Source organism: Abramis brama (genome assembly GCF_963993115.1).
Source record: "Abramis brama genome assembly, chromosome: 14".
Classification (NCBI taxonomy): domain Eukaryota; kingdom Metazoa; phylum Chordata; class Actinopteri; order Cypriniformes; family Leuciscidae; genus Abramis; species Abramis brama.
This window is the reverse complement of record NC_139976.1, coordinates 18,476,307-18,753,004: the sequence shown is the minus strand read 5'-3', so window position 1 is coordinate 18,753,004 and position 276,698 is coordinate 18,476,307. Positions and strand designations below refer to the sequence as shown.

Below are 276,698 nucleotides of genomic sequence, written 5' to 3'. Positions count from 1 at the left end.
GCTTTAAATCATTTTATTTAATGCAAAACAACATTCAGTGTAATTCGACACCTAAACAACTTGTCACGGTTTACGAATGCATTGCTTTCTTTTTGTCTCGTGCGTTTGTTATTTGTGTATGTGTATGTGTGTCGCGTGGATCTTGGGTGTGGCCGGAGCAATCATGCTCATTCATCAATCTGCAATCATTATCGGCGCCAGCTGCGACTCATCATCACTTCCTTAAATACTCACCGTTTTCTCCTCTCCATTGTCGTTGTTCAGTTCGTTGTTCACGCAGGAGATCACCATCACCATCACTTCACTCTGCACCAGCTCAGACTCACCCGTGTTTGACCATCGAGGTCCCTGCGTCACCCGCCAGTGTTTGTTGCCTTATATGTTTCATCTGTGTTTCCAATAAAGAGTTTATTGCACCTGCTATTGCTTCCTCGTTCTATCAGCATGACAGAACGATCTGACCGTGGCATGGAAGCAGCGGGCAGAACTCAGATTTCCATGGAGACGTTCGTCAACAGCAGCATTCAACGCATGGACGCCCAGGAAGGAGGGGCTTAACAACACTGGCCGTGCTGTTCAGGCTCTGGTGGCGCAGGTGTCCGAGCTCACCCAGCAAATCCAACAACTGTGAGCTCCCACTGCGCCGCCCACACCGGCCGTTCCTCCCACACCATCGGATCCTCTCTCCTAGTCGGAACCTCGCTTACCTGTGCCTGAGAGGTATGCCGGAGAACCCAGTTTCTGTCGAGCGTTCCTGACTGGATGCTCAATGCACTTTGCACTGCAACCGAGAACCTTCAACAATGAGCGATCCAAGGTCGCATTCGTCCTTTCACTGCTGACTGGGAGAGCGGCACTTTGGGGAACGGCGGTGTGGGAAAACCAAGACCCATGCTGTGAGTCGTTCCAGGCACTCTCCGCCGCCATGAAGCGAGTCTTCGACCGTGCGGTCGCCGGAAGAGAGGCGGCGAGGGTGCTCGCCGAACTTCGCCAGGGAGAGAGGTCAGTTTCGGACTATTCGATCGAATTCCGGACTCTCGCGGCAGAGTGCCAATGGAACGACGAGGCGCAGTGGGACATGTTCCTGCATGGGCTGGCTGACCGCGTCCAGAGGGAGATCTACGCCCTGGACCTGCCCACTACCTTGGATGGACTGATTGAGTTAGCACTACGAGTTGATGCTAGACTGTCAAGAGTCGAACGGCGCGTCCTTTCCAGTCGAGCTCTTGGAGGAGCAGAGAGTCTGCGGTCCAGCGGCACGGACGCGGTCAGCCCTACCTACGATCCCGAGCCCATGCAGGTAGGGCGAGCTCGGCTTTCCCGGGAGGAGAAGGAGAGGCGGAGGTCCCAAGGCCTTTGCCTTTACTGCAGCGGAGCTGGACATTTTTCGAACACGTGTCTGGTAAAAGGCCACGCCCGATTGTAACAGTGAGGCTACTATCGGGTGGGATCTCCACCGAGAAGACCTCATCGACATCTACCCTCCTCCCGGTAAGACTAAGATGGTCAACACGCCAACACGACTGTCAAGCACTATTGGACTCCGGGGCGGAAGGTAATTTTATGGACTGCACTCTCGCACACAACCTTCAGATTCCCCTTCAGTCACTCCCACATGACATTTCAGTTCACGCACTCAATGGTCAAGAGCTTCCTATGATTTCACTATCTACTGGTCCCATTACCCTCATCACATCTGGTAACCACTCAGAGACTCTGTCATTCTACATCATGGACTCACCTCTTGCACCCATAGTACTCGGACATCCTTGGCTGATTCAACACAACCCTAGAGTGGACTGGCTCCGGAGGTCCATTACGGAGTGGAGCACTAAATGTCATGAGTCCTGTCTTGTGTCTGCCTGTTCGTCTGTTCCTATGTCTGTGTTACAGGAGAAAGCAGTGGATTTGTCTAACGTGCCCGCGGAGTACCACGACCTGAAGGAGGTGTTCAGTAAGTCTCGAGCTGCTTCTCTGCCTCCGCATCGTCCCTACGTCTGTGCCATAGATTTATTGCCAGGTAAATCTCCGCCTAAGGGCAAGTTATATTCGCTTTCTGCTCCAGAAAGGGAGGCCATGGAGAAATACATTTCTGATTCTCTAGCAACGAAGTTCATTCGCCCTTCCTCTTCTCCAGCGGGGGCGGAGTTCTTTTTTGTGGGGAAGAAGGACGGATCTCTGCGACCTTGTATTGATTACCGGGGGTTGAACAACATCACGGTAAAGAATACTTATCCTTTGCCGTTGATGTCTTCAGCTTTCGAGAGGTTGCAGGGAGCGTCACTCTTCACGAAATTGGACTTGCGTAATGCTTATCATTTGGTCCGCATCAGGGAGGGGGATGAATGGAAGACTGCTTTTAACACCCCCAGGGGTCACTTTGAATACTTGGTCATGCCCTTCGGGTTGTCCAACTCCCCAGCAGTCTTCCAGGCCCTCGTCAATGACGTGCTGCGAGATATGGTCGATCAGTTCATATATGTCTACCTGGATGGCATATTGATTTTTTCTTCTTCTCTCCAGGAACATGTGCAGCACGTCCGACGAGTGCTTCAGAGGTTGCTAGAGAATGGGCTTTTTGTCAAGGCGGAGAAATGCGAGTTCCACGCACAGTCGGTTCCATTTCTTGGGTACATCATTTCGTCTGAGGGAGTACGTATGGACCCTGAGAAGGTTAAGGCTGTGGTGGAGTGGCCAATCCCAGATTCCCGCAAGGCCCTGCAGAGGTTTCTGGGATTCGCCAACTTCTACCGACGTTTTATTCGTAACTTCAGCCAACTAGCCGCACCTCTGACTGCCTTGACCTCCCCCAGAACTACGTTCAGGTGGTCAGACGCGGCTGAAGCCGCGTTTGCCAAACTGAAGGACCGCTTTGTTTCGGCCCCTATTCTGATAGCCCCTGATTCCTCACGTCAGTTCGTGGTGGAGGTCGACGCGTCAGAGGTGGGGGTAGGTGCAGTGTTGTCCCAACGTTCTTCCACGGACGAGAAGATGCATCCCTGCGCATTTTTATCCCATCGCTTGTCCCCAGCCGAACGTAACTATGACATTGGTAACAGAGAGTTGTTGGCAGTCAAGTTAGCATTGGAAGAATGGCGTCACTGGTTAGAAGGGTCGGGGTTACCTTTTATCGTCTGGACCGATCACAAGAATTTGGAATATATCAGGTCCGCTAAAAGATTGAACTCCAGGCAGGCTCGGTGGGCACTTTTTTTCGGTCGTTTTGATTTTACTCTCTCGTACCGCCCGGGTCCCAAAAACATCAAACCCGATTCTTTATCGCGCATTTTTGATCGTTCCGAACGCCTGGTTACTCCCGAGTGCATTTTACCCGAGACCCTATTTGTCTCCACACTCACATGGGAGGTCGAATCGAAGGTCAAGAAGGCCTTAGAAGGGGTAACGCCCCCGGTCGGTTGCCCACCGAACCGTTTATTTGTGCCGGAGGGATTACGGTCAGACGTTATTCAGTGGGGGCATTGTTCCAACGTAGCCTGTCATCCAGGAGTGACCCGTACTAGTTTTCTGGTTAAGCAACGATTCTGGTGGCCACTTATGGCTCGGGACATTCACAGTTTTATTTTGGCTTGCTCGGTTTGTGCCATTGGTAAGTCTTCCAATCGACCCCCAGATGGGTTACTCCAACCGCTGCCTGTCCCTTCGAGACCCTGGTCCCATATCGCACTAGATTTTATTACCGCCCTCCCGCCCTCCCAGGGCAACACGGTAGTTTTAACCGTGGTGGACCGGTTCTCGAAGGCGACTCACTTTATTCCCTTGCCCAAATTACCCTCAGCCAAGGAGACAGCGGTGACCGTCGTAGATCACGTCTTTCGTTTACATGGCCTCCCGATTGACGTGGTTTCCGACAGAGGACCCCAATTTGTGTCCAAATTTTGGAAAGAGTTTTGTAAACTACTGGGCGCGACTGTCAGTCTATCCTCAGGGTTTCATCCCCAGAGCAATGGCCAGACCGAGAGAGCCAACCAGGATCTGGAAAGAATGTTGCGATGTTTGGTATCCAAGAATCCTTCTTCCTGGAGTCAGCAACTGTCTATGGTGGAGTACGCCCACAATACATTACCAGTGTCATCCACGGGCCTGTCTCCGTTTGAGTGTAGTGTAGGTTACCAGCCACCTATCTTTCCCAGTCTGGAGTCCGAAGTCGCGGTCCCCTCCGCACACGCCTTTGTCCAGAGGTGTCACCGCACCTGGACTAGAGCCCGTGAGACTCTACTCCAGGTGAGGTCGCGCACCAAGGCTAAAGCCGATCGCCACCGGTCGAAGCCTCCCGTATACGTCGTTGGTCAAAAAGTGTGGCTTTCTACTAAGAATATTCCTCTCCGTTCCGTCTCTAATAAGCTCGCACCCAAATTTATTGGCCCGTTCACTGTCACCAAGATCATTAGTCCGGTGGCAGTCCGCCTCAACCTTCCTCCACCGTACAGGAGAATTCACCCCGTTTTCCATGTATCCAAGATTAAGCCTGTGTTTCGATCAGCGATTAACCCGCCAGTTCCGGTTCCTCCCCCGCCGCGTCTCATAGATGGGGAACCTACTTATTCGGTAAATCGTATTCTGGACTCTAGGCGGAGGGGACGCAGAGTCATGCTCATTCATCAATCTGCAATCATTATCGGCGCCAGCTGCGACTCATCACTTCCTTAAATACTCACCGTTTTCTCCTCTCCATTGTCAGATCGTTGTTTGAAGTCTTGCTGTCTGGTGTTCCTGTTCCCCGTTTCTGTGATCGTGTGGTGTCCGTTCCTGGTTTCCTGTTCGTTGTTCAGTTCGTTGTTCACGCCGGAGATCACCATCACCATCACTTCACTCTGCACCAGCTCAGACTCACCCGTGTTTGACCATCGAGGTCCCTGCGTCACCCGCCAGTGTTTGTTGCCTTATATGTTTCATCTGTGTTTCCAATAAGGAGTTTATTGCACCTGCTATTGCTTCCTCGTTCTATCAGCATGACAGAACTCGCACTTGCACCTGTCTTTTGGCATGATTGAAACGCCTTGCATAAAACACACGACTTTATTCCTAATGATAATCAATATAATTAATTTGGATGATAAAATGTCCTCAGAACTGTGCACTGTTTGTTTATTGGCATATGGAGTCAGTCGCTCGCAGTATCTTTCGGCTATGAGTGAAACGCAGGACGGCGGTCTGAAGTTAGAAGTCCGTCTCCGGCACGAGAACCAGCGCTGATCCGGTGGAAATTGGATAAAAGATTGGTTGATTACACTTGAATTAGGCTACCTGAATGTTTAAATGTTTCATTTTTACTTCTAAAATGTTTGTTAAATGAGTTTAAATAGGCAATATTGTATACATGTTAAAACAGTGTAAAATATGCTGTATTGCTGTACTTATCGACAATAAAGGCCAATGTCATGTATACTGGTGGTTGTATGGAATACTATTTTACAAAGGTTTAGAGGAACTCATAACTCATAAATAAAAACAGTTAATATTACTCATAAATATTTTTTAAATGTTCAATTATTTCTACTCAATTTTATTTGTTAATGTACCAGATGCAGTTACTCAGATTTACTTCTTTTTTTTACTTGCATTTACTCAATTTACTCAAATGTTTCACCAAAAAAATTGAGTAAATCATAAACATTTTAGAGTGTAGGAATGTTTGTTTTTGTTGCAGTTATTCAGGGGCTTTTTAGGCTACACAACACCGTTTTCAACAACAAAAAATTACAACTTTTTATGCATTCTTTTACACAACAATGACATGTTGGGGGCCTGAAAACGAATTCTTTTGAAAATGAGTTTCAAAGTGCACGTTTTTGAAAACGATAGCGTTATTGTCTCAATGTTGTAAGCCGCGCTCAATCGGCCCAATATAGCCATCCGACCAGCGGGGAAGGTCTTTTCTTGTGGCAAAGTATTTTTGGTTAAAATGCAATACATTTTCTCATATGTATTTTCTCGTTACTTCATCTGACTCCATAAATATGCATCATTAAATGTGAGAGAATGTTTGAGAGTCAATTTAGAATAAAATCAAATGTTTACAATTTATTATGTCAGGTAAATGTATCAGGTCAATTTCATAATCAGTTCAAATATAATCAATACAAAACATCAAATGCTCTGGAATAAAGAGAGAAGATTCAATACCTTGACATTATTAAATACATGATGTGAAGTGTTTTGCTTAGACTTCACATCACAGGCTGATCTGGGTTACAGAATCGCCCTGATCCTCTAGTTGCATGTCATTATATAGACAGAAACTTCTTTCACTTCTTTCACATCTGCTAACAATGGGAATTTACTTTAAGAGTTGACACCTTTTGGGAGTAGGAGACCATTTGTCTAGAGACCCACCCTCCTCTGTGTGCCAGTTATCTCTAAACTCTTAAAAACCTTATTACCTTTTGTTTTACTTAGACCTTTGTACCAGTCGCACTGAGACATTTCAAATGATACCAAACATGTATGATGATAATTATAATTGATAATTACTCGATGATAATTATTCACATTAAACTAGGCCTATATGGATTTTGGGGTGATTTTCATGTGATCTCAGCATGAGAGAGGGGGAGTGGGGGAAGAGGGGAAGAGATGTATTCTGAGGTGAGAGTTTGCGTCTCAAATGGTGATGCTAACTTCACAAGAGTGAGTTCAAATGTTAATTTCCTTTGTTCTCTCAGAGAGTAGCTCTCTCTTCCAGTTTTTCCAGTCTTACAATGTAAACTACAAAAACACAAATTTGTGAAAATGGTGATGTCATGCGCATGCATATTATGTGTTCAGTCTATAGGCCCGCCCCTTTTTCTTTACAAAGTGACATTGCCAGCTGGCCTGGCATGCATTATAGGCTATAGTGTTTTTAAAGTCCCCATGATATCAAAATTGGCTTTTAGTATAACTATGTTAGCCTTACTGTTATCTATAAGCTAGTGTGCTCCAAAACAATGACAAAATTTGCATTTAGAAGAAATAAGCTTTCAAAACTTACAGTCTCTCACTTCCGCCAATATGGATAAATTATTTTGATGACATCACTCTGCACTTCAGCTTCTCATCAGATTTTCTGTCCAATCAAATGCTTTCTAGAATCTAAAGTGTCCCGCCCCCTATAGAAGCTGCGGCTAAAATCGGTCACTTGTTCACACATTTACTATTTTCTACATAGTGAATAGAACATAGTGCCCTATATAAGGGATAGGGAACGATTCAGACAGTGTAAATATGCTTTCCATTGGGGCGAATGAAGTCTGGTTTCACGTTAATGTCACTTGAACCACTGCAGCGCACACAGTCTACTCCGGTGTGGTGAAGTGATAAGTCCCTGCTTAGGACCCCAGTAGTATGCCTGATCAAAAGCGGTTCTCGCGATTCTTAAAGTAATCAATCAAACTTTAATTCAAGTAATAATCTTTTATTTTTATCCCGATTATTTATATAGTTTAAGTGAAAGAAATTGCATTTTTAGATATGTTTTGCGACATTGTTAATTGTTATTAATCAATAAGGCATAATATATATATTTTTTTAATTACAAGCATGTCATGTCATAATTAATTCTTAAACAGAATTATGCTTGTATCATATTTGTTATCGAAGTTTTTTATCGAAAAATATCGTAGATGGTGAAAAAAACATTATCTCTAATAATTTTGGATAGCTGTATGCTATGCTACTATCTAAGCTAACTAAAAAAAACACTAAGAACGAGAAATGTTTAATTTCACAATCTATAGCTTCGGTTATATACTATTATAGAACATATAAGTTAAAATACATTAATGGTTGTTATAATGTATAGTTCAAATAACTTATATAATAAAGTGATATCTGATTTGTAACCAGGCACTAAGCAGTTACCCATTAAACATGCTTTAAACCAATCGGATTGCTTGGGTCCTAAGCTGGGACTCATCACTTCGCTGGGACTCATCTTGAGTCCCACTGAGGCACTTCAGTGGGCCTTTAATCGTCTTTTTGCGGATCCATGTGAATGGGGAGAACTTTTCAGCTTGTAGTACATTGTTGTCATGTAAACGTACCCTAAGATTACTCATCATCAGACATGAGGTTCCACAGTGATGTCAAGTCACATTTATTTATATACCACTTTATAAAATACAGGTCGTTTTAAAGGGTTAGTTCATCCAAAAATGAAATTTATGTCATTAATTACTCACCTTCATGTCGTTCCAAACCTATAACACATTTGTTCATCTTTGATACACATGAAGATATTTTTGATGAAAAGCTTTCTGACCTTTTTGCCGGCATTCTGACATAGAACCCGGAAGCGCCGCACTGTGTTTACAGCGTGAACAGCGTTGGAGACTGACACGGAAGAGAAGAAATTATTGAAAAAAATAATTATTTTTGTTTGTGTTTTGTGAAAAAGTATTCATAAAATGAAGGTTGAACCACTGGAGCCACATGGACTATATCAATATGTCTTTACTACCTTTCTGGGCCTTGAAAGTGAAAATAACATTGCAGTCAGAAATATCTCACTGTCGAGTTCACGCGCATAGGTTTAGTTACCTACACTGTTAGACTTTTCTGTAATTTCTACAGTTATTTACTTTAAATCCCCCAGTATTATACTGCTATTTCTCTTTACAGTAAATAACTGTGTTTCCCATTGCATCATGGGAATTTTCTGTGACGTCTAACACCACATACAGAGACTTACTGTATTTTTTAAATTTGCTGTATACTACTGTATTTGTCTAACACCACATACAGAGACTTACTGTATTTTTTAAATTTGCTGTATACTACTGTATTTGACGTAACGGCCTCTCTGGCAGGCACCATTCCATCTTGCTTTTTATTTCCTAATTTTTGCCTTACACCACGTGTCTACAACGCTATAACAGTCAGAGGATATTGGACACATTGAAGCGACCGGGCCGGACCATTAATGCAAAATGTAAACCTGTTTGTCCCTTGCCAGAGATAGCGCGAGCGCTTGGACTCGGAGTAACGTTACCGTCCGTACGTCCGAAATATAAAGGCGCATCACTATACACTGTCTGGGATTTGTCGTGTCTCGCCGGAGCATCCAGTGTAATATCACTGGGACTGTCTTTTGCTGGACCGCGCCGTTCGTGTCTCTGGCCCGGGGAATAGACGGAATTCACTTCACCGAGAGAGACCAGCAAGCAAGGTAAAAAAAAACATTCTGTGTGTGTTGACAGGAATGTGCCCAGTTTAACCAGTTATACTCGTCAACATGGCGGTAACGAACTTTACCACAGTAAACTGCGCTAACGTTTCATTGTACACACTTTGTTGTCGAGTTAAAATACGCCAACAAGCAACGCTTAGTTTACATTAACAATAAATTAACTATGTGAAATTCTGTTTTGGTTGTAGATAATGTTGGCCTACTGATGAGAAAATAACATTGTATGTTAGCTAACGTTAATTTTTATTTGGCTAGCTGCCACCTTTCTAGTTTTAGCATTAGTTTGCAAACTATAACATATTATAGTTTTTATTCTTATTTTATGGAATTTAATATTTACTTCCATTTTTGTATGTGTTTAAAGGCAACTGCAATAAAGCGCCAATTCGCGCCAGTGACTTCTAGCAAGATTCCGGAGATAAGTTAACGTTAGGCCATTTGTGATATATTTTGACATAAGTTTGCTGAAATGATTAGCAATATGTGATAAGTGCTTTGGAGCCACTGGTGCAGACTAGGTAGCATACAATATCGTATAAAATCTCTATAAAACTGGCTAACTTTATATCAAATAAGTGACCTTTGCATCATGTCTAACTTTATATTTATTGCACAGCAAATGAACCAATCAGAAGATGGACCATTTTCTATGTTCAGTCTCACCAGATTAAATGTATCCAGGTAAGCACTGCACTAAAACTCTCACTAATTCATTCATACCAAATCTAGCATTCTAAACAACTTAAGTTTATATTTTTGCATTATTTTGATATTTTATTAGGCAGAAGACTCTCTACCATTGCAGTCCCACCTGAACAGGAAGGTCCTAATATCAGTGCACAGGTGGGTTATCTACTGTAGGAAGGAGAACGGTCATCACTCAGTGATTTCTTGCATGTGTCTTAATGTATATTTGTCTCAGACAGGGACCCCTTCACTGCAGATGAGCTGAAATGGGCTAAATCATCGATGTCAGTCTTTCTCTCTATGGATCTCAGCATTTTTGGACAGAATTTAGGATTTGTAAGTATTAAAATTTAATCTGGAATCATTTAATTTAGTTCAGTTGAAATGTTTGAATATGCTATTGCCAAAGCTGTTTACAAATATATATTCTTAAGTTATTGTAGACATAATAATAAAAATGTAAAAAAAAGGAGGTTAAAAATATTTTGACACTAATATTTATTTCTCTCTCTCTCTCTCTCTCTCTCTCTCTCTCTCTCTCTCTCTCTTACAGTATATAGTGTTGGAACCAGGCTCTCCTCTGAAGGACTGAGTACATTTGTGTTTGTGGACACGCACACAGATCAGGGAACATTCTGATGTTGTCAGTCAAGTTCTGAACAGGAACCAATCTTTGGAGAAGTTCATGTATTCGCAAAGGTGGACAAAAACATTGTGTTGACTTTTTAAAGATTATTTTGATGATGATTTTTACTCGTAGAAGTAGAAGTAGACTGAGGGGTAGACAGTCAGACATTGATAATAATAAGAAATGTTTCTTGAGAATCAAATAGACTTCAAAAACATTAAGACACTTAAATACTTCTTTTGGCCACCAGTGTACACGAATCCAACACATTTTTGTAAATAAGTGAAATTATTTTGAAGGTGGGGTTATGTGTCATGTATTGTGAAAAGAACTGTGTTTTGTCCTGTGTTGGACATTTCCTTTTTGACTGCTTAAAAATGTATTTATATTCTGCAGTTTTATGAATGTAATGGTTGATATTTCATTATAATACTTGTATAAGCTAAACAACCAGTGACTCTACATTCATTTTGTCAAATGCTAACGTTTTGTTTATGATTTTATGTATGTTTTTAACAATGTGTGCAGTGGACAGCACATAATGTGTTAATTTAACACGTCTACACATCTTTCTGCTAACCTTTCTGACATATTTACTTTGTTAAAATCATTAACACAATGAATGAGTTAAAATTAACACAAAAAACGTTGTCCCTAAACTCACCCATTAATGTGTAAAAATTCCACACATCATTTCCAGCATTGGCAGACTGTATATTTTGTGATATATATGAAATGTTTTAAATAAAAATATGGTATTTTGTAATAACTTTGTCTAATTGGTTTGTATGTTAGTAGTATTTATGTAGGATAAAAATAAAATTAATTATATATAAAAATTATGAAATCTAATTTAGTACAAATAAAAAATAATTACAGTAGTGTACTGATTAGCTTCGTTTTTACAGTAATGCACTGTATTACACAATTACAGTACCATACTGTAAAACTGAAAACGGAAATGTACTGTAAATCTTAATTACAGTAACTTACTGGCAACACTGTTGCCAGTAAGTTACTGTAAAAAACCCTTGAAAAGTCTAACAGTGTATGATCACGCGCATGAACTCGACAATCGACTACTGTGGACTTCGACCGAAAACAGGAAAGAAATACAGGTATGTGCGCTGGCTGAATTAACTTCATTTTTATTCATATCTTTCACATCTACTGCAGTCAGATTCACCCGTGTTCACTCTGAAGGAATCACTCACATTGGCTGTGCACTTGTAATGACACATCAAGGATGTTAAGAGGCTAAAAGCAGGTTTAAAACTTGCCCCATTGAAGTCAACAGGGTGCAAATTTTAAAAAGAGGATAACATGGTGTAGGCAACACCGATTTTTGTCGTTGTTCTCTGTACTGACAGCACTCCAAATTTACCAAAAAATGAGCTCAATGTTAAAATTGACCGGAGTTCTCCTTTAAAGCAGCTTCACAATAAACAGGAAATAACAGTGTTAATGTAAAAATGTATCAATTATGAAAACAAAGGTAATTTCTACACAAGACAATATATACATTATTCAGCTCAATTTAGTTCAGTGTTGTTTCAGTTCGGGTTAATCAATGTTGCAAATTTCATCAATTATGAAGCTAGTTCAGTTTAGATATCAGCAGCACTACAGAAGGCAACAGTGTCATTATTCAACTCAAGTCAGTTCAGTGTTCAGTGTCAATGTTGCAAATTTGTGTCATTATCCAGCTATATTCAGCTAAAATTCTGGTCTCATTCGAAAGTGTCAGTGCAGTTAAATCAAGAATATTACTGAATATTAATTGGTGTCATTTAAACCTCAACTTTGTAACTTTTAGTGAAGTCTTCTGACAGTTGTCTCCCAAGTGATTGTTGTCAGCATCAAATCTGAGAATGATAACTGGGATATATAACACTAAAGCCATTTGTCCTCTTAAAATAGCTGTTTGGGAGGGGTTAGGGAGGAGAGCATGCGGTAACACAACTACGCTTTCATTGAAACTAGTTTCACTTATTGTTCCTGTAACTGTTATGTACCAGGAAAGCAAAGGGACATAAATATGATCGACAGCTACACGTCTACCTTCTATAATTAGTCATAAAAGGATTAAAATAGCTGTTCAGCTGAGGCATTCAGATTCAGAATACCCAGAAATTAAACTTGACTAACCATTGCCATATCAGCTTTATTGGTCAAACCCTGACCCTTGCTTAGAGCTCTACTTTGGTCAATATTATGGCATGATTGGACCTTACAGTAATTCTACTAGTTTGCTTACACAAGAATTTGCATTAGTTACTGAAATTTTGTTTTGTTTTATTCAACAAGTATATAGGCCTATTATTTAACATCACTGAAACAAACTAAATACATCAATTCATACCAACATCAGGTAGAATCAGGTAGAAATAGCTCTAAGGTTACAATTGTACGTTACACTTCGTACACTATTGCACTGTAAATGAACTGTTAAGGGCCGATCACACCATGAACGATAACCGTACCGTTTAAATAATCATTCTAATTCTATGAGATCTAATTCTGTTCTTGATGTGTTCAGGCTTTAACTCTGTATTAAAACAGCACAACAATGATGTTTTTAAAATGAGTCCAGTCCTTGATTCTCATTGGTCAATACAGCGTTCCAGCTATATTATTATTTTTGCTGCATCTTCATGCAGAAAGATGACAATTAATGAATTAGCTTACTGAAATTTTGTGTACTTTTTTTTTTTTTTACATGTTAACCATATAAGCAATAAGGAAATTAAGGCCATGTTGTTTATGGATATCACAGCCAAAAGTGTTGTGCGCCATGAAATTAATTTCTATAAAAGCAAGACAAAGATCATAATTTCAATTCCATAAAATTCCTCTGCTTTATAGGATGGAAATTTTGACAGAACAAATAGCCCCAATATTTAGATGAAAGTAACAGAGTAAACTATTCTGGGAAATTAGTTATATTGCTATTGTTATTATTTTGGCTCTTGACATGACCTTGATCAGTTAAGCATCAAACTTGTCAAAGAAGAAAGCCCATGACTCATAAAACATTGAGAACTGCCTGCGAATGAATAAATATGTACAGTAAACCATCTGTTGTAAGTAAATATGACTGCAATCTGCAGCAATAATCCCACATTACAACACTGTCAAAGCATACGCAAACAAAATCAATAAACTCCACAAAAGCATAATTAAATAGATATATTTATGACTGTTGTATAATAAACAGGTGAATGCTTTGGCAAGGAGATAAAAAGAAGTGGTGCTGGAAGGGGTGAGTAAGTAAACTTTATTGTGCTCAAACAGGAAAAAGAATAAATAATATTTCTCCTTACAGGAAGAGCTTTTGTCATAACCAAGAAATTGACTCCATGTTTATAACCTGTTTTTTGAAGACCCAACCTAATGGTGAACTTGAGACTGAGGTCCGATTGTAAATTTGAAATAGTGCACATGGTGTGCATATGGACTAAAACATATTCAAGCAAGCCAATAAAATCTTCTTTTAAATTGGTATTGTTTATGTCAAGCCTTGGTTGTGGATGCTTATCATTATTTGGAACATATTGTGGATTTATTACAGCCTGTTTGGGTTTATCTTAGTCTTTAGTCGTGCTTGTGTGTACTACCCACATACCCGTGACAAATAGCTGTGTCTTAAATACTGTCATTTTGTAATATGCTAATTATTGAAAATGAGCATCCTGATATGACTTCAACCTGCATATGGGCCCTTGATGTGACTTGCATTCACTGCATTGTTCACAATTACTGTAATCACACAAAGAAATGTTGCTCAATATCCTGAATAGTCAATCATGCTGACAAGCCAACATTTATCTAACCTTAAGATCCTCTAGAGGAAAGAAACTATGACCAATCAGCATCAAGATGTCAAATTGAATTAAAGCGAAACAGATAAGTGGAGAGAGCTTTTTCTTTGTTTCTTTTATATGCTTTCAATAGATGGATTCTGAAAGAGTATGCTGATATTGTGTTAATGTAATGAGACGTGGCATAGTCACAAAGCAGGGCATTGTTAAGTAGCTACTATAATGAAGTATTTTATAATAAATAAAATCATGTTGTACAACCTAAATGCACAAAAAGCTATTGTCCAAAGTCACCCAAGTTGCTCTTTCTTTAAAGATACACCCACACACACACAAAAGACTGTTATTACAAAGAAATCTCAGAATACGACTGACTGGCAGCTGGTAGTTGTTGTATGTATCAGCAGACACTCAATACATTACGTTTTTTAATTTAGAGAGATTGATAAAAGGATGGACGGATGTGATATGAATGCTTTTCCCAGGAGCTTGAAAGTTTGCACGTAGTACTTTAGATAAGAAAAACAAACGTGCAAAGTTTCTTCCTTGTTCATCCCATGTAAATGAGACCTGAGGCAGACCTCAGATAAATAGAAAGTAGAAATCTTTTGTAACATTATAAATGTCTTTACAGTCACTTCGAATCAACTTAATGCATCATTGTTGAATAAAATGATTCATTTTTATAAATAAAAAAAAGATCTTACATACCCCATACTTTTAAATGGTAAAGTATGATGGTTTCCACAAAAATAAGAAAGCACAACATTGTTTCCAGCAGTGATAAGAAGAAATGTTTCTTGAGCTGCAAATCAGCATATTAGAATGATTTCTGAAGGATCATGTGACACTTGAAGATCATGTTTCCTTGAAAATATAATGTTCCAGCAAGTCTGCTTGATCAATTACCAAAGAAGCATGTTAATATTAATCACGAAAATATGATTTTTTTTAATCAAAGTAATGTGTTGCAACATATCTTCGGCCTCCTGAAAGCTACAAAACAAAACTAAAAAATATAATCTGGTGCAAGTTAAAGGCAATTTTTGATCAACACAGAAAAAAACAAAACAAGCATTGACTATTGATTATTCTTTTTTTTTCTTAGTCTCATTAATGAAACAAAGGCATACTTTGTCACAACGTCTTTCAAATCTATTTGCAAATCTAATGCAAATGTACTATTATGAGCAGAAGTGTCTCGATTATATTGACAAATCAACAAAATATCTTTCAGGTCATGCTCACATTTCACATGGCAAGAAAAATAAATGTATTGTAGTGAAAAATATATAAAATGATGCTTTAATATACTATTATTAACATGACAAAAAAAAAATTAAGCAATTGGAAAACTATTTAAGCCGTATTTTAGAAATATTTTGGCAACTTTTATAAGGGACTTTCTTTAGGGTATTTTCCAAGTGGTCATCACATTGTTCATTACTGCAGCTGGCTCCAGATCAAGTCTGGGGGCACGTGTTCCCCCTGGTTCAGTGGGTGGTGCACGAAAAGCACGTGTTTTGGGGCCTTCATCCGGACAGCCAAAACGTGCGCTTGGGCTCCTTTTCCAGGTGATGATGTGTGCATGCATGAGGCATGACAAACCCTCACTGCTGATGACCTTGAGCTGATTCTGCAGAGGAGTTTTGGCGGTTCTTCAAGGCCAGTGTGACGCCAGCAGCTTCAGATCAATGTTCCAGCTGTCTGCCCTCTCATCACCCTCAGTTTGAAGACACACCTGTGAGCCCCACTTAGCCTGTCCACCCCCACAAAACCACCAGGTCATCATGGGAAAATTACTAAAGGATGACAGGCCTGAATGAACTGCTCACTTTGGTTGTTTTGATGAAAAGTCATTATCCGTTACGGGAAAGGTACTCCTTAAACCGATAAGACTAAGTTAGTCATCCAATTTTTTTCTTTCAGACTGTTCATAAATGTTTTAAGTCAGGTACATAAAAATGTAAATAGGTTTTAATTTGATACTGAAAAGTAAGACCGATTACCCCTGACTAACTGCTAGTTGGTCATAGTTCTTAAAGGGATAGTTCACCCAAAAAATCTTTCAATTCACCCTCATGTCTGTGTCACGGGTGGTTGCAGGAAGGCAGACGGAGATGAGGATATATTTTCCAAAACGAAGATTTAATGTAATAAACACAGGACAGCAGAACAGGTAACAACACACTAAATGTAACAGAGATCAGACGAAGACTGACAGAACAGACAGAACTTAAATACAAACACAGATTACACTGATTAACAGAACACAGGTGATACAGATGAAGATGATTGACTAAACAGGTGATACAACTGAACTGATAATGACAGTAACCATGGAAAGGAAGGAGTGGCGGGAAAAGAACAAAGGAAAACAGGAACAAATCAAAACACAAACATACACTGACATGTGACAATGTCGTTCTAAACCCGTACGACTTTTGTTCACCTTCCGAACACAAATGAAGATCTTTTGATGAAATCTGAGAGATTTCTGTCCCTCCATTGACAGCTACGCAACTACCACTTTTACGCTTCAAAAAGTTAATTAAGGGATCGTAATCCATATGAATTGAGCGGTTTAGTCCAAATTTTCTGAAGAGACTCGATTATTTTATATGATTAACAGATTTAATTTGGTCTTTAGCTGCTTGACGCACTAGAACAAACCTCATTGGTTCTTGCGGAAGCTCAAACGTGCTGCGTAACATGAGAATAAACCTCATTGGTTCTTACAGAAGCTCAAACATGCTGCGTAACATGAGAATGAACCTCATTGGTTCTTACAGAAGCTCAAAAGTGCTGCGTAACATGAGAATGAACCTCATTGGTTCTCGCAAGTCAAGTGAACATGCTTGGGCTTCTGTTTACAACTGATGTGAGAGTTGATGAATGTTTATGAATAAAAGGCTAAATTCAATCTGTTAATCATATAAAGCAATCGTGTCTCTTCAGAAAATTTGGACTAAGCCGCTCAATTCATATTAGTTTTGGATTAGTTTTATGATCTCTTTATGAACTTTTTGAAGCGTCAAAGTGGTAGGGACAGAAAGCTCTCAGATTTTATCAAAAAGATATTCATTTGTGATATTTTAAATCAACGACTGAGATCTTCTTAGTTCTCGCACACACGTCGTTGGCGCTCTCGTGAACTCAACGTCAGAGACCCACACAGAAGAAAATGAATAACGTTAGTTGAATAAAGTCGTTATTATATTTATTTTTTGCGCACAAAAAATATTCTCGTCTCTTGATAAACTTAAGGTTGAACCACTGTAGTCACTTGGACTATTTTAACAATGTCTTTACTAACTTTTCTGGGCCGGCAGAATGCTACCTAGCAGCCTGAAGGAGTGAGCCAGCTCTCAGATTTCATCAAAAATATCTTAATTTGTGTTCTGAAGATGAACAAAAGTCTTACAGGGTTGGAACAACATGAGGGTGAGTAAATTACTGACAGAATTTTCATTTTTGGGTGAACTAACCCTTTCACTTGATTGCTATGATTAACCCTATTTTGTTTACAGTCTATCTATGGTTTAACCTAGTGAAAAATCTATAGCCTAGAGATAGATAGATAGATAGATAGATAGATAGATAGATAGATAGATAGATAGATAGATAGATAGATCAGCTAGTGTTGCTTGTTTTCTTGTAGCACAGACAACAATGACGTTTTATCATTGTCAAAATTATGTCAGAAATTTTCCCACATTGGTTTGAAGACAACACTGACGTTACATTAGGCTACTGACAGATTAATGTGTCATTAGCCTACTTCTCCCATTCTCTCTCACTCAATTTCGCACGTGCCCGCAGCCGCTTATCAGAATAGCCGCCTTTTTTTTTTTTTTTTTGCTTATCAGATTTCTCTTTCACTGTTCACTCACTCAATTTTCTTTGATCACGTGAGATAAACAACACGCCCATGGCTTTCGGCTGGCTATAAATGATGATGATGGTGATGCTGAAAGAGAACAAGGAAGGAGAGATATCTTGTGATCTCGTTCATCAGAAACAAGAGTCAGCTATGTGTGACCTTCGCTTTCCTGTCGATGTCCGTCTTATCGGAGTAATGAAAAAGGACAAGGACAAAGTAAGAATATGATGTATTCGTAGGATAACTTTAAATACTGACAACGCTGTTGAATGTAGCGTATGATTATAATTGTTTGTTTGTTGATTTGTTACAGAAATACATGACATCTGTGCTATGGTCAGACCAGAGTGAGGTGATAGTGTACCGATCCCTCCGAGACTTCAAAACGCTCCATGTACGTTTAACAGTCATCTACTTAGCTCAGATCGTTACTACAGGGTTGCCAACTTTTCAGTTTAGCTCGGAGTGAGACTTCTCCAACGGGGTGTGGTAAGACTTTGGTCTTACCCCCCCTACCCCAAGACTTTGGGGTAAGACTTTCCCTCTCTGGCGTGCGTGCGCGCGCTATCGGTTTGGAGCACAGTCTCTGTCTCGCATGCGTGCACTGCTCACTCTAGATTCCGGGAGATTTTAACTAATTTGCGCCATAACTAGTGGTCTATCCAGTAGTTAAGAGCCTGAATTGTTTATAGTAATTCTGAAATTTAGTGCACATGAGTGAAAAAAAAATACAGCACAGAAGAATGTCTAATTTAGCGTGAGATTTCTTTGTTAAGCGTGAGAGCGTGAGATTGAGGCTGAATGCGTGACTGTCACGCCAGATGCGTGAGAGTTGGCAACCCTGTTACTAGACGTGAAAAATTCGTTATTTATTTACATTTCTTTCCACCAGAGGCAATTAAAAAAGAAGTTTCCGGTGGAAAACCAATCTCGGAAAGAGGATAGAGTGCTACCCAGATTTGGAGGTATGATTAACAGTTTTTTTAGGTGATTAAATGTAACTAATGTTGAAACATCTAAATGTACAATTTTTGGTAACACTTTATTTTACAGTGTCCTTGTTACATATACTTACCATAGTAATAACAGTAAATTATTCATAATTACAAGCAACTAACCCTCAACCAAATCCTAATCCTACCCTAACCGTATAGTGTAGTTGCTTAATATTACTCAGTACTTAAATATATAATTACACTGTAACAAGGACACCTTAAAATAAAGTGTAACCCATTTTTTTTTTGTAACCCATTGTTTAAGCCTGACATATAATATCATGCATAAAATAGTAACAAATTCCTGCATTTACATACTTTACATATTGATGATCACATTGCAAAGCCTTTCAAACAACTATTCATCATTATTATAATTATAATATTTCATGTTGGAGGGAAACAGCTGAACTTTGTCTGCATGTCTGCAGTACTCCCATTAACCCCCTAGAGGGCCCTGTTAAAGACAACTCTTTTATCCACAGTGTAATTGTTTTGTTGTTCATTGAGATTTCTGTTGTTTACAGCTCAGTGCATAATGCCATCATTTCAGTTGAAAGCTCTGGCTAAGTCAGTGTCTCGTCTGAGGAATCTGGAGAGCTACTGTTCCACCCTTTTGCAGTGTGACACATCGGTTTCACATTCCACAGAAGTCATTCAGTTTTTCCTGCCAAATGAGCAGGAGCTTCTGCCAGAATATACCCAAAACAGGTAGGCCATGTAGATTATTGCCCTGCGGCAAATAAGTAGGTAACTACAGCATTCCAAGAATATGTAGACAGTAGGCTATAGCTCACTTCATATTTCTGATTTGATCTGTTTTGGTCTGCAGACTTTAATATCCGTGCCAACCTGCTGGAATGTGTTTGTGCAGTAAATGTCTGTTAAAGCTGTTCTTTTCTCCCTACAAGTGTGATGATTCTGCAATCAAACAGCATCCCCACTGTCAACAGAGGACCTGACTTGGCAAATAAACGTCTGAGCAATGGCAATGTGACCCAGCCTTTTATGTCCAAGACATATCGATGTGTGGCTCCGTATGAGACTAAAGATACAAAGAACAAGCCCTTTAAAGTAGCTGTGGATGAAAGACTGGATGTGCTCATCAAAGACAAAGCAGGTATGTCTCTTCTTCCTTAAATAAGTGAACTTAAGTTCATAGTGCAGATTCTTTACAGCTTGTTAATATTTTTTTATGTGGTGTGATCAGGTTGGTGGCTTGTCGAGAATGAGGATAAACGACTAGCTTGGTTTCCTGCTCCTTACCTGGAATTGTGTGATGAGGAGGAAGAAGAAGAGGACGAAGAGGAGTTTGACTCGCCTACTTTTGAAAGTAAGATACAGCTGTTACATAAGCGCTCTGTCGTATTGAATCTCCAAAGATAACCTTGCTAACTGAAATTTTTTTCCATTCCCCTAGTGTCTCTGTACTGCGCAACAAGAAGTTACACATCTAAAAAAGAGGACGAGCTCTCTCTCAGCATCGGCGCTGTTGTGGAGGTGTTACAGAGGTCTGATAATGGCTGGTGGCTTGTTAGGTAATTCAAGTTGTTTACTCCAATTGCACTGACATTCAGAGAATTTTCTGAATTATTTTAAGACAGATGGCTGCTAAACCTTATGATTGACTTACCCTAGCAACCTATTTCCTACATAGCATGTCTTTTGTTTCTTCTGACATCTTATGCAAACTTAAATCTATATTTCATATCCATTTATCAATTTATTTGGCAAGTAACCTTGCAATAAGCATAATATAGTCAGTCAGCCATTATTTAAAAAAATACAGTTATAAATACATAAATATTAATATCATTTGAAAATGGTTTTCTCTTTTAAAGGCCCCATGACATGAAAATTTCACTTTATGAGGTTTTTTAACATTAATATGAGTTCCCCTAGCCTGCCTATGGTCGCCCAGTGGCTAGACATTTTGATACGTGTAAACCAAGCCCTGGGTATTTTTGAGAAAATGAAAGCTCAGACGGGCGAATCTAGAATCTTCCCTTTATGTCGTCATAAGGGGAAAGGTCACCTCCCCTTTCTCTTCTTTGCCTGCAAAGAGAATTTGGCCCACCCATGAGAAAATGAGCTGCGATATTGGTTTTTCCATGGCTTGCAAACGAGCGAAGCATGGCAGTTGCTCAGTGTTTGGATGTACAAATGAACACAAAAGTATTTTTTTAGTTCCTTCATCCGAGCCTCTGAAGAACCAGTGGGTTATGTGAACTTCTGATGTGTAATTGTTCAAGTTCAGACAGATAATCTTTCTCTCAAAATTGTTCAATGCTGTTTATGCATCAGTAAATCAAGCCAGTGACTAAAATATCAACTTCACATCGTTTCTCTTGGTAGGATGAAAATAATCTTATTTAAACTGTGATTAAAATATATACAGAAAGCGTTCAAAGAACAATCCCTTTCCAGTCGCCCAAGCTGTCAATCACACAGCGCGAGTTTATCTGGACACTTGCCAAAACTCGTTATGAAATCAATGACACTGTTATGCTGCACAACAAAGCCCTTACTGTACTTGCCTCATGTTTGTATTGTTGAAATCATTAGTGAGAGTGCAGAAACTGCTGCAATGATAAGATCTTCATTCACGCGATCAGCAGGCTGTCATCTGCTCAATGCTCATTACTGCAACCTTTTATGTGATTGGAATAGATCTAAATACTTAAAAAACTTCTCACGATTCGTTAATCTCGATAGCTGTAATAGTAAAAACGTATAATAGCTGTAATAGTAAAAGTTAGTGATGCACCGAAATGAAAATTCTGGGCCGAAACCGAAACCGAAAATTTAGGATGCACTTGGCCGAAAACCGAAACTGAAGCCGAAAATGGCTTCTTTTAAAAACTTATATATATATTGCTTGAATTTAATGGATCTGAAATGAAAAATCACAATATAATAATCAAACTTTTATTAACAGTTACATAACAAAACATAAAATATTTTTAACAATAAATATAAATAATAATACCAAATAATATTATTCTTCAAGTTTTATGTTCCATCAAATAAAATAGTTTTTTTTAAAAGTTGTGCAAAAAAAAAAAATCCACAATTTTGGAGATTTTTGCAGAACAAATGTTACATATTGCAACTTTGGTGTCCTTTCGTATAGGGCTGTCACTTTTGTGAAAAAAAAAATCCTCTTCGATTTTTGAGACATAGGCTAAGTGTTCATTGAATCGTTAGTAAATTGCCTATATTTGGCATTGATCCGTTTTCAACGCCAAATATAGGCAAATCCACGGACAACTAAACAGGCATTAGGACGAACGTAAAGAGGGCGCTTGAGACGCGCACAAGTCAGCAATGTGGACTGCCATAACATCAATGAAAAACATTACTGAAGGCTAGGCTACATTATGCACTATATTATGCAGAAATTGTGTGTGTGTGTGTGTGTGTGTGTGTGTGTGTGTGTGTGTGTGTGTGTGTGTGTGTGTGTGTGTGTGTGTGTGTGTGTGTGTGTGTGTGTGTGTGTGTGTGTGTGTGTGTGTGTGTGTGTGTGTGTGTGTGTGTGTGTGTGTGTGTGTGTGTGTGTGTGTGTGTGTGTGTGTGTGTGTGTGTGTGTGTGTGTGTCAGAACCTGCAGTTGCTGTGTGATGTATAGTGACGAGCTGGACGCGCTCAGAGAGAAGGCCGTTAAAATCGATTCCCTATTTTCATTTTCCAAACTTGTGTTGGTTGCTCCGATCAATTGTGCAATAAGTGACAGCCCTTTGACATGCTTAATCTTTGATAGGCAGACGCGTGATAACAGCTCGACCGTGAGTGAAACCTAAGCGCTTGCGCACGGATGGGAGGGGCGGGTGACATTCATTTTCGGTTTACGTTTTCGGCTGTTTTTTTTATTTCGGCCGAAAATTTTCGGCGGCCGAAATTTCGGTGCACCCCTAGTAAAAGTATTCGAGAGAGTTCCACATGTAATGCTAGCTATTTCATATGCAAGCATGTCAGCCAATCACAGCAGCGTTTACACTAAAGTCTCACACAGACACGCCCCTTCAAACAGAGTGTTCAAATCAGGCTAGGAAAAATGCCTTTTATTTCTAAATTATTTAAAAAAATTATCTTGAAAACATACTAACATTATAAGGGCACCCCAGGAAACATTATAAAATAATAAAATAATCCATGTCATGGGACCTTTAATATATTTTTTAAATGTAATTTATTTCATTGATGGCAAAACTACATGCCATTTCTTCATTCTCACATGATCCTATAGAAATTAGTCCAGTGTGTTGAGTTTTGACCAGTAGTGGATGGATGGATGGATGGATGGATGGATGGATAGATCTCTAAATGCATAAATTATTATTTCTAAATGTACATGATGTGTCTGTCCCATACAAAACTTAACCTTAAGCTTGTATTCCCTGTGCAGATATAACAGAAAGGCAGGCTATGTGCCCTCCATGTACCTGAAGAGCTACAGCAGCCTCAGCTTTGGCCTTCAGACTCTTCAGAGGAAACTTCACAGCTCTGCTATCAACGTGTCCGTCAACAACTCTTTAAAACTGGAGCCTCAGGTTCGCTCACGAAACAGAATGGATAGTTTCCTCAGCTCCAGCTCTCTGGAAATGCTGTCAGAGCTCCAGAGCCAGAACAGCGATCCGGGACAGCACGAGGAGTCTGGCAGCTTCAGCGATGATGGAACCGACTTCAGCTTCAGTTCCTCGGACACCACCTCCATGAGCCCAAGCATGTCCAGCTCAGAGTGGGAAGAGGGCCTGAGACAGCAGGATAAAGAGCCAGACAGTATTGATAGTGGTATGTCCAGTGGGCAATCCAGCCCCATCAGCTCAGACACTGGCCACCCTATGAAAGGAGTCGGAGCTCCAAGGATACCACCCCGACCACAAACTCAGGAGATCCTACGCCGCTGCACGACCTACACCCGTAAAGTTGCTCTGGCAACCTCTGCACGCCTTGCTCCTGAAAGAGAAATCATGAACGATGGAGGTAGAGCTTGAAATGAGTGAGAGAGCGTATGGGTGGAGAGACTTTCTACCTATTTTTGGTCATCTTTGAGTCTTAAGATAAAACAACAATATTAATCTGGGTTCATTATAATCTCCTTGTAATCATTTTTGGGGCTAGATTAGTTATATCTCAAATAAATCATTTGTATTATACATAACACGTTATGGTAGTTATAGTGTACATATTTAGTTTTTTAAAAAAAAAATCTTTTTTTTTTTTTACTAAACTTATATTCAGACTGTTATATTGTCTTGAAGTTAATAGTATTCCATACTGGAAAAAGTTTTTTATTTGGACCTTTGCTTGTATACATATGTTTCAATAAATGTTTTGACTGCATTTTAATGATTCTGATGTCATGGGATGTTTAATTGAATGTGGTATTTTAATATATAAAGACATATTTGCATGCACAAATAAAGCATTATATACATAATAGTATATAGAACACTGTAAAACACAATACAGAAGCAAGCACTAAAGATATGAATCATTTCCAGATCATAAAACACTGATTGCCGCAGAAACTGTAGTGTAGAAAGTTTCATGTTCTTAGTGTAGAAAAGATGTGTCAAAAAATCGGCTCTGAGGATTAAGACTTGCAGTGTAAATGCAGCCTAAAGACTCCCATAGCACTTTCCCGAACAGCACTCAAACATTCCTTAAACAATGAGCTTCACACGAATCACCTGTGCACATTAATTTCATTTAGGGAGCACCCATTCACATTAACCTAGGGGCATGTACGTTAAACATCTAGTTGTCATCATACTGTTCCCTGGCTTCATACTGCAAGTCTAATTATATCACTATCAGTGTTCAGTTTGTCTTTCTGAAAATTCCCCTGTGTAATTATGACGGTAAGCTAGACAAGTCAGCAAGTTGGTAATAAACTTTAAACATTAACATAAGGAGTGCCGAAGATTTCTTTATAGGAAGCTGCATTTCCTTGCATGAAAACAGACATGCGCAGTAACAGTTGGTCACCTTTTATTGCTTGTTTGTTGATTATTACTATATTCTAGAGATGTGTACGTGTTTGAGGACACTTGTGGTGACAAAGTCAAATTCTTCTGTCAATTTCTCCTTGTTATTCACCATTGCATCAAGTCATCTTTAGTTATACAGCCTAGTGCTTTATGCAATACTGATTGTTTCAAAGCAACTTTACAGTGATAACAGGAAAATGATTTATATTGCCTTTGCCCATATAATCTTTAAGCTAATAAGGTTAAGCGTATTTGGCTTGCTGTCCGCAATGGAGGGTCTCAAGGAAGCAGCTTCAGCTCGAGTTTAGATTTACCCTCCAGTGGGACTACTAATGCTTAGATGAGTATGGTAACAAGATGCCTAAATTATGTTGGTGGAGGGATGCCAAAACAACTGATGCCAGAGCAAGGTGAGCGGCTGCTTATGTGCTCCGGCAATTAATTGAAAGATTAGATGGATTCACTTCATTTCGGCTGTACAGCAGCTCTAAAAGAAAATAGTGTCAGCTGAAGTCAGTTCAGTGTTAATTAAGTTCCGTTGTAAAGATCATCAATTATTAAATTAGTTAATTTTCATCTATAAAGCAGTTCTGCTGAAAAACAGTGATGTCATCATCCAGCTCAGTTCAGTTCTCCTCCAATAGTGTCAGTGCGGTTAAATCAATAATATGGTTGAATTTTAAGCAGTGTTTTGGGTAGCTCATTACAAGTAACTTGAGTTATGTAATCAGATTACTTTTTCAAGTAACTAGCAAAGTTACGCATACTTTTTAAATTTACAAAAAAAATTCGAAGTTACTTTTTCAAATCAGTAATTCACATTTATTGACTGACAGCTCTCCTGTCCCCAATGGTTGAGACAAATAAAGTGATGAGGTGTGTGTGTGTGCGCTGTGTAAACATGATGGGTATTTTAGTTCTAGACTAAATGTGAACATGCATTTACTCATCTCACTTGCACGAAAACATTCAGTATTCCTCAAAATGAAGTCATTCAACCATATTAATAAGCAAAAATGACTTTAGATTAGATTTAGAAATAAGAGTGTTGAACTTCCTTCACTTGTATCCTATTGTTCTTTAATCCAGAACAGCAGCTGAAAGGTTTTTTTGAGCTGCGCCCTCTACTGTTCAGGAGTAAATATTTCCTTCAGCCTGAAAGGGCCTTAACATTTGCCAAAAATATAACTTTTTGTTGTTGTTATTAAGAAACAAACAAGCAAGCCCAGCCCAGGTGAGAAAAAGTAACGCAAAAGTAATGTAACGCATTACTTTACATAAAAAGTAACTTATATTGTAATGCATTACTTTTAAAAGAAACTTTCCCCAACACTGATTTTAAGTGTCCCCAACCAAGCAAGCCAGAGGCGATTGTGGCAAGGAACCCAAACTCCATCAGGTGACAGAAATGGAGAAAAAAACCTTGGGCAGTGAATGAACATGGTGTCATTATGATTCAGACTGCATCCCAAGTCAGAAATCAGAATTTGGATCGGTAAGCATTCAAATATTCCATCCAGTTCCTTTTGCTTTAAGATCGGATTCATCACGGAGTTGGTCATAGGTCTGTGCAGAGGATCTGTTTGGTTCTTGCGTCAACATTTACTCACTATATTGTTCTATAATGATTATTCTGCTTCTAGTTTGTCCTGCATTCTAGAAATTGTAAGTTTCATCTAGATTTTTTAAAAATTCATCCACTTTAATATATTTATGCAAAATCTGATGTGTAAACACTGGAGAAAAAAAACACTGAAAAATATTAAAACAAGGGTCAATTATGTAATCAAAAGTAGCCTTACACAACTTACCCATTGACACATCTTACCCCCATTCTCCCCTGTACATATGAATGGTGGCCAGTCCAATCTAGTGTTTTCTTTAGTGTAAAAACCATTTTAGCTTTTAGCTAAAGCTTTCCCAATTACAGTTGTTGACTTAATTTAATTTTTAAAGTTTGGGACATCATTTTCCCACATACTGCATAATGATTTATGATATATTCTATTGTGTATAAAGTGCTGCTGTGTGTTCATTGGTCATTCAGACCTGTGTGTTTAGAGAATAGGGCTTGTAGCCTCTAGAGCAGGCAGCCATTGAAGTTCACCGGTTTCCATAGCAATGCTTTTGTCTAATAAGTAAAACCTAGATGGTACCAAAATAGGGTCCCAGTGGCTAGTGTAAAAAAGTTGTCAGGTGCTAACCACATTTGTCACTTGTGCTAGAATGGAAAAGAAGAGAAAATTGGACATCTGCAATGCATTTCTGAATGATCCAGGGTCAAGTGATCTCCTTTGGGATGTTTTGCTCTGTGTTGTGATGACAGATCTGTCTGTCTTTTTGCCTCTCCAGATTATTTAACATATACAGCATATCTATTAGCCGTGTCCTCGTAACACAAGTGAAAATGGTGAGTTTTTCTTTTTTTAATTACATTAGTCAAAATTAGATATTTGTGGGGGAAAATACTGTACATATTACAAGCTTTAAACATTATGTTTAAAAAGTCTGATAATATATGACATGAATCATTTTACTATAAAAGGGTGGTTTGAAATAGTTTGATTTAATATTAGTAATATTAATCATTGAAAAAATAGTAATGATGCTAGCAGTCAGCACCCATATGCCATCACAATATATGAATGAAATGTTTGTATATGATAATTGTTTTTATTTTGGTATTAGACTGGAGGTTATGAAGTGGAGCAGTTTGTGGAAACGCCAGATGATGATCTGATTTGTGTCATCTGTAGAGCCGTTCTACGCTGCCCTGTACGACTCAAATGCAATCATGTCTTCTGCAAGGAATGCATTTTACAGTGGATGAAAAGGTAGCAATTTTTAATATTTTATAATAACCAGAACAAAAGAGATTAGATGAGGCTGGGAAGTGTTGTAAAAGGATTTCCAGGACAACAAAAAAGAAAAGTGAGGACATTAACATTTCCTGTCTGGGTTATAATTTGATTTATAACTTAATTGGCATTGTATACTCTGAATTATCTTGTTTAATTTGAAATACATTACACACAAGCTTTTTACATCTGCTTGTTTAAAAAATTAAACAACTTGTAACACTTTCCAGTATGAAAAAATTAAACTTTTAATATTTATATTAAACAGTATTAAACTTTTACTGTTTAAAAGTTTGAGGTCGGTGAGAATTTTTGATGTGTTTGAAAGAAGTGAAGATGTCAAAAATGCAGTAAAAACAGTAATGTTGTGAAATATTATTACAATTTAAAACAACTATTTTAATATATTTGAAAATGTAATTTATTCCTGTGATCAAAGCTGAATTTTCAGCATCATTACTCCAGTCTTCAGTGTCACATGATCCTTCAAAAATCATTGTAATATTGCTGATATTGCAAGATAAACATTGATAAAATATCGTATGCTTAATATTTTATATAATATCATTTTATAATAATCTTATTCTTAACATTATATATTAAGATTTAAATTTGGTAGAATATTATTTTATTTTATGCTTATTTTATAATGATTGTATGCTTATTATTTTGTAATAAGATGTACTATTTTTAAATCTACTGCTTAATATTTTTGTGTGCATTCTGTGCATTGATGCATTTTTTGATGAACAGAAGCTTCAAAATACCAGCATTTATTAGTTTTTTTGTGACAAAAACATATCTCTAATGGCACTTTTTATCAATGTGTCCCTACTGAACAAAAGTAGCCTATTAATTTCTTTCAAGAAAGAAAAAAAACTTAACCCAAATTTTTGAAGAGTAGTGTACAGTACTTCTGCTTTGGATGTTTGAGCAAATGTTAAAGCCAGTGTTGTTTCAGACAGGTGAAATGCCCTTGCTGCAGGCAGCCTATTGACCAGAACCAAATGCTGGTTTTGTTTAAGCTGAGTAAATCCATTGGCCGTTTACCAATCAAGGTAGGCAACATTTTTAAAGCTCAAGTCTAATATATAGTTGTGTCTCGTGCTTAAAGGGTTAGTTCACCCAAAAATGAAAATTACCCCATGACTTACTCACCCTCAAGCCATCCCAGGTGTATATGACATTCTTCTTTCAGACGAATACAGTCGGAGTTATATTAAAAAATGTCCTGGCTCTTCCAAGCTTTATAAATGGCCGTTTCTGTTTTGAAGTCTATCAGAATGCATCCATCCATGATAAATGTAATCCACACGGCTCTGGGGAGTTAATAAAGGCCTTCTGAAGTGAAGCGATGTGTTTGTATAAGAAAAATATCCATATTTAAAACTTTTTTGACTAAAATAACTATCGATTTACAGCAAGGAAAGAGTAACCCTTGACCTGACGCATGACGCCATGATGAACTTGGAGGCACAGAGGATAGAGCAAAACAAAACAAAACACAACACCAATTTTTAAAGAGAAATGTCAGAGGAGCTTGAGTTTGTTGCCCAGCCCTGTTTGTTACCGCGAGAGGCGTCAAAGCTTACGCTGCTCCTACTGTACATCCTACGTCATACATGGGTTACGGCGCAAGTCGGCTTGCGTAGTAGGCTATGCGTATGGGCGTCTGCTGGAAGCTAATTATTTTAGTCGATAAAAGTTTAAATATGGATCTTTTTCTTATGCGAACACATCACTTCACTTCAGAGGGCCTTTATTAACTCCCCAGAGCCGTGTGGATTACATTTATCATGGATGGATGCATTTTGATGGACTTCAAAACAGAAACGGAAATTCACTGCCATTAATAAGTTTGGAAGAGCCAGGACATTTTTTAACATAACTCCAATTGTGTTCGTCTGAAAAAAGAATGTCATATAGCCTACACCTAGGATGACTTGAGGGTGAGTAAATCATGGGGTAATTTTAATTTATGGGTGAACTAACCCTTTAAACCGTGAATGTGGAACAACATCACCATGTGTCTGTGTTCCTAGTGTCGAAATGCCCAGCAGGGCTGCAGAACCACGTTCCCGCTCTCGAACGAGTACCTCCACATCTCCAACTGTCCGTATGAGTGGCAGCTCTGTCCTCATGAGGGCTGTGGGCAGCAGGTGCTGAGGAAAGATGCCCAGGCACATGATCAGAGCTGTAGCCACTGGCGACAGCCATGTCCCATGGGCTGCGGGACGCTTCTCGTCCGAGAGAACCAGGCCCAACATAACTGCTACCGAGAGCTGCATCAGCGCTACGTAGCCGAGCGGAGGAAGCAGAGGGCCATCGCTGCCAACCTACGCAGGAAGATGCAGCGCATGCAGAGCCGGATGGCACAAATAAGAAGGCAGATCAATCTGATGTGTGAGAGCCTGGAGGTCGACGATCTGGAAATTGAAGCAGGGGAGGGAACCAGCACTTGGGCTGACGCTAGTGCCGCCAGTCCGAGCAGCAGCAGCAGACGCCAGCACACTAACAGTTCAAGAGTCAGAAATACATGACGGAAATATCCTTCAGGATTCAAAGAAAGCATTCGAGTTCGTTTTTATGTGCGAGTTTTATTAAATGTATCTTTCCCTTTTTGTAATCATCTGGGATAGTTCACCCAAAAATGTTTAACCACCTTTATGTCATTCCAAACTTGTATGACTTTCTTTCTCCTGTGAAACATAAAAGAAGATATTTTGAAGAATGTTTCAACTGTCCATACAATGAAAGTCAATGTGGTACAAAACAACACTGGAAAAAAAAAATCTTCTTTTGTGTTCTGCAGATTGCAAAACAAAGAAAATCATAAAGGTTTAAAAACATGAGGTTGAGTAAATGATGACAGAATCCCTTTAAGGGCAGCACAACCAACCAATTTTACAGATTTATTGTTTGTATATAGAGAAAAGCACAATAAACAGAAAAAGATAATTTTTTAGCACATTCCTCCTAGAGCTTTGAGAGGTTAATAAAGTGAGACGTTGATGCTAATGCACAAATATTAAAAAGAAAAAACAATAACTGTAACATTCAAATGCCTGCTTAAGTTATTACAGATTACAGATATTACAATCTTGAAGTGACACTTGACAAGAAAATGTGAAATCGTACAAAAACTGTCTTTGATACTATATATTAATTCATAATGTAAAAAGCAAACACTTGTGGAACATGTAAGATGAGTTCTGACTAAAAATGAATTCTTTAATAAATTCTTTATTATTTACTATTTCCTTGTTATTACTAATGTTTATACGTCTAATTTAAGCTATTGTGGATGTTCAACAAATAATCAGTTGTCCTTAGGACATAAACACAATAAGGTAATAAAATGGTTTAAACACACATTAAGCCAATGGTATGATAGGAATAACTGTTTTGGGTTTCCAAGAAATGGGAATGTATGATAATGGGAGATAATAAATTAAGAGAGAACATGTGTGGGATGTTTAAATGAAGCTGATTACAAGTCACACTCCTAGTAGTTTTTTGAAGTTAAAGGAGCGAGTTCCTGATACCGGTGTATTGACATGTCTGTCCACAAGGAGGCACTACTGTAGTTCTGCAGAATGTTCCAGATCACACCTGTCAGTGGAGGCCACAGAGGAATGCTGGGACAGCTTTGCAGGGTGTTGTTGGGAAGCTGTCGGGTTGTCCATCCCAGAGTGCATTAGCGGCAAGTAAATGTCATCCATGTTGGGCAAAACAAAAACTTCCTGGAAAATTATTAGGAAATCGGACAAGAATTGTTATGGAGGTTAATTCAAATATTTTAAAGTACATAATTTAACTGAAATAATTAATAAAATATAATAAAAGTAAAAGCTGTCATATACTTAACATATCTGGTAAGTTTCTAGTGAAGCTATCACAATCTCATCAAAACAAACCTGAAACTCATCTTGTAGCTTCTTTTCAATCCATTCAGTCACATGACAGAAAGTCACTTCTCGCTCTCCCAGTTTGGGCCTGACTCTTAGGTCAAGTTTTGGGGGTCCGCAGAAACCGTACCTAAAAGAGAAACAACAAAACACTTATTATTCTGGTGCATGTATCCAAAGATATGTTTGCAAACCTGAATGCACAAAAATCACTTCAATATTCCATAAAAAAGTTAACATACTTAAGTCACTTTGTAATTATGTAAAAATCTTGATTTTGTTTTTAGACTGTACTAGAATATGCTTTCATGCTTGATTGTTCAAAAAACACATTATTTTTAACATATTTTACATTATTACAGCACCTCTCTCCCCAGATTGGCCCGAACGCACAGTTTATTTCCTGTTTCGATGAAGCCCCTCCTTCCGAAATACGAAATGTGCTGTGATTGGTTTGCTAGCCCAGTGTGTCGTGATTGACAGCGCTTGGCGCGTGTTTGGGAAATGTCACGCCGCGCACCATAACCACAAGTTTCATCTGTTCAGGTGTATATATTAAGGATGGCGTCAATTTCAAACCAATTCAAGCCTGATTCAGACTTAAGAATGTAAACAAACAAGAGGATCGTCCAGAACAGATTTCTAGCACGGACTTTGCAAGCACAGATTTCACAGGACGTTTCAGAGTGGTATGTTTTTTTTGTTTTTTTTCCCCTACATTTTAGACACAAAGTTAATTTAATAATTTAATCATGATACTTGTCGGAAAACTATGGTAATACAAACAGTTATCGATCACAAAACCATGGTTAATTTTCCTACAGAGCGATGAACAACCTTACAAAAGCAAGAGCTTACAAAAACTACAGTAAACACTATATCAACACTAATTTTGTCTAGCAGGCGAGCGGAGGCAAACAGCTTTGCCCTTTTGTTTACATTGTAGCAACAAGATAAAACTTATAATTGGAACTTATAATAGAAAACGCAACTAGAAATAATAAGACATAGCCTACTGACAAGTTGTGATCCACAAACAACAGAATGTCCCGACAAAGTGGTAACTGCTCCGTTTCTCAGGAGAAGCTTTTGTGTGTGGCCGGCATTGTCACAGATAAACGTTGGGATTATAATGTTCAGGAACAGTGTTTAAAATAAAGTTTACCCACTCTAAGTTCGTCAGCCTTAGGAAGGTCAAACAAATGAGTTTTGGAAACGGGGTGGACAAAACAGTCTCTTTGACATAGCAGTAGCTCAACCAAGCCTTGCTCTTTGTTTTTGTGTGTATTCCATGGGTGTGGATTATTTAAATGAGTAACATTGTGACTTCACAAGATCCAGAAAAAACGTGTTGTAGTCCAAACGAGCCGTTTGTTGTAGTTCTTGAACAGTGGATTCTGTTTAATAAAATATCTCCCTTTGGAGTGGAATTTGAGCTTTGTAACCTTGCATATCTTTTTTATGCTCAAACAGCAACATTACACACTAAAGTTGAAAAAGTGAAAAAGCATAATAGGACCCCTTTAAAACATTACATTTTAATACTCTTTTGTCATGCTTTATTTTGATATATTTCTAACATACTAAAGCACAAGTTAAAGGCAGGGTAGGCAGGATTTTTCTAAAAAACTTTTTCCCAAATTTGTTTAAACTGTCTTTATATACCAATACATAATTCAAATCTAAGTACTCTGAAAAAGAGAGTATAAAAATCGAGTGTCTGTAGTCCTCTCAGGGCGCAATAAACACAGCTACTTATTTCCATTCGGAACGAATGAAATGATTGGCTGGGTGATTGTCACTCTCCCTCGCTACCATGCTACCACCCCTGCTGCTACAGGAGCTGCCCACATGCGTGCACCCGTTTGACTTGAGGAGGGGAAGAGGCACGGAGAGAGGCACGGAAGCTAGGAAGAATCACAATTATGGCAGAGAAAGAGCAGTCAAAATTCCCAGTACCTGCATATACAGTCAACGAAGGCAAACGATGCAAAAAAAGGAACTAGTAGAAAGGTAGGCTACTTGTCTCCGGAGTGTAACATTAGTCCTCATCAGAGCCAACAGTGCTTTCATCGTGGAAGCTATTACATGCAAAACACCGTACACTCACCTAAAGGATTATTAGGAACACCTGTTCAATTTCTCATTAATGCAATTATCTAATCAACCAATCACATGGCAGTTGCTTCAATGCATTTAGGGGTGTGGTCCTGGTCAAGACAATCTCCTGAACTCCAAACTGAATGTCAGAATGGGAAAGAAAGGTGATTTAAAGGGGCATTTCACCCATTTGAACATTGTTTTTTATTTAAAGTGGGTCATATATGTAGTCGAAATGTAAAATAAATTTTGAATTTGGTGCCTTTGTGACCGAGAAAAGACAAAAAATAACTTCAGGACGCATTTGTATGAAAGACAACAACTCCCACAATGCACCACATTGCACAGCTCCGCAAGCCACTCCCACTAATCCAGAAAGCGCATATCTGCCTATAAGAGAAATCACTCTTCCGTCTACAAGGCTAGCTACCACCAGAGCTTGAAATTAATTTCACATTCACACAAAATGTCTAGTTAGTTGGCGAACTCATTAGTGCATTACTCCTCGTTTGTATTTCTTTCGAAAAGGTGAATTATTGCATGGTACCTGGATGTTCAGTCAGAACATATGCGGTGCAAAACTAGGATAGTTCTCAACACAAACGTCTGTGTCCTCGTCTGATTCAGAGATTTCGTCCAGGAGAAATTGTCATCGCTGAAATTCTTTGCCGCAGACGGACTCTATCTCTGTGTTCGTAGTTGCATAGTGAGATCACCGGCGCCACCAGTCCGCCCTAACTCGAGCCAGTCCGGGCTCCTCGTCCGCGGCAGGCAGGTCTTCTGCCTCGGCTGCTCTTCGCTATAATGCGGCTTGTAAAGGTAGCCACAAACACCTGATTCAAGCATCAGACTTCCGAAATCCTCTTCCTCTATATCATATTGAGCACTCTCCTCCGCTATTGTCATAACTGTACATCTGTCTCCACAGCGCCTGTTAGCTTAGCTTCAAACAAGATGGAGGATATTGCTTTCAGTTTCAGAGAGTAAAGTCCCACCCACTGATCTGTAATAGGTCTGTAGCGTGAGCGGGTCCCGCCCCCTGGGAAAGATGAGGAACGTGTCTGTAGTCTCAACAGAAATCCCCCCCTCTTACACTTCCTCCTACAATGACGCAAAATGACGATTTTTGCGTCATTGTAGGAGGAAGTGTAAGAGGTAAATAACGGATTTCTCCCGTATCAGGGGAAAATGAGAGAGTGTTGCACGACCATTCAATAGTATGACTGGGTTTCTAACAATGCAAAGCTTAATGCAAATGGGTGAAGTGTCCCTTTAAGCAATTTTGAGCGTGGCATGGTTGTTGGTGCCAGACGGGCCGGTCTGAGTATTTCACAATCTGCTCAGTTACTGGGATTTTCACGCACAACCATTTCTAGGGTTTACAAAGAATGGTGTGAAAAGGGAAAAACATGCAGTATGCGGCAGTCCTGTGGGCGAAAATGCCTTGTTGATGCTAGAGGTCAGAGGAGAATGGGCCGACTGATTCAAGCTGAAAGAAGAGCAACTTTGACTGAAATAACCACTCGTTACAATCGAGGTATGCAGCAAAGCATTTGTGAAGCCACAACACGCACAACCTTGAGGCGGATGGGCTACAACAGCAGAAGACCCCACCGGGTACCACTCATCTCCACTACAAATAGGAAAAAGAGGCTACAATTTGCACGAGCTCACCAAAATTGGACAGTTGAAGACTGGAAAAATGTTGCCTGGTCTGATGAGTCTCGATTTCTGTTGAGACATTCAGATGGTAGAGTCAGAATTTGGCGTAAACAGAATGAGAACATGGATCCATCATGCCTTGTTACCACTGTGCAGGCTGGTGGTGGTGGTGTAATGGTGTGGGGGATGTTTTCTTGGCACACTTTAGGCCCCTTAGTGCCAGTTGGGCATCGTTTAAATGCCACGGCCTACCTGAGCATTGTTTCTGACCATGTCCATCCCTTTATGACCACCATGTACCCATCCTCTGATGGCTACTTCCAGCAGGATAATGCACCATGTCACAAAGCTCGAATCATTTCAAATTGGTTTCTTGAACATGACAATGAGTTCACTGTACTAAAATGGCCCCCACAGTCACCAGATCTCAACCCAAATAGGCCTATGTCATGAAAAAATTGAAGACCGGAAGTACGTCTTTTAGTAGGGATACGGCTCTTCCGGTTAGCTTTTTACAATGGCGGAATCCGATAGATACCGCTGGACCAAATCTCTCCGCAACCTGCCTGAAGTCACATATGGCGATGTGGTTCGGATGGTAAATGAAAACTCTCAAGTGGAAAAGCGTGAAAGCTGAGGTATGGCTGTCTACATCCTGACGCAGAGCAACCCGGTGCACTACAACAACAGCGCCTGTAAGGTAAACATTTCTATGGTAACAGCGAGTTGGACCAATCAGCAGACGTTGCTGCTACGCTTAGGATTGTGGGTAGTGTAGTTTTTTTTTCATAAAACCGCGGATAAAACATGTTTTTCTTAAAACAAGGTTGATTTCATACGAACTTATAGCTTCTACAGAAGCAAAAACCTTCGTTTCACAACCTCATAGCTCATGGTCAGTCTACCTCGGATGGTTTAGACATTATGGCTGATAATCTAAATCCTTATGGAGAAATACTGTTGACCGGAAGTTCTGAATCCCTACTCCGCGTTCCGGAAGCAGGAAGTGTGACATAGGCCTATAGAGCATCTTTGGGATGTGGTGGAACGGGAGCTTCGTGCCCTGGATGTGCATCCCACAAATCTCCATCAACTGCAAGATGCTATCCTATCAATATGGGCCAACATTTCTAAAGAATGCTTTCAGCACCTTGTTGAATCAATGCCACGTAGAATTAAGGCAGTTCTGAAGGCGAAAGGGGGTCAAACACAGTATTAGTATGGTGTTCCTAATAATCCTTTAGGTGAGTGTATATGTTATGAATCTTACACGAAATTCACCTTCATCACAGTGTAACTGATGGTAATGGGAAAACGTGTATCAATGCAACCTGTTTTTAGCTTTGCCTTATGTTACTAGCTCGTTACCAAATCAAACTCAATATATTTTAAACTTTACCAGTATTGATATGCTAGCTTGATAGTGAGTACTAACAGCCATGTTAGTTGTTTATATTCATAATGATAAAGTTAGGTATGTTATTACATGTGATTCTGACATGATGTCACTACATGCACTGCGCTTCTCTCCGGTCGGCGCTGGCAAACACGTCCTCCTCCAGCTGAGCGGTCGACATCGCGCGTTCATGTGTTTTGGGGGCGTGGCTTTGGAAGGAGCTCAGAAGGGAGGGGGTGGGAGTGAATGAAATAAGTAGCTGTGTTTATTGCAGCCCTGAGAGTATGGAAGGCATTTTCTGCCAAATTTAAATAAATAAATAAAATGATTAAAATGAAAATTAAAACCAGATTAACGATTTCATTACAGAAAACTGTATGCAAAAAATGTGACAAAATTGAGAATGAAATTAAATGATTTCATTTTCACAGCATTATCCCTGTCAAATTGAAAAATAAAATGCAATTGGTGATTTCACATTTCATTTTCACTACAGTCTCGAGGCAAGACTGCCAATATTAAAATAAAAATCCAAACGTGAAAAAGAAACTGCAAATACAGTTTTTACAATGCTCTTTAGTAACGCTCACGCAATAATAGTGACACAATTCAAATACAAATGTAAATTTTCGTTTTCATTTTAATTCCTCTATTTCAGTTTTCATTTTCGTTTTCATTTTCAAAGACAACCTGCATGCAAATTCTATGTTAATGAGTGGGTGTGGCTTATTCTAGTAACGGCGCTGAGACACGCCTTCTGTAAAGCTAGAATTCATAACCTAATTATGATGTTAGACTCAGACTAGACCATAATCGACGATGAGGTTCATTCATGTATTAGGCTGTTTTGGAAATTCAACTATTTGGGTGTACAGAAGTCTTAGTAACACAATTTCTACAACAATTATAGCCAGACATTAATACCCGCTAGCTTTAACCGAGGACCTCGGCCAATGTTTCATATTCACGTCGTGCCTAACAACGCCCTTCAGCCGTGACTTATTCAGATACAGCACTAGCCTAGAGTACCTTATTGCTTTTATAAAACGGTTACCACGCAATACAAATATTAATCCCGAAACATATGTATCTATGCAACTTTCATGAAGTAAAATGAATCACTAAAAGCCAATTCCTTCCGCTGGAGAAAAAAAAAAGTCCCTGACCATAAAGCAACAGAAGAAGTTACATTATTTCTCCATTAGATGGAGACAAAGACTGTCTTAATGAGTGAGTCAGTCAGTCAGTAGAGAAGACTTTTGAAATGACTCAAACTTGTGATCACGGAGAAGAAAGACGCAACTGACATGACTATAGGCACGGACAACCCCTATTAACTGTTAAAAGTACAAGATATCACACAGGACATTCAAACGGATTTTTTATTATGAATATAGGACTGACCTGAAGGAAAAGCCTACTGTAAATGCAGGTACACTCGCTTTCTCGATCTCATCCAGAAGTTGTTATTGGAAATGAAAATCAGCATTGTGATTCTTTTTGTACACAAACTTAAAATAACCAAAAGACACGTAACAGTTAAACGAGAGGGAGTAAAATCTTTCCGTGACAGGGGCAGCTGCCACCGGCGCCTGTCACTCGACCTGCCACCGCTATATGCGCCTGTCACTCGACCTGCCACCGCTATATGCGCCTGTCACTCGACCTGCCACGGCTATATGCGCCTGTCACTCGACCTGCCACCGCTATATGCGCCTGTCACTCGACCTGCCACCGCTATATGCGCCTGTCACTCGACCTGCCACCGCTATATACGCCTGTCACTCGACCTGCCACCGCTATATGCGCCTGTCACTCGACCTGCCACCGCTATATGCGCCTGTCACTCGACCTGCCACCGCTATATGCGCCTGTCACTCGACCTGCCACGGCTATATGCGCCTGTCACTCGACCTGCCACCGCTATATGCGCCTGTCACTCGACCTGCCACCGCTATATGCGCCTGTCACTCGACCTGTCACGGCTATACTCGACCCGTCACGGCTATACTCGCCTGTCCCGCGACCCGTCACGGCTGTACGCGGCTGTCCCGCGACCCGTCACGGCTGTACTCGCCTGTCCAGCGAATCGTCACGGCTATTGTCCCACGACCCGTCACGGCAGTATAGCCTACTCGCCTGTCCCGCGAACCGTCACGGCTATACTCGCCTGTCCCGCGACCCGTCACGGCAGTAGGCTACTCGCCTGTCCCGCGAACCGTCACGGCTATACGCGGCTGTCCCGCGACCCGTCACGGCTATACGCGGCTGTCCCGCGACCTGTCACGACTATATGCGCTTACCACTCGATCCGTCACAGCTGTATGCATATCTGCCTTGCGTCCCATGAGCGTTAAGGCTGACAAACAAGGGCAATGTGCCAAATCATACCCAGGCCACCGGGATTTCACTTTTCCCGGCTGCTCCCGATGGTCGGTCCGAGACTGCCTTATAATTTAGCACAGAATAATAATAATGATGGCACTTCGGGTGAAAAATGTCGTCCTGTGTTCCGTCTTTTAAACTTCTCCTCAAACTTGCATGCAGTGTAAATAAAGCAGTTACATCAATGAAATGATAATAAAGTTAGTCCACGGCCACACCCCCATGCTAATGGTACCGCCCACGGCGCAAATTACAAGACGAAAAATGGAAAAATAGAAAATCGGTTAGATTTCATTTATTCGAATGTTTGTTTCTGAAGTCACAATTTAGCAAAAGTAAAATTGAAAAAGGGGAGAAAAAGGCAAATATCCATTGATAATGTACTGGAAAAACAAGAAAAATTAATGTCTGGTTTCAATTTTGCATTTTTGCATTTGCATTGTATGGTCTGAAAACTGAATTGTGAAGCGTTACACGGACCGTTAATCTGGTTTTAATTTTAATTTTAATCATTTAATTTATTTATTTAAATTTGGCAGAAAATGCCTTCCATATGAGAGGACTAGAGACACTCGATTTTTATACTCTCTTTTTCAGAGTACTTACATTTTAATTATGTATTGGTATATAAAGACAGTTTAAACAAATTTGGGGAAAAGTTTTTTAGAAAAATCCTGCCTACCCTGCCTTTAAGTATTTGATTATAATTTTATCTGTAGTGTGTTGTTCAATATTACATTAATTTAGTGTATTTTAATTGTACTAAATTGCTACTTCATAATTGCAAAATGTGTCTAAACACAAGTTTCAATAGAAATGACATTTTAGTACCATATATCCCTGTCAGTACATCGAGCAGTATAATTTAACCATATTTCAAAGAATAAAAGTTATTACGAAACTAGAAGATACTAAAATCCCACTTAAGCAGGTCAAAAAAAGCACTCTAAAGTTCAGCAATTTGCATTTAATATAAATTTAAACTATACTTTCATTTAATTGAAATTAACATGCAATTAAGTGTCAGGAAACATAACATTCATTTCGAACTTAAGTATAATCTTTTAAAGTATATTAATTCCATGCTATTTTTTTTTTTCATAAGGGGCACCCACAGTGAAATTGCATTGGTCCACAATCCTACTCCTCCTCTTTGCATCACTGAATTCATCACATCATGCCCAGTTAACAGACTTGTCTCTAATCCTTAATTATCAAATTGAAATTGAATTACAACAAAGTTAAAGAGTGAATGACACCAATCATTAAGGAGCGTGATTGCTTTCGATAATCTCTGTAATCATTGTGTGAGCTTAAGCAAAGCTTCAATCCCCGATGCAACATTAACAGCGCGTTCAATGGCTCGTACCATATTCTGTCTGTGGGGGGAGGAGGAATGTTGACGGCCAGGGTTCCAGAGAGCTCTTTAACTTCCACCGCAAGCAGAAGAGGGGTGTTGGACATTTCTTCTATCTTCTTCTTTATGTACTCATTTTCTTTGGCCTTCTGGAAGTACTTCGACTTGGCAATCTTGTCGACAAATTTCAGAATCCGCCTGCTAGTGCTGCCTCCAGCTGCAGCCCTGTGGGAGGCAAAGTGAATTTTTCATCAGATGGCTTTGATTTATTTTAAGAAGCATTTTTGACAATGAACTCAAAAAAAGACAGATTATGTTTTATAGGCATAATTCACCCAAAAATCATGTCGCTCCAAACCCTCTTGGCTAGAACACAAAAGGGGATATTTAGCAATATGTCCAAGCTGCTCTTTTCCATACATTGAAAGTGAATGGTGACCGTGGTTGTCTCTAGTCCCCATCCAATTTCACTGTATGGACAATAAGCAGGGTTTACATTCTCTGAAATATCTCAATATATTGCATGTTCAAATGAAGAAAGAACGGTTTGGAACGACATGAGGGTAAGAAAATTACATTTTCCGGTGAACTATCCCTATAATGTCAGCAAGCCACTTGACTACATCTCGATGTTTAATTTACAAAGACAGCATTTCTGAAATACATCCCATCCAAATAATGCAAATAGCTGCAACATCCCAAACTCTGAGATCTCAGAGAATAACGAATTATGTTTATTGAATTATGTTAATTGTTCAGTAAATAATAATTACCCCTCAACACCAGCTAGAGCCTTTTCTGTCAGGGTTCCTTGAGTGTCAGCAGATGAAACTTCCTCCTCATCCGAGGATCCTGCACTTGAGGATTCCTCATCACTGTCAGCCAGCACAGAGAGCCTGGACCTGCTACTGCACAACACATCCAGACAGGACCTCATCATAACCAGATATAGACATAAACCCACAAATGACACTGGGATTATACTGAGTCTTAATGTTTTTTTGTCTCTGATACTCACCAAGGCTGCATGTACTTGATAAAAATACAGTAAAAACAGTAATATTGTGAAGTATTTCTTTCTGTTTTCTATTTAAATATATTTTAAAATGTGGTTTATTCCTGTGTTGCATATCTGAACTTTCAGCAACCATAACTCTTCAGTGTCACATGATCTTACATCAGAGATCCTTCAGAAACCATTCTAATATTCCGATTTGGTGCTCAAGAAGCATGGCTTATTATCAATGCTGAAAACGGTTGTGCTGCTTAATATTTTTGTGTAAACCAAGATATATATTTTTTTAATGAATAGAAAGTTTGAAATCAAAAATATTTGTTGTAATCTAACAGTGTTTACTGCCACTTTTGTTCAATTTAAGTATTGTTTTTCTGCAGGTTATATAGTAGACTTTACATATGCCATGCTGTTTTGAGATAATAAGTACTGGATGATAATTCAGAAAGGTTATTTTATTCTCCAAAAACTTACAGCACATTGATTGTCTCCATCTCTGTCTCTGCCTCAAGGACTCCCTCCTTCCCAAGTTTGGAGAGGTTGATTTTAGTCTCTAGAGTCATCTGTAGTGCTCCTGTGTACTCCACCTCCACATGCAACCATAGACCTGACACAGAAAGATATTTTTCTTTTAATAATAGCAAAAGTTACCTGTTGTTACAAAAACTTTCAGCAATAAATATCTAGTTCAGTCATGAAACTCTTTACCACATAGCATAGATTGGCCTTTGCTGTTTCTGCAACCAATGAGATTACTTGCTCAACAACTGAATAGTCTGGTTCAGTATTCGCTGTAGGCTAGTCCTGCAGCATGCCATCAGAGATCCATCTGGATCAGATTCAGAATGATTATCAAAAAAAGATGGAGTCCATCAACACCCCTAATGCTGGCACAGTCCTATACCTCGTCCTCGGTCGACATTTCATTCAGTAACATAAGGCAGTTTTGATTGATATGCTGTTTAATGTTGATGATCGTGGTGTTGATGATATGATTACATATGATATTGCAAGTTTCTGCACCTTCTTCACCTGTGTTTTGATATTAAGTACTCTTTCAGAAGATGCATAATAGCACCCCCTACCTTATAATAGTGAAAACACAGAAAGGTGTTAAAACTCCCAGTAGCACCTTACTGCAGTACACGAGATCCAGGGAGCGGAGCTGGATCCAGATCTAAGGCGGGAGATTGGTAGGTTTAGGGGTGGGCTTAGGGATCAGGGGGTGGAGATGGGTAGGTTTAGGTCTATGTAAGGTGGGAGGAGTTGGATCTGGATCCAACTCCTCCCCCTGGATTTCGTGTTCTGCAGTGAGGACATCTCAAAACTCGGGGAAGCACTTTCTCATAAAAGACGCGATAACTCAAGAATAATCAATGGCAGGGAAAGAATTAAAGAAATGCTTCTTTAGAAAATGCATGATTTCTTATAAATTAAATAAAAAGTAATAAAAAAGTAACAATTAAAATGTTATATATATACTGTATATCAGCTCAGCTCACATATATTAATTTAATATTTTAATATTGACTAATAATGTTGTAAGGTGCTGAAATCAAAGACTCTAAGAGCCTGTGTTACTAACCTATATGGTCAAGATCTGTTCATGATCTGTTCATGGATGAAAGTTCATATAATTATAGCACAGTAAAATGCCCACAAGTCTACTAGCACACATTATAAATCCATAAATGGGATGAGACCTGAGTGAGGGAGCCAGACAGTTGAAAGCCATTACATGTTACATAATGCTCACAGATCATGATGTGGAGAGTAAAAGACACACACTGTGCCCTACACAATAACAGCTTCACTTCTCGTGGGGATAATACATCCCGCATGTTCTTCACATTGAGCATTTCACCATGCAGCTGAGCGTGTAAACAGACACGTGTACACGCGCACACACGCGAGCTCCTATTTGCTGAGGAGAGTGACGTGATGTTATGCGCTCCTTTGATCCCTGAGATTACAGAAGGATAATAACATCTCATCTACTACTCAGTGCAGGAACACATACGCTCAAGCAGTCGTGATGGATGAATGACCTAATACTCTTTTATAAGAAGCTCTTAGGAGCCCCACTCACCTCTGCTGTTGATCTGTGGCAGTGAAGTGCCTGTTATCTGGGGCATACTGGAGCCCATGGCCAGTTCGGTGAGGGTCAGTTCATCCATGAAGTAAGGCAACTGTGGTAATAGAGGGTAAACTCAGAAACACATGCACACAGGGTAGGACTATTATTATCATAATCTATTTATTTCACTTGAGGAAGATTAAAAAAACAACAAAAACAACATCCTTTATTCAGTTAAAGAACATGATGTAATTCCTGTCTGTTCTCTTACCCGAATTTTGCTCAGCTTCCGCTGTATTTTCTGTTGGACTTTATCAGCCCAGTACTTTTCATGGAGGAAGTCCCAAAAGATTCGACCAATTATTGCGTTCAACCAGACAGGCTTTGTTTCATCCTCACTGCAACAAAAGGTCTGCTCCTAAGAGGGTGATGGAAGACACATTGTAATTTTCTACAATGTGGGGTAAGCTGCACCCCTTTTGACATAAATAGTCCTCAAAGCAAGGAGAAATTAAATATTAAATAGGTAAAAATAATAGTTCTTAATAATATATTTCAAGATATTTGCTCTCAACTGAAAACACTGTGCCAAAAATATTGCTTCTGAAAAAAAAGTTGTCCAGTGGCACAACTTGCTTCACTTTAGGGGTAAACTGTCATTTCTAGAGATATGTTGAATCATTTTGAAAATATGTGAAAGATTTGCATTTTAAAATTGAAATATGAACTTTTTATTATTATTAATCCAATTCCAAAAATGAAATGAAATTTTATGAGTTTTTTTCATGACATTATGAAAGTGTGCCTAAAAAAAACATTTTGAAATGTGATTAATAAATTAGCTTCAATTACGTTTCAGAAAATTTTAATGCTGTAAAACATCTTTCAACATTATATTTCCTGCATTTGAAGGCAAAACTAACAGGGAAAAAAAGCTTAAAGGACAAGTTCGGTATTTTACACTTAAAGCCCTGTTTACAGATCGTTTCTGATGAAATAGAACGGTTAAGTGAACGGTGAAACGGTGAGTTTCACGTCTTTGTAAACAAAAGTTTAATGCGTTTTTTGGAAGGATTGTTCCAGTGCCCATAGGCTGCCATTCTGTAGGTGGGGGGAGAAGCGAAAGAAACCTAAAATTCTCGGGACAGCAGCATGTGTCCAAATTTTAATCTTAAAGGAGCCGTATGTAAGATTGTGGCCAAAACTGGTACTGCAATCACTTTCAAATTACTGTAGAGCGGTGTATCCCCTCCCCCTCCCTCCTGACTTGAGGATGCCAGATAGGATGCAGGATCCAGCACGAACGTTTGTAGCTGCAGCTGTGGTAACTAGAGCTGAGCTGGCAACCCGGATGCCGAAACACAACTGACTTCGTGATTGGTAGATAGGTGGAGGGTGGCGCTTCAGGCCAAAACACAACATGACAATATCAACATCAGTTGAGGGCTGCAACTTCACTTTTTAAATGACAATATCCTGGCCGGACTACTGTTGTCAGTGATATAAGTATTTGAAATGAACATGATTTCTTAATGTCTAGTGACATATCAGGGCCATTTTATGATTAATTGAAATACATTTCTTACATACAGCTCCTTTAACCGTTCTATTTCATCAGAAACGATCTGTAAACAGGGCTTTAAGTGTAAAATACCGAACTTGTCCTTTAAAGGGGTGGTTGATTATGATTTCACTTTTTAAACTTTAGTTAGTGTGTAATGTTGCTGTTTGAGCATAAGCAACATCTGCAAAGTTACGAAGCTCAAAGTTCAAAGTAAGATATTTGCTTTTAAAGAAATCGTTTTTTAAGGACTACAACAAACGGCTGGTAGGGACTACACGACATTCCTCCCGGGTTAGTGACATCACCAACCCTAAAATTTACATAAACCTTCAAATTTGCATACCTACTTTATGCCCCGGGAACGCGATTTATAGATTATCATGACAGAATATGCTAATCAATGACTAGAAGATAACTACACATAAGCTACATAAATTCATCAACTAACCATTCAGAAATGTCCTGTTGCATTCTACATGTTGTCACTTCTTCTTGAGTCTCTCTCCATTATTATCTGACTCCGGTTTGAACATTAACATTTTCAATGCATGTCTGTGTGAGGTAAAAGGACACAAGCTGTTGAAGCTCCGCCCCCTGTGCTGAGAGCAGCAGCTCATTTGCATTTAAAGGGACAGACACAAAAACGGTGCGTTTTTGCTCACCCTCAAAAAGTTACAATTTTAACATGCTATATAAAAATATCTGTGAGGTATTTTGAGCTAAAACTTCACATACACACTCTGAGGACATCAAAGACTTATTTTACATCTTGTGAAAAGGCCATTATACTACCCCTTTAATTTAATAATTCATGGGTAATCTTTAGCCAAATAATTTACCAAGTTTTACATTTACCTAGTTTTATATAGCAATTTACCATCATGTACTGCAGGGGTGCCCAATCCTGCTCCTGCCGATCGACTGTCCTACACAGTTCATCTCCAACCCTAATCAAACACACCTGCCTTTAATTTTCAAGTGATCCTGAAGATGTTAATTGGTTGCTTCAGGTGTGTTTGATTAGGGCTGGAGATGAACTGTGCAGGACAGTCGATCGGCAGGAGCAGGATTGGGCACCCCTGATGTACTGTATAGTCAACATGTTTGAGACCTAGATAAATGTGCTTATACATACCTGCCATGAAGAAAATTGACTTTATGCCAAAAAAAACATTTTAGCATTAAAAAACGATTTTCTAGTCAGCAGCGCACTAGTGATAAAATTTGCAATAAAATTTTTAAGCGGTGAGGATGAATTAAATTACTCAAAAGTGATGGTCCAGCCATTTATAATGTTATAAAAGAATTCTGTTTTACGTAAATGCTGTACTTTGAACTTTCCGTTCATCAAAGAATCCTGAAAAAAGTATTATGGTTTCAAAACCATTAACAGAGTTTATATTTACACCAATAGCTCGTCTTGTTGGCAGAGGCTATTTACACTAACTCCACAAACCATTTTCTGATTGAGCCAGACAGAATTGCAAAAGAAATCCCATTGAAAACAGGATCAGTCCAAACTCATTGTTCTCCCTTTTCCCATTGCATATCAGCTCGGAGAGGTGGTTAAAAAATAAATAAATGAAGAAGATATTTGAAAAGTGGAAATAAAGTGGAACGAGTGTTTAATAGTGTGAATAATGTATTTATCAGGTTAGTGGTAGGTGTAGGGGAGGGCTTTAGAGACAAGGACGATTAAAGAATAGTTCACCCAAAAATTAAAATGATGTCATTAATTACTCGCCCTCATGTCGTTCCAAATCTCTAAGACTTTCATTCATCTTCAGAACGCAGATGAAGATCTTTTTAGTGAAATCTGAGAGCTTTCTATCCCTCAATTGACAGCCTACGCAGACTCCAGTGGTTTGACCTCGATTTTATGAAGCGACGCGAGTGCTTTGCACAAAAAAAAACATTATTTGCCACATTATTTACAAAATATAGGCGCTGCTGAGCTACATGAAAACTCAAACAGAGCACAGCTCATATTATTTTTACAGTATTTTTTGGTCAAATAAATGCCTGGTTGAGCATAAGAGACTTTTAAAACTTTTGAATGGTAGTGTATGATGAATCATTGGAAAATATGTGAAATATTTGCATTTTAAAATGAAAATATTAATTTGATCGTTGATAAATAAGCTAATTTATTAATCCCATTCCAATATTTTTTTGGGGGCACATTTTCATATTGTCAGTGTCATGTTCTGTTTGTTTTGACTTTCACTCGTCACATGTGTTCCTTTGTTCACCATGGACACTAACTACATTCATCACAGCTGTTCATCCTTTAGTTAAACATCTCTGTGTATTTAGTTCCTGCCTATGGTTCAGTTCATCGTTGAGTATTGTTCGTGTTTGCAAGCTGTCTCAGTTCTGAGCTATATAAATAAACCTTGTTGTTATTTGTCATATTCTTAGTCTTTCTTGGATATCTGTGACACATATAGTACAGCCAGTAAAAGTTTTAGGTTTCAGTAAAACAAAGGTTTAAATCCAGTAAACAATTAAAAAAACTTTTGTAATTGTATTTCCTGCATTTAAAGGCAACACATATTTGTTTTACAGTTTTTTCAATTTTAACAACTGCCTCTAAGCATCTGACACACTTCCCACACCCACAGGAATGAAGCTTTGTTTAATAATTAATGGTGAATCTTTAGCTAAATATTTAACCTAGTTTTATTCATTAGCAATTCACCATCATGTAAAGCCAACATGTTTTAGACCTAGATAAATGTGCTTTGACATACAGTAGGCCTACCTGTCATGTAGAAGATTTACTTTGACGTGCTTTGGCAACATCTGTATATCAGTATATCAGGCTTTTGTACATGGTCACGTGACAAAGATTATTCACAGCTTGCGCGTTTACAGGGATGACAAAAGCTCGCCCACTGACACAAAGCGTTCTATGACAAAGCATGTTTGTTTGAAGCTCACCTGCTCTTTGTCAGTAGGACTGCCCTGGGTGCTGCTTTGGCAGGGGCTTTGAACAGGACTGGCGTGTGCTGAGAAGACGAGACTGGTCATGTAAGAAGTATAGTCTGGTATGTTCTCCTTCACTCTGCCAACCAGATCACCGTGGAACACATCTTCACTGCTGTCCTTGACTGAGCCGTCACCCCCACGTGACAGACCAAAAGTGTTCTCCTCACACAATACAGATTTATCTACAGAGCAAAAGAAATGATTAGAATAGTGTTTCCACTTTGTTTAATTCTCATACATTTTAACTAATCGAATATTGCTTGCCATATTTTAACCATATTCATACTGACTGGATGAATTTAACTGAATGGATTTATGTTGATTCTAAGCAATCAATTAGTTAATAGTTAATAATAATAATAGTTAACAATAAATTGTTAACATGATCTTTTTTGAGTGCAGAAATCTTAACTTTTTCATTTATTTATGACTGACAATATGCATCACATTAAAGGGATAGTTCACCCAAAAATTAATTCTGTCATTAATTACTCACCCTCACGTCGTTCCAAACCTGTAAGACCTTTGTTCATCTTCGAACACAAATTAAGATATTTTTGATGAAGTCCAAAAGCTTTTTGACCCCCCTATAGACTGCAAAGTAGTTACCACTTTCAAGGCCCAGAAAGGTAGTAAAGACATCATTTAAATAGTCCATGTAACTACAGTGGTTCAACCTTAATGTTATGAAGCAACGAGAATACTGTTTGTGTGCAAAAAAACTAACATAAATAACGACTTTATTCAACAATTTCTTCTGTTTTTCTCTTCCACATGCATGTGATGCTGACGGCCAATACTGAGCCGGCTTTCTGACGTAGAACCCGGAAGCGCTGCACTGTGTTTACAATGTGAACAGCGTCAAGAGACTGACACGGGAGAGAATACATTTTTCAATAAAGTCATTTTTTGGACACACAAAGCATTCTCGTCGCTTTATAAAATTAAGGTTAAACCACTTTTGTCACATGGACTATTTTAACAATTTCTTTACTATCGTTCTGGGCCTTGAAAGTGGTAATATCGTTGCAGTCTATGGGGTGTCAGAAAGCTCTCAGATTTCGTCAAAAATATCTTCGTGTTCCGAAGATGAACGAAGGTCTTACGGGGTTCGGAACGACATGAGGGTGAGTAATTAATGACAGAAATTGAATTTTTTGGTGTAGTAACCCTTTAAGTTGATTAGTTTGTTTATATTAAAACAGTTCTATCCAAATTAATATAAATTTTATATGCAATTCAAATACATAAATCTTAAATTTAGGCCTACATTTTTTTGCAGTGGTGGCATATTTCTTCATTCTTTGTTTTTGACTAACACAAAGCAAAGTTAAAATATTCCCTTATTAAGAAAAATAAAATAGATTAAAAGAAATGATCAATAAATTACATTAAAAGCCTGATCAAATATGTTATATAAATCAAATATCAATCATACACATATGCAAAAACATTTATTGACATATTTTGTCAAATTATGTTTTTTGTACGTACGTTGTATGTTCACTTCATCATAAATGATTGCAACTTTACCACCAAATATAGATTCAAAAAAGTCCTCTTCTTTGTGAATGGACACAGAAAACAGTCGATGGAACCATTCCTCTTTCTCCCGCCCCGTTCGTCCAAAGAGGTAAAGTGTGACAGGTTGGGAAACATTAGTCATAGACCCAGGGGGTTTCTCTACTTTCTGAACCTCGCCCGGACCCTCTACTGTCTCGTCTTCTTCCACAGCTCCTTCTCCTTCAGCCAAACTTATGCAGATAGGATACTTCCTGTTCCACACTCTCTTGTGTGCCAAAGCCAGTGGCAGGAGAAATACCTGTTACCAAGGCAACAACTTCATTATGATTATGTGACATCCATGCAACATTCTACCACATTATAATTCAAGCTATTTGGGTTTAGAGACCATACGCAAAACTGTGTCGCACTACCATTAAAGGGCAATGCACCTCTTTCTAGTAAGGGGATACAAACCTTGCTGCCAGTGAGTCGAAATATCCGTGAGTGGGTGAATTGCTTTTCGTAGCAGGGCTCATCAAAGGCAGCCCAGCGGGGAATGTTGTTACGTGGGTAGTCAAGCCGCAAACAGGGTCCATCCAGTGTGACATACACGGAGTGCATGAGAGATGGCTGATAAGTCTCTGGATCATATGTGTAAATCTCGTTCATCCAGCCCTGGAACACAGATACACTTTGCTTAAACTCTACTGTAATCTCTGCATCCTCGCTACAAAGTTTTAGCACAAAGACTGACAAATTCAAGAAGTAGGGCATCAAGCTGTGATGAGCAGTGGGTGTAGACAGGGTTTTGCTCAGTTTTTGGAGAGAAGCAAGATGCTTAATGCTTACTTTAGACACTGTGAAATTCACTGCAGTGTGTTAAAAATAAAAACTGATTCCTGAAGGACATAAGCTTTGACACATTGAAGTGCTGGTCTTGGTTTAATAGCAGTCTGCAAGTTCTGTTGCTTTTCTTAGCATTTAACCCTATATTGAAAAGACCAACTATATGTCTTCTGCCCCCTCATGGATTATCCATGCTCTTCAGGAAGAAGAAGGTAACAATGTAACAATTTCCAAAATGTCTGCCTCTGTGTCGTGATGCATTTGTTTTTGCTGGGAAATTTGATAGTCACAGTAAGAACAACTTTTATATTGTTATTGATATTTCAAAATGAAATTGTAATTAATTGTAATGAAATTCTAATATAATATTCAGGATATTCAACTTATGCTAAATTTCTTCATACTTTATATAGAAACATTGTGTTGAAAATGGGTGTATCAAATATGGCTAATAAATATGGGTATTATTCATTAGTTAAAAATGTCTTTAATTAAAAATATCTTTACTAAGATACATTTATAATGGAAACTGATATTTATATGCATCAAATTAATCAAAATTGACAGTAAAGAGTGAAGTAAAAAATACTGACCACAGAAGAAAAGGATATATAGAACCTTAAAAGGTTCTGTCAGGCGCTTCATACTGTATATAGAACCTTTCAGGGGTTCCCATCACGGGATCATTTTATGAATTTAGTTTTAATTACTTAATTTTCTTTTGATTCAGTTTTGATTTTAATTAAATCTTATGATTTAACACCTCGTAAAAAATTTAAATAACCTGTTAAACATGAAAGTATTATGCAATCATTTAAGACATGTTTCCACAAAATTATTAAGCAGTTAAATTATTAACTGTTTTGAACTGGGATAGTAATAAAAAAAGTTTCTTGCACACAAAATCGGCATATTAGAATAATTTCTGAAGGATCATTTTACACTGAAAAGTGAAAACTGGAGCAATGTCTGCGGAAAATTTAGCTTTGCCATCACAGGAATAAATTATATTCAAATAGAAAGTTATTTTAAATTGTAATAATATTTCACAATATTAGTGTTTTTTTTACTGTATTTTTGATCAAATAATGTGGCCTTGGTGAGCATAAGAGGATATATAAGCGTATATTGTATATATTACAGTTCTTTTTAAGATATTGTCCAAAAATTCAATAGAATGTTTTGCTATTCTGACTATTATTTCATAATGGGTTACATTACAAGTGCATGCATTATTAATGTATGTAAGTTTCCATTGCAAGTACAGAGTATAACACCAATTCTGTTTTAACAAATATATTCGCAGTGAAAATGCAACTCACCTTGAGGGAAGGTACATTGCTCTGCGGGGTTTCAAAGAGAATGTTATTATAGGGGGTCCCATGTAGTCTTTGTTGGTGACTGGTGGACAGGTCTCTGATGGAGCCCCAGTGGATGAGCACAAGCCCCAAAATTAATCCAAACACTAAACCAAGGAACAGGCCAGACCAATATGCTGACAAAGGAATGATAAAATAGCAGTATGACACTAATCCAATATAACCAAGAGCCACTCCTGGCACTGGAGAGGAGCATTGCTTTGTCAAACCTTGATCAGTTTTGTTAATGCTGGTCTCCATCACAGGTCCAATGTCTATCTGTGTGCTATGGTGGTCATGGGAGAGGGAGGATTTCTGCACACACCGTTTACGATGTCTCACAGGCCAGTTGCACTCCGGTAGAACCTCACTTTCTACTTTCCTAGCACGTTTAGGAGATTCGGATACAGTCAAATCAGTGTTCGATTTCCCGATTCCGACGTTTTTGTAGCTTGGAGAGTCCATCGATCCTGTGCTCCTTTGGTGCTTGGGGCTGCCAACACTTTCCTCACGCATGATCTTACTGAACATGCTCAAAGGCTCCTGCATGGCCTCTGAGAGCTTGCGTCGGGTGTCCTCCAGCTCCATTTTAAAGAAGCTTGCTTTGGGCTCAGTGGGGGACAGGTTGACCGGAGATGGAGGGGCGGTGCGGGAGTCACCATTGCGGCTTTTGGGCTGGGTGAATTGCGTCCACAAGTGCAGATTGAGCTTGGAATCAGACCTGGATTGAGACACTTCAGGCTCACTGCGAGAAAGCTCAGTGGAAATCGACTTTACAAGGCTGAGGAGTGGTTTGGGCTTTAAAGAAGACTCTTTCAGTTCCAGTTCTGTAGATAATGACTTCACTAAGCTGGCCAAGGGCCGGTGAGTAGGCGAGAGGAAGCCAGAACCCGGAAGAAAAGAGTCTCCCAGGGAGCCTGATGAAGGTGGAGAGAGAGGAACTTTGAATGCAGGTGAGCTGAGACCCCACTCCCCCTCTGTCTGAATGTCGACCGAACATGGTCTTTGGGTATGGAGGGAGCTGAGTGACTTTTTGCCATCACAGTCCAAGGTGAATATGAGGTCATCGTCATCAAGATTGTCCCATTCACCCTCGGTGTCCGTCAGCTGGATCACTATTCCCCTCCGGTCCGTGTCATGCTGTGGCTGTAGACCCGGCCTCTGGATCTCACTGGACAATTTGTGGGTTCCTTCATTCCCTGTCATCCCTGCCATGATTTATCTCTACACGGCACAAGTAAAACATTTCTGAGTCAGCAAAAACAAGACAATGAAACTATTTTGCCCCAGATATCTGGGCAACACAGTTATTTTGCTTCCATCAGCAGTTTTTAAAGCATTACACAGCATTATTTGACTATGAGAAAGATTCTTTCTTTGGCAATGCTCATTTTGGACAAAACATTGACTGGATCAGTTTTGTTCCACAATGAAGTAACTTCTGCAACTCTTTTCCCTCTACAGCAGTGGTTCTCAACCAGGGATGACTTCAAATTATTTAAATGAATTATGCTAAAATATACATTTACTCAAGAACGTACAGTTCTTCACAAAACTAATTTTCTTCAGCACTCCCAGTTTCTGTTAATTCACAAGTTCACACTTATACATAATCAGATTGAGTAAAAGAGTATGCGTATTTGGCGTGCTGTCCGAGGAGAGGGTCCCGAGCTCGGTATTTTGGCCCGAACCCAGAGTACTCCCCCCGGATCTCTGGTTAGGATAGTAAGTAACCAGGCGAGTGTGAGGAGACAGGGTGCTGGAGGGATGCTGAAAACTGTCGGGGAACATAGTTGATTTCAAATACACCGTCTGATAAAGGGGGCCTTCAAATCAAAAAGATGAGAACCACTGCTCTACAGATGACCCTCTTTGAATATGAATATTGTCTACACTAGAGGTATAAATCTTATATAATGCATACAGTAGTCAAAATTTGAAGTAGATCAAAAAAGTTCATCAAAGTTGTCCTAAGACAAGAACGGGTATTGTTCAAAATTCATGTATAACTTTCAAAAAGGTTTTGATCCACTTCAAATGTTGACTACTGTATAAGTTTTGGGCGATAACAGCTTTGAAATTCTAAACACTTTTTAAAAAGTCAGAAAGCACTGACACTATGTTGTTATATAAGGATTTAAGAAAGTGCATGCACTTTGTGCCTGATTTTATCCTATATGTGTAGAAGGCAAAGCAATGGCGCAAGAAAGATTATGCTGAATATTTGCATTTACTCTGTTAATGTTACATTTCAGCATGTGTTTTGGTCCCTAAAGTGCTGAAAATACACTAAGATTATTGTTTTCTTTCTGTCCTCAATAAAAAAATAAAAAAATAAACAAGCTAAGACACTTTCAGGAAAATGTTCTTGTTTATACAGTAGGCCTATTTAAAAGAGGCCATGTAATACTTAAATTCAGAATACACAAACCCATTTGTAACTGAACCCATCTTCATTCTGTTTTGCCCATAAATTGTAATAATTTTTATATAGACTGTAGCATCCTAAAATACTATTAAGTCCATCAAGGGAACCAGAATGAGAGACTAAGCTATATATCTCTTAGTCAGGAAAAACCGTGACTTTAGTTCAGTCAACTGACTCAATTAAAAGCAAAAATCTCCCACTATCTTTCTAGGTCAAGTAAGGCATTTAAAAGTAAGTTAAAGACGGCCTTCTGTGGTTATGTAACCCTGTGACACCAATTCTCCAGCAACTGGCAAACTCTCTTTAATCCCTACTCCATTCAAACCGGACTGATGAAATAATAAACCAACAGACTGTCCAAGGGCACATCTATGTGGCATGATGTCAGAACTCATGTGTCATCTAATATACTGAACAACATTACTGTATAGGATATAAGAGTATAAACAGTGTGCCTAAACAATCATTTGGTGAGGTAGAATGAAATATGAGTGGCTTTCTTTCAAGCTGACCATGAAATGGTTACAAATTCTGCTAAATAATATCTGTCAAATTACAGGTATGACTTGCAACAGGGTAAAAACATGATGTACAATGAAACATTCACTCCCAAAATGTTATTGATTACTAATTTAAATCTCAGACTTGGATACACATGGCCTTCTTTAATAATCTCTTCTGAACTACCACTGGCAGAAAAATGCATGTTGATGGACAGCCTACTGGAAGACAACCATAGAAAGATCTAGAGTCTAGACTAAATGTTGGAAATAAACAGACATAACTTTTGTAGAACAATTGCATGCACATTATAAAACGTCACATAAATGCCCAATCCTTAAAATTCCTTCAAATCTGACTCGTAAAAAAAAAAAAAAATGTTTCAGATGGATTATATTCATTAATAATTCTCAGAGACACGTGCCAAACAAATACTGAGCAATACGATACACTTGAATTCATTGCAACGAACAGCAACACAGCATGAGATTCATCACAGCAGATGGTGTGTTGCTTTGCAGGATTCATGCAGTATATAAAATGATAGGGGATTCTCTTATTAAAGCAAAACTAACTAGATTAAGGCAACTTTGTGACATTTAAGAAGCACTGGCAAATTACATTTTCTGTGATAACGAGATAATTTTAAAATAATGAACTCACCAAATTTCTGCACCATCGCCTGATCTCCAAAAAAATAAATAAAAAAATAACAGCTTTTGTGTCCCGTCAGTAACACTGAGTCGCAGTTCCGAGAATCAGAGAGATTACACTTTCTTAAAACGTCTTGCATGAATCATGAGTCTGACTCTGCACACATTTTACCATCAGACTTTATGATATAAACCTGCAGTTACAGACCGATGTGCGTTTGTATCGTCCGTTAGGGCTGTGCAAGATGTGCATGTGTCGGTCGGTAAATCTGGACTGTGCAGCGCGTGCAGCTACGGAGTTTTGAATTATTATAACACTAATAGGCTACAGTACATCGCTGTTATATTAGGCTACTGTGAAGCTGTGTATCCCAATAGAAACTAACTCCTCCCCCCTCACAGGCTCCATCCAGATGTGATTTTGCGAACAGCAGCTCTTCAATCTGATTATAGGAAGCATGGCTGGAGTCCACTTTAATCCCGATTTAAAAAAAAAAAAAAAAACTCCAGCATCAACACGCTCAAAGACACAACAGAACATGTCAATGACCCATAAGCACTCCACATTTGTCCTCAATCTGTGACAGTGACCACGTTTACATGTACAGCACTTTCAGATTAAGATTCATTTAGGCTATTCTGGTTATCTGGATATTTGAATACCGCTCCAAAGCGGTATTCAAGATAGTGTGGGTTTAAGGGCACTGCACTTTGGCATTTTTAAGACAAAGGACAGTCTTGCGCACTTTCTTTCAGTTGCGTGGTCGACGCGCTCTCAAGTGGCTAAGACCACACAAGTGTGGGTAGGCTATTTGGACAGGGCATCTGAAAGCGCAGTGCAGACTGCTATCAACAAACAATACCAAGTATCTGAATGTGCAGATGCCACAGCAAACAATCAGCTGCGCTATGTGGATAACTATGTGATCGCTAACAAATTGAGTTAAAGGGGTCCTTGATTATGATTTCACTTTTTTAACTTTAGTTAGTGTGTAATGTTGCTGTTTAAGCATAAACAACATCTGCAAAGTTACGACACTCAAAGTTCAATGCAAAGGGAGATATTTTCTTTTACAGAAATCTATTTTTAAGGACTACAAACGGCTTGTATGGACTACAACGAGCTTCTTCCAGGGTTTGTGACATCACAAACCCCAAAGTTCAGTAGCCCCGCCCACTGATTCGAGCACGATAAGTAGTAGTAGGTAATGTGACATTAACACTGGATCTAACTAAGCGATAAACATGCCTTTGAAGAGTGCAAAATGTTCTGCAGTGCCAGGTTGTGGAAAAACACAGTAGCTGCACTGGTTTTGCAGAGAGCCTGACATTAAAATACTATACCGTGCCTTCTATATTGAATCCGAAAGGAATGGCGCAACACACTTACAGTATGTGAGTAAAAAAGTTTTTACTGCAGTCACTATTGCTTTGTTACAGATCGTTTATTATGTACGGATTATGTGTACATAACTAAAATCACCAGTGCAGTGACCAGTGATTTAGGCCTATTGATTCATGTAGGCCTACAGTCAGATGTTTTTGTCTCAAAATCGTTTATTGTCATGTCAGTAAATCAAACCAGTGACTAAACAGTCAACTTCACAGTGCTCCTCTTAGTAGGATGAAAATAATCTGTTATTTAAACTGTGATTAAATTTCAGAAAGCGATCAAAGCACGCTATGTAAATCAAACCGCAACGATTTTCATTGTGTTAGCAGTAGTTATGATGAAAGCATTCGTTAGTGTGCAGAAATCTAGTTACAATGACGAGATCGCTGCATTCATGCGCTCAAACGTGTCTGTGACCGGTTACAATGCTCATCACTGCAACCTTTCACGCCACAATCTATATGATGCTATCAACCCTTTTCACGATTAGTAAACTTTAAGAACTGTAATTGTCAAAACGTACTAAACGTTTTCGAGAGAATTCCACATGTAATACTAGCTATTACATATGCAAAGATGTTAGCCAATCACAGCAATGGGCGTTTACACTGAAGTCTCACAGCAGACACACCCCTTAAAACAGAACATTCAAATCAGAGGGCTACAATCAGGGTATGAAAAATGCCTTTTATTTCTAAATTATGACCATTTTTGATGTAAAAATCATACGAACATCATACTAGCATTTTTAGTGCACCCCTGGAAACATTATAAAATAATAAAATAACGCAGTTCATGACCCCTTTAAGGACCTATCATGCAGCGCCATCTAGAGTTTCATGACAGAACTTTGTATTTTTTCAATAGCCTCAAATTCAGTTTAACATCATCCTGAAATTATCTTTGTTTGGACATGTGCAGAAATAAATTAATATTAAATTATGGTGGATATTCTGAATATGTTAGCAGCTATCTTAATTGCTGTCTGATTTCTAGAAACTGGAATATGTAGCCTACTGTTTCCGGTTAGGAGAATCAGATTAATCCATACTAACTCATAGTATGACCACACCGATTGATATAAGAATATTCTTGAGCATGTGGACGAGGTCAATTAATCTGACATTAAAACAACAAAATAATAAAAAATGTAAAACTGCCACAGTGCAGCCTGTCTCCGAGTCCTCACTAATATTTCTTTATCTCACACTGTGCTGAGATGGGGTAAAAGAGGACAATTTGGCCTAGATAAAGATTTGTGACGCTGTCTTAGCACAGCTTTCTCTACACTGAGAAGATAAATGCTAAAAGATATACATGCAAGCTCACTTTATACTTCCTTATGAAAACCATAAAAAAAAAAACAACACTATGATCTCTAACAAAAAAACAAAAAAAATCTGTGAAAATTTGGAGTATTTTCAATGAGCAGTTTCTAATCTGAAGGCTAAAACTCCTACCAATCATTATTCTTCACTCAGCATATCTTACCAGCTATTTAAAACCACCAATGCCACTTGCAGCAGGTCAAAAATAGTCTGCCTTTCAGGACTAGAAACCCCATGCAGGCCACAAGGATACCATGGTGGAGGTATACGCTAAAAAGACAAGGACTATGCCCAGAGAAGAGGAGATCGAACACTGAGGATAATGTAAATATTCTGCTTTCAAAAGAGTGACTGACTCATTGTTTTATCTTTAGCGCATTTGTATTATAGGCTTGAAAAACATTTCACTTATCTTGTTTTATTTAACTTGTAAAGAACTGTCAAAATGGCAGCTGTTTTTGGTCAGTTTATGGAATTTCACTCAGTTCATGGGACAAATGTGAAACTGGACCCCTCGAGGACTCGGGCCACCCGAGTAGAAAGCTTTGCTAATGGCGTCTGCTTCAGTAAAGACCCTTTAAGCCCTGGCGAGATCTTCCTAGTGGAGATTGAAGAGAAAGAACTGGGTTGGTGTGGTCATTTAAGGATTGGACTTACTGCCCATGACCCACGAACACTGGCAACTGTGCCAGAATACTCTCTGCCTGATCTTGTGGAAATGGGAGACAGCTGGGTGTTCGCAATAACAAGAAACCATAATAAAGTCATTGAGGATGGAGGAGAAGCAGTGGGTGGTGAACAGCCAAATATAGGTGATGAGGCAGGAAACAAGCCTAAAACATTTTTTACAGACACTCATCTGTATGTAGAAAACATGAGCATACCAAGAGACAAGTTGGTGGGACGCAGTCGACCCGGGAGGTTCAGTCACATCCTGGATGATCTGTACAAAACCAATGCTTTACCCCCAACTGCCCGCCGCAGTCGGATAGGGGTTGTCCATGTACCTAAGGGACAAGGGTATGGCGACATGCACATTATCATCAATGGTGAAGACATGGGAGCCTCTGCCAAGGGGATCCCCACCAATAAGCCACTGTATGCTGTTGTGGATGTATTTGCAGCTACTAAATGTGTTCGGATTGTCCAGGTGGAATATGGCTGTAAGTTTCATTTTTACTTGATTTGACATTATTGTATGACAGACTATAATGATTTCTCTCTCTGCCCTTTTGTTTTAGTTTCTTCACTGCAGATGCTCTGCCGAAAGACAATTCAGAAACACATCGTTCACAGAATGGCTTTGGACTGGTTGGAACTCCCGGAGTTACTTAAACACTATTGCAAATATGAGTGAGCAGACATCTGGGTAGATGCAGCAAAGACTTTTAAGACTGAGATTCACTAGAATGTTTTTGTCTCTCCCTTTTGAACACAAGAAACATGTCATCTGAACAATTTAATAAATGTTCTTCAAACTCAAGCTTTGTAGATGCAAATTATTACATCAAGAGTGGCATGAGCTCTTAAAACTTGATAATTCTACTAATTCTACTCCATTATTTAGCTTGTATTATATATACATATGAAGAGTTCAGATGCAAAAGCCTCTAAGTGCCATCTGAAATTTTCTTCTAGAATGATCATTTTTATTAAGCTCGTATATGTAAGTTCAGTAATTTCACTTAAATGACAATTAATAGGTAATTTTCATTGCCATTTAAGTGAAATTACTGAACTTAAATATACGAGCTTGATAACAATTATCATTCTAGAAGAAAATTTCAGATGGCACTTAGAGGCTTTTGCATCTGAACTCTTCATATATATATATATATATATATATATATATACATATATATATATATATATATATATATATATATATATATACATATATATATATATATATATATATATATACATATATATATATATATATATATATACATATATATATATATATATATATATATATATATATATATATATATATATATATATATATATATATATATATATACTGTATATTTAAAGATGTTGCTCATGAACATTCCATGCAACATTAGATAGCATTCTATTAAAACTTATTATTATTATTATTTGATTTAATTAATCATTTGAATGAATAATTTTAATGAAATAAAGTTTAATTTGTACATGTTTTACATATTGAGGTAACACTTTATAATGAAGGTCTCATTTGATAACATTAGTTTTAATGTATTAACTAACATGTACTAACAATGAGCAATACATTTGTTGCAGTATTTATTAATCTTTGTTAATGTTTAGTCAATAAAAATACAGTCGTTCATTGTTTGTTCATGTTAGTTCGGTGTTTTAAGCCCCCAACGGCGCCTTCCAGGCAGCGAGGGAATGGGTAGGTTTAAGGTTGAGGGTAGGGTTAACACAGTCTCTAAGGAGCTATTGGGGGCTTAAAACACCATCGAGCTGTTAGTTCACAGTGCATTAACTAATGTTAACAATTAGCCTACAACTTTTGATTTGAATAATGTAGTAGGCTAAATGTTGAAATTAACATTAACTAAGATTAATAAATGCTGTAGAAGTATTGTTCATTCTTAGTTCATGTTAACTAAAGTAGTTAATTATTGTTAACTACTAATGAAATCTTATTGTAAAGTGTTACCCATATTTTATATCAAACAATCATTTTACCATGTAGATTTGAGTGTTCGGTTGATCTGCACTGACACCTAGCGGTCCTTCGGGGGAAGTTCAACCGAGCAGTTTTGTAATGGTCACGTGACCGGAACATTGTTCTCGTTGTTTATTCAGTTTCCCAGCTTGTCCTCGTACTTGATCTGCGCATAAAATACGCTGTTTGATTTATCTGTTGATCTCTGTCAAACAATGTCATTTTGTTCATTTTTCGGGAAGGAGTTGTATAAAGATCATTTCAAACCCGGTAAGTATTTTTTTTCTTCTAATTCATTATTTAACCTGCTCCCTTTACCTTTAGTACGATTATGATGTAACTGTTAATAAATTGGATGAACGAACTGATGCAGCGACAGTCCCTTTTCTATTTGCTGTACTATTCTATAGCTAAGAAAACAAAATGTTTGTGTTATGTTAATTAAAAAAAAAAAAAATCATTTTCCTGATTTATTGTTTCTCTGCAGGTATATATGTTTGTTCCCAATGTGGACATCCACTCTTTTCAAGCAGATCCAAATATGCCCACTCCACCCCTTGGCCTGCCTTCACAGAGACCATCCGAGAGGACAGTGTAACAAAAATGATGGAGTCATTAACAGCCTTCAAGGTTAGATCAGATTCAAAACATTAGTTCATATTTAAAGACACCACAAATATGTTCATATGTGTTCATACATGTTAACATGCATGTGCAGGTTCTGTGTGGCAAGTGTGGTAATGGACTAGGCCATGAGTTTCTGAATGATGGGCCAGAGGAGGGCTTATCACGTTTTTGAATATTCAGTCACTCGCTTAAGTTTGTCCCAAAAGGTAAGTCATCACCAACCCCAGCAAATTTAATTTTCTGTATAATATGGTGGTATCATATGGCTTTATACTTATTTACATAACTAAGTAACCACTTGAATTCATCCTCAAACTTTGTTTCTCATCAGATAAGGTTGATAAACACTAAGCGAAGTGATTGTCCATGCTGATGAGGCTGCTGCTGCTTTGCACACTGGTAACCGGATGTTCAGCTCATGAAGTGGACAAGGGAAAAGCCCCAGATTGGGGGTCCTGTTCACAGATATATTATGACCGTCCCGGACACCACAGAGACCAATGCAAATATATTTTTATACTAGTTTGCATAAGCTAATATGAGCATGTTCAAGATTTATCACGAATGAATGAAAATACTTACTGATAAAACCAGTCTCGAATATTGTTGATGTAAAATGTTAACTGTAAACCTTCAATAAAGCAATTTACGTGTCATTATCGAGATTATTATTAGGCCTATTATCATACTATTAACAATAGTAAAATACTTGTAACATTATAATAACCTTATTATATATACAGTTATACAGGTTAGAGTTTTGTGAATTTTTGGAATGAAAGATCAAAAGGATAAACAATGCAGATTTATTTTTACAGTCATCTTTGATCATATTTACCAGGGGTGCCAATAATTCTGACTACAACTGTGTATATATATTTATATATATATTTAATGTAAATGGCCCCTGATTGATGGGGTTAATAGGAAGACTTATTATAAAGCAAAAAAGAGCTTAACCACTTTGTCACATCAAAATAAAAATTGAAATGGCCCAAAAACATGGAGACTGTTTTTTTTTTAATGAGCAATCAGCTTGAGGAAATTTAAGGTACATCTTTGTGTCTGTGACCAAATCAAAGATTGATAAACTGAAAATAAGTTTACTATTAAAAAGTATAGCTGAACATCAGTTCACAAAAATAAAATATATTGTTTAAATTGTTACTGCCTTGAGTTATTTTGGAATAAGTGTGAAAACACTAACTTGATGACATACTTGGTTTTAATAAATGGAACATTAATTACATATATAAAAATACAAAATAGAATTGTATTTGGTTTCTTTCATCTTTTTTTCTGATAGTGTAAATAATGTTTATTTAACCAGAAAAAGTATACGATATACGATATATATAAGAAACTTCTTTCAAAAACATTAAAAATAGTAATGTTTCCAATATATATATATATATATATATATATATATATATATATATATATATATATATATATATATATATACAGTACTTACAGTACAGGTCAAAAGTTTGGAAACATTACTATTTTTAATGTTTTTGAAAGAAGTTTCTTCTGCTCATCAAGCCTGCATTTATTTGATCAAAAATACAGAAAAAATAATGTAATATTGTGATATTACAATTTAAAATAATTGGTTTTCAATTTATTATACTTTAAATTATCATTTATTTCTGTGACGCAAAGCTGAATTTTCAGGATCATTACTCCAGTCTATCACATGATCCTTTAGAAATCATTCTAATATGATGATTCATTATCAAAGTTGGAAACACTTTTTTAGGATACTTTGATGAATAAAAAGTAAAAAAAGAATTAAAAAAAGAAGAAGCAAATTTGTTAAAAATAGAAATCTTTTGTAACAACAATATACACTACTGGTCAGTAATTTGGGGTCAGTAATTTTTTTTCTTTCTTTTTTTGAAATAAATCAATACTTTTATTCAGCAAGGATGTGTTAAATTGATAAAAAGTGATAGTAAAGAAGATTTATATTAGAAAATATTTGTTTTATTTTGAATAAATGCAGTTCTTTTTAACCTTTTATTCATCAAATATATTAGGCAGCAGAACTGTTTCCAACACTCGTAATAAATCAGAATATTAGAATGATTTCTAAAGGATCATGTGATAGACTGGATGTCACATGTGACACTGAAGACTGGAGTAATGATCCTGAAAATTCAGCTTTGCATCACAGGAATAAATTATTTTTTAAAGTATATTTAAATAAAAAACTATTATTTTAAGTTGTAATAATATTTCACAATATTACTGTTTTTTTTTTTTTCTGTATTTTGATCAAATAAACGCAGCCTTAGATAAGCATTATAAGCATTAGAGACTTCTTTCAAAAATATAAAAAAACGTAATGTTTCCAAACTTTTGACCTGTACTGTATATACAGTATATGTGTGTGTGTGTTACTGTATTTCAACCGAATTGTTCATCCGAAATTTTATTAGTTTATTGATTCCTGCATGAATGTGTTTATTTTATTGTCTGCATCATAAATACATAATTTATTGAAACTGTTCCTATTACATAGAAACTGTCTTTTTATTTTGTTTTCCGCTATTCAATTTTTAATTAAAACTATTATTTTTGTTTCATTTGTTGTTGTTGTTTTTAAATATTAGCAGCAGTGACATCCATAGACTGTAGGTGACATCATGTCTTGAACCGCCAAAATGACGCTGCTCCGCCCGCGCTCATGTCGTAACGGAAGAAACGGTCAAATTTCATCACAGCTCGGAGTCGAGACCCTTCATTCTTCGCGCGCCCTTGACTTTGTAAGAAGAGAGAGATTTTCCACGAAGCTTAACCAACAATAACAAGTTGATTAATTATTTAAAGAGTATTTCAATTATATAACGAGTTATATAGATTACAAATGAAGTAAGACTTAGCAGCGAAACTCTTTTACCTCAGCGTTAGTTCGTCAGGTCAATAGGAATGTTGCTAGCTTTTTTGTTGTTGTTGATAACGCTCATTTGATAAGTTAGTTGGATATTACTTATTGGAATTACATAGTCATGAGTGCTTTTTCTGTTGTGTCACTGTTGTTACAGAGATGAAAATGACGTACGCTCCAGTACAACCATATGTGCCAATATGTGACCTAAACATAAACATCACACACTCGGTGAGAACTTACTGAGGCAAATATCAGAAGACTTATTCTTGAGTGCCTGGTTATGGTGTTTTCGTAATTTTAATGAATAATTGGCAAATTACATAATAAATTATTTATATCTGTTTATTCTAGGCTACTTAGTTTTGTGATGATAAATGGCTTTTAACCAAATTTGCCTTTTAATGCATGCAAGGAATGTTTTCAATTCGAAAAATAAGGCCTTTTTTGTTCATTTTCCAGAAAGTGGTTGGAGTAATAATTGGGAAATCTGATTCAAGAGGATTTCCAGACAGGAAAAGTTGGTTACATTACAAATTTCCTGTTTTCATTTTATTATATTTAATTTTTTTAACAGTCTTTTCTTTTGATTTCAGATGTTGGCTCTGAAAGGTTCACATTCAGCTTCACTGTAAAAGATTCACCAGAACATTTTATCAATGTGTCTGCATGGGGAAACGAGGAATACATCCAAGGACTGAGCAGTCGCTTTCAGATTGGGGATTGTGGTGAGATTTAGCATATAATAATAGATGAACTACATTGAACTGAAACTGTGAGCCAACATAGCATCTTCTGTTTTAGTTGTAATTGAAAATCCCCTCGTTGTGACCAAAGACTATGAGAAAGAAGAAAGATTTTGCCCTTCAACTCCCAGGTAAAAAAAAAAAAGGATACAATGAAAAATCACATCTAACTAATAAATATTCTGTAATCATACTGTATTTGTAAGTGATACATAACCATATTTCATCTCAGTACCTACAGGCTGTTGTTAACAGAGACTCACTCAAGCATTAGAATATGCTCAGATTTAGAAACAGAGGCCAGGATTCTGCCGCTATTCCACATCCCAATTAAAGACCCAAGGGACTTCTATTCATTGGGAGACATTACTGCAAATGGACAGAGTCTGGATGGACACGTTATTAACATTCTAGCAGCTTTGCAGTCGGTTAGATTCCAACAATGTACTGTCAGCCCTTCTCACGGATGTCAGGGAAGTTAACACACCCTGACATCAGTGGCTGGTGGGCAATAAAAAAGCAATTTTCCACCCTGCAGATGTAAAGATCCTTTTCAGTGATTGAGATTTTGTCATCCAAAGGTTGGAGAGGAGAAATTCTTCTCAAAATCTGATGGGCGCAAAGGACAGAGGCTAGAAATAAAGCTCTTTGATGACACTGGGACATCATTTCCTTTAGTGTGGTGAGTTAAATTGCATTAATTCAGTTTGGTTTTTAAAATTAACAGCAAACATCAACGCCAAACACTAAATAAAGTGATTTCATTTCTTTTTTAATCCAGTTGGGATAAAGAGACCATTAGGCTGGTACAAACACTGACTCAAAAAGAAACTGGTAATATGTTTATTTGTCTGTTTATTTTTCAATTGCAATTTCTAATATGTGGGGAATTTAATTAATTGTGCTTATTTTTTCCCAGTGCTGTTTATTGCAGATGCTCGCATCACCTTTGACAGTTTTCGTAGTTGTATGATAGCAACAGCGACCTCAAAAACAATAATTACCGTCAACCCTGGTAGTGATGTGATATGCTAAATTAAAGAATATATTTAAAAACTTACTATTGTAATATTTTAACAATTGGACTTTATCATTAAAATCCTTCAATTCTTTCAAATGCATTCTAGATACAGCAGAAGCCAACCAGCTGTACACGTGTATAAGGGAACTGTTAGAAGCCGGAGGACTGGATGACCAAGACATCCTCTCAGGTGATGACGTGCCATGTAAGTCGCTTGGTCTATATACATCTAGACCTCTACATCAACAATGCAGTATGTGTGTAGCTCATAGAGTAAAACACAGTAAAACTGTATCCTTACATTTATTTCTCAGTGGATTCCATTAGTGATGTTCTGACTGTGAACCAACTCAAAGCCAGAAGTCAAGAACATGCTGATGTCTTTCATTGCATAACATATGGATTCATCACAACTCTTGATCTAAGTTCCTCCATCTCCAAAGTCATTCGCAAGAAATGGTAAGTGTGCAATGCTTTGACTGTTTTGTGCAATGACCTAATCGGGGTTTCCACGCATCCTGGAAAATTAGAGAAAATGTAAAATCTCCTGTTTTTTTTTAGCCGAGAATGAAGAGTTTATTGCTCCCTGAAACAATTACCGTTAGTAGCAGAAAGTGCTGTGTTCAGGGACGCTGAGATTTGACACGTGAGAGAAGTATTTTGAATGGTCTCATATTGGCCCTTGCATCAGTTAGCTAATGTTATTAACTGCTCAAATGTTTGCAGCAAATGTCAACTGGTAAGCAGCTACCTAACCTTAACATTTAATTTATTAACTTACTAACTAATAATTTTTATGTATAATATAAGGCAGGGGTCAGCATGGCAACCTACAGCAGTGACAAAGCCTGTTTTATTTATTTCTGATTGTTGTCAAAAGTACTTTGGTACTATTTCTATTCTGAAATTTGAACAAACAAAAAAAATGGTCCCGGCTGATAGATGACTATAGAGTAGGGCTGTAGTCCGGACTCGAGACCGCTTTTCTATGGTCTCGGACTTGTCTCGGACTCGCTGGTATTCGGACTCGGACTTGTCTCGGTCTCGGCCACTGGTCTTGCCAAATATGGCTTTTGGTCCTGACCGAGTCCAGGTTTCTTTATTATGTTCCCAGTAATCACACATACGTCGCCGCGATATTAAAACAATATATTATTGGAGGGAAAGTGAAACACTGGCCACCTAATAAGTAGGCTATTTCGGCTCTTTTTCGTGAGCCGGCTCGTTTCACTAAGCTCACTGAAAGAGCCGGCTCTTTTGACTCACAAACGGCTCTTTAAAAAATAAATGTTTAAATAAACTCGCTGAAAGTCCACCGCTAGTGCAACGTGAATATTCACATTTTTAATTGTTCATAACACCCCGAAAACTAGCCTGCTTGCCTTGCACATCTAATTAATGGGCAAAGTTTTCCGACTTTTTTTCTTACCTTTCTTTCTATTCCATGAGTGGTATTCCATCATGCCTATTCCATGAGTGGTAGGCGCAATGACTGGCTGTTTTAAAATATAGCTAATATCGAAACAAAATAACCCAGCTCATAACTTGCAGGTTTGCTTAGTGGCAAACTTTTTTCATTTGATTGCTTCAGCCGCCACCCGCCCGAATTTAATTAAAATATTATTTTTCATCACGTCAGCCGCCCGATCCGCGGTTTATCCGCATCTCTTGTGTGTGTGTGTGTGTGTCTGTGAGTTGTCTCGGTCTTCCCTCATGCAGTTTAATTGGTTGACATCGCGTGTATGATTGACAGGAACAGAATGTAAGGCTGATCAGACAGTCGAAACGAATGTGTTAGGCCTAGGCTATATAATTATTATTATTTTTTTGTTCTTTGAATTAGTCAATTATTTTAAATAAAATTAAAATTATTCATTATTTCATTATTACATAATGATTTAATTTCTATAGGCTAGCCTATATTTTTTAGCAGACTTTTTTTTTCCTGTCCTGACTCGGACTCGAACCTTTTTGGACTCGGTCTTGACTTGGACTCGACTAGTCCTGGTCTTGGACTTGTCTTGGACTCGACAAAGGTGGTCTTGACTACAGCCCTTCTATAGAGCATCAAAGGTTTCTATTTACAACATGTTTTTAGAGCATTAAGCATTGTAGCCAATGCTGAGCACATGAACGCAATGACAAATAAGGGTTTTTTTAAGAAGTTAATTATTATCCTCTCAATAGTGCTTTTGATTATAAAGGGAGCATTCTTTGTTTGCAATCTGTACAAAACCCATTCACCATTTGAATAGAAGTTTTATTTTTCACGCTGCTAAGTACACACTGCAAAGTTTCAGGAGGGACAACCATTTTTAAATGTGGGAATGAATCCAAAATTGTGTTGATTGACAGTGATAATCATAGCAACAGACAAGACAAAAAAGTCTGATAAGTCAAAATAAATGTGTGCATTAAGTGTAAATGCAGACTAACAGACCTGCCGGTAACAAGTACATGTAATGTGTTCACTTGACTCATTTAAAGCAATGTTTACATAAATGTTTGATGGCTACATGCTCATTTTTTATCTGTTATTTACTTATAATTATTATTGGCTTTTGTTTAATAATTTTATTTTCAAAAAAAATTCAAAAATTTCCAATATTTTTTTGCTATGGTATTGAAATTGGTTTTGAGAATCATTTGTCATACTGTATAATTAAAAAATATTAAATAACTGATTTTATAGTTAAGTCATGGCTATAAATTGTACGTCTTTTAAAGACTTAAAAGGAATATATTACTTTAGTGCCTGATCCTTGTCCATTATTGCCGCCATAGTGAAATTGAAAATGTCCTAGAAAATGATCACTGAAAAAGAGTGGACACCATGCCTAATGTTCACAAACCTGAGTTTTAATAAATCATTTCTCCACTAGTGCCAAATGCAAATTTCGAATCAGTGAGGAGATTCAGACGTGTTCCAATGATGCCTGTCCAAATCAAGGACAACAGCTCCAGGCTACCAAAGGCTTCGATCTGCTGCTGGACATCAGTGATCACACTGGGACTTTGCAGTCGTGCAACTTGGCAGGAACAATGGCTGAGAAAACCCTGGGCTGTAAAGTGAGCGCATCTAATACTTGCAGTAATGCTGGTCAAGACTCTGTAAATGTATCATCTCACCTTAACTTTTACAACTATTTTGTCTCTGATAAAAACCTTTGTGCGTTGATAACACAACCCTTGGGTTCATTCACCTGACCTGTGTCTAATAATATATAATAAGAAAACATTTAAACAAACTATGGAAATAATATATTATAGAATTTGTATGTCTGTGTGTACTCTAAAGAATAAAAGTCAAATATTTTTTCTCGACAGACAGAAGCGTTTTTGTGTCTGTCGGAGTCTGAAAGGACAATCCTGCAGTGGAAGTTCCTTCTAGAGAGATGCAAAATTTATCTAAAGGTTAATCATGTTGACCATTTTCCACTTATTTTCAATATTGAACATTTAAAGATGTAATTTAATCTTCTTTTTAAATTGTAGGTTCTTCCATCTCCTAAAAGCAGAAGTGGAATGAGGGCAAGGATTTTGTCATGTGCACTCGCTGACCCCGTTGAAGTGAAGAAAAACCTTGCCTCCTCTGTGGTTTGATGCTGTTTTGCAACAAAGCGACACAGCATGGTTCCTCATGTGAAATCAAATAAACTGTAGGCCAGTTTGTATTAAATTCACTTTGGTTCAAATGCATATGTAGTGACTAATAACATGTATTTTTTGACATTTTGCTCCAATGTCGCATTTGATTTCATTGTATTGTAACTGGTCTCTATAAATTAATTAACTTGATGTATATTTCTTTGTATGTTTGTTTCAAACTAATTTAATTTGCTCAAATGCTTTAACTAATAAAAACAATGAATACTGAGCACTGCCTCGGAACCTTTTATTTAAGAATTGTTTCTGTGAGGACCGTTTTGGATGGAGCGCCGCTTAGGTTTGACATTTGTAAATAATGTTCATTTCGCTGTTGAGATCATAGTTTTATATGTATCTAATCGAATTTCTAGTGCATTATTCGCCCCCAGGTAAGAACATTGACTCTTTCTTTTTTTCTAATCAAGTTCGTACAATTGCATCTTTCAGAGAGCATTTTAACACCCTAAAAACAATGTCAAGCTATCACAACAGATTGCTCTCTTGATCTTGTTGGCAGCATAAACAGAAACAAGTGCATTAAAACGTATCGAGGTATATTCATGAATTTTCAACAGCCACAGCTAAAACGAGGCATTCTCCTGCGAAGTTGTGCTTAGGTCTGGATTGAGTTCATCATGAATGTGAATCAAGGCACCGTGGGCAGTGATCCGGTGATTCTCGCCACTGCTGGTTATGATCACACCGTGAGGTTCTGGCAGGCTCACAGCGGCATCTGCACACGAACCGTCCAGCACCAGGACTCTGTATCCTTCACCAACAACAGCGTTCACTTTCATGACTACGGGTCTTAACACTTTTAAAAAGTTCACTTTGTATTAATGTCAAAATATACGTTTTGGTTGCACTTTATTTTAGTGTCCTTGCTACGTGTACTTACTGTAATAATAACAGCATAATTACACGTAACTAACCTAACCACAACCATATAGCAAGAACATGTTGTTAATTATTATTATTTGCACTACTTATATAATTACATATAACTATTATACAAGTACGTATAATTACATGCTAACAAAGTCACTCTAAAATAAAGTGTAAAGCATTATGTTTTAATAATCTTTTGTTGTGTAAAATAAAACAATTATTTTAAAGTGTTGACTAACAAACAGCACATGTAAAGTACTTGATTATAATTTTAACTAGTGCATTATTCAGTATTAGTATAATATAATTTAAATGTACTAAATTGCAACTTCATCATTACAAATGTGTAATTACAAATCTATTTAAATAGATGACATACAAATTTCAATAGAAATAATGAGTGTTCAATACAAGTGTATTTTAGTAATCATACATGTCTGTAAGTACATTCAGAAGTACACTTTAACCATACTTGAAAATCAATAGATGTAATTATGAAATTACATATAAAAATTTACTTTAGTCCTACTTAAGTGGGTCAAAAATTGTACACTGCAGTTCATCTAATTGCATTTAATAAAAATATAATACATTTTCATTTAATTGCAAAGAACACGTGATTAAGTTTATTAAAATATTAAATTCACTTTGCACCAAAGAACATTTTTTTTGAAGTATAATTTTTCTGTAATAAGTACTACGTGTACTTTCCAACGTTTACCACTTTTTCACAAGGGACTGCTGGTACAAAAAATAGCTTGCTTAACTCAAACACCAGCAGGTAAATTCTCTTGAAGTAACGCCCGACAGAAGCATGATTGCTGCTGCTGGTAAGTTCAGCATGCACCTCATTACGCATAAAACTACAAGTAGTGCAAACTGTTTTTCTTTTGTTCCTATACTTGTGTAGTTTTCACACTGTACTTTTGTTCTTGCATTTCAGGTTATCAGCACATACGCATGTATGACTTAAACTCGAATAATCCAAACCCTGTGATCAATTACGACGGTGTCAGCAAGAACATCACGTCTGTCGGCTTTCACGAGGATGGTCGGTGGATGTACACGGGTGGGGAAGACTGCATGGCTCGCATCTGGGACCTGAGGTAGCGAAAGCTTTCTGCTGTATGTAGCCTATAAAGTCCGTTTTGAGATGTTTTAAGTGCTACTTAAGTACTGTTTTCATTCAGGTCAAGAAACCTACAGTGCCAAAGGATATTTCAAGTCAATGCACCTATTAATTGTGTGTGTCTTCATCCCAATCAGGTCAGTTGGATAATATTTCATTATATGCTTCTGATGCTCACAGTCAAACCAGTAAAAAAAAACAAGTAAATTTTCTCTAAATGTATTTGCTTCAGGCTGAATTAATTGTCGGGGACCAAAGTGGTGTTATCCATATCTGGGATTTGAAAACAGACCACAATGAACAGCTCATCCCAGAGCCAGATGTGTCCGTCAATTCAGTCCATATCGATCCTGATGCCAGTTATATGGCTGCAGTCAACAGCTCGGTCAGTAACCAATTACACTCCTTAAAGCGATAGTTCTCCCAAAAAATTGAATTCTTTCATCATTTACTCACCCTCATGTCGTTCCAAATGCATAAGACTTTCATTTATCTTTGGATGAACGAAAATAGACAGAATGTCTATCCACCCAAAACTCAGATTCTTCAAAACGTTTATAAAGAGATTGTAAAATAAATATCCATAATATCTCTTTATGAACCTTTTGAACCGGCAGAGTTTTGGATGAATAGACATTCAATGGAGGAATCCTCATTGGAACGGCGTAAATAACAACTTTCCCTTTAAACCTTCAAAATGCCACACTGCTAATGAAGTTGTGCTAATGTGTACTGCATATATTCATATTATATCTGAACCGTTTAGTTGAGGTTGGTCAGATTTGGTCCATTTTTCCTTTCACTGTAGGGCAATTGTTATGTGTGGAATTTGGCTGGAGGAATAGGTGATGAGGTGACACAACTGATACCCAAGACCAAGATCCCAGCCCACAAACGCTACTCGTTACGCTGCAAATTCAGCCCAGACTCCACGTGAGTGTCTTGCAAAACACTAATCTGAGGAACAATGGGAGAACAGTGAAAAATGGAAATAGTTGATTCTTGTTTACAACTATTATACAAATCAGTGCTTCATTTTTTCATTCTTTTTGCTAGATTACTGGCCACATGCTCTGCTGACCAGACCTGTAAAATCTGGAGAACCTCCAACTTTTCTCTAATGACAGAGTTGAGTATTAAGAGTAACAACCCTGGAGAGACGTCCCGAGGTTGGATGTGGGATTGTGCCTTCTCTGGAGATTCACAGTACATAGTTACAGGTGAACACACACTTAACAGTATTACTTACACTATTTTACAGTACTGTTCTGCATGTACATACAATGTACTTACTGTAGTAACTGGGTAATAACTAGGTACTGGTCCTGAAACTACCCTTAAACCTAATCTTAACCAATGTAGTTAACTTATATTACTCAGTACTTTGTTGGAAATAAAGAGCAACCAGTTTTGTGGTATGGTTAGGTTTAAGGGTGTAAGGGAAGGATCAACAGTTTTTACTAAATAAATTAATTACAGATTTAATTACATGCAGGTATTTTTTAAATACAAGTACAATGTAACAACATGTTTTTACACAATAAGTGCATTATATCAAACTATTAATTTAAATGTAAGTACGGAGTACTTAAAGACACTAACCCCCAGTTTCACAAACTAGGCTTAAGGCTTGTCCCCGACTAAAATGCAATTTTTTAACTGAATGCAACTTCTACTGACATATCTTAAAATCTGTCAGTGTCATTGTTTTGTCTCAAGATGCTCACCAGTAATGTTTTTTTTTTCTAAGCCATGTTTATAAAAGCTACTTTAATGTCCTAATTGAACTAAGGCCTAATCGTGACCTAATCTAAGCCCTTTCTGTGAAACCAGCCTTTAATAAAGTAGGTCCAACAATGACAAAGCAACTATTGCAAATCCATTGTGTCAGAAGCAGTGGCGCAAAAAGTGGGTATGCGCTATATGCGGCGCATGGGGCGCAGCACCAGGGGGGCGCCAAAGCGATGGTAATTAAAAAAGAAAAAGAAAAATCTATACGTAGCTTTTGTGCGTTTCTAAATAATTTCTGCATTTCCTTAATGTTATATAACTTTTTAGAGGACTAACAGGCTAGAGTAGGAAGGGGGGATAATATCGCGAGCAGGCGGGGGCGCCGTGAGCGCTGAGCGAGCAGGTACGAGTCGAAAAAGATGGATAAAGCAAAAAAGCTGTTGGGACTAAAAATAGAAAAAGAAAGAGGGAAAAGGAGATGGCATGTCAATTGATGCGCCAGCAGCTAAATAAGTGGATGGTCAAAGGCAACAGGTTGGATTTAAAGTGTGACGTCCACGCATATAGGCTAGGAGATTCCCTGTGGGCCGACGTGCTTTTTGGGCTGATACATCTAATAGGCTATTTTTTTTGTCTTTGTCTTAACGGCCCATAAAACTCGTACATCGGCGGCCCATTCGTTTTGTTTTGTTTTGTTTTGCTTAATTGGCGGCGCTGGGTTAGTACCGTTGTAATGCATTGGTCAAAAAAAAAAGTCAGCGTTAGTTTTTTTTGTGGCATTTTTCATTAAACACGTAGATCAGCGGCCCATTGGTTCTTTTCTTGATTGACACTGGGCTGGCCCAATCACATCTTTAATGTGAAGTATAGAAATTAGTACAAAACTAATTATGACAGTTTCCTTTATTTTTCAGTGCATTTGTTTTACAATATATGGCTATTACTATCATGGGATTAATATTATAACTATTATTATGTAGTAGTGTAATGTAGAACACTGTTACTAAAAAAAGTTGAATTTTTCTTTGTTTAATTTGCACACTGAATATGGGCTGGAGCTTTTAATTTTGAACTCTCAAAGTGCACCAGATTGATGAATTCAACATTAAAAAGCACAAAATTTTCTTACGGGGGGGCGTGCCCCCGAACACCCCTAGAAGGACAGAGGTCCACTCAGCAGTGGATTCTCACTGTAAAGTATATTTCAATTTTATTAATAAATCACAATTTTGTACTTATTTCAACTGTTAACTATCATTCGTTCCTCACTCGTTATAAAATTGTTGCTACATACCCCTCTGACACTGGGTAGTTGCGCCCCTGGTCAGAAGTACCACAAGCACTTGAAGAACGTCAACAAATAGGAGGAAGCATAATTTTACTGTCGGGAATTTGTCATGTCGTGTCGCGCCACATCCAGTGTAGACAGCATCAGTACTGATTATAATGGCTTTTGTCGCGTCGTGTCGTGCCGTTCGCGTCTGTTGTAGACACAATATAAGAGATTATTTTGTGTTGTTGTTTTTATTTGGTTCTTGTTTGGCTTGTTCTGTTGTTGTTGTTTTTGTATTCTGCCTTGAATGTTACACACAAGATAAAAATACTTCATGCAAATTATTCTGGTCAGAAGTTTACTTCCTCTTTCTTAATAATGTTTGTTGCCTCCTTGAGCTTAAATAACCGCTGGCAGCCTTTTGTAATATTTGCGTATGAGTCCTGAGTGAGAAAACTGGATCTCAGCATCACTGAGCTACTGTAAGGTGAACTCAAATGGGGCAGATCATCCTGGGAAACCAAAGAACTTACAAGACCTGGCGTGAGCTGTATAATCTTAGCCACCATGTTGACCATTTTATGTAACTGACTAAAAAATTAGAATCATTATATAATTTAAATTAAATAAGTTTATGCAACCACGTTTTAGTAAATTTTGGCCACATTGTACTAATTTGTTCCCTCATTTTGATTTAACTAAACCAAGGGAATTAATTATTACAACGTGGCCATGATTTAGGAAAACAAGGGAACAAATTATTATATCGTAACAAGGGAACAAATTAGTAAAACGTGCTTGCGTATGAGTAAGTCATTGGAAACAAATTCTTAATTCGTGACTACGTTATGCATATTTTTTTCCTGCATGTCGTGTGCTCTCCATGCATCAGGACAGTGCTAAATAAAAATTTAAATATGTTTTTAATTTTTCTTTCACAACTGTATGTTGCTCTCAGTGGAATCATTTGAAGCGTTCCTGCTTATATGTTAATTGTTGTGTATTGTTGTGGATTTTCAGCATCCTCTGATAACCTGGCACGTCTGTGGTGTGTGGAGACCGGAGAGATCAAACGGGAGTACAGCGGCCATCAGAAGGCTGTTGTGTGTTTGGCTTTCAATGACAGTGTCCTTGGATAGTATGCCGAAGAAACTCATTCAGCACCGACATACCACCCGACATCTGCATCTATGTACCATCCTCGTGGTATTAAATGGACTTGTTGCATTAATGATATCCCTCAATGGCTATGATGATGAAGACAGCAAAAAACTGTCAAAATATTGTATCCTTATCATTGCTAATTCAAATGTATGGTAGGATACATTTACTTTGTTGCATATACCCAGTAATTGTATGCATCCACACATTTTGTCAATAAATGTTACAGTAACAGAATCCGAATACATTTAGCTTTTGATTATTATCCAGACATCACTGAATGATTCCCTTCTTGAATTAAAATATATGAGTGACTGAACACAATGGTGCTTTATTGTAGACCAGCAGTGTTTTCCATTACTCGTCTGCATCAGGTTACAGTCTTTGAGCCAAGTCATGTTCAAACCACTGCAAAAATGGGGCTAAATACAAGAGAGGATGAAGATAAGGATTTATCAGATAACATGACAAGATGGTTCTGGCTTCGTTGCCAGATTGGCATTAAATATGGCATTTGTTTAGCCTTTCCAGTTGCTCTCATCGACGTCAACACATGTGTTTGTTTGCCCGGCGTGTGCTGGTACACTGGTACAGGAATGTCACTCCGGCAGGTAGTAGAAACACACAGAAACGCAAATGTTGCTGGGGAAGCAGATGTCGATGCAGAAGTAAATAAGTCTTTGTTTCCCGGGACCTTCAGGGAAAAAAGGAAAGAAATCTCAAGGTTCTTATTTCTATAGATGTGCCGATGACAATCATAATCAATGTCCTGTTCCTTGTTCATGCTCTGCTGGTTGTCACTCTAAAAAGGTCACAACTCCATGTAACTGGACTACTGGATCCGGTTTCTGTCACACTGTGCTCTTTATAGAGAAACTCAGCATGTTCTTGGCTTGTTAAATGTCTTCTGTACATTTCTAGTCACAAAAATCAATTAATACAATGTTTTAACATTTTATTTAAAAGTACAATTTACAGTACAATTTTAGCTTAGTACAGCATTTGTGGTATTAATTACCACTAAAATTTATTTTCTCCTTTATCTGGGTTTTATTGAGGCACTTCCAATGGAAGTGAATGGGGCCAGTTTGGAAATGACAAAGTACTCACTGTTTCAGTAGTTTTAACATGATTTGGCATGGCAACGTAACACCTAAAACCACCATAAAAATGTTAGTAATACAAACGTTTTAACACAAGAATGCAGGTTTAATGTAAGTGTTTATGGCCTGGTTTTAGAGACAGGGCTTAGATTAAGTCAGGATTAGGCCTTCAGTTCAATTCAGGACATTTCAGTAGCTTTAATAAACGTGCCTTAGAAAAAAAAAAAAAATTACTGGTGTGCATCTTGAGACAAAACAATGACGCTGACATATTTTAAGATATATCAGTGCAAGATGCTTTCAGTTAAAACATGCATTTCCTTGTCTGTGAAACCGGGTTAAATGTCTACAATTATATTCACTATATTTCTGCTTTTAAATCATCCAAAAAATTGGCCACTTCCACTGTACATGCTTCACTGTAACCTCGATTTTTGCCTTTTTTTTTTTTTTTTTTGGTAATCAACATTATGCCACAAATGCTGTCATTTGATTGTTGTTGGGTTTTTTTTATGTTTTTGAAAGTCTTGCATTCATTTGATCAAAAATACAGGTATAAAATGTAATACTGTGAGATGTTATCACAATTTAAAACAACTGTTTTCTATTTTAATATATAATTTATTCCTGTGATAGCAAAGCTGAATTTCAATGTGAGTGAACCTGCTCCTGCTTAAGCGTGCACGTAGCAAAGGAAGTAAAAAGGAGAAACAGGGAAGGATAATTCCCAAAAAAAAAGTCACACAGAGAAAAAAGGTCAGAATATATTTCATAGACAAGTAAAGATTTGGTTTACGGCACATGCAAATAGTTCTACATGATCCCTCATCTTAGAAACAAGAGCAAGCATCCATTACTCCAGTCTTTAGTGTCACATGATCCTTCAGAAATCATTCTAATATGCTGATTTGATGCTCAAGAAACATTATTATCTATATTGAAAACAGTTGTGCTGCCTAATATTTTTTTTTTGGAAACCGTTCTTTGATTGTTTGACATAATCTTACCATCAGATCTTCTAGTCCAGTACACAGAGGCCTGCTGACAGAGGGACTGAAGAGGTTCTTGAAGGGTGGAAGCTTCAACACGACTGCCGGGCAGCACTCCCAAAAACTCGGTGTGTTTTTCAGTCTGATTTCCCACCACCCAGACCTGACGAACCTGTGAGAATCATCACATATCTCACTGTATATCATTGCAGAGTAAATTATCCTCTAATGCTGTGATACCGACTCACCGTATTGTTCCTGTGTGAACTCATACACTGTATAACTCCTAAATGTATAATTGTGTCTTGATGGGTTTAAGTGTTTCCTCTAGTACAAAAGCCATTTGTAATTACACCACTTACTCCAATGAGAGATCAGATAGACACTTGTTAAAGCGGAGTGATGCTTGAGCGAGCCTGAGACAAGCAGTTTATGCCTCTCAATAGCTCATTGTGCACCAAAAATTGGAAATCTTGTTCAAAAGGCTATTGACCACGGATTGAGTTTCCAAAAAGTTTTCTAATGGCTTTAATCAAACGCAATGATGCAAAATCTCAACCGAGACCAAAGTTTTAAGTGGTCAGCGATACTTATCGGTTCAACAACCCATGCCATTCTGCGCAGATCATAACCCAGCGCATGAATCTTGTTAAGTGCTGAGAGAAGTGTGTCCAGCACAGGTTTGCTGACTTCCAGTAGTGACTTATAAGAGGAAAAAGCCAACAGAGTGGCCATTGTGCACCCTGTGGTCCTATCCTGTAACGCGATCCAGCCAAGGTGGATCAGATGGTCTGTGGAATTCGGACTCGGCTACACTAAAACCCTCCCGAGCTGGTGCGGTCCATTACTCCCTTTCTGGAGTCACGGAGGAGAAAGCAGCCAAAAGTGCTCTCTAATCTTCCCAAGAGCACTGGGGTGGAGCTGCGTTCAAGTGTCAGTCAATTTGCCGGCCAGCTTTACGTTTAAATGGCATATAGGGTCTTGGCTGCGGAATGTGATCCGGTTAAATATACTGTGGCAACTGACATTCTCATTCATATGGTAAAAATACGAGACTCGACAATTTATTCCTGTGATGGCAAAGCTGAATTTTCAGCAGCCATTACTCTTCAGTGTCACACGATCCTTCAGAAATCATTCTAAAATATGCAGATTTGGTGCTCAAGAAACATTTCTTATTATTATCAATATTGAAAAAAGTTGATGCCTAGTATTTTTTGTGGAAACCGTCTTTTTTCAGGATTCTTTGATGAATAGAAAGTTTTTGAAACATTTTAAAAGTCTTTACTGTCACTTTTGATCAGTTTAATACACCTTACTGACCCCAAGCTTTTGAACGATTGTGTGTATTCTATATTTAATAGAATGTATTATTGCAGGTTACCATCAGATCTTTTGGTCTGTCCCAAAACTAGGAAGCTCGACAAGCAGAAATCCTTTACCTGTTGCTCCGACTTGTTTAGTTGAGATTGCACATTCTCGTAATCCAAGCTTTCCATCCGGCGAAGAAAGCAGCTGTCTTGGTTGTCAGGTTTGTAGCATACCAACCCCTGAGGAAGAGAGATAGGGAAATGTAACCGAGCTTTAGAGGAAAAGCCTAATCTGTGCAGAAAGAAAAGAGTCTTACATGTCTCATGTCAAAAATCACCGTGGAGGTGTGGTTGACATGGGAAGTCACAGAGTAGGTCACTACGTTGTTGTGCTTGTCAATCAAAGCCGACTGATTGATCAAGTCACCCATGTGATCGGGAATTCTGACAACCTGCAGGGAAGACTGTGTGGAAAATGGTTTGTTTTCAGTGCTAACGTGTTTAATAAAGCTTGAAAATGTTCACATTTTGAAATGCTCTGAGTCTTACTTGTGTCTTATGCTGAAGCCCTAGATGTGCCGTCACACTGAGAGCAATGATAACAATGAGCAGCATGGCAGTGAGACTGCACCAGAGAACTTTGTGAGGAACCCTGGAGGAGCTGATGGGACCACAGTGCTAGGAAATCCAAACACACATTCATCTCCCTCCGAGTTACATTTAAGGCCATTGCACATTCACATTAAAGAATATTTATGGTTCTGTACACATAAGCAATACACATAAGCAAGACATAAAACAGAGCTAAATGAAACACAAACTGACATATTTGTGCTACACCCTTAAAAATAAAAATTCCAAAAGATTGGTTTTGCAGTGATGCAATGGAAGAACCATTTTGGGTTCTCTAAAGAACCTTTCAATGAACAGTTCTTAAAAGAACCATTTTTTTTCTTAGTGTTAAGAACATCTTAATAATCCAAAGAACCATTTTACACTACACTGTAATTTTTTTTTTTTTTTTTTTTTTAATGATTTGTTATTATCACAACATTTTTTCTTTTGTAAAATTAACTTAGATAATTTATGTGGTTCAGATAACCTAATATTTTGAGTTTCTGTTGATTAAACCAATCTCTTTCATTGTATTAACTATATATTTTTTTTTTTCAATGAACTTAAAATTGAAAGGCAACCAATTTACTTTTGTTTAAGTTAAACCAACAATATATATTTTTACAGTGTATATAAAAAGAATTTGCACAATGGAAAGGTTCCATTGATGCTAAAGAACAATAGATTCCAATAAATAACTTTGATTTTTAAGAGAGAAGCATGTTTTCTGCTAATGGAAACAGCAATATAACCACATGAACTCTCACCATGCTCTGTGGGTCCTCCAGACTGGTTTCTGAATGCTTCCAGCACCTCACCATTCTGCCCTGTTTTACTTCTCCTCACGGTACCTGTCTTACTCTTTTCTGTATAAGCCAATGTTCATGACTGAGACTGACCAGCAGAGTCTGCAGTATAGGTGTCTTAACTTCTCCCTGCCATCCTCTGCCCCCCACCTCTTGCCTCACACCAGGTAGTCCAACCCACTGGCTGACTACCCCTATACCAGACAATAGACAAAAGGGAAAGGTAGATCGGCACTGTGGACAGGGCTTTTCGTCGCAGAGCCAGTTTTAAGGCATCGACTGGCCTTGCCTTTAGGCTGCTGACTGACCAAGGTGACTTTAATAACTTCAGTTGTGGTGAGAAAATTGAAGAGCAATCGCATTACAAGGTTAGTTTACCCAAAAATGAAAATTCTGTCATCCCTTACTCACTCAAGTCGTTCCAAACCTTGCTTTCTTCTGTGGAACACAAAATAAGACATTTTGAAGAATGATGGTAAAGGTTTTAAAACATAATTTCTTAAAATATCTTCTACACTTAAAAAAGTTGCTGCCTTAAATTTCTAAGTATAATCAACTTGGATGTTTAAGTCATTTCAACTTAAATTACATTAAATTGACTTAAAAATGAGTTGAGTCTTATAAAAGTGTAACTTATGAGTATAAGTTATGAGTATAACTTATAAAAAAAAGTTGAAAATGGCTTAACTTATTTTGATGAGTTAAAGCAATGTAAAAACATAATGTTGTCATAACTTATTGATCACATACATTATTATTTATTTATTTTACAGTGTATTGGTTTGTTCCTACATGAGGGTGAGTAAATAATGACAGAATTTTGGGTGAAATACCCCTGTAAGTACATTATTAAGAAAAAAAGTACACTTTTCATTAATAATTCTTATTTATTTGATCTGTCACGTAAGATGAACACTTTGTTCAAACCGTGGTGAGAAGTAAAATCCTACCAGGTTGATGGGAGTGACGACAAAGCTGTCATTTAAGTGCAAAATATAATAATTACAAAAATGTATAACATGTTCTCACTTATGTTACAAGTAAAGTGAATTAACAGTAGAGTTGAACAAGTACTTATAATAAAATAAAAACAAACAGCACAATTTTGAGGGTCATTTGTTTTGTAGTACCCGAGTGTTACTGATCAGCAAACACATTACAAATGTCACAAATTCATTTTTTAAACAAAATACAATAAAACAAACAATAACACTGACATATAGCCCTTATATTAACTTTAAAAACAGTGGGATATTCAAAAAAAAAAAAGAGGTAGGCCAGTTTAAAATGAAGCCTTGACTGCATATCTGTGAAAAAACATACAATTTCTGTTAAACTGTAATATTAAAATAGGTTATTTTGTTCCATACTGACACCCATATATTGATAAATATTCTCTACTAAAGTAGGTAAATCTCAAGTAAATTCTGACTATGCCTGTAGTCCAGGTAAAATATCAGCAATGCTGTCTACATAGTAGTCAGGCACCATTCTTTGGCGATGTGGACATTCGCTCTTCAGGTTTGCCTTGGCTTCTGCTACAGTGGAAACTCCTGTAAGGGTCAGCAGGGTCTTCATGCCACAGTTTGACCCTAGCATGATGTCAGTGTCCAGTCTATCTCCGACCATCAGACACTTCTGAGGGTCCAGGTCGAACTGGCTGGCCACACACTCGAACATGAAGCTGTTGGGTTTTCCCACCACTTGAGCTTGGCGTTGTGCAGCGGTCTCTACCGCCCGCAGGAGGCACCCTGTCCCTGTAGAAAAGCAGAAGACAAGGTCGTTGTGATAACACGACATTCAGGTGATTCATTCAAATGTGTGACGTCATTCATATTTGCTTACCGGGGACCGCTTTGCCTCCCTCCAGAGGCAGCCTCGTGTCCGTGTTAGTGCCCACAAACTGACAGTCGGGGTTACACAAGTACTGCAGAGCTCTGTTGAGCTTCATGTAACTGAAATGCTCATCAAACCCGACCAGTACAGCTCGGACCTCCTTATCGAGAGGAACATTGGCCCAGTCGATTTGAACTCCGGAGATGGGGTCAGGCCCCACACCGACCGGCTGGATTCCCACCTCCTCGAGCTCCTGCTTCATCGCGTTGCTCCCAATTAAATAGACTTTTCCGTCGAGTTTACACACATTTTTGAGGTACATCGCCGAGCAGTACGCAGTCCCGAACACCTCGTCCGCGGTGGCATCGAACCCGAGCTTGCCTAATTTATCCGCGTACATTTGTCGGGTTTTCGTGCTGTTGTTCGTGACAAAAAACACCCGCTTTCCGTTTTTCTTCAATGTATTGATAACCTCAGGGGCTCTGGGGATTGCCTGGTCCCCTCGCCATATCACGCCATCGCAGTCAAACAGCACACTGTCCACCGAGTCCAGTAACTGTCGGCTCAGCGCGCCGCTCAGACTCGTACATTTAGATGCAGCCATTCCTCAAGTTACTCTCGTCCTGACAGCGATCTTCTTTCTTGTCCTCGCCCCGTCCTAAAATAACATTTGATCTACAAAAAGTCCGCTGACTAGATCGAGATGAGAGAATGACAGCGAGCCGAAGTTTACTTGTTTCTGCGAATGAACGGGACACTAGCGATTCATTCGTTTGTCAATGACACTCTACTACTGTACGTAACGTTTTATACTAGTAATACACTTCCGCGCCGGTTTAAAGGGCCAGTGACCATAAATGGCACGATGAAATAGACCTTAAAGGAATAGTTCGCTTAAAAATGAAAATGCTGTCATCATTTACTCACCCTCAAATTGTTAGATATGTTTAAGAATTTTTGAAGATTGTCGGTAACCAAACAGTTGATGGACCCCATGACTTCCATTCCATAGTAGGCTTTTTTTTTTTAAGGAGGTCAATTGCTCCCATCAACTTTTTGATTACCGATATTCTTCAAAATACCTTCCTTTGTGTTCAGCAGAAGAAAGAAAATCATACAGGTTTGAAACAACTTGCGGGTAAGTAAATGCAGAATTTAACATTTTAAGTGAACTATTCCTTTTTGGGCCATTCACACCAAGAACAATAACTTGAAAGATAACAATAAAGATAATCATATTAGAGGCCACACCAGCAGACGATATCATGCTGTTTATTCTAAGTATGTGCTTATCTGTCTATTTAAAATGCTCGAGCTCTTTACAGCAGGATGAATTCTGATTGGCTGTCAATGTTTTTATCATTCATCAGCTAGATAAAATCGTTCTGAAAGTGATTCCGTGATCGTTATAGCTGTGGTGTGGTTTAGCACTTCTGGTTCCATCATGCAAAGTCAATGGCTTTTTTAATGGGTTTTGGGTTAAATGCCCAAAATAAAGCCTCTGGTTAACACAAGCTCAAGCCCTTGCGATTAAAAAAAAAAAAAAAAAAAAAAAAATTTTTACTTTAAGGCAGTTGCGAACAAATGGCTAAACTGGACTACTACAGATAAATTAAAGGGATAGTTCACCCAAAAATGAAAATTCTATCATCGTTTACTCACCCTCAAGTTGTTCCAAACCTGTATGAGTTTCTTTGTTCTGCTGAACACAAAGGAAGATATTTGGAAGAATGTTTGTAACCAAACAGATCTCGGTCCCCATTGACTACCATAGTATATTTTTTTCCTACTATGGAAGTCAATGGGGACCGAGATCTGTTGATTACAAACATTCTTCCAAATATATTCCTTTGTGTTCAGCAGAACAAAGAAACTCATACAGGTTTGGAACAACTTGAGGGTAAGTAAATGATGACAGAATTTTCATTTTTGGGTGAACTATCCCTTTAAGGTTTTATTTTAATAAGGATTTGTTTTTTTAATATATTTTATTAGGCTACCTATATTTTAACACATTAAAGGTGCAATAGGGGATTCTCTACAGAACTTTGTTCCAAATGAGTTTCTTCTGTTGAACACAAAAGACGACATTTTAAAGAATGTTGGTAATCAAAAAGTTGACAATTGACTTCCATAAAAAATAAATACTATGGAAGTCAGTGGCTGCCCTCAACTGTCTGGTTACCAACATTCTTTCAAATATCTTCTTTTGTGTTCAACAGAAGAATTTTTTTTTTAATCTTTTATTTTAAGTGAAAGGTTGAAGTGAGACACTTGGGGTAAGATGCATATATATTTACCCTATAATCTAAATGAATCACAAATCCCACAATAATATAAAACGTATATATATAAAAAAAAAAAAATACATTCACAAACCACTATTACCTAATGACAATAACATTTGATAATTTGTTGAAAATTTGTTCAGATCATGAACCTTAGTACATATACAATATATAAAATTTCAAAATATAAATCTAACCCTCACATCCTAAATAATAGTCATAATATGCTTATGTTACAGAGTTTTCCAAATCTCATACATGATAACATAAGCATAACAAGTATTACTCCTAGTCCTCCAGAAATATGTTAAAAAAACAAATCCTTGTAACAAAAACACTAAATTTCATTAGAAATTAGATATTCCATATGACTTTAGGACAGTACTCTATTGAAGTGACTCAATGCATTATCATTGACAGCCTCATTTTCATTAACATAAATTAAACATGGGCATCTATCCTGAGAGTACTGCAAGTTTAAGTATATACTATATACATGCTTATATATACAAATGTGAAACTATTAGAAAATTCTTATAAAAAATAAGTCAGAAAACAAAAAAGAAAGAGAAAGGATACCAATAATACATAAAGCTGACAAAGTATTTATTAAAAATCCCATTTACCCAAATAAAATAGTTTAGTACAAATACACTGACAAATAACAACAACAACAACAGTTCCACTAATTTTCTTTTTTCTGAACAGGACATAAGGGCCAAAAGATTTCCCCAAAATTTTTGAGGATTCCCCTATGATAGAAACCTCTGAATGGATTGTATGAGGTCTGGCAGTTGTGTCCAGTGTGCGGATGGCAATGCTGGCAGTTGTGACCTTTTCCTTTAAACCACTCATTGGCGGTTTGATTTATCAAAGCCAGATACATGTGAAACATAGAATAACCCGCCAAGAGGAAAAAGACAAATACAAGGAAGCCCAGCATGAAGACAATCCGTGGAAACGTCAGAAAGAGATGCTGTACAAAGAATGCAATGGGAAAAGATTTATTAGAGGGATAATCCATGTACCACAGCACAGTTATTAGTAAAGAAGTTATTATTACCTGGATGATAAAGAGCGGTCCAGCGGGATGTTGCACACCCTGCTCGTCAATGTAGTGAGCGTGCAGGAGTCCAGTTTGCAAAACAGTTTGGAGCAACATGTCTGCTGTAAGGACTGCAATATCACCTGCCATGACACACACACTCAGGAGGTACAGCAGGAAGTATCTGATGTTCTGGGCACCGATGCAGTTGTTCACCCACACACAATGATGGTCGAATCTCTGGACACATCGATTGCAAACCCCTGAACAAATGATATCAACAGCGTTTGTGGTATAATGTTGATTACAAAGTCAGATTTTAAAACGTAACAAGAAATGCCGTTTTTGACAGTACATTGGGCCATTATGATAATAACAACAACAAAAGTTTGTTTGCTTATAACTTAATTATTTTGATCCTTTTTAAACTAAGGGACAAGGGAAATCATTTTGTGATACCACTTAACTTGCATTGAATGCTGAAAATTCCTTTAAATTAGTTAAAATGGGGTTAGTAATAGTTGATTCCTAACTATTCCTAGCTAGCTATTCATAGTTATTAGCTAAACATTAGTAGTATGATGCTAGGTCTTTACTGTATAAAATATGGTAACAATGTTTTGAGTTTTATGGATTTAACTTAAATTTCATTCATCTTTTTCACTTCCAACAGTACAATAGAGTCAAACGGCGCCCGCCCCCTTTTTCAGCGGCACTGGTTCCGGAAGTATTTTTTCCATTCGTTTTTCCAATTGGGATTTTAAAATAGTGTTTGTAAAAGAGTTATAAGCCATTAACCAAGCCAATCAGCTATAAGGTGAATCATAACATTACAAACTTTACGGTTTTAGTGAGGGAAAGAACTACAATACCATGAAGCATTGGAGATGGAGAAATATAAAGCTACTCATATACAAATGTTGTTTTATATGTATAAAAATACATTTTTAGTTTATTGCAAAATATGCATTTACTAACATTTCAGCATTTTGAGAGCATAGAGAGATCGCCTCGATTACGTTATTCCCAGTGCTTCATGGGAGTGGGCGGAGCTAAAGAGCTATTTTGGGGCATGTAGCTTTTTCCGAGACTGATTGGTGTAATTTTCTGTACTGCATTATGGGTAATGTAGTTTTTCACCAGGAATTCCACTGTTAAACAATTATAAAAATAAGCTGAAATAATGCAGGCTGCAACTTCAGCAGAAGAAAATACCATGAATTAACAACCTCGTCGCTCACAGTCGAGCTCTATTTAAAGGTTTATAAGTTATTGTTCGAAATCTATAATCTAGTTTTTACATTCGGAAAACTGTTGCACTCTATTAACAGTACTTTGCTGTAAAATTACATGGAATGTCCCACTAGATCTATTTTCTAAGTTTATAGTAAAGGATATAGTAGTAAGATAACTTCAACAGGTTTTTACTGTTGCAGATAATTAGGTTTTTTTTTATGTTAAAATTATGATTTTTTTTTACCGTGCATGTTCTGAAGTTTAAATGAAGGATTAACAAACACTTACTACAGTGTTTAGATCGGGCAGGTTTGACCAGCTGACAGGTTGAACACCTGACTCCCTGCTGGAACAGTTTTTCATCATACTGGTAGACCTTTAGTTGTGTAGTATGGTTTGCCTTTGTCAGTGTGCCTTCAAAAGAAAAGTCAAACTGAATGGATTTGATTTTTTATTCATGAAAATGAGACAAGTCTTTGTTTGCTTACCAGGGTCTCTGCTACAACACAGGTAGAACAGATAGGACTTCAGAGCGAGGAGGGCATAGGGGATGCACAGGCTGACTGAACTTGTGCCCATGTCCAAACAGAAGCCAAAGACCTCATAGGAGAATTCTCCATACACAACCACTTCAAGTAACAGGTGCAAGTAAAGGAAGATATTGTTCCTGATGTGAAGGAAATAATTGGACATAGGATGTCAGTACTGATAAAATAATGAGTTTGAATAACCATCACAGGAATAAATTACATTTTAAAATATAATAAAATTGAAAACAGTTCTTTTAAGTTGGTAGTGTATGCTTTACAAAATTATCTGGTTTCGTCAGTTTTTGATATACAGTATAAAAAGGTTGTAGCAAAACATATCTGGTGTGACCTGTTCAAACTTATGTTACCTCTGATGGAACAGTCTGTGCACAGTCCTGTAGCAAATGCTTTGGAGACATTGTGGGATCAGTTGAGAGACAACCTAAAAGAAAAAAACTGTATATAAATGACACTTTAAACAACTGCAGAAATCATTAAGTTTGCAGGACTTCTCCTAGGCTCTTACCCCTGTGAATGTGTCCAAAAGCCGACCGAGAGGAGTTTGCTGATGTCCTGAATACTTACAAACCAGAGCAATGCAGGTGAGCACTACAGCCACATATATCCCAAACAGAGTGAGGAAGTCCATTTGCCACTAACGTTACCTAAGCAGCACAGGACTGTGAGTGAGTAACTGACTTCACTTATTACAGATGCTTATGTTTGTATATGTCGAGATCAAATAGCTTAAATAAAAACCTAATGTACTCATATGTATGGCCGAACCAGAACTCATCCATTAAACCATATACAACTGTGTTTAAAAGTTTATTTGTAGCCTATTCAATACTGGAAACACAGGTCTAGCACTGGCAGTGTATACAAAGAGAGGCAAGCGAAGGAAAGTTTTACCTTTTATTCATCTGAGCACCATCCTCCCACACATTTACTATTTCCGTACAGACCTAATAGCGTGAAGTAACAGCAAGAACACGAAACAGTGTTGCCAGATCTCAAAATAAAAAACCTTGCATGTCAAAACACGCCCCTACGTGCTGCCTCCCCAAAATTATATAATTAAAGATATGATTTTACATTTAAAAATAAAATAAAACGTATTGCACTTTTTTATTCTGGAAATAAAGTTAACAACAACCAAAGCGACTTTTTCGGTGGAAAACAACAATCCCAAAGCGGACATGGCAACACTGATACGGAACTTACTCAGTCACGACAACTGCGTTGTCAATGTAAAAGTCATCCCATGCTTTTTTTTTTTTATTGATTTTTTTTTTTTTCAGGCTCGCTTTTTGAAGTCGTTTCGTTTGTCAGTCTGCAAATGACGTATTCTTGTTTCGAAATCGTGTCTCTCAAAATGCGTTTAAATATTTTAAATATTTATTATAAACGATTTAGCCGTGCACGTTATTATTATTATTTATATCATGTTCCCTCGTAATCTTTAATCAAAATAGCATCCCCCTTTTCTCTCTGATGACGTGTTAACTGGCGTGAGGGCGGGACAACCTGTCACTCACATCAAAGCACTGGCAAACCACAACTACCCAACGATCAATCCCCGATAAAGGATTTAATCAAGTTCCGCCTACATTTATTTTCTTGTTCGAGAACCCCAATCGGATTAGGCCGCGGCCCAGTAGGGGGCCTCAGTGATCCTCCATGGGGCCGCGAGATAACTTAAAATTAATTTAAATATATTCTTATAAATTCATTAATTTTTATTATCAATACGTCGAATAAAACCCCCCAAAATTAATTAATTAAAAAATAAATTAAAACAAAAAAGAACCACCTCTCTCGTAATTATTCTCTGATTATTCTCTGTTTCGGAGCAGCCCAAGCCGTTTCTCATCGCGCTGTGTGAAATACGCAGTGAACGGCGTGTGGACACTGAAAACCTGTGTCACTAATAAAGCTTTGATGAACGACTGTAAAAAATGACGATTGAAATGAAGGTAAAGACGATTACAGTGACATACAGGAGTCGTACATTAGGCACGCGCAAGTCCGTTAACTAATGCGCAAACAAACCATGTATGTGCGCTCTCGGCTTTAACATTGGAGTGAGCAGGACACTTGTGAGCCATTATGTAGCCGTTTGGAACGCACTTGATGAAGGGAGCAACGAAAGACAAAGTAATTTCCTATTTTTTTTTCATCTGGGATGTTCCCATGACAATAGTATTGGTTCGGAGAGGAGGGGGCCTTGGAGTAAAAAAGGTTGGAAACCATTGCTCTATTGGCCTATGTCACAACAAGTAGACTGTCTCCACTCACATTTCATATTTGGATAATGATAACTGAGTGAGTAGGCTACTATCATTCATCAGATGGCATGCAACTTTGCTCTGCTAACATACCTACATTCTGATTACAATATACTCTTTAATTATTCTTCTGAACTTCAGCTTTTTCCCACTTTGCTTATTTTGCAAATGTTCTTTTAAAACATTAAATTATTTAAAATTGTATCATTTGTCTCAGAAGCAGATAGTTAATAAGTGTAGGCCTACTTGTTTTCAGTTCAGGGTTGCCATAGCCTTGTAACTGTTTCTTCTTACAGTTATCATGTTACAGACCTGCACATTCACTAGAGGTGATGCCTCAAAAGAAAGGGATACCACCAAAGCCCTTCGAGAATACTCCGCCGAGCAAAGGCAGTCGGTATTTTCTTTTAAGGTATGCATGCATTTGCAAATCTATGTGTTAACAACATTTCTATGAATATGAAGAAAGTTTTCTATGTGTTTTTAAAGTTACTATTTTTTTGCACCTTTAGTTGTCAGACCACAACATATAAGTCAAAAGTAATTATAGAAGTTAAATGAGAGCTAACAAATTATTGAAGGCTGGAGAATGGTTTTATTTTTGGATATTTCAGTTTTCCTTTTCTTTTATTCCAAAATTCTTTTTTCTAATGTCTATGGATTCTACTGTAAACAACCAAGTTAATTATGTTTAATTAATTATGTCTAATTTATTTCTGCAGAGCTATTTGACATTTTAAAATAATGAAGAGTCTTTACTGTCAGTGCAAGAATTTCCTTGCAATAAATTTTATTGCAATAAAATGATATTTTTTTCTATATACACAACCACTTTTTGGTTGTATTGGTAAGTGGAGATGTTGATTGAGGAACAGTGTGTTTGGAGATACAAGCATTGGCACTAAATAATTCAGTTAGCCCTGTATAACTCGTCTTTGCTTCAGTCCTACATAATACGTTTTACTGCTAGTTATACAGTTTCCCCATTCAGATTGTAACCTTGAAAGTGAAACCGCACTACACACTGTTTATACTGTGGTGGCGTGTTGATTTTTTTATTATCTGCCCAGGCCAGAACTCAAAAAACAGTCTGGAAGACCTCGGTTGTGCCTGAGCTGCATGTCAGCTCACTCAGTAAATCGATTTTTTCCTCCTGAATCCCCCTCGGATGCATGACAGCATGTGTCCCTGCCATGTGGCACAGGAGATCTCGAGATGCAGCATTTAATCTGTCTAATCCAGAACAAGGGCTTTAATAGCACTGCTCCTGTTCAAAGATGTGTGACTGCGCTCTTCAGTGCATTCAGACGTTCTAATTATCCACCATCGTCCTGCCAGATCCCCAAGCTGCTACTGGGCTACTTTTTGTCCCTTGGAGAGACAGCTAGAAGAGAGAGTATGGGAAGGAGGTATTTATAGAGAAATGGGGCCTCACTTTACCCTTTTTGGAGAGAGAATCATTAAGGATCTGTGCTAGGTGTCCCAGTTTCTTGATTTGAGCTCTGCAGGCAGGACTAGGAGGACTCGGCAGAGATGCAGAGTCAACTCATAGACAGGATCACTCTGGCACTCGATGCAGTGTCACCCTTTTTTTAAGTGGCAGCGCTCTGCGTGCAACACGACGATGGGGGGCATTCGCAAGGCGTTTCCCCTGAAGCGCGGTGCGGTTCAGTAGTGGGATCTCGGTGACAACGTAGAAGACGTGGACCCGGCGTTTCACCCTTAGAATTTTTGATACCTGTTGAATTACGACAAAATGAAGAAATTCCTCCAGAATAAGAAAGGGAGATACTCCTTAAAGCAGAACAAGCCGGGTCCTCGCATTCCGCCCAAAGATGCTAGTAAGTGTTTAGTGTTCAAGAATTTTGTATTAGTAGTATAATGTTGTATTAATACTAACATGACTTTCTCTCAGCAGCACATTTAAAGTCAATTTAGATGCACAAGTAGGCTAATGCTTTTATGAATGACCTTCTATCAATCTACAGGCCTAGGCTTTGCATGGACCGACCCATAAACACAATATTTTACCAGCCGTTTAATTGTGAATGTTGATAGTGGGGTTATTTGAATTGTCTTTTTGTGTTCTGGTTTCACTAGGGAGCACTTGCTATGCAATGAACTTGAGTTTCATGTTGCTGATGCTGTGTTCAGGCAAATCTGTCTTCTAATATCGGATGATTTGGGAGCCTCTGTTCTTTTTCAATGAGGTCAATGTTACTGGGAGGTCTAATGTATCAGCTGAGACTCTGTATTTAGTGAAGGTTACGTGGTTCTCTTTATGTAGGCCTGCATTACTTTGTCTTGTCAGGATAGGCAGAAATTCACAAATCTTGACACATTTTAGCTTCCAGCCTAGGTGTATTTATTTTAGGTGCTTGACATATTTTAGTGTCTGGTTTAAGCATGTGTCTGCAGTGCAAATTTCCATTTTTCTCAGGAGACTTGATCATTCTGGTGTGGATAAGCAGGTCTTGGCTGATTGACATTTGGACCCTAGTTTACTGTTAGAGAGCACATATCCTTTGATTTGCCATCTTTTTCACAGTTCTCACCATGCCAGCATCCAACCAGAGCTGGCCAGAGGAGTTTGGCTTTCAGATAGGGGGGAACGGGCCCAGCTACATCCTGACTGTGGAAGAGGGAAGCAGTGCTCACCTGTCTGGACTGCAACCTGGAGACCAGGTCTTGGAAATTGAGGGGCAGAATGTTTCCAGTCTCAGTGCTCAAGAGGTTATTGCCCTTGCCCAGTCACAACGAAACATCCCGCCCAGTATCGGAGTGGTTTCACGCATCCAACAGGTGGGTCAATAATGCTCACTTTTTGTCAGAATGTATTAACTGGCAGAGTGTCTAGTCTATTTACACCAAGTGCAAATAGACCACCTTGTTGGCACAGGCTATTTACACTAACTTCGCCCACCATTGTCTGATTGAGCAAGACAAAATTACAAATAAATCCTGTTGAGAACAGGATCAGTGGCATGGAGATTAAGGCAAGTGGCATTAGCTTTTGATGCGAGTTCGAATTCGCCATTTTCCGAACTCATTCATCAGCTTGGAAAGGCTTTTATTTAAAAAAAAAAATGGAAATAAAGTGTCTAACGGTATTTAATAGTGGGAATTAAGTGTTTATTGGATAGGTGTAAAAGAAGGCTTTAAGGATGAGGGACAAATAATGTCCAAATAAGGCAGCATCTATTTATGATTTTAGAGGTACACTATGTAACTTTTGGCGCTGTAGCGGTTAATAAACAAAACTGCATGCGTCTTGTGGAAGAACATTATAGCTGGAGCTACTTCTCTCTGTTCATATATATGGCAAGTAATGCAGGTACTTTTACGTTTGGCGTCCAGCCCGGTCTTTAATAGTCTGATATAAATTGAGCCACTTCGCATGGATATGAGCGGGATATTGCTTATACTGTATATTTCCAAGTATATGATACAGCTTTCATTCTTCAGGTCAATAATATATTCATAGGGAATAAAATCAGTTTAAATAAGGAAAGCGATATCTTTATCATAGTATCCTTTCAATGGTTAAGGGGATTTCAAATGACGGGCTGGAAATGCATTTCTGGAAATCAGTTTTAGTATGTCCATTTGTTTTATTAGTATGTTTTTATTTAGTTATTTATTTACCTTTTTTACAATTTAATAAAGATATTGTTTGATAAGTGAAATTTCTGATTGTAGTCCTTGAAAACGAAAAACAATAGAGCTTGAAAAGTCCTTGAAAGTCCCGGAATTTAATTTTACTGTATCGATACGAACTCTGGTCTGAAAATAAACACTTATTATAGGCATACCGTAGTGATTCAGGATAAGACAAAAAACTAAATAGCTTCATGATGTACTTGATCATTTTATAAATTTGGTCAATTTTAAACTAAAAAGTTACATAGTTTCCTTTTAATTAATATAATCATATTAGGGCTGTCAAAAGATTAATCGCGATTAATCGCATCCAAAATAAAAGTTTGCGTTTACATAATATATGTGTGTGTACTGTGTATAATTATTTTGTATATATAAATACACACACATGCATGTATATATTTAAGAAATATTTGCATACATATACTGTATATATTTATATATAATTTATATTATATATAAATATAATTTTTTTATATATAAATTAAACATTTTTCTTAAATATATACAAGCATGTGTGTGTATTTATATATACAAATTTAATTATACACAGTACACACACATATATTATTTAAACACAAACTTTTATTTTGGATGCGATTAATCGCGATTAATCTTTTGACAGCCCTAAATCATATACACTGAATATGTTATTACTGCATACTTTTTCGTGGTATTACAATAAACGGTAACACTTTACAATAAGGTTCATTAGTTAACATTAGTTAATGTATTAACTGACATGAGCTTACAATGAGCAATACATTTGTTACAGTTTTTATTAATATTTGTTAATGTAAGTTAATGAAAATACAGCTGTTCATTGTTTGTTCATTTTAGTTCACAGTGCATTAGCTAATGTTAACAAATACAGCATTTGATTTTAATAATGTATTAGTAAATGTTGAAATTAATATGAACTAAGATTAATAAATGCTGAAGAAGTATTGTTCGTTCATGTTAACTAAGGTATTTAACTAATGTTAACTAATGAACCTGCAAATAGTATCTGCCAATAAGTATAAATGGCATATTCTGTTTCTATCTATGTCAAGGGGTAAAATCTGTTGCATTTCACTGACTGTCTGCAGATGGATATCACTCCAGGCCCTGATGGTCGCTTTGGATTCACTATAGTGGGAGACTGCCCCCTGCTGGTGGAGGATTGCTCCCCCTGCTCCCCAGCGGGTCGTAGTGGTCTCCGAGCTGGAGATTATGTCATGGAGGTGAATGGGATCCCTGTGAAGCACCATGAGATGGCCGCCGCTTTGATAAAGGCCTCTCAGGGCCGAACACTACGTCTCGGGGTGCTGTGCATGGGCAGTCGTCAGAAACGCAGCAGCGGATGCATAGAGGGGTCTCTGAAAGACACAGACGGCTTGCGTCAGGACCGCAAACACAAGGCTCTGGAGTTCAACAGGAGGGTGAGTGAGTTTATCTGACAGACTTTGAATGCGCTTTTATGAATCAGTACAATATCGCTATCATTCCTTTTTCAGGTTGAGGAGATTTTGAGGAACGATCCAGAGGTGAAAGAGAAACTTTTTGCTGTGCTGAAACAGTTTGCTGCTGAGAGGAAGGTAGACTGGCTTGCTTCCGTTCTTCCTGACATCTTGACAACCGAAGAGCAGCAACAGCTCATCTCAAACATCAGGTATCTATGACAACTCAATCTGCCACATACAGTGCTCATTAATTTTTGATCTCAGGGCCACTCTCTGACCCAGATGTTGTCAGCTACTGTATTTAGCCGTGCAGAACAGATTGAAGGCCACCAGAGGGCATCAGTTTGGTATAGGATAGGTTTTGCTAAATATATGAATAGATTTTTAGTAAATGTTTTGCTGTTTTTATTATTATGTTCTAGAAAGTCATACTATGAGGGACATATTTGCAGTGAGATAATTAATTAGCATGGCTTTCTGTATAAACTGGGTTGACCTAAAAAGGACACTGATAGATGTGTCTCCATCTGGTGCTGCAATGCAAACTGATAATCTTCTAACCCTCTGATGTATGCTGACACTGTTAATAGTTAAATTCCCTTTCCAGTCAAGCCTATGCCTCAATGCCAACTGGGTCAATAACATAAGACGGCACTGACAGAGAATTCTAGTGTTGATCCATTTGTTGGCTTGTCTCTGGACTCTGTCAAGCTGTTTGGCAAGTGATGCTTATTAGGTCAGCTTACACAGTCTAGCAAGTGATACGTTTTCAGATGTTTTCACTTAATTAGATGTTTGATTATAATATACCTTTCAAAAATGTGGGGTCTGCATGATTTGTTTAAAAGAAGTCTCTCATGCTTACCAAGGCTGTATTTATTTGATCAAAAATAAGTGGAAAATTGTGAAATGTTATTACAGTTTAAAATTACTGCTTCCTATTTTAATATATTTTAAAATATAATTTATTCCTGTGATGGCAAAGCTGAATTTTCAGCATCATTACTCCAGTCTTCAGTGTCACATGATCCTTCACAAATCATTCTAATATGCTGATTTGGTGCTTTACAGCCAATTTCTTATACTAATATGACATTTCTTATTATTATCACAGTTAAAAACAGTGTGCTGCTTAAATATTTATGCGAAAACCGTGATGCATTTTTTATTCTTCGATAAATGGTTCAAAACAACAGCATTTATTTGAAGTCTAAATCTTTTGTAACATTATAAATGTCTTAACTGCAACGTTTGATTAATTTAAATGCATCCATATTGAAAAAAAGTTGTAATGTCTTTCAAAAAAAAAGCTTTTGAATAGTAGTGTATGCACTACATAAGAAATATGTGTATATTAGTTTTAGCTTGGTGAAGATGTTTGATGTGCAAGATAAATCAAGTAAAATATAACTGTACATTACATTTTCACCTACTTCAAGTCAATTTATAAGGAAGAACATCATTAAGGCTATACAAAGTGTTTAATATCATGTTTGCTAAACAGAGACAAGCTATTTTCTCTGCACAGTAGGTGTTGTTCCTTTGTCTTATGAGATAATAACCTTTGTCACTGCGTGTAATCCTCTTTAGAGATGTATCTGGTGAAGGGAAGTGCATGGGGATGTCACCATATGTTCAGCAGCTTGGGGATCTTGAGTTCCCTGGGATTTTTGTACTATAATGCTAAATGTGCTGATGTTGAATACATGGCATTTGTGAAAAGAAATTAACCATCTGTATTGGACTGTTGGCACTTAGTATTTGTTATTCAGTATGTTTTGATCCGTTACATTTGAACATTATCTGGGACGGATTTTAAGCTTATCTGGGTAGATTTAGTTTGCATTGGCTTACTAGGACATTAGCCAGTTCCCAAAACATTTGAGCTATGCTCTTTTAGTTGACAACAAATATCTATCTGGGCGCAATCATAATTTCTAGAAATCCCTCATTTAGGCCATATAGGCAAGCCAGTTTAAGGTGTCATTGTCTGTTGTGCCATCCTCAGTTAGAGTAGTTAACACAAGTTTGTTGTTATTCGTTATTCAGGAAACTGAATGCTTTGAAGGGAGAAAGATATTAGAGAACAAGAGTTTGGGGTCGGTAAGATTTTTCACCAAGGCTGCATTTATTTGAAATGAATAAATAACAGTAATAATTGTGAAATATGATAGTTTAAACTTTAAAATAACTGAATATGTTTTAAAATGTAATTTATTCTTGTGACAGCAAAGCTGACACGATCCTTCAGAAATCATTCTAATGTTGAAAACAGTTGTGCTGCTTAACATTGTGGAAACAGTGATACATTTTTTCAGAATTCTTTGATAAATAGAAAGTTCAAAAGAACAGCATTTGTTTGAAATAGGAATCTTTTGTAACATTTTACATGTTTTTATTGACACTTTTGATCAATTTAAGTATCAAATTAAAATTCCTAAAATTAATAAAAGTATTAATTCCTTAAAAATAAAATCTTACTGATCCCAACCTTTTGAACTGTAGTGTCAGCCTAATACAGTTTTTTCATATACATTTAATATATTTTACCACTTACAGTAGCTTGTATCCTATAAGCCAAACTATCCCCACCTACAAAGTAGTATCACACACATTATATGTGTACTTTTGTCTGGTGCAGATATGTGCACATGCATGTTTATAGTTGTTGAGGGTCAATTAATGTACAGTTCACCCAATTAAACACATGAATTGATAAAATCATATCACACTGGTATCATTTAATCTTCACTTTTAGACACACATGTCTCAGTTTCTCTTCCGTGCTGATCTTCTGCAGGTCATTGTAGAGAGGCAGCGGTCTCGAGGCAGTTGCAGTCAATAGTTCTTGATGGCTCAGAGGCTGTTCAGTTGGGTTAAAGTGACATTCATTGTTCTAAATATATCGTTTAAGTAGTCACTTCACTTTCATCTTGTTATGAGTCATGATACACTAAAAGATGAGTTGCTGTGGGTGAGTACTTTTCATCAAACTTTAATATCATTCATTGATCTGTCTAAATGGAATTTGTCTATTCAATATTATGCAGTATTTTGCTGAGAACATGATCGTCTGCGAACAACTCATCTGCAAAATGGTTATGAAATGGTTTTGTCTTTGCCGTAAAACTTTACGTCTAAGATTTTAACTGGTCATGTAAAAAAGGTTTGTGTTCATGTTGTGCCAATGATATTTATTTTAGAGATATGTGGCTTATTAATCTGATTTCTGTTTTCTTCACTAGTTTAATTATTCATATTATTCCCACAAACAGAGAGAACTGCTTAAATCATTTGGAATTCATTTTTGGATTACAGTGAACTGAAACTGTAATTGTGCAGTCAGAGTATGTAATTAAAATATTAAAGCAGAGCTACTCATATTAACCTTTGCTCAAAATGTCCCGCATTCAAGTGTATGTTTTCTTAATAGCAATCGCATTTGGTTAGAAAATAGGCAGAGCATGGCACCGTCTGACCCCCTTAAATAAATTTCACTTTACAAATGCAAATTCAGTCTGGCAATGTTAGTTCCATCCATATTTTCTGAGAAGCTCAATAAATGTTAATGCACTCTGGTGTATGCTGTCATTCAGAATACTCATGCTAGTGCTGTAGTATTGAGGTGTGTAATGGCCTGTTAGGGCACTTAATGCTTTATTTATTCTCGCCTGCTGTCTGAAACTGCTGCCATTAATGCAGCGATTGTTACGCCACCATAATAATGTGAACCTGAGGCAAGTCTTCTCTCTAGAATTGTCTAATGGTGTGTTTTTGTCACTACTGTCACCCAGGCAATGGGGAGAGACAAATGTTATTGTGAAACTGTATAATTTTAAATTATATTTCCAGTTATGATTGCATAGCACCTACAGATATTATAGAATAATAGAGACTGTGCTTTTAAAACTGAGTTGTGAAGTAATTTGCTCGTATGTGAAGCGATGTGTATATGTTTTACTTAAAGGGATAGTTCACCCAGAAATGAAAATTGTCATAATTGACTCTGCCTCATGTCATTCCAAATCTGCATGAAAACAGAAATAGATATTATTATCTTTTAATTCTCTTTGGGTGAGTAAATGATGACAGAATTGTCATGGACTATCCCTTAATATCTATGGTGTACTTTGTGTAAGCAGCTCTGATATGTTTAGTATTAAAATGGTGTATGTGATATAAAGAAAAGTAAATGAATTACATTCAGTTTGTGTTTTTATAACCTATTAGCCTCATCAAATAAATAGTTTGTCAGTGACAATTATAGAGACATACAAATATCAAGATAATTTATGCCATGACTCAGAAAATGAATGTGCTTTTTATTTGATCAACACACAGAAATGCTAATGTCAGTGCATCACCTTCAGAGAACAAAGCAGACAGAATTGCGCTGACGTAACACTCAAGGTTACTAAGGTTACATTTGCTGAGTTTTTTCAGTTGGGGTCTTTTTACTGTTTCCCTGGTGGGTGGCATAACAGGCTTTTCCATAACCGCCAACGTTGCATAAATGTGACAAACATGGCCTTATTTTTATACTCCATCTTATAAAGGCGAAGCTATAATCAGAGTCAAAATTGGTTTTGTTTCCTGTCTGTCAAATGTTTTTCCCAAACAAATTGTCAAATTGTTTCACTAATTTCAGTATGCGCTGAATCTCTTCAATTATATTTCGAATGTCATGCTACAAGTGAAAGAATTTTCTATTGCATCTAAAATTTGATGCTCTTCCCAGAAAGCATTGAAACAGCACTAACAGCAAAAAGAGAACGAGGAATAAGGAGAGAGAGAGAGAGAGAGAGAGAGAGGCGGCAGTGTTATATACTCCCACACCTTTGCTATTGCTGGATTCTGGTATCTGTACCAGAGCTTCTGGAGTGGGAGTTTCAGATGAAGACAGTACTCAGAGAGGCTGCAACATGTTGGAATTTGATGAAAAATCTGGATGTCCTTCATTACCCGGCTTACTTTGAGTTTTTTTTGTCTCTGTCACCCTTTCCTGTTCTCCATCCATCATTATTGAATATACTCATGGATTTTAAACAAGTCTCACAGTGATCCTCCTCATCCTAATAACTGCGTTGGACTCGAAACCGAAGCTTCTTCACTTTGGTTTGTGATAGAAACCACTGGATGGGAAAACTAACTGGCTGAATTGAACTAGCAACCTTTAAAGAGTCTGAACGATAATGGCTCCTCGTAGCTGATTTAAACCTTTTTTCTCTGTTGCCTTCCTGTGACCATGTTTGCCAGGATCTTCATTCCCAAGAAGCATCGGCAGCGCTTTGATGAAGCCGTCTCTCAGAGTCTCCTCAACCGTGTGTGTCGTAGCAAGAGTCTTGGCGAGCCTCAAAACAGGCTCCGCCGGAGCCGAAGTCAAGACCACCACGAGCGTCCTCAAGGCTCGAAACGGGCCAGTTCTGTGCCCAGAGATACCGCAGATGAACCGGCCCAATCCGACCGTGGCCTTAGGAAGAGCACCACCATGGCTTCCAGCCACTATGTCACTGGAGCCAACCAGAGGTATGTATCATATGCCGCCTTAATGTGGTAGCTTTTCGATGTTCCTTTCATGTTTCGATGTTTCCTTTTCGATGTCCTATTATTTTACATGTGAAAAAATTAGCTGTTAGATTTCATCTTCCATGCTGTTTTGAAAAGACAATTTTATCCCAAAACACTGCAGGAAGTCTCCTCAAACGCATAGAACACTGTGTAATATGTGGGAGACTTTGTGTGTGGGTGGGTGAGAGAAGCACTATTTGTTTTCACACACACATGCACACACGCATGCACAGACTGTCCACATCACGAGCACTTTTTCATATGATGATCTACTGCTTGAGTGTTTTATATATAATCAGCTATCACACTATTTTGATCATTAAAATCGTGACTTAACCTAAATGGAAAATTGCCATCATATCACATTCAAGCCATGAGGCTGCTTATTTGAATTTCAATCAAAACAAAAGCAGATCCTCTTGTTGTTTGGCTTTTCCTCTTGTACATTTGCTTGTAATTGACATTTACAGTGTGCCTTTCTATATGATGTTATCAGTATTCTTTATTTGAGAATTGGAAATGCTGTCTTAAGTATTACTGGGGAAGTATCAAACAGAGTGTTTAGATTATTAAATACTACAGCAAAAGTAGATCTGATGTGCTGATACCCTGTAGACTAGGCTATATTCCTCACCTGCTCTTCAATAAATAATGCTTCCTTGGCTCAGTCCTTATGTAACCCCCATAGAGAGTTTTCTATTTTTTTTTTACGTGTCTTTGTGTATCTGTCATCCCCTTTCTAATCCGCCATCAGTGTTTGGTGCTAGCAACCCACCTTGTGTAAAATGGCACTGCGACAAGAAGCAAATGTTTCTATTGCTTTCCTTTATCTCTGTTTACTCAATGGTTCCAGTGTCGCCTTGAGGTGTTGCCACAGCAACTGCTAAGGCTTGCTTTACTCTAATAATATGTCATAGGTTTTCTTTAAGAAGCTGGGAAATCGCATCTTATATGGCCATTCAAGTGGTGCTTCGGGATACTTGTCTGTTTTGTTTAATATAGATCATTATCAAATGAATAAATTGCTATGAATCAGTATTTGGATGTTTGGCCTCTGAAATATGTTGGCCATGTACTGAAAATAAAATAAACAAACTAGGATCAGTTTTCATTAATGGAGCTTGTTTCATAAGTCTTGTACAAATATAAAAATAGAGTTTTTGAGTAAAACCTATGTCTAGGGACTTGACTAAAAGCAAACAACCAGCAATTTATTACAACCATCCTAGAACCGCAACTGCCCTTTTGAATTAAGCCAGTAAGCAACCACACAGAACACCCCATCAATGCCCTAGCAACCACCTAGAACACCTTAGCAACCACAAAACAAGTCAAGTCACCTCTATTTATATTGCGCCTTTTACAATACAGATTGTTTCAAAGCAGTTTTTACAGTGATAACAGGAAAATATTGCAACAAAGCTTGTTTCGGCTGTACAGCAGATCTAGAAGAAAATAGCGATATAATCCAGTTTAGGGAAGTTCAGTGATGGTTCATTTTCATTGTAAAAAAAGTTATTAATTTAGTTCATTTATATATATATATATATATATATATATATATATATATATATATATATAGCCGCTCTCGACAATACCGTGATGTCATTGTCCAGCTCAGTTCAGTTCTCATTAAATGGTGTCAATGCTGGCAGATCAATAATATTGTTGAATATTAAGTGTCCCCAACTAAGCAAGCCAAAAGCCAAAGGTGACAATGGCAAGGAACCAAAACTCCATCAGGTGACAGAATGGAGAAGAAAAAAAAACCTTGGGAGAAACCAGGCTCAGTCGGGGGGCCAGTTCTCCTCTGGCCAGCAAACAACAGTGTATGATTATGATTCAGGCAGCATTACAGGTCAGAAGTCATCACGCCAGTATGGAGACAAGTTTGTTGAGGATCAGTGTCACTGGCTGTCGTGTCGATGAGGCCTTCACAGGGGAGAGTCTAGTTGACACAATCTCTGCTGACACTTCAGGGATGCGTTGTGGTCGTGTTTAGGCGCAGGTCCTCCATCTGATCTGGATACGGCCCGGATCCAGCTGATTACAGTAAACCTTGGAATAAGCAGAAAGACTAACATTAGTGTAGATGCCATTCATCTTATGATATAACGTGTACATCGGGTGTTATAGGAAGTGCTCCCGGTTCCGGCTGACCTAATTTATGCAGTCTAATAGATTTTGTAGCCTAATTTTAGTCTAGATTTAAACTGACAGTGTGTCTACTTCTCGAACAATGCTAGGAAGACTATTCCAAAGTTTTGGTGCTACATAGGAGAAGGATCTACCGCCTGCAGTTAATTTTTATATTCTAGGTAATATACACTGGCCAGAATTTTGAGATCGCAATGGACGTGAAGGACTATAATGCGTTAAGAGCTCGCACAAGTACTGGGGAGCTAAACCATTCAGTGCTTTGTAAGTAATCAGCAATATTTTAAAATGTATACGTTGTTTAATAGGGAGCCAATGCAGTGTTGACAGAACCGGGCTAATATGGTCATACTTCCTGGTTCTAGTAAGAACTCTAGCTGCTGCTTTTTGGACCAGCTGGAGTTTGTTTATTATGCGTGCAGGGCAACCACCCAGTAGAGCATTACAATAATCAAGCCTTGAGGTCATGAGCGCATGAACTAACTGTTACGCATTTTTCATTGAAAGCATGTCGTTATTTAGATATATTTTTAAGATGGAAGAATGCGGTTTTACAGATGCTAGAAACGTGGCTTTCAAATGAAAGATTGGTATCAAAGAGCACACCCAGGTTCCTAACTGACGACGAAGACTTGACGGAGCAGCCATCAAGTGTTAGACAGTATTCTAGGTTACTACGTGCAGAGTTTTTTTGTCCAATAATTAGAAATCTGTTTTTTCAGAATTAAGTAGTAGGAAATTACTAGTCCTCCAATTTTTTATATCAGCTATGCATTCTGTTAATTTTGTGAATTGTTAAGTTTCTTCGGGGCACAAAGAAATATAGAGCTGAGTATCATCAGCATAAAACTAATGCCATGCTTCCTAATGATATCTCCCAAAGGTAGCATGTCCAGGGTGAAAAGCTACGGTCCTAGTACTGAGCTTTGCGGTACTCCATACTGAACTTGTAAAGTTTTAGATTTCTTTAGAACAACACCACGGCAACTGCTCTTTTGACTTGAGCCTTTAAGTAACCATCTAGCAACCACACAGAACACCCCATCAATGCTTTAGCAACAACCTAAAACACCTTAGCAACCACAAAACAACACCTTGGCAACTGCTCTTTTGACTTGAGCCAGCAAGTAACCACCTACCAACCACACAAAACACTCCAGCAATGCCCTAGAAACCACCTAGAATGCCTTAGCAACCATGAAACAACACCATGGCAACTGTTTTGACTTGGGCCAGTAAGAAACCACCCAGAACACCCTAGCAACCGTAAAGCAACACCTTGGCAACTGCTCTTTTGACTTGAGCTTGTAAGTAACCACCTAGCAACTACACAGAGCACAACCGCAATGCTATAGCAACCATACTACGGTAAGCAACACCTTGGCAACTGTTTTGACCTAGGTCAGTAGGAAACCACCCAGAACACCCATCAAAGCCCTAGCAACAACATAGAACACCTTAGCAACTGCAAAAGAACACATTGGCAACTGTTTTGACCTAGGCCAGTAAGAAACCACCCAGAACACCCAATCAAAGCCCTAGCAACAACATAGAACACCTTAGCAAACGCAAAACAACACCTTGGCAACTGTTTTGACCTGGGCCTGTAAGAAACCACCCAGAACACCCAACATAGCCCTAGCAACAACATAGAACACCTTGGCAACTGTTTTGACCTGGGCCAGTAAGAAACCACCCAGAACACCAATCAAAGCCCTAGCAACAACATAGAACACCTTAGCAACCGCAAAAGAACACATTGGCTACTGTTTTGACCTAGGCCAGTAAGAAACCACCCAGAACACCCAATCAAAGCCCTAGCAACAACATAGAACACCTTAGCAACCGCAAAACAACACCTTGGCAACTGCTTTGACTTGGGACAGTAAGAAACCACCCAGAACACCTTAGCATGTGTGAAAAAACCCACTCATAGCACATTAGCAACTACATAGCAACCACACACTACACCCTAACAATGTGGCAGTTTTGCACAGACATGTTCTTCAGAAAGTGTAAGAATCTAAGTATTGTATATTACCACACCTTCAGTCAGTAAACTGAAGTCACTAATCCCTCTTTTACTTCCTCTGCAGAACAATCCGTGTGTACCGGGGTAAGAAGAGTTTTGGCTTTACTCTGAGAGGTCATGCTCCTGTGTGGATCGACGCTGTAATGGCAGGTGCGTATGAAACTGTGATGAATAACGATAAGCACTTGCTACCTTTCAGTACTTATCAGAGTGAAAAGAGCACTGACTCGCAGGTGAATCAGGCTTTTCTTTTTCTCAAGGTTTCTGATCTGATGCAGAATTATACATCCTGGGATACAGATCTAGCTCTAGAAATAAATTTTTACCGTCATATTTTTGCCACCAGCCACCGGAATTTGAGGGTCATATCGCTGTAGACTACAGAGGCGGCTGTAATAAAAAGGCACATGGAAAGCACAGCTGTGGTCAGAGGCTTGTTTCAAGGGGGATGTAGTGTTTGTTTTTTTGGTGCATTGTGAAAAAGGAAGGAGTGGGCTGCTGTACTAATGAACAAGCTTTGGGTACATTTGTACTGAAGTCTGCACAATTGTACGTTGCGAGTGGAGTGAGGGCGGTAAGTGTGTGAGGGTCTGTATGACGATATTCGCCCACTGCAGGCCTGTGCTGAGGCTAGTTAACACTGACTCAGCCACCCTGCTTATGAAAACAAGTAGGAGTCCAGCATCGTGATGAGAAAACAGATTACAAACCCTCTCAGACCCTTTGACGGAGTATCTTGTAGTGTTTTAATTACAAACAATCACAAATGGCAGCAGTATTACACATCCGTAAGATTCACTATTTGTGGGTGTGCTTATTATTTACTGTATGTGTCTGAGGTTTTATTCTCAGTCACAAACCCGTTTTCCCATTACAGGTAGTCCAGCTGAGGCATGTGGCCTTAAACCGGGAGACCGCATATTGTTCCTCAATGGCCTAGACATGAGGTGAGTTTATTTTTCTCATGTTTTGATGATACTTTAAAAGTTGCATGTCAGTGTTATTACAGTAGATACTGTGGTAAATGTACAGTTACTGTTCATTATTTCATATCATTTGAGGGGTAGATTTTATTTCCCATTACATTATTAGCTTTGCCATCAAGCTTAATATACTTAAGAATTTAAGAAATTAAATGGCCTCAAAGTAGTTAAGTGATTTCTCAGAAACATAATCAAGTTAACCTAATGTGTAGCAATTTTACATTCCCAACCATTTTTTTTATTTATACTACTGTTCAAAAGTTTCGGGTCAGTAAGGTTTTTAAATAAATTAAGACTTTTATTCAGGAAGGATGGTTTAAATTAATCAAAAGTGACAATAAATCCATTTATATTGTTACAAAATATTTATTTTTCAAATAAATGTTTATTTGAACTTCCTATTCATCAAAGAAATTCAGAAAAAAATGCATCTTGGTTTCCACAAAAATGTTAAGCAGCACAACTGTTTTAAACACTGATAATAATAAGAAATGCAACAAATCAGAATATTAGAATAATTTCTGTATCATGTGACACTGAAGACTGGAGTAATGGCTGCTGAAAATTCAGCTTTGATCACAGGAATAAATTACATTTTAAAATATATTAAAATAGTGATATTAATATATATATAATTTTAAAGTAGCCTTGGTGAGCATAAGAGACTTCTTTAAAAAAAAAAAAAATAGTTGTAAATATTACAAGTAGATGTAACTCAAATGTGCCATTTAAATAGTGTTTTAATTAAATAATTTCAATTGACTAAAACACATGTTAAACATTAATTGGGGCAGGGGGTTTTCATCTCCCAGCATGCTTTGTGTGCAGTTGGATGGGAATATTTGTATTTATTTAATAATATTTATTTTTCATATGTTCATTTGTTGTGAAAGACAAGTAATACATACACATTTTAGTACTCCATGTGATTGTTATATGAGGATTTGAAGGGAGGTATTTTGAGGGTTAACAATGTTGTTTTGAGTAAAGCTGTTAGTTAGGTCAGAAACAAGCTATTATTAAATTCACTGTATTCATAATTTCATATTATACATTTGTATTATGCATTCTGCCCCTTAACAGCCCTTTGTTGAATTAGGCCTAAATGAAAATCCCTTTCCTGCGGCCATGATTTAGCTGCTTCTTGGCTGTGTAGTTAATCTCAAGAGCACAGCAATTTACCCGACTACTGTAGATGCTCAAGTTCATGCTGCCTCAGGGGGACTGACAAACACTGAATTAATTATGGCAATAATTTTTTTTCCACCAACACCAAGTGTACATTTATAAGTATTACTTAAAAAAAATGCTACTTAAACCCCATTTTGTCCCATATTATATAATCCCTCTCCGATCTCTAAACTAAAGCTTCTCTCACCAGTCTCACAGAACAGAAATCATATAATTAAGTCCATGAATCAACTGCGTTAAATGCAATAGGAAACATAATCTCATTGATCACAAATTGAATATAATCAACCAACTAATTCCATTAATCAATATTAATAGATTAAATAAAGATTCATAGACATTTGTACATCTGTAAAGTTGATTATAAGTAAATGGTTTACGTTTTAGATGCTGTCGGCACGCCAATATTGTATGTTTTTGTGTCTATGCATGCAAACATATGTAAACGTACGTGTGGTATAACCACACTTTACGTAAAATGCATACAAATACTAATGAGATCACTTTGTTAAAATAAATCAGTTAGGGTTAGAATTCAAAAGATCTTTATATATGAGTTAATTAAACAATAATCATTTGTAAATTACAGTGACAATGAATGCCTATTAATGTATTAACAATCTAGAGGCTACAATATAAACTATGATTTAGCTATTTTGCAGGTGATTTATAAGTACTTTATTACAGTATGCATAAAGTATTATATAATGCCACCTAACATTATGTTATATGATGTTATATTATTCAAGTTAATTAAATAATGAAAAATATAATTTAAGTTTGATTTGAACAAAACCTTCTCAGCTTTGTCTTGTTAACTAGACTATTGAAGAACAACAAATAGCTGCATCAATGCTAATAGTTAATTCATTATTTGTTCAAATTACACATGAATTCTATTCAACGCACATTTAGGAACTGCTCCCATGAGAAGGTGGTGTCCATGCTGCAGGGCAGTGGTGCCATGCCCTCTCTAGTGGTGGAAGAGGGCCCTGTAGACTATCCGCTGTCAGATACGGAGCCGGAGGAGACCCCCACCATCCAGCGCTCGCGTTCCCCGGCCCTCAGCTCCCTGCAGTGGGTGGCCGAGATCCTTCCTCCCAGCATCCGCGTGCACGGCCGTACCTTCAGCCAGCAACTTGAACACCTCCTCACCCTACAAGAAAGATACACCATTTGCAAAGCTCTGGAGACGTTCTTCCAGCACAGGTCAGGTCAAAATTCATAATGACTTGAGTGGGAGAAGACACATGACTTAGTGTTATATTAGTTGAGGTTGGCAGCACTGAGATTAAAAACTTGTCTAAGTTGTTTTAGTACCAGCTTTGACCATAACAACAGTATTATGTATACAGGTCAAAAGCTTGGAATAATTAAGATTTTTTTTATGTTGTTGATAGAAGTTTCTTATGCTCACCAAAGCTGCATTTATTTGATAAAAATACAGTAACAACAGTAATGAATTTGTGAAATATTATTACAATTTAAAAGAACAGTTTTCTGTTGTAATTTGTATTTTAAAATGTAATTTATTTCTGTGATGGCAAAGCTGAATTTTCAGCATCATTACTCCAGTCTTCAGTGTCACATGATCCTTCAGAAATCATTCTAATATGCTGATTTTGTAATCATGAAACATTTCTTATTATCAGTGTTAAAAGCTAAATATTGTTTGTGTAAATTGTGATACACTACCATCCAAAAGTTTGGGCTAAGTAAAATAAATAAAAAATAATAAGAAGAATTAATAGTTTTATTCAGCAGGGATGCATTAAATGCATCAAACATGACAGTAAAGACAACTTTATACATTTCCAAAATATTTCTATTTCAAGTAAATGGTGTTCTTTTGAATACTGAAAAAAATGTATCATGATTTCCACAAAAATGCAGCTAAAACTATTTTCAACATTGATAATAATTTGAACCAATATTAATAATTGAGCAGTAAATCAGCATATTAGTATGAATTGTAATGGCTGCTGAAAATTCAGCTTTGCTATCGCAGGAATAAATGACATTATAAAATATACTAATATAGAAAACATTTTTAATTGTAATAATATTTCACAAATTACTGTTTTTACAGTATTTTTAATCAAATAAATGCAGCCTTGGTGAGCATAAGAGACTTCTTTCAAAAACATCAAAGAATCATAATGTCACGAACGGATGATGATGATGATGATGATGATAATGATGATGAGGTGTAGAGCATGAAAATGCAGCCTGAATTTTATTTAATAAAAACAAATGAGCATAATCCAAATTTAAGGATAATGCAAACAGAAGAAGAGCAACGTGGGAGCGTGCATCACACAAACAACAGCAAACAATGAGGATCTGAAGCAGAGGGCATTATATACATGTGAACAACTAAACTACTGAGGGGCAGGTGTGCTCTAATCAATCAAACAATGAATTACCATGACAACCAGTGACAAGCGGGAACATAGGAAACAAAGAGAAACAAACTAAAAGTCCTTGAACATGAAACCAAAACACAGACAAAACGTGACATAATTATTCCAAACTTAAATTTCTGTTAATTAGAGAAGTAATTGTATTTAATAGGTATGACTTTACTAGTGACCAATGCAATTGTTTGTCCAAAAATATACAATGAGAAATGTGTTAACCAATTCTAGGCAGCATAGCTAATTGACATTCATAGACTGTAACCATCTTTCCGTATGATTACAAATGTCATCGCACGCTTTTCCCACAGCGAGGGATTTTCTGCAGTTTGGCAGCGGCAAGGCAAATGTGAGAAGCATTCAAAAATAGCTTCAGCCTCAAGCATAAATAGATAGGCCTACTCATAATCAGAAACAATCTGTGGGTTCTTCCAAATTTAATAAATAACGCTCGCTGGAGCGACTGCTTGCTGAGAGAGCAGCCCAATTAAATTCTAAAATGGCTTCCTCTGTTGCATGTAAACAGGAATGTGGACACGCTCATTGTAGATGTGTTTCCTGTGCTGGACACTCCTGCCAAGCAGCTGATTTGGCAGTTTATATACCAGCTGCTGACCTACGAGGAACAGGAACACTGCAAGAGCAAGATCGCCCGCTTCCTGGGCTTCAAGAGTGCAGGTTAGCCGTGAGTCCACGGTGTGAATGTCAACCCTCTAGTGGCTTTCTGTGCTGAATGCATTGTAATTGTTCATGTGTATTACTGCAGAACCAGAGATAGGTCCAGAATCACACAGAAGGAGCAGCTCCATGCGAGTGTCAGGTACCTCTCACAAAAACAATGTGAGAGAGAGAAGCTCAGATGACTGCATTATCGGCACTCACCTTGGAATGGGTATGTCTTTTTCCACTTGTCAGTGTGCTGGTTTTTGATCGATGAGCAGGGTGCAAAATGAACCTTTTCCACACTAAACATATACAAAAATAATATAATAATATATAGAAGTCTCTTATGCTCATTGCATGCGTTTATGCAAGGGTGCATTTATTTGATCAAAACATACAGTAATAATAATAATTGACATGTTATTACAAAGTTTATGTTTAAAATGTAATTTTTTTCCTGTGATGGCAAAGCTTTCAGCAGTCATTTCTCTTCAGTGTCACATGATCCTTCAGATATTATTCTAATATGCTGATTTGGTGCTCAAGAAACATTTATTATTATCATCAATGTTGAACACAGTTGTGCTGCTTAATATTTTTGTGGAAACACGTATATAAAGGATTATTGATAAATAGAAAGTTCAAAAGAACAACATTTATTTGAAATAATTTTTTATATACATTTATAAATCGATTTATTTGAAAAATGTTTTTACTTTCACTTTTGGTCAATTTAATGCATCTTTGCTGAATAAAAGCGTTAATTTCTCTCAAAAACTTCTTACCTCAACCTTTTGAATGGTAGTGTAATTTATTATTATTTTGATTTAATTTGAATTATTTAGATTTTCCCCTTGCATACATGAGATAAGCTATTCTCAATCCCTCTATGAAACTACATACGTCACAAAAAAAGTCAAAAAATCAGTTTTGACTCTCATTTGATGATTGTTCATTTTGGATCCTGCTGATAATATGATATAACTAATATAGTTTCTATAGAATACTGTATCTGCTACGCATCGCTTCATTTTAACATTAGTTCAGCTATAGCCATGCCATTCTGTCACTCTTTTGGGGTAAACAAGCAGTCAGAACTCCTCTCAGTCATGTTTATGATTCACCAGCATCTATTAGGAAATAGCTTTAAACTGCTTGCAAGCGCTGTACGCCTCTCACCCGCCCCCCTTCCAGAGCTACTGCTAAAGCTCACTGCCCACAGTCTCTTTTTAGCTCTTAAAGGGCAGGCAGCTTTCAGTGCACATGCTCTGTTTCTGGACTGGCTCTCTCTGTGTCTCAGGAACATTCACTGACCCTGTGACTCCAGAAGAAAGACAGTGTGGGGATGGGACTTCCTTCCCAGAGTCCCCAGATCTCGACCACGTGGGTACCATTTACTGCTCATCCACAATTCATTGCACGGTCATCACTGCTATTATGAAATCATGCCTAGTCTCATCTAACCACGCCCCAACCCGTAGATGTCAGGAGTGTACACGGAGCTTGGGAACGTCTATCCCGAGAAGAGCAACCAATCTCTCCAGAGTCACTCCTCACCCAGGGCTGTCGGCATGGGCCACGCTGAGAACAATACATACACTTTGTCTTTCTCGCATAATAACACAGGTATTCTGAGCTTACTCTGACATCCACAATTGACACATGGTGCCTCAGATAAAGAGACCGACATGCAGCCATGATTATGATGACAGATATTACGATATTGGCTGCGTAGGACCTGTGTGACCATTTGACACTAAATGTGCTTGCTTATGTAGATAATTTAAGATTTTAACATGGGGGTTTTCAAACTGGGTTCCAGGGAGCCATAAGGGACTGCTAGGAGTTTTTTTTTTTTTAAGAAAAAAGAATTATAAAATATACTTATTTCAAAGTTAACACACTAGCTTTTTAATTAAATATCTTTTATGCATGATTTATTTTATTATTAGCTTTATAAAGACTAGTTGGTTGTTATTAACCGTAATTATATTATTTTATTGACAACAATATATTTTAACAGTAAGAAACTAAAATGAAATATTTGAAGATTATAAGTTTTTTAATTTGAAGATAAAAATATTTGTCGTGAAAATTATTATACAAAAAAACTTTACATTTTTAATCTTTCTCTTCATCATTATACTCTAGTTCTAACATTAAAAGTGGGTTTAAAAAAATTAAATAATAATAAGTAAAAAAATGCCTAGATATTATTGTAATACAGTAGTTATTTTGCTTAATGTTATTTTGTATAATGACAATATAAAAGATGGTTACAAGTATAAGTTCCTTACAAGTAGGGCCATGGAATCGACAAGTTTGAAAGTCCCTAATTTAAAGCTGCAGTCCGTAACTTTTTTGGGGTTAAAAATAATCCAAAATAAAGCCAGTGTTCAAAACTATGTGCTTGCCTTAGCTCGATTCAAAACGGTAAGTTTGTAATAATGTTTTTAATTCCAGTGGTATTGGTGGATTTCCGCGGGAAATTCGAGCATGTCTTTGCGTCATTACGTCACATCTGTACACATAAAGAAGGTGTCTCGGCTAGTAGGCTATGTTGCGTGTGAGGATGTTGGAGGTGGAGATTTATAGCCTTTTCTCGCAGCACTTGATATAATTAAACTTATCAATTTGATGACGGATCCAGAAAGGTTCAAACGACAATCAGTGGACAATCAATTTGACAACTGGAGATTCACCCGTTGTAAAATGCAAAAGACTTCATTCCGACTGCAACCGGGCCCATGCGAAAACAAGGATAAATATCGAAAGGGCATTAAATGTAGTCACGCAATGCTGATGTTGTTAACATTAACAATTTGAGAACAAAACATAATTTGCGCGGTTTGACGTGATATGATAAGCAATTGTTACATTTAATCAGTGCGATTTACTGCAATGTTTTTTTCCCTTAGTTGGTCAGAACAAAAGTGGATGTTACTACTTGTTCAGATGACATTTTGGTCATACTTCCAAAAAGTAGAATCTGTGATTGCGAATGACAGTATCCACACCGGCGCGGTGACTGACAGCCGCACATTCTCCTCAAAACATTAATTAATCCGCGCTGTGCTGTGCCGAGGCACAACCCACGTAAAGTTGATAATTCCGCGAATAACTGCAATTGCAAATTTCAAACAGAGATGGCGACAAAGAGGAAAAACTACGGACTGCAGCTTTAATGTATGCATGTTTTAGTTCTTAGTTTTATGTAAATTGGAAACTTTTTAGAAAATTTAGTAATATCTCTCATAGTATTCCTGTGTACTATAAATGTTCCTCATGATTTCGTTCATTTTGCAGGGAGCCGTAAGTCAGGCCTCTCTCTTTCATGGACTGAACCCTTTCCTGGCTCTCAGTATGATCCTTACCAGCAGACTGTCCCTTCTCCAGACAGTGTGGAGTCTAATCCTTATGTTAGTTTGGATAGTCCCCCTGCCTCCCCCCTGCCTTCTGATGAACCTAGCCCTCTGCCCCAGCGTAGGAAGCTCTTCACCTTCTCACGCCCACCTCGCAGTCGAGACACCGACAAGTTCCTGGATGCTCTGAGCGAGCAGTTGGGCCACCGGGTAAATATCGTGGATGACTTTAAGGGAGGAGAGAATGACTATGAGGAGGTTAGTGTCAGACACAGAAAGAGTGTACTATTTATCAGCTAACTTAATGACACAAAAATATATGTAAATTATTATACACAAAATGCACATTTTATTTTATGTATTTATTTATTTATTTTTATTTTATTTTATTTTTTAAACAACTTGTCCTATGTAGGTATAGCTAGTCACATTTCCTTTTTTTATTTTTAATAATTTTTTTTATTTTATTATTTAAAGCTCTTGTCCTATGTAGGTGTAGCTGGTCATACTTCTTATTATTTTATTTTTATTTATTTTATATTTTATTTTTGAATCTGTTTTTCTATGTAGGGTCACCTACTTTATTTAATTTCTTTATCATTGGCAGTCGTGGCCTAATGGTTAGGGAGTCAGACTGGTTACCCCAGTTTGTGGGTTCGATTTTCAATACTCGCAGGAAATGTCTGAGGTGGCCTTAAGCAAGGCCTCTATTTCTATTTCTATTTCTTTTTTTGTAAATAATTTAATTTAATTTAATTTAATTTAATTTAATTTAATTTAATTTAATTTAATTTTGTTTTGTTTTGTTTTGTTTTGTTTTGTTTTGTTTTGTTTTATTTTATTTTATTTTATTTTATTTTATTTTATTTTATTTTATTTTATTTTATTTTATTTTATTTTATTTTATTTTTAAATCCCTTGTCCTATGTAGGGTCACATTTCAGATTTTATTGTAAATTGTTTTTGGAAGAGCATTATATACATTTATGTACCATGTTGTTTTTTTAAGCCCTTATTGTCTTTGTGACACTGTCAGATGAGTTTCCAGGATGAACAGGAAGTGAACATGCCTCATGAGTTAAGCAGTGCCAGCAGTGAAGATAACAGCTGCAGCGATGATTCCACCTCAGTCACCTATTCCTCAGGCTCTGACCACATCCCCCCTCCACCCCAGAGTCCTCCGCCCCCGCCACCACCTCTCCAGTTCACCGACCCGCCCTCGCCCCTCCCCCTCACCCCGGAGCACTTGCCCCAACCTCCTCCAGCCTTCCAGCACCACCCGATAATAGTCCCGCCCCCACCACCACCTCGCCCCTTCCTCACTAACCGCCCCTTGTTACACAAAGTGCTGCCCACCAGTGAGGAGCTCAGGGCTCAGCGCACCCTTGTCCGACGCTCCTCTCCCCAGCCCAGCGCTCAGTCTATTCTCCAGCTGCACCAACCAAAGGCTCATCCCATACTACAATCATCCCCGCAAACCTCCCCTCAACCCCCACATCCAAGCACACATCACATTCACCTACGACATCACACCCAGTCCATCTACCAGAGCCAGCAGACCTCTGCTCCCAGAACCTCCCCGAGCCTGACCAAACAAAAGAGCCTCCATTCCCAACCTTCCCAGCAAAGCTTTGAAAGCACACTCTCAAGCAGGGTACCCCCACCACCACCACCTCCTCTACCCCCACCTTGTGATCCACCACCTTTGCCCAAATCCAGTCCGAAAGCCTCTGACAACAACCACATGAGCGTGAAAAGACTGCGCTGGGAGCAGGTAGAGAACTCTGAAGGAACTATCTGGGGACAGGTTGGTAGTGATGCATAACAACCACAGTGCACATCAGAATTGAATGTTTAAGTGAAAGTGGAAGTCATGTGATGATGCATTACTGAGTGGATATGTCTGTTTGTTAGCTTGGAGATGACCCTGACTATCATAAACTCAGTGACATGGTCAAGTACCTGGATCTGGATCTGTACTTCGGCACACAGAGGAATTCCAGTAAGGTTTCTTTTCTTTTTTTTTTATATCCAGCTCAATGTGATATTGCATGTACATATCATCATCCCCTGTCATGCAGTGCTATGAAAAAGTGTTTGCCCCTGACTGTTTCTCTGTGTTTTTACACTGAATGTCATCAGATCATCAACCAAAATCTTTGAATGTTTAAAAAGTTGTATTCATAAAAAAATAAAATAAAAAAAAATCATTACTTAAATGCAGTTATTTGAGTGTTACAGAACACTGTGAAAGAATTTTGGTAAAGACTTTAATTAAATTATGAAAATAATTTCAAGGAATAAAATAATTTTATAATTCATAAAAAAATAATTTAAGAATTTAAGAATATATAATTATTTCATGTAACGTTAATTTATGAATGTATTAATTTATTATGTATTTTATTCTAATAATATAGTTTATTACAAAAGTTTGGGGTTGGTAAGATTTTTAAATGTTTTTGAAAGAAGTCTTTTATGCTCAAAAAAAAAAAAAACAGTTTACTATTTTAATATTTATTCCTGTGATGTCAAAGTCAACTCAGGCATCACAATCACTTCAAGAAACATTTATTATTATAAATTATATTTTCAATATATTATCAACATATTATTATCAATATTGAAAACATTGTGGAAACAGTGATACATTTTGGATTCTTTGATGATTAGAAAGTTCAAAAGAACATATTTTTTTTAGAAATAGAAATATTTTGTAACATTTTAAATGTCTTTACTGTCACTTTTGATCAATTTATAGCATCCTTGCTGAATAAAAGTATTTATTTAAAAAAAAGCCCAAAACCCAAACTTTTACATGGTTTTGAATGGTAGATATACAGTATCATCATGTATGATGATAATATAATATAATATAATATAATATAATATAATATAATATAATATAATATAATATAATATAATATAATATAATATATAAAATAATTATATGTACTACCAAAATAAATTTCAACCACATAAAATTATAAAATGGGGCAAAGACTTTTTTATAAAGAATTAATATGTAACATCTCATCAGTCTGTATATTGCTGTCTTCATCCACATGTACATCCTTTTTGTAGCTTTTCATTTTGCTGCTAAAAATGAACTCAATTACCTTGTCTATTTTTGTACTTTTCAGCTCATCTCTCATGGAGAGCTATGTCTCTCAGATCCCATCATTCCCATCCAGTTATTGACATCTCACAGCCTCTTTTCATTCTCATAACCCTCCATATATTGTTTCCACTACTGGTGCAAGGAGAGCACATCCTTACATTGTTATTAAATGTGTCAGTCTCTCTTCCAGAGCCCACTTTCCTGCCCGAGAACTTTAAAAAGAAAGACGTGGTTGAGATTCTCTCCCATAAGAAGGCCTACAACGCTTGTGAGTATAAGTAGGGTTGTGTTGGAGTGCAATCATCTAGATTGAGCTCTGGGTTGAGTCAGGTTTGTTGTTTCGTGTGACGTAATGTGTAGGAGTGGGTTAAAGAGGTGCTGTAGGTATTTGCTGCTGTAGCAACTGTGTGGAGAATTTTCCCATTGAGAAGGTAAAGAATCCAATCTTATTAAAGGGATAGTTCACCCAAAAATAAAAATTATCCCATAATTTACTCACCCTCAAGCCATCCTAGTTGTACTGTATATGACATTCTTCTTTCAGCCGGCGTTATATTAAAAAATATCTTTGCTCATCCAAGCTTTATAATGGGAGTGAATGGTACCTTAGATTTTGAAGCCCAAAAAAGTGCATCCATCTATCATAAAAGTAATTCATATGACTCCAGGGTGTTAATAAAGGCCTTCTGAAGCAAAGCAATGCGTTTTTGTAAGAAAAATGTATACCACATTTATAACTTGGTTTATTCACTGGCTTCACTGGGTCAGAGGTCACTCTTCCGCCAGAACTAGACTCGCATACAGCCATTACCAGAAGCCAGTGATTATAGTTTATAAAGTTATAAATATGGATATTTTTCTTACAAAAACGCATCACTTCACTTTAGAAGGTCTGCATTAACCTCCTGGAGCCTTATGGATTACTTTTATTATGGATGGATGGATGCGCTTTTTGGAACTTCATAAACTCAAGCTCTACTCACTCACATTATAAAGCTTGGAGGAGCCAGGATATTTTTTTAATATAACTCCGATTTTGTTTGGCTGAAACCAGAAAGACATATAAACCTAGGATGGCTTGAGGGTGAATAAATTATGGGATAATTTGAATTTTTGGGTGAACTAACCCTTTAAATCTGGCTGCCCTGTTCAGCTATCCTCATAGCGCATCTGAAGCTGTCCCCGAAAGAACTGCGGGAAATCCTCATGACCATGAGCACCGAGCGCCTGGAACCCGCACACATTAAACAACTGCTGCTCTACGCTCCCGACGACGAGGAGGTCAAACAGTTTCAGCATTACGATAAGGACCCCGCCAAGCTCAGTGAGCCCGACCAGTTCGTCCTACAGGTGCTTTTACCTGAGACCAAGGCTGTTTTTCCTGAGTTCTGTAATTATTGTAAATAATAATTGAATCTTATGGGCTTTTTCTACAGATGCTACTAGTTCCTGAGTATAAAACCAGACTTAGGAGTCTACTTTTTAAGACCACTGTGCAGGAGAAAACAGAAGAAATGAGAGCCGCATACGAATGCATATACAAAGCCTCATTAGAGCTCAAAAACAGCAAGAGGTTGGCCAAGATCCTGGAGGTAAAACACTTATTTCAGCAGATATGCCACTAATAATGAATTATAAGTGTTAAATAAATCCTGGATCTTATGCAAAGGAGTTGGTGTTTCTGAGCCATTCATTTTTAAAAATTTGCTATCTTAATTATAAATATTAATCTTACAATATGCACTGTTTTTAGTTTGTTTTAGCAATGGGAAATTATCTCAATAATGGTCAGCCCAAGACGAATAAAACAACAGGATTCAAAATTAATTTTCTTACTGAGGTATGTTTGTTTTATTAAACATTGTTCATATTATATATATACAATTTTTTTTTTTTTTTTTTTTTTACATTTCTCTAATTATGAATTTAAATACCCCCCAGCTAAACACAACTAAAACAGTTGATGGAAAGTCGACCTTCCTCCATATTCTTGCCAAATCACTATGCCAACACTTCCCAGAACTCCTCGGCTTCTCCAGGGACCTCATAACAGTGCCACTAGCTGCCAAAGGTAAGCTGTCAGTACAATTTCCTATTAGATTTTTGTATATACACTGCTGTTCAAAACTTTGGGGTTGTTAAAATTTTCAAACGGGACCTATTATGCCCTTTTTCAAAGTCTTACCTTGTAGCCCAAGACTGGTCACCCACTGAAGCTAAGCAGGGCTGAGCCTGGTTAGTACCTGGATGGGAGACCTCCTGAGAAAAACAGGTTGTTGCTGGAAGAGGTGTTAGTGAGGCCAGCAGGGGGTGCTCACCCTGTGATCTGTGTGGGTTCAAACGCCCCCGTATAGTGACAGGGACACGATACTGTCAAAGAGCACCGTCCTTCGGATGAGACCGAGGTCCTGACTCGCTGTGGTCACAAAAAATTCCAATCTTCGAAAGAGTAGGGGTTTAACCCCGGCATCCTGGCCAAATTTGCCCATTGGCCTCTGTCCATCATGGCCTCCTAATAATCCCCATATATATATATACTAATTCAGCTTCATCACTGTCTCCTCTCCACCAATAAGCCAGTGTGTGGTGGGCGTTCTGGTGCAATATGGCTGCCGTCGCATCATCCAGGTGGATGCTGCACATTGGTGGTGGTTATCCTGCTGGAAGTAGCCACTTAAATTACCTCTCTTCCCAATTATGATGCTCAATTTGAACTTTAGCAGATTGTCTTGACCATGTCTACATGGCCAAAATACATCAAGTTGCTTTAAATTTTGAAAACAGTTGTGCTGCTTAATATTTCTGTGGAAACCATGGTACATCTTTTCAGGATAGAAGAAAAGTATTCATTTCTTTACACACACACACAAAAAAAACCTTACTTACCCCACATTTTGAATGGTAGTGTATTTTTCTCTTTTGCTGTTGGATCAAATGGAAATGCAAAAATAATATTTGCTATAGCATCAATTAGGCCTAAATGTATTGATGAATGATTGATGTTCACACTTGTTTACTGAAATGCAGTAAATCAGAGGACCGTTACTGCTGATCTCAGTGACCTTCACTCCACCATCCAGGACATAAGAACTTCCTGTGTAAAAATCCCAGCTACTTCAGAGGATCGCTTTGCAGCGGTTATGAGTGTATCCACCAATCAACAGCATTTTTATGAATAAGTTTGATGGTGACAAAAATGTAATAAAAACTAAAGTAGTTACTCTTACAGATTGAGTCAGCACATAATATGTTATCCTGTGAAAATATATCTATGAGTTGCAATGTATCAGCCCTTGACCCTGATATTAGAGCTTCCTGGAAAACTGTCATCCAGCTGTGCAATCCCTAGACTCCTTGCAGCAAAGAGCAATGGATGAGTTTCATAAAGTGGCCTCCTACTTTGGAGAAGACAGTAAGGCCACAACCACAGAAACCTTCTTTGGCATCTTTGCTGAGTTTATCTCCAAATTCGAGGTGAGTTTTTTTTTTTATATTTCAGTAACACTTTACAATAAGGTCCTATTACTTAACATTGGTTAATGCAGTGGTTCCCAACACTGCACATTTGAGAGGCCGTTCACACGACACTGTTTTCAACTAAAAATGGAAAACTTTTTATTGCGTTTTGGCCGTTCATTTACACGCCAACTGGGTTTTGGGGGCCTGAAAACGCAAACATTTGAAAACGGGTTTCAAAGTTTACGTTTTTTGAAAACGATACTATTATCGTCATCATGTAAACTACAATAACACGAATTTGTGAAAACCATGATGTCATGTGCATGCGTATTATGTGTTCAGTCTATATGTGCGTAGTTTTTCTTTACAAAGCCAACTACTGGCCTGGCATTTATAATAAAGCGTGTTTAATCGTTTATCGTAATCGGATCCGTGTGAACGGTGGTCATTTAACAACATTGTCGTCTGTACGTGTAAATGCAAAGGAAAAACGTTTCTGTTTTTAGTACATCATTGTCGTGTAAATGTACACTTAGATGTCTCCCTAATCAAACACACCAGATTCAACTCATCAGCTTGTTAGTAAAGGCTCCAAGACCTCAGATGGGTGTCAAATAAGAGAGACATCAGAAATGTGGTTGGGATTGGGAACACCTGGGTTAATGCATTAACTAACATTATCCGTAACACTTTACTTAAAGCCTTTATATATAATGCATTATAAAACCATTTTTAATGCATTAATTATACATTGTAATGCACCTTATAATGCATTGTATGGTCTCAAATAATTGTAACCACAGTTATGATACATTATAATATGTTACGCCTTTAGAAAGACATTTTTGATGTAACAAGGAATCTGCAAATATTATAATGCATTTTAACTTTGGTTACTATTATTTATTAAAACATGTAACGCATTATAACGTACATTATGAATACCTTTATAATGCATTATGCAGTACATAAAGGCTTTATGTAAAGGGTTACCACATTATCTAACAATGTGCAATACATTTGTTACAGTATTTATTCATCTTTGTTAACGATAGGTAATTGTTTGTTGGTTCATGTTAGCTTGGGGCCATTAAATAACATTACAGTAATTAAGATTAATAAATGCTTTAGAAGTATTTTTCATTTCATTGTTAGTTCATGTTAACTAATGTAGTTAACTAAATTTAACAAATGGAACCTTATATACAGTCATGTGAAAAAGTAAGTACACCCTTTTGAATTCTATGGTTTTAAGTATCAGGACATAATATAAAATTATCTAGTCCTTGGCAGGTTTTAAAATTAGGTAAATATAAACCTCAGATGAACAACAACACGTGATATTTACACTGTGTCATGGTTTATTTAACAAAATGCCAAAATGGAGAAGCTATGTGTGACAAACTAAGTACACCCTTACTGCTTCCATAGGAATTAAGAGGGTAAGTAGCAGGCAGGTGCTGCTAATCAAATGCCTTTGATTAACTGATCATTAGCAAGCGTGACCAACTCTATAAATGCAGAAGTTTTGGCAGTTTGCTGGTACAGAGCATTCAGGAGTGTGTTAACACAATGCCAAGGCAGAAAGACATCAGCAATGATCTTAGAGAAGAAATTGTTGCTGCCCATCAATCTAAAAAGGGTTACAAGGCCACAATCTGAAGTCCATCATTCTACAGTGAGGAAGATTATTCACAAGTGGAAAACATTCAAGACAGTTGCAAATCTTCCCAAGAGTGGACGTCCCAGCAAATTCACCTAAAGGCCAGACCGTGTACTGCAAAAAAACCCAAGAGATACACCTCGGACTCTACAGGCCTCAGTTAGCATGTTAAATGTTAAAGTTAATGACAGTACAATTAGAAAAAGACTGAACAAGTATGGCTTGTTTGGAAGGGTTGCCAGGAGAAAGCCTCTTCTCTCTAAAAAGAACATGGCAGCACAGCTTAGGTTTGCAAAGTTGCATCTGAACAAACCACAAGATTTCTGGAACAATGGGTCTCATTCATTCACTAATAATTGTGTTCTCAATTCGTATTTATACACACATTTGGACTTCTCATGAGAACTTTCCGCCTAATTCACAACACGTTAGAACCTCGTTCTAAATGATGATGAATTTGGAGTATTCTAAATGAGCGACCACATGCCCGAGGTAAGTGATTTACATAAAACACACCAAACCATGTCCATTTCACCCTTTTCACTCTCAGCAAACATGACGCTCTCTAAAGACGTGTTTTCACCCGAGAGAACGCACAGCAAGATCTCAGAGCAATGCCAAGAGTGCCATCCTCAGAAAAAGTTTAAAAGCAAGAGTATGTCATTTGTGCATACGAATGGTTTCAGTTGTTCCTTAATTTTTTCGTGATTAAGAATACATTTTAGAAGGAAAGTTATAGATGAATCATGATTTGTTTGTGAAAACGTTCATACATAGATTTCACTCACAAATTCGTGTGTACGCATACTTGGTGAATGAGACCCACTGTCCTTTGGACTGACGAGACCAAAGTGGAGATGTTTGGCGAAAACCAAACACAGCATATCAGCACAAACACCTCATACCAACTGTCCATCACAATGGTGGAGGGGTGTTGATTTGGGCTGGTTTTGAAGCCACAGACTGGGCCAGCTTGCAGTCTTTGAGTTGACCATGAGCTCCTCTGTATACCAAAGCATTCTAGAGTCAAATGTGAGGCCATCTGTCGGACAGCTAAAGCTTGGCTGAAATTGGGCCGTGCAACAGAACAACGATCCCAAGCACAACAGCAAATCTTCAACAGAATGGCTGAAAAAGAGAAGAATCAAGGTGTTTCACTGGCCCAGTCAAAGCCCAGACCTCAACCTGATTGAAATGCTGTGGCGGGACCTTAAGAGAGCTGTGCATAAACAGATGCCCACAAACCTCAATGAACTGAAGCAACGGTGTAAAAAAGAGTGGGACAAAATTCCTCCACAACAATGTAAGAGACTGATAACGTCATATAGAAAACGATTTGTTCAAATTATTGCTGCTAAAGGTGGTTTTACATCATATCATAGGGTGCACTTAGTTTTTCACACATGGCTTTTCCATTTTGGCTTTATTTTTGTTAAATAAATAATGACACGGTGTAGATGTCATGTTGCTATTCATCTGAGGTTGTATTTACCTAATTTTAAGACCTGCTAAAGACCAGATGGTTTTTAGTATGTCCTGACTCCTGATGCGTAAAACCAAAGAATTCAAAAGGGTGTACTTTCTTTTTCACGTGACTGTATATGTAATAGCCTATTTTTGCAAGCTTTGTTCATCATGTGCCTTATGTTTTTGATTGTTCCCGGTTTTGTTTTGTACAATTAATAATAAAAGTAGGGGTAAAAATTGTCACCAAAGTCACCTGAGATGAGAGTTTGCTGTTTCTCTCTTCAATAGAGAGCACTGAGCGAGACACAAGGAACTGAAAACCCCAGAAGCCCCAGAATAGCCTCACCGTTGGCCTGGTGAAAGCAACAGCGTCTGCTGTCTCTAACCCAGAATCCCCATGTGCCAATAAACACAGAGAACTTGATAGCGTGAAAGGACTAACCTTACTTTAAAATGTCTTGAATGGATTAAAAATATCTTTAGAATAAAGAATATATATATTTTATACAGAACTTCAGCCTGTTCATTGAGAAAGTATATTAACATAGCTTAATTATTATTAATTTTGTTTTTGGGATTTGCTGCTCAGAATGTAACGGGAACATAAACACTCCAATTGATGGTATTTTTGATGGTATATTTTTGGTACCGAGGTGAATGAATGTGTACTCATCCTCAAGCCAAATGTATTTTAACACACTAAAGAAGTTTCAAATGAGATTTAAATCCTTCACAGTATTAGTGTTTTATTGTTGAACTCCATTGTGATTCGCTGATACCACAGCCGAACAAGAGTGCACACCCTTCTCTAAAACTAGCTTCCAAATCTGTATTGCAAGACTAGTTGTACATCAGTGGTTCCATCTCGCATGAGAATCTGTGGTAAGTTTTACATCACAAAATTGTTTTTCAACTATGAAAAGACGACGATAAAGCATCACATTATTAAATGGCAGAAGGGTACACAAACCATCTGCTGTTTTAACATGAGTATGTAGCTTGTCTGATTTTTTTAGGTATTATTGTTTAAGGTAACATAATGCATTTCTTCCTGACGCCTTCTGTTCTGAACAAATGCATGATCTTCCTTATTGCCCGTCTTTGTGTCATGTGTATTTTTCTTTGTCAGAATTCTTTCTCTAAATCAAAAACCATAGATGAGGAGAAAACACAATTTGCATTTGCATGTAGCAAAGTATTTCTATTTATGTAATGTATTAACGTTTTGATCGTTTCTGTATCAATTTGTTATATTGAACTTGTTTTATCAAATTAATTAGTTGTAAATTAATATTTGTGTACAAACTGTTGGCGTGACTAGCCTAGTGTTTTCCTGAGCAGTTCTATATCGGCTTCAATATCAACAGGCCACATATTGCTGCGTTTTATTGAGATGTCTAATTTGTTTTGCCTGAATAAATACGCTTTTGCGAACATTAATCTCTGTGTAATTTTTTTTTTTATCATTATTTTTTACTGTAACTGTTTTAATGGAGCTGTGGAATCTCTGAGTCACGCTTTGATTTTTTCCCCTCAAAACGTTGTACACAAAGGAATTAATATTACTTTGAAAAATAGTTGCCAATACTATGCTGATATTTATCTCAGTAATTTCCTGTTATTGGCATTATTCTTCAGGGTAGACGCTCTTTATTTTTCCACATATGAAAATAAGGCAATAAAGAATAAACATATGTTTGGTTGTACTGTTGATTGACTGGATGAATAAATAATGGGAAAATTCTTAAAATTGTATTGTTTCTTTTTAACAGTTGCTTTATTGTTACAATTAACCACAGCTTTACAGTGTAATTTAAGGTGTAACTTCAACCGTATTTACACGTGCCAAATTGTAAAGAGATTTTTTTAAATGCATTTATACTTTCAAAATTACACATAAATCTTTTTTTTCAAAGCACTTTCCATATCCAATATGAACGTCATCATAACGTCCTTGTTACCAGGCAACACTAAGTGCTTCAAATACCAAAGATCTTAGATATGTATATATATATATCGCCCTGTCATCATACAGAGCAAGGAGGATACATGAAAATGACTGATAATAAACCTCTGCCAGCCTCTTTAAGACCCTCAAACCCTTTAATCATACATGAACACGCACACACAAAATCCTATAAGGCTAAATTCTTTCTTCATAAATCATGGAATGAGATCTTGTTCATATCGGGTCCTTTACACGACTAATCTAAGGTGCAGAAACATCTGAATGAGGAGAAAAGCCAAACGTAACAAACAACACAAGGTCTATACACTATAAAATATTATTTTCATGATTTATCACAACTTTTTTTCTTTTGTCAAATCAACTCAAATAATGTGGTTCTTCAGATAACAATTATTTTCATTAATTCGATGAACTACATTTTAAGGCAACCAGGTAACTTACTTTAAAGGGTTAGTTCACCCAAAAATGAAACTTCTGTCAGTAATTACTCACCCTCATGTTGGACACCATGCTCACACTCACCATTTCATCAAAAATATCTTCATTTGTGTTCTGAAGATGAACAAAAGTCTTATGGGGTCGGAACAACATGAGGGTGAGTAATTACTGACAGAATTTTCATTTTTGGGTGAACTAACCCTTTTAAGTTAAACCAACAATATTTTTTTACAGTGTACAGCACAATTGTTTGGGTTTATTTAGATCCAATATTAATGCATGCACATGTATTAGAAATGTCTTGATTATGATTGGCTATTGTGTTTGTTCTGCAGTTAAATGTATTTTTATAGGAAAATGCACAACACTGCATAACTGACCAGTGTCCTCTAGTAGATCGGAAGTTGATCGCCTAAAGCTTCTCTTCACTATGGTTTCTTTCGTCACATTAAATAATTATTTATTTTGTAAGTAGGCATGTAAAAAGAATGTACAGTACATGAGTAGAATGTAATTATACGAGTAGAGAAGACGGACTGACATTGTTCAGATGTGTCATTTCCCACAATGACAGCTTCAACTCTGACAATGTACAAAAAGACTTGAATAGGTAATTCAATTAATGAGCATATAACATTTAATTCAACTGAATGTAAATGTTAAATCTGAGAAGTCAACAACTACATAATGAAACACTGAAAGACCAGTTCTTGTTTCACTTTTTTTATTTCACTTTGAAGCAGTAATACAAGGCATTTATTTAGCTTTTTTTATAAAGTCTTCTGACATGAAGCCTCTGAACTTCAAACGCACCATCAACATTTAGTTTCATAAGTGTGAAGTCAGTTTACTTTCCAAACCTTGGTAAAATAACTCTTGTAAGTGTACTTGGGTAAGGCAGCATGGTAAAGGCAAGGAAAATGTACAAAGAAAAGCTAACAGTGAGCATGATCGCCTACATTTTTCTCTCACTTGAGAATCGATCAGAATCATGTGAACGTGATGAATCCATTCATCAAACATCATCACATGATTGACAGGCCGATGATAATCGCCACTGGGGTTCATTCTTGTGATCTTGTCAAAATGGTTAAGCTGCAATATCAGTAAAAACAATTTCGAATTATTTTAATACCTGTAATGGAGACTTTATAGAATATGAGACGAGGAGGAAAAATGTAAGCAATAATGTCTGCTCTTAGCTATTATACAGTAAGAATAACATCCAAGTGGCACATTTTCCCCCACTTTGGTACCATATCTGGGATAAAGGGAGGGAAATACAAAGCTATCCTTGTCAAGGCCTGGTAAACATACAAACAAAGCCATAACATAAGGTTTCCATACCAGGATATCACTAAAGCACATGTTTTGACCTTTTCCATCACATAAACTGACAGCGGAACACTTTAACTCTAATTTTAGCAATCACATGTCCAATAACATATAGCCTCTTTCACATACGGACCAGTCAGGATTACTTTTACACATAGCTGAGTGGCGCTCTACCACATATATTTAGGTCCAGTCATATTAATGCCCCAAAATTATGAAAACATCAGCTGTGAAAGGCAGAAAATGAATCATTAAGCATTTGTATACTTTAAACCAATGTATTGCATGTAACTAGTATCCAAACTGGAATAGTAAGGCTTGCAAATGAAAAGAAGGAATGTACTGTATTGGCTGACTGGAGACCTGCAGTCACAAGCTATACAAAAAGCCAGAGTTTTTGCATTTGATTTAGTGTCGTTCACCTTTTATTTAGAGTATTTGCTTTGTTTAGCTAAGGCCACTTAAGACTCACCTCAAAGTACCTCATAACAATCAATTTAGTTTCTTGTACACCAAATTCGCCCATCACTGTACAGACCTAGTTCCTCATGCAATTCAGGCCTTTTTTTGTTGTTGTTGCTGTCTTCAGCAGCTTTAAATAAACATGCTACATCTTGGGGCGTTTGTATCCCTGGTGCCACTGGGATTGTTGATTGTCTTAAGTGTAGGATATTTGAGAAGTACAGCCAAGATGATAAACACTTTGGTAATGTGAGAAGAGCAGCCCTTTAGCAAACCTTTGGTTAAGGGAAAGGGTGTCAGGGTCAAGGCCATCTTTACAGGACGGTGCTCTCTGTGTCAAGGTCTGAGTCCTTCAGATGGGTAACAGGCTTCTCAACGGCGATGTCAGGAATAAGAGCTCGACCAAGTGCTTTAAATGTCATCCCCGAATCTGCAAGACACAAGATTAGGATGTTAGACCATACAGATTAATGGATTGTTAGTAATAAAAATCATTCAGCTTGTTTGAGATAAACAGAACTAATGAATGGAAATGTTGTTTGACTTGCTGTGACGCCATGCTGACAGGAAGAGAACTCAACCAATATTTTACAACCAACATGATACCCATTATTTTTAAGTTTCCAATAAACGCTATGCAGAAGTGAGATTTATTCAGGCCTAAGCTTTTTTGTACAACCCCAGGAAGTTTTTTTAACATGAAATTTGACAGTTGATTTTATCATGAGAAACTATTTCCCACATGGCCATATTAACAATGTTCATTAAAACATGACTATACAATAATAATAGCAGTAGTAGAAGTAATAATAATAATAATAATAATAATAATAATAATTTATTATTAAATTACACAAGTTAAACAAACCAGTGAAGAAATATATTAATATAGCAATAATACTATTGTCCGGTAAAATAAAACTGTATTACTAATTTATTAATAACAATTATTATTATTATTATTATTATTTTACAGAACAACATTAAAATTACAAACTAATATTCATGGCTGTCTTCATTTAAGAAACGGTGATTTTTGCAAAATGGTTGCAAGTTTGAATCCCCACTTAAATATTCTGTAACACATCTCACTAAAGCATAAATAGCTGAATTACTTAATATTTACATGAACAAATTGTTAATTAAGCCATAGCAAGCAGTGTCTTAATGCAGTTTTGGGCACTATTCTTTAGAAACCTATCAATTGGCTCCATTTATTACTTGACATGTTTTTTTTTTGTTTTTTTTAAGTATTAAAGTACACCCCCTGTGGTGAAAATCAAGCTTTGTTGTTGTTTTATGTCTATGTGGTGTTTTCAACACCATTGCTGAGTATTTTCTCGTTAAAACTGCAGTGAACCAAAGACAGTCTCAAAAACGCGGTTTGAAATCGCTGGTGTTTCTAAAGTCACAAACTACCTTGTAACCAATTACCTCAACGTGTGATCGTCAATGAGTGGATCTTTGAGCTGGTGCGAGTGAGTGGAGGCGGGGCTCATTTGCATATTCATAGAACTGCGTATACTAAATAAAGCAAGGGTGTAGAGTTATATTAAAGCTATTTTAACATTTTAAGACATTTTTTTCAAGGAACAAACATTTAAATATGTCATTTTGGTGATCAAAGATGAGTTTTAAGGGATATAATTATTGACTACAAGGGGACTTTAAGCAGAAAAGGGTAAATCTTCAGTCACTACTGATACATACCAAAATACTCTCACGACAATGAAGCTACCAAATGTTTTCACAGTCAGGTGGTGCAATTCTAAAATGTTAGTCTGTTAACTCTTATATTGTCTTATATTATATTAACTCTTATTAACTTAAAGGTATAGCGGAGGATTTTTTACTTCAGGGTGGGTCACCTATACTATTGGTCCTCCTTATTGTCAATCATTCTGGTGAATCAATCAAACTTATTAAAAAAGTGGAGAGGGCGGGTCTTATCTAAAATTCGGAAAGATCCTCCACTATACCTTTAAGAGCAGGACACATTCATTCATACAGTGTAATCTCTGTATAGGCTTTCTGATGTGAAATCATGTCTTAATTAAACTACTAAAAAACTAACTATGTAAAAGCAGTGGTATTGCAATTGAATCCACTTCATCAACAAAAAAAGAATGAGATATCTTGCTGGTACGAGAAGTGAGAATTATCAGCTCTTTTTTGATTTAGCAACTACATTTATAAAGGCTTATAAAGGCATCTTAGCAGACAGAATGTTGATCAAACATTGGATTCAGACTGGGTTTATCCGTATCCTAACTTTCAGCATTCAGACACAGCATTCAGGTGCCCTGAAACCTCACAGAAATGCAAACAAACATGCTGTTAGACAGAAGCTAGTGTGACGGAAATAAAAGAGCTTCACCCATTGTTTTGAAGGCAGCACTGCAAATTCCATTGCTGTCGCTTCCTGTGGCTGGAGGTTGGGGCGGAGGGGGAACAGTAGGTCTGTTGCGTGGTTTAGGCACAGGCCTCGGGCGAGGAAGCGATCCTGACTGGAACACCGGGGGAGCCGTGGGACTGGGACTGTCGTGAAACAATGCCGTGGGCGGAGGGGTGCTTGGAGGAGTGGGAGTGCTTGGAGGGGAGGGGTCTTCTCCGGGGTCACCAGGAGCGGTGGGTTGGGGAGGGGGTGTGGCCTGTGTGGGAGGCTGAGGGGGTGGATGGTTGGGTGCCTGAATGGGAGGCTGGATGTTCGAATAGCGACGAGGGTTCGCGTTTGTTTGAGCCTGTGTTTGTGGGGGGCTCAGATTGGTGGGAGAGTAACTAGAAAGTGGTCTAGGGGAGGGGCTGAGGGACTGAGGGGTGCCTGAAGAGGTTTGCTGTACTGACTGATTGGTTGGTTGGCCTGGTGGAGGGTTGGCTGGTTTAGGAGGAGCCGGGGCCGGCTTCTTTGTACCTACAAATAAAAAGAGAACTTAAAATGAGCTCTTTCTGGGGTTCTGAGCTGCTTTCATCCCTGATATACTTCAAGTGAAATCAAAGAACGAACGTGTGACGTCATCTCAAAGTTTGTTTTGAAGTACGAGACAGCTAGCCATAGCAAACCTTCCAGGGGCTCTACCTTCTTTGATGTGGAAATCTTCTCCGATTAATTTGTTCTTTTTGGTCTGTAGTGGTCAGACGCTGAAGTGCTGCTTTATGGTTAAATTAAGTAGTTAGATTTATAGTTAAGTTAAAATTGTAGTTCTAATTGAATGTGACACTGACACTGTTTTTTATGTTTAATACTGTTAAGCCAGGCTCAGACTACAGGAGTTTCAGGTCGATTTACCCCTCCCGACATTAGGAGAAAAATAAATAAAATAAATAATAAAAAAATAAAAATAATAATAATTTGCATCCAGGGGATAGGTCATTTCCGATGTTTGGCCCAGATTATCTGGTAATGTGAGGCATTTACAGATCAAATCTTAAACCTCTCGATCTGCTCGCAACAATATAAAACGTGTTTGATATTTAGGATTTTGCATCGGGATGATTACTTCCACAATAGCCAATGAGAGACAAGTCTACAAGGAGACGGAAGTGACGGAACTTTTGAAATGTCAACCGCGAAACAAGCAGCTCTACAGGTCCGGTGGACGACAGAGATGGAGGAACGGCTGGTCTTATAATGTCTACAGCAAGTTGCCGCGACACAGTATCCATTTTGTTTACATCCGCTTCCCCGTGATTTGCAAAATCTAGCATGATAATCTTGTAGCGTGTGCAGGTGTGAGATTTGAAAAAAAGAGAATCTGTGAAGATTCTCCTTATGTGCGTGATGCAACCAGATTTCACAATAATATAAGATTTCAAAACTTTTTTGAGTTTGAGCCCGGCTTTAGGCTGCTATCTTTAAAGCAATCTATTGTGTAAAGTGCTAGATAAATAAACGTGACGTGACTTGACTGGTGTGCCGAATCACAGAGATCGTGCAAACATATCCATGTCACTATGATTGGATGATTTCTAAAACTGATCTTCTCACCACTCTCATTTTTGTTACATTTTTATTTTGTTATTGAGAGGAAAGCGTCCAGCGCATATTTACAGATTCAGCTAAACGCGGGTGGTGCTGGGACGTTCACTAACAATATATCACTGATCAGGCATTTCAAATTTCTTTTTACCTCCAAGGGAAGAATGAAAAAGTACTGTGCTGTAAGCATATCAAAGCCTAAAGTCCACTGACCTCTGCGAGCCATGTGAGGACTGGGTCCTGAGGATCCAGCCACAGGCGTCCCCACACTCAGCTGTCCTGATCCTCCAGTGCCATTTCTCTGAGCTGGAGGAGTTGAAGCAGGGTCTCGGTTCTTTGAGCTGTTAAGCAAACGGAGAGAAAAATCAACCAAAAATATTTAATAACATTCCGCAACATTGACATCCCACAAAATGCAAACTGCAAATAAATACGAACTTAATCCTTTTCTGACGGAATATTTTAATATTAAATCGTTTGAAATGATTAAAGCCAAAGCCATTCAGCATTTTTTTAAGTGAAAACCATTAAAAACCATTACTAAAATGATTTTATTAATTTACATGACTTTTCTAGGTCTAGCAATATACAATACAGAATAGTGTGACTTTATACTGTATTATCACACAGCTCTTTATATGAAGTTGGTTTTATGAGCATGTCCAAATTTTCCGCATACATGCAGTATACTTGTGTAGGGTAAAACTACTATACAGCATTCTCAAATGCTTGATTTCGTGTAAACAATGTATTCTGTGAAAAGTGCTACACTTAAGTCAAACATTTAAAATTAATTTTGCTTATTTTATCTGTCAGACAGTGTAGCCTAATAAAAGCTGTTTTGTTTTAAATGGAGTAAGAGAATGGGGACAGACACGATTAGATCACATGACCAGTCGAATACTACTTGCTTTATCTCATGAACTCCCCTGTTATCAGACACCTTAATAAATTCATCAATCATAGCTAATTGCCATCGGTTACTGAAAAACCAGAGAGTTAAAAGACCCGTTTTCTCCCTCCACAGCATCTCCATGTGCATGCGGGACTGATTCATTAATGCATTGCACTGGTCCGGCACATTGCAGGAGTCTTACCTGATCTCCTCAGTATGCTGAGCTAGAAGCTGCTGTGCTGCTGCCAGGGCGGCCATCCCCAGCGCCAGCCCGGGCTGGCAGCTCTCTAAGCCCATGCCCGCATGTGCAGGCTGCTGGAGCAAGAGTTCAGTCATAGACTGACCCCCTGCACTACCTGCAGCCTCCACTGGGGGCAGCGGGGGCTGGAAGCCAGGTGAAGCGTGCTGCTTTCTAGGTACAGTATTGCCTCTACGAGGATTGTGGTCCATTAATTTATTAGCAGAGCTACAGAAAGAAAAGACAGCAAAGACACCACTAGTGCTAATAAGTTCCCAGGAGAGCGACACCACAGAAACCAAGAAGGTAATCTGCATTGGTAGAAACCCCACTCACATCACACATACTGCAAGGGTTAAAAGGGAAAAGCAAGAGATTTATCAGTAGAACTGACAACACCCCAGAGGTTAATGGTGAATGTAATCTAATCCGCTGTTTTAATTGCTCAATTAAAGTGAATTGATCAATCTAAATTGATTCTAATCAATTTAATTGCATATCTTTGTGAAGCAAGAGGAAATAACCAGTGTGACTGATTCAGGGAATCAAACTGTTAATAAAAAATGTGTGTGAAATTTGTGCGTTACCTGTCTCTCCGGGGCAATTCACCATCTGGGCCCACCATGCTGCCAGGTCTCTTCCTCTCTATGGTGCCCGAGTCATAATCTGGCGGGGTCAGGTGGTTGACGTTGTTTGGAAGTGGTGCGGGCATCGAAAACATGCCGGATACATTAAAATCCACATCTGAAGGAATAACAAGAAACAGGTTAATCTTAAAACTGATAGCAATACTTTTTTTCATTGGAAAATACCATATATTTAAAGCTTTATGGCCCCTACCTTCAGGGAAAAACCAATCTGCATGCTGAATGATGGGTTCAATAATAGTAACCACATGGACAGAGGTTGCAGCAGCCATTTCTGCTAGGCTCCTGTGGGTAAACAGAAGAGAGTTCAGAAAAAGGTACAATTAAATAAGTTAGCTTGTTTGCTGGATATTGCCGAATATTCTGACCCCTCGGTTTTGGCCCACAGTAGATTGGGTCCAAGGACAATGGCTATGTTGCTGGGGGTCATCTTGTTAACGTCGCTTTCCTGTGCGAGCTTTGCAAGGAACTTAATAAGGTATCTGCAAAACAGAGCAAATTCCCAAATCAGAAGAATGCAATTTAAAAACAATTTTTAATCACCATCTGTTGTTGTAGTAAACGGGAAAGCGGGATTCTAAAGAAAATAAACTTTGCAACACATGGTCTTAAATTATAATTTAAAAAAAAGTTCTTTCAGTGATCTGCTGGTGTAGAACATGTTTGTAAATATATCTAAATATTATTAAAAAAAAATAGGTTTTCACCATATTTTTATTTCTCATAAGTCATTATTATTGATCACCCTCTATGTCTGTGTGTGGGTTTTTCATACTTCTAACCAATGAAAAGCATTTAAAAGAGCTTGTGACTAAACTCTATTGGATTTTTATTCTTGCAATGCAAAGGTACTGTAAATAAAGCACTGGTTGTTTGAATAAGGAGTGGAGAAGAGTGTCTTAGTCAAGCATTTGTTGTTGAGTACTGTCTTAAAGGGGACCTATTATGCCCTTTTCAAAGTTTGGATTTTGTTTTTGGGGTCTAATAGAATAGAACAAACATTATTTATTCACATATTTTACATTGTTGCAGCACCTCTCTATTATGTGTACTGTACTTTCCCAGAAACAGTGCGGTTTTGGACATTTGAGGGTTCTGCCCGACAACGATGATATCCAAGATACATTCTGATATATTCAGTCTTAATATTTTACTGGGAAAAAAATATATTAAGAAGAAAATGTATTAACTATTTATTAGTTACTTTATTTACTCATTTATTATTTTATTTATTTTCAATATAATAATATTTATTTTTAATAAAAATATCTTATTTCCTAGGTCCTAGTTTCTAAACTGCGTAGTATCATGTGTCTGGATGGCAATATGCATATGGAAATAATATGCAAATGATTTACAATAAAACTTTAAAATCAATCAATCTAAAAACATTTGTGCAATCACATTTTAAGATAAAATCTGTGGAGTTTTATACATAGAACCCCAGAACTTTGCACAAACTTATTACACTTCACATTCAAATTTAACTGAAACCTACCTGAAGTTTGCCTTGTTGTTTTTTGGTAACTGATCGCAGGTAACCCACAAAGCCTGTAACCGCTTGTCTGGGTCAGGGACACTTAAAGTAAAAGCACAGTAATTAGCAACACAAACATGATTCCTTTAAACCTTTATGTAAAGTACTGCAAGATGGCTTACTTGGATGCCTGTATCCACTCATCATACATCTGGTAAGTCATCAAAGGTTCAGGCAGCTCTCTGAGATACGACTTTAATGCCCCTTAAACCAGGAGAGTACGATTTCAAATTAACATTCATTAAGTGCGAATGACACATTACTTACACATACAACAAAACAGGCTGTACCAGCAACGGCATGTGGGTCGGAGTAAAACTCCTCCAGCTGTGAGGTGGAGCAATCCAGAGCTGCCTTCAGCTTCTTCAGTTTAGAGGCTCCTGCAGCTATTCTGAAAAGACCCTGGAGAATGACGAAATTAAAGAGCATATTTTCAGGTATATTTAGACTATTAGAAAGCCAAGACCCAAATTCATCTTCTAACATACTATTAAATGTTTATTTGACAGTTGCAGTAACATGATAATTAAGACTTTTTTTTTTTTTGAGATGTGTCAGTACAACTATTGTGGTTCAATACAAAACGAAAAGCATTTGCCGATATGCCTTGAACAGCCTGGAAAAGATTACTGTGGTAGATCAATTAGGGATGTCCCGATCAAGTTTTTTGTGCCTACGATCCGAGTCATTGAATACCGAGTATCTGCCGGTACAGAGTCCCGATCCGATACTTGTATTTTCCTAGTGCATCGTGCACATTTCAAGCACATTAAAGTTATTAAATCAATCTAAACAGAGCTGTGCAGAGTTTTCCAGTAATTCCAAAATAACAATTACTACAGTAATTATATTTACTATAAGACTTACTATATAAATATATATATATATATATACTATATTTACTCACTCGCTCTCTCTCTCTCTACACTGTATAAAGACATTGGTAGATGTAAACATCTGTTACAATGGTAGACATTGTAAACAGACTGTGCGGTCACAATTATGAAAATGGTATCACTGATATAAACTTCTTGGGCCAGATTTAGTAAACAGGATAAATTAGCATGAGCGTGCAATTCCAAAAAATTGCCTATAGGAGCCTATGGGAAAAGTGCCTATGTGCGTGATCGACTGACACAGCCGGATCATTTCCATAATGACCAACGCAATCTACCAAGAGCAGCGCAAATTAGCGTCTGGTTTAAGACATGCTTTTTTTGGGCCAGTAAATAATGACACAAATACCAGTAATTTGACTAGCGCAAACCTTAGTAAATCACCTTGCATGATTAATTTAAATACTCTCTTCCCATCGCCTTTTCAGCACTAATTTTTCACTGCGTGTCTTTAGTACTGTAAATCCTGACAGTAGTTTTTAACGCCCAAAGAGGTTTTGCTGTTAGTAAATCGGGCCCCTTGTATTTTATTTGTACAATAAGCAGAAAAGAAAAAAAGTGGAGATAAAGTTAGAAAGCATGAAGCAGATTGCCTTTCAAGTTAAGTCCGAAGAAAGACGCAACACATTGCAACGCGTTATGGCAACATCTCAGATAGTCTGATGGCAGATAAAAAATAAACTGTAAATAAATGACTTTTGAGTGATTCGTTACAAAAGTGAGCATCAAATATGCGAAACATGGAAGTTCGAATGTGCATGTGTGAACAGACCTCATCGGTTCTCGCGCATCACGCACGCACATTTGAGCTTCTTCTTTACATTTTAATGGCGGTTGGCAGGCCCACTTTAAGGTGCATACCGCCACCTACTGCATTAATTACAGCTGACTTAAAATAAAGGATCAGGCTTAACCAATCAGTCCTTAATGGCCCCGATACTGATCCTTGAGATTGGCTCGGGACATCCCTAACAACAATACAATACTTGATTTGTATGACTGATGCATTGTTTAAACTCTTCGGTCGTGCCGTACCTCCTCTTTCATTCCAGTCTCCAGCAGCATCATGACGCAGGCCTCTAAAGGCAGTGCGATCTCTCTGCCACTGCGCTTCAGGTGCTCGTCCAGAGCAGTTCCAAACGCTGGCTTCTCAGTCCACGAATCTGTCAGGAAAACAGAAATAACTAGTTACTAGCAGCATCGATTAAGTGAAAGCATCCCTTTATTAAAGTAAAAGATGTGAATTACAGAGGGAGCATTCATCTGTGATTCATCTGCTTTCAAGACTCTAAATACTACATCCTGCTGTTAAGTCCACTTCAAGCTCTTTTTTCCTCTTTATTCTTTCTTGCCATTTCTGAAAAAAGCCGATGAACCAGGTGGGTGAGATGTGAGAAATATTACTCATGGGCCACATGCTGGGACATCAAGTCTGTTTGCCTCATGTGTGCTCGCAGGAAACCATCACAACAATTTATAGCACTCAAGTGCCAGATTTATGGGCACAAATGAGAACGAAAACAATTAAGCGCCTCTGAGGACTGCACAGTCACTGGAACACATCATCAGGCTAAATTCACATGGTTTCCGTTTGATATATCTACATTAGTCACTATGGAAGGTCACGATGTCCAAAACTCGTGTAACAACCAACTAGCTGATTACTCAGTTTATCTAGATTTTCCTACAATATTTTTTAGTTCTTCTATTTTCAGCAGTAGTGCTTTAATTAGTGTGTTTGTATTTGTATGTCTTTCAAATTTTTTACGAAACCAGCTTACACAGAGTTCACCCAAAAATGATAATTCTGTCATCATTTACTCACCCTCAAACCTGTATGACTTTCTTCTGTGGAACACGTTTTAAAGAATGTTGGTAACTAAACAGATCTGGTTACCATCGACTTCCATTGTACGGACAACAAAATACAACAGAAGTCAATGGGAACCAAAACTGTTAGGTTTTCAACATTCTTCACATATCTCCTTTTGTGTTCAACAGAAGAAAGAAATGCATATAGGTTCAGAACGACATGAGGGTCAGTAAATGATGACAGATCTTTCATTATCCCTTTAAATGCACAAGACTTCCTTAAAGGGACTCAAAAATGAAAGTTGAGTCATCATTTACTCACCGTCTTTTCATTACAAACCAGTATGACTCTCTTTCTTCTGCAGAACATGAAAGATATTTTGAAAAATGTCTTTTCAAAATATTTTTTAATGTTAATTTTGGACCCCATTCACTTTTAATTACATGGACAAAACGTAGTAGAAACCTTCTTTAATATAACTTGTTCAATGTTCAACACAACAAAAAGTCATACAGGTCAGGAGCAACATGTGAATATGTTGACAAAAAAAATCTGTTTTGAACTATAATTAGACAACTAGTCGTCGATTCTGAAAATAAGTAGTTTTGCAGATGCCTATTGGTCACTGAATTAGGTTTCATATTTCAGTTACACAGCAATAAGAAACTGTGCCGTCACCTTGTTGGGCTTGAATGGTTGGCAGGACGCTCTCGAGCAAGGTGAGAGATTTTCTGTGGTAATCAGCTTGTGCCTCTAATAACTGAGAACAGAGAAGACATCGAGGAAAGACGCACAGCAGAATGAACAATGGGCAGAAAAAACATGGAACTGAACATGAATATACATAGCAACTGAGTTATTGAACCCATGGATGAAAAACAAAATTCTTCTTACCATTACATAGTAGCGGGCATAGTCTGCCTCCTTTGAGAAGAAATTGTACATGTCTGCTGAAAGTTGATCCTTAAAAAAAATGGACATGATTGAAACCATTGGTATGATTCTGACTGTGCAGATTCAAATTGGTTATTACAGGAAACAAGCACAGTGTTTAACCACATGCTCTTGACACAATCCATTATGCATTTGGCAGATACTTTTATTCAAATTGACTTGTACTCAAGCTATACATTGTATCAGTAATGTGTTCCCTGGCAATCAATCCGTTCTGTACAGGAACACACACGCTGAGCCTTAATTGCTCATGCGGGTGATGCAGGTTTGAGACCTTATTTCATGTCTCCACTTACCAAAAATGACTATTCAGTCAGAAAGAAAAAATTCTCTATGATTACAACACTGATTACACATCAGATTTTTGCAGTTATAACAACCGCTGCATCATAAATCAGTCACCATATGGCTGACTAGCAGCTCGATGGTTCAGCCGCCGCCAGATGAATATTGGATTTAACAGATTGATGTCTGGTCTTATCTGAGACTGATTTGTGATAAGAAATCTCATATTTGCCATTTGACAAAGAAAAAAATTGTGGGCTAAGAGCCACGGTTTTCAGTGAACAGACTTCAGAAATCAAGGTTTTTAATAAAAACGAAAATGGATTTTGAATATTTTGAAAGCATCACTTATATTAAACATTATATTTTGAGAATTTAATTGTGCTTGGCCGAACAATCCTCCCATGGCTACCCACTTACTTTCCTTCCAGCAAATCAATTAGAACAACTGAGCTAATGTTGTCATCTAATTAGTATTCATGAACCAAGCAGAGGAGGTGTATGATGCGTCCCCCTCCCCCACACTTTTCAGATCGTTCTTACGCCCCTGCTATCATACGCTGGTGTAAAATCCATAACCGAGCGACTCATAAGGAGTAAGGCATGTTTAAGCTTGTTTGCACATCAGTACCTTACACAGCTCCATTTTGTTCATAGCTTCGTCGACTTCTTCTTTAAGCAAGTCTGCTTTGGCTGTCAGTGCTTGAGTGTTTGTTCCTGAGATTATCGACTTGGTTGCCTGCAACCACCTATGAAGAAACCGATTCAGTTGTGAACTGGGTAAAATTAGAGTTACGATATAATGAAACATAGATGTATGATAGAAACGTCACCTTGCTCGGGCAGAGTCATAGTCCAGAACCAGCTTGGCTAACTGCCGCCTCTGTTTCAGGATGTTAGGAATGTCCACCTGACAAATCAATAGGATTAGGTATGCATCGATATTAAAATCCTGGCCCAGATTGATAATTATGATCATATGTCTGATAACCAATGAATGGCTGGAAATTAGCATGCATAGTCCGTACCTCTGCTAGCTGATTGAGGGGGTCTAAGATCTCCTTCTCAATGATCACCTCGTGCTGCATTAGCTCAGATGCCAGTCTGTTCTCGGCATCTCCGCACATCTCCATCATTTTTCTGCGCAGAAGATACTGAATATAAACTACCATCAAAGTTTGAGGTTGTATGATTTACCAGGTTGGTAAGATTTTTGAAATAAGTCTCTTATTATCAAGGATGCATTTTTTGAAATCAAAAATACAGTAAAACCGAATATTGTGAAATATTATTATTATTTAAAATAAGTGTTTTCTGTTTTAATACATTTTGACATATAATTCACTTCAGTGATGGCAAAGCTGAATTTTCAGCAGTCAATACTCCAGTCTTCAGAAATCATTCCAACGGGCCGTTTACACTACACCGTTATCAACTAAAAACGTAGACTTTTCGTGAGTTTTGGCCGTTCATTTACACGACAACAGCGTTTTGGTGGCCTCAAAACACTTTGACAACGATCATTTTGACAACGTTGACGTCTGTACACGAAAAACGTTTCCATTTTTAGTACATCTTTGCCATGTAAATGTACCCTACATTTTTTTATTATTATGAATGTTGAAAACAGTTGTGCTGCTTAATATTTTTCTTTAAAATTTACTGATGAATAGAAAGTTCAAACGAACAGCATTTATTTGAAATAGAAATAAAATGTCTTTAATGTCACTTTTTATCAGTTTAATGCATCCTTGCTGAATGAAAGTATTAATTTCCTAAAATCTTACTGACCCCAAACTTTTGAAATTAAAAAGTGCACTGACACAATAACACATGTACAAAACCTCTAATATACCGGCACTTGTGGTGATTTTTTGAAATGTGTGACTCAGCAATAGAGACCTTATGCACAGCAGAGCCATCTTTGATTTTTAATGGGAATAAAAGTGAGGCTGTGAGGGATAGACATACATCTCTTCAGAGGGTTGTACTGTTATTTAAAGGGATGGTTCGGAGTAAAATCAACCTAGGGTCCTTTGCACCATGACCTCGAGCCAAACACCCCCCCAGAAGCTTTTTTCCCTTGGTTGAACATTATTAAAGTTAGAGCTTATGTAGAGAAATCAGCCGGATGGCTTAGTGCAGGCGCTAATGGATCCAAGGATGCATCTGGTAAATTACCCCACTAATAATGCCCAGAATGGTACCAAACTTCTACAGTAGAACAAATAGGTTCTGTACTCATAAAACGAGGCATTGGAAAGTTTGTAAGTACGTCAGGAGTTTATTTAAATAACACTTGCCTGACGGCTCATGCTACTGCTAACCCGGACGTCGAGGTCACTTCAGTGATTTGGGAAAAGCACGTAAAAGTCCTGTCAGAAAACGATGCATAAGGATGTAGTGTAACGACAAATGATTATTTTTTCCGAAGTGTTAACAACTTAGTGTTAACTAATAATTGTTGCAAACTGGTACTACCAACAAAATATTAGTGCATTCCTGGAACTGGGCGTCGTTACACTACATCCTTATGCATCGCTTTCTGACAGGACTTTTACGTGCTTTTCCCAAATCACTGAAGTGACCTCGACGTCCGGGTTAGCAGTAGCATGAGCCGTCAGGCAAGTGTTATTTAAATAAACTCCTGACGTACTTACAAACTTTCCAATGCCTCGTTTTATGAGTACAGAACCTATTTGTTCTACTGTAGGAGTTTGGTACCATTCTGGGCATTATTAGTGGGGTCACTTACGAGATACATCCTTGGATCCATTAGCGCCTGCACTAAGCCATCCGGCTGATTTCTCTAAATAAGCTCTAACTTTAATAATGTTCAACCAAGGGAAAAAAGACATCACGAGCAGTGGAAAACTATAAGTGATCTAGGAGCTTTATACAGCTTTTTACAGAGGATGCCATTGAAAACATATTAAGTCTATCCCTCACAGCCTCACTTTCATACCGGTCATGGCGCTGCTCTGAATGTCTATAGTGTTCTTTTGTACAATTATCTCATTTGTATTATCCAATTAGTTTTTCCATTAACAATCTAAACAATAAAGAACCAGATTTAAGAGGAAATCAATTTAAATCTATTTAAATGTTGATGTTGTCCAATTACCCAATCAGAGACTCCTCCCCCAGCTGGCTCCCACCATCCTGCATGGCCTGTGACAGCGCTGTTAGTGGAAGCTTTTTCTATGACAGAAACACAGAGAGTTTGTGATACATTACACATAAAATATAAAGTGAAGGCTGATATTTTGTGCAGTCATAAGCACTGTTATGCCCTTACATGTCTCTTCTCAGCATCAGTGCCTATCTGCCCCTGCAAACACGCAGTCATTCTTTTGTGCGTGTTGTGCGAAACGACTCGCACCGACTCCATACGCCGCTCAATCTGTGCAGGATAAAACAAGACATCAATAACAACCCACAATTCATATTGAGCCGTGGCTACTGCTCAATGCAAAGTCTGCTTGCATTGTGGTGAAAGTAAACAGCCTGTAAAAAGTGCCTACGGCATGTTATGTAATAAAGCAATGGATGCCTCTGTGAGATGAAACTCATAGCCTTCACTAGACATTTAACCTTACAGCCTTGGAGTTTGTGTCAATTAACAAGTGTTGCTGATAGGAAGGACTTAAAAGAAATTTTTTGCATAGTCTTGGGGGTGTGGTAAGGTCAAACTCGATTTATTACACCACTCCCTTAGGAGGCATGAAAAAGATATGTTATGTTACAGAAAGAAGATAAGTATGACTCATCTGCCCTATTGGGACGCCTAAGATTTAGATGCGTGAGCTCAACACTTGGATGCCATAAATAGAAAATACAGATGCAGGCCAGACCCTCTTTTATATAAAAAAGGGGTGCTAACGATGATGGACCCTTTTCACATTTCCAGGTTCTGAGAAGAAGTCATCGTCATGGGTAAACTTCTATAGCCGTGAATGGGAGATGACAGCAAATATAATTTTTGCATTTGCTCTAAAAAGAAAAAAGAAAATAAATTTGGAAAAACATTTCCACGACTTTTCAAAAAATACAGAGAGAAAGATGTCAAATTTGCCATCACTCTCTCAGCTGTTGTATTAGAAAGGTAACATAACACAAAGTATAGTATTGTAAATGTGCTATAATTTTTTTTTAAACGAAAATATTAAAAACTTTACTAGATTTGATGATAGAAACGCATCATCACAGTCCATGAAAAGGGTCTATAGATTAAAGTAAAAAGAGAAAAAAAATAAGAGAAAAAAGACAAAAGGTCTATCATGAGGGAATGACTACAATCCCATGAAGCACTGCAAATGGTGTAATAAAAATAAACATAACTGACAATATAAAACTACTGATTTATAGTCATTAGTTGTGCAAGTATAAACTATAAATAATAAATTTTAATTATACAGCAAAATATTCATGCAAACATATGATTTGATTACATTATTCACAATGCTTCATGGGAGTGATAGGGTGGTGTCATGATAATCTGATTGGTGGATATCTCTTCAGGATATTTATCAGTTTTTTTATCTGGAATTTGTCGATTTTTTTTTAATGTTGAAGTTGAAAGTTGCTTTAGCAGAAGCCTTTTCCATTCCACTGATAAAAGCTAAATGCAGTAAAGACAAGTCATTCTAAACCAATAAATACATCTGCAGCAAAAAGTATTTTGCAAATATTACTACAGGTAAAATGAAATGGCTTGATATGATTGTTTGACCCCCTGCCAGTGTACAAAGCATTTACAATTGTGTCTGTTAGAACGAATTGACGACTTTATGAACTGCTCCAACATTTATAAACTGATAAATCATATTAATAATGTATAACTCTTAAGACCTGACAAAATGTGAAATGATCAAAGTACAATGTTCGGTTGTATTGATTTTGGATTTGACTGGCATTTACTTTTAAATTCATTATTTAGGCTGCTTATACAATCTACCCGCAATAAGTTCAGAAAAAAAAAGTGCGGGTGTCATCTGGTAAGTTTTGTCAGAGCAGAGGTCCACTCGCTCCACTGTCTAAGACTTTGAAAAATAACGTCATGACAGACGTGTCAGCTTTTGATGCGAGCAGGGTGGGCCTGCTCGAACACATGTCAGCCCTAAAAACAACCATGAAAAGAATGTTACTTCAGAACTGTGAGAGCGGTATGACTGAACAAACAGTGAGGATCCGAATGAGAGAGAAAAATCTGACTCATGTTCCAAAAACAGCCCAGTTCAGGAATTCCACAGGCTGGGAGAGGAGATAAGCACCTCCTCACACTTCTCTGCCTCCTTTACGTCATAACATTCCCTCACAGCCGTCCCGACGCAGCTGGGTCAAGCGTACATTCCGCTCAGGCGTCTCCGGCATGAGAACCCCATGAGAAGGGGAATCACTGACTGTTATTGTCCGGGCTTTTTCTACTGAGGGAGATCCTGTTGGAGGGGAGTTGTTTGGATTATCTGGTGTGAGAGGTCTTTAAATGTTTGCCTGTTGCCATCACAGACAAAAACTGGCAAGCGAACGGCAGACTAAACACAGAAACAATAAGCTTTTTTTTCTAATGGAACATTTTATACAATGTTCAGAAAACGGGGAAACACCACTATAATACTGATTAGTCATTGGCGAAATGAAAACCGCAGGCACGTCCTGTTCGGACAAGCGATTAGGGAAAAACTGGACGCTGTTCAAATTGGAAGGGAGCCACTATCTAGGCGCTCAAGATTGTCAAAAATGTCCCCAGAATGCATCTGTGAGTGGCACGAGCGTAGAAGCCCTGAAGTAACATGGGTGTCCAGACAGCTGAGAATGGGGTGATGGGAAACCGCTGTGATCCTCCCTGAGCTCCATGCAGAACCCAGAATAAAAACGTGTGCGCCACGGGGGGGGGTGTCAGAATAATTTTTGCTTGATGCGTCCAAACATCTCAGAGATAATTTTAGCCGCAGCCGGCTAAGAGCGAAAAACAAGCTGTCAAAAAAGCTAGCGGACACAATATCGGTGGAAGTTCAGATAATGAATCACGTTCCTAGATTTCTACAAGGTTGTTTTGGCACAATTTCCATAGCAACAAAACTTTGTACAATTTCACTGGGGACAGTTTCACATATAAAGAGACCAAAAGACTCAACGTGACGCAAACCATTATGCTGACCGTTCAAGAAGAGAACATTCTGTCTAATGTGACAAAAATAAATGGCATGGAATGTATTTGCTTGACATAAAGGAGTTCACCTTTCCCAAGCCAGTGACTCACTAGTTTCCCACCATTTAATGTAAGATGGATAAGAGCCAAAGAACAGGAGAGAGATGGAAAGGAAAGCAGTCACCTGTAACAGGTCATCACTGAGGACCTCTGTTTTCTCCGCTCTGTAAAAGAAGTCAACAGATCATTAGAAACGAATCCCATATTTATTTAAAGACACAGTTTGGCCAAAGTTTTGTGACAGTACAGACCCTTTCCAAAAAATTTGAATATCATGGAAAAGTTTATTTATTTCCATAATTCCATTCAAAACGTTAAACTTCCATAGATTATAGATTCAGGGCCCACAACTTAAACGATTTCAAGTATTTAGTTGTTTATTTGTACATAATTTGGGCTTCCAGCTCATAAAACCCACGAAAACAGGATTTCAAAAAATTAGAATATTACATGAAATCACACAGTAATTACACGGTGATACCATGGTCATTGAACCAGGTTTTGGTTCTTTTGGCAGTGTGGGCAGGTGCAAATCCTGCTGGAAAATGAAGTCAGCATCTCCATAAAGCTTGTCTGCTGAAGGAAGCATGAAGTGCTGTGAAAATGTCCTGGTAGACGGCTGCGTTGAGTGGACAGCGCAGTGGACCAACACCAGCCGATGACATGGCTCCCCAAACCAACACAGACTGTGGAAACTTCACACTGGACTTCAAGCATCTTGGATTGTGTGCCTCTCCATTCTTCCTCCAGACTCTGGGACCTTGGTTTCCAAATGAGATGCAAAATTTGCTCTCATCAGAAAAGAGGACTTTGGTCCACTGTGCTTTATTAAATCCAGAGTCAACGCAGCCGTCTACCAGGACATTTCCAGAGCACTTCATGCTTCCTTCATTTTCCAGCAGGATTTGCACCTGCCCACACTGCCAAAATAACCAAAACCTGGTTCAATGACCACGGTATCACTGTGCAATTTCTGTGTGATTTCATGTAATATTCTAATTTTTTGAAATCCTGTTTTCGTGGGTTTTATGAGCTGGAAGCCCAAATTATGTACAAATAAACAACTAAATACTTGAAATCGTTTAAGTTGTGGGCCCTGAATCTATAATCTATGGAAGTTTAACGTTTTGAATGGAATTATGGAAATAAATAAACTTTTCCATGATATTCTAATTTTTTGGAAAGGGTCTGTATATTAATGCTATAATTACTATAATTGTTATTTTTAAATAAAAATAATAAACAATTTCACTCTAATAAAATTACAATACTAATATTTAAGGCTGTTTTAATTTCTTTATTTTTAAACATTAAACCATTAAGCTTTTATTTTGGTGGAAAAACACAACAAGCCCTTAAAGGCCCACTGAAGTGCCATTAAACGCGCAGCATTATTCAATGTGTTGACGTAAATTCCACTGAAACAGGAAAACATGGATGGGACATAGAGCAGCTCGTCCCCTTTTTTAAAATATCCAATAGCGTTTAGTTTATTTCATAGCTCGGCAAGAGCCGTTGAGCTCGGTAAAGCCACAGTTTCCTCCTAATCTCCTCCATATCGCTTTAAAACCCAGCATTCTGTGCAGAATTCAAATGGGTCCAATACGTTTTGTGGTCTGCGCCGACTTTACACATAGGCCTATGATCCACTCTGTGCTATCATCACTCATTCGCCCAAATGGAAAGCATATTTACACTGTCTGAACCATTCCCTATCCCCTACATAGTGCACTGTGCCATTTACTATGTAGAAAATAGTAAATGTGTGAACATGTGACCGAATTTTAGCCGCAGCTTCAGCGTTTATTTATAGTGTAGGGGGCGGGACGCTTCAGATTCTAGAGAACATTTGATTGGACAGAAAAAGTGCAGAGTGATGTCATCAAAATCACTGATCCATATTGGCTGAGAGACTAAGGTTTGAATGCTTATATCTTCTAAATGAGAATATTATCATTGTTTTGGAGCACACTAGCTTATAGATAACAGTAAGGCTGACATATTCATCCTAAAAGACAAAACACTTCACTGACATGGAAAAATGGTTGAAACATCTTGCATTCCCAAATGCACGTTTATGTGATACAAACTCAGAGCAGATGTAGAGATGAGTTTGTATGGAGAAACACTTACTGCAAATCGAGCCATTCTGAGACATTGAAAGCAAGTTAGTGCGCAAACATTAGGAGTAGTGGGTAGTAGGGATGTCCCGATCAGGTTTTTTTGCCCTCGAGTCCGAGTCCGAGTCATTTGATTTTGAGTATCTGCCGATACCGAGTCACGATCCGATACTTAATACATAAAAAAAGAATAAAGAAGAGCGAAAAAACAGATCCAGGATGTTCCTTATTTTTTATTTAATTCACCTTATTTTAACATACAACAACTCTGTTAACAAACAGAGCACTTCTGTGAGGTAGCTTGAACAATCAAGTAATACATCAATTCTTCACTTTTGGACTTTAGTGCAACAGTAAATATAAAAAAAGTCTAATATATAAACAAATAGCACCTCAACTTAAAATACCCGGCAGGCATGTAAACAAATAAAAAATAAAAGTGCTACAGTGTTTGCAAAGCCAGTAATGTGCTTTTAGGAACTGCACTCCTAACTCTTACGCCGGTTTCACACTGCACTGTTAGCAGAGCGTATTTTTTTCGCCGACCATGTTAACAGATTAAACCAGGCTTTAGAGCATTCACACCGCACGCAGAGGTGGCGCGGCAGTGCGTAGCAGAGCAGAAGTGCCGCGATCGTTTCGGCGCCGAGTCTATTTTTGCTGCGCCGCTTTTGCTGAATTAAAGTGACAATACATTGATCATGGCCAAAATACACCGCAGTTTTATCCAAAAAGTGCATTGATGATATCTATTGTGTTTTAAACAGTCAATCAAATGACCAACAGCAATTTAAAAAGAAAACAAATGTCCAAAAACAAACTTGTTGCCAGAACAATAAAAACAAAGATGAACCAAAAGTTATATGAAATTATTAATAAAATAAGCTTCTTGACAAGTCTTTTTTCTTAAATGTATTTGAAAACGAAAAAAAGCAATGCCAACTTATCCATTATAGAGTAGGCTACTCTGTCTGTAGCCTACACAACCCGCGGTTCAGCCGCGCGTGACAAACGCTGCCAGTGTGAAAGCAAAACGCGCGTGTCCTGCTCCTGCTCACCATACGCACTGCTCCTGTGGCATAACTCTGTGCCACTGCATAACTATAGATGTGTTAAAAAATAATGAGAATATATATACATATATATCCGAGTCCTGATCGGGAGGTAACGTCCGATTCCGATCGAGTCTGAAAACACGTGATCGGGCCCGATTTCCGATCACGTGATCGGATCGGGACATCCCTAGTGGGTAGTGAACACACACACACACACACACACACACACAAGGAGCAGTGGGCAGCCATTTTTGCTGTGGCGCCTGGGGAGTGATTGGGGGTTAGGTGCCTCGCTCAAGTCGTTTCCTGCCAGTATTGAGACTTGAACAACCAACCTTCAGGTAACCAGTCTGACTCTCTAACCATTAGTCATGACTGCCCCTAAACCTGATCCAACACACCCGTCTGTAATTATCAAGTGCTCCTGAAGATCTTAATTAGCTGGTTCAGTTGTTTGATCAGGGTTGGAGCTGAACTCTGTAGGAAGGTAGATCTCCAGGAGCAGGATTGGGCACCTCTGCTGTAAAGTGTAGACTAGTAATGGCCAAGTCTAGGAGTAGCCAACAGCTGACAATCTGTCTGATGAAACCAGCTGTCCGAAATGGCATTTACTTTCCCAGGGAATTTTAGCAGTCCACTGCTGGCCTTGTGAACAAATAGTTAAGGCCCTATTAATAGTAAACTAACTTTGACCATGGCACTCTATCTGAGACAGAGAGAATGTGAGAAGACAACATCAGCTCAGTTCACACACACAAACATCCATCACACTACTGTTTCAGAACAATGACTCGAAGACAGGTTGTGTGACCTCACCTAGAAATAGTCCTCCTTAATTATCTTTTAACTGTTTTGTCAGTGTTAGTTACCTGAGTGTTTGCTACCGTAGATCAGATCAGAAAGGATATCACTGTGTATGTTCAATCAAACATACTGAAGTATGCGGGAAAAACAGTGATAACAGGTGGATGTTTATGATCCGAATGGATTTATGATCCTACAAGTTCACATCAACATAAAAACTATCATACAATAATTTGTGACAATAAAAAACTGCTGAAATGTTTCCCGTGTGTGTCGAGTTAGGCCTGTTTCTGAGTCTGAACCTTCTGTTGTGGCAACGTAATATTCGAAAGCATGGAGGATGTCATGTTACACAATAGTGTAAGCTCGTCTGTCATAACCTAGAGTATTAGATTCACTGTACAATCCTAATTGTTCTCCAAGAGGAAGACAGTTATCATGCAATTGTTTACAGCTAAGACCTTATTTTGCCAGTGTCTTGGCAGTAACTTACCATAAATATCAAGTTTCCTTAAATTATAACAATTATATAATTATAAACATATAATAAAGCAAATGTAAATTATAAAGGTTTGTTTCCTTTAATTATAACAAATTAATTTCAATACTACTGATTGTAATGGAACAATAACATAATTGGTTAATTGTAAAAGTTACCATTTACATTATATAGCCTACCATTCAAAAGTTTGGGATTGCTAAGATTTTTTTATGTTTTTGAAAGACGTCTCTTATGCGGACCACGGATGCATTTATTTGATCAAAAATACACAGTAATATTGTGAAATATGATTACAATTTAAAATAACTGCTTTCTGTTTTAATATATTTTAAAATGATGGCAAAGCTGAATATTTAGCATCACTACTCAGTTTCACACGATCCTTCAGATTTCATTCTAATATGCTGATTTGGTGCTCAAGAAACATTTCTTATTATCAATGTTTAAAAAATTGTTGTGCTGCTTAATAATTTAGGCTAGTGGAAGCAGTCAAACACACCCTTGCTAAATAAATGTATTAATTTCTTTAAAAAAAATCTTACAGTGGTTATGTATAAGATGTTTATGTTACATTTTATGTTGTTTTATGTGAGTTAATGTTTATTGCATTATTTATTGTCATTGTCGTATATTATACACTAGCCGGTTCTAATCATGAATGCTCATGCCCAAAGCCAATGAGTTGTATTTCTTTTTATGATTATTAATTGTATTTTGTTTCAATTATTCTAAAATCTCCAGATGTAAAAGCATGCCTTTTGTCATTTATATTATTTACTATCACATCTGTTACCAGAGCTGGCTTGAGAGTAAAATGTGGTCATTTTAAGACTTTTCGTTTTATTTTTGTTATCAAAAAAAGTAATAAAACAATTATTGCCATTGTATTTATTGAGGAGCAATAAAGCAGAGACGATCAGCATTAGCTTAATTGAGCCTGACTAATGTGGTTAAAGCACAACACAGAGTCTGATTCTGTAGAGTTTCATGTCTTCCTTTAGTCTGCCATGTTACCCACAAATCTCAGCCCCAGTTCCTCCTCCTGCCAAAACTGCACAGTTGTAACCTCGTGGCAGTGGAGGACAGCTGCTTTCAATTAACACAGGAGGGTGAGAAAAAAGGCCTACAAGACTTCAACCAATCCAGATTGAACTCTAAACATCTTGAGTGTGTCTGAATCAAACTCTTGACGTCACATGTAAAGAAGAACTGAAAGTAAAAGGTTTCCAGAGCTCAGCAAAAAGGATTTCTCTGCACGCCTATAGTCTACCAATTGATCAAAATACAGTAAAAACAGTAGTGAGGCTACTTAAAACGTAAAAAAATCTTGCATACAATTCATTGTTTGTATTCAATCCATTGTGCGTTTTTTTTGGGGTTTTTTTCAGGAATATTAGCCTAAATCTGTTTTTGTGCAAGTGAAAGGAGAAAAGATACTGTTGCAGAAAACAGCATCTGTCTGTTGTCTATATTTTCCTCTTGTTGTATTTACTCTTTTAATCTTGTTGTATGAACTTAAATTAATTTAGTCAAGAGACTACTAAAAAAAATGGTGTCATTTCCTACTAGATAAAGTTTTGCCATGTCTAAGAAAGAACATGTTGTCAGGTTAACTATACGTTTAATTTTTGTCCTGTCAATTAAATTGCCATCATTATAATTTTAGCTAATTAGACTCTACAGTTACGTCCAATTAAAGTTAAATACCTGTGTTCATTTAAATTAAAACCACTTTTTACATAGTAACAAAAAATATTACTTATGTAGTTTTAAGTGTGAGGTTTAATGCATATATTTATACTAAGTGCACATGCCTAAACACAGTCACCACTCTTCTGCATAATAGAAACCACAAAATTCAAAAACATTACAGATAGTCCTCTAAGTTTCTAAGATAATTGAACATTAAACACTAACATTGACTAACAACATCTTTCCATTTACTGAAAAACACATAAAATAACACTTTAATCCCTAAATTTACCCTCCAATTGCAAAGCATGCTGGGAACTACAGATCCACTGCCCAGTTAGTTGTCAACAAAAATGATTCATGTTTTCACACAAATTAATTAAGTAAACTTCAGTTTTAAATATATTAGGTTGATTGAACAGTTAAAATAAGTTGTAACAAAATGTTAAAAATCATGTTACTTTAGCTTATTTCAATTAATTACATTAAACAAGAGGCAAAAGTTCTTTTTTTGTGTGTGTGTGTTTTGTAGGGTTACCATCATGGTGAGGAGTGGAGCATGAGCTTGGTTTGATAACAGATGTGTGAAATGTTCTATATTGCCATAATCTTTCAGCAATGTCTATGCTATGCTAATGTTATCAAAGCATTGTGTTACCAACTAGCAAGTAAGCATTTATTGAATTAGCTAAAGCTAGCCAACTGTTTTAAGTTGAGATGATAACTTTAAGGTAAATGTATTAAAACGTATGAATACAAAATAAAAAAACTAGAAAAAAGCCAGTTCTGCTTACTTCAAATGAGAATTTCTTAACATACAAATTTTGATGTAGGCTAACTGATTACCTCAACTTTTTTGAGTTTTGCCAACTTGTTTGGGTGCAGAAATCTCTCAGATCTCCTTAAAATTTCTTCATTTGTGTTCGGAAGATGAGGGAAAGTCTTTGAGGGTGAGTAAATGGTTACAGAGTTTTTGGGTGAACTAACCCTTTAATGGCGAAGATGTTGCTGTGTACGATCACCATGAAAATTCATTGCAACGGCCACTAGGCAGCGAATTCCGACAGTCGTGCCTGAATGTCGTGTGCAGCGGAAAGGCGGCTTTACACCAAAACATCTTAAACGTGCTTTGTGGAGCTTCTTTGCTTTTTGGTGTATCAAAGTCGAAACTGTTGACGTCATTTGTAAGTTGTAAGAACTCCACAACATAGAACTTGAGCAGTCTTCACATCCCAATGTTTTCTCAAGAATGTCATGATGAGGCTCCAGCAGTTTAAATGTTTAAAAAATGTACTTTAAACAAAGTCATGTAATTTCAACAAAATTAATTTCGATAAAAAAATGCAGTGCTTGATTTGGTTTATTTGCTCACGGTCATGCGCCGTCTTATGAGCTTAGGAGAAAATACAGTACTTTTTCCTCCTCTAACACAAAGTATGTCTTTTAAAACTCTAATATTATTATAATTTAAGTAAGAAATTCTAATTAAATTTTCCAGCCATTTTGACAGCCCTACCTTGGCAAGCATAAGAGAATTCTTTTAAAAACATTCAAAAAGAGGCTAGTGCTAGTGTAGCTTAAGTGTAGCTAGTAGGCTAGTGTAACGCAAAATTTTGACTCTGGGTTTTTATTTTACTTTTGTTTCTCATTAACAATTTTGTATACACGGTGCCATTTATTAAATAATATGAAACCATTAAAGCCAGTCATTGTCTATTGCCTTGTAAACACAAATATTTTACATGTGGATAAAAGAGATTCAGCTGGAATTCTCATCTCTTCCTGAATTTATTTTGCGAACAATAAATCACTTCAGTGTGATGCAGAAAGCAGACAAGAAAGCGGTTGAGGGTCAGACGGACCAAAGGAAAAGGGGGTTGTTGAAGTGGCTGGGCGCAGGGCTCAGCTGGTCCCACGGTTCCTGTGATTGTGCGGAGGCAGTACACTGTGTTCGGCATGCAACCCCTCAAAGGAAATCTTTCCTTATTCTTTTTTAAACAGGAAGTCGTACTGAGGAAGCTTCATTTCTATGAATGAAATCAAAGAATCAACTCTGTGGCAGATCCAGCAATGATCTGCGGTTTAAACTGTGTAATGCAAGATTCTATCTGACGATCTAAACTGCACGCTTGTGCATAACACCGTCCCAAGGCACATTAGTGCCACGTTACCTCGCAATTTATCAGAAGACTAGAACCACCTGTCAGTTTGCTGATGATGCACATCTATTGTCTGCTCAGGCTTTTCACTGGCCTCGGGTGCTGTTTGTTTCAGCAAAGAGGAAAAGCAAGATTGTAGTCATTAAAGTAAAAGCATGGCTGTTTTGATCGCCTGTTACAGAAATCAAGCAGTTAATGCAGAGATTTCTACGGTGGATAGGACACCATATCTACTCTTAATCATCTTTGATTTTTTAAATAAAAATCTGTTGACTTCAGTATGTTATGCTCAGCTCATACCAGGAATGGACAAAGTGCTTCAGGCCAATCACTCGCCATGTGTTCATTCGCTGAATAGAACAGAGATAATGTAAGATAAAGTATAATTTTATGGTTGATGGATATTCTTTTTCCCCTTCAGGACATAAGGAAGTCCACAAAAAGCCTAAATTCAATCTGTTCAGCATTTAAAGCAATCGTGTCTCTTCAGAAAATTTGGACTAAACCACTCAATTCATATGGAACAGTTTTACGATCTCTTTATGGACTTTTTAAAGCATCAAAGTGGTAGTTGGACTGTCAAAGAAGGGACAGAAGGGACTCTTCATTTGTGTTCCGCAGATAAACGAAAGTCGACATGAGGGTGAGACAATTAAATGATGACAATTTAATTTTTGGGTGAACTATCCCATTTTAGGCGCATCTCTTGCACTAACGGTGATACTCGCAGAGATGTGTCCTCTGAGCCAGGTAGTGTTTTACCTACACTAACTTACATTTCTGACCGCTTTTTCTTTTTGCGCCTCCAGTAAAGGAGTGGAACAGCAAGAGCCTTTATCCTCCAAACATTCACCATGGAGGAATGAATAAATGACAATAAACAGCTGTGCATTTATAGGATAAATGGCCGCCAATAAATTTAGAGGGAATATGGAGACAACATTAAAACAATTATGTGAGAATAAAAGTATTAAATTAATAATTTATTACTTATCAATAACTGTGCATTTTTAAAAGTATCAAATGTTTCTAAAAGTTAAACAAAAAAGTAACACATTTCACCTCTGGCGAACTGGTTGGATTTCGAATTTGATTGGAATATACACTGGGAATACATCACATCCGGTCGGAGTGTCGCATACGGTGTTGTCGACCAAGTCAAAAAAAAACGAACGCATCCAAAGCTCAAATAGGATATGAAAATTGCGCAGGTGGTCGGGACCCCACGCAGTCCCAGTGCGACTCTCCATTGGAAATTAATGACTTCCAGTCCATCGACCGTCGTTTGTCGTTTGCAGTCCACTATTTCCAACACTCGCATACGATTGTCGCATTTTGTCCCCTAGTGCACAGAACTTTCACACTGCTCCTGAAGCAACCATTATGCTTATTCACCATGATGAAATAAATGAATAATACATTTATGAATATATCCAAACAAATAACCCTCAATATAGCTGAAAGAAAAACATAGGTTTTCTAGGGCTAATCAACGCAAATAACGATTTAATAATTATAAAATTATAATTTATGCCATAATTATTCATAACTGCCATTTTACAGAAAGTGTTTAAAGAATAAAGTTTTATTGGAAAAATTCTGGTAATTCTCACCCCGCACTCAAAATTTTGGTTAGAATACATCATCACATCTGGTCAGGCGGCCACATATGATCTAGCCGCAGAAGTTCAAATATTTCAATGCATCTGAAGTTCAAATCTGATCCACAATCTCTGTATACGTAATCTCATGCAGCTCCTGTACTACTCTGCATTGGTAATGAATGGCTTCCGATCTGACGCTTGTCATTTGTCAGAGATAGTGGAAAGGAGGCTTAAGTAAGATCGTCTCCGACTCTGAGTCCCCACTCTTTTCCGATTTTAATTCATTGAACGTTCAAAAATTCAGCATGCATTTGAAGTAGAAATCTTTTATAACATTATAAATGTCTTTACAGTCACTTTTTGGTCAATTAAATGTATCGTTGCTGAATAAAAGTATTAATATCTTTTTTTAAAAAAAGGAAAAAAAAGAATGGTAGTATATGTCTACCCTTGCTGTTCCTTTCCAAAATAAAAAAGGGAAGATTACAGGTCAGGTGGACTATACCTCATCTTATCAAATACTGCTGAAGTGTTTATGACCTGCCAACAGACTGAACACTACAGAGCGTCATACTTCTATCAAATGCCAGGTCAAATGCCATACCTAACACAACAGCTCATTTAGCTCATGGGCATATGAAAAGTTATATTTGAGGCCCAGTCACAGACATCCATAGCTGTGAATATTACTGATGTAATTGGCTTTGCCTGATGCTTGATATCTGAATTAAGTTTAAAAGTATAATTTCACACCTCAGATTTTATGAAAACACACTGGGCTGTTTTGTGGCGGTGGACGAACGGCCTTCTTTATAGAAGATAGTCATTTTCTGAGGTGACTGAGATGGCTGTAAAGTTCCTGCCAGGTATTCCAAACTGCAACAATTATAAATCACCTCTGAAAGGGAAAGGCCTCGCCCCCAGTTGGGCTTAGTGTGTGTGAACACCAGTAAACTGTTAGCTACTGACATTTCTCTTCTCATACGGCTCTATTGTCATCAGGCTAGCAAAGTCTCTGGTGGCTGATCGAATTGCACACATTTAAAGGGAATGAGGCTGAGGACATGGATGCCAAAGGTCAGGTTAACCACCAGTTAAATGAGCATAGCTAGGTAGGTGCATTCCTCCCTGTAAATGTGCTATGATATGTAAAAAAAGATGTGTTGTTATCTCTAAAACTATCTAATCGAGCGAGATTACTGACAGGAATTCTCAGATATGAATGTTACATGATATCTACCTACAGTTGCGATAGTCTTTTCTTCCGTATTGTGACGGATATCAGAGTGAAACAGCCTCTTGAACAAGACGAAATGTAGGGTGGGATTGATTTTGTCCACCGGGAATTGATTGGATCATTATCGTGAATCGTGAACTCATGTGAGTGACAGGTTGTCCCGCTCCCACACCAGTAAACACATCAGAGAAGAGATGTTACTGCAAGAGGGAGGGATCAGGGGAAGTCATTTTGTTTAAAGATTACAAGGGCACATGAATTAAAAGAATAATAATAAATAATTGATAATAAATACTGCAATTTTCCATAAAAAATAAGAACTGTTTGGGGGGGGGTTCACAGCAGTAACACCTCCCTGAGAGACCTGTGATCCTCATCTGCCCTGCATGTTGAGAATCAGGCCCATTTACCCTCAAGCAGCCTGAGCAGAATGAAGAATGCAGTTTGAGGCTTTATCAACAGTCAGAGGAGTCAGAAGTGATGACCATGCACATATCATTTCAATGTAGGATACAAAGTATGATATGAGCTCAAAGCACTCTGCTAGATGACAAACAAAAATCTGAAAATACAATAGGCACACATAACCTCCAAGAACTGTTTTTTCCAAAAGAGCCCAGGTGTTCTCAATGCACCTATGAACAAGCAACTTGTCTGGTATTAATGGAAGTCAGACTTATTTGTCATGGATCGGTCCTTAAAACCGGTTCAAGAAATAATTCAACAATGTATAACGTGTCATGATATCCCCTGTGTGGTACAACAGTAGGCTACATGTTCCAATAAAGAAATATGTAGTCACATATTGCTATTTATTACATTATTTGTATTACGTTTTGATAATAGTTGTGTTTATTGCATGTTTGTGTGTGTGTGTTGTATCATAAGTCAGGTCATAAAAAGGTTATTTTAAAACCTAAATATAATTTGTAGTGAATGAGTTCTAAAACAAAGAACCGCTCTGACTGATTCATAAGTGAATCGTTCACTCAATTAGTGAACAAATTGTTCAGACCGATTTTTTTTGACAGAACCTACCAATTCATTGCAAAGATCCGACTCAATGGAATGATTCATCCACGAATCAGACACAACTACAGTAGCTTATCGGATACTTTATCTAACAGCATATAAATTCAGGGAGAGATTTGTATTTACAAGGCCATCGTAAATGACTGGCTTTAATGTTTTTGTGTTATTTCGCAAATGGCTCTGTGTAGCTTATACATAAATTGTTAATGATAAACAAAAGTAAAATAAAATAAAATCTATTTTAACCTGTCCTGTAGTAAGAAAAATTGCGTTTACAATACCATTCAAAGGTTTGGGGTCGATCAGATATTTGAATGTTTTAAAGAAGTCTCTTATGCTCACAAAGGCTGAATTAATTTATTTGATCAAAAATATTATAATTTAAAATAGTTCTGTTTGTTGCAGCCATGACTCAACTCAAGTCTTTTAGAACCCAACAACATTATTTGTATTGAAGGAGTTCTAGAACTAAGAACCGCTATTCATGAGTGAATCGTTCAGTCGATTCGTGAACGAATTGTTCAGACCGTTTTGAACAAATCCGACCAATTCATTGTAAAGATCCGAGTCAAAAGAATGATTCGTTCACGAATCAGACATATCTAATCTTCAGTAACGTTAGTTTATCAGATACTTTATCTAACATCATTGTCCCATTAAGATTTAGTATTAAATAAACACTAACGAGGCCGCAACGAATCCTACAAACAGTTAATAGCCTATTCTTATCAAAAGTAACACATCTGAAAAGTTGAGTCTGGTCAAACAACTGCGTGATCGAAGTATATAATGTCAAAAAACGAAGAAAGTTTACTGTTTAGCTAATTGCTGTTATACTAAATCGAAAATATGTTTTTTAGGCAGCTGGTTAATTCGGCTACCGCCTTGACAACAACATAACATAACAACAACATATCAAACCATGACAGAGCTGTCCGTGCCCATCCATGAGATGGCAAAACCAGATAAAAACTTAATAAAATAAAAATCTGTACTCGCCTGCCAACTGTTTGATTGGCGAGCTGTTTCATCCGATTAAATTGTTTCTTCATTTTAGTGGCGTCGGCCTCAAAACCCAGTTTTTAAGACGTGGAGAGTGTGTTCGTCGATGCCTCATGAGCCGAAAGATCCTTGAGCACGATGGCGAAGTCGTGTGGATAATTACATTAAAACAGCCCGGTGTTCGGTTAGCTCAAGCAGCTAGAAAACTAGCCGAACGGGAGAGAAAAAAACAGTAGTGTGGAAAAAAGTTAGCTCCGGTGAGTAGCGGTGCTCGTTTCATGTCACTCCGTGTTGCAACTGCTCTCACAAGCGGGAGTGAGTGGTGTTTCCACGTATATGCCAGCCCGTGACAACTACGGGAGAGAGTGGAAGTGCACGGCAGCGGGCTGATCACTCCATCCGTGTCGGGTACTGCGTGTGTGTGTGTGTGTATGTTTCACAGGTCAGATCAGCGCAGCTCCAGGCTGATCATCATGATGCCATTAATGTGGTCACAGGGGCTGTCCTGAATCCTACTGCGTTGACTATATAAACATTAAGCAGTCTGTTATGCCCAAAAAGCGTCTCTGTTTGAGACGCAGCATGAAAGACTACGCAGAGTTCAGTGTCCACTCATATTACCAACTGTGATGATGATGACCATACACTCCCTGAATGGACTGTAGGAATTTACATCATAGCGAATCTCTTACTGTTCAACCAAAACTGTCCTTCTTTTCTGTTTTTAGTTTTACTATATATTTATATATATACACACACACACACACACACACACATATATATACATATACATATATATATATATATATATATATATATATATATATATATATATATATATATATATATATATATTAGTTGCATCTATTTTAATATTTTAAATACTGTATATGCTTTGGCAATATTGTAAAAGCAGAAAATCATGCTAATAATTTTCTCTCTCTCGCTCTCTCTCTCTCTCTCTCTCTCTCTCTCTCTATTCACAACCTTGACTCATAATGAGGCTTGACACCTGATCCAATCCAATCCACAACAGTCATTTTCTAATAATGCGGTCTCTTCCTCTAATTATATTTCACAGGCTTCTAAATGACAGATTTAAAGTGATAGAATTTTTTATAACCCTCATATCCTTGACGTCTAATATCTATACATTTGTAACGGGACATTTCCCGTTATCATTGACTTGAGTGATGCAGGGGTGTTATTGTGAGCAATAATATATATTTAAAAAACACATTTATAAAATGATTCTTCGTGCGATTTGCATCGGCGCAAACATCTGAAGACCAACCAATGTAAATGTTACACATAAATGTGAATTAAAATGACTGTCATGCGCAGTAAGCTCTCCTCGCCACCTCGAGATGTATTATGGGAAAGTTCCGTCAGCGGAAATAGATGTAAACATGTGATAGTCAACCGAAGCGCTTGGTGCAGTTCTGTTTATGTTATGCCGTTGTAAAAACCAATATGCTTGTTTCAAATAAATGTGTTTGAAAAATATTTAAAGAATCTGTTGATAATCTTGGCAATGAAATATTGAATCTTTGGCTGTTGCGGTTTTCGAAACCCGGTCAGTTTAGCTAACATTTAGCCTTTGCGTTCATACGAATACAGCATGTGTAACGTTATTTAACGGAGTGTTTTGCAATAATTCTCACGTTGCTTCAAATCTGCAAGTGTTCATGGCATCCAAACAGCCATATACATATTCTGACACTGCTGATGAAGCGGTCAGAGCAACCTGCGACGACGCATCGATATGCAAAAGGTAGCACGGCTTGCAAACAGTGATCCGAAATAAAATTATTAAACATAATTTTAGTGTGTTTCTAAATGCTGTGCTTCCCTCATGATATTCTAGCACATTGTTAATGAGCATCATAGTGTCACCTAATAGGCAAAATATTGTACTACAGTCGTGGTTGAGCACAATATTGCAGACATGATTGATTTTATATAATAATGTATATATTACTTCAAATTCTTTCATTATTTACATATAGGTCAGCAACAGTGCTGTAGTTATTCATGTCGTATGTCATTTATGTGTAATAATAACAATTTTATTTATTGAATATAACCGTATAGTTTTTATTCTGTTTTATAGGTTTGCTACCAGTAAAGGTTACTGGACTGACCTCTACGCCCAGTATTTTGTGAGGCAAGTAGGTGAACGTAAAGCACCTGAGATCAACAGAGGTAAGATTGTTTAAATATCTCCACCTGCTGGTCAATGTTTGCAGCTGCGTTTGATCTAATTTGCTTTTATTAATATTGTTGTGGTGTAGGTTATTATGGTCGTGTCAAAGGAGTGAATCTCCTTCTTGATGCTTTTCTTGAGAAGACGCAATGTGACTGCCAGGTGGTGAATCTTGGGGCTGGACTGGATACCACTTTTTGGAGATTAAAGGTTGTTGTTTTTTATTATTAATTTCACATTTAACTATTTTGAGATCCAATAATAATAGTTATTATATATATATATATATATATATATATATATATATATATATATATATATTATATTATATATTATGTAATATATATATTTTAATAAGGAATAATGTGTATCCTTCCACAGACTCATGAAATAAATCATTCTTGATAAGCAATCAAAGAAAAGTATATCTTTTTAATGTGTATTCTTAATTCTTAGGATGAAAACATTATGCCGAAAAAGTTCTTTGAAGTTGACTTCCCAACAATTGTTGCTAGAAAAATACACCACATCAAGTAAGGTGTTGTTACTTTTATAATATAATTATTGTTTTGATTTTCAATAATTTTCTTATTGACATTAGCATGAATGATTTTGTAAGCATAGCATGTTCTTTTACTCATATTCCTCTAGAGGGAGACAGTGTCTCTAATGAGTAGTTTAGGGACCCTCTATCTAGCTATGTCCACCCTACCAAAGCAATGGTTTGATTGTTTATCTATCATAATTTTTGTATTAAATGTATCAGTCCTTTGGTGCTCTTTATTATTTTAAAGTATCCCACCTGAATTAATACTGTTAGAGTTGAGACACAGGTGTTACCACAGGTACATTCTCCCCACTTTTCCACTGTTATAGAGACTTACAATAGAGTGGTGCAGTTATGGCATCAATGGCTTTTTTTCAATTTATGAGTAAAATAGGGTCTGTGGTTAATATAACTTGACAATATTTTGATATTTTGTTCTACTGCACACACTCACACCCCAAATGTTCTTATCTAGTTGCTCATTAGAAACATACATTTTCAAAAAATAAACAAAGTTTTTCGATATGGGTGTGTGTAATTTACTTTGTTAAACAAAATATTATCAAGCTATGTTTACCACAGACCTTATTTTGTAAAAAAATTGAAAAACACAGCGTGGTCAAGGATATAATAAGTGAAATAATAACCGGGAATCAAAAAATTTAAAACGCAATTAAAAAATAACAAGCATGAATCTAAACTTTAAACACACTTAAAATTATTTTGCTCAAAACTGAAAAATTAATGCAAATCACACACAAAATTATGTTTCCTTGGTTATATCACTGTTTTTGGACTTAAGGCCGCGGAATCGAGCCCTAGCCAAGCGTCCGTTAAAGATGACCACTGTAAAGCAGATCCTCCACTGTTTTAAAGCGGTGGAACTGAAGGACGCTTACTTTCACATCCAAATAGCCCCTCATCACAGGCGCTATCTGAGATTCATGTTCAAAGGAGACGCATACCAGTTCAAAGTCCTGCCATTTGGGCTGGCTCTGGCTCCACGTACATTCACAAAGTGTGTGAATGCAGTGCTTTCCCCCTTGAGACTCAGTGGGATGCACATTGTAAATGATCTTGATGGTTCCTCTGAAGTAATTTCAGAGACTGCTAGGGCTAATGGCAGCTGCAGCCTCAGTTTGCCACTTGACTTTGTTGTACATGAGGCCACTGCAACTTTGGCTGAAAGATCGCGTTCCGTGGAGAGCGTGGAAAGTGGGGAGAATGTACCTGTGGTAACACCTGTGTCTCAACGCTCTGTCGCCCTGGTTCGACAGAACCATGTACGACCAGGGGATCAGCATGGGCAGAGTGGTCAGATGGAAGGTGGTCACTACGGATACATCGTTAAACAGCTGGACAGCCTTGGCAGGCCGACGTTTGGCACTTGGATGAGCGCCCAGAAGCAATGGCATATAAACTGCCTGGAATTGAAGGCTGTTCATCTGGCTCTGCGGGAATTTCTGCCATTTGCGAGAGACCGTCATGTTCTCATTCGAACGGACAATACGGCGGTGGTGGCGTACATCAATCGCCAGGGAGTTGTGTGTCGGCGTCCCCTCAGAGGCTGACAGAGCGCTTCCTCTTATGGGCGGACCAGCGATTCCTCTTGATGCGGGCAGTTCATGTGCCAGGCAGGCTGAACTGCAGGGCGGACATGCTGTCCAGAGAGGGCGTTGTTCACAGGAAGTTGAAGCTGCACCAACAGACGTTGCGCTTGATATGGAGTGTCTTTGACAAAGCAGAAGTCGACCTCATTGAAATTGCCACAGAGGAGAATGCCCACTAGTGCCCTCTGTTCTTCTCTCTGACGAACGCTCCCTTGGCTGGGGATGCATTGTCGAGCCGCTGGCCCAGGAAGAGAAAATATGTTTTCCCTCCAGTGAAGACAATGCCGCTAGTGTAAAGTCAGAAACGATTTTGAAAAAAAGCTACGAAGACCATCGAAAACAGCCGATGAAGCAAGGAAGTGAAGAAAGTTTGCACTGAAAGCTGATTGCGTGTACAAGAGAATAAAAAAGCACTCATCGAGTGTCGAATCACATAAGTGTCTTCTGTTAAAAGGGATTGCTGTAACTAAAGAGAGTTCCAAGTGAAAGGACAAAAAGATCGAAAAGCACGTCAGTGACGAGTCAACCCAAGACACTGATGGTTATCAACCTAATCTGAACCCAATTTGTGGCTAATTTGAACCTAAACTGCCAAGCTAACTATCTTCAGTCAAAGATAGTCAACTGATTTTAAATAACTTTTTGAACAAACAAGTGTATTCTATGACAAAGAATGTTTCAGTAACTCGGTATGTATTTTAATAACGGTAAAATGGTGTAATATTTAAGAATTTGTTTATGTACTTGTCCATGAGTTTCGAGTGCAGTGTGCTTGCCGCTAGAGCCCGCCCACATGCTCTTCCGATTGGCTGTGATCTTTGATTGATTTTGTCATATTTCGTTGTCACATCTGGTGTGTGGACAGACAAATTGCTTGTTGCAGGAATAATAACGCATCATGTGTGGTTAGGACACGGTGTAAAGCAGTTGATGAATCTACTTTTTAGTTGATGTGATCCTAGTGATCTGAGTGATCTGTTGGGTTTATATTCAGTGAGCATATCTGCAGTGTATTGAGGTCCTAGGCCACTGAATGATTTATATACCAGTAATAATACTTTAAAATCAGTCCTAAATGTAACTGGGAGCCAGTGTAAAGACCTGAGGACTGGTGTGATATGTTCATATTTTCTGGTTCTGCTCAGAATCCTGGCGGCAGCGTTCTGTACAGTATGAGCTGCAACTGTCTTATGGTCTTTTTGGGAAGGCCAGTGAGGAGTCCATTACAATAATCCACCCTGCTGGTGATGAAAGCATGAACAAGTTTCTCTAAGTCTTGTCTGGAAACAAAGCATCTAATTCTTGCAATATTTTTGAGATGATAGTATGCTGATTTAGTTATTGTTTTGACATGACTACTGAAGCTAATGTCTGACTCCAGAATCACACCGAGATTCCTGACTTGATTTTTAGTTGTTAGACCCCTAGCGTCAAGTTGTGTGTTCACCTTGAGAACTTCATCTTTGTTTCCAAACTCAATGACTTCAGTTTTGTCTTTGTTTAGCTGAAGAAAGTTTTGGCACATCCAACTGTTGACTTCATCAATGCATTGGCACAGGGAGTCAATGGGGCTGTAGTCGTTAGGCGATAGGGCTAAGTAGATCTGTGTGTTGTCTGCATAGCTGTGGTAAGCAATTTGGTTCTTTCTCATTATTTGGCTCATTGGGAGCATATACAGGTTGAACAGGAGTGGCGCAAGAATTGAGCCTTGAGGGACTCTGCATGTCCACTCAGACTTATGATCTCCTATACTCGTATAATAACCTCTCCCTCCTAAGTATGACCTGAACCATTTTAGAACTATCCCAGAAAGCCTGACCCAGTTTTCCAGCCTGTCAAGAAGTATGTTGTGATCGACAGTGTCAAATGCAGCACTGAGGTCGAGTAGTACCAGCACTGATAATTTGCCTGAATTAATATTTAAGTGAATATATCGTTTATTATCTTTATGAGCGCTGTCTCTGTGCTGTGGTGCGGTCGGAAACCAGATTAAAAATTGTCAAAGTATCCATTTGAGCTTAAGAATTTGTTCAGCTGATTGAAGACAACTTTTTCAATGATCTTGCCTATGAAAGGAAGATTTGAGATTGGTCTATAGTTGCTTAATATGGTCTTATCCAGATTGCTCTTTTTCAGGAGGGGCTTGTCAACTGCAGTTTTCAGGGAGTTTGGAAAACTCCCAGAGAGAAGTGAGGAGTTTAGCACTTCTAGGAGATCTGCTTCTAAACAGTTTAACACACTTTTGAAAAAAGATGTGGGAAGTGCGTCAAGGGCGCAGGTTGATGTTTTAAGGTTCTGTATGGTTTCTTCCTAAATTTTACCATCAATTTCTTCGAAATCAGACATAGTAACTAGGGGTGGAACAGTACATGTATTCGTATTGAACCGAAGCGGTATGGGCATCACGATTCGGTGCATGAATATACACGGAGAATACACAGTATAAAAATAGATAAAACTCGCGTGCAAATTAATTAATGTAATGCGGAACTACTGTTAGATACGCGGGTTCTTTAGGGACACCTAATCTGTAGCTCCGCCTTAGCTCTGAAGCTCCGTGGCATGAACAAGGGGGTAATCCAGCACCCGGAAAGCGTACCTTCCCCGGGGGCCGCCATTGGTTAGCAAGCCATCACCTGCTGTTAGCACACCATTGACTCATTTTGGCGTCACTTTGCCAGCGAATAACTTTACATCTGAGGCGTTTAAAGACTCCATTTGTCCATTGTTTATTTCTAAAGAAACACGACAATATATAAAAGGCTCCATTACCTTGTATCTTACACTATGGCCCCGTAGAAGCCATTTTTGTAAAAATAGGCTAACAATTGCGTAATAACCACGTGACTCTCTGTCGCACAGTAGAGAAATTACAGTATGGTAACTAAACCAACTTTTTTTTAGTTAATGATCTGTAAGAATGTGGCTTTATTAGTGCTGTTCATTGATTCGAGTAACTTTTTTGACATTTGGGTATAAAGTGTTTTAATTCTACAATATATGGTGTAAAAAGGTCTGAGTGCTGCCCTCTTCAGGTTGAACGGTGGCTGCTGCAGTTGAATTTTCCTATTGGATGTTTGCGGTACTACGTGACGTAAGCAGGTTCCAGCTCACCACGCCCTTGGTACGAGCTAGTGTAGATTTATCTGTATTTAGTACAGTGGTCAGGAGGGTACGTAGGTGTAGTGTTGCTGGTTGCAGCAACACTGTTGGACTGCCTAGCTTTCCTGCAGACTTGGAAATTAGGCGCCAGTGGTTGCATGCACTTGGCCTGGAAGACCGCGAGTTCCCGCCTAGAGCTCAAGTGTGCAACCTGCATTTTACGCGGGATTGCTTCTCTAACGCAATAGAGGTGGAAATGGGCTTCTCCACACAGCTCGCGCTGAAAAGCGACGCAGTGCCAAACGCTACTCCTCCTGCATGGACTCCACCACCGCAGCGGCGTCTTGATGTGAGTGATCATATATATTTTATCCACAATTTATGGTTAGGCTAAAGTTAATCCTCTGGGGTCGACAAACGCACCGGTGCATTTTGCTGGATTTTTTCACATAGCGGCAAAATATGAATATGCCTACAGAGAGCGCGCGCTATTGACATTAACTCGATAAAACTCATCAGATGCATGTACTTTACGTCGTCTTGCGACCCTGTGAGTCACTCTCCATTTTATAGTCTGACAGCAGGTCTCAGGTGCACCGCCCTCGGTTCGTCCCCTCTATCTCCGCTGGGGTCTGCCCACTTTTCTAGCATTTTTCAAATATTGCCAGTGGGTGGAGTCAGGCTCTGACCAGGGGTTTAGTTACCCTTTAATCAGAATACTTAGCAAAAGTTGCTCCTGCTCCTAGCTCATGGACAGCTCCTACTCACGCTTTCCGTCTCTGCAAGATTCGGAAGGGAATGATTCAGATTTCCCTTTGCACAGCTACTAGAAGACTTACAACTGTCAGACAGACTGCTCACGTCACATCTACGTCGTCAAGCTCAGTTTGAGGCTGCGCAGTACTCTCAGCCACCAGGAAGTGAGTGCTTCTAATTGGCTTCACTGTTCTCCGTTGAAGTCTATGGGGTCGCTGTGTCCATTTCTTTTACGGTCTATGGGCATGAACAGGCTGTGATGTCAAGATTGCAATGCTGGAATATGTTGTGTGTGTGTGTGAGAGAGAGAGGCGCGGGCGCGATCTAACAGTGGAAACATAAAAACATACTCCGTCATTTTGTTCATACAGGACATCATTCAAACTGCAAAGTGTTTACTTATATTTGTGTACACTCGCAATAAAACACAACATTGTCCTTTTGTCAAACTGTAAACTCTTGTCAAACTGTAACCTACTGTTACCTAACTGTCACCCAACCTAAATCACACACACACACACACACACACACACACACACACAGCTTTGTTTATGTGATTTGTGAGGACATTCCATAGGCGTAATGGTTTTTATACTGGACAAACTGTATATTCTATCCCCTTACACTGCCCCATCCCTAAACCTACCCATCACAGGAAACATTCTGCATTTTTAATAAAACACTGCTTAGTATGTTTTTAAAGTCCTCAAAAAGTTTTAAAGTTTTGAAATGTCCTCATAAATCACGTTCAAGTTGTAATACCAGTGTAATACCCATGTCATTATACAAATTTGTATCCTCACAAATCGCATAAACAAGAGCACTGTTTAAAAGCAAAAAATATTTATCCAACCCCATTTCAAAACAGTCTGTCGGTGCCATCTTTTGGACATTCATCATATTGCATTGGTTTTCATTTCTTGTCCTCAAACAGAGGACTAATCTGTTTATTTTTAAGTTACACATTCGACATTGATTATAAAAGAAAATCAAATGTGTTTTTAATGGTAGTATTATTTTATACAGAAATAAATTATTTATAATTCAGATAAGAATAAAGTTTTATGTAAAACAAATATATTGATCTGAAATATAGCAAATTAATTTTAAATTAATTCAGGTACAATTACCAAACATATCTCAAGGTCTTTTTGTCTTTTTATTAATTTAATTAATAAACAAATTATATAAAACTATTGTCAATGCACTACAAATAAACGCCGGTGTGGGGCTTGTCAGTCTCTCTACAGTAGCAAAAATAGTGCGTGTGTTGTTTAAGTTGGTGTTTATAATATTTGAGAAGACGGTCTGCATGGATGCTGTCTTTGTAGATGTTATAATGGACTACAAGTTTTTTCTTCCGCCACATGCGCTCTGCTTTTCTGCATTGTCTTTTCATGTTTTGCACTGCTGTTGAGTTTCTCCAAGGTGCTTTTAGTCTGCCACTCTTCTTCCTGACTTTCACATGAGCAATATCATTAATTACACTTTTAACTTTTGAGTTAAAAGAATCAAGGAGAAAATCAATAGAGTCAGCAAATATGCTTGGTGTTAAAGATATAGCCTTCATAAATAGTACACTAGTGTTCTCATTTAAGCATCTCTTCTTGACAGACACAGATCTAGCTTCAGTGGCAGGAGAGATCAATATATGAAAGAAAATACAGAAATGATCAGACAGTGCTACATCCTTAATAACAATCGATGAAATGTTTAGACCCTTACTGATAAGTAAATCTAGAGTGTGTCCACGATTGTGTGTGGGTCCATGTACATGCTGAGTCAGATCAAAAGTTTTTAAAACCGTTTTGATTTCTTTTGCCATATTGTTTTCTGCATTATCTATGTGGATGTTAAAATCTCCAGCAATAGCAAAACAGTCAAACTCTGAGGTAATTGTTGATAACAGTTCAGTAAAGTCCTCAACAAAGGATGGAGAGTATTTTGGAGGCCTGTAAATAATGATAAGTAAAATGCGTGGAGCACCTTTTAACACAATACCCAGATATTCGAAAGATGGGTAATTTCCAAAATGATATTTGCTTACATTGATAGACATCTTTAAAAAGAGCAGATACACCCCCACCTCTTCTACCTGCTCTGCAGACACTCATAAAAGTGAAGTTAGGAGGGGATGTTTCATTGAGGATTGTTGCACTGCAGCTGACCCGACACATATCACTGAGAGCTGGTATCAGTTGTTTTTGGTTCACCTCGAGCAGATGGAGGAGGGTGTGGGCCCTGGCGTTGTGGCAGAGGCCGAAGAGCTCTCACAGGAGGAGGGGGAGGGCGAGCTGGGCCCGCAGGCTTTGGTGTTTGCGGGGCCTGGCGTTTTTTGGTTGATATCTGAGGGCTTGCAGCAAAAGAATGGGATAGTTTGGTTCCAGCATACACCAGTTCTTCCATTTTATCTGAGAAACACAGAAATGGAGAAGCTGGAGAGAGGGATAATGTGTCTGGTGAGAGGGCTGTTGCTCTGGTGTTATCGGAGGCTGTGATATGTTGTCCTGGTTTTCCTGGCTGTTTTTCAGGAAGTCGTCCTTGGGTGCTGAATTTTGGAGCAGTTCTAATATGTCACAGTCTGACTGTGGTGAGCTCTGTGGGCAGGGCTCAGCTGAGATTGTGTCCGTGAGCAGAGGTTGTTGTGGCTGCATGGTATTATCATTGTCCTTGTGTGATATGTCAACCGCATGTCCATTCAGATGCTGAAGTGAAGTCCTGTGGTCATTCATACTGTGCCCAGGTGTACGTGTGTGCCGTTCAGATTGAGTGGATTGGCACACACTGCAGAAAGATGATTGAGGGAGAAGTAGATATTGTCGTTTAGCACTCTAGAGCCAAGTTTGTTTAGGTGATGGCCATCCTGTTGAAACCGTTGTCTCTGACTCCAGAAAAGATTGGAGTTGTCAAAGTTCACTCCTTTTACATTGCAGGTTTTTTGCAGCCATGTATTAAGCCAAAGCAACCGTGAAAACCTGTTTGTTCCTTTTGCTGGTAGTGGTCCACTGATGAATGTCTGAACTTTTAGTTTTTTAATTGTTTCAAAAAGTTCATTGAAATCCTTCTTAAGGAGTTCTGACTGCTCTTTATGAATATCATTCTTCCCCACATCAGTAAGTCGATTTGCAGTCTGTTTCATCAGAATGTTCTGAAGTTCCCTGTTTACATCAGAAGTTGTTGCTTGTGGAAGGCAGCATGTAGTTGTATCCCTGCTGCTAATGTTTCTGAGTCCTGTGCTCGGCTGCGCTCTGAGCTGAGTGCCGCTGTCTGCTCGACCTTGAGCGCCAGTTAGCATCAGTTTTAGCTACTGGCTGATTCGATCTTTGTTTGATCACATTCATCACGTTTGGGGATTCCACATCTACATTCATTAATACTTCAAATCTGTTCTCAAGATGTATAGGCGGTGGTAGGAAACCAGTGTTTGCAATCCTTGTCAGAGCCATATCTGGGGTAGAGGATGCTACTGCGGCAATATGTGATGCTCGTGACAATCTGATGTCTCGAGTGCCTTTGGGTCTCGCTCCCTGTTTGTGCCATCGATTTGTATGTCGATCAGTTACGGCTTGTTTCTCTACACTCAGTATGGTCTGTCGAGGAGCACTAGATTCTTGGGACTCACCGGCTGTATGCTGAGGCGTTCATGACGAAGCTCTGTTGTGTGTTCCGTCTGGTTTGGTGGTCCCGTAAGTAACTTTGTTTCAAGAATTGCAATCCTTTGTGAAAGTCTGTGGCAGTTTGTGCAGCAAGTAGATTCTTGAACCAGAAGAGGCATTTTCTCTCTTATCCTTTTGAATGTTGGCAGTTGTGTTTTCCTTTCCCCGGAATGTAAGCTGATGGCTTTCAGTAGGATGCTGGTCGGATAAAAGAATTCTGCTTTTTTGTAGTAATCCAAGCTTTGTCGTTTGAACACTGAGCTGATTTGCTGAAGTTAAAATTAGGTGATAAAAGGAGATCAAATATAAAAATATAAAAGCGATAGAGCAAAGCACAGAGTAATAAGCAAGAGCAATATACAATTATGTACAGTATGTATAGTACATAATTCCTTTCTATGTAAAGCTTTTGAATAACTGTTTGAATTTTCCTTGCTTTTATTTTGTGATTATTTTATTCCTCTCTATGTAAAGCATTTTGAATTGCCATAGTGTATGAAATGTGCTATATAAATAAACTTGCCTTGCCTTGCCTTGCCTTGCCTTACCTTGCCTTACTTCAAACGTCACAACTACCAAAACAACGTGTCTACACCAGACACGAGTGGTGCAACAAAAGCAAATAGAAACCATTGTAATCAGTGATGCTGCTGTCTACACTGGATGCGATGCGTCAAATTCCCGACAGTAAACTGATGCGTTCTATTTTTGACACACTCCAAGTGCTCGCGCAACTTCTGACACAAGAAACAAATGGATTTGAAATGTTCGCTTGATGAGGCTGTCCAGTGCAGTGTCTAGCTGTTAAAGCGCAGAAAATAGAAAATATGACGATGCATATCTCGCCCTCAGATTCACCAGTACAACACAGTGTGACTTGTGGCCCTCAAAATATTAGCCTCTGAGAGTCTTTATGTGGGTGCATGTAGGTGGGTGGGGCTTGAAAAAAAGGGGGTGCCAACAGAAAAAGTTTGGGAAACACTGCAATAGAGAAACATGAGTAATTTGTCACAGAGCAAACAAAATTCATAGTGTACAATGCCAGGTTTATTAGAAAAGCTAGAGCACAGCGCTCGGCCGGTTGCATAAACAGCCATAATGTTAAGACAGTGTCTTAAGTTCTAGTATGACCTACTAGCAGTTAGTCAGGGGCAGTCAGTCTTAGTTTTCGGTATCAAAGTAGGCTTATCTACGTTTTTATGTAACTGATTTAAAAAGATATGAACCGTCTTAAAGAAAATAAATTGATGTCTAACTTGTAAGACTAGTCTTAGAGGTTTATGCAACCGGCAATGCAAAGAAGAGGAAGATTTTTATGTCTGTGTAAAGTGCCTTGGTTTAAGAGTGTTAGTGGCATATAGTACATAAATACACAAGCTGTGTACAGAGGGAATTACGTAATACAACACAATCCCGACCCTCAGTGCATTAGATAACAGAATACCAAAGTGTCATCTGCAAACAAATGATGCTAGACCTTTTCTCACAACCTTTTTTTGCAGTTGCCTGTAACTAACTGGTGTGGTATAAAGTCCCCTCAAGTTTAAACAAAAAGTGTCCAAATTTTTTGAGTAATATTTGTATATTTACATATTATATACCTATACCTATATATTGTCACCATTATCTTCAGTTCATGCCTTCCTTTGTTGATTTTCCCGCCACAATCTATCACCATGTCACCATTTATCACAGCTGTTCGTCTTTTTAGTCAATCATCACCGTGTATTTAAGTTCCTCCCTCAGTTCTGTTGTTTGTTGGTTGTTGTTTGTGTCAGTGTTTGACACTCTGTTATGCCAGTTTCCTGCAGTTTTCAGAGTTCAAACTTGTATTTTTCATGTGGACTTTCTGCAAGTTGTTTGATGATATAAATGACTTTGATGATAGAAATCTGAAAACTGATAATGATCACTGAGATGAGTCCTGTTTTCCATAAAACAATTGAGTAAATGATTAACTTAAGTATATCCATCTATCCATCTATCTATCTATCTATCTATCTATCTATCTATCTATCTATCTATCTATATATATATCTTTTACAGGACAAAACCTCCACTATCGAAACCTTTGATTGAGACGCACTCCACTGATTCACTCCTTCTAGGTATTAAAATCGAATTATGATGTTACAGAGCATTTTACTTTACTATTGTGTGGTGATCTTTTCCACTGTAACCTCTCATCTGTTCAACTTTGTCTTTTTGACAGATGGTCATAGCCTGGACTCGGACAGATATTGTATTATCAGTGCTGATCTAAGAGACCTCCCAACTTTAGAAGACAAACTAAAAAAGTTCCAGATAAATCCAGAGTACGTATTGAAATATCACAACCTTGGCTGAGTTAAAAATAAATTCCATACATTTTTTTCAGTGTTACTATTACACTGCATATTTGTGATATCTTATCAACATTCAAGATTAGATAGTGATGGCAGATATAACATCAGGACGAGCCTCTCTTACCTTTATCTTTCTGAAAGGTTCTCATGTTTAATTCTTTGCCTCGGTCACATGCGAGAGTTGTATAATGTTGAGACTAAAATTAACGGCTGGTGGAACGTTGTGTATCAAAACAATAGGATTTTGAGATATAATTTGACTTACTAGAAAGTGACCCTCACAATTATGTGCATCATACATAGGGTTGATCCATCCTGTTTGGCCTCCCAATAGGATTTGCACGCATCTGTTTTTTTTGTTTTCGTGCATCTGTTGATGCCCCTGATGACAATAGTACACTTGGGAGCATTTAGAGTTTCCTTAGATGCGTCAAAAAGTACACATTTTCTTTGATGGGATCTGATGAGACCCGAAGGAAGCCACCGTTCTAGAAGGTGTATGACATCAATGGCATCATTTCCAAGGTCTCTTACCTTGAGTTGTTTTGTTTTTTTTGCTTGTTTTTTTTGCAACTTCCTTTTCAGTCCACCCTAACGTGGCGTCTTGACGTTTACCAGCTTGTCTGCAAATCCCATCAGTGTCTCACTTGCTAAATGAAGAAAAAAAAAAAGTCTGGAAAATCTATTGTCATAGCATGCGAACCACTCTTCCAAAAACGTGATTTCCTGCTTTGTACATTTAGATATTACCTTAATGATTCGGCATCGAGGAACAAACTTCTTGTTTAATGCATGAGCTGATTAAATTGTGATGTTCTCGATAGAAAAAAAGGAACCTATCTTGAATTTCAAAAAAGAAGAGTTTTAACTTTTTTTTCCTACTGGAGAAATATAATTTGATAACACTTAAAAATAAGATTCAATTTATTGACATTTGTTAATGCATTGGGTATATAATCAACTAACAATTTTTTTATACACTACCATTAAAAAATTTGGGGTCTGTAAGATTTGTTTTATGTTTTTGAAAGAAGTCTCTTATGCTCACCAGGTCTGCATTTATTTAATGAAAAATACAGTAAAAAAACAACAAAAAACAGCAATATTGTGGAATATTATAATAATTAACACTTTTTAAAATTGTATTTATTCCAGTGATTGCAAAGCTAAATTATCAGCATCATTACTCCAGTCTTCAATGTCACATGATCCTTCAAATCATTCTAATATGCTGATTTGGTGCTTAAGAAACTTTGCTTATTGAAAACAGCTGTTCTGTGGAACAATTTTGTGGAAACTGATGAATAGAATGTTCAAAAGAACATCTTTTACATTAATCTTTTGTAACATTACGGGTTCTTCTCAAACAGAAGGCTGCGTTCTAGTAAGGCAGCATATCTCAGCTGCTGCTGAAGGCCAACTCAATTTGAAGGAACCTTGGAAGGCAGCCTTTGTTTTGCGGCCTTCATTCAGCTAATTTTGACGGATGCATCAAGTGTATCCTTTGCACCCTTCAGTCACCCACAATCCTTTGCACACATTCCAATTCACGGAAAATAACTGATGGAAAACGAGTCGGCCCTGAGTTCAAAAATAATGTTTTGAACATCATAATGAGATGAAGGCATACATGTTATCTACATGTTATCCGCAAGACGGTTGTCATTTACTGCATTGCATTAATAGAAAGCCAGTTAATACAAAGATTTTTCATACAAAGTATTTTTCCAAAAATAAATTTTAATAGTATTTTCATGCCGTGACCATGGAGGTGTAAGCCTTGCGCACTGACTAGACTGTCTCATTCTAGCATTTAATGCTGAGGAGAACTCTAGCCTACAAGCCTTCGGTGGACTGGACTAGTCAGCATCACTAGGATCCAGCCTTCTGTTTGAGCAGCACCCTATAAATATCTTTACTATCGCTTTTGATCAATTTAATGCATCTTTACAACTTAAAATGGTAAAATGCCTCAGTATGTATGTAGACAGTAACATTATCCTAGATTAATAAATGTTGTAAAAGCTGCTGTTCATTGTTAGTTTATGGTAATTATTTAATGTTATCGAATTGTAAAATGTTACCCATAGTTCACAGTTAAATTCAGCCTCTATTTAGAGGAAGCTTAATCATAGGATGGGTGTTATAAAGAAACTCTTCCCAACCATTGATATGAGCTGAAGGATTATGCTTAATAACAGTATTCCTGCTTCTGTCCACCCAGGTTGCCCACTCTTTTTCTGTCTGAATGTGTACTGGTGTACATGACCCCTGAGCAGTCCTCCAAACTGGTGCACTGGGTGGCAGACACCTTCCCTACGGCCATGTTTATTAATTACGAACAGGTGAGTTAATATCATAAGCTGCCTCGTTATAACAATCCTCATATAGATTTTTGAAAATTCAAAATGTTCAGTTGATCTTGGTTGAACAGGGTGTCTGCGGGGCTTAAAAAGGTCTTTAAAAAGTCTCAATTCACAAATGAAGGCCTTAAAAAGGTCTTAAATCAGCAGAAATTCTTAATTTCAAAAAGCATTAAGGCATTAAATGTTACATGCATTGCAAAAAATAAATAAAATTAATATCTTCCTCTGTAATTTTGTCCTTTTTTCCAATTTAAACATCTAAACATCTTTAAATCAAGATACATTTATTTGAGTAATAATATTTGTTCTTGTTTTAATCATAAACTCACTTTATTTTGATAAATTTCACAGAAAACAAGACTTCTTAAATTTAATTTTTATCTCCAGTCAATGCATCTTGATTTGCATTGGAAAACAAGACAAAAATACTGATAAAGAACATTACTTTTTTGCTGAGTGATCAGAAGGTACAGTAAAAGTTATTTCCATATACTAGTGTTTGAAAACAGAGGCATTCCAGATACTTTTTTGGTGAAATGAATTAAAAGGTAATGGATATGTTGCAGATACAACTCATGTGTTTCTCCCTATGCATTTACATTTAGAGAACATATTAACGTATTGTATTTATTCCTTAAAGTTTCTTTACTTGGTCTTAAAAACCTCCTCAATTTACCTTCATAAAACCTACAGAATCCTTATAGAATTTGATGAGAAATGTTTGAATCCATACTGTGATCACAGATTGCTTTTTTATTTCTGCAAATGTGAGCACAGTTTAAGACGTTTTTTATCCAGATGCTTTTATCCAAAGTGATTTATATTGCTTTCAAGGTATACTTTTCCATTTTATCAGTTCTTGTTTTCCCTGGGAATCGAACCTATGACCTTGTCATTGCTAGCGCCATGCCATTCTCTACTGTTTGAGCTACAGAAAAGCATGTAAATGTAAAAACATAAACTATAGAGTAGTTGTGAGCTCTTGCTAACTGTCCAAATCTTTTAAGGTGAACATGAATGATCGCTTCGGGCACATCATGATTGAGAATCTGCAGAGACGGCAGTGCAATCTGGCTGGGGTGGACCTGTGTCAGTCTTTGGACTCTCAAGTATGACGCTCTCACATTTTAGGACTGGCGTTAACTTTCTACTCATAATGTCCTTCTAAGAAATTGTACAGCAGGAGCTGTCACATTGAATGATTGTTGATTGTTCTTCTCCATACAGTAAAATAGTGTCTTGCTGTGTACAATCAAAACATTACACTGGGTGGTAGTGCTTGGAATTCAAAGTTGTTTTCCTGCTCAACATACAATGGGTCATCAAGACTCAGGAAAACAGCGCAGTTAAGCTCAGGTCATTGTGTACTGCAGCCACCCACACTTCAGTCTCACAAAAGCAGTATCAGTGCAAGTCTCTCAAGGTTACCACCACCACCACCACCACGGTGACCTTCTGTAGACACCTCAGCATATCTGCTCAGCTTCACAATTAGCTGAATCTTTTTAAATATTTTATTTTCAGCTAACATTTATTTTGAGAAATGGTTTTAGTTTTAGTAACAACAATGTGTTTTTCCACAGAAAGACCGCTTTCTGTCGGCAGGCTGGGAAAGTGTCAACGCACTGGACATGATGACGGTCTACAGCATGCTTCCTCAGGAAGATGTATCTAGGTACTCAAGCCAACACTAATGTACAGTTGTAATCAAGTGTGTATTTATAACTATACAACCTGTGCTGGGAAAGATTGAGATCGGAATCTCTGCAATGGCTTTCTTTTGTTTAACAATCACAGAATTGAACGCCTGGAGTTTTTAGACGAAAGGGAACTTCTCCAACAGCTTCTACAACACTACTGCATCTGCTGGGCCGTAAAAGATAAGCTCAGTTTAGGTGAGGCTTCCAGTCTACCCAATTAACGTCATTCTAGAGTTTCATGGACAGTTTGACGTCACTTGTAACTAATAGCGGACTTCTCTTTTCAGGCCTCTCTCAGATTGGGTTTTAAACGTCAATGGGGACTTGGTTGTAAAAGTTTCTTTTGAAACAACATGACCAAGAGTCAGAGGACAGGAAAAGGAAGTCATTTATATCTTTATTTCCATTTTTGAGGGCAATAAAAATGGAGACTGCTGGCATAAGTGTCTTTTCTTCTGTTTTACTTGTCTCCTCCTGTCTCTCATGTGACTGTGTCTCACTAAAGTGCCATTTAATTCAGGCCATAGCCATTATTAAACCATTGTGAAACATTCATGAGATCACAAAAAATATTTATTTTACTTATGACTTATTTTGTTAGTTGGCTTCAGTATGAATATTCATGAACAGTGATGATGATGAATAAAGACAATTAAGTGTATAAACTGATTTTAAGTGCATGATTTATTGTTGCACTTTAGGACACCTTTATTTTGAAACCATTTTATTTTTTCATCTATACCTTGTGTAAACTACTGGATCAAAAAAAATCGTGAAATGACTTTTACATAGAGAACACAAATGAAAAATAATATATTTAAATATATTATGAAACTATGTTTGCTTGTTATATTTAAAAAACAGAATAGCAACTATTTAAATTACTTTTCAATGAGTAATGTAACCAGAAATGTCATTATAAATAAATTATATTTTACATTATGCATGCATTAAGTATCTGAATACCATGCAAAATAATATATCTATTATTTTAAAAATAACATTTAATACAATATTTTTATTTTTCATTTAAAATGTTGCTTATTTTTATTTATCTATTTGATTAAAATGTAGTTATAAAGTTGACTGGTATTATGGGTATAGGAAGAATATTAAAAAATAAGCACATTTCTTTTCTCTGAAAGCTCATAAGTTGTACATTTTGACATGCCATGGATTTTATTCAGACTTTACACTACTAAAAGTTTGGGGTCAGTAAAATTTCTCTTTAAAAAAATAAAAATAAATGAATGAATACTTTTATTCAGCAAGGATGCATTCAATTGATAAAAAATGAAAAAAATTCTTGAACACCAAATCATATTTATTAAAATCATATATATTAAAATAGATAAGTTATTTTATATGGTAATAATACTTCACAACTATTTGTACTGTATCTTTGATTAAATAAATGCAAGCCTTAGTGAGCATAGAGACTTCTTTGAAAAGCATAAAAAAATCAAACAGACCCCAAACTTTCGAATGGTTGTGAATGTTTTTCAAACGTCACAAATAATCACCAGGAAGTAGTTTTAGAAAACAAAAGGCGATTAAAAGACACAAAAAAAGGAAATGTTTCCTCTTTAGCCGTCAACGCCAGGCATCCTGCAGTCTTTCTCTGTATTCGTTTTTGTCAGTGAGTCCCTCAAGAGAAACATTAACCCAGAGCGACCTTGTGCTGTTATTTACTGCCACAGGAACGTTGATTTGATGCATGAGAGCAGATTTAAAAAAACAAATGCTGCAGGCCATGCTGAAATGCACAGCAATCTATAATATGCCATTAGATTTACAAAGTTTGGGAAACTGCATTAACTCTAATCAATTGTGTTGCATAAGACAGTCGAGAAGACCTTGAGTGACATGAGAGTTCGTGGTCTTTTTATTGTCCTCAGTTGTGTAATAGCATGGTGGATGATAAGCTATATCCTGAACCCGTCACTCCCCCAAACAATGCTCTCCACTGCTGTAACTATAAAGTGTTTTTCCCAAGCCACCAAGACTGATGACAAAGGAGACTGTTGGCCCGCCTTACCGCCACTCCACCCCATCCTCTGTCCACCTTTATCAGTAGAAAGCTGCAGTGTCCGTGTGCACAGAACACCTGAAGCTCCGGACAGACAAAATGACCTCAGTGGAGTCCAAAGCAGATCTCTTTACAGTAGCCACAGGCGATGGAGGGGACAACCATCAGAACACGCAGAAGAAGTCCTTCTTTGAGCACTACATTCAGCCGTGCCTGGCAGAGATCCTCGGCTCCACTCTCTTCATGTTCGTGGGCTGCGTGTCGGTCATGGGGAACGTGGGCATCAGCGGGAGCATCCAGCCCGCACTGGCACATGGACTAGCACTGGCCATAGCAATTGCCATTTTTGGAGAAATCAGGTAACAGCCTTATGTGTTCTTGAGTTAGGAAATGGCTAGACTTTTAAACAGAGAAAACAAAATAATATATTATAAAACTATGTTGATAATCTTTATATGATATGCTTGTTTTATTTACAAAAAGAAAATAGAATATCAACTATTTAAATTAGATTTCAGTGAGTAAAGAAAAAAAATATATATTTTACATTATGCATGCATTATCATGATTACTATGCAAGTGTATGACTAAAGGATCATTTAATATTTTCATTTTTCATTTACATATATATATTTTTTTCATGCTTGATTTTATGATGTCACCATCTTGTTTTCCAGCGGTGGTCACTTCAATCCGGCCGTGTCTGTGTGTGTTTACCTCATCGGAGGAATGGAGCTGATGCTCCTGGTGCCATACGTGCTCTCTCAGATGTTAGGTGGAGTGATTGCTGCCGGTCTTGCCAAAGTATGTGTGCAAGCTTCTCTATCGATATTTGTATCTGTGTTTATGACTTATTGCTCAAACTGCTGGAAGCATACAATCTTTTACACTTTTGACAATGCAATATAAACATTCTCTTTTCTTTTTCTTTAGGCTGTCACTTCGGATGAGGCATTTGCAAATGCAACTGGAGCAGCGTTTGATGCCGTTCAGTCCTCTCATGGCGTTGGCTCTGCGACAATGGCAGAGATGATGATGACGCTTTTTTTGACTATAGTTGTCAGCATGGGTGCTGTAAACGGAAGGACCCGAAGTCATCTCGCTCCCTTCTGCATTGGACTCACCGTGACTGCAAATATTTTGGCTGGGTAGGAAACTAACATTTCACACAAAGGCACAAACAAATTATATAGCCTACAGAATACTATGCCACACTAAATTTTAAAATCTAGTCTAGTTTTTTGAGGCCATAAAGAGCATTTGAGTTAAATATTTATTTACAATTGTTTAAACATCTATATCTGCATCTATACCTTGAGTCTCTTTCATATAATATTCCTATATATATCTGATACAAATGAAAGTAGTTTAGAATTCTACTTACACTTGAACTATGCAGATTACAGTTTTTTTATTCGCTTTGGTACTATTTTCACAAGTAAGGCGTACATTTTCAAAACTCTTATTGCAAAACTCCAAACTGATCACACTTGTATCACAGTTAGTCATTCTTTCAAAACCTGATCTCATGCTTTCATTCTACTTAATCACTGTTTCAAAACACAAGATCATTGTGATGTGTAATGAGAATGGTTGGTTTAATCACTGAAACACATGATCTTCTTTCAATTTAGTACTTTTAACAATCAGTTCGTTCAATAGCAAACAATGCAAGATACATGTTTCAAATCACCCTTGTTGCTAAAATAATTACAGTAATACAGGCTATGCCACATTAGAAAATACACTTATATTACCTAACTTATGTAATTGAATACATAATGTTTGTAATAGTATCTATCAAGTGTGTTATCAAAATGTGTGATGAGTTATGACATGGCCATATATTAAATGTTCTCACTTTGCTATATGATTGAATCTATACTATGAGTTACAGTAATGTGGCAGTCTCTACCATGGTAATCTGTTACAGTATCACATGGCATACTATCATGTGAAATGTTGTATTTGATGCCATCTGTCTCCCTTCTACTGATGCATTTCTGATCATTTATATAGATGAAACACTTATTTTGTGTAGTGAAATACTTTGTAATTGAATTGAAAGTATGATGAAATGTTTAAAAACTGTTGCACTTTTGATGATCTGTTGTGATATTAGTACTAAGAGTTTTGAAAATCTACTAATTACTTGAGAAAATTGCACCAAAGCAATAAAAAAAAAAAACTGTAGTGTTAAAGTACAGCGAGTCCAAAGAGTGTTACTGTAACACAACTGTTATACAATTATACAGACTTTTAGATGTTGTACATTGTAATTCAAAATGCTGATTTAATAATAAAAAACACAAACAGGAAACATATTAATTCAAATCAGCAAATAAAATGGAAAAATAGAGAACAAATACAGTCTAACAACTCTAAACATGTTTTGTTTATGTTTATAATGTTTACATGTTATATAGGCTATGTTTTTAGACTATGTTATTGTATAGTATAATTCTAATATTATATTTTTTTATATTATATTTTAAAGTTAATTACATTATAATTATCTATGTAATATAATTATATTACATTATTATATTATAAAACTTGACTTGGTGGATCCTTATTGCTGAAACTTGCTATAATTTGCTTTAAAAATATATAAATATAGAAATATTATGGCTAAGCAGACAGGGAGGATATACTTCTATATTCTGCCAAAAAATTAACTATAGAAATATAATAATTATATAATACTATTACTACTGATAACAATTAATACTATTTCTAACCATTAATATTATTAAAAAAAATTAAAATCTAATTATTAACTAGATTTTACTTTATTTATTTATTTTTTGTACTGCTGTCCCCTGACTCCCCTCAGGGTGGTGTTAATGTATGATAGTGATTTTAACCCTCCGACCCCAGTTGCTCATCTCTAATCAGTGAAATGTTGAAATATTTTATCTTATTCCGTTACTCCCTGATCTCCCCTTACTGTCATCATATGTTTCATGCGCTTTCATAAGCAGATGTTATCTCACACAAGTCGCTACACTTGTTTCAAAGTGGAAAATGAAGTGCCTTTGAGGAACATGGCAACCAAACAAACAGGATATTTTACAGGAAACAAAGACACCAGGAGCCTTAGAATAATAATGGCAAAAGGAAATATTAATTCCTAACACTAAAATGTGCTGATATGCTATATTTGGGGTCATTTTTCAGTTTTGAGAAACTCTGATTTAACTGATTTTGTCTTGCATGTCAAACAGGGGTGGAATATCAGGAGCATGTATGAATCCAGCACGGGCCTTTGGGCCAGCAATAGTGTCTGGTTACTGGACGTACCACTGGATATACTGGGTGGGACCTTTGACTGGTGCTTTGGTCACTGTCAGCCTTGTGAGGTATCCTTGCAACTCACTTTTTCCTTACACAATGGATGATTTTCTTCATTTAGGAGTATTTATGTCATTAAGTTTTTCAGCTTAAACAATATATGATGACACAATATGAAGCCATTCATATTGAAACAAGAGTTAATATTTGATATGCTTTTTATGTGTTTATAGCATAAAACTTTTCATCTTAATATGTGAGTATGAGTATTCTAATCAATTGCTTGATTCATTCTAGGTTGATAATGGGAGACAAGAAGATTCGTGTTATTTTCAAATGATGGAGATGAAGGACCTCTGAGGATCCTGCAATGTTGCAAGCTTTTTTAATTCAAGATTATTTGTAAAACATTGTATGATATTGTCAGACATTTATATTATTGCAGTTTTCTAAACTTTTCTGTATTCTGATGCTTCATTATGCTGTCTTTTTGACAAATGTATTTGTTGTTTTAGTTTTATAGCCTGCCATTATGTATTCTGATGTTTTATGTTAATAAGCATAAAGTCTTTTCTTATATATTGCCTGAATGTATTTCTTCACTTTGCAAAATGTAAATATGTAGCACCTCTATATACACACACACACACACACACACACACACACACACACACACACACACACACACTGACACAAACACTCTTGGGCAAAAAAAAAATAAAATAAAAATGGGCCTAGTCAAAAAAGGCAAAATATTTAATGGTCTTTTTATGGTCTTAACCATTTTAATCACAAGTCACTGGTCAGGAAATTGCACAAATTCTGTAGATACAGAGAACTTAGCACAGAATATTCTTCCCCAGCTTGCAGATGGCTTTTTACAAGAAGGAGAGTCACTGTTGTCCCACTCACTGTAATGGCTTCAAACTGTTCATGAGTAGTTGAAAAATGTCTCCTTGTTCATTTGAGTTTAATGTGTGACCAAATATTCACTATTCAAATCTGGACTCTGACCAGGCCAAAACATGAGCCTGATGGACTTGCTCTCAAGTCGCTTCTTGGTTGTCTCTTCTTCCTCCATGCTCCACTGTGGTTGTCACAGAGCCAACAACATCGACAGCACCAGACCTCTACACTCCACCCTCTCGTTCCCAGTCACCAGAGTACTAATCACCGTCACCTGTCACCAATCTTCACTGATCATCACCAAGCACTATATAACTCTTCCCACTGCAGTTCACCATTGTCTGGTCTCGTCGTTCCCTCGACTCCTTACCTGACTCCTTACCTGACTCCTTACCTGACTCCTTACCTGACTCCTTACCTGACTCCTTACCTGACTCCTTACCTGACTCCTTACCTGACTCCTTACCTGACTCCTTACCTGACTCCTTACCTGACTCCTTACCTGACTCCTTACCTGACTCCTTACCTGACTCCTTACCTGACTCCTTACCTGACTCCTTACCTGACTCCTTACCTGACTCCTTACCTGACTCCTTACCTGACTCCTTACCTGACTCCTTACCTGACTCCTTACCTGACTCCTTACCTGACTCCTTACCTGACTCCTTACCTGACTCCTTACCTGACTCCTTACCTGACTCCTTACCTGACTCCTTACCTGACTCCTTACCTGACTCCTTACCTGACTCCTTACCTGACTCCTTACCTGACTCCTTACCTGACTCCTTACCTGACTCCTTACCTGACTCCTTACCTGACTCCTTACCTGACTCCTTACCTGACTCCTTACCTGACTCCTTACCTACCAGAATGATTTGTCTTCAGTCATCTGCTTCCTTCATCCGTCTTCAGTCATCTGTCTCAATCTCCATTTCCGAACCTGCAACAGATAAGACCATTACTCATCCAGATATCCATCCTGAACACTATTCATCAGTTACTCACCTGCTTCCATCATTGCGATCACATACTTCTGCAGATAAACCTGTTGATTACTTTACATGTGTGAATCCTTCTGTTTCATGACAGAAGACCATACCAACATGCAAAGTACTACCGATCCCAGCGATGCAAGCACTCCTCCACCAGATCCCTTTTCCGATCTCGTTCAAGCCCTTTGACATGCCCTTCAGTCACCAGTCATCAGTCCTTCACCATCTGCCTCTGTCAGTCCCATGGCCGGACCAGCGACATACTCAGGTGAGGTGGAGGAATGCAGCGGGTTCATGTTACAATGCTCTCTCTTCTTTGAAATGCAGCCGCAGCAGTTTGCCAATGATTGTGCGAAGATCACCTACATTTCATTGCTGACAGGACACGCACTTCATTCACTTGCTGGCGGCATTCCCCATGCATTTTAAAGAGGTATTTGGCCAGTGTCCTGTCCTGACTAGTCTTCAGTGAATGAATATGCTCTTCAATTCCGCACTCTGGCTGCCGTCAGCGGGTGGAATGAGACCACGTTGATCACGGCATTTCACCAGGGACTCAACATTAACATCTGTCAACAGATGGCTATGTATGATGACGTCAGGGGTCTAGAGAACTTCATTCAACATGCCATCAGGGTATCCCAACGGCTCACTGTCTGTGACTTGGATCAACCCGTGCTGCATCCTCCGCCCACTTCAACATCTGCCGCCCCTCCAGCACCAGAGGCCATGCAACTTGACTCCAAATATTTATATAATTTTCAGAATTTTAACCCCTTAAATACCATTTGTTTACATGATGCCACTGTTTTTATCGTTGGAGAAAACATAAAAAAATTAAACAATTGTGTACTACATGCTAGGTGGATTTCTTGGGAGGGAATTATCACAGCCTGGTATATGTCCATGATTAGCAGCAACATTGATTTTTATGCATTTTTATTTTTTGTGTTATGTCAGATTTAAAAAAAAAAAATCACACTTAGCTCGTTAAGGACCAAAAATGGTCACATATTAAACACTACCTAAAATATTATATATTATTATTATTTTCCACTTTTACTAAGTTAAATCTTTTAACCAGCATCAGTCCTCATCATATCTACCAAATATTTATTTAATTTCAGGATTTTAACTCTTTAAATTCCAGTTTTGGTAACGATACCATCAATTTGTTTAAGAGGAAAAAACACAAAAATGTAATCGTTTTCCATACACTAAATGCAAAGAGAAAACTTTAGCTTTGGATTATCACAGTCTTGAATATGTCAAAGATTAGCGGCAACATTATTTCTGGAGCATTTAAAGATGTTTTGTTATGTCAGATTTAAAAAAAAAAAAATCACACTTAGCTCGTTAAGGACCAAAAATGGTCACATATTAAACACTGCCTAAAATATTACATATTATTATTATTTTCCACTTTTAATGAGTTAAATCTTTTAACCAGCATCAGTCCTCATCATATCTACCAAATATTTATTTAATTTCAGGATTTTAACTCTTTAAATTCCAGTTTTGGTGATGATACCATCAATTTGTATAAGAGGAAAAAACACAAAAATGTAATTGTTTTCCATACACTAAATGCAAAGAGAAAACTTTAGCTTTGGATTATCACAGTCTTGAATATGTCAAAGATTAGCGGCAACATTATTTCTGGAGCATTTAAAGATGTTTTGTTATGTCAGATTTAAAAAAAAAAAAAATCACACTTAGCTCGTTAAGGACCAAAAATGGTCACATATTAAACACTGCCTAAAATATTACATATTATTATTATTTTCCACTTTTAATGAGTTAAATCTTTTAACCAGCATCAGTCCTCATCATAACTACCAAATATTTATTTAATTTCAGGTTTTTAACCTTTTAAATTCCAGTTTTGGTGATGATACCATCAATTTGTATAAGAGGAAAAAACACAACAATGTAATTATTTTCCATATACTAAATGCAAAGTGAAAACCTTGGCTTTGGATTATCACAGTCTTGAATATGTCAAAGATTAGCAGCAACATTATTTTTGGTGCATTTTTATTTTTTGTGCTATGTCAGATTTTTTTTAAAAAATCACACATAGCGCGTTAAGAACAAATTTGATCCTATTTAAACCCATTAAAATATCCATTTTTGAACCCACTGTCATAATATCATAAAATCATTATTTCTATTCAAATACAGTCATTACCAAGCCTTGGGGTAAAATATTTACTTTTTACTGTTTTCCACCAGTTGGTACCATTTTTCATATAATTGACATACTGCAAACATCTGCAGTATTGCAAACATTTTCCTGATTTCTACTAGGTGACTATAACCTGTGCCTGTCTCCCTACACATCAAAAGTTGCTATAAAAAGAAAGCAAAACTACAAGATCACCATGAACATGAATTTTTATTTTTCTAAATTCTATAAACATATTAAACATATCAAAAACTTCAAAACAAAATGGGGTCATTGTTCAGCGGACCAGCAGGATGGTTGCAATGCGGCAGCAGGGAGCCTGGACAAAATGGGAGCATGCAGTGGACCACAGAGTCTCATGGGCAGAGCTGTGGAAAGCAGACCCTCATCGAATACGGTTCCTGATCCAGGCTGTCTACGATGTACTACCGAGCCCATCCAACCTGTTCAGCTGGGGATTGGTGGAGTCACCAGCCTGCAACCTCTGCCTGAAGAGGGGGACCCTGGAGCACATCCTCAGCTGCTGTTCGAAGGCCCTGGGCAAGGGCCGCTACCGGTGGCACCATGACCAAGTCCTGAAGGCCATAGCAAATACCATCAGCTGTGGAATTGTCCACTGCAAGCGCCTTCGCCCAGTGAAGAACACCATTGCTTTTGTCCGGGCTGGGGAGAAGCCACCACTAGCTGCCAGGGCCGCCTCATCTGGCCTGCTAGCAACAGCACGAGACTGGGAGTTGAAAGTTGACCTGGGGAAGCAACTGAAATTCCCAGAAATTGTCGCCACCACAACACTGCGGCCTGAAATGTTAATTATCTCAGAGACCTCCAAGCAGATCATTCTCCTAGAACTCACCATAACCTGAGAGGACCGTATTGAGGAGGCCAATGAGAGGAAGAGGGCAAAATACGCTGAGCTAGTGGAGGAGTGTCGGAACAATGGGTGGCGAGCGCGGTGTGAGCCCATTGAGGTGGGATGCAGAGGGTTTGCTGGCCAGTCTCTCTGCAGGGCCTATAACATCCTGGGCATCATAGGGGCCAGTAAGCGAAGGGCCATCAAGGAGGTCACAGAGTCAGCAGAAGTTGCCTCAAGGTGGCTGTGGATAAGGAGAGGAGAACCATGGGTGTACACAAGCTGGGGCCTGATCAACCCCGGCTGAGTCGCCTGGGTAAGAGTGTATGATGCTCGAAAGACCCGAAAACACTCCGTGACCCCAGGTAACATCACTGATGATGTGTCCAGGTTGCATCAAGTCGATGTATGTTATAAGTATAAACATATCAAACATATCATAAACTTCAAAACAAAATGGGGTCATTGTTCAGCCAAATCAAACCGAAAGAAAACAATGCAGTGTGAAGCGCTTTCTCTTGCTAAATGCACACCGACACACACACTTTTGTCAACGGAGACACACATTGCTCTCAGACACACACATCATTGAGCCATTAAAATGCTTCATAACACAGTCAATAGTGCCCCTAGTGGAAACCAGGAAAATAACGTGCATTTCCCCCCATAGGGAATACCTATGTAGTGACGTCATCTGGTGGAATACACTATATAATGCAAATATAATGCTTTTGCTTCAAAATGAAAGGATGTTTCAACATAAGTCATGATTCATGTATTAATGACGGCCCCGGCTTTAAACAACGTTTTAATGGGTTTCAATGGGCCATTTTTGGTCATTATGGTGCTATATGTTCATATTTGATCTACATAGTTATGTTATACATATTATGCAACATGGGATCAAAATTTAAAAATTTATCCAAAGTCACAATTTTGCCAAATTACATACCATTTGCATTAAAACAGCCAAAATGGTCAAAGACATTAAACTGAAAATGACCAAAAATGTCCTAATGCAACATGAAGGTTAAGAAAGCCTTCAGTACAGCTCCTACCCTCATTCATCCCAATCCGAATCTCCCCTTCGTCGTTGAAGTGGACATCTCCACCAATGGGGTAGAAGCTGTGCTGTCTCAGTGGCAGGGTGAACCTCCCAAACTCCATCCATGCGCCTTTTATTCTAAAAACTGTCCCTGGCGGAGCAAAACTATTATATTGGTAACCGGGAGCTACTGGTGATCAAACTGGCTTTTGAAGAGTGGCGACATTGCCTGGAGGGAGCTCAACACCCCTTTAAAGTCATCACTGACCACTGCAATCTTGAATACCTTTGCGACACTAAAAGATTAAACACCCGCTAGGCACGCTGGTCCTTCTTCTTCACCAGATTTAACTTCACCGTAATGTTCCGACCTGGTAACAAGAACCAAAAAGTGGAATTCATCACCGCATCTCCTGAACCCATTCTCCCTCCAGTCATCATCATTAGTCCAATACAGTGGTCCCTCGACGACCAAATCGCCGAAGCCACACAGTCAGAGCCTGCTCCACTGGGAGTTCCTGAGGGACGGACCTATGTGTCCTCTCATCTCCGTCTGTCCCTCATGGACTCCACACATCACCGGGCTCTGGACACCCAGGCAGCCAGCAAAGCCTCTCGCTCATCAGCAATCATTGTTGGCCCAATGTGACCCAGGAAGTCTCCCAATATGTTCAAGGATGCTCAATCTGTGCCATATCCAATGGGGTAGAAGCTGTGCTGTCTCAGCGGCAGGGTGAACCTCCCAAACTCCATCCATGCGCCTTTTATTCTAAAAAACTGTCCCTGGCGGAGCAAAAGTATTATATTGCCTTCCGGAAGCAGTCCCTCTCCCCATTCCTAACCGACCCTGGTCGCATATTAGAGTGGACTTCATCACCGACCTCCCATCTTCTAATTCTCACACCTGCATCCTCGTCATAGTGGATCACTTCTCCAAAGCCTGTAAATTAATCCCGCTGCAGGGACTACCCACTGCCTTCATGACGGCCGAAACCCTCTTCCAGCAACTCTATCGTCACTTTGGAATTCCCGAAGACATCGTCTCAGACTGTGGCCCTCAGTTTATCTGTCGAGTATGGCGAGCCTTCTTCAACCTACTCGGAGTCACAGTCAGTCTCACATCTGGATATCATCCGCAGTCCAACGGACAGACTGAGCGGAAGATACAAGAGATTGGGAGGTACCTGCGGTCATATTGTCATGACCATCAGGACAGCTGGAGCCGGTTTCTTCCCTGGGCCGAGTATGCTGATAACTCCCTGTGACAAGCCACCACAGGACTTACCCCCTTCCAGTGCATACTCGGCTACCAACTGCCCCTGTTTCCCTGGTCAGGAGAACCTTCGGACGTTCCAGCTGTCCACCACTGGTTCCAAGCGAGCGAGAGGGTCTGGGACTCAGCATACATTCATCTACAGCAGGCAGTTCGGAGACACAAGAGCCAGGCCGACACAAGGAGATCAGCGACACCCTGATACCACCCAGTGCAAAAGGTCTGACTCTCAACAAGGGATATCCATCTTCGACTTCCCTGCCGTAAGCTGAGTCCCCGCTATATCGATCCCTTCGCAATACAGAGGCAGATCAATGATGTCACAATGTTGTCACAATGATGTCATTGACCGGTTAACCCTTCCTTCTCACTAAAAAATGTCTCCTTCATTTCAGGTCTCCATACTCAAACCATTCACTAATCTTCTGGTTCTTTCTTTCCCAGGGTCTGGTGCTGAGGACGTACCTCCTCCTCCTGTGGACCTGTCAGAGGAGAACATCTATTGAGTCAACATTGAGTCCCGGCGACGGGGCGGCCTATTGGAATGCCTTGTCGACTGGGAGGGATTTGGCCCAGAGGAGAGGTCATGGGTTGCTCGTGATGACATTCTGGACCCTTCACTGCTGCACGACTTCCATAATGCTCATCCCAACCGTCCAGCCCCGAGAGGCAGAGGCCATCCCCTTCGCCTTCCACTTCGGCCATCAGGGCCTGTCACAGAGTCAACAACATCGACAGCACCAGACCTCTACACTACACCCACTCATTCCCAGTCACCAGAGTACTAATCACCGTCACCTGTCACCATTCTTCACTGATCATCACCCAGCACTATATAACTCTTCCCACTGCAGTTCACCATTGTCTGGTCTCGTCATTCCCTCGAACACTTACCTGACTCCTTACCTGACTCCTTACCTGCACAATACCTACCAGAATGATTTGTCTTCAGTCATTTGCTTCCTTCATCCGTCTTCAGTCATCTGCCTCGATCTCCATTTCCGAACCTGCAACAGATAAGACCATTACTCATCCAGATATCCATCCTGAACACTATATTCATCAGTTACTCACCTGCTTCCATCATTGCGATCACAAACTTCTGCAAATAAACCTGTTGAATAGTGGTAGAGATGCATTTATTATTATTTCTCAGCAGATTTTCGAAGACACTGATCTAGATCATCCCCATGCAACTCGTGTTTCATTGTGATTGATCACTCCACACAACTATATTCTGCCAAAAACTTAATTCTGTCTTCGATGTTTTTCTGAGACAGCAATGGCTTTGTAAGTAGTGCATTTGCTTACATTTTACCAATTTCCTGACTAACATAATTTGTGGTTAAGACAATTAAAAGCCATTTTGTTTAGCCCAATTTTTTATTTATTTTTTTGCCCAGGAATGTATATGTATATGTATATGTAGCCTATATGTATATGTATATGTATATGTATATGTATATGTATATGTATATGTATATGTATATGTATATGTATATGTATACACACACAGTAGTGGCCAAAAGAGATGTCATATTTTCGTCATCAAAATATGACGAACATATTTTTAAATATTTTAAATATGAGGGAGGAACAAAACTCTACACTTGGTTAAGATATTTATCTAAACCTTAATCTTATATACATATTCTTTTTAATTTAGAAATTAAATTAAATTAAATTAAATTAATAATTAATTAAAATAAATTGACCCAAATATATTAATATAATTATTAATAAATAAAATAACATATCACATTTCAGCATATAATATGCTCAAAGTTCACCTTGAAGTGTCAACGTGCTGGTTTATTATGCCATTTGGGTTGATAGCATTTACAACCAAGGTCAGGGAGTTATCACACACTTGATACGCAAATCAATAACACCGATGTAATAGTGTGTGTGTGTGTGGGGGGGGGGGGGACTGTCCAAATGTGAAGACACTTAAATCTGATAAGGGAAAAGCATCCATTGATCTAACTCTAGACTGAAAATGTCTGTGCTTATACCTCACAGTTATTGTTTAAACTTTCCAGATTGTTTCATTGTCTCCTAAAACTTGGTTGTACAGTATGTGGCTGCTGCGTCCTTCATAATAATCCTATGATAATATATCAGTCTTTCATGGATATAAGAGTGATTTATGGTGGAACAAGTCAAGTTGGCTCTTTTATCATAGGCTTCCCTCTGCCACACAGTCACAAAGTTACTCATTGCTCTTGATGGTGCACAATGTCAGTGGAAGTGGAGAAGCTAGAGCTCAAAGAGCTGGACAAAACTTTGCTGAAGAAGAATGAATCCTCACCCAAACCTCAGAGCAAATATGAAAGAATAATCCAGCCATGTGTTGCCGAGCTGGTGGGCACAATGTTTTTTGTCTTCATTGGCTGCGTGTCTGTCATTGAAAATGTGGAGGCAGCAGGAAGACTACAGCCAGCACTCGCACATGGTTTGGCAGTGGCTGTGCTGGTGGCATGTATGGCAGAAATCAGGTAAGAATAATTTATTTTAAGGTGTCCTTGTTCATTAAAGTATTGTTTATAACAACATACTATATACTTACTGGGTTAGGATTAGGGTTTAGGGTTATTTGCAAGTAATTATGCATAACATATCCCCTGCTGTTAATACTGCATACTTACAAATAACATAATAAGGACAAATAAAATAAAGTGTTACAGATTTATATATATATATATATATATATATATATATATATATATAATTTTTTTTTTTTTTTGCACTTCTTTTGATTTGTTCAATTATTTTTGAGTGCTGAAAGGGATGTTTCTGAATTCCTATCTGAAAGCAAGTGAGTTTATATCTCACCTGAATGATTTTTTTTTTCTCTCCATGCAGCGGATCACATTTCAACCCTCCGTTCACCATCGCTATCTGGTTGTGTGGTGGACTTCAGCTGACAATGGTTGTTCCCTACCTTATCAGTCAGATTATCGGAGGTGTGCTGGGAGCTGCAATGTCAAAGGTGTGAACAAGAATACACTAAATACAAGAACAGAAAATAATATTGCTGGTTCTTTCCATAACGCTCTTTCCATAAAGTGCTCAACGGAGAATGTATTTTAAAGGTTATGACATCACACGAGAACTACATGAATGCTACCGGAGCGGCCTTTGCTGTTCTGAAGTCTGATGAGCAGCTGGGGAAGGTTGTGTTTGCTGAAATGGCCATGACATGTCTAGTAACCATGGTAGTCCTAATGGGGGCAGTCAATGGAAAGAGCAAAAGCCCCCTGGTGCCCTTCATGGTGGGCTGCACTGTTATCATCAATATTCTGGCAGGGTGAGTCTACCAAATCAAGCTCAAATTAAGTTAACAAGTTTTTGACCAGTGAGTTTTGGAGGCTAATAGGCCTACGTGTTTTGTCCTTCATTAAACTGCCGCATCTGAGGCAGTAGTAGCTATATGTCGCATTAGCTACGTTTTCAACTTATACATATACTTCCAGTCTGATTCTGGCATGTCACGTGACCTGTCAGTGGCTGGCTAGATGTCTGGCAGTCTGCCTTTGGCAAGTTTCAGAAACCATTGATTTTTGGCAGTTTTTTACTAGTTTTTTAGAGTTTTAGCATTAGAGTGAAATAATAATAAATAAAAAAAATACATATATTATTTCCCTCATTGTAATTGCTCTACAACTGTTGTTTTATTTTAATAGAGGAGATGTTTCTGGCACCTGTCTGAACCCTGCAAGAGCTTTTGGACCTGCATTGATAGCTAACCACTGGTCTTATCATTGGGTTTATTGGGTCGGTCCGATAGGGGGAGGTCTGGCGGCTGCTGCTCTTGTGAGGTTAGTTTGCCTTGATATTAAATATGCCATATTTCCTTGTTGAGGTCTTCCATGACAAGAAATTATTTTTTACAGCAGACTGTAACGTTATTTATTTTTTACAGGCTTCTGCTTGGAGATGAGAAGACACGAGTTATAATGAAATGATATTGGAGCACATCAGCATGCAAAGCCTCTCAATTCATGATGCCATTGTTACTTCTAAACACTCAAAATATTTCATGTCTATCTTAACTGCATATATCGCTATTGAATTTAAAACTGTGGCTTACTGTTCTTGCCTTTTATAACAAATGACCAACCCTTTTTCTTCTTTCCAGCAGATGTCAGTAAATTGTCTGTTGATAATGTTTCACATAAAATGTTTTAGCCTATCTCAGACTGTAGTTTGGAATTTACTCGAAATAAAGTTCATTCCATATTTTTACATTATCAGTGTGTTTAAAAGTATTGCACATGTCAACATTAATACTGTTTGTGGAGCATTTCCTGTATTTAGTTCAAAACAAGTTTCTATATAAACCATATCAATCAAATGTCTAAATGGGGCCAAATGGGGCCGCCAAAAGCCATTATAGGAATAATTATTTATAAAAATAAGAGGAATAACAAATAATTTTAGGCTGTATTATTATTCTTCTTATTATTATGATTATTGATTATTATTTCGAACTGAATTATGTTTTATTCTTGTTTTTTAATAGAAAAAATATGGGAGACCTAGTTTTTACAAGTTTTCCCAAGGGCTATAGGCGACTGGGTTATTAAAATATTATTATTAAAATTCTGGGTTATTTTTTAACCCAAATGCTGGGTTCAGCCATTTTTATTATTTTTTACCCAAGTGCAATGTGCAACTCAGCTTTTGGGTCATTTTTACTGACAATACTGCCCCTGCCACTTCCTTTTCTAAATGTTTTATGATTGTCAAAAAATTACTTGTCATTGAATAAAAAATATTTTATATGAACTTTCCTTTTCCTAGCTATAGTTATAACAGATTTTAGAGTAGCCTATATTACTATATTAAAATGAATAACCTTCAATATCAAGTTGTGTGACACTATGTGTAAAAAAAAAAAAAACAGCAAATGGGTGTATACAATTAATATATAAATATTGGGTCAAAATAACCCAGCATGTTTTCTGTCCAATGTTTACCCTGGGTTGCCAAATAAGTGAACCCAACCATGGCCGTTTTTATCCCAGCCTTTTTAGAGTGTATATTTCAGTAATAGGCTACTAAAATTTTAATATTTGTAGACTATTTTCATGTAATTTTTCGAGACAATTTTTTATAGAGCTACTTTTATGCTGAATAGTGCGCGTGATTTTTGTTCCGCATGTGGCTCCTTGATGAGCGTTGTTGTTGTTTTTCTTTTCAGACAATCAAGATATTAGCTTTCAATGACCGTAAATGCCCTATCCAAGACTTTCTCACGTGACTCAAAGCTGCTCGCGCGTCTCAAGCAGTTGATCTCATTTAATTATTTGACGGGTTCTTGTCTTCTATTTTTTAGTGTGCTCTATATTTTAATGTAGCTAATCAATATACATTTTATTTTATTATGTGTAATGTATGTAATTAATTAATTAAAAATGTCAATCGCCTCACAACCCTAATAGCCTATATTTGTATATATTTAACATATTGTAGACTATATATTAAATATATATTGCATATATATTTGTGTGTGTATATTATAGTATAGGCTATATATATAGTAGCCTATAGTAGTCTAAGCGTAGGCATATACTTTGTACATAAAGGTCTTAAATATGTTATAAGCTAAAAGAAACAGAATTAATTACGGTATATTTTGAACATTGCGTGGTGTGTCAAAATGTGAAGATTGAAATATCTACATATAGGCTATAGTTATTCAAGCAATAGGCTTAATTAATTCACAGCCATGTCCGCTGTATGATTTAGTCGAATCCAAGTTTAATGATCTAAAACAATTTCATAAATCTAACAGAATTCATATGATCCAATATAGATTCTTACTGCAAACAAATTTAGAAATTAAAAAAAAATGCACCAGATAAGTGTCTTCAGATTTGTTTTAATTGACATGTTGTTGACCAAATCGACAAACCAACATTCAAACTGCTTAACAAATATCAAAGAGTTTAACGATATTTGTCAGATAAAGCCAGGGCCACTCTTGCGAGGAACTTGTCCATGGCCAGGTGGGCTTCGGGTGTGAAGTCATCAGGGAAGAGCATGGACAACACCACGAGAATGTTGTGGGCCAGGATCTGTTCAATTAAGATTAATAATGATTAACAATAATGACAACTAAAAGTACGGTGCAATTATTAATAAGTTAGAGTCAGAAACAACAGTATGTTTACCTTGAAGTTAGCAGGATCGACTCTCAGCTGGAAGGCATGCAGCTCGCTGAGAGTGAGCAGGCCACCGTAAAGGTCGTCGATCTTTTCAATAGCCAAACCGAGTCCACCGAGGACCTTCTTTCCATGCTTCCTCACCGGAGCAGAGCCGGGGCTCAGGTCGCTCCAGTGAGAGAAGTAGGTCTTGGTCTGAGGGTAGACCAACAGCATTCTGCAAAACAAGGGGGGTAGTGTAAGTTCCAGTTTAATCAGACCCTTATAGATCTGTCAAATTATTTTTTAACGAAATTCAAGAATTTGTCTTACCTGGACAACGCCTCATTGCCGATATCCTCAGCCTTTGGGGAAATCTTTGCCCAGAGGGCCTTCACAGTGGCTTTGTCCTTAGCAGAGAGACTCATTTTGAATCGATGTCTGGAATGAACAGACGTGGTCAAATGTCTTACCCACCTACATGTTGGTCCTCTTTTTAAGCGTTTGTTGTTGAGATGGGCACACCCAAGATACAGCCTAATTGCGTGTCAGATTGAACTCCTGCCAGTGAACGCTGAAAATTGACTTGATGCCCATTTTCCCCTCCTCATTTTTGGGGTGATAAGTGATGATACTGTACGTGCGCGCGCACTTGAGTCACAAGTCCAGGGTCAGATCCTAATCAGCTCACGTCCGCAGCTTCATGAGTAACCCCACAACCTGATTTAAATAATTATTTAATTTATTTAGTAATTTGGTTAGTTTAGTTTTTATGCAAGATGCTTCATGTGACCTATAAATGTAACTGTGCTGGGGGTTTTTTAAAATAAACAACACAATGCAGTTTATTGAGTGCTAATTTATTTAGTTTAGTTCTTAACGGTCCATCATGCACGCCTCATATGCGCCACTGATTTTACTTTTAATACAATGTTTATTACAGTTTGCTCGGTTGCTGAGATACAATTCATGAAACAATTCACCATTTTCTCTCAACTATAAACACAATCCCTGAACTACACACCAATTTGTACAAAGCGTGTAAAACCTATTTCAGTCAAAAACATATTCTCTTTTGTCGTGAATCAAACATTGGCCTCAGATAATACACAAAACTGAACAAATACATACACAGACAACTTTCCTGCTCAGTGAACACTAGTGAGATTCATTTATTATAACACTGTAACAAAAACGTGATATTTTTACAGCTTATGTCTATTACAGTAAATGAAAGAGTGAAGATACAGTAAAATACAACAATGAGCTTTAGTAAAACATATGTTTTATTACATTACTGTAAAGGTATCTTACAGTACAAATAAAGTAAACTTTAAATACCTAAAAATTTAATATGAACATGGTATGCAACACAATACAGTAGGTAAATTACAACAGTAAAAAAATAATAATAATAATTTCAGCATCCTCTGCACCTTTGGCCAGATTTAATAACAAAATTATTTTATAATACTATCGCAGCTTCTTGGTGTTCTGACAAGACTTTTTCTACCTCCCCGCTGTCATTTCTCAGTTTTGCAAAAGTACAGTAGCCAGTGCCACATGTAAAAAATGGCTACAAATAAATTATACAATACTGTAGTGAAATGTCCCTCATCTAGTACTGTTACTGTATACTGTAATTTTATACTGTATGTATAAGTATAAAAACCGAGATGAAAAAACAATATGATGCTTTCAGCTCTCAGTGTTAGGATGCATTTTCTAAAGCACCTGTGGCCCTAATTATATTACCCTGAGATTCTGATTGGTGTGTCACCAGTTTTGCTACTTATACAGAACTATTTACTCATGGATAAATGCTATTCGTGCTATTTGAGTTCACATTATGATGCTTGAGTTAATTATATGATGTCTTTGTGTTATATGAATGGGAACATGGTTAAACCTGTTGCATTTTACCTGCATTTTTGTGTGAAGTTTTGCAGAAATCATTAAGATTTTATCATAAACGTTTTGCGAAATGTGTCTGTTTTGAGAACTGAACGAATGGTTTGGGAAATTGTGCCAACTGAATCAGTTATAGTGTGTTCTTCTTATTATTATTATTATTATTATTAAGATGTAAAATAATAATAATAATAATAAACATGTATGTTTTGTTTTTATTACAAGGCATATATTGTGTAAAAAGAAGACCAAAAAGGGAAAGGAAGCACAGGTTTTGATTATTCTGAATGATTTATTTTATTTTATTTTGTGTGCTAATTTACTTAGTTTAGTTAGTATGCAATAGCTGAAAGGTCAATTTGCTCATGCACGCCTCATATACACCTTTGATTTTACTATAAATACGACGTGGGCCAATTTACATTTAATTCTTGCAAATTTGCATAGTAATAATGATAATAACAGTAACAACAATAAACTTTAACATTTGTTTTCTTACAAGGCACATTAGGCTATTGCAAAGACAAAACGACTAAAAAGGGAACTGAATCAGTTTTTGATTATTCTGATTTTCTTATTCTGAATTGATTTATAATCATTTATTTCATTTATTGGCTCTCAAATGTTTGCCTGGTGAATCGATAAAATGCCCACGCCCTTTTTATTTGGTATTTGGTGAGACTGGATTTTTTTTCAACCACTCAGTCAAATGCATTTCATTTTGAGATCTACGTAATTGAGAGTCTGGTAGTGGAGATAAGCAGAGTCGTTTTGAATATGCGTATGTATGAATGAGATAACCAACAGCTGAGATCACGACAATAATTCATAGTCTTTGAAAGTCACGTTCACAACTGATTAGACAATGATTAAAACAATTAGGCTACATAAAGATGTAGGAATATTATGTTTTATCTAAAGACTTGATCATTTCCAGCATATGCTGATCCACTTTCTATTCAGCGTCATACTATTTTTTTTCCCTTACTCTTTTCATGAAAAAAGGGGGCGTATGTTATGCTACAAGTATTTTGCAACTTACATTAAAACTTCTAGAAGATTGCAAACGTCCAGAATCGCTACATATTCAGCGCCCTGCCCATGAGAAGTTTCAACCAATTAAGTGAGCCCACTTGTATTGGCGATGCAACCCGATGATATAAATAGTGCCGACAAGAGTGGAAAGATATGATTCTTATTCCTAACGGAAAAGAAAATCATAAACTGACGAGATGGTTGTGTGGACCGACCAGGAGCGTGCCTTTATCCAGGACATTTTCAGCAAGCTTAACTATGAGGACGCTGGCCCAAAAGCCTTGCAGAGGTAAGACCCAGGCCCATTAATGTGCTCCTCATTCTCATAATTTATGCAAGGTTTCTTTGTACAGAGTATATACAAAAGAGCTGGATTCCTTTTTATTTTTTTTAATTTGATTAATTTGTGGATGTTATATGTTATATTGCAGGGTCTTGATTGTGTATCCCTGGACTCAGCGGTACTTCGGAGGTTTTGGAAACCTGTACAGTGCAGAGGCCATCAAGTCCAATCCAATGGTCGCAGCCCACGGAACTGTTGTGCTCCACGGGCTTGACAAAGCCATGAAGAACATGGATGATATAAAGAACGCATACGCCGATCTGAGCGTTCTGCACTCCGAGAAACTGCACGTGGATCCTGACAACTTCAGGGTATGCAAGCATAACAGCATTTAAAACTCGTACAGATGCTCTCAGACACTATTTAAAACATTTAGCAACCAGTTGCGTGACACTCTTTTGCCTTTTCTGTTTCAGCTGCTTGCCGACTGCCTGACAATCGTGATTGCAGCGACGATGGGTCCCTCTTTCACCGCTAACGCGCAGGCTGCCTGGCAGAAGTTCATCGCTGTTGTCGTCTCTGCTCTGAGCAGACAGTATCATTAAAAGCTCTCAAATATGGGGAAATTATTGTATGTCTCTAATGCAATAAGAGGAATTGATACGCGCCTGCCGTCCGTTTAAACTCATAATTTTCCGAATGTCATTAAACTGAGAGTTCACCCAAAACTGAACAATGTCGTCATTTACTCACCCTCATTATTTATTAGACTCCATGACATTTATCACAAAGTTGTAATAAAAAATTAGTTGTAATTGAGTGTAATGCTCATCTTTGTTTGGATGTACAGAATTGTTTGGAAGGATGATTATAATAGCCGCTGGCAGCTTAAATGGTGCAGCATTTGTGATAAAAATAACCGTTCCAAAAGTTTTTTTGTTTGTTTGTTTGTTTGTTTTTATCAGCAAAAGCCATAAGAACCATTTTAGTTCCCCAAATAACCTTTCAGCGAGCAGTTCTTCCATTTGTGCGATTAATATTTTAATAATCTAAAATAACATTTTGCGCAATGGAAAGGAAGGTTCTATAAATGTCCAAGGTTCTTCATGGAACCATCAATGTAAATAAAGAACCTTTACTTTTAAGAGTTTAAACACTAAAGAGGCTGATGTCCGCTCTAAAAAAATTCTCAATTTTTAGAGAAAATTGTTCTATTTTATGAACTCGTCGGTAAAATTACGAAAGGACAGCTATCTTGTCTATCAAATTAAGAGATTTATGTATCTGTTGATCAATCTGATGCAATTAAAAAAGATACTAAAACGTGACATTTCTAGAGAGTTTACACATTCTGCAAAATACTCTCTGCGCATGTCCTCTGGCTTGGGGGCAAAACTTCCACCCTGGCCCACCAGCAGATCTTCCTTGACTATCAGCAGCTCGCAAAGTCAATAATAAATAGCTGGCCAATGGCAATGTTGATAACCCTGGAGCAGTGTAAAACCCTGGCTGATGCTGAGGGCAATGTGTTCAAGGGACTGCAGGTGGTACAGCACACCTATCACATCCCTTATGCTGGGTGAGTCCCTTCTCTCTTTCACTAAAGACATAGACACGTACACACACCGGTTGCCCATTGGTGTATGTGCTGGTATCGCCTCCTTCAATTTCCCAGGCATGGTTCCTCTGTGGATGTTCTCATTGGGCATGGTGTGTGGGACCACCTATTTACTGAAGCCCTCAGAAAGTGCTTGGCTGCGCCATGACGCTTGCCAAACTGCTGCAGGACGCCGGTGCTCCAGATGGAACATTAAACATAATCCACGGACAGCATGATACTGTGAACTTCATCTGTGACCATCCCACCATCAAAGCCATCAGTTTCGGTGGCTCCAACCACGGGTGTGTTTCCCAAAAGCATCATTGGCCAACTACGATCGCAATTTCCATTGAACTCTATTGGTAACGACGGAACTTGCGACCATAGTTGGCTTTGGGAAACGTACCCCAGGCTGGTGAGTACATCCGTGAAAGATGCTCCAAAAATGGCAATTGAGTGCAGAGCAACATGGGGGCAAAGAGTGTAGTGATGACTGATGCCAACAAAGAGAACAGACTCAGCCAGTTGGTAGGTCACATGTATGGCACTTTCCATGGCTATCCTCATAGAAGAAGCCCAAAATGGGTTGCCTGAACTGGTTGAACTTGCAAGGAATCTCCTTGTCAATGCAGGAGACCAGTCCGTTGCTGATGTGGGACCTCTCATGATCTCACCTCAGGCCAAAGAGTGAATGAACAGCAATATTCAGAGTGGTGTGGATGGAAGAATGTGAAGGTTAAGGGTTACGCAAGCTGGAATTTCGTAGGACCAACCATCATTAGCAATGTTACGCCCGACATAAAGTGAGGAGATATTTGGTCCTGTATTGGTGGTTCTGGAGGCTGACAGCTTGGATGACGCCATCAAAACCCATACGGCAACGGAACTGCCATCTTTACCACAACGGTGCCGCAGCACGTCAATACACCCATGAAGGGGATGCTATTTAGATTGGTGTTAATGGTGTTCCAGATGCCAGAGATAATGTTCAAGAAGCTCATTCAGGGGTGACACAGATATGGAAAGCAAAACTTCTCAAAACTAATCATTGTCTCTCAGTGGAAAGCAGAAGATGCTACACTGAAGTCCCCTGCCCTGCATGTTAATCACCTGTATTTCTTCAAAAGAAACACTTTTCACATCTAAACTGTCATAGTTAAATCATTCCAATGTTTTTTTTTTCACTTATTGCTCTTTCATTGTATGAAACATCTGACACTGTCAAATGGTTGGCAGTTTCTTATCCTGATATAGCAGAAGTTCCTTTGTTTCATAATGACTCATTCAACACTAAATTTACTTTCTGTTGACAAGCTGTATCAAGTCTACAAAAAGGTACAATTTCAAATATCTGTTGCGTTGCCAAATAGCTTTTCTGAACTGGTCAACCAGCACAAATTTGGTTAAACAAATGGTTAAATTTGAATGTCTAAGCTATATGCAACATTTGTGAACTTGAATAGGCTGTTTGCCTCAATAATACAATGACAATACATATGTGTGTGTGTCTGTGTGTGTGTGTGTGTGTATATATGTCTATATATATATATTATTCAGTTTTTCAACCTTTTACTTTTTAACTCATGCTTGTCCCACAGCAAGCCAGCTTTTAACCATGATCATACTTGAATTGTTTTCACAATGAGCAGATTTATGCCGATTCTAAGCAATTTGAGTAAATGTTTTTGAAAATACGATTATTTAAATGGAATCACTGCAATAACTGTAAATGGTTTTGAGTGCAGAAATTTCTTGACGGTTACTTTGATGTATAACTGTTATATTTATGTTAAATAAATCATTTAAACCAAATTGTATATGCAATTCAGATGCAGAAATCTTACATTTAGGCCTAAATATTTTTGAGCCAAGTAAAAATTCTCTTACTGAAGATCCAAAATGCAGTTTGACTTTATTGTAAAAGACTCTAAATACGTCTTTTACAATAAAGTCCAACTGCATTTTGGATTTTCAGTAAGAGAATTTTAGACATTAAAGATTGCAACAGTTACACATATCTTTTAAGGTCTTGCAAGGCCTAAGAAAAGGGAGGAGCAGGAAGTTGAGATCATATCAGAATGAACAAAGACCTCAAATGGCCTTCGTGATCCCTATATGCAACCTTCTTAAGTCACTAAATTTGTGAAAACCTGCGTAAACCTTTTAAATTTTTTTAACGTAAAGACAACTCAATGGACAACGAAATCATCTCAGTCATTTATTTTACATTATGCAATAAACATTTTCAGTACAGGAATCTTCTCGTCCAGTTCACGAATCTAATAATACTGCCTTGTTAGGGCTGATATAACAACAGACAGGAACTTTTGCCAAGCAGCTTGGATGTCTGGGGTGAAGTCAGTCCTCATGCGTCTAGCGATGACCACGGTCAGGCAGTCAGCTAAGAGCTGTAAAAGAAGTGGGGAAAAGTAAAGCACAGTTCCAAGATAATAACCAACATGGTAGCCGCGCATTGCTTTAAGACGCCAACCTGGAAATTGCCTGGGTCGACCTGCAGTTTCTCTGAGTGGAGCTCGCTAAGGGCAGTGAATGTGTTCTTGATATCATCCATGTTTTTGAGAGCTTTCTCCAGTCCTTGAAGCACTACAATGCCGTGCGCCGCGATTTTTGGATTAGCCATGATTGCCTCCGCGTTGTACAAGTTTCCAAACCCACCAAAGTACCGCTGAGTCCAAGGGTAGACGACCAAGCATCTTGAGATCAGAGAATAAAGACGGGTCAGGAACATTAAAGGCCATGATGGCTAACTAGGCTACAACAAATACGTCCACTGAAAAAATCAAAATACACAAATTATAAAAATTGAACAGTGGAAAGAGAAAATATTACCTCGTCAAGCTCTCGACGCCCACCGACTCGTAGTCGAGTTTGGCGAATACACCCTGTATCGCAGCGCGTTCCTCAGCTGTCCACTGAACCATCGTGTCTTCTTGTGGCTTCACAGCCGGACAAATGTTTAAATAGCACTGGTAGGCCGCCGCCCATGTATATCAGGCAGATCTGTTCGGCCGATAGTCCGGAGGAAAAGGCGGCAGTTGACCGATAAACGGAGTCCATGTGAGTATTTGACAGTGTTTCATCACCAGAGTGTGAGGTTTCTTGCAGTTTATTCATTAAACCTGACAGAGCGAGTCTACTGGTTATGCTGCAAATTATATAGGTCTAAGGTATAGTAAATCGGTTATTTTGTATTTAAAACACATTCATTTTATCATTACAATTATTTTTTTAAAATTTTTTAATGTTATTTATGCATGGCTGACAAATATGAATCACGTTTAGAGTTTGTTAAAACGTTGTGATCCAAATGAATGGAAATTGTATATGCAATCCAAATATATAAATCTTAAATTTAGACTTAAATATTTTGTAACGTATGCCTAAGAGAGAAAGATGAAAGTTGGTCATCTTACCCCCATCTTATACCTAGTGATAATACACTATCAGGAGCTTAAAGGTTTGCAGTTTTTTTCTGCCAGTATACAGAAAGTAACTGACCCACAGGTAAAGAAAAGCCTACTGTTTAAATGCTTTAAGCACAGCGGATAGCGTCACATTTCCCTTTGAACTTCAGCCAATATTTCAGCACTGACGTTTGGACAGCGCCACACTCACGTGAAGCATCATGTCCCTTAGATATTAATACCGACAGCCTTGATCAAGTGCAACACTCTCACTCATTACGCCCAACATAAAGTGAGGAGATATTTGGACCTGTATTGGTGGTTCTGGAGTCTGACAGCTTGACAGCATCAAACCCCATACGGCAACGGAACCTTCACCACAACGGTGCCGCAGCACGTAAATACACCCATGAAGGGGATGCTGGTTAGATTGGAGTTAATGATCCACGTCCCACTGCCCATGTTTTCAATAATACAATGACAATAGGATATATATATATATATATATATATATATATATATATATATATATATATATATATATATATATATAGTCTATGTTATAAATGCCATATCAATCCATTCTCACTCCCAAGGCGTCAAACAGTATGGTCAAGCGCACCCGGCGTCACAATAAAGACGCCAAAGCTCCCAATGGAGTTCCCAATTCGTCCGCAGAGTGTCACTGTATTGGTGGATTGATGGATTGAACTCCATTGGTGGATTGAACTCCCAATGGAGTTCCGAATTGGGAACTCCATTTGGGAGTTCAATGGGAAACCTGTGGCGTCAACAACAGACGCGAATTATCAGAAGTAAATCACGCTGAAGAAGTTCCATTCCGAACACATCGCGATATTTGGCATTAGTTCACGTGTGACAGATGTTGGTAGTCATAAATACGCTGTCCTTATGTTTGTTATAATGTCTTTTCTGTTTGTCAATATTAATCAGATTAGCTCCCTCATGTTCAGTCACTGCATTATATCTTTGCACGGAGGCTTTGCGTTTCTTGCTTTCTTTCAACACCTTATAAACTACGGTGATTAAACAATACCTGTCACGTGACGTGCTATAGACCTTCAATCAGTTAATCATATTCATAGGTTCAAAGTAGTACAATTAGTTCCAAAGTGGAATTTGTAGTAGAAGCACAGTAAAAACAACACTTACCATGCTTTTAACCTCAGTAACCTAGTTTTACTGTGAAGGGTGTTGTAAAGGACAGTAATCACAAAACTTACCATGCTTTTACCACACTATTGGTAGTTTTAATGTGATATTTGTTGTAAATGCACAGCAACCACAACACACCATGCTTTTAATGCCTAATAATGTAAAATCCAATATTTGTTAGGTAAATCAGTACTTTTCCCTTTAAATAATCCTATAGGGGCCTATATTATACAGAATGATATTTTCTTTTTTCTTTTTTCAGCTGAAAAGACCAAATGGGCTACTTTTAATCTCAACATTATCATTGGAAAACCCCGTTCTTGTAGCCTACCTAATTTTCTGCCACAACATTTTTCGTTGCGTTTACGGACATTTTCTTTAACCCTAAAACACAAACACCAAATTCAATTGTAGAACGTGAAAAAATTAATAGGCCTACTACATAGCCTACACAGTATAAAACACAGTAGGCTACATTGGCCACTATAGGCTAGTGCAAATCATTTTAATTTAGCAAACAGGACCCATGAACTAAGTAGGCTAAGCCTGTTATTTCAACTTTTCACAGGACAGATACGCAAATATGACAAGTTTAATTCGACTCAGATTGGACCTTTGTATAGCTACCTTAGACCTATATAATTTGCAGCATAAACAGTAGACTCGTTCTGTCAGGTTTAATAAATAAACTGCAAGAAACCTCACACTCTGGTGATGAAACACTGTCAATACTAGTTTATTCACATGGACTCCGTTTATCGGTCAACTGCCGCCTTTTCCTCCGGACTGTCGGCCGAACAGATCTGCCTGATATAGTACATGGGCGGCGGCCTACCAGTGCTATTTAAACATCTGTCCGGCTGTGAAGCCACAAGAAGACACTATGGTTCAGTGGACAGCTGAGGAACGCGCTGCGATACAGGGTGTATTCGCCAAACTCGACTACGAGTCGGTGGGCGTCGAGAGCTTGACGAGGTAATATTTTCTTTTTCCACTGTTCAGTTTTTTTAATTTGTGTATTTTGATTTCTTCGGTGGACGTATTTGTTGTAGCCTAGTTAGCCATCAAGGGCTTTAATGCTCCTGACCTGTCTTTATTGTCTGATCTCAAGATGCTTGGTCGTCTACCCTTGGACTCAGCGGTACTTTGGTGGGTTTGGAAACCTGTATAACGCGGAGGCAATCATGGCTAATCCAAAAATCGCGGCGCACGGCATTGTAGTGCTTCAAGGACTGGAGAAAGCTCTCAAAAACATGGATGATATCAAGAACACATTCACTGCCCTTAGCGAGCTCCACTCAGAGAAACTGCAGGTCGACCCAGGCAATTTCCAGGTTGGCGTCTTAAAGCAATGCGCGGCTACCATGTTGGTTATTATGTTGGAACTGTGCTTTACTTTTCCCCACTTCTTTTACAGCTCTTAGCTGACTGCCTGACCGTGGTGATCGCTAGACGCATGAGGACTGACTTCACCCCAGACATCCAAGCTGCTTGGCAAAAGTTCCTGTCTGTTGTTATATCAGCCCTAACAAGGCAGTATTATTAGATTCGTGAACTGGACGAGGATATTCTTGTACTGAGATTTGTATAATGCATAATGCAAAATAAAGGACTGAGATGATTTCGTTGTCCATTGAGTTGTCTTTACGTTTCAAATCAAAAAGGTTTGCGCATTAAATCCTGTGGTGCAAAAGTTGTGCTAATATTCACAACTTTAGTGACTTACAAGAAGGTTGCATGGGATCACGAAGGCCATTTGAGGTCTTTGTTCATTCTGATATGTTCTCAACTTCCTGCTCCTCCCTTTTCTCACGCCTTGCAAGACCTTAAAAGATATGTGTAACTGTTGCAATCTTTAATGTCTAAAATTCTCTTATTGAAGATCCAAAATGCAGTTGGACTTTATTGTAAAAGACTCTAAATACGCTAAAAAATATTTAGGCCTAAATGTAAGATTTACACATCTGAATTGCATATAAAATTTCTTTTAAATTATTTATTTAACAAATGTGATGCACATTTATCAGTGATACATTAATAAAACCGACAAGAAATGTCTGCATTCAAATAAAACCATTTACAGTTATTTGATTCTATTTAAATAATCGTATTTTCAAATCAGCATAAAGGTGCTCATTGTGAAAACAAATAAATGTATTCAGTTGAAAAGTACGATCATGGTTAAAATATCGCTGACTTGCTGTAGAACAAGCTAAAATGTAAAAGATTGAAACAAACTGAATGATGATAAATATGTAGATTGGTTATTTTGTATTTAAAATAAACATTCAGTTTATTATTACAGAAATAACTGACAAATATGAATCACACTAAGTTTATTAGTTTGTTAAAACGGTGTGATCCAAATGAATGGAAATTTTATATGTATACATTTTACATGTATTTAAATATGTTTTAAATGTAGGCCTATTTTATGGCCAAGAGAAAAAAAATGAAGTTGGTCATCTTACCCCATCTTAGTGATAATAGGCCTACACTATAAGGTAGATAGCTTTGTTAAAGTTTGCACTTCTTTTGTGGGTATACAGAGAGTAACTGACCCACAGGTAAAGAAAAGCCTACTGTTTAAATGCTTTCAGCACAACGGATAGCGCCACATTTCCCTTTGAACTTCAGCCAATATTTCAGCACTGAAGTTTGGACAGCGCCACACCCACGTGAAGCATCATGTCCCTTAGATATTAATACCTACAGCCTTGATCAAGTGCAACACTCATTGATTTATTTCCTTTTGCATTATTATTTAATAATCAATTTCACAACATTACAATGCCAATGTCAAGAAGAATTTCGTAAATTCAATGACATTTTATTAGGAAGCCAAAATACTGAATTCCTGGCATGTACTGTATATAAACCATAAACAATACGGACACAAAAGAGTAGCCTACAATGAGGGAGGTGCATGTTACAATATTAGTATTATTATTGTTTTTTTATTGAATATTCCATTGCATTACACGCATAAGACACACGTACTTTGCAAAACATTTATTATTAATTTATTAAAGAAAAACTTTTGCAGAACCATTCGATCCTTCTTCGGAGGCTCTTCATCGGAACTTCTCGGCTAAAACAGCTGAGAATGCCGAAAGAAACTTGTCTATCGCCGCGTGTGCAACTGGTGTGAAGTTGTCACCCATGTGGCAGGCTAACGTCACGATGATGCAATGATTGAGAAGCTGGAAAATTAAAAAAAAAAAAATTACGTTAGTGAGTTAAATGAAAAAATACCACATCACATAACATCACTTATTTGGATAAAGCCTGTGTATGTGTACTGGATCAGTTAAGTGGACATATGTTTGATTAACACCTTGAAGTTTGTAGGATGTATTCGCAGTAGATAGGCGTGGAACCTGCTTAGTGGTGCCAACGTGGTAGCAAGTGTGCTTATGTTCCTCGCGCCGTCGGCTAAAGCCTGGACGATTTTCTTCCCGTGGCAGCGTAAATGATCTGAATTGGGGCTGATATCTAGATGAGAGAAGTATGTCTTTGTTTTGGGGAACGTTGTGAACATCCTGTGTAAACCAAGGGAGAAAACAAGGTCAACAAGACAAGCACAGGACCCCTATCTCCTCCCTCTCGGTTGCTTGCGTCATCACTCATGGGCAAACATGCCAAATATATCAAGACCATCAAAAAAGACTTTTGATATTAAGAATATTGAACGGCGAACTATGAAGGATTCACCAAAGAGCGTAAGTAAGACTTTAACTGGTTGTTTCCCAAAGTTTTACATAGTTTAAAGAAAAGCAGCATCCCAGCATAATGGACACTGTAAAAGTCAACGGTGAGGAGTTTTAGGAGAAAAACATCTACTGAGTTTTTATAGGCTACCTGTAAAAATATGCTATTTTGTCTATATAAATATGTGTCTGCATGGTCTCTAAGCGTTATATTTGTTTGATATAAGACAGCATACCTTAAAAGAGCCTCAGATCCAATATCTTCCGCCACTGGAATCATTTTTTCCCATATCTGTACAATCAGCTCTTTTTCGGTAATCGAGAGCATTACGGCGTGGTACAATTAAAATATAGCCTAACTACTACCCAAATGAGTTAGCTTCTGAACAACGCGAATAAATCGTTGGGTAGGCAACGATTTGACCGTTTTGCGATGCAGTTTAGATCACATATTAACCATAAACTCTGCGTATCTCGACTTAATAAAATGCAAAATGCAAAAAGAAATATGGAAGAGAACAGTAATGTTAGCAGAAATGTAGTTCCCGTCGGTCGCTCTCTTCAACTCACCGGCAAACGAGAGTTATAATCACGTGAGAGGTGAAACTGCGCAACGTTAGTCTGCTGTGCGTCATATTAGAGGAGCTTATGTTGTCATGCCGGGATTCCTACTTGTGTTTTGAGTGACTTAAGTGATAGGCTATATTTTGCATTAAGTAATTATATCACAATACAATGCACAAGCAACAATAATGTGTAAACTGTTTTATTAAAGGATACAATAAGCTTGTTGCACTGTAATTCAGTCTAGAAGCGAAATTCTCAATAATTGCAATATGCTATATTAGATGTTTGTAAATAACATTGATTTGATAACATTTAAACCTATTAATTATGCAGACGATTTACATGTAGCCTACATGCAATTATGCAAATGCCTCTAGTGGATAATTAGTGTCAGAGCGCTATTGCTACCAAATTACCGTGAGAATTGTTTTTAAATGTAACTTCCTATTACCATCTCCGATCTCAAACATAGACCTACTCCTCATATTAAATAAACAGTAAACAGCTTTCGAAATATTAAAAACATGTAGCATCTGTGTTCTCTGTATGGTTTTACCATACTGCCAAATGTCACTCAAAACAACAAGAAAAGAAAATTAAACTGTGAAGTGCTTACACATTTATGATATTAAATGACTTTGACTCTAATTTGTAATGACTATATGAGCATGCACTACTGTGATAGGGAGGGGCCATGGCACTGAATCTGATAAGCCTTCACGGCTGTCCCTATCAGTGGCTCAAGCTGCGGGCTGAAAGTGGGTGGAAGTTGAAGAGCAGCGTAATCACCAATCTCACTCCTGCCAGCACACACGACTGCAGCATGAGCTACCCATGACTCAGCTAAACTGAAGGACTACCTCTGTACGTAATGGAATCCATATCTTTTTGCATTTTCATAAATGTGCAATACCACAGGCAGTGCATGACTGTGCTCAGGTTTGTTCTTGGTTCTGTATGTGTGTGTTTGTGTGAGGCCTGGTAAACATGTCCCCACAAAGATGGCAATATCTGAAATCCCTTGGTTGAAAAGTTTTGGTCCCCATGAGGAAAATAGCTAATGTGTGTGTGTGTGTGTGTTTTAAGCTGATTTAGAGTAGAGAGCTTCCATCCATATTACATTTTCTTTTCTAATTAGCATTATTTTATGTTATTTTATGTTGGCTAATCATTTACTCTGTGTTGATCATTGCTTTCAACCCTTTATGTACAGTGTGTTTACTCAATGACATCTATTATTCCCCGAGCTTCAACACTGCAGCTGAATTAAACTTTCTCCTGTCAAAGCCCTCCCTTTAAATTTTGATGTTTTGTTTAATTTTGTGTCTGTTTCGGTGTGGAAATTCTCTATTCTCACAACCTCAAGTGACATATCATTATCATTAATGTGGTATAAAATATTAGAGTGTTAAATAAACACCAATTAAAAAGGGTCTGACCACTTTAAAACGAAAAAAAAATGCATTTATGAATATTTTAATACAGAAAAGACTCTATTTTTATTAAAACAGGGAGAAAAAAGAAGAGTAACAGGAATAAAGATTTTACGATAAGGGATGTTTATGAAAAAACAGTGGGGAATGATGAGTTTGACAGAAACAGAGAACACAAATTCAAAAAACAGCTCTGCAAATGTTTTGCTCTGTATACACTGTCCTCTGGAAAACCTTGTGTCCTTAAAACACATTCTCAAATGAAAGTCTTGAAAAATATAAAACTAATATATAAAAAGTTTAATTTATTGTTTGTTTTATTTATAAAAGCTTTTATGTTTATATTATTTTGTATACTATGTTTCAACTGTTTTATATGTCAATACACTACCAGTTGTTATACTTTTATCCAGCAAGGCAGCATTAAATTGATCAAAAGTGCTTTTAAAGATATTTCAAATAAATGCTTTTCTTTTGAACTTTCTATTTCTCAAAAAATGCTGAAAAAAAAAGATTTCTGAAGGATCATGTGACACTAAAGAGGAATAACTACAGAAAAAAGGCTTGCCATCTCATGAATTCTTTAAAAAAAAAATGATATTATGTTATTTTAAATTCTAGTAATGTTTCACAATGTTTTACTGTATTTTTGGACAAGTGAATGCAGCTTTGAAGAGACGAAAACATCTTTCAAAAGGTTTTTTTTTAACACATTTACCTTCTTAAATTAAAATCCCTTCCAACAAACTGAATTTAAAGCAATGTGCCATGCTTTCCACTAGATGGCAATAGCGCACCAAAAGCAAATGTATGTTCCAGATAGGCCAAAAATCTTATGCAACCCACATACTAGCATATGGGTATACATGTATATGAGGAAATTACATTTGTATGATGTACTCACCCATTTATTAAAGGCTATGCTTTCAAACAATTGCATGAATAATGAATATCAAAAGCGAAGCATTTTGGTAAAGTGAGATAATATTGGGAGAAGTGCCAGTACAGCTGAATAAATAAGCCAATATGGTTTGCCAAAGACAGAATTAGCTTTCATCTCTTCGAAGGACACAAAATACGGCAAACAGGATTACAGATTAATTATTTCCCTCCGCTTTAATCCTATTGATGTGTAGTTTGCTTGAGCACTCTCTGGTAGATCACACATGCCACCCACACTGTCTAGTCTCAGCCTGCCAAGCACTCAGACATGTTATATTGTGACTGGATGGCAGCGCTGATAGATATTCACTGCCGTTTACAATAGATTAGAGGATTTAGGAAGCCCATGAGTCCTTATGAGGGCTGCATAGGGGAAAGGAGAGAGGAAGCAACGTGAAACCTCAATAACTTATTTAATCTTGATTGTTCTGCACATGAAACAAAATATGTGAGTGGTACTTTGAAATCTTGCCAAACAGAGGCAATAAATCACATGCACATCTTTCATCATGACTATCTATTTGCTCACCTCTTAGGCCATGTCATGTCGCCTCATCCTGTGAATGCCCCCATGAGGGCCTTTAAACATTTATCATTCCATGACAGTTAATCCTCCTTCCCAGGACAAATGTCTCAAGTGTTAAAACAGTGCCACAGACAGCCATTGTGATGTGAAGCTCATGGATGAAGACATCTGTAGTGTTATCTACAATGAGAAGCATTGCTGATATGTGAAATAAGTGCTATAAGAACCTAACTGTTACTCAGAAAGGATGCATTCATTTGATAAAAAAAGACAGTAAAGACATTTATAATGTTTGTAATAGATTTATATTTTAAATTGATGCTGTTCTTTAACTTTTTATTTATTAAAGGATCCTGAAAAAAATGGTTTCCACAAAAATAAGCAGCGCAACTGTCAACCTATTAGAATGATTTCTGAAGGATCATGTGACACTGACGACTGGAGTAATGGCTGCTGGAAATTCAGCTTTGCCATTACAATAAAAATTGTATTTATTTCTTCGAACTGTAATAATGTTTCACAGTATTACTGTTTTTGTATTTTTTATCAAATAAACGCAGCCTTGGTGAGCATAGGAGACTTCTTTCTAAAACATAAAAAAAAAAAAAACGGTAACACTTTACAGTAAGGTATCATTAATTAACTACTTTAGTTAACACGAACCACTTCTACAGCATTTATTAATATTTGTTAATGTTAATTTCAACATTTACTAATACATTATTAAAATCAAATTTTAACATTAGGCAATGCACTGTTAACTAACATGAACAAACAATGAACAAATGGTTTTTTTTTATTATTAAATAACGTTGAAAAAGATTAACAAATACAGTAAAATATGTATTGCTCATGGTTAGTTCATGTCAGTTAATACATTAACTAACAAATAAAACCTTATGGTACATTGTTACCAAATAATCTTACTGACCCCAAATGTTTGAACAGTGTATTTAAAAAGTATATTATTGTTAATTATTGATTATGCATTTATGCTTATCATTTACTTGTTTGTAAAACAATGTACCAAAAACATTATCAAATATAGCCTATTTGGATCCAAAACGACTTCTTTTTGAAACATTGACTGTGGAGTTTTCCTGCTCACAGTTGCACTTGGTCTTTGCATTCAAAAAGATTAATGAATGGCCATTTGCTCTTAGGTAAAACAAAAGAGAGGGGACTTTTGGATTTTCAGCACGTAGTGGAGAATTTTGGCAAGTCAGAGGCTGAAATGAAAAGTGAAAAACACCTTTTAAATGAGAACGTTTAAATGCAAACTTTTGCAGCACAATGGACTTTCCAATGACCAAATGAAGCCCTCAGCTCTGGCAAGTGTTGAAAAGAGAGTGTCCTTGCAAGCACTGAATTGCAGTTACTGTAATTCTTACAAATTTATTCTATTATGATTCTTTTATGTTTTAGAGTCCGATATTGATAACACTGTAGAGATATATGCAGATGATGATTTGTTAGCTAAAGTATGATGCATCGCTTCAAATTGGTTTAGATCGTATTTTGTGTATACATGCTTTTATCCACATTCTCCAGACTGTCTTAAATGTTGATGAACAACCTCAGCTATAAATACTGTAAAGTCACCAGGGATCTGGAACATCTCCCCTGAACTATACGTCAATGTATAGTTAGAGACAAGCAGTGGATTTACTGTCTGCACTGCTGTTTAGATAAAAACATCAGCAGCGGTCTCTCTCTCTCTCTTTCTCCACCCGAAAAGAAACAGAAGGAGCTCTTGTATCTGGCTGTTCTTGTCTGTTAACAGTCAGTGATTTACAAGAGAAACTCCTACTTTGCTTTCAGTTGCAAATGAGTACTAGAATGTCTTACATGTTACTAAAAGGAACCAATACTTTTCGTTAGCTGTTATACAAAGCTAGCTACATTGTTGGAAACAAGCAGGTCTCAGAGTCAGGTTCTCTGAGGGAATATGGACATGTCATCAGGTGGAGGACTACTGTAAACTAGTACTACTCCCTTCTGGCCCCCATAAACTAGAAGGTCAGAGGGGAACACAAGAGAGCAGACGCAAAACCTTCCAGTTCTCCAGTGAAGAGCCGCCAGCTGTGCTTCCTGCTCTGGGCCTCAGCAGGGGAACTGGGATCTTTGAAGTGGTCACGGCGTGTAGGTGAGCAGCGGGCATGCAGTGGTTAGAAGCTGCAGAGAGGAAGTACTGAAGTGTGTGAAAACAAGGTTTACAGAGTGTGATCTTTTTAAGACCTTTCATTATTGACACAAATAAACATGCTCTTGTTCTGAATATCAGTGATTCGGCTGTTTAATCAACTGAGGAAATGATTTTATGATTCACTCATAAAGACAATCCATGTGTTCAAATATGCCCACTTTCCCACAACACTCTAAAAACAACTGATTTGTCTCAACAACAACCAAAAAATAAATTAAGAAGTAAATAACACAATAGTGTGCATCAATATTTTTGAGTTATGACAACTTTTATTGAAATTATATTCAAAATTTCAAAATCAATGAGTAGTGATCCTGGAACCAATTATATACTACTTATTTAGTATGTAAATTTCATGAACAAGTAAAATATTTCTTGTCACTAGCAGTTCAGTTAGTGCTCAAGTAACCACCCACAACCTAACCATGAGCACTATTCTTCAACACAGTGGTAACCACAAAAAAGAAACATAACAAGCTCTTTTAAATGTCAAACACAACTGCATTAAATAACATTTTAGTCTTTCCCTTTACTAAAAACGAATCATAAAATACAATTCAGCCTTTTCAGCATTTATTTTCCTTATCCAGTCCTATGCAAGGGACACTGGACAACTTTATTTAAAATGCTTATTATTATCTTTTTAAATCAGTTAACACAGAAATTTAAATTACACTCAATATTAAGTTCATGATCAACATTATTATGTCAGCTGAAGTGGAAAACCAGTAAAATGTTTGCACTTTGCACAATACACTTCACTGCCAGTAAAGCCTGATCACAGAAAAAAGTGACTAGTCACTTTTTTATATAAAAGCATTGAAGGAATAATCAAAACCAGATGCCACATGGTGTATCCGGGATTACACAGTCCATCCAAAGGAAAAATCTGGGATCTTACTCACAAAGGCTCATGCTGTTATGATTGATCTGATGATGAAGATGAAAGGCACGAGAGCAAAAAGCAGAAATTGCAAAGTATTCCCTGGCAGGTGCAAGCTTTGAATATCAAAAGGATGAAACATTGATGATCTGGGGTTTTTTTTCTGGATGTTCGAAACAAAGTCAAGGTCTCTATTGGCACGCTTTTTGTGTGTTGAAAAAAGTATGCTAATCTGCTTGCTGCTTTACTGAAATGTCTGATGATGATTGAACAATACCACCGTATTGTCAGGTGGTTCATCTTTACTTCTGTAAATCCCTCAGCAGACCCAGATCCTGAGCCCACGACCCGCCATGAAGCCAGAGCCCGTGCGAACGCCAGATAGCCCTTGAAACGAAGATTTTTCGGGACCACACTTCAAACGAAGGGGTATGAGAAATGTACCTGCATACACCGGCTACAGAGGCAACATGGCTGCTAATAATCATTTTCTTTATGTCACATTCAATCTTGTGTTCATATTTACAGTCATGTTCTTCAAAGAAACGTTTGCAGAAAAATTGCTGAAGTTCGTTAACGATAGTCCCGCAACACATTTTTATGTCTGATAACTGGTGAATGTAATTGAGGCAGGGAATTGGCTTATCTTTTACCGTACGTCTGCTATGAACGCATTGTTTTCTTGTGGTTATATGTGAACGCGATATAAACGAACAGTGCTTTTTGCAACATGATCAACCAGTCTTGTATGTTCTTTATCAAACAGGGACACCTGAGGAAACCCGGAGGCTCATTCGTTTTCGCGCTGACAACGAGCAACGTTTCCTGAAGTCCAAAAATACTTAGGCGTCGAAGATATCGTCATCTCCGTTGTTTTCTGCGAACTTCAGAAGAAAAATGCAAAGAAATAGCTGTATCCCACGCAATTGAGATGACTACAGCTGACGACGGCATCTTGGAAGTTTGTGATAAACATTGGCGCATCTCCTGTGACGTAGGCGCTAGCGACAACGTATAATGACGTGTAACGGTGTAGTAGTGGTGTCTCATTTCTTAGGGGAATATTTTCACCCCTACGCCTTGCCACTCTGTTTCAAGGGGCAAGGGTAAGGGGTAGCCGTAGGGTTAGGGGTAGGCGAAGGGGTATAAAATAGAATTGGGATTGAGCCAAAGTCTCAGTTATCTTTTTCATTTTTTATTGCATGGTAGACTACACCAACCTTCATTAGCAGAGCACAAAAGGAAGAAGTTTAACTAGCAGGATCATGGGTCACAAGAAAATATGCTTTTTGTAGCTGTATAGGCTTCAGTAGTGACAATTCATTTATGTATTTGAAATTGGCTAATACAGCCCTGTCCATGCATTGTAATATTATACACTAGTGTTTAAAAGAAGCCTGTCATCAGCTTTGAGAAACTCCTGGGACTCCCCGGGACTCCCCTCACCTTGACATCCTGGTTCACAGTGTCAATGTCCCAACATTAAATCCAGACAAAAACTTCCTCTACTCATCTTACACCAATTTACCACACCATCCTGGAAATTCCTGGTGATCTAAGGTTTTTTTTTTCTTCCCATCATGGTTAAGATTTAACTGCTTTCATTTAATTTCATCAGTAATCAGCTAAACTTCAATGAAGAACTTTCATCAGTTACCTTTATACGGGACTTTGGCTTCCAAAATAATGATTTCAACATCAGATTCTGTACATCTTTACTGCTTTGTAGTCTTCCGTAGTATCTCACATTCCAAAAGCTTCCCTGAACAGTTTATGGTCCCAAGATAATGAACTAGAGAGTAGAGGGATAATGAAGCATCGTCTTGTCGCCCCTGAGCTACTACGAGTTTAGCAGTGTTTAGGCTCCCGGCTGTCTTTATCTGTGGCTAATAAACAACGTTTGTGGGGAGCTATGGAAGCACTTACTCCTCTGACGTGTAATCATTTCCTTTCTTTCTCTGGTTTAGCCTGGAGAACTGGAGCAGTAGAGCTTGCCAGTGTTGGTTAGTGGGGATGCAGACACAGAAGCCACATAAACAACATTTAACCTCAAATCCCTAATACACTGTGACAGATAACTGACAATATAGAGGAACAGACTCAATGGCTTTTGTATAAGCTTCAAAATGTCACAAATTAAACAGAAACACATGTGCCAGATGATTTAGTTCTGAATACGATCTTCACATTTGCTCGTTGGATAGACACATTCAGAAGAGACTAGATATCTTTCATCCGTCTGTACCTCCATAGAGTCGTTTTAATTTCCATTTAAGTTCATGATGCTTAGCCACACCTGAAAAAAACACTATAAAAGTAAAAGATTTTCAGATTTTGGTCTAGTTCACAATTTCTCAATTAAATTCTGATTCTTTTGATTAGGTTTTTATGGAAGCCCATTTCCGCCACATAAGAAAGGAAATCATACGTTGGACAAATCTTAATTATGACACTAAATGAGTGATTAAATGGCAAGTATTTTTGAGCTATGAGCATATAACAGCATGAGAGAGTGTGAACGACAAACACACACCGCAGTGCACAAGCCATAAAGCAGTAAAGAGCACAGGGTTCAGACGGGGTTAAATCTGCAGGTCAGGACATAATGTCTTCCATATGCTGATAGAGCTATAATGACATGCATGCTCTCTCCTCTTTCTACCTGCATTCCTTCATCAACACAGAGCACTAAATCTCTGATAGCTCCCCCATGCAGGGATTGATTCATTGCAAGGGTGATTCAAAGATATCTGTTCCTTTTCTCTTCTTCCTCTGTGTAGCAAATGTGCCCTCATGTGGAGCAGCATATCTGATTTGTTCTGCTTTCAGTCGTGGGCTGACGTTGTTATATCAGTGTGTGGAATCAAAGCTCTCCACACCTCATGACAAAAACGTAAGATTGAGTGGCAAGGAGCAACTGCAGAGCTCAAGAACAGAACAGAGCTCTCCATTGCATGGGATCTAGAAGTGTGTAGATACATTTTTTAATTATTTTGCATTCCATTTCTATCTATATCGATTTTAAGTCCTTTTTATTTTTGAGTATTGAGAATTTAGTAAGGAAAGAGTTTGTATGTTAATGAATAATTGTAAATGTAAAATAAGCCCAAACTGTGCATTTCGGGTCCAAAGTAAGCACTGGAAAATCCCAGCCGGAATTTTGTCCATCCTGCAGGAGGAATGCTGTTCATTTTCAGGAAGGGGAAGAGGATGCATCCACATGCAGATCCAATCAAAATAGGGATCAGCATCTTCTGGTTCTTTAGGGACAATCCTATCGTCCTATGTTTACTTTTGTTTCCTCTCATCAAATGTGGTTTTCTGTGCCAGAAGGAGGAGTGGTACCTGTCTGAATTAAAGACATGCACCACTGCCAAAAAAAAAAAAAAAAAAAAAAAATCATATTCATCCAGATGTTATATTCAAGAAACATGTGTTACAATTTTTTTTTAGCCAAACAAAGAGAGGCCGGGTCTAATATTCTCAAACTATGTACTTTTCTTTCCTATACAGCACTATTAGCATTACCCTGCATCTTCTGAATGTGTGTGTGAATTCCTGCTGGACATGTCCTTTTCTTTAGATTTCCACAATTATCCTCTCATTTGGTTCATTTTCTATGGCACTTTCCTATTACGGTTGCTACAGTTACTGCGTCCAAGTTCAATAGTGAATACACTGAGCATGGGTCTCTGTTCTGAAAACAAGCAATCACTGGAACTTTGAACTGAACAGCTAAACTGAATCCATGGATGAGAGATCTCATTACTGAGACATTTAGTCCATGGCGGCACTATAACACTGCATGAGGAGCTGTCAGTTTGAGTTACTTCAGTTTCCCTCACGCGCAACTGAAAGTGCAATGACAGTTACCTTGATCTTTCCACATGATAAGGCTAAAGGAGACATCTGACCCACAGATATCATCATGTATTGCATGAAACACACATAAAAGCACAATTTGATATTTTGCACAGCTTAAAGGGATACTCCACTTTAAAATGAAAATTCTGTCATCATATACTCACCCTCATATTGTTTCAATCCTTTATGAATTTCTTTCTTCTGCTGAACAGAAAGTAAGATATTTAGAAGAATGTCAGTAACCAGACAGTTTCTGGTCTCATTGACTTCCATAGTATATTTTTTTCCTACTATGGAAGTCAATGAGACCAGAAACTGTCTGGTTACTGACATTCTTCTAAATATCTTACTTTCTGTTCAGCAGAAGAAAGAAATTCATAAAGGATTGAAACAATATGAGGGTGAGTATATGATGACAGAATTTTCATTTTAAAGTGGAGTATCCCTGAACATCCAGAACATTGCTCAAGCTTTTGTGTATGTATGTAATGATGACTAAACATTCAAGAATAAATGTATAATAATATGTGGGGAATGTACATCAGCTGTTGAGTTTGTGGTCCTAAAACCTGGAAGAGAATTAGGATTTTCAAGCTGAGGGTTTCCTCTGGAATTTCCTGTGTTTTTAAAATAGCAGTTTTGGATGCATATGTGTAAAATACGGTCTGTGATTGACTTTACTTCAAGAGATTTCATAATTGTTGTACATAAATTATACATATTCATACCTCACATGTTAAATTGGATTTGTTTAAAAAAAGAAAACAAGTTAACAATAAATGGCCTGCCACAAATATGTAAGTTTGAGTGCTTGACTAGGCCTACTCAAACCAGTGCATGCCTTTTATAGATAGCAGCTTATGAACAATGGCTTCAGAATTATATGTAGAACAAAATGTGAAAGCCTCATTAAGTAAAAGCAAAACTTATTTTACTTCTAAACCGAAAACCACATTTCTAAAAACCCACTGAAAATTCCCTATAGAGAACCCATGAAGGATGACCTACATATTGACAACATGCCTGAATAGCTCTATTAGAAAGTCTTAAAAATGTGTTATAGATAAGAGTGGCTATATTATTGTTAAATTATGTTAGAGGTTCAAATGAAGACCAATATTTTAGGACGGGGAAAATAGTCCCAAAATAGGCTATTTTGATTTCATCTCAAGGCAATGTACAGGCATTGTATGTTTATTCTAGTGCAGCACTTGATGTTCCTAGCATTAAATGACGCACAACAGCGGTTTCTGCATCCTTTTGCGGTTAAACTAGAAGACATCATTAGGTTACGCCCATGGGTGCCGCTGATTGGTTAGTGACATCTGCACGTCTATGTAGTCTCCGCCCACTCAGTTTCTTTCTGAGCGTGTGGGTGTATTTTTGCAGCTTGAAACTGAACTAGACTGAAACTCTCCGCCCTGTGCTGGGCTTCAAGAGTGGGAATTTACGAGGCTGACAGCATGTTTTTTTATTTACAGCGTTGTCGCAAACTTTGGATTTAGGATTTGACTATGTAAAATCACATTTCTTTCGTACTGTTTAGTTATGCTTTGACAATATATTTCTTCTGCGAAGAAGGCGCATCACACTAAACGCCGGTTAATGAACAAACCTAGTCGCTGAGATCTGAAAGTCCATCAGAAGGTATGGCTTTATTTTAATGAGACTCTTTACGTTTGGTGTTTTAAAGTTGCACACATGGTAACAGATGTTGCATCTTTATTGGTTGAGATTATAGGATGTGTGTCAACTCACGTGCGCCTGGATGCATCCTCCCAATTGTTTACATAAAGAACAGCATATTGCCCGGGCTTGTGTGCAGAAGTAGGCTACATTGCATATTATATTTTTCTAAATGATGACTGTCTTACAAACTACTGAGCTGCCTAGATAGCATTTTGGGTCACCGTATTTGCCTGTTGTGGCTAAAAAAGATTTCTAGGTAGGAAGCTCACCAGGTTTTTAGACACAGCCCATAAATGTGCGCTACTGTAAATTGATTTTGCAAAGCTATTGCATGCATCTGTAATCTGGCTGCATGATAATCTGCAGTTGGTGGATTAAGTGTAACGAGTGTCACTGCTTTAGTCATTTTAATGGACACGGATTCTCCTCAGGGGCTTTTCTCCATGTTCCAGAAGAATAAACCACATAAGAATGTCAACAAATATGAACATCTCCAACAACATAATATTTCTGTTTTATATATTAAACTGCTTTTTGCCATTTGTCATGTTCTCAGGACAATAATATTTCTCATAAATGTCAGGTTTGGGCAAGATCGCACATGTTTTAAATGTTTCAATGTTAACGCTTTACAATAAAGTATCATAACGTTAGTAGCCTAAGGCCTAGTTTCACATACAGGGTTTTAGACTAAGCCAGGATTAGGCCTTAGGTCAATTAGGACATTTAATAGCTTTTTTAAAAACATGCCTAGAAAAAAACATTACTGGTGTGCATCTTGAGATAAAACAGGGATAGTTCACCCAAAAATGAAAAACGTGTCATCATTTACTCGCCCTCCAGTTGTTACAAACCGGTTTGGGTTTCTTTATGCTGTTGAACACAAAATTATATATTTTAAAAAATGTTGTTTACCAGACAGATGACGGGAGCCATTGACTTCCATAGTAGGAAAAAAAAAATACTATGGAAGTCAATGGGTGCCATCAACTGTCTGGTTACCAGCATTCTTTAAAATATCTTCTTTTGTGTTCAACAGAAGAAAGAAATTCATACAGGTTTGGAACATGAGGGTGAGTAAATGATGACACGTTTTTCATTTTTGGGTGAACTATCCCTTTAAGCCTTGACTGTGAAACCGGGGGTATATTTATTAGCTAACACTTAGGAAAAATTAACAATATATATTTTTTAAGCATGTATTAATTTCCGTTAACGTTAGTTTGTAAAAAAGCTAATTGTACATTGTTTGTTAATGCTAGCTCAAAGTGTATTAACAAATATTAACAACTTAAGTTTTAAAAAAAGTATTAGTAAATGTTGAAATTACCATTGACAAAGCTTAGTAAATGCTGTAGAAGTATTGTTCATTGTTAGTTCATGTTAACCAATAGAGTTAACTAATGTTAACAAATGAAACCTTACAGTGAAGTGTTACCATTTTTGCTGTTTCATAAATTGTTCTGTTTCATAATTATTTTACTGTTAACCTATTATATAGGCTGTTTAATAGCAGCTTCCATTGTGACAACTTACTCCATATAGTATGACAACAACCCAGCTATCTTTTTTTTCTCGGGCAGTTATTGCAGAATGTTGTCTATGCAGAAATTCTTCATGTTTATGAAAGCTGAATCAAATTTTAGTGGTTACAGCTGCAGGAATGTGCAAGGTGCACATGCAAAGTCAATTCAAACATCGGATGTCCTGAAACTGGTTGTTCTTTCGTTTATTTGAGTGACTACAAATCAAAGCATACTTTTATCAGTGGATGTGGAAAGCTTTTCCCACATTAATTTTTTTAAGTATTTGGCCTGTCTGGACACTATTAAAGGGTCCGTGAAGGTGAAAGTGTAGGAACACATCCTTCAGTACTGCTCTGAGCCATTAGTGCTGTATATGAGCAGAGGCGCTAAGTTTCATGGTGAAAAGAACAGGTATGTCCTTCTCAGGGGACCTCAAGGAAGTCTCTTATATCATTTGTATCTGACAATTAAAATCTCTAAATCATTGATTATTCAATAGTGGACACACAGAGACCGCATGCTGCGTGCAGATTTTTGTGAAGATGACGGGCCAACATTCAACCATCTGGTGACTACAATGCTCACTGAATCTTGTTTAATAGATCATAGATTTGCATAAATAGGCCTATTTACTTTTATATCAAGCTTGGCCATTTTAGAGTTATTGGTTATTCTTATAAGTTCCTTTCTTGTGGGACTGTTGCGATTATTATGTAGTAGTCCGGTCATCGTTATTCGATCAAATCACAATTATTTGAGATAACCGCAATAATTGTGCAATTTAAAATTTTAAACATGTTTTGCCAACAAATATAAAAAACACTGTTGTGACAGTCAAAGCTCTACAAAATGAAGTTTTGTGGGTTTAATCACAATGCATTATTATATAATATTATTTTATATTATATTATATAAACATTAATTTTCAAAGCATTAAAGTAAACCATATGAGTCTATTTTATTATAATTTTATTTGTATAATTTGATATATTATAGATACGATTCCAAGTAAATAAATAACATATGAGACTTACAGAGTGGCATGAACAAAACTGAATTAAAATTATTTGTATGAAAATGAATTCAGAATTCATGATGTTGACAGGTCTACTTTCATGTGCATGTTTTGAAATAAAAGCTAATACATATATCAGTGGCATTTTTGGCTGCTTTATGCATGTAACTAAAGCATATAGAGATGTTACAGTGTGAGGTAAACTCCTCTGTTGTGATGAGGCTGTTGTGTGTGAGTACTAGTATATGATCCCATTTGTAGATTTATCATAAGCTTGGGTGATTTGAACCCACACACTTTACCGTAGCTTTGCATCTCTCAATTTGGTAATAGCATGTCAGATAAATACAGCAATTGACTGTTTCTTTGAATAGGTGTTATATTATGAAACCACAGCAGACTCTCACACATCTCCCTCAAGCTGATGTTCTACCTCTTCCTTATGCAATATTATTGCTTATGATTTATAATCTTTTAAGATTTCAATTTTATCCCTAGCTGTTTGGTAATCAGTATACACGTCAGTTTTGCATCAGATTGGACTGAATTTCCTGTCCTCTTTTTGACAGCATTGTAATTGAATTTAGAGTATGGCTCATACACTATCATTCAAAGTTTTGGGGTCAGTAAGATTATTTTTTTAAAGACACTGACGACTGGAGTAATGGCTTCTTAAAATGTAGCTTTGCTATTAAAGGAATAAAAGACATTTTAAAATATAATACAGTAGAAAACTTTATTTTAAATTTTAATAATATTTCACAACATTTTTACTGTATTTTTTATCATATAAAATAGACTTATTTCACTTCTTTTATAGTCATACCACCCCCAAACTTTTGAACACTTCCCCAAAAATTTAACCCACACCTAAAAATCTTCTCAACACTTAATTTAAAACTTTTTGTGAGCTTTTTTTCATAAAGAATGTGCTTTTGCTTATTATTTTTTTCAAAATAAATACCACTTGGTTTGATATTTTAATATTCAATGCAATAATATGCAAATAATTTTCATGTCTGCAACATGCTGCATTTATAATACTGCAAGTATATGAACAATCAAGTGGACAGACGTTTTCTTGCAGCATTCAGGAAGTACAGACTAGTTCAGACCTATCCCAAACTATCAGTTCACAGGGAGTGCTTTCAATTCCAAATTTCTTTTGAGCAATCCGTTCAGTTCATTAGATAATCAACACATCAAACGGATCTGATTTAGATGATTACTTTGTCAGCATAACAGAATTTTATGAGACTTTATAGAGTAATGGATGGTTTGATTTAGCAAAAGGCCTGTTAGTCAGCCATGCGCATGCAGGCAGTGTTGGGGGTAACTCATTACAAGTAACCAGTTACGTAATCAGATTACTTTTTCAAGTAACTAGTAAAGTAACGCATTACTTTTTCAATTTACAACAAAATATCTGAGTTACTTTTTCAAATAAGTAACGCTAGTTACTTTTTCACATTTATTGACTGACAGCTCTCCTGTCCCCATGTTGAGACAAATAAAGTGAGGAGGTGGTGTGTGTGTGTTTTATAATTAACTATATTAAATGACACAAATATACTTTATGTATTTAATCTCACTTTATTAACCAATGTTTTTGCTGCTGACCTTCAATGATCTAATTCAACAATACTAATAAGCACAAATTACTTTTTTTGAACTTGTTGAACTTCCTTCTCTTGTATCCTATAGTTCTAAAAAATCCAAAACAGCAGCTGAAAGGTTTGTTTGAGCTGCGCCCTCTACTGTACAGGAGTAAATATGTATTTCCATCAGCCTGAGGCTTATTCATTTCACTTTTGGTGTGAAAGGGCCTTAACATTTGCCAAAAATATAACTTTTTTTTGTTGTTATTAAAAAACAAACAAGCAAGCCCAGCCCAGGTGACAAAAAGTAACGCAAAAGTAATGTAACACATTACTTTTCACAAAAAGTAACTAAGTAACGCAATAATAACTTTCCCCAACACTGCAGGTATGGTCAATTCTTTTCTGTGAAGTTAATTGAGCACCAGGGTATTGTGTGTGGAAATTAGAAGATGAAAAATTATATTGTTGGATGTTCACTAAAAGTAGATTTAAAAAAATAAAAAAATTGCGAGGACATTATGGCATGAAGTAATGGAAATAAAAGCAAATAAAATTAAACCTGATGATTCTTTCGTCTCTGTTTCCTGTCTGCTGAATTTGGAATAAAAAGCAGACTGTGGTGGGTAAACTCCGTGTGTGCATAACCAACTCTTTCTCTCCTTCTCCGTGTCTCTCTCAATTCTGCTGGTCCTATCAGGAAACTACAGGCCCCATCCAGACTCTGTCTGTTGTGATGATATAGGCACGGTTGAAAAGACGCCACGTTTGTATTAATTAGTGGACCTCTAGACCTAACATAGGGAACGGGATTGGACTGTAATTTTATTGTTACTGTAAGCTGATTTTTTTTCCACTTTGCTTTGGAGAAAGAAATATTATGAAGAATTAAGTTCATCCTGAATGAGCAGGGGTTTTATAATCCCAGTAGCCTAAGCAGAGACGTGGGTTGTGTCTGGGCCTTAGGACATCACGTGGTAGGACAAGTTCATCTGCTCTCGGGGCAGTCTGTGCGTCATCATATATTTCAGAGGCTTTTAGGCTGTTGTCGATGACCTGAATATTTCAGATTATTTAAATAAACGCCCATCACTGATGATAAAAATGCTTCTTTAAAAAGAAAAAAGAAAAGAAAAAGAAAATGTATGTAAATTCACAAAGTTTATGTTTTATTCCCCTTTATTCCAGCTGACCTTATCGCATATGCGTTTGTAGGAGTTTCCCTTTTAGATGCAAAATTTATGGGAGGAGACTATTTAAATGAATAATGCAGGTGATTTACTAAGGTTTGCGCTAGTCAGTTTAATGGTATTTGCGCCATTATTTAATGGCCAAAAAAAAAGCATGTCTTAAACCAGATGCTAATTTGCACTGCTCTTGGTAGATTATGGCGTTGGTCATTATGGAAATGATCCGGCTGTGTCTGTGTTCTTTAATTTGCGCGTTGTCATTAGATAACGCGCAGATCTTTCCACTACTGTCTGCGCTTTGTTGGAATTGCCCTCTCACTCTAATTTGCCCTGTTTAGTAGATCTGAGCCCAACACTGTAATGTTAGCTAGCAGGCTAACGGAGCCAAACAGTTTTGCCCTTTGTTTTCATTGCAGCAACAACATAAAACTTATTGGAACTGTTAATAGAAAACACAACAACAAATAATAAAGCATACAGGTTGTGATCCATAAACAACTGATTGTCCCGACAAAGTGGGAACCGCTCCGTCTTTCAGGAGAAGCTTTTGTGCGTAGCCGCCATTGTAGTCTCTTAGCATCTGGAAGCTGTCCTCCGTAAAATGTGATTGTGCACACAGATAAACACTGCGGTTCCAATCAATGATCCAATCAATTCCAGGTGGACAAAATCAATCCCGCCCTACATTTTTTCTTGTTCGAAAAGCAGTTTCCCTCGGATATATGTCAAAATAGGGAAGAAAAGACTATCGCAGCTTCCGTTTCATGCTGACTTTAAAGCTCACTTGAAATTTAAATTCTGTCATCATTTACTCACCCTTATGTTGTTCCAAACCTGTATGACATTTTCTTCCATGAAACACATAAAGAGATGTTTAGCAGGTTGCCTGAGCTGCTTGGGAACCAGTGGCTGTCAAACTCCAAAAAAGTATCATAAAAGTAATTAATTTCATATGAAAACTTTGTGTGATGAAAGTTTATTGTTTGAAATTTAAATTATTATTCATTATAAGGCCCAGTCTGTTTTTAGCCTCTCCTGCAGGTTGATGCATCAAAAAGGAAAATCTTGAAAGATGGATGCAATTACCTCAGAGACATTCAGTGTCTGACTTTTTTTCTTTTTTTTTGGAACTGATCTAGTTTTTCCTTCTATAAATATTATAGGATTAATATTAGACCTTTTTGAAAGCATCCTTTTGGTCTTACTGCCAGTAATAAGAATTATTTGAAGGATAGTGCTTAATGGTTATATTTATAGTCAAATCATATAAATGTACAGTTTACTAGCAGTAAATATCCAAAAACATGCGATTGCATGCATTTGCGAAAACACACATCCTCAGGCTTTTTGATTCACCGAATAAACTTAGGATAGGTAATTGTGCAAAGGTACTTTAATTGTGGTCTTATAAATGGTGTTCAATGTTATTTAAAGCTTGTGACAGCCTGCTTCTTCTTGACTGAAAGACTTGCAGCTTTCCTGTTTAAATAGGGAAGAATTTCTACCAATTCCTACAGAAATAATCACATGTCTTTCTGTTAAAACCCTTGCAAAGTCTAAAGTCTTTTGGGGAGGAAACATTTGGCTTTCGTCTGATTCGAGACCTTGTGTGTCTTTATTTGATCTTGGATGTCAGATGTTTGAAACATTCCTTTTATTGTCTGTTTTCCTTTCAAGCTCATGCACCATCTGCGTACAATTAACATTTTATTTTCATACGGCGTGATCCAACAGAGAAAGTGTTCATGTCAAATTCACAGTGTGAAGATGCCTCATAATGAGCACTATTGTGAAAGCAGCCACTTCTTAGACAAAGGCGGCGATCCACCCCACAGCTCTCAAATACGACACCATTTGCCCATCTGCAGGGCTACAGACTTTATCATTCTTATGCTTTCCTTTGAATAGAAGCCGTTGTCAACGTATGGTTAAAAGAGGTTTTTATATGAGCACCATTCATGTTCTGCTGTGTAATGCTGGTGCGAGGCTTAGCCTGTTTGAGTTGCATGTTTCTGCATGTTGATGGAAGCTGGGATTGTGAAGTATTAAGCAGAGGAACCGCTCAGTGGCTATTAATTGGGTGTGTTGGGCGCACTGGAGAGAACTGATATGTGAACACAGACAGCATTCTTTGTTATATCCAAAAGTCAAGCTCTTGGCAGACATGAGTCAGGTAATGGAGGCCAGACAAGTTATTTTTAAGAAATATGCAAAGATGATTACACATGGCATTTCTCTAAAATTTGACATATGGGTCAAAGACATGTCTTTAATTTGTTTTTAAAAAATCAATGAAAATGCAATTCATGCATAAAATTATTAAAAACTTTTCTATGATGAGTTTTTAATTTCTGCATTTAAATTCGTGAAAATAAAATCTTATGTAGTTTGGCATAATTTTTTTTTTTATAATTGTTTTAGGAAAAAACATTTTTCCCACTGCATTCTTAAATTTCCCCTATTTTGTTATTTTAAAGGTCAATAATTTTGTTTTGGAGATGACCTTTGGCATCCAAGGTAAAAAAAACCACTCAATTTTATAATGAGTATTGCAGCATCACCTCTTTTCTAACAGTGTCTGAAACGGTTCGATTCGTTCTCTCTAAACCCCTCCTTTCTAAGAGCCTACTCTGCTCTGATTGGCCAGATGGCCCAGTCTGTTGTGATTGGTCTACTGCTTACAGTGTATGTCGGAAACCATATCTGAATTTCAGTTCCGGAGGCCTCCTCAGCACTTGTATATACAGTGAAATGAACAGTCATTATGGTGTTAGTTTCAGTTCAAATCCTCATCCTTTGGAGAAGCATGCAAAGTGGATTCACAGTGTAGAAAACAGCATCTTATCGACATGTCGACAACACACACCAAACTCTTCCAGGCCTCAGCTACAACAATGTTTGAGGGCAGGTCAAAATGTGTTTGCGAGCAGCCAATGAATACCATAGGCTGGAATTATGCAAATTCGTAACAAACATACAGTACATGTAAGGGTTAATGCCCGACGAGGTGTCCATTGTCAGGTATTAATGGACGACGGCGAGGCGTGAACCGTCCGACGCGCAGCGGAGGTCCATAAATTTTTCCATAAACAATAACTTGGTTTCCCTGGTTACGCCTGACGGTTTATTTAGCATCCGGAGATATTTATAGTCCGCTCGTAGAACCCTTCAGTTTACTGCCTGTTGCTATGGTTACTCACAGCTGATGTAGCCAGCACATTTATTTATTAATTTCGAACGGTAAACAGTCAGTTTCACCAGAACTCCTTTACTAGGTGTCCTCTATCACTTTTTAATGGACACCCTGCAGCCAATCAGAATCGAGTATTCACCCAGACCATGGTATAAAAGTGTGTAAGACTGGAATTACTGAGGACTCGTTTCAAGCAGTTAAGCATCTGTCCTGTCTTTTGGGAGACAATAACTCTATTTATCGTGCACTTTGACCTTTTACACAGACCTCTTACAAAAACAGCTATAACACACTACATGACAGGTAATATCTGAAAAAATTGAATAGGGGCACTTTATTTTTTGAAAAAAGTTGTATGCTAACTCAAAGTCATGGATAATTCAGGTTATGTTAATGTCACTTCCCCGAAACCTTAATGATATTTATATTAATTAATAGTTCATGATACTTGACGGTCCTACAAGCCTATAAAGTTTGGCGTGTTGGTGTCCGTCTTACTGGAAGAGACTTAAATCACCGTGGCTTACAGTAAATGTAAATCAGGGACTGGTTTGTGTCTCCACACTCTCTCTTACGGGGTTTTGACTGCTGTTTCCTGGTGGTTCCGCGCAAACGACATCAACATTCAGGTTTGTGTTTTTTGTGTGCCATTCATGTGAGTGCCAAGTTTACTCATTTATGGTTGTGAGACTTGGTCTGTTTTTGCTCATACTCTGCTGCAGTTGTCAGATCGAGCGTCTTTCTGCCGGTTCTTCAATGAATTTCACTCAAAAGTTCCCTCCATTTTCAACCATTATTACGCTGTCACAATCACAGCATATTAAGTATAAAACAGTCTGCCAGACGAGCCACTCTTTTAAAGGGTTGTCTGTTTTTAGAGTTGACAACTATATTATTCTCAAACATCTTATTTGGCAGTTGCAAAGACTGATTCACGTGGGAGTGAATGCATAATTGAAGGGATTTTCCAGCTTTTGTTTCTGAAATATTGCAATTTTCTTCCCTTAAATGATGTTATGGAAGTGTTGAAGCACTTGTGTCCCTCTGAATTAATGACACAGAGTGACAGTTTTAATGTTTCCATCAAAAACCAGTGAGGATTTTAACAGCAAAATCAAATCAATACAGACAGCCCACACAGCGAGTTCCTCTCCAGTGGGAAATGCTCCAGGCGGCCATCACCCTGGAAAGTATTTAAATGGAGATCACATGCTGTTTAGGCACGTGCTGCAGAAAGTCCTCTTGGCTGGCGATGGACGCAACTGAGACAGAAAGATGTTTGCTGGCAGGTCAGAAGATGGATCTGAAGTCCCCTAGCAGGAACCGTTCAACACCTTTGCTCCTCCCAGCATGCACTCTGGGATCACCACCAGTGCCACTCTGTCAGCACACTGAAATCCAGGCATACTAACTCTGATGTTTTAAAGCTGCATCACTCTGAAGCACAGCCATGGAGTTTTAATGGACCGTTTTGTTCATTTAAAGAGCCGTAAGTGTGTTCAGTCTTCAGCCAAGAGAAACAGAGGAGCTCTACTGGCCTTGCATAGATTAGTTTAAATTAGAGCCCGACCGATAAAGGATTTTTAAGGTCGATACCGATACAAATATTTGGTGATTTAAAAATCCGATATTCCGATATATCGGCCGATATATATTTTTAAAAAAAATCCAGAAACGCGTAACAAAACGAACAGATTTCCCTAACATTAGTTACAACTTGTTTGTTTTATTGTCACAACAGAACAGAATATATTAAAGTTCTGATAAATATAATGTATAAAAATACAAACTTAAGATATGAAACTTAAAGTCCTTCAACTATTATTATTAATATTGACAGTAATAATTAAAAAAAATCAATGATGATGATATTGTGTGTGTGTGTGTGTGTGTGTGTGTGTGTGTGTGTGTGTGTGTGTGTGTGTGTGTGTGTGTGTGTGTGTGTGTGTGTGTGTGTGTGTGTGTGTGTGTGTGTGTGTGTGTGTGTGTGTGTGTGTGTGTGTGTGTGTGTGTGTGTGTCCCTATTGTCTTTCCATTACCTCAAACAATACAGAGTTGGTGCTTCCAACGCCAAGGTCATGGGTTCAAAGCTACAACTGATAAGATTGTAAATGTCTACCTTGAAAGGCAATGCAAGTCGCTTAAAAGCGTCTGCCAAATCTCAATGTTATAAGCTACCTTATAATAACAATGTCAACTTGCTTATCCCTTTACCTGCACTCTTTTAATTCTACCCATCTATTCCATCAACCTACAACAAACCATTTTCAATCATCATTTGCTGCTTACCTTCTAAAATCTACTACTTAGTGATGCACTAAATACATTATGTGACTCGTTAATGCTGCGGCTAAACGAAGTCAGCAACGCACACTTGGATTTCACACACGTGTAAAAGAAAAGCTAACTTTTATGCACAGGCTATGTTTGATACTTTTTCTCTATGTCTAAATGTTCACTCCTCGCGTGCCTAACTTACGTTTTACAATGCAGGGACTGGAACTACAGATATGCTAGTTATAAATACAGTAATCATTACTTTATTTAGGCAGAATAAGTTCGTTGTGATTTCCAAGCTCATTGATGTTAGCAGTCTTCCTTGTATAGTGCCCTCTGGTGGACAAACTATGCAGCGCCAACACTCATAACATGGTTGCAGGGTGTTTCGTCCGCTTTTATTTTATTTTTTAAATATTCATTTATCGGCCATTATAAATGCCGATACCGATAGTTTGGAAAATGCCTAATATTGGCCGATAATATCGGCCCACCGATATATCGGTCGGGCTCTAGTTTAAATTAATTTCAAGATGGTTTATTTTGGTCTAGCGTCTTATACTCACCAAAGCTGCATTTATTTGATCTCAATGACTGTAAAAAGATATAGTAATATTGTAAAATATTATTATAGTTTAAAATAACTGTTTAATACTGTTTAACTGTTTAACTGTTAAAATAATCTATTTTAATATATTTGAAAATGTAATTTATTCCGGTGATGGCAAAGCTGATTTTTCAGCATAATTTCTCCAGTCTTCAGTGTCAAGACTTATCAAGAACACTCTTAACTATGATGCTAACCAGCAAATTTAGCCTTTCAACTATGGTCTTTTAATAAAGGTGATAGATCATAGAAATCTTGCTGCAAGGTTAAGCTAGCTTGCTGGTGAAAACGCTGGAGAGTGAGACCTCCATCATATGAACACTAGTTGAACAAGTTAAGATCAGGCTGACCCATCATGCAGAGGTCAGCTGAGTCATTATAGCGCACTCTATCCAGTCTTAACCTCACTGGCCAACCAAAATAAATGCAATGAAACAGTGCAGAACGGCTGTAGCAGTCCAGTGGTATGTGCGGCATTTCCCAGAATGTGCAGGGAGCGCTCTGCCCGGATCAGCCGGATTCATGCCCAATCGCTTGGTTCTTAAAGGTGCGTGCAAGTTTTTCAGCATTTATTGATGCCAAATGCGCCATTATTGAAACGCTCACACCAGTAAATGAATGTTTCTTTACCTCTGTGGTTAATGCACTGCACAGAGATTATCATTGGACATGTCTTTCTTTGTTTAAAATATTAACCTGGAGCACAAATCAGAGTAAATATCTCAGCAGCGTTTCAGTTATTAGAGTTGAATGAATGTGCCTCTTTTGTGAAGGTTTCTATTGACGTCAAAAGGATGAAAAACACAGATCAGATTCCTGTGGCTTCTGAATGTCTTTGTCGTCCCTCTTTTCTGTGAGGAACTATTGTGTCAAATTGTTGCTCATGGAATAAATTTGTCTCAGTCGAGCCAGTGTCTCAAACAAGACCAGCAGTTTTTAAGCATCTTTTGCAGAGAAAAGGGTTGTTGAGTTTCTTACTTGTAACCATTTTGACCTTCTATATTAATATATTTCCGATAATCATTTAAAGATTTGTTTGAAAATGAAATAAGTAATTGCGAGAACCACAGATTGCATCCTCAAAATAAGGAAAATGCTACGGTGTTGAATCCCGAGCACATCTTTTAATAGAATCGTGTATGTGAGAGTGAAAGCAGAGAAAAAGCATCCCTGCTCAGGAAGGAAGTGCTTTCCAAATGAGGTCATTCATCATGTACATCTGCCTTCTAGTCCTTTCTACAAAAACCAACTCAGTGTCCCATTTGGAACATCTGGCCCAAGTCAAAACATCACCCATGTCCTTTCCAGCACAGACCTCATGTAGGAGGACCTCTCAGGAAGGAGAACTATGATTACAAAGGAGGAAACTCATTAATTGCATCAGTAATTTGGGTTCATTACAAGTTCAATCAACAGCAAAAAATCGAATGTTAATGGAGAGTCCCTTACAATGTTGCCAGTTTTTGAAATGTGATGTTTAGAATTTCATAGAAATTGTGTTAATTATTTGTTAAATATTGTGTTTTATTTGAGCTGTAACACTCTCGTAATATTGTACGGTTACTTTTGGTGTATGGCATTACATTTTCATGGCAACAATACTGTTAAAACAGGATTTCACTTTACACAAAACAGTTTTCATTTGGAAGATGTTCTGACGTGCAGTGTTTCTCATTTCTACACAGATGTTTCATTTGTAAGCAAAAGTTTATTAGTCATACTACATTTTATTAGTCGTAATAGTCATGTTAATTCCACGTTCACATTTGTGAATCCAGTACAAAACACCTCATTTGGTGGATTGAGGGTGCATTTCTGAATTTGCGCCTCAGATAATGAGAGAATATTGAGGCCCCTGATGTGATTTGCTTTTGATTATAAATGTTTTTATTCACCACAGTGCTCTAAAAGACTCGGTATACACAGTATTTTGCTGTAATAACAAACAAACACAACAGCCTACTCATGTGGGCTCCTTATGTCACTTCTTCTGTATAAGAATAAGAAACAATTCTTTTGGATCACTATCATTGAACGGTTTGACCAAGCTGTGATGAATTAAAAACAGAGAATATACAGTATACTGCTTTAGAAACCGTAATTGTTTTATATTCTTGGACAAATAGCATATAAACAGCTGTATTTTCTTGTAATGAATGTGAAACGGATCACATCTGTGTGTAGGAGTCATTAAGGGAAGGAAAATAACCCACTTAGTGTCAATATAACTGTAGTAATCCATATTTTACATCAGTTCATTTGAGTTCAGATTGTGTTCCTTCCGAATAACCTGATTAATATTTTATGAAGTGTTTGCTGGGAGATGTATATCAGGCCAGATCTGTGCTAGTTTTTATTTCTGTTTGCTTGATGCTAACAGCTATGAGCTGAAAGTCTTTATATGGTAACTAGCAATTAGGTTACTGGATTCAAGTGGATTTCTGGGAAATTCTTGGTTCCTCTAATGTCCAGTTTCTGTAGTGGTTTTCAGTCAATCGCTGTGGTTTTATCAGCAGTTTAGTATGATTGGAAAGGAAAGGCTATCATTTCTTGTCAAAGGCAGAGAAGATACAGTAAACTGTATGAATCAAGAGCTTATAAAGGCTTGTGACCTTAGCTAATCGTTTGCCAGGTGTCACATTTTGCTCTAACCTGTGCTTCCAATACATATTGCAATGAATTCAAGACATGAAATAGTTCTGGGAAATACTGAAATTCAAGATATAAATATAAAGAAAAAATCTTTTGTCGGTTTATAAGGGTCAGTGCTACTCTCTTGCCCAAACCTGAAATTTCTACAACCATATTTTAATGTGTTTGTTTGGATAAAAATGTGGTCTGCGCTAGGATGTGGTGGGATTCCCCAAATAACACATAGGGTGTTATTTGAAGGATTAAGGATAAACTTTTAGTAAAAGTAAGTGCCCTAGTTTTCGTAAGCAAAAAAGCGATATTCATTCATGTTTCTGCAATGCTTCATGTATAGTCACTGAGAGTAAGTGTCAAATAGCACTTTGGGCTGATTCTTCAGGATCAAGTCATTTCAAATAAAGCCAATAGGTTCAATAATTATATTACAGAGTCTATAGTATTCAGCCACAGACATTTAGAAAAGAATATTGAAAACTGAACAGAAAAAACAGGCTCTGATTTGTCCTGTGTGTGTCATGTGTTGCTTTGAAAAGCTATATTTTCACTTACAACCAAGCACACACAAAACATTGTAAACTAAATGAATAAAAAACATTAACATTTTAACACACTAAAAACATTTTAGTAACAGTTTTTCAGTGCTTTTTATGAAATATTGAAGTCCGAGGCTCTGGTAATCCATCAGAAAACACACTGTAAAAAATTTCTAACCCTCCCAAATCAAAAATTTCAAGTGACCGATAACATCTAAATTTTTCAATTGGCCCAAGTGAAATTCTTGTTGCAATAGTCTGTTAACATTGGCTCAATGAGAAATAATACGTCAGACTAATTGAAAAATTTAGATGTTATCGGTCACTTGAAATTTTTGACTTGGGGATGTAATTTTTTTTTTACAGTGCAAATTCTCTTTACTGTATCTATATTTACATTGCATTGGTGTAATACAATATTAAAATACACATAAAAAAATCTATTAGGCTTATTATTTTTTATAAGCTGTTAATATTGCTATAGCCTATATATTGCAGTCATTACAAGTCTCGGAATTGTTTTAGCTATTGTATTAGCTATTTAGTTACTGAATATGGCACTGTTAATACTTGGTTTTGGTGGACTAGATCTGCTACACTGCTTCTGCTGGAGAGCAAGCATGGACTTGCTACTGCCAGTATACACAGACACACTGCAGTGAGCATGTAAGATATGCTGCTGCTGCACAAAGAGACATACTTAAATCCCCTAGCAGATTTATGCAGGTGGAGCTGGGGGAGGTGGAGGGTTTCAGAGGAATTCTGATAACGTGCTGTTGTATGACTAGCTTGAAACTATCAACAGTTCTGGAGCTGTGCTGATATGAAACATTTTGGTTATGCATTTTCTGTTTGTTTGCCTGTGCTGTTTAAAGTTAGCAGCTCTGGGAAATGCTTTTCATCATCAGTATTGACCTGCAGTGCACTAACAGCAGGGACAGACCCACTTGAGTTAAGTGCCTTGATAGAGAAGGACTGTGATGTTACTCCACTGTTCTAGTGACCCCAATTTGAAATTGAACAGTGTTTGTGTTAGCAGCCCAGCCTATCTGACCACCCCATCACACATCTTTCAGGAGTTTTCTTTTGTTTAAATTAAAACATTCCTATAGGAATACAAACTGCTCTGCTTTGAAGGGAAAAACTATAAATGTGCAAAGGCAGACTTTTGAAAGAAAAGGTTCATGGGATAATTTTATGGATTTATTAATTTAGTTTTAATTCAGTTTTAAATTTAATTAAATTGTTTGAATAAACAGCTCATTAACGTACTTTGAGTAGAAAAAAAAATTAAAAGCAAGCATGAAAGTATTTTGCAATCATTTAAGACATTTCTCCTTATATAGAACCTTTTTTGGCATAATGGGTTCTTTATATTGAGTCAAGGACCCTTTTTTCTAAGAGTGGTCCCTAGAGCTACAAACAATTTCAAATAATTAAACTGCAAAAAAATAGTACATTTGCATCCTCTGGTGGAGAAGTCGGGGCACACACCTTTCTCACATTTGATATTTTTAAGTTAACTGAAGCATTGTAACAGGCTACTATGAATTGCTGTATTAGTGTTCATACTGTATATGCATAGCTGCCCATTTCATAAGACGATTTTAATGTCAAAAAAGTGCAATTCAAATATGTCTCATCTGAGCATTGACACTGTGAGTCCCAGGAGGACAAAAGCAGCTGTAGTTTTACTCTGATGTGACTGCAGTCTCAGCGGTGCATCATCATGTCTCAACAACCAGATGGAAATGCGGATTATTTTGGCATGTGTCTTATGTAAGGCAGCAATGTTGTGTGTGTGTGTGCATTGTTCACCCATATCTGTGCATTTATGTGCGTTTGAGCTGTTTATCTGACCCTGTTTGATCCTACAGCTGGCTGGCGAAGGGAGGGGTGGCAGACATGGCCGAAGCTGAGGACGAGAGCACGAACAGCAGCCTGCAGAGGAAGAAACCGCCCTGGCTACAATTGCACATCCCCACTGTCCCGAACGCCATGGAGGAACAGAATAACTTTCTCCAGGTGGGTATTTGATGCTAGACTTTTGCTGAAGATCAAAGAGATATTGTTTTACTTTGAAACACTTGTGTTTCCATGAAATAAAAAAAGAATTCAAATATTTTCCTATTCACCTGTCCTACAGCCCGTCATGCGTAATAGCTTGTACCTGCGGAGTGCCAGTGTACCCACTGAAAACATCCAGCTCAGATGCCCGCCGGTCGACCCCAATGCCTGCCGTAGACCCTCGGTCCTACGCAAACCCTCCATCTCCCAGACCATCAAGAGGTAAAATTACACATCCACAAACACTACCGTTCAAAAGTTTGGGGTCAGTAAGAATTAAAAAAAAAAGTAAATAAATAAATGATTTTATTTTTATTACTCAAATTTATTATTCATTATTTTATTATTCATTTATTATTATTACGCAAGGATGTATTCATTTGATCAAAAATTACAGTAAAGACATTTATAGTGTTACAGAAGATTTCTATTTTAAATAAATGCTCCTCTTTAGAACTTTTTATTCATCAAAGAAAAACGTATCATGGTTCCCACAAAAATATTAAGCAGCACAACTGTTTTCAACAAATGATTTTTGAGCATCAGATCAGCACATTAGAATAATTTCTGAGGGATCATGTGACACTGAAGACTGGAGTAATGATGCTGAAAATACAGCTTCGCCATCACAGGAATAAATTACATTTGAAAATATATTAAAATAGACTAATAAAAAAAACAATATTTTAGATCAAATACATGCAGCCTTAATTGGTGAGTATAAGAGACTTCTTTCAAAAACATAAAAAAACTTAACAACCCCAAACTTTGAACAGTACTGTAAATCTAAGGTGAAGTGTAGAATTTCACTCATGGAACTAAATGTAAAAAAATACATAAATAAAGATTTAGTTTTCAATAGTTTTCAATCTGCTTCCACTGGTTGGACAAACTGATTGTCCCGTCCCAAACTTACGCTATCAGTTGAGTTTTCCTAGCGCTGCAAAAGGCATAGCGTTTACATTTTACTGGCTTACTTGCTTGTAGTTAAGTGTCTTGGCAGTAGGAAAAGAAATGTAACAATGAAGATATTAACTTTATATACTGTTCTCTTGTACTTTACAATTGTCTTTGGTGTGTACCACATACTGTTTTGCATAGTTTTGTCTTTTGTGATGCTGTGTTGTGTTGGGTCATTTTCTTGACAAGCTCATGGTGCCTAGCTAATATGCATGCAGGGATGTTAAAAGTTATTTGAAGTGTCATTTATCTTGTCAAATTCACTAAACAAACAGATACACCCATGCAAATCCACATATAATAAAATCTTCATTAGCATAATGCTGGCTGGCACAGTAGCAAAATTGATAACAGTGTTCACAGCCTTGTTTATTTCAGTGTCATATTGGAGTTGCTCAAAACTTGTTTTAATGCCAGGTTGGCACACTGACTTTATGTGTGTATTTGAAGTTGTGTCATTGTGTATTAATTGCTGTTTGAAGAGGAGATTAGGAGTAAAAGTTTTTTGGCCACCGTTGTTTTATTTCAGTTCCATGGGGGAAAGATGTTTCTGAAAAAGATACACAACTTCTTCTAAAATCCATCTTGAGCTTTTAGCTGAGTTTATAGCTAGTCCAAGCTGGTCAACCGGATACTGAATTGCAAAAACATGTTTGACCACCTTGAAGTGGTATGGCCAGCTGGTCCAAGATGGTCTATTAGGATCAATGACTGTCTGAAACCGGTTAAAAACCAGCTACATGTTCCAAAACACTAGAGCTGGATTTTCCAACAAAGGCATTCTAGTCTCTTAAAAATGAGTAGTTCACTTTAAAATGAAAATTAGCCCATGATTTACTCACCCTCAAGCCATCCTAGGTGTATATGACTTTCTTCTTTCAGACGAATACAATCTGAGTTATGTTAATGAACACCCTGACGCTTCCGAGCTTTATAATGGCAGTGGATTGCGACCAACAGTTCGAAGCTCAAAAAAGTGTATCCATCCATCATAAAAGTGCTCCACACGGCACTGGAGGGTTAATAAAGGCCTTCTGAAGCAAAACCATGAGTTTCTGTAAGAAAAATATTCATATTTAAAACTTTATAAAGTAAAATAACTAGCTTCCGGCCAAACAAACATACGGATTTGACTTAAGTGTAAAGCGCAACTTATGCGAGTAATGTGACATACTGCTGATATTTACACTATGCCATGACGCACTACGCTACTTCCGATGTCATAAGTTGCACTTTAGGCATATGTTAATTTGGCTGGAAGCTAGAAATTTACTTTGTAACATGTTAAATATGAATATTTTTCTTCAGATGGCTGCAATGGTTGCAATCCACTGCCATTATAAAGCTCGGAAGCGTCAGGATGTTTTTTAATACTAGTGCAGTGCCCGTGCAAAATCAGTTAATAGTTAAGAGCATAATAGCCAGTTTTAGCATTGAGATCAGGCTATGTTTGACTTGTTTACTACTATCCAGTTAACGACCGATAAAACAATGTTAAGCACAACAAAGGAGAACACATAAACAGCTAACTTGAAAAAGTAAAAAAAAAGTAAGGATGGCTTACACTGGAAAGATGGGGATTTGCCGTCACGATCGGTAAAAGGAGAGTTAAGCTCGTTTAAGCCTGCATTGCCTACATGAGCTATCCTGTTGAATAGGCAGGGCAACTATTTAACATAGCATATTCAACATCACATAAGCCGCTTTCCGACCAGAGGAACCTTTTCACAGTTCCTAGAACTATTGGCTAAAGTACCCGGATGTCGGCGTGTTCGCACCGCAGGAACTAGGAACGATTTTAGTTCTAGGAACTCCATTTGGAGGAACTAATTTAGGTCCTACTTCAGAGTAGGGTCTAAACCAGCACTATAGGAACTACCCGTGACGTTTGTGTACGCTGATTGACCGAACGCACGCGGAACACCAGCACCCGCCATTTTTAAAACAGCTAGAATGTAAACACACAGATTATAGCCTATATTTACTCCATAAACTAACTATACAAACATGGAAAACAGTGATAGATGGGTCTCTAAACCTTTATGCTGAAGAGAAAATCCAACGCAACTTTGAGGGGACCATGCCAAACATGATTATGTTTATCTGCCCAGCTAGCAACACTGGACATCAACCACACGGCATAGGCTAATAACCTTTTTTTCATATACTGTCTACTTTCTATAACAGTTCTATCTAATAACATGTTAAACAGTACTGTTAGGCAGATCGCTAACTAATAAACACAGAGAATGCGAGCATTGTTTGCTCTGGCGTTCTCAGCGCCGTCAAAATAAAAGTCACCGTGCTTGCGTCACTCCCTTACCCCTCCTACCAGTTCCTATGGCCACTTGGCCAGTGCGAACGCAAACAGCAAAACCGAGTTTGGGGGAGAGTAGTTCATAGAACTGTTTAGAAGTGGACAGTTCCTAGAACTAAGTTCCTGTAACTACTTGGTCGGAAAGCGGCTATAGTTACAGGCTAACTTCAGCGTGCATGACAGTAATAACTAGCATTGAGACCAGGCTATGCTTGAGCAAACAGTTTGTGAATAGGCTACTACAAATGATGGCCGTGAAAGAGACTGTGAACGCATTGAATAGGATATGTTTAGTTGGTGAATAGCATAGGCTACTATTACACAGTGGCGATAATGTTAAGCGCACCAGAATAAAATATAATATTCAGAAGTAAACAGCGTAGCTGACTTACAGATTCAGTTAACATCCACAAATGAATAAGTGTGACGATTCAGGGAGCAGGCTACACAGTGAACTCCGAAAAAACACTACGCTTGAGCAAATTCAACATCACATAGTTACAGGCTAAATTCAGCTCGCATGACACAGTAATAACTTAGCATTGAGACCAGGCTATGCTTGAGCAAACAGTTTGTGAATAGGCTACTACAAATGATGGCAGTGAAAGAGATGGTGAATAGCATAGGCTACTATTAAACAGTAGCGATAACATTAAGCGCACCAGAATGAAATATATTCAGAAGTAAACAGCGTAGCTGACTTACAGATTCAGTTAACATCCACAAATGAATAAACGTGACAATTCAGGGAGCAGGCTACACAGTGAACTCCGAAAAAATGCTACGCTTGAGCAAACAGTTTGTGAATTGGCTACTACAAATGATGGCCGTGAATAAAACATAATATTCAGAAGTAAACAGTGTAGCTGACTTAATGTTTATCTCAGAATGTTTATTTTTAAACCACAACCTTCTAAACATCTTCAATGTGTGATATATTTATCTTTTGCATTTCTAATCCAAACAACGTCAAACTTGGCACTGCACTTACTCGTGCCCGTAGCGAGACACCTGTTTGAAATCCATCGGACTAACGGTTCGAGAGACATGCGAATAACAGACACACACACACACACACAGACAGACAGACAGACGTCCCTGTAATTTATAGATATATAACTCCGATTGTATTCGTCTGAAAGAAGAAAGTCATATACACCTAGGATGGCTTGAGGGTGAGTAAATCATGGGCTAATTTTCATTTGAAAGTGAACTACTCCTTTAAAGGGGTCATATAATGTCATTTTTGTACAAGCTAATATGATTATTTAGGGTCTAAATTAAAAGTTTGTAATATACTTTAATTAAAAATTCTCATTAGTATTGTAAGAAAACACTAATTTTACCTGGTCAAAAACAGCTCTGTTTTCAGCACGCCGTTTCAGTGCATGTGTCTTTAAATGATAATGAGCTTTGCTCACCCCGCCCCTCTGTTCTGTGTGTACACCATTTAAAATAATAATACAAAAACCATAACGCGTTGTTCATTATAAACGTGGGATTATGAATTATATTGATAACGTCGTACATAGAAAACATGCCATAATGTACCCTGAGTGTAAAAATAGCCACATTCATCGTGAAGCGTGCAAGCTATTTGCAAAGATTAATATAAAGATTAATATAAAGGTCAATAAAACGTTACACTCACTTGTTCTTCTGGAGGTTCAGCAGGAACACGAATAGTTGGTACTGATCCTTTTTTCTGGAGCAGCTTCTTAGCAAAAACAGCTTTATACTGACCCTCCTTTATAAAGCAGTCTGGTGTGTGAAATGATTCGCGCAAACATGAAAGCATTGACGTTGATCGTGGGGAATATTCCCTTCGAAAACAAACTCAGCCACTGCGTCTTCAGCTGTACGGATTTAGAAACATCATCAATATGACTGCTGTGTTCCTTATTTCCATAGATATCATATATAAAGGCTAGATGTCTCGTGTGCGCTGCTGGCCAATGGAGGTCGACGTCCGCACACGGCGGCCATCTTGCCACAGTGGACTCGCTCACTCGTTTAATGGTGCATATACTTTTAAATAACCATAACTTGCTCAATTTTCTACCGATTTTCAAACGGTTTGGTTTGTTATACACGTCAGAGATGTAGTTGTGACACTACATACATACACTGCATACATATGAAAAATTATAACATACATGTTCAAGCATTCGGAATTATAGCCACGTTAATAATGTTTGTAAGAAACCAACCCGTTTGTAAATCCGTCAAGATTTCAGCGAGATGTGTGCATGCTGATCATTCACCTAATGCACAGCTTCACTGTGACAAGATGGCCGAACGGTGATGCCGGAAGTGACTGCGCCATAAGACATCTAGCGTTTATATATGATATCTATGCTTATTACACCCAAGAACAGAACACCACAATCGTTAGACGCCATTCTACTCAGCACTCCAGCTATCAACAATGAACGCGCGTCGGCGCGTGCTATGATTGACAGCTCGCTCACGAGGGCGGGTCTGTGTTTGAAACGCTGCTGTCAATCACCCATTGTGGGAGGGGCGTCGATATTGTGACGTCACAATATCGAACAGCTTGATTTGAGACAGAAGGAAACATATAAGAAGATTTTAAAAAAAAACACTGGATGGATTTTTATCATTTTATGATGGTTGTGTACAGGCACTGCCAACACACATTTCAGTACAATCAACTTGTAAAAGTGCATGTACCATTATATGACCCCTTTAATAACATACAATCTAAAATTCAATTTAGGTGACCTGTTGCCACAACTTAAACAAATGCAGACTGGACAAGGATAAGGAGAATAAATGTTACAATTATTGATGTTTGATGTGTTTTTTAGTAAAGGGAAAGCTGTTAGTGTTTATTGCTGTTATTTTTTACATTTAAAAGACTTTCTGTTATATTTCTGGTTACATTACTACCAAGAGTAGTGCTCGTGGACACCTAAACACCTAAAACCACCTAAACCAAACATGTAATTTACTACAAAATATGAATTACTGCAGTCTATTTAAAAATGTTTAATTAATTTTAATGAATTACTTGTTTAAAAAAATGGGTTGATTGAATGATTCAATGACTTGATTGTTTCATTACTGGATGAATTAGCGTTTTTGAATCAGCAGGTTTTTTTGTTTTTGTTTTTCGTAACAATTTAATCGTTATTTAACGATCGTTATTTGAAGCATCAAGTTACGCTATTTTGATCGCTACCGTAGACATTAGTGTTTATATCCAAAATATAAACTTTTATCTCAGTAGGTATTTGTTTGGTAATTTCAATATTTTAAACACAGAAATAACGATAATGTGTGATTGAAAATACGGTTAGTGAAGCTGTTTCATACCTAAACGTGACTGCTTTCTCAAACTGGCTCAGCGGTAGTGCAAACACATTTGAATGTTTAATAGACAGGCGAATTATTTATTAAGATCTTGTTATTGTTATTTAGGATTAAGATCGCGTGGGTGTTCGAATCGATAGTGCGATCTCTTAACGATTAATTCGCAGCTCTTACATTTTTTTTAATAATCAACTTTTCAAAATTTTATTGCTAGAAATGATTAAGTTCCTCTAACTAAATGTAGTATATTGGTTGCACATACTTTTATTAGAAGTTGCATTAATCTTTTTAGAGTAACTTGTGCTGTGACTAAGCTAAAAGGCCAATATGCATTACAGGTACTAAATAAAGATTTTTTTTTATCTGTATTCTTTTTAAATCTCTGACTGCTCCTTAGACTCAGTAACAAGTGCTGTTTATCTTAATGGCTTGCGATGTTTTATGAATTCTTTATGTATGGATGAAGTCCTCCACTGTGAGGAGACACAGCAGTAAATCAAACTAATGTTCGTTTTGACTGCATGTGTGCATCTTTTTCAGCATCTGTTCTTGTGCTCAAATTTTGAATGACATAGAGTCTGTCCTCTTTATTAACCTCCTTTCTGCTTTTATACTGCAATTAATATGATCCTGTCAACTTTTTAAATGCATAATTTTTTTCCCATCTCTGCTTTTCTTCTGTAACCTAACTGGTTGCTTTTCTATCTTTTCTCTTCCCCTGTTTTCTCGTCTGCCTTTCCTGATCCTCCTCACTTCATCCCCTCTAGTCCCACAGGAAAGAGGGTACACTTTGAGCAGATGAGCACCGTCCTGGTTAAAGGCCAGTGTTTATCACGTCTGGAACCCCCCAGACGTCAGTCACTGCCGCAAATCGTCCTCAGGTACCGTGGAACCAATACAGACCCTTTGAAGTCGAAATTTATTTACAGTCAGTTACACCCAAGTTTTTTGGGTGTAGTAGTTTCAGTGTGTAATTTTAGAATATGTCGTTTTTTCAAATTAATTATGTGGTGGGAGGCATTTTTGTTGTCTTTTAACACTCTTTCATAAAAAAACACACAAAAAAATAATCAGGTTTTCATCAGTATTTTGAAACATTCAAGACTTTTTAAATCCAGTTCGCCCACACTAAGTTTAAGATGAATTATATAAAATAGCATAGCCCCTCCGACAGCTATTTGCCGCTCCCTGATCATACATAATACTTCATTTGGCTTTGAAAGAATGTCAGAACACACACACACACGTCAGACTCCTACACTAACTTGAAAAAGAGTTCCTTTCTTTCTCTTCACAAAAACAGGAGCGCATCAAAGCCTTCACATCTGTGTCTTTGGGTTTGGCTGTGTTCTAAGATAATCAACTGATAGTGTATTGACTCTTGAGTCCACCATGTGTCTACCATCAAAGGAATATCTGAGCTGTGGGAGAAGAACATGTCACGGCAGAAAGTGTTATTCACAATGCTGTAAAAATTGCTTATGTGGGCCTCTTTCGGCTATTTTCAACTCTGCCGCTGATTGTGACTCATGCTTTATTAATGTAAACCTTGTTTTGCACGGGTTTCTGGAGTGTAGGCTTGAAGTTGTGGATGTGTCTTGTCTATATTATTACTGATTCATTTGGGGAAGAACTTATTAATCATTGTTATTTTATTGTATTGACACCATACAGCCCTAGTTTCTACCAGTAAGAAATAAAAGTACTATGACAGTTGTTAAACATAACTGTTTTCTATTTAAAGGTCCCGTTCTTCGTGATCCCATGTTTCAAACTTTAGTTAGTGTGTAATGTTGCTGTTAGAGCATAAATAATATCTGTAAAATTACAAAGCTCAAAGTTCAATGCCAAGCGAGATATTTTATTTAACAGAAGTCGCCTACATCGAACGGCCCGTTTGGACTACATCCCTCTACTTCCTTCTTTAATGACGTCAGTAGAACCGTTTTTTGACTAACCTCCGCCCACAGGAATGCTCCCTCAACTCTACCGAAATTCGTTTATGTACTTGCGCACTTCTTATAACTTACTGTGTTTACTCAGCTCTTACGGTGATTTTCTGAAGTAAAACTGACGCTTCATCTTTTGTGTGATGTACAATAAACTTTATTAAACTCATCAGTATATGTTTGATCATCATTCGGACCTGGTCCGAAACAGCAGACTTGTAGGCTATTAATAAATAATGGATACATACAAGCAGATGACAAATACGTTATAATAACCGTAATTAAACTACTAAACTATACCTGTTCCATCTCTATACAGCACTCTGACTCTGTAGGCATTATTGTCCGACTCGAAATGAACACCGTTACTGAGAGTTTCTGATATTATCATCATTCCGTGAGATGAAATTGTCCTGAGAGACTGAGCGCGAGCTCATGAAGCTCCGCCCCCTGGGTCGTCCAGCAGCAGCTTATTTGCATTTAAAGGGCACACACTAAAACAGCGCGTTTTTCTGAGCCCCAAAAAATGACAATTTAAACATGCTGTAAAAAATGATCTGTTGGGTATTTTGAGCTGAAACTTCACATACACACTCTGGGGACATCAGAGACTTATTTTACATCTTGTGAAAAGGGGCATAATACGGGACCTTTAAATATATATATATTGTTTTTAAATGTCACGCATTTCTGATGAAAAATCTTTATTTTCAGCATCATTACTCCAGTCTTCAGTGTCACATGATCCTTCAGAAATCATTCTAATAAGCTGATTTGAAAAAAGTTTTGCTGCTTAATATTTTTGTGGAGCCTGTGAAACTTCCAGGTTTCTTTGATGTATTTTATTTAATGGAAAGACAATATATTATTTATTTATTTAATAAATTATTTAATAAAAAAACGTTATACATGAAAAAATATTTAATACTTAGCTTAATTTTATCTAACAAAGTGGGTCTTTATATGAAGATATATAGCTGCCTTTATAGTTTATTAATGGGATCATAATATATTTAGGGATCCTCAACTTGTTTGAAAACCCCTGCTCTATAACCAAGTATAACCGTACCATATTCCCATTCAAATCCTCTGCCACTGACAAAACTATCCACAAGTTAATTGATCGACTGTCCAAACTCATAACTGTTAAAGTCCACTGATGTGCACAGTGCCTATAGTGCATGTTGGGAATTGCATGTCAAATTAAGATGGGTGGTGAATGATCATTTCTTTCCCTCCACCGGGGTATTTGAAGGATGGAGTCATTTGTCTTGGAAATGTGTTATCTTTACCCTTGTAGATGAGGATTTTGTGTTATTCAGGATTATTGCCTGCTCTGTGGGACACTGTATTATTGCTTGAGGCATGTGTAATTGTATGTGTGAGTGTATAGTCATGATTGAATTGTGCAAACTGAGTCTAGTCCCAGTTCTCACACTTCCCTCATGTTTCGACACGTCCCCTACCCTCTCTCTCTCTTCTCTCTGTCTCTCTCTTTTAGTCAGATGAGCTGGTATTTTACTGGATGTTTACACACACTCCTCAAACACTATCTGAGTAGGCGGCAAGAGTAAAGTGGAGTTGCTGTGGGATACATGTGAATCACTGCTGTATGGTCTCAGACACATTAAGGATCTGTTTAAGTGTTTAAGCGAGTCTTGATCCTTTGGATTGAAGCAGATGTTCTGCTTGAGCTCTGGCATCAAGGAAATGTCTTATTTGCTTCTATGACTTCATGTGATGTAGAGGGTAGAAGGAATGAAAAGCCAATATTTCACTCAGTGTGAAGGCTTCTATTCCTCCTCTACCTCAGACATGACCTTCCTTGCCTCCTGGGATGAGTTAGACAGGTAGGTCGATGGAGTGTTTTTTATGTTGCACCGTGTCTTTATGATTGAGGAACTTCTAATTGTAGATTTTTGTATTAAATATTTGTGCTTTTGGATATTTTCGGAATTTAATAATTTTTTAACAAACTACCAGCCAACTTTTTTAAATTGAAAATTTAGAGTGTTTTTTAGTATCAAAGCAGGTCTTCTTTATTATGGTTGTTAGTTTGGTTTATTATGGTCTGGTTTGGTTTATAGATCATCTCCATGTGTTTGGTTTTAATCACTCTGGAATACTTGGTTCTGATTGGTCAACAGCTGTAGGTATATTTGAAAATGTTCATAGGTTTAAGTTTCCCACATAGTTTGCTAGTTTTAATGGAATAAAGATTGCGTTCCTTATTAAAAATAATGTGCAATTACTTATTTCATTTTGCATCTGAAGTAAATTAATCTTGTTTAGGAATGTTTATTTTTAGTTGAAAACTTAACATATTTTTGTGTGTAATGGATGAGCTCAATGATTTATTTCATCACCATATTGAGTGTTTACAGTATATGAGTTTGTTCAGTTTTTCAATGGATAGCAGAACAGTTTATAAAGTTACTTTCTTATATTTCATGGCTGATTTGAAATGTTCTTTCTCAAATCATTCCTCCAAAAAGAGGGGGACAATACGGCGGTGACTCCCCCTCTGCTGCCTTAAAAGGCCTCCCCTCAGCTGGCCTTCCTTGTAATGATGCACAGCCAACTCTGTTATTACTATGTGGCCTTTACTCTAAACACTGCTGATGTCCTAACTTTACTACCAACATTTGCACACACTTCAAACACTTAAAAAAAAAGTTACAGGCTCTGTCCTAGGTTGTGTTTCAGAGGGGTACACACTAATGTGTTTTGGTCTTGTTTGCCAGTAAAGTATCTAAACAGGCTTAAAATAAGACACATTTACTTGATAAGCAAAATTGCATAATATATTAAGAGATTATTATTTCTTGAATTAAATGTATTTCTTAACACATTGGTGAAAAGTTGGTCTTAAGCATAAATAAATTTAGTGAGAGAAAAATAAACTTAATGCAAGGTTTATTATTTAACACATCACAAGTGAATGTATTGTGTTGGGTAGGAAATTTCAGAAAGTTAGCAATCTAGCATTGAAAGCGTATGATCCCACCCTCCCCTCAGACTGTCAACTCTGAATAGCCTTATGAAACATGCTGATGATGTGTGATGTCTGCGCGAAGGTATGGAAATACATATGTTGACAGGCAGGTAGCAGCAGAAAAAAAATCCATCAATATTAGATATTTATGAGTGCTTACAAATCATTCACTCAGAAAGAGTTAATGCACTCAGTCGGAATCGACCATGGATGTTTTGGATGTCTCGGTTAGTTAGTTTGTTGTTTTGGCTCTTCGCTCAGATTGCCCAAGTGGATTTTATTATGTTTTTCCATTCTCTCTTGAGGGCCTATTAGTTTGTATGCTTGGTGTGGTAAAACTGCTGTATTATTACTATAAAAAATAATTATGTGACTGCAGAGGCACAGCAGACTGGTTTGGGGTCAGCAATGATGTGGATGCCACCCAGAAATGGCAGCGGAAGAGCCTCCGCCACTGCACCCAGCGGTACGGCAAACTGAAGCCTCAGGTTATACGCGAAATGGACCTGCCCAGCCAAGACAATCTGTCCATGACCAGTACCGAGACCCCTCCTCCTCTATACGTACCACCCCCACAGCACGGCATGCAGAGGGTAAGCTGGACGCATACAGTACATGCATACAGATCCCTTTAACGGTACAATCCAAATTGCTTAAACTGTTCTAGGAAAACCACTGTTTCTATAAACATGGGACTTCAATAAACAATTTACCATTAGCATTTACTATAGCTGATGCACACTATTAAGAGCTGATGGTTTGTGATACAGTCACACAGGGTGATCATGACTCACTGTTTAGGTTTGTTGTTGTCGGTCTCTGCAGATCGTAGACCCGCTGGCTCGGGGTCGAGCGTTCCGTAACGTAGAGGAAGTGGATGGCCTTAGTATACCTCAGACCCCCATCACCCCCTGCGCAGCTTCCCTGTGCTCCTTCACCAGCTCCCGCTCTGGCTTCAACCGACCTCCCCGCAGACGGAAGCGCGAGTCTGTCGCCAAGATGGGCTTCAGAGCAGCTGCTGCTCTGGTGAAGGTAAGACCAGATAGAGAGACTACAATGTTAAGCAAGTTACATTAGCACTGCATATGATTTATAACAGTGATTCCAACCAGGGGCCCTCAGTAAACTTCCTTAGAATTGATTTAATTCATTTAAATTGACTTAAAATTATTTTTTTTAAATGATTGAAAATTATGAAAATTATATATATATATATATATATATATATATATATATATATATATATATAGTATAGACAAAATTATATATATATAATTTCTTTCTTCAATAATTATTAAAAAGTAATTTATTAATGCAATTAAATTAAAATCATAAACAAAAAAATATATAATTATTTTTTTTCTTCTCAGTATCTATTTGTTCTTATTTTATTAATCATCTGAAATCACTAAAATAATTGTGGTTAATTGTTTTTAAATATAAACACTACCAGTTTCTGTTAATAAAACTGTCTCAAAACAAGGAACAATAGCATAATTCCAGTAGAAATACCAGAGGAGAATATCTTCGATTAATATATTAGACATTGGAGGGCCTTCAAGTCAAAAATATTGAGAACCACTGATTTATACCATTGTAGATGGTCTATTTTAGTTGCATAGGACTGAATAGCCCCAAAAAGTGATTTCATTCCCCAGATTTCCTGTGAAGTCATTCTCTGGTTTTATTATCATCCTCCGGACATGAACAAAACAAGTTCCCAGGCAGGAACAAACAACAGGATAAAGCGGCAGACTCATTTCTGACAATTGCTAGAAAAAAAATCAAATCACCTTTTGATTTGAGTCAATAATCATTCCTTAAAATTCGGAAATCTCCTTTGAGCTTTAGTTCCCCAAATGTCAAAGTGACGTGAATGCAGTTGGAACAAGGCAAGGGCCGTCCCATAAACCCAGCCGTACTGATTATCATAGATTACTTCAGAGGCTCACTTTGATGTCCTTGTAAAGATTGTAATAAACAAATATTACCCTCCCCCCGATAATCTGTTATGTAAAAGTTTATCTCTGGCTTGACTTGTTGGCCCGGGATTTGGCCCAGTTCCATTTAGTGCCTGAGCCCAGATGACCAGGCTAAAGGCCTGGGAACAACGCTAACAGATGGCTATGATAATTCCACTGGAATGTTCAGCTGTTGGTCTGATAGAATATTCTGGAGCAGGTTGAGGTAATCTCCTGCTTGGCCTCAGAAAACACAGCACAGCTGCATTGGAAAGGGCATTAGATCTCACCCATTGTTTGTGATGTATAATATGTATATCTAGATGTTATGTACCATTGTGTTCGTACATGACTACAGTAGTAGTAAACATGTTACTGTTGATGAAGATGACTCTGGTTTTAGGGGCGCTCTCTGCGGGAAGGGACCGTTCGGCGAATGCAGAGGCGCAGTTTTGCTGCAGCCAGTTTCCTAGATGAGGACACTGTGGATTTCCCAGATGAACTGGACACCTCCTTCTTTGCCAAGGTGAAACTGACGACAAAACCTGGCGTTTACAGCCCAGACCACCTCAATGCTGCCACCTAGTGTTGGAATATGTAAAGACCATTGAGGTGAAATATATAAATGCACCACTAGCATCAACTGAACAGCTAATATTAGTTTACCTAAATACTGCCCGTCTTCCATTGGTCGACAAACAGATATTCCCGCCCCAAACTTACACTGATAAAGGAGGTGTTACTGTGTCTAGATGGTTTGAGATATTCAAACAAACTTTTCAATGTTTTTGATAGGGTCACAGAGTCACAGTCAGTGACGTCCTGTCAGTCTACAAATGGGTTGCAGTTGCCTCTGCACATTAAGAGGGATTAGTATTATTTATATATTAATATAATATTTACTAATATTTAGTATTATCTTTTATTTTTATATTTTCAGTTTTCATTTTAGTTTATGTTGTATGTCATTTTGTTGTGTTTTTGTCTTCTTTTTGATTTCTATTTATCTTAATTTAATTTTCTTTCAGTTTTTATAGTAATTTTAGGACTTAAATTTTTAACTTAAGTTAGTTACCAAGGCAACATTTCAAATTTTTGTTTAAAGTTATTTGTAATAGTTGTAGTTAACAATAACAACGCTGGCTTGAATAGGGAAAATAGCTGGGAAATATTTAAAAAATGTAAAAAAATGACACATCTGAGAAAACAGTAATCCAAGAAATTAAACATCAATAATGTTTTTGTACACCTAAATGTGTCTGATGTGGCCATTTGTTCCTTTAGGATGGGTTTACACACGAAGAGCTGTCCACATACGCAGACGAGGTGTTTGAGTCGCTTTCTGAAGCTGCCATTAAAGAAACTGATGCCAGTAGAGCTGGAGATGAGCGGGACTTGACGGGCAGTGCCCTAGAGAAGACAGAACTGGAGCGGAGCCATCTTATGCTGTGAGTTACGTGCACTTGACAAATATTTTTGAGTTTGTAACGTTATTCTGATGCTCTTAAATGCTCTTAAAGCTCTTACAAACACACTTAACGACTGTAAGTGATTTGAATGTAATTTGATACTTATGACTGATCATGCCAAAACGAGCCGAGTCAGAGACAGCTGTGTTCAGTCGGTGTTTAAAATCTGCTCCAGTCGTTGGAAACAGTCAATTCAGTCTTGTTTTATCTAGTTGTAAAGTGTGCCCCCGGCTTAAAGGGATAATTCACCCGAAAAATGAAAATTAGCCCATGATTTACTCACCCTCAAGTCATCCTAGGTGTATATATGACATTCTAATACAATCGGAGTTATATTAAAAATGTCTTGGCTCTCCCAAGCTTTATAATGGCAGTGAATGGCCGTTTCTGTTTTGAAGTCCATAAAAGTGCATCTATCCATCATAAAAGTTCTCCACACGGCTCCGGGGGGTTAAAGGGATGGTTCGGAGTAAATTCAACCTAGGGTCCTTTGCACCATGACCTCGAGCCAAACCCCCCCCACCCCCCCTCCCTTTTCCCTTGGTCGAACATTATTAAAGTTAGAGCTTATGTAGAGAAATCAGCCGAATGGCTTAGTGCAGGCGCTAACGGATCCAATGATGTATCTCGTAAATGACCCCACTAATAATGCCCAGAATGGTACCAAACTTTTACAGTAGAACAAATAGGTTCTGTACTCATAAAACGAGACATTGGAAAGTTTGTAAGTACGTCAGGAGTTTATTTAAATAACACTTGCCTGATGGCTCATGCTACTGCTAACGTCGAGGTCACTTCGTTATTTGGGAAAAGCACGTAAAAGTCCTGTCAGAAAGCGATGCATAAGGATGTAGTGTAACGACGCCCATTTCCAGGAATGTACTAATATTTTGTTGGTAGTACCAGTAACAATTATTAGTTAACACTAAATTGTCAACACTTCAAAAAAAAAAAAAAAAAAGGGCCTCGTTTCGCTTCAGAAGGTCTTTATTAACCCCCCGGAGCCGTGTGAAGCACTTTTATGATGGATAGATGAACTTTTATGGACTTCAAAACAGAAACGGCCATTCACTGCCATTTTAATAGATCTACATTGTTAAAAGCGCTATATAAATGAAGATGACTTGACTTGATAAAGCTTGGAAGAGCCTGGACATTTTTTATATAACTCTGATTGTATTTGTCTGAAAGAAGAATGTCATATACACCTAGGGTGGCTTGAGGGTGAGTAAATCATGAGCTAATTTTCATTTTTGGGTGAACTATCCCTTTAAGTGGACTATTCTCTGTCTGTACTATAGAAAAGCTCATTTCTATGTCTCTCCATGTCTCTCAGGCCTCTCGAGAGAGGCTGGCGTAAGGGAAAGGATGGTGCTCTGGTTCAGCCTAAAGTGCGCTTACGGCAGGAAGTGGTTAGTGTGAGCGGTCAGCGGCGTGGACAGCGCATTGCTGTGCCCGTTAAGAAACTCTTTGCCAAGGAGAAGCGTCCTTACGGGCTCGGCATGGTGGGCAGACTGACCAACCGCACCTACCGCAAACGCATTGACAGCTATGTGAAGAAACAGATTGAAGACATGAATGACCACAGGTATTTAACAGCATTGTGTGTGGGTGCTTGGTGTTGACTATTGAGATTGCATGATGGTCTCTGGATAGATAGATGCATGTTGTGCATTTACGATAACTGCACGTTATGATTTATAAGTGTCTGTACTGGGTGATGAATTGAGTTCTTTTATCCCACAGGCCTTTCTTCACTTACTGGATCACCTTTGTCCATTTGCTGATTACCATCTTGGCAGTTTCTATCTATGGCATTGCACCTGTGGGCTTTTCACAACACGAGACAGTTGATTCTGTAAGTAAAATGTGTTTTCGGTTTTGTTGCATTGTGCTTGTATTATGGTGTGTAACAGGTTGTCATCTGTCGTAGGTCTTACGAAACAAAGGGGTTTATGAAAATGTCAAATTCATGCAGCAAGAAAACTTCTGGATTGGACCAGACTCGGTAAATATATTTACAACATTTAAACATATGGATTTGCCTTAAAGTTTGTGTAAATTGTAATTGTGCTGCTATGTCTGTATTTATAAAACAAAATAATCTTACCACCTTGTGACCCGAAAAACAACATTTTCCTTAAAGAGAGGCTTTTAGCCCTTTTGTAGGTTACCAATATTCCTTTTATGTTGTTTGAGGTTTTAAGTGCATGTGTAATATTATTCTAAAATTGTGTTTTTTAATATTATTTAAAAAATACTTAAATTTATTATATAATGCTGTTTATAATTGTCTTATATCAGTGTTCTTATTAGTAACTATAAGTAATACTGACAAAAATAAATGGTAATACTTTACAATAAGGTCAACATTGGTTAATCTTATATTAACTAACATTTAGCAATATATTTTTATACAACATTTAATAATCGGTGTCAATTTTAACGAATAAAAATGCAGTTCTTCATTGTTTATTTTAATTCACAGTGCATGAACTAATGTTGACAAATACTTTTAAAAACTTTTAATTTTAAAAATGTATTAGTAAATGTTGAAATTAACATGATAATTAACATTAAGAATAATTCTACAGCATTTATTAATCGTAGTTCATGTTAATTTCAACATTTACTAATAAATTTTTAAAATTAAAAGTTGTAATTTTTTAACAAATTTAACAAATGAAACGTTGTCTGACGCTAGATAGAAATATTGGTAACACTACAATAAGGTCATTTGGCAACATTAGTAAATGCATTATTTAACAATTAGCAATACATTTGTTATATTATTTATTTGTCTTTATTAATGCTAGTTAATCAAAATACAACAGATGTTGGTTCAGGTCTGTAAAATAATATTAACAGATACAACTTTTGATTTTAATAATGTATTAGTAAATGTTTTAAGTAAATTAGTGTATTAGTAAGTTTATGAATGCTTCACAAGTATTTTTCATTGATAGTTCATTGATAGTAACTAATGTTGTTAACCAATGAGGTCATTATTGTAAAGTGTCATCGAAATATTAAAATAAATAAATAAAAATGACAAAAGTACACAAAATACTAAAGCTAAATACATAAATTTACACAAAAAATATGAAAATAATAAATAAATAAAAATAGTAATAAATACTATAATAGCATATAAAAACACTACTACTAAAATAACTTTATTTTTTTGTTTGAGTTTAGCACGTTACCATTACGCTCTTGCCTAATCTGCAGTTGTTTCCCTGTCCTGCAGGAGGCACTGATTCACCTCGGTGCTAAGTTCTCCCCCTGCATGCGTCAGGATGAGGAGGTGCACCAGCTCATCCAGGAGAAGAAGGACAGCGAGCGGCACTCGGCGTGCTGCGTCCGTAATGACCAATCAGGCTGCTTGCAGACCTCTCAGGAGGAGTGCTCGGTCAGTTCCCGTTTGACCTCGCATGTCTACATTAATGTGTGCACTCGACCTATTTTTACACAAATGTCCCTGTAATATTCGCAGAGTACACTGGCATTATGGGTAAAGTGGCCTCAGCACCCAAGTGCTCCGTATCTAGAGGGGAAAGTGCGTCAGTACGGCTCTGTTTGTCATCAAGACCCCAGGTACAATTCAAACCCTTTTTACTCTTTTACCCATTCACACCGCCTGCGGCCTGAATAATCTTATTTCACACATTTGTGATGTTAGGATTTGTCTGGAGCCTGCCTCGGTCACTCCTCACGAGTGGCCTGATGACATCACCAAGTGGCCGGTGAGTGACGGTTTCTTAACAGATGACTAATATGAACACTCATTATTGCTTCAGTTTAATACTGTTATACACCATTTTGCTCTCTGTCAGATATGCACCAGGTACAGCACAGGGAACCACACTAACCTGCCACACATTGACTGTGTCATCACTGGCAGACCCTGCTGCATCGGAACCAAAGGAAGGTGAGGAGAACCTGCACACACACCATTAGATATTATAAGTGATTCAAATGAACTAACAAAGACTGATAGCAGTGACAAATATTAATCCATTTCATTATTTTAAAGGATTAGTTCACCCCAAAATGAAAATTTCCTAATAATTTACTCACCCCAATGCCATTCAAGATATCCATGTCTTTCTTTCCTCAGTGGGAGAGAAATTATGTTTTTTGAGGAAAACATTTCTGGATTTTTCTTCTAACAATGGACTTCATTGGTTACCATCGTTTTTAAGTCCAAAACAATGCAGTTTCAAAAGTCTTTGAAGTGTTTAAACGGGCTGTACGCGATCACAGCTGAAGAAGAGGTTGTTATCTAGCGAAACGATAGGTCATTTTCAAAACAAATTTATAATTTATAGACTTTTTACCTTCAATAGTTCGGATTGAACTGATCAACAAACGGACAGGGAACTACGTCATCACGTTGAAAGGTCACGCCGGCGTGACCTTTCTTACTAAGCATTTAGATGATATTTAAATTTAGATGATATAAAGATTTTTCTTACTAAGCATTTAGATGATATTTAAATGCTTTAGTTTTATGATCAAGGCTGTTTAGTTTTTACTGTGGGTGGCAAAATATATAATGCAATACAATACAATGATGATTGAGAGATGTTCAAATAAACATTCTCAAAAGCCTGTATCATTTACCATGATTTTTCAAAGAAATGTTGTATGGATAAGTCAACCTAAGTTGCTTCAGTCCAATAAGTGTATATCTTGAAATATTACTAACAATATAAAAGTTATTCTTTCTTTTTACTCTATAAAAATAAATCTAGATTTCACAGCAAAAAGACACGTGTACCACAAGCTAAAAGGCCTTTTACTTTCTAGAAAAGTATAAACTATCAATCAGACAACAGAAGGCATGTAGTAGATAGATTATAACAGGTTTTTAGCATATCATTCATCATGTTGATCATTTAGAGGCCTTAGAGATTTGCAAATCAAATAATACAGTAGGCTTTATAGGGTTAATAACCCTCTCATGTCATGTTAATCAGACAAAATTTGACCCCTTGCTTGAGTTGTGACACACTATGAATGCTAGATTCATGAAAAAAATGGAAGGCCTCATCTAGCTTGTGATGGTGTTATGAACGGGAAAATAAAGCTTCAGTGTAGAAATAGGAAGGAAATCAAGCTCTGAATTAGCAGATGATTTAGGTTTTAAGATAATGAAAACATGATCAAAATTCATATAAAGGTTTCCAAACATTTGACTGGTAGTTCATCTCATGTTGTCCTTTAGCAGGTCAAATTTAAAATTGTGTCAATTGTGATCTGCACAGGTGTGAGATTACATCAAGAGAGTACTGTAACTTCATGAAGGGATACTTCCATGAGGAGGCCACATTGTGTTCCCAGGTCAGTGGACATTTCTTCTTGCTGACATATAAGTTTAGATCTTATACATTCTGTTGATTTATCTAGAGCAGTACAGTAGTGCAATACGCAGTTTTATAAATTGCCAACAGGGGGTGTAAAGAGCCACATCTGTGCAAGTGCCTATAATTTAAGTGTACAAACATTTAGCTATAAACTGTCATTTGTATAATTATGGATAAAACTGATTATCCGCTCTCAGGTGCATTGTATGGATGATGTGTGTGGCCTCCTGCCTTTCCTGAACCCAGAGATCCCGGACCAGTTCTATCGACTCTGGCTCTCTCTCTTCTTGCATGCTGGGTGAGTAGGAAGTGTGATCCGTTGCAGGGGGCCCATTGTGAATTTAGCAATAAATGAAATGCAGTGTCAGATTACTTATCCTTCCTGACTGCTCTTTCTTGACAAAGGTAAAGCCTTGTTTGATTGATTGTGAAAGTCTCTTCCTCTCTGCAGGATCCTGCACTGCCTGGTGTCTGTGTGCTTCCAGATGACCATTCTGAGGGATTTGGAGAAGCTAGCGGGCTGGCTGAGAATCTCCATCATCTATATCCTCAGTGGGATTACAGGAAACCTCGCCAGTGCCATCTTCTTACCGTACAGAGCAGAGGTACAGCCTCATGAGTCTGGATCAGGCGTCTTAAAATCCACACATTCAGTAATGAGATCATTTAATATAAACCCTCAAATGGTAACGGTTAAATCCAACCTAAAAATCAATCTCACTTTTTGCATTGGCCTTTAATGTTATCCTGTAGTTATTGTATTGTTATACAGCATTATACAGTACGGATATTTACATGGTTAGACTTTTATATTTGTCAAATAAATGTAATTATTTTAAACTTTCTATTCATTAAAGAATCCTGATGCATCATGGTTTCAACAGACACTGCAGCACAACTGTTTTCAACATAGATAATAAGAAGAAAGCACCAAATCCGCATATTAACTTACTTTATTTCGATGGTCCACTTTAGACATTCTAACTATAAGTAACTTTGCAACTACATGTTAACTATTATTACTAGTAGTTACTAGAGTACTAGTAGACTGTCTGCTTAATATTAGCTAACACTTTATTTTTATGCTTCCCCAACAGACATTCTACTGACTATAAGGAACTTTGCAACTACGTCAACTAACTCTCATTAGAATATTAGTAAACTGTAGTATAGGCCTACTGTTAGAAGACTTGTTAGTAGAAATATTTGACATGTAGTCAGTAGAATGTTTGTTGGGTGAGCATCAAAATAAAGTGTTAGCTGATATTAAGTAGACAGTCTACTAGTACTCTAATGATAGTAGACATGTAGATGCAGTTACTTATAGGTAGTAGAATGTCTAAAGTGGACCGTCGAAATAAGCGTTACCGCATATTAGAATGATTTCTGAAGGATTATGTGACACTGAAGACTGGAGTAATGCCGCTGAAAATGCAGCTTTCAAAAACGCTGACAAAATCTAACTGATCCCAAACTATTTTTTTCCCCCATGGCTTATTACAGGCCTAAATCACGGGTGTAAACGTGCAATTGCAACCTAGATGATGACAACTTCCATCAGTCAAAAAGTTACATGCATGTGCATTCTAAAAATGTCATGATGAGTGTGCACTGCATTTGATGAATTACTTCTCGGCTGTTAGTAATGTATGTTCTATAAGTAGCCAGTGTGTAGTATGTAATAATCAAGTTAGAACTGGCATGTGATCTAGTTGTCACTGGGATTTAAGGGATAGTACGGTGTCCATCCGATGTGCCGTTTGCAGAAGTATGTTCACTTTTATGAATACTGCATAAACGAACATAATACTCTATTGAAACAGCTTTTCACATATTATATAGCACCTAAATAGGCATTTTCACCTGGCTATGGCCAACCATGTTAGACTTATATCCCTGGTTTAGTTGCACCAGTGCAGGAACTCATAGTAACCCCTTCTCTGTGTTTCCAATGCCAGGTGGGTCCGGCTGGCTCTCAGTTTGGCATCTTGGCCTGTCTGTTTGTGGAGCTGTTCCAGAGCTGGCAGATCTTGGCACGGCCATGGAGGGCCTTCATCAAACTCTCATGCATAGTGCTGTTCCTCTTCGCCTTCGGCTTGCTGCCCTGGATAGATAATTTCGCCCACATCTGCGGCTTCTTCTCAGGCTTCTTCCTTTCCTTCGCCTTCCTGCCATACATCAGCTTCGGCCGCATGGACATGTACCGCAAACGTTTGCAGATCCTAGTGGCACTTACTCTTTTCCTGGGCATCTTCTCCGGTTTCGTCGTTCTCTTCTACGTTTACCCCGTCAAGTGCGAGTGGTGTGAGCTTCTCACCTGCATCCCGCTGACGGACAAGTTTTGTAATAAATACGACCTCAATGCTCACCTCCACTGAGGCCTTGCAGAAGAAGGGCTGCAATGGAGGGCAGTTGGTCGCCAACTCCAGCTTTTCTGCAGGCCTGGACTGATTTCATTCTTTTTATATAACATCCTTTATAAAGAAGGTTTTATTGTTTTTAATTTCTCCGGCTCAGAGAAGAGCCCGCCCCAGGAGGGAAGAATATTAGTTACGCCATTAGTGCCTTTTCACACAGTACCAGCTACTGCAATATCTGAGTCCTGTTAGATCGGAGGCAAACCTGTAATGTCTGTAGTGCTACTGCAGTGGTAATATTCGGTAGTGTTTTAGCTACCTGATCACATGTAACACAAAATACAATGTGAAGAAATCACTTAGTCTGCCTTCGTTTTTTTCTGCAAATTTTTTCTGCTTAAAATAACGGTTCTGTTCTAGCGGGCTGCCTACGTAGTCAACATTTTTATTTGAATAGGGACAATACAAAAAACATTTAATTTAAAAAGTCTAAAAAAAATGATGCTAATTTGCATCTCAAGTAGTTTGCATAGGCGCCACACCCAATCCAATGTCTGTTCCAAAAAGGAAGCAGCATAATTATGTTGTCTTCTAGGGGAGGATCACATGTGTCCTTTGTGGGGAAACCAGTCCCATAATGCATTAAAGCAAGCTCATTTCTATACTAATATTCATTTGATACTAAAAGGTATCAACAAAACGAGTTAAAGCTATTTAAAAATATATAGAGGAGATGAACAAAAGTGACAGTGATTCTGTACTTTTGAACTTTCTATTTATCAAGAAACCTGAATTTTCTTTTTCAGTTTCCACAAAAATACTAAGAAGCACAACTGTTTCCAACATTGATAATAATAAGAAATGTTTCTTGAGCACTAAATCAACATATTAGAATGGTTTCTGAAGGATCATGTGATACTGAAGACTGGAGTAATGATGTTGAAAGTTCAGCTTTGCCATCACAGGAATAAATGACTTTTTACTGAATTTTTGATCAAATAAATGCAGCGTTGGTGAAGATAAAATACTTCTTTCAAATACATAAAAAAAGACATACCGACCCAAACTTCTTAATGTTAGTAGGCTATATAGTTACTGATCAGAATTATTGGCACCCCTGGTAAATATGATCAAAGATGGCTGTAAAATAAATCTGCATTGTTTGTCCCTTTGATCTTTCATTCAAAAAATTCGCAAAAATGTAACCTTTCACTGAAGTAAAAGAATTGAAAGTGGGGGTAAATCACAATATGAGATAAAAGTTTTTCTTCAAAACACGTTGACCACAATTATTGACACCCCAAGAATTTTTTAGGAGTAAAATATCTCTGAAGTATATTCTGATTCATATTTATATTTTTGGCACACCAGGGGGACTAGGACCATGAAATTGTCTAGCTATTTCTCAGGAGTATAAATGAGGAAACACAAATTCCCTTAATCATCCATCACAACGAGTAAAACCAAAGAATATAGTTCTGATGTGCAGCAAAATGTTGTTGAGCTTCACAAAATAGAAAATGGCTGTAAGAAAATTGCTAAAGCACTGAAAATTCCTATTTCCACCATCAGGGCAAAATTAAGAAGTTCCAGAGTTTGAGTGGCCAAAGACTCTTCAAGGATCACAGATGGAGAATTGCAGAGATTAGTTGAGTCTTGGGGTCAGAAATTATAATTATAATAAATCAAACAGCCCCTACATCACCACATGTTGTTTGGGAGGGTTTCAAGAAAATCCTCCTAGCTCATCCAAAAACAAACTCCATCATATTCAGTTGCCAGACACAACTGGAACATCAAATGGGATGAGGTTCTATGGTCAGATGAAACAAAAATAATAGCTTTTTGGCAGCAAACCCACCAGATGGGTTTAGTGCAAACAGGGATAAAAAGTACCCCATGCCCACGGTTAAATATACCACTGGATCTTTAATGGGTTTTTTTTGCTGGAGGTCCTGGACATCTTGTTCAGATATACACAGTATCATGGATTCTAGCAAATACCAACAGATAAATAATCAAAACCGAAGGCCTCTTATACACAGTATAAATAATATACACATACAGATGTAAATGGTTTTTTATGAAACTACGTAGATGCCTTTATATTTTAGGAAGAGGGCCCTTTGCATGGATCATCATATTTGAGGGTCATTGCCATCAATAAGTTTGAACATCACTATGTTATAGTGTTGCAGTGTTAGCTTAGCAACATGCTAATGTCAAAGTCAGTTGAAATGTATTGTGAGTCGTGCCTCGGTTCACTTTGTGCAAGCAACTTAATTTGTAAGAATTGCAGGATCAGAATCATTCCATTTCAGTTAGGAAGCTGTCTGTGTGCACAGTAAACAACAAGAGCACTCTCTTTGTTTTGTGAGTGATAATGAATAATAATGTTGATATGAATGAACAATAGATGTCCAAACTCTCCTCAGTTGAAAATCAAAGAAATATAATATAAAATATTCCCTATCATTTCTGTTCCTGCAAAAAGCATGGCTTTATGTACCCAGAGCCTCGACGCGTGTGCTCACACGTCTGTTCCTCGGACAGCTGCATGTGTTTGCATACTCATCTGTGACAGAGGATGATTGGCCCTGATCTCAGAGCAGCTCTTTGTGCCGTAAGTGTGTGGGGGAGGTTCACGGTTCGTGTGCTCCGCGCTGCCTGCCATCAGCCTGAAGGATCTGCAGGAGTCTGGAGAGCGCATCACTGCATTAATGGAGCTCCATCTTCACGGTCCAACGTCTCTCCTCCACCTCCTGTAAAAAAAAGAAAAACAAGAGAAAAAGGCTCCTCTATTGTGGACTATGCTAATTACAAGTCTCCCATCCCCCGTTTCCCTAATGTAGCAAACACAAAACAGCGAACCCTGTGTTAGTTTAGCCGAAATGGTAATTAAAAGCTAGCTAATTAATGTGTGCGCTGGGCTCCGGTTTGCAGTGGTCGCTCAAGTGCTCTTCTGCTGCTGTTCACAAACAGTGCCACTGTGGCATAAACTCTTAGATCTGTCACAAGGAACAATTCCCAGCATTCCATGCCATCATACAGCATGCGTTTTTAGTTCACCCGAAAATGAAAATTATTTTATGAATTACTCACCCTCATATGTCGTTCCAAACCTGTAAGACTTTTGTTCATCTTCAGGACACAAATGAAGACCTTTTTGATGAAATCTGAGAGCTTTCTGTCCCTCCATAGACAGCTACGCAACTGACACTTTGATGCTTCAAAAGTTCATAAAGAAATCATAAAACTAATCCATATGTGAGCGGTTAAGTCCAAAATATTCTGAAGAGACACAATCGCTTTATATGATGAACATATTTAATTTAGGCTTTTATTCACATATAAACATTCATCAACTCACACATCATTTGTGGTAAACAGAAGCTCAAGCATGTTCGCTTGACGTGCGAGAACCAATGAGGTTCATTCTCGTGTTACGCAGTACGTTTGAGCTTCCGCAAGAACCAATGAGGTTCATTCTCGTGTTACGCAGTACGTTTGAGCTTCCGCAAGAACCAATGAGGTTCATTCTCGTGTTACGCAGTACGTTTGAGCTTCCGCAAGAACCAATGAGGTTCATTCTCGTGTTACGCAGCACGTTTGAGCTTCCTCAAGAACCAATGAGGTTCATTCTCGTGTTACGCAGCACGTTTGAGCTTCCTCAAGAACCAATGAGGTTCATTCTCCTGTTACGCAGCACGTTTGAGCTTCCTCAAGAACCAGTGAGGTTCATTCTCGTGTTACGCAGTACGTTTGAGCTTCCTCAAGAACCAGTGAGGTTCATTCTCGTGTTACGCAGTACGTTTGAGCTTCCGCAAGAACCAATGAGGTTCATTCTCGTGTTACGCAGCACGTTTGAGCTTCCTCAAGAACCAATGAGGTTCATTCTCGTGTTACGCAGCACGTTTGAGCTTCCTCAAGAACCAGTGAGGTTCATTCTCGTGTTACGCAGTACGTTTGAGCTTCCGCAAGAACCAATGAGGTTCATTCTCGTGTTACGCAGTACGTTTGAGCTTCCATAAGAGGTTTGTTCTTCCAAGTCAAGCAGGTTCGGTTGACCTTCTGTTTACGTTCGCTGAACAATGTTTATATGTGGATACAAGCCGAAATTAAATCTGTTCATCATATAAAGCGTTTGAGTCTTTTCATAAAATTTGGACTAAACCGCTCAATTCATATGGATCAGCTTTACAATCTCTTTATGAACTTTTTAAAGCATCAAAGTGGTATTTGCGTAGCTGTCAATGGAGGGACAGAAATCTCTCAGATTTCATAAAAAAAAAAAAAAACTTCATGTGTCCTGAAGATGAACAAAAGTCTTACAGGTTTGAAATGACATGAGGGTGAGTAAATTATGACAGAATTTTCATTTTTGGGTGAACTATCCCTTTAACTTCTTCGCTAACCTGTCCGCTTCTTCCCCGATAAGGACAAAGGAGCAGCTGAGGGAAACACTGCAATCAGATCTTTTTAGCAGCTCTATAACCTCACTAAGGCACTTCAGAGGAAATTAGCCATCTCTCGCCCAGCCCCCAGCTTCTCCGTCCACTGGCCTATAGACATGCTAATTTTAAGGTAAGAGGGCCATATCGCAAATCATTGATCATAATCAAATCAACATGCAGGGGGATCCTCTAATCCCACTACTTCAATTGTGCATAACAGCTATTTGCTGATTAGCGGGTCGCTTTACACCAGAGGGAATATTTGAGATACATATGACGTCTTTCTCTCTATCAATCTCTCTCTCTAATCTCCTTGATTTCTGGTGTACTATTTTTTAAATAGTGCTTCTTAAATTGACTCCAGGCAGAAAATGTGAATACAAACATCTTTCTGTCTGATTTATGCATATATTTTTTTTTAATGGAATAATACAGAAAAATACAGTGGGTTCAAAAGTCTAGTGAAGCCTACAGTTGATGGGTCCCATTGACTTCCATAGTAGGGAAAAAAATACTATGGAAGTCAATGGGGCCCATCAACTGTCTGGTTACCGACGTTCTACAAAATATTGTCTTTTGTGTTCAGCAGAAGAAAGAAATTCAAACAGGTTTGTAACAACTTAAGCGTGAGTAAATGATGGCAAAATTTTCATTTTTGGGTGAACTATCCCTTTAATCCTGAGGCCTCCTTAGAAAGTTAGGTTCCGGCCCCCTGGTTGAGAACCACCTTGTTAGACGCACTAAGATGTCTCATACTGTTTGGCTTGGCTGATTATGAACATTTACCCGATTTAACAGTTGACCCCTCTGGTCAAAGAGGGGACATTTTTGTCTTCCAGCTGTTGACAGATTAACCACACTTCTGATCAGTGAAATGAGACATCCTGTAGTCCAGTAGGCAATAAAAAAAAAGAAGAAGCCAATTATTGGTTTGACCTCCTCTTGAATCTGTGACACAGTGGTTATCTCATGCTCCAGATGCAGCTTGTCTAGCTCCAATGTTATCTTTTTCAACATCTTTATCCAATTAATTTCCCAAAATATAATGTTAAAAACAAAATCAACTTTCTTTCAGACGAGGCTAACCACAAAGCCTAAAAAATGGCCATTTTGTATGTATTTAGGTGTTAGTATTTTATGATGTTAAAATTCTGTCTAATAAGCCAATAATTGTCATATGGCAGATATTAAAATGATTAAATATAAAAATGTGTCTGATTAAATTACAAATTAAACACTATCTAAAATCAACTAATTTAAATGCTAAAAGTCAAGTCAATTCACCTTGATTTCTATAGTGCTTTATACAATACAGATTGTTTCAAAGCAGTTTTTTCAGCTCAGCTGTGAAACAGTTCTAAAAAGAAAATATTGTCATTGTTCAGCTGAATTCAGTTCCGTTGAAAAGATCATCAATCTTTTGATCAATTATCAAATTAGTTGTAGTTCTACTCTGCAGAAAACAGTGATGTCATCATCCACCCCAGTTCAGTTCTCATTAAAACCTGTCATTGTTCAGCTGAAGTCAGTTTGGTGTTGATTCAGTTCCGTTCAAAAACTGTGTAAAGATCATCAATGAAATTGATGTCATCATCCAGTTCAGTTCAGTTCAGTTCAGTTCTTATCCGATAGTGGCATTGCAATCAAATCAATAATATTGTTGAATATTGAGTCAATACACTCAATATTGAAAAAATACATATATTTTCATGATTTATCACAACTTTTCTTATTTTGTCAAATCAACTTAGATAATTAATGTGGCTTCAGATAACATAATATTTTGAGTTTCTGTTGATTAAACCAATCTCCTACTTTGTATTAACTCAAATTTTTTATTTCAATGAACTTAAAATTAAGGCAACAACCAGGTTACTTACTTTACGTTAAACCAACTTAAATGATTTTTTTTAGTGTACAAGCAACAATACAAGTTACAAGTCAATTTGAACATCACAACACTTAAATGTACAGTATGAATAATGGATTTTCATGTTGAGATTTGCTAAAAGAAAGTGTTATTATATTATTAGTGGATTAAAGATTAACTTTGAATGTTAAATAATGGCAAAGGTAATCTGAATGTAGAGGAAGTAGAGGAAATGAGCAGGCACAATTAAATATTCAAAACAAATGGCAATAAATAAAATCTAAAATCAGCTGTTAACCAATCTGGTATTGTTAGCGGGTGAATTCATCGTTTATCGTGCACATCTAGCTGTAAGTCATATTCCAGCACTGCTGTGATGGGGATGATAAATGGCAGCGTGTGCCACCGTACCTCCATTCGATCAGGCAGAGGAGTCATACTGCAGGCAGAGGGGTAAAGGATGGGGGGGGGGGAGTGCTGAAAGCCGATTCTGAAACAGGAACCTGGCAGCTGCGCAGCAGGTGGTCAGTGACAGGCTGTCTATCCTCATTGTCCCTCAGATGAGCACGTAGGCCGCAGCAGACCCCCAGAGCCACGGCTGCAAGTCAGGGCTTACAGGTGAACGAGTCGGGGGGAGGGGAGCTGGATGGATACCACGCACCTGCTTCAGACACCGCAGTCATGCCTCAGTGGAGAGAGAGGAGCCCCTGCTCACAAAATGTGGCCTATCTGCCACCTGTGCCTTGCCCCCGTCATTTTAGAGGGGGCGAGAGGCATCAGGTAGATGAATTTAAAGAGTTATCTGTCAAAACATGCTAAATACAGTCCATTGAAATCACTATGAAAATTAGTTTATTATATGATTGTAATTAAAGCCAATGAAAGTGATTGAAACCACAATTCATTAGATTTTTTTTTTTTTTAAAGCAAGCACGCATCACAAGTGCCATTTAGGTTTATGATAATTTATGGCTGTCATTCATAGGTGTTTTTTCCGAGTTGACCCGAAAATAAATAAATAGCAATATTTACAAAGTAAATACAAAGTAAAGCACAGACTAAAAGTCATGAGAGGAGGACAATGTAAACAACACATAGATCTCTGAGTGACCTTTTGAACTTCATGACACATTATCTATTTACCAAGGAATTAACTAATCCAAGAAGAAGGTAACTAGGCAAAAAACTGTGATTATATATATGATAAAATGCATAAAGTTGATGAGACTATGATCTGACTTGGTTATAGTATGTTAACATAAATTATAGTAGAGATATTATAGTTTTCTATTTTAATATAAAGTACCAATATATAATATAAAGTCAAAAGTTTAGAAACTTCACTATTTTTAATGTTTTTAAAAGAAGTCGTGTATGCTCATAAAGCCTCAATTAATCTGATCAAAAATACAGAAAAAACAATGATATTGTGAAATATTATTACAATTTAAAAAAATAATGGTTTTCCATTTTAATACACTTTAAAATGTAATTTATTCCTGTGACGCAAAGCTGAATTTTCACACGATCCTTCAGATATCATTCTCATTCTTTAATATTTTTTTGGAACACGTGACACTTTTTTCAGGATTCATTGATGAATGAATTTCCAAACTTTCGCCCAGTACTGTGTTTTAAAATGTAATTCATTCCTGTGGTGGCAAAGCCGAATTTTCAGCTTTTGCAAATATTTTGCAACATTATAAATGTATTTACTGTCACTTTTGATCAATTTAATGCGTCCTTGCTGAATAAAGGTGTTCATTTCTTTAAAAAGAAAATCTTACTGACCCCAAACTTTTAGTGTACCTTTAACCAGGAAAATGTATACTATAAACATCAATTCATCAAGCATCTATAATTTGATTTGCCATTTACACTCTATTCTGTGAGGCAGCCCAGTCAGTTTTCTTCCTCCAGTGTTTCAAGAGTTAACCGTCATGCTTTCTATCCCCTCTGGTTCTTTCATTTGCCTGCTCAGCTGTCAGATCCAGGCCTCAGACTGTGAGTGTAAGGGCTCTGTCTCCCCCAGCAGCACTGATCCTCAACCCTTCATTCTTGGCTCCACAGCCCTCTGTTTGCAAATTACATTTCTGCTAGTTAGGGATGAGTTTAACGAGCTCCTCTAAACCCACACAATGCCCTCTCCAAGAAAAATCAGTGACCTCAACGGAGCAGATGCACAGCTGGTAATCAATTCTATTAAAACCAAACTGATGTTTGTGTATATACATCCAATTATCCATGCACATATTCTGACAATTGCCCCAAGAAAACATGCATTAAATATTTGACAAGCAAATATGCGAGTAAATGTTAGACCAATTAGACTGCTATTCTTTGTTTTACTCAGTTCCTTTTTCTAAGGAAAGAAAGCAAAATGTTTTAGAGATCAACAAATATTACTTTTTTATGATTGAAATGTACAAACAATGGTTTTAAGTGTCTGATAACTGATATGCTGGAACAATTATAAATTATCGCTTAATAATTAGATTAAACAATTACACATAATAATACACATTATATATATATATATATATATATAAAATAAATTAGTATAATTTATATCTTAAAAACTTTGCATGAATAATCTTATTATTTATAATTTATTTATAAGATTGTAATAACTTTAAAATCATTAATAATATAATTAGTAAAATGTATAATATCATATTATTGCTATTATTAGTTATAGTTGTATCTATCTATCTATCTATCTATCTATCTATCTATCTATCTATCTATCTATCTATCTATCTATCTATCTAATAGCATATTTTATATTTAATGGTATAATATTATATTTTACATCCTGATGGTTTCTGGAACAAATTATTACTAAATGTAATACTGGTTCAGCAACATGTCAGTGGTTACCAGTTACAAAAGTGGCGATTCTAATTATGCATAAGTATCCATTTTCCTAACCGGAAAAACAGAAAGTATTACGAGCTGGACCTCCCGAATGCTGTTTGACCCATTGTGTTGAGGAATGGTGCATTGTTCTCCCTCTCAACTAGCGTGTCTAATCAGTAAACAGAACATGTGTGGGCTTGCCTGACCCGAGGTGCGGCTTGTGTCTCAGGTTATTCTGTGCTGGATCAGCGTTATGAAAGGATTGGTTGGAGCATGAGGTTGTCAAAGATATTGGAGTGTCTCACTCTGAGGGGGTCATGCTGAATAACTTCATACAGACAGTTGTTCTTTAGATATAAAGAATGCCACAACTGTCCATAACACTGTAGTAGATACTAATGCTAATGCTGGTGGTCATCCATGAGCAGTGTAAAGTCATCCCAAGCTAGTTTGTTGTGAGTCGCCTGATTAACATTTAGATTAAGAATAGTCATCTCATATAACCCCTTCAAGTACTTCATTAAGGCTCATCAGCTGCAATAGTGAGAGATCTGAGACTGGAGCGTTTTGACATGAATAACCACACAGATTTTAAGCCAACTGCTTTTTCCCCTTTACATTTAAATTGGCTATTTATTAAATTTGACACATTCAGCTTTCACCTTTCTCCTGCAAGATGTTTCAGTAGGGCCCTCATTCAGCTCTTCATTCATCAGACCTCATGAGAATGTAAGGGGTTCAATCATAGTGATTATAGGTTTTCAGTCAGCTCTACCGGAGCAGTTGCACAACACACACATATGCACACACACACTTTGTGGGGACTTTCCAAAATGATTTTTATACTGTACAAAGTGTACATTCTATCCCCTAAACCCATCACAGAAATCACCCATCAATCATAATTTTTACCTTTTCAAAAAACATAATAATGTCTATTGGTATTTCTATCCTTGCGTAAATAAAACCAGGACCACTGCACGCACACACACACACACACACACACACACACACACACACACACACACACAGACATCTATCTATCTATCTATCTATCTATCTATCTATTGTTTATCATGTTTATATCTATTTCTTTCAATTATATCACTTCTACTTCTACAAAACTATCACAGTTCTATAACACAGTTCTATGCTTTAGATTATAATCAATAAGTCAAACTTTCAGTGAACATGAATTTCCCGGCCTTGCTAACCCCTTACACCAATTCATACAGTTGTCCACCTCAACAGTTTAACTCAAGCTGAATTAATCTCCAGATGGAGATAACAGAGCAGAACAGCATTTCCTGCTTCAATAAAGGACGTTTCTTGGAACCATTCGTAAACCACATGATTTTGCATGCTATGTGACCTAGATATTCTGTACTATGATTTCGTTGACCATCCACTGCAAGTCAAGGTGAGATGGTTGATGCGGGCATGACATCTCCAGGGCGAGTTCAGACATGTTTGAGAAGCCCTCCCAAGGACTAGGCACGTGGACCGTTGTACCAGGAACAGCTCTCATCCAATCACAGCCAGTCTCAGTGAATGGCCTGCCAGCTTAATTACAGCTTTGCTGATTTGAGCTGGAGTGGTTTTCTAAACAGGATAATCTAGTGTTGCCTTCAAAGCTGACAGATCACCTCATAACGAAACTCAAAGTTTGGAGGAAGACTGCTTCAGCAAAATCACAATTCTCTATCCATCAAGAACCCTATTTAAAGATGCACCAATTGTTTGCCATATAAAAAGCTCAAATAAAAATATAGAGTCCAGGAAAAGCTGTAAAAGATTGTGAATATTTCTCAAGATAGGTGTACAATTTCTTGTCTCTTCTACACTTTAAAGGATATCCTGTCACGCACCCCAGACAGTTCATTCTTGTCCATTTCTTTCAAGTGTAACACATCCAAAACAGTGGACCTCTCCTTTGAAAGCGGCACACAAAGTTGAGCCATCTCATAAAACTAACAGGCGTGCCATCCGCTGCACGACCGTATGGTAAATCAGGCATGCATTGTCCCCGTTTAAAGATGAGGCTCATCCGTTCAGTCCAGACTCTTAACAAGAGCTTTACAATGCGGTGTGAGTCGCTAGAGTGAATGAACACACCGGTGGATGAGGCTCAGCCTTGGGAGGTTGCTCAGCAGGCCTCCATTGTAATGCTAAAACAGAATCATGGAGCCAGGATACACATTTAAAGGATAAGAGATGGGGAGAGACTGAGACGGCTGGAATCACAACACAACAGAACAGCAGAAACTCCCCTTCCATCAGAACCCAGTCTGAGAGGGACAACAACAACATGTTCAAGGAGGTTTAAGACAGCAGCTTTTTACTGAAACATTTAATAAGCTGTGTAGCAATTGCCCATAAGGTGTGTCTGTAAATAAAGGAAAATCCTCACCTACTTTTTGCAGTGATAGAAAATAAAGGGTTTGTAAGTAGCATAATTTATGTTCATACGGCATTTTGTGTTCTGACAGTTTTCATTTATTAAACTGCTCTGCCACAATCAGATGAGAACAAAATTAGGCGTCGGAGTTCCCTGATGACGAAAGGGAATAAGAACCGAATTGAGCTGGATAATGACAAGTTTGTAACATCAACACTGTTATTGAACTGAACTGAATCAACATTGAACTGACTCGAGCTGCTTATGGCTAAATTGAACTTGTTACATAATTGATTAACTTTGAAACACTGAAAGCTATTGAACTGAACTGAGCTGAAAGTCATTTTGCAAATAGTTACTAATCAAGCGCATTAAATCCACTGTGAGAAATAGTTCTCACCCACACGAGCAGCACATATTGTACTGTACTGCAGGACTGCATGGCTTGTGTTGCTCAAGTTTATAGAGAGCAGTCTGGGCACTATCTGTCTGAGACTTCAATAAGCCGTCATTCGTCATTCCCAAACAAGAAGTTAAAAGTCTATACACACATCTTTTCTATGACCCTAGTTGGCCAAAAGGTCAGGACAATTAGCAGATTGTCACAGGAGCTCTTCAGGAACAGGCTGAAATTTATGAAGGCATGTACATTGTGATCACTGTTTAACAAACATCTTTGTCCTCAAGATTGCAATGGACGTGAAGCTTTGGCCTCATTTTGAGTATCTTTTGCATGTTTCCAAGTGTTTTTGAGACTGTGTTTAACTGGCACAGGGCAGCAGGCTGGTTTTGTTTGGAATGGAGTCAATTCGGCCTATTATGAAGAACAGAGCGGTCCCCATAGTCCTCTTTGAATTGGAGAGTGTGAAGCTACACTTCCAAGTGTCCTGGAATTATCCGGGTTTTTTTCTGCTGCTTTTCCAGACCTAGGCGAACAAAATACGCATGTCAGACCAACAAAACCGCATCTTAGAGTCAATGGCTACTTTGACAGTTTCAGCTTGTTGGCTCAAATATATCGCAGTTGTTTTGCTGCATCTGTTGATTCCCAGAGTAAGGACCACTGCTGTGGTGTTAGCAGTCAAATGACAGATCTTGGATGGTCTCTAAACTCTTTCGCTAAAGCTGTGGTGGTTCTGTCTTCTTCTATACACACTGTTCTTTCAGTTTGGCTTGTGCAGCTAATATCTGGCATCAAGTCAGACCGTATGGCCTTCTATTTCAGCGGCCGGTCTTACCTGGTCAGGGAGAGGGACGTGGTGTAGCCGTCCTGTGTGAAAGCTGTGATTGGAAAGCACAGGACCCGCAGGACTGTCACTCCTGTTCACCTGTTCTAATGATACCTCAACTATCATTAGACTGGCCCAATGCATGTAATTTTCTCTCCTCCTTACCCATCCTTCTATCCCCTGGCCTCTAATTATGCATCTGTGCAACAAACCTGTAAAGCCCACAGAGACATCTCAGCATCATAAGGCCCTTGCAGCCGATGACAGAATATATAGTGAAAACCCTCTCACGTCAACAATACACCTTTCTGATTTCTGCCATGTACTTAAAATTCATTGAACTGATTAAATTCCCCCTGTAGTCAATCATTTTATCTCTTAACTCATCTTTGATCACCAAAATGACATATTTAAAAAAAATTCCTGTGAAAAGAAATCTTCATGCCTTAAAATAGCTTGAATGTAACTTCACACCCTTGCTTCATTTAGTGCACGCGGATTCGTGAATATGCAAATGAGCCCCGCCTCCACTCACTCATAGAGCGTCGTCTACAAGTCTATAAATCAGAATGGTGATGCGTTTTATGTATCGCTCTCTACAACGTCGGACAGTAATTAACAGTAATTAATATGATTAGCCTTTTGCTTGACTACGTTATCAAACAGCTAATGTTGCTAATATTACACAAACCATGTTCCCGTTCGCATCTCAGAGTCAGGCAGCTGCCTTCTAACCATCAGCATCCTTAGAAACGCTTTGAACAACTTTGAACGTAAGTGGAGAAAAGCATTTTTCATCATCGTAATATGCATCATATACATAATTCACCCGCTATATTGCTAAATGTACCCGATTTTTCATATCAACAGAAAAAATATGTCTGCAAGCATGTTGTTTAAAAAAAGTTGTGCGAACAAATGATACTGCGGTGGCTGTTGCTGACTATTTAAATCTAGCGGGTCTGGTGTCTCGTGTCGAAAATTCAATGGCGCTGGTAGTGAAAATACTCGCTGACCAATCAGTGATCTGCAGTGTTTACATGTGAAGATTCAAGTTTATTTATTAGTCATACAAATGTCAAAGACAATTTGTACAATGAAATGCATTTGGTTGAGGCTCAGGCATTCAACAGTAGTGCACTACATACCATTCAATACAATTTAGAGAGAAAAAAAGTAGATATTTACAGTAAAGTATATAAATATGCAAAATAAATATATGTTTGTATGTTTGCTTTGTATATTAAATAATAAAATGTATAGTATGTGCAGTGTGTTTTAAAGTGCAAAAAGCTCTTTGTAAAGGAAAGGTTTGTGTGCAGAGGTATGCAGTGCAAGAACCTGGAGTAGACAGTAGAAGAATTTCTGTCATGGTATATGATAAGACAGTGCAACAAGACGGAGTTAAGTCTGCATTACAGTGTGTTAAGAGTTCTGATGGCCTGCAGGTAGAAGCTGTTCTTCAATCTGCTGGTTCTGGATTTAATAGTCATTAAATCCATGATTTAGTTCATGCATTCATGACCTCTAGACTAGATTACTGTTATGCATTACTAGCTGGTTGTCCTGCATCCTCAATAAACAAGCTACAATTAGTCCAAAATGCAGCTGCAAGAGTTAGGTCAAGAAAATATGATCATATAACACCAATTTTATCATCTCTACACTGGTTACCTATTAAGTTCCATATCAATTACAAAGTATTGCTACTGACCTACTGACACTAAATGATTTAGCTCCTGTGTATTTAACTGAACAAATTAGTGTATTTGCTCAGCAGCAGTAGCAGCGTAGCAGATCTCGTCCACCAACATCAATATGTATATTCCATGCTTTATGCCAATAAATTCTGTTGAAATGTATCCACTCCGAGAGTTGTCATGACTGAACTGATCTTCTATCTCCTTACAATCCATCACGCTCTTAAAGGTCACAAAACTCTGGGCTTCTGGTAGTACCTAGGGTATCTAATGGCGCTTTTCCATTACCAGTACCAGCTCAACTCGACTCGACTCGACTCGACTCGCCTCGGCTCGCTTTTCGCTCCGTTTTCCATTGCAGATAGTACCTCCACAATAGTACCTGGTCGTCATAGCGACGCCGCAGGAAACTGCCGTGACTTAATCTTTTACGCGAGACGCGCGAGACGCGCGAGACACACCCGCTACCCCCACACACAGGACAATGGAGGAAATCGAGTGTATGCTGTTTTTGGATGTTTTTATTTTTGTTTTTGCTGTTTTTTTTATTCAGAATACTCCGTCTGGCGCGTGCAATGATGACGCAGTGAATAGTGACGATTCTCTCTGACCAATCAGCAATCTGTCGTGTTTTCACGTCACATTTTAGTATCGCCTCAGCTCGCCTCAGCCCGCTTAGAACCTCGCCGGAGGTGGTACGAAAAAAAGTACCTGGAAGCAGGTACAGGTACAACTTTTACACAGTGGAAAACCAAACAGAGCCGAGTCGAGTCGAGCCGAGTCGAGCCGAGCCGAGGCGAGCTAGTACTGTGTAGTGGAAAAGCGCCATAAGTCCACTAAAGGAGGGAGAGCGTTTTCACATTTGGCACCTAAACTCTGGAATAGGCTTCCTGATAATGTCCGGGGCTCAGACTCACTCCCCCATTTTAAATCTAGATTAAAGACGCATCTCTTTAGCCAAGCATTCACATAATGCATCGCATAACCGTGTACAGTTATATCAGATCAAATGCACATGCTCATTTTTTTTTCTATTTGCTTCTCTGTTTTATCTTGGGATGCCAATCCTGAGGTAACTACAGAGTGTGTCCGCTCCAGTTTGGATCCAGCCTATTATGAAGACTTCAGACGCCCCAACACCTATGAAGAGACGGCTCCAACTCCTGCAAAGACTTCAGATGACGCAAACCCTGAATTAACATGCACCAATGCTACATTTTTCTAAATGTCATAATCATTTGTTAACAAACAAGTATTCATTCCTTCAATAAACTCATTGTTTCTGCCTTAAATTATTACATTGTTTAAATTAATACATTTTTAGCTAACTGTGATTTTGTATATGTACATTTCTGAAATACATAACTTAGACAGTTACCTCTGATAACAGATCACTCTAAATTGTAATGTGGACTAATATGCATTTTCTGGAAAGCTGCTTTGAAACGATGTGTATTGTGAAAAGCGCTATACAAATAAATGTGAATTGAATTTAAATGAAATGTGAATACTCCTGATGGCAGTTTGTTAAACAGGCTGTGTGCTGGGTGACTGGGGTCAGCAATGATTTTGGGAGCCTTCCTCAGACATCGCGTGTGGTGTGTCCTGTAGGGAGTTTGGTGCCTATAATCAATTCAGCTACTCTCACAACTCTCAGAAGGGTCTTGTGATCGCTGATACCGCAGCTTCTATACCAGACAATCAGGCACCCTGTCAGGATGCTCTCAATGGTGCATCTGTAGAAGTTTGTGAGGATTTTGGGGATTTGGAGCCTCCGTAGGAAGTCGAGTCGCTGATGAGCAGACTTTACTACTGATGTGGTGCTGGGCCCAGGACAGGTCATCAGAGAGGTGGAACTTGATGCTCCTGACTCTTTCCACAGCCATTCCGTCAATGTGTAGGGGGGCGTGACTTTCCACTTGCATCCTCCAAAAGTCCACAATCATCTCTTTGGTTTTGCTGATGTCGAGGCAGAGGTTACTTTCATTGCACCACTTAGTGTTTTTACCTCATCTCTGTAGGCCGTCTCATCACCGTTAGTGATGAGGCCCAGGATGGAGGTGTCATCACCGAACTTAAAGATGATGTTGGTGCTGTGTTTAGAACAACACAGTCATGCGTGAACAGGGAGAACAGTAAGGGGCTGAGAACGCAACCC

General features: G+C 37.7%; 21 protein-coding genes, 2 long non-coding RNA genes and 1 pseudogene across 31 annotated transcripts; 16 read left to right on the top strand and 8 right to left on the bottom strand.

The window, feature by feature from the left end:
- Positions 1-8,776: 8,776 nt before the first annotated feature.
- On the top strand, positions 8,777-11,266 carry LOC311096525. Of its 2 annotated transcripts, none has more exons than XR_014609050.1 (5): positions 8,777-9,166; positions 9,552-9,868; positions 9,969-10,030; positions 10,114-10,210; positions 10,428-11,266. It is a non-coding gene; the product is annotated as an uncharacterized lncRNA (long non-coding RNA). The 2 variants fall into 2 exon arrangements; XR_014609051.1 differs by having other exon boundaries at positions 9,003-9,166; positions 10,110-10,210.
- A 7,041-nt stretch (positions 11,267-18,307) lies between these two features.
- noxo1b (NADPH oxidase organizer 1b) lies at positions 18,308-24,553 on the top strand. The gene is made up of 8 exons (XM_084135646.1): positions 18,308-18,422; positions 18,520-18,600; positions 19,099-19,171; positions 19,729-19,912; positions 20,113-20,321; positions 20,412-20,534; positions 20,622-20,739; positions 23,606-24,553. Exons 1-8 carry the CDS (start codon positions 18,357-18,359, stop codon positions 24,192-24,194), a joined length of 1,443 nt encoding a protein of 480 aa, XP_083991772.1. The 5' UTR covers positions 18,308-18,356; the 3' UTR covers positions 24,195-24,553.
- A 2,874-nt stretch (positions 24,554-27,427) lies between these two features.
- rnf151 (ring finger protein 151) lies at positions 27,428-30,591 on the top strand (the record flags this gene model as incomplete). The annotated part of the gene is made up of 4 exons (XM_084134387.1): positions 27,428-27,603; positions 27,882-28,027; positions 29,013-29,109; positions 30,094-30,591. The coding sequence occupies exons 1-4, from the start codon at positions 27,601-27,603 to the stop codon at positions 30,589-30,591; spliced, it is 744 nt and encodes a 247-aa protein (XP_083990513.1). The 5' UTR covers positions 27,428-27,600.
- Positions 30,592-30,950: 359 nt separating this feature from the next.
- On the bottom strand, positions 30,951-56,296 carry tex2l (testis expressed 2, like). Of its 3 annotated transcripts, none has more exons than XM_084134384.1 (12): positions 55,809-56,296; positions 52,181-53,440; positions 50,487-50,687; positions 50,001-50,328; positions 48,459-48,688; positions 44,223-44,369; positions 43,964-44,063; positions 42,349-42,481; positions 41,633-41,767; positions 40,872-41,084; positions 31,969-32,089; positions 30,951-31,794 (listed from the first exon to the last, which is right to left on the bottom strand). In XM_084134384.1, exons 2-12 carry the CDS (start codon positions 53,429-53,431, stop codon positions 31,630-31,632), a joined length of 3,024 nt encoding a protein of 1,007 aa, XP_083990510.1. In that variant the 5' UTR covers positions 53,432-53,440; positions 55,809-56,296; the 3' UTR covers positions 30,951-31,629. The 3 variants fall into 3 exon arrangements, with proteins under 3 accessions (XP_083990510.1, XP_083990511.1, XP_083990512.1); XM_084134385.1 differs by having other exon boundaries at positions 41,633-41,764; XM_084134386.1 differs by having other exon boundaries at positions 50,040-50,328.
- A 2,448-nt stretch (positions 56,297-58,744) lies between these two features.
- Positions 58,745-60,000, top strand: neurl2 (neuralized E3 ubiquitin protein ligase 2). The gene is made up of 3 exons (XM_084135529.1): positions 58,745-58,843; positions 58,955-59,682; positions 59,761-60,000. The coding sequence occupies exons 2-3, from the start codon at positions 58,965-58,967 to the stop codon at positions 59,874-59,876; spliced, it is 834 nt and encodes a 277-aa protein (XP_083991655.1). The 5' UTR covers positions 58,745-58,843; positions 58,955-58,964; the 3' UTR covers positions 59,877-60,000.
- Positions 60,001-61,286: 1,286 nt separating this feature from the next.
- Positions 61,287-62,809, top strand: msrb1b (methionine sulfoxide reductase B1b). The gene is made up of 4 exons (XM_084135391.1): positions 61,287-61,451; positions 61,669-61,811; positions 61,900-62,014; positions 62,140-62,809. The coding sequence occupies exons 1-4, from the start codon at positions 61,397-61,399 to the stop codon at positions 62,157-62,159; spliced, it is 333 nt and encodes a 110-aa protein (XP_083991517.1). The 5' UTR covers positions 61,287-61,396; the 3' UTR covers positions 62,160-62,809.
- A 1,636-nt stretch (positions 62,810-64,445) lies between these two features.
- meiob (meiosis specific with OB-fold) lies at positions 64,446-70,344 on the top strand. Its single transcript, XM_084135553.1, has 14 exons — positions 64,446-64,579; positions 64,859-64,932; positions 65,164-65,221; positions 65,298-65,429; positions 65,506-65,578; positions 65,680-65,875; positions 66,029-66,129; positions 66,229-66,281; positions 66,367-66,462; positions 66,575-66,673; positions 66,783-66,927; positions 69,351-69,537; positions 69,796-69,882; positions 69,964-70,344. The coding sequence occupies exons 2-14, from the start codon at positions 64,861-64,863 to the stop codon at positions 70,069-70,071; spliced, it is 1,407 nt and encodes a 468-aa protein (XP_083991679.1). The 5' UTR covers positions 64,446-64,579; positions 64,859-64,860; the 3' UTR covers positions 70,072-70,344.
- Positions 70,345-70,375: 31 nt separating this feature from the next.
- Positions 70,376-76,535, top strand: mlst8 (MTOR associated protein, LST8 homolog). Of its 2 annotated transcripts, none has more exons than XM_084135828.1 (9): positions 70,376-70,505; positions 70,724-70,880; positions 71,783-71,834; positions 71,948-72,110; positions 72,195-72,270; positions 72,366-72,518; positions 72,942-73,066; positions 73,190-73,353; positions 76,158-76,535. In XM_084135828.1, exons 2-9 carry the CDS (start codon positions 70,752-70,754, stop codon positions 76,274-76,276), a joined length of 981 nt encoding a protein of 326 aa, XP_083991954.1. In that variant the 5' UTR covers positions 70,376-70,505; positions 70,724-70,751; the 3' UTR covers positions 76,277-76,535. The 2 variants fall into 2 exon arrangements, with proteins under 2 accessions (XP_083991954.1, XP_083991955.1); XM_084135829.1 differs by having other exon boundaries at positions 70,395-70,505; positions 70,692-70,880.
- Positions 76,536-76,650: 115 nt separating this feature from the next.
- On the bottom strand, positions 76,651-81,282 carry bricd5 (BRICHOS domain containing 5). Its single transcript, XM_084135830.1, has 6 exons — positions 81,083-81,282; positions 80,250-80,378; positions 80,018-80,164; positions 79,833-79,940; positions 78,409-78,562; positions 76,651-76,992 (listed from the first exon to the last, which is right to left on the bottom strand). The coding sequence occupies exons 1-6, from the start codon at positions 81,134-81,136 to the stop codon at positions 76,898-76,900; spliced, it is 687 nt and encodes a 228-aa protein (XP_083991956.1). The 5' UTR covers positions 81,137-81,282; the 3' UTR covers positions 76,651-76,897.
- A 706-nt stretch (positions 81,283-81,988) lies between these two features.
- pgp (phosphoglycolate phosphatase) lies at positions 81,989-83,769 on the bottom strand. Its single transcript, XM_084135827.1, has 2 exons — positions 82,967-83,769; positions 81,989-82,878 (listed from the first exon to the last, which is right to left on the bottom strand). Exons 1-2 carry the CDS (start codon positions 83,559-83,561, stop codon positions 82,553-82,555), a joined length of 921 nt encoding a protein of 306 aa, XP_083991953.1. The 5' UTR covers positions 83,562-83,769; the 3' UTR covers positions 81,989-82,552.
- Positions 83,770-85,829: 2,060 nt separating this feature from the next.
- zdhhc4 (zDHHC palmitoyltransferase 4) lies at positions 85,830-89,271 on the bottom strand. Its single transcript, XM_084135492.1, has 7 exons — positions 88,969-89,271; positions 88,583-88,721; positions 88,425-88,498; positions 88,015-88,193; positions 87,815-87,940; positions 86,309-86,553; positions 85,830-86,221 (listed from the first exon to the last, which is right to left on the bottom strand). Exons 2-7 carry the CDS (start codon positions 88,703-88,705, stop codon positions 85,931-85,933), a joined length of 1,038 nt encoding a protein of 345 aa, XP_083991618.1. The 5' UTR covers positions 88,706-88,721; positions 88,969-89,271; the 3' UTR covers positions 85,830-85,930.
- Positions 89,272-91,625: 2,354 nt separating this feature from the next.
- On the top strand, positions 91,626-124,972 carry grid2ipb (glutamate receptor, ionotropic, delta 2 (Grid2) interacting protein, b). 2 transcript variants are annotated; one of them, XM_084134979.1, is made up of 23 exons: positions 91,626-92,185; positions 92,893-93,146; positions 95,096-95,428; positions 95,504-95,658; positions 100,706-100,975; positions 105,271-105,356; positions 106,084-106,153; positions 108,296-108,589; positions 110,324-110,475; positions 110,564-110,689; positions 111,761-111,843; positions 111,942-112,086; positions 113,767-114,080; positions 114,859-115,629; positions 115,737-115,824; positions 117,134-117,211; positions 118,097-118,293; positions 118,380-118,535; positions 118,697-118,783; positions 118,885-119,014; positions 119,971-120,089; positions 120,253-120,417; positions 123,821-124,972. In XM_084134979.1, exons 1-23 carry the CDS (start codon positions 92,101-92,103, stop codon positions 123,890-123,892), a joined length of 4,230 nt encoding a protein of 1,409 aa, XP_083991105.1. In that variant the 5' UTR covers positions 91,626-92,100; the 3' UTR covers positions 123,893-124,972. The 2 variants fall into 2 exon arrangements, with proteins under 2 accessions (XP_083991105.1, XP_083991104.1); XM_084134978.1 differs by having other exon boundaries at positions 117,122-117,211.
- A 1,674-nt stretch (positions 124,973-126,646) lies between these two features.
- Positions 126,647-158,820, bottom strand: arhgap17a (Rho GTPase activating protein 17a). 2 transcript variants are annotated; one of them, XM_084134740.1, is made up of 20 exons: positions 158,393-158,820; positions 145,313-145,352; positions 142,276-142,380; positions 142,102-142,178; positions 140,006-140,117; positions 139,811-139,887; positions 139,609-139,726; positions 138,633-138,701; positions 138,417-138,498; positions 136,961-137,088; positions 135,320-135,431; positions 135,152-135,233; positions 134,991-135,071; positions 133,861-133,974; positions 133,686-133,777; positions 133,433-133,589; positions 132,810-133,073; positions 131,926-132,053; positions 130,114-130,647; positions 126,647-128,166 (listed from the first exon to the last, which is right to left on the bottom strand). In XM_084134740.1, the coding sequence occupies exons 1-20, from the start codon at positions 158,443-158,445 to the stop codon at positions 128,051-128,053; spliced, it is 2,541 nt and encodes an 846-aa protein (XP_083990866.1). In that variant the 5' UTR covers positions 158,446-158,820; the 3' UTR covers positions 126,647-128,050. The 2 variants fall into 2 exon arrangements, with proteins under 2 accessions (XP_083990866.1, XP_083990867.1); XM_084134741.1 differs by lacking the exon at positions 132,810-133,073.
- Positions 158,821-159,766: 946 nt separating this feature from the next.
- lcmt1 (leucine carboxyl methyltransferase 1) lies at positions 159,767-177,352 on the top strand. Its single transcript, XM_084134735.1, has 11 exons — positions 159,767-160,169; positions 160,509-160,600; positions 160,690-160,811; positions 161,058-161,134; positions 172,319-172,380; positions 172,485-172,587; positions 174,842-174,962; positions 175,991-176,092; positions 176,567-176,658; positions 176,781-176,878; positions 176,971-177,352. The coding sequence occupies exons 1-11, from the start codon at positions 160,084-160,086 to the stop codon at positions 176,991-176,993; spliced, it is 978 nt and encodes a 325-aa protein (XP_083990861.1). The 5' UTR covers positions 159,767-160,083; the 3' UTR covers positions 176,994-177,352.
- A 1,289-nt stretch (positions 177,353-178,641) lies between these two features.
- On the top strand, positions 178,642-182,585 carry aqp8a.1 (aquaporin 8a, tandem duplicate 1). Its single transcript, XM_084134738.1, has 5 exons — positions 178,642-179,071; positions 179,390-179,516; positions 179,646-179,860; positions 181,940-182,074; positions 182,304-182,585. Exons 1-5 carry the CDS (start codon positions 178,812-178,814, stop codon positions 182,344-182,346), a joined length of 780 nt encoding a protein of 259 aa, XP_083990864.1. The 5' UTR covers positions 178,642-178,811; the 3' UTR covers positions 182,347-182,585.
- An 8,913-nt stretch (positions 182,586-191,498) lies between these two features.
- aqp8a.2 (aquaporin 8a, tandem duplicate 2) lies at positions 191,499-193,507 on the top strand (the record flags this gene model as incomplete). Its single annotated transcript, XM_084134739.1, has 5 exons — positions 191,499-191,758; positions 192,126-192,252; positions 192,356-192,570; positions 192,947-193,081; positions 193,186-193,507. The coding sequence occupies 5 exons, from the start codon at positions 191,499-191,501 to the stop codon at positions 193,226-193,228; spliced, it is 780 nt and encodes a 259-aa protein (XP_083990865.1). The 3' UTR covers positions 193,229-193,507.
- A 1,629-nt stretch (positions 193,508-195,136) lies between these two features.
- Positions 195,137-195,905, bottom strand: hbae5 (hemoglobin, alpha embryonic 5). The gene is made up of 3 exons (XM_084135869.1): positions 195,743-195,905; positions 195,440-195,647; positions 195,137-195,343 (listed from the first exon to the last, which is right to left on the bottom strand). The coding sequence occupies exons 1-3, from the start codon at positions 195,835-195,837 to the stop codon at positions 195,215-195,217; spliced, it is 432 nt and encodes a 143-aa protein (XP_083991995.1). The 5' UTR covers positions 195,838-195,905; the 3' UTR covers positions 195,137-195,214.
- Positions 195,906-198,525: 2,620 nt separating this feature from the next.
- hbbe2 (hemoglobin beta embryonic-2) lies at positions 198,526-199,243 on the top strand (the record flags this gene model as incomplete). The annotated part of the gene is made up of 3 exons (XM_084135552.1): positions 198,526-198,644; positions 198,787-199,009; positions 199,115-199,243. Exons 1-3 carry the CDS (start codon positions 198,553-198,555, stop codon positions 199,241-199,243), a joined length of 444 nt encoding a protein of 147 aa, XP_083991678.1. The 5' UTR covers positions 198,526-198,552.
- A 485-nt stretch (positions 199,244-199,728) lies between these two features.
- On the top strand, positions 199,729-201,188 carry LOC311096533 (methylmalonate-semialdehyde/malonate-semialdehyde dehydrogenase [acylating], mitochondrial-like; annotated as a pseudogene). Its single transcript has 3 exons — positions 199,729-199,758; positions 199,976-200,540; positions 200,650-201,188. The product of its transcript is annotated as a methylmalonate-semialdehyde/malonate-semialdehyde dehydrogenase [acylating], mitochondrial-like (transcript).
- Positions 201,189-202,453: 1,265 nt separating this feature from the next.
- LOC311096422 (hemoglobin subunit beta-like) lies at positions 202,454-203,186 on the bottom strand. The gene is made up of 3 exons (XM_084135550.1): positions 203,089-203,186; positions 202,730-202,952; positions 202,454-202,646 (listed from the first exon to the last, which is right to left on the bottom strand). The coding sequence occupies exons 1-3, from the start codon at positions 203,178-203,180 to the stop codon at positions 202,518-202,520; spliced, it is 444 nt and encodes a 147-aa protein (XP_083991676.1). The 5' UTR covers positions 203,181-203,186; the 3' UTR covers positions 202,454-202,517.
- A 2,391-nt stretch (positions 203,187-205,577) lies between these two features.
- On the top strand, positions 205,578-206,458 carry hbbe3 (hemoglobin beta embryonic-3). Its single transcript, XM_084135551.1, has 3 exons — positions 205,578-205,814; positions 205,951-206,173; positions 206,257-206,458. Exons 1-3 carry the CDS (start codon positions 205,723-205,725, stop codon positions 206,383-206,385), a joined length of 444 nt encoding a protein of 147 aa, XP_083991677.1. The 5' UTR covers positions 205,578-205,722; the 3' UTR covers positions 206,386-206,458.
- Positions 206,459-207,780: 1,322 nt separating this feature from the next.
- On the bottom strand, positions 207,781-209,172 carry hbae4 (hemoglobin alpha embryonic-4). Its single transcript, XM_084135279.1, has 3 exons — positions 208,786-209,172; positions 208,177-208,381; positions 207,781-208,042 (listed from the first exon to the last, which is right to left on the bottom strand). The coding sequence occupies exons 1-3, from the start codon at positions 208,875-208,877 to the stop codon at positions 207,914-207,916; spliced, it is 426 nt and encodes a 141-aa protein (XP_083991405.1). The 5' UTR covers positions 208,878-209,172; the 3' UTR covers positions 207,781-207,913.
- Positions 208,381-210,990, top strand: LOC311096233. The gene is made up of 2 exons (XR_014608986.1): positions 208,381-208,561; positions 209,802-210,990. It is a non-coding gene; the product is annotated as an uncharacterized lncRNA (long non-coding RNA).
- Positions 210,991-220,341: 9,351 nt separating this feature from the next.
- Positions 220,342-260,388, top strand: rhbdf1b (rhomboid 5 homolog 1b). Of its 2 annotated transcripts, XM_084135223.1 has the most exons (19): positions 220,348-220,617; positions 237,128-237,275; positions 237,397-237,539; positions 244,698-244,811; positions 249,254-249,467; positions 249,700-249,906; positions 251,239-251,361; positions 252,120-252,283; positions 253,641-253,892; positions 254,051-254,162; positions 254,238-254,312; positions 255,555-255,716; positions 255,801-255,901; positions 255,987-256,050; positions 256,141-256,235; positions 257,575-257,650; positions 257,871-257,971; positions 258,125-258,278; positions 259,632-260,388. In XM_084135223.1, exons 2-19 carry the CDS (start codon positions 237,156-237,158, stop codon positions 260,049-260,051), a joined length of 2,697 nt encoding a protein of 898 aa, XP_083991349.1. In that variant the 5' UTR covers positions 220,348-220,617; positions 237,128-237,155; the 3' UTR covers positions 260,052-260,388. The 2 variants fall into 2 exon arrangements, with proteins under 2 accessions (XP_083991350.1, XP_083991349.1); XM_084135224.1 differs by lacking the exon at positions 244,698-244,811 and having other exon boundaries at positions 220,342-220,617.
- The last annotated feature ends 16,310 nt before the right edge of the window (positions 260,389-276,698 follow it).

Coding starts and splice junctions, on each gene's coding strand:
- noxo1b (XM_084135646.1), top strand. CDS start 18,357: ATGTGTGACCTTCGCTTTCCTGTCGATGTCCGTCTTATCGGAGTAATG. Junction 18,601..19,098: donor GAGACTTCAAAACGCTCCAT/GTACGTTTAACA, acceptor TCTTTCCACCAG/AGGCAATTAAAAAAGAAGTT. Junction 20,535..20,621: donor TGACTCGCCTACTTTTGAAA/GTAAGATACAGC, acceptor CCATTCCCCTAG/TGTCTCTGTACTGCGCAACA.
- tex2l (XM_084134384.1), bottom strand. CDS start 53,431: ATGGCAGGGATGACAGGGAATGAAGGAACCCACAAATTGTCCAGTGAG. Junction 48,689..50,000: donor TGATGAAGTGAACATACAAC/GTACGTACAAAA, acceptor TTTGCTCTGTAG/ATAAATCTGTATTGTGTGAG. Junction 44,370..48,458: donor GTCCTACTGACAAAGAGCAG/GTGAGCTTCAAA, acceptor TCACCCTCTTAG/GAGCAGACCTTTTGTTGCAG.
- neurl2 (XM_084135529.1), top strand. CDS start 58,965: ATGGCAGCTGTTTTTGGTCAGTTTATGGAATTTCACTCAGTTCATGGG. Junction 59,683..59,760: donor TGTCCAGGTGGAATATGGCT/GTAAGTTTCATT, acceptor CTTTTGTTTTAG/TTTCTTCACTGCAGATGCTC.
- meiob (XM_084135553.1), top strand. CDS start 64,861: ATGAAAATGACGTACGCTCCAGTACAACCATATGTGCCAATATGTGAC. Junction 65,222..65,297: donor AGGATTTCCAGACAGGAAAA/GTTGGTTACATT, acceptor TTTTGATTTCAG/ATGTTGGCTCTGAAAGGTTC. Junction 69,538..69,795: donor AGAAAACCCTGGGCTGTAAA/GTGAGCGCATCT, acceptor TTTTCTCGACAG/ACAGAAGCGTTTTTGTGTCT.
- mlst8 (XM_084135828.1), top strand. CDS start 70,752: ATGAATGTGAATCAAGGCACCGTGGGCAGTGATCCGGTGATTCTCGCC. Junction 71,835..71,947: donor AAGCATGATTGCTGCTGCTG/GTAAGTTCAGCA, acceptor CTTGCATTTCAG/GTTATCAGCACATACGCATG. Junction 72,519..72,941: donor TGGCTGCAGTCAACAGCTCG/GTCAGTAACCAA, acceptor CTTTCACTGTAG/GGCAATTGTTATGTGTGGAA.
- bricd5 (XM_084135830.1), bottom strand. CDS start 81,136: ATGGTGAGGTGCTGGAAGCATTCAGAAACCAGTCTGGAGGACCCACAG. Junction 80,165..80,249: donor GGCTTCAGCATAAGACACAA/GTAAGACTCAGA, acceptor TTTTCCACACAG/TCTTCCCTGCAGGTTGTCAG. Junction 79,941..80,017: donor TGATTTTTGACATGAGACAT/GTAAGACTCTTT, acceptor TCTCTTCCTCAG/GGGTTGGTATGCTACAAACC.
- pgp (XM_084135827.1), bottom strand. CDS start 83,561: ATGGCTGCATCTAAATGTACGAGTCTGAGCGGCGCGCTGAGCCGACAG. Junction 82,879..82,966: donor GGGAGGCAAAGCGGTCCCCG/GTAAGCAAATAT, acceptor GCTTTTCTACAG/GGACAGGGTGCCTCCTGCGG.
- zdhhc4 (XM_084135492.1), bottom strand. CDS start 88,705: ATGGACTTCCTCACTCTGTTTGGGATATATGTGGCTGTAGTGCTCACC. Junction 88,194..88,424: donor CACAGACTGTTCCATCAGAG/GTAACATAAGTT, acceptor CCTTCACATCAG/GAACAATATCTTCCTTTACT. Junction 87,941..88,014: donor GTGTTGTAGCAGAGACCCTG/GTAAGCAAACAA, acceptor TTTCTTTTGAAG/GCACACTGACAAAGGCAAAC.
- grid2ipb (XM_084134978.1), top strand. CDS start 92,101: ATGAAGAAATTCCTCCAGAATAAGAAAGGGAGATACTCCTTAAAGCAG. Junction 112,087..113,766: donor TTTCTCGCATAATAACACAG/GTATTCTGAGCT, acceptor TTCATTTTGCAG/GGAGCCGTAAGTCAGGCCTC. Junction 117,212..118,096: donor TAAGAAGGCCTACAACGCTT/GTGAGTATAAGT, acceptor TGCCCTGTTCAG/CTATCCTCATAGCGCATCTG.
- arhgap17a (XM_084134740.1), bottom strand. CDS start 158,445: ATGAAGAAACAATTTAATCGGATGAAACAGCTCGCCAATCAAACAGTT. Junction 140,118..142,101: donor GGGGAGGAGTCTCTGATTGG/GTAATTGGACAA, acceptor TCTTCTGCGCAG/AAAAATGATGGAGATGTGCG. Junction 139,727..139,810: donor TATGACTCTGCCCGAGCAAG/GTGACGTTTCTA, acceptor GTTTCTTCATAG/GTGGTTGCAGGCAACCAAGT.
- lcmt1 (XM_084134735.1), top strand. CDS start 160,084: ATGGCATCCAAACAGCCATATACATATTCTGACACTGCTGATGAAGCG. Junction 160,170..160,508: donor GACGCATCGATATGCAAAAG/GTAGCACGGCTT, acceptor TCTGTTTTATAG/GTTTGCTACCAGTAAAGGTT. Junction 161,135..172,318: donor AGAAAAATACACCACATCAA/GTAAGGTGTTGT, acceptor TATCTTTTACAG/GACAAAACCTCCACTATCGA.
- aqp8a.1 (XM_084134738.1), top strand. CDS start 178,812: ATGACCTCAGTGGAGTCCAAAGCAGATCTCTTTACAGTAGCCACAGGC. Junction 179,072..179,389: donor GCCATTTTTGGAGAAATCAG/GTAACAGCCTTA, acceptor CTTGTTTTCCAG/CGGTGGTCACTTCAATCCGG. Junction 179,861..181,939: donor ACTGCAAATATTTTGGCTGG/GTAGGAAACTAA, acceptor CATGTCAAACAG/GGGTGGAATATCAGGAGCAT.
- hbae5 (XM_084135869.1), bottom strand. CDS start 195,837: ATGAGTCTCTCTGCTAAGGACAAAGCCACTGTGAAGGCCCTCTGGGCA. Junction 195,648..195,742: donor GGCAATGAGGCGTTGTCCAG/GTAAGACAAATT, acceptor CTTGTTTTGCAG/AATGCTGTTGGTCTACCCTC. Junction 195,344..195,439: donor TCGATCCTGCTAACTTCAAG/GTAAACATACTG, acceptor TTAATTGAACAG/ATCCTGGCCCACAACATTCT.
- LOC311096422 (XM_084135550.1), bottom strand. CDS start 203,180: ATGGTTCAGTGGACAGCTGAGGAACGCGCTGCGATACAGGGTGTATTC. Junction 202,953..203,088: donor GGCGTCGAGAGCTTGACGAG/GTAATATTTTCT, acceptor TCTGATCTCAAG/ATGCTTGGTCGTCTACCCTT. Junction 202,647..202,729: donor TCGACCCAGGCAATTTCCAG/GTTGGCGTCTTA, acceptor CTTCTTTTACAG/CTCTTAGCTGACTGCCTGAC.
- hbbe3 (XM_084135551.1), top strand. CDS start 205,723: ATGGTTCAGTGGACAGCTGAGGAACGCGCTGCGATACAGGGTGTATTC. Junction 205,815..205,950: donor GGCGTCGAGAGCTTGACGAG/GTAATATTTTCT, acceptor TCTGATCTCAAG/ATGCTTGGTCGTCTACCCTT. Junction 206,174..206,256: donor TCGACCCAGGCAATTTCCAG/GTTGGCGTCTTA, acceptor CTTCTTTTACAG/CTCTTAGCTGACTGCCTGAC.
- hbae4 (XM_084135279.1), bottom strand. CDS start 208,877: ATGCTCTCGATTACCGAAAAAGAGCTGATTGTACAGATATGGGAAAAA. Junction 208,382..208,785: donor GGATCTGAGGCTCTTTTAAG/GTATGCTGTCTT, acceptor TGGTTTACACAG/GATGTTCACAACGTTCCCCA. Junction 208,043..208,176: donor TACATCCTACAAACTTCAAG/GTGTTAATCAAA, acceptor TTAATTTTCCAG/CTTCTCAATCATTGCATCAT.
- rhbdf1b (XM_084135223.1), top strand. CDS start 237,156: ATGGCCGAAGCTGAGGACGAGAGCACGAACAGCAGCCTGCAGAGGAAG. Junction 252,284..253,640: donor GAGCGGAGCCATCTTATGCT/GTGAGTTACGTG, acceptor CATGTCTCTCAG/GCCTCTCGAGAGAGGCTGGC. Junction 254,163..254,237: donor AACACGAGACAGTTGATTCT/GTAAGTAAAATG, acceptor CATCTGTCGTAG/GTCTTACGAAACAAAGGGGT.